Source organism: Oncorhynchus tshawytscha, unplaced genomic scaffold, assembly GCF_018296145.1.
Source record: "Oncorhynchus tshawytscha isolate Ot180627B unplaced genomic scaffold, Otsh_v2.0 Un_contig_8799_pilon_pilon, whole genome shotgun sequence".
Classification (NCBI taxonomy): Eukaryota; Metazoa; Chordata; class Actinopteri; order Salmoniformes; family Salmonidae; genus Oncorhynchus; species Oncorhynchus tshawytscha.
In genome coordinates, this window is record NW_024609746.1 from 1,527 (window position 1) to 289,884 (window position 288,358).

The window sequence follows — 288,358 nt, forward strand, 5'->3', positions numbered from 1 at the left end:
AAACAATCATTTCCTTCCTGAAGCATTCCTAATACTCAAATAGCAACAACAACAACTCACATTTCTGCATTCCACTCTCTCTCTCTCTCTCTCTCTCTCTCTCTCTCTCTCTCTCTCTCTCTCTCTCTCTCTCTCTCTCTCACACACACACACACACACACACACACACTCTCACACACACACACACACACACACACACACACACACATCTTCCCTCCTCCCTCTTCTCCCCTCCCCTATCTTTCCCCCCTCTTTTACTCTCTCCCTTTCCCGTTCCCTACTTTCTCCCTTCTGCTCTATAGCGTGCCAGTGTGACTCCCAGGGCTCTCTTAGTGCAGTGTGCGACCCCAGCGGCGGGCAGTGCCAGTGTCGGCCCAATGTGGCAGGCAGGAACTGTGACCGCTGTGCCCCCGCCACCTTCCTCTTCAGCCCCTTAGGATGCAGACGTGAGTGACAGACAAGCATGGGGTCAGGGGTTAGAGGTTAAATGTCAGGGAGAGGGTTATTTTGAGCCTGCGGTTGAAATTCCAACTTCAAAAGTGTGGTATTTTTTATCCCTTTCCCACTCTCTTTTCCCCTCTTATCTTCCTCTTTGCTCCACCCCTCCTTCCCCTCTCCCTATTACGCCCTCCCTCCCCTCCCACCTCTCCCTCCTCTCTCCCCAGGCTGTGAGTGTAGTCCTCCGGGCTCTGTGAACGCTTTCTGCCACGAGGCCACAGGTCAGTGCGAGTGTGTTCCAGGGGCGTCAGGGCGTCAGTGTGCCCACTGCCTGCCAGGCTACTGGGGCTTCCCTCAATGCCAGCCCTGTCAGTGCAACGGCAACAGCGACTACTGCCACCCTCAGACCGGGGAGTGCCAGGGCTGCCGCGCCTTCACCACCGGGCACATGTGTGAAAGGTACTGTGTGAAATTATACCCTTATACCTTATTAAAATTAGAGCCAGCTAATATACCACACACCAAACCACAGTGCAGGGCACAGCTGCATATTTCACTGTCATGCTTCCTCTTTATCAGTACCAAGCGCGTGTGTGTGTGTGTGTGAGTGTTTACCTTGCCTCTTATCATGTCTTACCCTGTGCCTACAGGTGTCTGGATGGTTACCATGGCGACCCAGTGTTGGGTTTGGGGGGTCACTGCCGCCCCTGCATGTGTCCCGACGGGCCGGGGAGCGGGCGCCAGTACGCAGACAGCTGCTACCAGACCGCCGACAACTACCAGCTGGTCTGTGCCTGCAGCCCTGGATACAGAGGTTAGACACGCACACACACACACACGGACACGCGCACATGCACCCACACACACACCACATCACACACAACACGCCATACATTGTTCTCCCAGTCCTAGTACACATTTTCCCTGAAATGACAGAGCTAGCAGAATCCCCTCTGCTCCTGGTCATAATGGGCAGGTAGTAACTACAGGGACAGTGAGTGTCTGTGAGAGATCCCACAGATACCGCTCTCACTGGAACAGGAGGCCAGTCCACTGCCTGTAACTGTTTACGACTGTTTACAATTGTTCTATGACTGTTTTATGAGTGTTTACAACCTTGCCATGACTACAATGTACTACTCACTGCAGCCAATGGACAGTTCTGCTTCCTTACGGATTAATAACTGTAGGTGTGTGTGTGTGTCTGTGTGTGTCTGTGTGTGTAAATAGTTCGGAATTCACCTTTCCTTCTCTTCCGTAGGAGCCAGGTGTGACGAGTGTGCCCCAGGTCACTATGGTAACCCCCAGGTGCCCAGCGGGCGCTGTCTGCCCTGCCAGTGTAACGACAACATCGACCAGCTGGACCCGGGGTCCTGCGACGCTCGCACAGGCATCTGCCTCAAATGCCTGCACCATACCGAGGGCTATGGCTGCCAGCACTGCAAGCTGGGTTACTACGGCAACGCCGCCAGCCAGAGCTGCAGGAGTGAGTACAGTTAGACAGTGTGTGTATATATGTAGTGTGTGTGTGTGTGTAACTGTCTTTCTCTCTCTGTAGGGTGTATGTGTTATTCAGTGGGCACAATGTCGGAGGCGTGTCTGTCTCCGGGGGAGTGTCACTGTGACCTGCAGACTGGCCAGTGTCCCTGCCGGCCTAACGTGATTGGCCAGAACTGCGACCGCTGTGCCCTTGATACGTTCAACATTGGAAGCGGAAAGGGCTGCCAGACCTGTGACTGTGACCCAACCCACTCCTTTGGGACGTCGTGCAATGAGGTGAGAGCCACAACTGTCCTCACCCTCACCCGTTCTGCCAGTCACATTCTGTTAAAGGTCCCCAGAGCACACACATCCCTGGGTCGCTCGTCTTTTCAGTTCACTGCAGCTAGCGCCTGGAACGAGCTGCAACAAACACTCAAACTGGACAGTTTTATCTCAATCTCTTCATTCAAAGACTCAGTCGTGGACACTCTTACTGACGTTTGTGGCTGCTTTGCGTGATGTATTGTTGTCTCTACCTACTTGCCCTTTGTGCTGTTGTCTGTGCCCAATAATGTTTGTACCATGTTTTGTGCTGCTACCATGTTGTGTTGCTACCATGTTGTTGTCATGTTGTGTTGTCATGTGTTGCTGCCTTGCTATGTTGTTGTCTTAGGTCTCTCATTTTGTAGTGTTGTGTTGTCTCTCTTGTCGTGATGTGTGTTTTGTCCTTCATTTACATGTTATTTATTTATGTATATATGTTTATCCCCCGTCCCCGCAGGAGGTCTTTTGCCTTTTGGTAGGTTGTCATTGTAAATAAGAATTTGTTGTTAAGTGACTTGCCTAGTTAAATAAAGGTTAAATAAAATAAAATATCCCATCCTTCCAAAGCAACGCCCACACCCCATGTTGTCACCCAACTCATCTACACAGCACACAGACATTTGGCCAGTGTTACCTGGTGTTGATTTTCAATGTAACATTTTTACACTCAGTGGTGTAAAAGAACCCCCAGTGTTGGTGTAAGTAACCAGAGTTTAACCAAAACCACGCCCATCTTGATCATATTTCCCAGCATGCTCTAATTACAGTTAGATTTTTAGAATTGTTTGTTTCAATATCTATGTTTTTGCATGTGAATTGATGAATTAATATTATGCTACACAAATATAAATAACATACATTTTCTAACCGAATCCAATCTGTTACTTGGATTTATTTTACCCGTTACTGAAAAGGTTTCTCCAGTTTAGATGCTTTAGCTCAGGGATCATCAACGATGTTTAGCCGTTGGATGGTTTTTTTCTTAACCGGATGGCCAGGGGGCCGGGAACATAATGACAAATCATTTGCAATAATATTTGACTAAAACAGAAGAATTTCAAAGCTTGCTTACGTTTGTATACAATCACAAATATCTCTTTATTATGAATGTGAATATTTTGGAACAGATTTCCAAAATAATAATCACTTTGAGCTGATTTACTGGTGTTTTTACAATATTTTATGTGCAACAAATAAAAACATTTTTTAAAAATTGGATCAGAAAACTAGGTGGGCCAAACGTGGGCCGCCAGTTGGGGAACCCTGCTTTATGTCGTCTCATGTCTCATGTCTTCCCAACCCTGGCAGTTATCCTGAGTGCAGGTTACGGGTGAATACAAATTCCAAGTGCTGGATATCCCCACTCTGGCTGGATTCCAATAGGAATTACACAACACTTTGCACGCCAGCACAATGTGACTTGCAGGCCTGATGTGGTCTGTATACCACGAGTTTCAATACGCTGTATTAACGTAAGCACTTATCTTGACCTGGGATCTTATCCTAGGTCAGCACTCCTACTCTGAAACTCTGTATACAATACAGGCCACTGTCCATTGTACAGTGTGTAGCAAGAATACCCTCCTCTAACCTGGAGATGGTACACTGAGTGCACGAAACATGATGCTCTTTCCATGACATCGGCTGACCAGGTGAATCCAGGCGAAAGGCTGGATCCAGGCTATAATCCAGGCTATAATCCTCTATTGATGTGACTTGTTGAAACCTCTTCGGGATCGGTGTCCCTTCCACGGGACAGTTGAGCTCATGTAGGCTAATGCGATTAAAATGAGGTTGTAAGTAACAAGACAATTTCCCAGGACATAGACATATCTGATATGGGCAGAAAGCTTACATTCTTGTTCATCTAGCTGCACTGTCCAATTTACAGTAGCTATTACAGTGAAAGAATACCATGCTATTGTTTGAGGAGAGGGCACAATTTTGATACATGAAAATGTATTAATAAAGGCACTTCCATCAGTGTAGATGAAAGGGAGGAGGTTAAAGGTTAAAGAAGGATGTTTAAGCCATGAGACAATTAAAAACAAGTGTTGTGTATGTGTGCCATTCAGAGGGTGAATGGGCAAGACAAAATATTTAAGTGCCTTTGAACAGGGTGTGGTAGTATGTGCCAGGCGCACCAGTTTGTGCCAAGAACTGCAATGCTTCTGGGTTTTTAACACTCAACAGTTTCCCATGTGTATCAAGAATGGTCCACCACCCAAAGGACATCCAGCCAACTTGACACAACTCTGGGAAGCATTGGAGTCAACATGGGCCAGCATCCCTGTGGAACGCTTTCAACACCTTGTAGAGTCCACGCCCGACAATTTGATGCTGTTCTGAGGGCAAAAGTGTGGGGGGGCAACTCAATATTAGGAAGGTGTTCTTAATGTTTTGTACACTCAGTGTATATTGCATGTTCATAATGCTGACATGTTGTGTTGTCTTGTATTGTCTTGTGTGTTTTCTAGCTGTCAGGGCAGTGCTCGTGCAGGTCAGGTTTCGGGGGAAGAAAATGCAACGAGTGCCGAGATAAGTTCTGGGGAGACCCTGAGGTCAAATGTCAAGGTAAGTAACGCTGGCTGGGATTTTGAGTAGCAGTAGAAAGTACAAAGTATGTGTGTGGATTCCTTCCCAAGACTGCCTTAAACATCATGAAGCTGAAACACGTGCAACAGGGTATCGAAGAGCGCCATTGCTTCCTCTCCAAGTGGGTCTCTCTCTGAATTTACTGGGGTCTGGAGAAACACTCTTAGAGAGGGGTTCTGGTTGTTTTGCATCGGTCTCTTTGAGTAAACAGTCTCTCACGGTCTCGTTCTCATGACCGGTGGTTCCCATGAGTGACTGGGCTGGAAGCTGGGTTTTATATATATTTTTTTTGCGTTACAGTTTTCTCACAGAGTGTGTGTTTGTGTGTGTGTGTGTGTGTGTGTGTGTGTGTGTGTGTGTGTGTTATCAGACTTTTTCTCTGGAGATACAGATGTGTGTGTTTTAACATTTGTGTGTGTGTCTGTCTCTGTGTGTTTGTGTGTGTGTGTGTGTGTGTGTGTGTGTGTGTTATCAGACTTCAGCGGAGTGGATGTCTCTGGAGATACTGAAGTGGCGTTCATGCTTCCGTGTTGTTTTAACATTGTGTGTAATGCATGTGTCTGTCTCTGTGTGTTTGTGTGCACGTGTCTGCGTGTGCGTGTGTGTGTGTGTGCATTCGTGCGTATGTCTGTCCTCGTATCAGTGTGTGCATGTGTGTCACCAGTGTGGTGTTAGTTGGCTATAAATTACTCCTCCCTGTCTATGTCTCTACATGGTCTATTGCCTGCTGAACAACTGACTGACAAACAGGCCAGTTTCAATCAATCACCGCATCTGGAGAAATGTAGGTCTTATAGAAGTTGGCACACCCTCAGAGAGACAGTGAAAAAGAGAGAGAGAGGAGAGAGGGAGGGAGAGAGGGGGGGTGGGGGATTTTGAGAGTGAAATTCTGGGAATAACTCCTTGGCTCATGTGAGAATCAGAGGCAGATGTTCCCAGCGATCAGAGAAATCCTGTCGTGGTCTTATTCCTGTGGCTTAGGAATTCCTGCAGCACTCCCAAACTGCCTGTAAAGTTAGTCTGGCCTCCTGGCTCTGTCCTCGCCCTATCATCGCTCTGTGTGTATACTGCATGCATGTGTGTGTATGTGTATGAGGGTGTGTGTGTGTTTGACATAGTGAGAGAGAGATAAAGAGAGACACTTTTGAGGATTGACACATGACCCTCTTAACCCACAACTGGGTTAAGAGAGTCATGCCATGGTCTGATTTAAGAGGTCAGAGGTTAAAGTGACAGGCTTGACGACGGCGTCTGTGTGTGTGTGTGTGAATTAAGATGTCACGGCCGTTGGTACAGGCTCAACCACATGTGTGTGGCTGTGATTATCGTGTTATCTGTTCATGACCGCCTTTGTGTATAGTGGTGTGGTCACTCATGTTACTGTCAGCCGTTCAAGTCATGTTTAGGTTCACTACCGTCACAGTAGGTATCAGTAGTATGTGGTTGTGTTTACAGTGTAACAATAGCGGTTGCAGTCCTAAGCCTGAGCACTCTGGGTCATGGTGACCATATAAGCAGGGCTCAGCCACAAGGGAGTGTGTGTGTGTGTGTGTGTGTGTGTGTCCTCAGATAAAAAGGACTAACTGAGAACGACTACCGTGGCAGGTGACTAACTCCAAAAGGAATTACACATCACTTTGCAAGCCAGGATAATGTGACTTGCAGGCTGTAAAACAGGAGTTTTACATCCTAACACCACTGTGTTAGGATGTAACTAGGCCCTCAAAGAAAGGCCTTACGATGTACGTATGTAATGTATTGTCATAAAGAGTTAATTTTACACTGGGAAATATACAAATAATATAGAATACATGCTCAACTTGAATTGCTCAACTAAAATTCAAAGTTGAGTGAACATACAATTCAACTTAAAAATATATGTTGGTTCAGCGACACTGAGTGTTCAAGACTCCAAAGGTTTGCACTCAGAACAGCCTCAATTCTTCGGGACTCTACAAGGTGTTGGCTGGATGTCCTTTGGTTCGTGGACCATTCTTGGTACACACGGGGAACTGTTGAGTGTGAAAAACCCAGCAGTGTTGCAGTTCTTGGTACAAACCGGTGCGCCTGGCACATACTACCATACCCTGTTCAAAGGCTCTGAAATATTTTGTCTTTAACCATTAACCCTCTAGCACACATACGCAATCCGTGTCTCAATTGTCTCAAGGCTTAAATCCTTCTTTAACCTGTCTCCTCCCCTTCATCTACACTGATTGAAGTGGATTTAACAAGTGACATCAATAAGGGATCATAGTCAGTCTATGTCATGGAAAGAGCAGGTGTTCTTAATGTTTTGTACATCAAATGTTGAGCAAACTCACAATCCTATTGCAGCTGGTTGCTTTATAATTGTATGTTGATTATATATTTTTCTCTGGTGCATCAATCACCCTCTTCAAAAGCTTAGGCAACAGTAATGGCTGCTAACCGCGTATATACACCCTTTCCTGTTCTCCATTCCCCACATTCTTTCACTGTGACTTACTCCATCACTCTATTCCTCACCTTCTCCTCTCCTCCACTCTAGAGGTTAGAGGGCTTGTCTCTGCTGTGCTTCAGACTGGGGGGTCAAAATGGTGATAGAGTTTATAGGTCACGGCTACCTGTGGGTTTATTTACCCCCAACGCAGGACTGTTGAGACGTTAATAATATAGTTTTTCAATACCTCTGTTTCCCTAGGGGGGGCTTTTAAAGGGCACAGACCTGTTATCATATTACTGAGTTCCTTTCCTTGTACCCTCATTTCCTTTCCACTATCACAACTGTTTTCACCTCAAGTCAACTATAGGTATGTGTATGTGCTTAACCCTTTTCTCTCTTCTCCTCTTTCCGCTTCTCTCCCTCCAGCGTGTGACTGTGACCTGCGTGGCATCGCCAGCGAGCAGTGCCACCGTTCGTCCGGCCAGTGTGTGTGTGTGGAGGGTGTGTCTGGGCCCAGGTGTAACCAGTGTGCCAGAGGGTACCATGGGACGTTCCCCGCCTGCGAACGATGCCACCAGTGCTTTGCCGAGTGGGACCGTGTGGTAGGGGAACTGTCCAATCAGACTCAGCGTTTGAAGGATCATGTGACAGAGCTCCAGACCAGTGGGGTGACGGCGCCGTACAAAGACACCGTTAGCAGTCTGGAGATTAGTGCTAATGCTATCAGTGCGATAGTAGAGAACAACCCTGCTATACAGAAGATGGAAGATGTACAACAGATGATGCAGCAGGCCACGTATGTACACACAAACACGCACCTGCATACACACATTTACACATTGAAATGATCTGTTCGGATGCTTGATGTTATGGTCAGTCCATGTCAACTCTAATGAAAATACTATTCTCTCTCTGTGTGTGTGTGTGTGTGTGTGTGTGTGTGTGTGTGTGTGTGTGTGTGTGTGTGTGTGTGTGTGTGTGTGTGTGTGTGTGTGTGTGTGTGTGTAACAGTGAGCTGGTGGCAGACCTGAACGAGAGGCTGAACGTCTCAGAGGAATCCCTGTCCCGTCTCGTTGTCAATGCCAACGACACCGAGGCCAGTCTGGACACACTGAGAAAGCAGGCCCAAGAGCTAGAGAGAAAAGTCACAGACATTCGAGACCACATAAAGACTGTGAAGAACTCTAACATAGAGGGTAAGAGAGGAGGGAGAAAAGAGAGGGTGTACAGTATGCATGATATCATTACTAGTTCTGACACACCCCTGTGCCCTGTGTGTGTGTTTTTTATTTGTGTATGGCAGGAGCGATGGACACCATCACCAAGGCCCACTTGGAGTCTAAGAGGGCGGAGATCCGTGCCAATCAGACCACCAGTTACCCCGACAACACTTTGGAACAGTCGGCTACACTACGGCGTGAAGCGGAGGCCAGACTGAGCCAGAACCAGGCGGAGTTTGACCTGAGACAACAGAAACACACAGAGAGACTGGAAAGGCTCGCCACAGAGCTCAACACTCTTGACCTATCAGAGCTCAGCAAGCAGGTAAATCTGCCTATCAGTATTTTTATCATTGCACTTCTTCACCATACTGATTTTTGGTTGGTCCCTGGTTTTACAGTGCTCTTACCCGATTGGTGTGTTTTCTCTCTGTGCAGACATGTGGAGCAGCTAGGGGGGAGGAGGGGTGTGCTGCGTCCCCCTGTGGAGGGGTGGGGTGTGTGTCGGAGGACGGCACCCTTCGCTGTGGTGGGGAGGGGTGTGACGGTTTGGTCACACAGACACAAAGCACTCTGAAAACAGCCAAGGACTTCGACCAGGAAATCCTCTCCACCCTGCAGGAAGTGGACAAGCTCTCTAGGATGGTGGGAACTGTAGTTTTTTACTCCGGGCCGAATCCTAACTTGAGATTCACGCATATAACTTACATGATTATCATAGTAACTAGAGCATAGAATATCTGCTTGCTCCAGCACAAGCATTGGTCTGTTGAGGAGTGTTTACCTTACTGTGTTTGAGTTAACATGTCCTGTGGTGCCCTCTAGGTGTGGGAGGTGAAGGTGCGTGCGGGCGAGGCCAAGTTGAATGCTCAAGAGGTGCTGCTGAAGTCCAACCAGAGCAGAGATAGAGTGGAACAGAGCAACGAGCAGCTCCGCAGCCTCATCAAGGAGATACGAGGCCTACTCACTAGTGAGTATACACACATTTTTCAAAGAGCAGGCCTCAATCTTTCAGTGTACTGTACAGACAAACTAAATTATCACTGACAATCAGGGCTCCAGCTCTTCTTTCCTCATGATTGGTTATGCTTGTGATTAGAACTGATTGTAATTGATTGTGGTAGATCCCCTGTGTATGGCTCTTTGAGTCTAATTAGCTCTGTTTCCACGGTGACAGACGACCGTGCCAAAGTGGAGGTTATTGAAGCGGTTTCAAATGAGGTGTTGGCCCTGGAGATGCCCACATCGCCCGAGCAGCTGGAGGCCCTGACCATGGAGATCAGAGACAGGGTGGGAACCCTCACCAGCGTGGAGGACATCCTCAGTCAGAGTGCCAACGACATACACACTGCAGAGAGGCTGCTGGAGCAGGCCCGCACGGCCAGGTAAGATGCACGCATGCACACACACACACAAACACGTACACACAAATGCACACACATAGCATGCACGAACGAACGCAGGCAGACACAAACACATACAGACCCACACACAGGCTAACACACACACTCCCTAAGCTGACAAGGTAAAAATCTGTCGTTCTGCCCCTGAGCAAGGCAGTCAACCCGCTGTTCCCTGGGCACTGAAGACATGGATGTTGATAAAGGCAGCCCTCCGCGCTGCTCTGATTCAGAGGGGTTGGGTTAAATGTGGAAGACACATTTCAGTTGAAGGCATTCAGTTGCACAACTGACTTTCCCCTTTCCCTAATAAATGCACACAGAACCACATTGACAAATTCACATACAATCTCCTCTCAGTCAGGAGGTGTCTGAGATGAAGGAGACAGCTGCCCTGGTGAAGGAAGCTCTGGAAACGACTGAGCGTGCTCAGAATGCTGCCATCGATGCCGTCAAACAGGCCCACAACAACACCAGGGGAACACTTGACCTCATCACATCTGTAAGTCACCTCTGACGAGGCTTTCAGTTGTGTCTAAGCACACAGGGGCACTTCTCTTGATTGTGGTTTTATTATATTAGGCTCATGTTTTTAGAGTTTTCAGGCTATGCATTGAGAGATATGTGGGAGTTTTGTAGAAATACACATTCCATACAAGGTCTCTAAAAGTGTGTATTGTGTGATGTGTGTGCTTGCATCTGTGTGTGTGTGTGTGTGTGTGTGTGTGTGTGTGTGTGTGTGTGTGTGTGTGTGTGTGTGTGTGTGTGTGTGTGTGTGTGTGTGTGTGTGTGTGTGTGTGTTTGTGTGTGTGTGGGCTGGTGACTCCTTGTTGGGACCAAAAATTTCCCATGTCCCCATGAGAACAAAGGCTATTTTAAGCTTAAGAGTTAGGGTTACAGGTTAAGGTTAGTGTTAGGCGTAAGATTAGGGTTAGGCTAATGGTTAGGGGAAATAGGTTTAGGGAAAATAGGATTTTGAATTTTAGGTCCTCACGAGGATAGAAGACCAATACAATGTGTGTGTGTTTGTGCCTGTGCTTGAATACATTTTAACATGTGTTTGTGTGTTTACAGGTGGAGTCGGAGACGGCGGAGTCGGAGCTGTGTCTGAGTAACGCCACACTGCGTCTGCTGCAGCTGGAGAGAGACGTGACTCTGCTGAGAGAGAGCAGCCTGGGCACCAGCCACCACACACAGCACACTGAGAGACTGTCTGAGACCGCTAGGCAGGACGCAGAGCAGGCCCTGCAGGTACACACACACACACACACACACACACACACACACACACACACACACACACACACAGCCAAGAATTTTACCTGCCAACCCATTCTCAATGTGCTTTCTGCTTTGTGTGTGTGTGTGTGTGTGTGTGTTTTATTGCGTGTAGGAGTTTGACTTGGAGGTGAAGGGTAAATACAGTGTTGTGGAGGGCTTGGTAGTGACGAAGGCAGAGGGCGTGTCTGACGCCAGGAAGAGGGCGGAGCTACTGCAGCAGGAGGCCAAGGAGTTGCTCACCCAGTCCAGTGTAAAACTACAGAGATTCAGAGGTAACACACACACGCACACCCACACACACACACACACATATACATACACATACACATACACACACACACACACACACACACACGACACACACACGTGTGCTAACGCACACGACACAAGCATGCACGCACAAGCGTAAATTCACGCATGCATGCATATGCACATGCACACATGCACACACGCGTGCACACACACACCTACTCTCTAATGACATCACTGTGTGTTTCCAGAGTTGGAGAGGTCGTATGCGGCCAACCAGCGTACTCTGGAGGCCAAGACAGTTCAGCTGGCCGGGCTGGAGAAAACAGCACGCCAGCTGCTCAATGACATCAGCCAGAAAGTAATGGTCTACAGCACCTGTTCTTAGGGTAACCATGCCAACAGCATCCCTGGCAATGCCTGCCCGGATGTCATACCAGAGATTATGACGATGTCTTCTTTAGTGCCAAACAGATAATATGACAATCACTCAGGAGAGTCCAAAGACCAAAAGCAGTATTTTACCACTAAGAACCAAGTATTCCATTAAAAAAAACTGTTTCTGTATGAAACGGGTCTCTAAGCCATATAAGCTATTATCACAAGTAATACATGTTTTAACCATAAGAGTGCACATAGATTTCATGATTTTAGATTCTATGGAAATATTTTTTATAATCGTGTCTGTAAAGATATTCAAATGTGTCTGGACCGAAGCATACGAGAGCCTATTCAATTGTATGATACAATTTGTACCCATCAACCTATTGCTGTAATTTAACTTTTTAATATAAAGTAATAACTGCATCTTACATTTTTTTGCAAAAAATGCCTAGTCAACATTGCCTAGTTCACCTCTACCTAAAATGAGATACTTTTGAAATGTACAGTATTTGGTGTTTGCTTTCCCCTAGTGGCAATCTGAAAAAAATGTACCCTCTTTCTGCTGCATTTTCATAATCTCTAGGGAGTAGCAAGCACATACACAATTTCAGTTTAGTTTTCCGTTATGGAGTCCAATTAAATTACAGGCAAATGTACTTCCATCAGGTTTAACTGTAATAACATGCTATCCACTCTGCCAACTGAAACAACCTTACTCATTCACTGTCATTGTAGGCTTAACTAGACAATCCATTTCCTACATTTGAAAATATAGCCTACCTTCTTATCAATTTGGGCAGTTAGAGTTCTGCTTGTCTTTCTCCTGCCTTTTCTCTTACACCCTCAGTGTCTCTGCCCCCCCTCTCTCTCTGTCTCTCTCTCTCTCTCTCTATCGCATTATTGATGCAAGGTGATTTGTAGATCAGTGATTCTGAACAGTTCTTTCCTCAGGCTGATCCTGTTGAGCATGCATAATGAACATCTCTCTCATCCCCCCATGAATCCCTCCTTCCTCTCCGGAGGGTTTCCTCCTCTGTGACCATCACACTGTATCCCCACCCAGTGACTCAGACTTGCTCTGAGCAAATGAGATACAAATGGCACCAGCAGTGTTCCGCCTGGACCTCTTCATCAAATGAGATTTGGCAGGAAGCAATCAATATGGCGGCCTTCCCTCCCTCTGAAATTAGCTCTTTCCATTTAGTGCTGCAAATCAGTCAGGCATCACTGTTTTCCCTTACATATTAACCCCACTCCAGCATATCTGTGAGATAAATTGCTTTCGAAAGTGGTTCAGCCAGTCCCTTCCCCTGTGTACAGTATTTATGGTACAGTGGTTTGACTGCATGATGTGAATGCTTGTACAATTATATCATTTTTAATACATCACAAAAGTCATACTGCAGTGCAATGCTTCATTCTAGACACATATCTTTTCATCAGCTGGCATGGATGACTCTCCAAAAACCTTATACCATGCCTAACCTCATCATCCATTTGCAGAACAGCTAAATAGAGCTATCCTGTAAAAAACACAGCTGTGCCTTGCAGGCTGGTCAGCCCATCCATCGTACGACAGTAAACAGCCATTGACCTTAACCGGCCCTAACATCACCTTCCTGTTTGGACCATTGGATTAGCAGCCACTTGGCCTTGAGACGGCTACAGCTGCCGGGTGGATAGGAGAATGATGTGGTTCCCATGTAGCTGGTCACGGGGCACTTCTCAATATCAGCATGTGTCTGCAAGTGTGGTAGAGCGTAGTTTTCCTGAATTGATGAGATATTAATTAAATATGACTCCTTCCTCTCTCTCCTTGGCCCATTCCCACTGGGGTCTGAGATGTGTTTACCTTACTTTGTGCCGAGTCATTGTACTGCCGATGACGCAGCTCTGATCTCTCTGATACACTTACAGCAGGAAGATGGTGAGGAAGCATTTTAGAGCAGCCGCCAGACCACAGAAGGGCTGCAGAGAGGAGAGAGAGAGGGAGAGAGAGAGAGGTAGGGAGAGCAAGTTAGAGGGAGAAAGGGAGAGAGAGAGAATCAATCAATCAAATAAACATTTGATTTAATTAGCACTTTTGAAGAAAAAAAAACGTTTGTCACAAAGTTCTTCCCAGTAACCCAGTCTGCTCCAAAGACAAGGCAGGTTGTTGCAGAGGAAAGTTGGAGAGGGTTGTAAGTCAGTCAGGTCACTGTTTCTTTATGATTAAGGTCTATGGCATGGACGACACTTTCCTATGAGGATCCGCTGTGGTTTCTCATGACATAGGTAGGTGTCTGCTGATTTAAAATGTAAATTATTGGACACTGCAGAACACACATATTTTCTGCGCTAGCCATCATACACAATTTGACTCAATACTGGAATGTACAAGGTGCTAAAACATTCAACTATCAATTACTGGATATAGAGAGACTCCTAAATATCATATCCAAATAAAAAAGCAAAAAGCGTGGTTTCCCCTCTGCAGTGAATCATTTAAACTAATATGCTCATTAAAGAGTCTCCTCTGGCAGTGGTCTACTATTGATTGATGTGGTAAATTTCAGTGGACACAACAACAACAGCGACAAAAAAAATGATAAGTGGGCTGTGTGTCAAAAAAGGGCTTTGAAATCAAAAGCTGAACTTTGGCAGAAGCTCCAACGTTGCAGTCTGGGTATTAAAATCAAATAGTCGTTGCATTTGAAATATTGAGAATCAATTTAGTGTTTGTTGTTGTTGTCACTGGACTTCTGAGCGCTCACTCACAAAGAAATGACAACCCCTCGGATCAAGCCGTTAAAAACAAATGCTGCATGACTTTGATAAAGGGAGTAAGTCACACTGTGCCTCTTGCATCATACTAATACTATGACCTTGAAACGTTTCAAACCACTGACTTGCTATGAAGCTCAAATGCAATGGACATTGAAACTCTTTTGAATGTTTAGTAGTTACATTCTAATGCCCCTGTTATCAACCCAACAAGCAATTGATGTTTGTATTATGCCTGAAAGGAATTAGTCTGCTTATAGGGACAATGATATCTTTACTAAGGGAATCAATGGGAGTCAGCATCTGTGAATGTACTGTGTTTTTCCCTTGAAGGAGGAGCAAGGAACTGCTCACTAAATTCGAATTAGCATATACACTTTCCAATATTTAGGCTTTAGTTCATTCAGTCAGCATTGTTTTAATTAATTAAAAAAGTTTCCAATCCAGTCACCCTGGAAAGTTTCCAATATGAGGCAACGTCTTTTCATATAGCCTACTAGAAGAGGTGTTTCCCCAATACAAATAAAACATGTAAATGTTTATAATAACAATCAGGACTTTGCGTCATTATTAGTTATTACACAGCAATAAGCAAGGGCATTAAGTTTGAGAGTTAGAGCTTTGACTCATTCAATCCCAGAATGATCATTGAAAGTAGTGGTGAAGTGTACTCTTGTGTGACAGGTTTTCTGGCACTACACTCTTAGAAAAAAAGGTGCTATCTAGAATTAAAAAGGGTTCTGTGGCTGTCCCCATAGGAGAACCCACAGAGGGTTCACAGAGGGTTCTACATGGAACCCCAAAAGAGTTCTACCTGAAACCAAAAAAAAGGTTATCCTATGGGGACAGCTGCAGAAGACTTTTGGAAGCCTTTTTGTCTAAGAGTGTATGGGATAGGGAGCATTGAGACAGTAAACAAGTATGTTACAATTGTGGAGGGCATCATTTTGCAAAGGTAATTGAATTAATATTTGGCATAAAGAGATTGTGGTCTGACTCTGGATAGGCTAAAACACATCGGTGTCCCAAGAATATACATAACAGAAATTATTACTTCTGTCTGAAATCCAAATAATTACTAAGCCTATAACAAGATATATGATTCCAAATTAATATAAATATTTTCTGTGTTTTTTTTTTTCTGTGGTGTGTGTGTGTGTGTGTGTGTGTGTGTGTGTGTGTGTGTGTGTGTGTGTGTGTGTGTGTGTGTGTGTGTGTGTGTGTGTGTGTGTGTGCAAGGAAGTAGGGCTTCCTGGAAATCAGTAGCCCATAAAACACCTACCTGGAGTCTCTCTTATCTCTCAGCACTGGATTTGTCTGAACTGAAAATTCAATCCTGCCACATCCTTGAAATATTAAATATTAATATTCCACAAGTCAAAGAAATTATGAGAGATGCTATTAAATACCACACATTAATTGACCAATGAGGTAACCAGGGGATCTCAGGAATGGATGCATTTTGCAGCTCCCAGCATGCATTGTGGGATACAAAGGAGACTGGTGGATTCTGAACCGCGAGCTGGTGAGGATTGTGACACGAGCGCAAGGGGAGCATCATCCAAACACTTTGTGTTACCAGATACCCAGGTAAACCATTACAGAAAAATGGATTCGGCACGTAGTTCAATGTGGTGTCTGTGCATGTATTTTTTAATTCTCGGTCCACCGCTTCTCAGCTGAAATGGATCATTCACCATACTAACGAAACGGTTACTTCGAGTACGTTAGCGTATTTCAGCCGCTGGTTATATTTATTTGCGCAGGCTAATTAGCGCGTTGCAGTCAGGGCTGTTTGCTTGCGACAGTACACGGGGTACCGGGTAGTCGGTAACTGTGCGGCAATAATTTGTTCATTAATATCTTGTGATTTATTGATTGGTTTGGGTTGAATTCCAGCATGCAGCAAGGACATTGTTACACGCACCTGCGTTCCTAATTGGGCTTATCAATCAGATTTGCTTTGTATTTAGTGAATCCCAACCCTCTGCATCAACATATTTGGCATGTTTTATACAACAATTATGTATAGCAAAATGATATGATATACCAAAATAATGCTATTTTTATGCCGAGCGAGTGAACGCACTTGTTGAAAATGTCACGGTTCCTGTTTTCTGTTTCATTCCAAGTTGATAGTAAACTAGACTGTTCATCATGCAGTTTGTCTATTAAGCTACTGAAGGCTGTATGAACATGCTTATATATTTTATCTATAGAATCCTATCCATGTCTATAGATGTTGTCATTGCTGATTTAACTCAACGTTGTGCATGTGCTGTCAGCCTGTGACTGAGTAGATAGCTAGTGAGCTGTAGCCTGGATCCTCTCTGCCAGTGTTTCCCCTTCTTTAGTCCGTCTGAGAATCCAAAATGTTCAATTGAATTTATTGGCTATGTACCACAGACAAAATCGGTACTAGTGAGTCTTTCTTTAGGCTCTGATCTGGGATTCTTGACAATCTCAACAGGAAGCCATAATCTGGTGAATAAACACCATTCAATATTGAATAGCTTCTCCTTGAGATAGCTGGGAGTGTTCTGAGTGTTCAGTCTAATGAAGAGCTGTTCATGTTTAATTTGCTGATCTGGATATTTGCCCAATTTAGCTGTTTTTGCAGTAAATATAGAAATGCTGATGGATAGTCCTTGTTGCAAATGAAAGTACAATAAGACAAACCTTTTGTGTACTTGCCTGCTGATGGGCCATCTGCAGTAAGTGGCGATCTGATGTTGACACCTGTTATGTCTTTCTGTGGCTGTGAGGTGATGATGATGCCATGCCTCTGATTGACCCTCTTGAGCCACTGCCTCATTCACTGCTACCAGGCCAAGGCTGCATGCAGGGAAAGGCACAGTCCAGCCCATCCCAGCCCCAAACATGCTGTGTAAACCCCTCCATGGATAAGACAAAGACATTGAGCAGGGAATATTAAGCTTTTAATGACGTCATCCATGTCTATGTATTTTATACACACACAAAACAAATACATCGCAGTCCATGAAAAACAAATGGAAAATCCTTTAGTTAAGGAGAGAACTGTTGATGTGCATTTAGGAGGCAGAAGAGGATACATAAATATACCTAACTGTAGGACTGGTCGCTTATGATGAAGTGGTGAGGGATTGGTTAAGTGGTTTGTGCCTATGGTTGTGTAGCCCTGGCACTGTAGTGGCAGGATGATAGGCCATCTAAGGTCACCACCCTCTGTGTACTCTAGGTGGCTGAGAGGTGATGATACAATGAGGGGATTTGATTAATGCCCCGGGCCTACCCTGGGTGAATCGGGTTAGCGTCGTTTGCATTCATTTTGGAAGCGGGCTGCTTCCCGGGCATGAGCCAGGTTCCCAGTTTTGACTGATGGCGAAGTGATGTAGGTTAAGCACGTGTAGTAATGAGAAATGTGGCTCTACCTCAAAGCACAAGAGGATTTCTGAAATTGTTTCTGTGGTTAGAAACATAAGAGAATACATTATTTTGTTAAAAGATTATTTGAACTCTGACAAATTAAGCTAATTGATTGTACCAAAATTGGCTATTTACATTTATAGGATTCATATAATATTCAATAAATATAATGCCCAACATCCGATTTGGTGATCTTTTTAGTAATGATTTAAGATGTGAGAATACAAATAAAAATCCACCCACAGACTTTCCAAATCTTACACCAAAGGCAAGTTCTCTGTGTTTAACAAGTAGTATGACTCTGTGGCTTGGAGTATTGTTTATACATACTACGTAATGTATTCTCACTGAATTTGGTGATTGGGTTTTCCCCCCTTCAGAGAAATTAGCCATTAAAGTCGCTTGCATTTCCCCCTATAAATTACTGTGAAGGTACTAGGTTTTGCCAACTAGATACTGCTGTTACTGCTACGCCCTTTCATCAATTTAGCTAGTTCTCTTGAGTTTATTAAATGGATCAACGTTTTTTTTAAATGCAAATTTGGGTAGAAAACCAATGGCTTTTGCTCATGATGAAAATAGTGTGGTCATCCTCAAGTCAAGCCAGTCCTCCATGAAACCAATTCAGTTTGTCCTCTTAGCAACCTATTGCTTTAACCCAACTGTTCCCCAATAGTCCAGCAAATGGCAGCTGTCTAAGAGGGCTGTCCTTATGGTGCAATTCTCATATGAAGACTTTTCCTACAAGCCCAAGAATGTGATGGAAAATGGGCAAGTGACTTCAATGTTTTGACAATCCTAATAAATTAATACAATTATAAACCATTACATACCAGTCACATGTTTTTCAATGAAATTATTAGGACATATCTATGTTTGATTAGTGACATTTATTAAACCCAAACCAATACCATTGCAAAACACTTTACATAGGGCCCAATAAAATCTGTGTAGCGGCAAATGCAGACATGGAATCATTTAAAATTAAAACAGAATTCAACAATTTAAAAACATGTATTGACCTTATTAGAAATGTATTCATTTGACCAAGTTAATCATAAGACAAGAACAACATGCATCAGTGATTTCATATTTTCATGCAACTTTCTGAAATGGCACAGGAATGCACTTGTGTGTTTGCGGTGCACGCGTATGTCTGCCCTTAGTGTAGCATTGATGCTAATGATTGATAACTTTATTCTGGTAGAGATGGAAAGGCTTTCCCAAAAACCTTTTTTAAATTAAATGTTAACTGCAAAGTAGCTTATGCCTACCTGGCAGAATGATATCATGATTGTTTGCATTAATTCAGTGGCGATTTGTTTTGCGTATTCTGCAATCAGATGAGCTCTACAAAAACATTGCTAACCAAACAACTGTCTATTGCTGGTGCAGACTTGCATTAAAGGGTAACTACACCCACAAAGAAATTGGATGTTGGATATTATATTTAATGAATATTATATGAATCCTATAAATTGAAATGGCCAATTTTGGGTGCAATCAATTTGAGTTCAAATTGCCTTTCAACAAAATAATGTTGCAGGAATTGTGTCTTATCTGTTTCTAACTACAGAAACCATTCGGAACAATCTGCAATAATGGGTGTTACGACTCTTATCTGTGTTTCCACATGTAAAATTGGTAGCTTTAGATAAAGTGTTTTTATTTTATTAGCCTTCCCAATGAGATGTATGCTTCTGAATGATGCATCATGCTGCCACGTTGACGACATGACCGAGCGGTGTAGATTAGTGTTCAATTTGTGAAGGGCGCTCCTCCCTCACTGCTTTTGCACGTTGACGTCATGGGCCATAGTCCGGTGCACTAAATCACACTCCCTCAATGCTTCTCAGTGGTAGTGACCCTCATGTCTTGTAGAGCTTGTGCCTCATTGCTGCCAAGCCAAGGCTGCATACAGAGAAAGGCCCAGCCCGGCCCAAACATGCTGTGTGATAAGACCTTCAGAAATTGAGCAGGGAATCTTGAGCTGTTAATGACTTTATCCATTACCATCAAGGACGAAAGCATCTATCATAGTCAAAACGTGTACGCTTACGGACAGCAGGTTATTACAATATTGGACCGTTGGCTTTCATACTTTTCAAATTCTCAGCACTACTCAAGCAATTTCTCCAACTGTCAGCACATTCAAGTTGAGTACATGGCGCTGCATTAGTTAGGAAGTTTGTATGATGGTCTCAGGCATGTAGTTACTGTAGGTCACAATGGGAAGCCGGACTGTCTCATGTCAGCATCTGTGGACTAGGGATGTGACGAATGTAAACATTTTCTTACTGCCTTTTCTTCCCCCTTTTTAAACGTTAAGAAATTAATAAAATTCCACTTGAATTCACAATGAAGCTGTGCTGCCTGCAACGGTTTGGGTCCCTTTAAGATGGTTAAGCATTGCACCTGTACTTCCATTACTGTACCTCAATTCCACCTCTCTTCTCATTTAACTTCTCAAAGTATTGCCATACAGGATTTAGCTTCCATCGCTTGACTTTCTCTGCATGTCTTTTGTAGAAATAAACATTGTTTTTCAGTAAGGAATTTTTGCTTCACATTAACGATTCCAATTTCCTTCAAATGTTTAAATGTTCACACCCCTACTGTGTGGACTATGATTTATGTTTAAGACTGCGTTCACACAGGCAGCCCAATAAGTATCTTTTCCACTAATTGGATTTGGCCAATCTGATCACTTCTTTTGACAATAATTGGGCAAAATATCAGAATTGGGCTACCTGTGTAAGTGCAGTCTTAATGCCAGTTACATTTTAAACACATAGTAAACCCAGTCCATTTAATACATTTGTTCATTCAAATGTCTGTATCAAAACAAAAGTACAGTGCATTTGGAAAGTATTCCGACCCCTTGACTTCCACATTTTGTTACATTGACAGCCTTATTCTAAAATGGATTAAAATGTTCTTGGTGGTTCCAAACTTCTTCCATTTTAAGAATGATGGAGGCCACTGTGTTCTGGTGAACCTCCAAAGCTGCATAAATGTTTTGGTCCCCTTCCACAGATCTGTGCCTCGACACAATCCTGTCTCGGAGCGAATTCCTTCAACCACATGGCTTGGTTTTTGCGCTGACATGCACTGTCAACTGTGGGACCTTTATATAGACAGGTGTGTGTGCCTTTCCAAATCATGTCCAATCAATAGAATTTACCACAAGTGGACTCCAAGTTGTAGAAACATCTCAAGGATGATCAATTGAAACAGGATGCACCTGAGCTCAATTGCGAGTCTCTGAACAAAGGGTCTGAATACTTATGTAAATAAGGTATTTTCTTAGTTATAAATTTGCAAAAAATTCTAGGATCCTATTTTTGCTTTGTCATTATGGGGTATTGTTTGTAGACTGAGGAATTTTTTATTTATTTAATCAATTTTAGAATAAGGCTGTAACGTAACAAAATGTGGAAAAAGTCAAGGGGTCTGAATACTTTCCGGAATGCACTTTATTTTCATGATGACTAATAATAAGGTGGTAAAGGTATTCGGTGAAGATGGCACTAGTGAGAATAAAACAGCTGACTCTTCGTTGGTAACCCTATAGCATGCCATGTGGTTGACGTATCGTGATGACTCTCAAATACTGTATGTCATCACACTCTTCTGATCCCGTGCCAAGTTCCTTTTAGACTAGTCATAAAAAAGGAACTGGTTGCTAAGCGACTGCTGTGCCAGTTATCTCACTAAGTACTAGGGGACCAGAAACGTGTGCTACGTACGGGTCGGGTAAGAGTGTGCGCATGTGTAATTTTAAAGTTGGATGAGCTATTAATATAAAGCTGAATTGTTAGAGGGAGGCCCAAACCCCATTGTATCGTTATGCTCTTGCTTTTTAGATTGCTTTTAGATGTGCTGCTGTTAATTCGTTATTAATGGTATTTTTCACATATTGTTACAGGCAATGCAATTCCCATACAACTGTTATCCTCCACAATGCTTAGGGTCTTTCAAGTCCCAGTCAGCTGTACTCCTACCCACCATCGTGATTTCCCCTCATTTAAGTAATGACCCAATGTATAACGCTCCATATCCCTGATCTCCGACACATTGACCGCCATGAATAATACAAGCTCTGTAATGCCGCTAACATGCTAGATGCACGGAAGGGAAGACGCTCAAGCTCCCTCTGCTCACTGCATGTGCTTTTAATATGGAAAAAATTCTCTACCACCCACTTGGAAGCAAGATGGACTTTTCTAGGTTCATATCCACATCCCTTCACATATGAATTCTGCCAGAACACCTCAGGACTATTTCTGTGAGTCACCTTTACCTTGTGTGGAGGGTATGAGGGCACCATTCCTCTTCAGCAGTGCTAAACATCATTCTTCTATGATACTCACTCAAAAGGTCAGAGCTCCTAATCCACCCCAGGTACCCCTTTCACCCATGGCCTGTGGTCCTCTTGGTCTGCCCATCGCCTGACCCTGATGCCATCAACCCTATTATCGTCACCATGCATCAACACAGCCCCCCCACGGTCTTTAACATTGCCTTAGTCTAGCATTATCCTGCTGTATCCATTAATTACAGAGGAGAGACTACCGTAACTGCCTTCCCTAGCGCAATGCAAACCATTGCTGCCTGCCTTAGAGCCTAGCCTGGTACTGCACCATCTGTCGTTTACAGAGAAGGCTAAGAGAGAGGTGATCAGTTGGGGCCCTGGGGGAGGTTTTATAAGCCTCACTTCTGCAAGGGCTTGTTGAAACGGTCTGTCTTTAAAGAGAGAAAGGGTTGGCCCCTAAGGCTTTAACAGCATCAGATACTGTATGTGCAGAGGGATGAGAGGAAAGTTGCTTTAAGGCTGGTGAGAAAGTGGGGGAATGCACCAGTAGTGGTGTAAAGAAGGGGATTGATGGATCTCTGAGGATGGGCTCTAATGGTTTCAGCACCACCGAGAGTGGACAGCTCCCAGAGTAATCTCTGTCACCTTTCAATGCCCCTATTTGCTTCCGTATTAATTGTATTCAATCTTTTCCTTTATGTCCCTGAAAAGCCAATGGCATTAATGCCGAGCTAAACATGTTCTTTGACACGGTTTGAAAAATGAACGAACATATGTCCTTTTGAGGGGCATGTTCTATGCAGTATTCCTCTATAGCAACATATTCTACATGTCGTGTGCAGGCAAGTTGCCATTGAACATTTCATATGTAATTGTTTGTAATGTATTTTATGCCCCTGGGTGTGCTATGCAGTCTGGTAGGCTGTCTGTGGTCTGAGCTAGTGCCTTTTAGAAAATTGATGTTTTGATTTCCCACAGTGCCTTGTCATATCCTTTCCTCACTCCTATTTTTCTCCCACACAATCCAATTCTGTATCCATCAGTGTCTGAGTCCGCAAACCCACCCCATAACACGCCTTATCTCCCCCATACAGCCCCCTTCTTTGACTATAGATGAATATATATTCATGAGGCGCTTACTCAGTGTCATAACGCAAGCTCTCACTCTAATCAGCACGCCTCTACATCGTCCTCTTAGTAAGTGCAGCCGATCTGAGTGACGTTCTTTTGGATCAAGCCCAGTTTCTCACGACCTCCACTCTGTATGCAACTCAGATTGTTAGCACTTTGATGGTTGGAATCAAAAATGCATTAAGGCAGCTACAGTCTCCTCAAAAAGGTTTGAATTGTGCATCCTCCCCTCCCTACATCCTTCCTGACATGAGGCTACTCCCTATCCTAGTACTGTACCAACTGTTTAATATGCAGATAGTCGATGGTTAGATTTAAAATGCATGAGGTGATTGGGGGACTCTAAGTAGGCTTGTATAAAGGCCCTCAAGTCCATCCCACCTAGAATCCCCCCTTTAACATGAGCCTATTAGTAATATCTCTGTTCAATATGCAAAGCCATTGAACAAAGCCCCCCTCCCCACCACCTAAGGCAATAGCTCATGTATGTGTCCGAGGCCGTCACTGTGGTTCCAACAGGGTCCTACTTTAGTTCTTCATCAATGATTGGTCGCTGGCTGGCTATGTTTTATAGAACAGTGTGTTCCTTTGAGAGCTTAGCTGACATGAGTGACGCTGCCTTCTGCTCCATACTCCTTCTGTTCCAAATGCATTTTATATGGGAAATGTTACAGGAGAATATAGAATTTGTGTGTTGTGCCAGAGGGAAAACAAATTATTGTTCATTATTATAAATTTGTAACAATAATATCTCTCTTCCTTCCTCTCTCTCTCTCTCGGATCCCACTGTCTACCCTTGTCCAGCTGGCCTCAACGACCGACCCACCAGTTACCATGAACTACCTACGCAGGCGTCTGTCCGACAGCAGCTTTGTGGCCAACCTCCCCAACGGCTACATGATGGACCTGCAGAGTGGGCCTCGCCCCACCCCGCCCTCTTCCACCTCCAATCCTGCCTCCCCAGCCACAGAGAGGCGAACGCCCCCCAGCCTGCCACCACAGGTCCCGGCCTCGGGCTCGGCCTTAGGCTCGTCCCCGGCCCCGACCCCCGGGGGTTTCCTCAGCTCCTTCTCCAGTGTGGTGAAGACCGCCCAGTTGGCACAGAACGCTGCAGCAGCAGCCAAGGCTTCAGCGGCGGCGGCAGAAGCTGCCAAACCTGTCATACGGAAGCCCAAGATTCTATTGGTCATCGACGACCTGCACACAGACTGGTATGTTTCTCTCCCATAGAAGTGACCACTAAATCAGTATATTACACAAGCCTAGGCTCTATTGCAAGTGTTATTTGATATCACAACCTATTTGAATTGGCATTAAAAGCACTGTGCTTAGTGTTTCACATACCCTCTGCCCACTTGGACAGCACATGGAATTTGCCATCAAATAGCTAAAGTCTATTCTTGTATGCAGCATTAGACATATTAATAAAATGAAACCAGTTCAGAAAGGGAACGGCTGATATGGCACCAGTTAGATGCTAGTAACAATCATGCATTGCATTGGCGGTCTATTTAACCCCCTAGAGTCAATGTCTGTCAAATTAGCCTAATAAAAACATCCCCATAAAGTGTAACCTAGAGAGATTTCTTTTGATGCGTCTAAATTGGAGTTTGACCGATTAATCGGAATGGACGATTTTTAATTGGGGCAGATTTGAAGTTTTAATAAAATTCAGAAATCGGTATTTTTGGACATAATTATTTTTTATTTTACACCTTTATTTAATCTCTATTTAACTAGGCAAGTCAGTTAAGAACACATCCTTATTTTCAATGACTGCCTAGGAACGGTGGGTTAACTGCCTCGTTCAGGGGCAGAAGGACAGATTTTCACCTTGTCAGCTCGGGGGACCCAATCTTGCAACCTTAAAGTTAACTAGTCCAACGCTATAACCACCTGCCTCTCGTTGCACTCCACAAGGAGACTGCCTGTTATGCGAATGCAGTAAGCCAAGGTATGTTGCTAGCTAACATCAAACTTATCTTTATAAAAACAATAAATCAATCATAATCACTAGTTAACTACACATGGTTGATGATATTACTAGTTTATCTAGCGTGTCCTGCGTATACTCAGTCAGATTCTATGCAACAAGTATCTGACTAAGCGGTGGTAGGCAGCAGCAGGCTTGTAAGCATTCATTCATTCAAACAGCACTTTTGTGCGTTTTGCCAGCAGATCTTCATTGTGCGTCAAGCATTTCGCTGTTTATGACTTCAAGGCTATCAACTCCCGAGATGATGCTGGTGTAACCGATGTGAAATGGCTAGCTAGTTAGCGGGATGCGCGCGAATAGTGTTTCAAACGTCACTCGCTCTGAGACTTGGAGTGGTTGTTCCCCTTGCTCTGCATGGGTAACGCTGCTTCGAGGGTGGCTGTTGTCGTTGTGGTCCTGGTTCGAGCCCAGGGAGGAGCGAGGAGAGGGATGGAGCTATACTGTTACACTGGCAATACTAAAGCGCCTATAAGAACATCCAATAGTCAAAGGTTAATGAAACACAAATGGTATAGAGGGAAATAGTCCAGTAATTCCTATAATAACTACAACCTAAAACTTCTTAACTGGGAATTATTGAAGACTCGTGTTAAAAGGAACCACCAGCTTTCATATCATGTTCTGAGCAAGGAACTTAAACGTTAACTTTTCTTACATGGCACATATTGCACTTTTACTTTCTTCTCCAACACTTTGTTTTTGCATTATTTAAACCAAATTGAACATGTTTCATTATTTATTTGAGGCTAAATTGATTTTATTGATGTCTTATATTAAAATAAGTGTTCATTCAGTATTGTTGTAATTGTCATTATTACAAATACCAACCTAAATCGGCAGATTTTTAAAAAATGTATTTGCTTTTTTTGTCCTCCAATTATCAGTATCGGCGTTGAATAATCCTAATCGGTCGACCTCTATTCTAAATCCACCGCATCCTGACGTACTTCCGTATCTGCGTTGAAAGGTGACAGCTCTAGAGCTGTGTTTCTCAGTCCATGAGACATCCCGAAAATCGGTTTTCTCATAAAATCCTCTGTAGCGTCCGACCGGTTTTACCTACAAACTATTATTATTATTTTCCTCCATGACCCCCACAAGCGTTTTGGGATGGAAGTCGGTACAACCGATATGCCAACATCTGTCTGTAGCTTCCAAACAGATTGGGCTACACACTAATATGAAACGGGTGGAAAAGTGAGACTCTTACGAACATGTACATGCAGGTTGTTTTGCTCTAGGACGCCCACAGGCCTTTCAAGACTTGTCCCCCGGTACCAGTTGAAGAAAATGTATGGGAGTATATAGAGGTTAAATACGTGTAAAAAAAAAAGTTTCACAAATATGTTTCCTGATCTTATCTCGCAGATATTTTTTTGGGGGGGGGGCGGCGGCGGCGGCATCTGTTCCATGTAGTGAATCTGTTGTTTAATGCGTTTGTATTGGCTAATAGCAGTAAGGCCCCAAAATATTTTTGGGGGATACTTCAAGGGATCTTAAAATTTCAAATCAAATAGCAAAATTATCCTTGTTATGACCTTAAAACAATTCCATATAGGTTAGTAGAACCATCCTCCGCGGGCTTAGACTCTTATGGGTTAAGTCTGACTAGAATATCTCTCCCTCTGAACTTGGCCGCTGCCCTCTGCTCTCCATTAAGGTTCTACACTACGGGGAGGCCTGACTGGTCTTGGAATTATTACTAAGTTATGTCCCAGCAGACTATGCTGTCCGTGTGCAGGACTTAAATCTTCTCCTTCTTAAATCTACTCCTTTTTAAAGCCCATCTGGGATCCTAAAATGTCTCATTCCCTTTCATCTTATCGCGTACGCTGTAATTAAGCCGTGCAGAAGAAGCCCTTCATTATCTACTGTAGATTCTCTAGGCTGAGTCAATCACTCTGTTCTCTAAGGAGCTCACTGCAGCTTTATACAGTACACTCTACCTATGACAACTCTGCAGTGTTTAATTTTTATTTTATTTTGTCCACTGTCTAATTATTTGTAGGAGATGAGATGACTGACACATGGTACTGAGGATGTATTATAGAGCTTTTGAGTTGCAACCAGACTGAAGGATGAAAAATAAAAAAATGCATTTGTTAATGGTATAGTAGTATGAATGTTTCATTGGCCCATGTCTGCACAGAGGACCTAACATTAAATACAAACATACTGGATACAATATCAAAAGAATTGTGATTTAAGCGTCTCAATTAAACTTGGCCTTGACCTTATTATACACAGTATAGCAGACGTCCCTTGTTTGTACAGTGTAGTGGGCCTTTGTGTTCATGTCTGTTTGCCCAGGCACCATGTCCATTTTAAGCTTAGGTCTATAAGTGAACATACTAAGTTCATGTATTCCGGTACAAGTGCTCAGCTGTCAGTGAGAAATTGAGTGAATCCTTTACCAAGCATACCATTATGCTTGTGTATATGGTATCAACCTTGCGTTCTTCTCTTTATCGTTTGGCGACTTGTGGAAATGGCTGGTAAAAGGCTGTAATAAATATTGGTCTTGACGTTTTTTTTAATGCATGTTTGATATAAACAGCATTGGCATATTACGATATGAAAACTAAGGTGTTTCATTTTTGGCCACACTGAGGCACTGTAATCCACCTGCCGCAATATCACAACCTACATGAGCGCTGGTGTGTTACTCCACATTCCCTGCATCCCTGTGTGGAGTAACACTGAGTTATGAACAGCAGGTGGCGCTAGCTGATAACCTATTGGAGAACTCAAGAGAATATGTACCTGTGCTGAGCATTGCTCCCTGGGTTACCTCTAACCATTCAATACTACCTGTGAACATGCGTGATCTGCCACCACAATACAGATCTGTTGAAGTGGCACATACATGGTCTTATTCGGCAGGGTAGCCTAGTGGTTAGAGTGTTGGACTAGTAACTGAAAGGTTGCAAGTTCAAATCCCTGAGCTGACAAGGTACAAATCTGTCGTTCTGCCCCTGAACAGGCAGTTAACCCACTGTTCCTAGGCCGTCATTGAAAATAAGAATTTGTTCTTAACTGACTTGCCTAGTTAAATAAAGGTCAAATAAATAATTATTTTGTAATCGTTCCATTTCAAACCCATGGGGATGAACTTGTTTACTCAGAATAGTGAGCAGTGTACCATCAAAGATTGAGCTTTGTAGTAGCAGCGTGGCCCATTTTCATGTAGACCTACACACTTGGTGTAATTTGTCCCTTGAGGTTCTTCTCTTTTTATCTCTTTAAATCACTGTAATTCAGTACAATATACTTGCCTTGCCATATTGAATCTAAACCTACTTCAATAGCCTGGTCCCAGATGTGGTAGAGTTGGCAAGACAGCGCAAACACATTTGGAACCAGGCGATCATATCTAGGTGGCGTTGGAGTGGAGAATAGCAGCAGCTCAACAGTTGACCATTGAGCAATACCCCTGAGAGAGAAGTACAACTAGTAAGAGCCTTTAAATGCTAAATATTTGGCTGCTGCTTTGGCAACGTGTATAGATCATGGTGCCTCTTCTTCCCCTTCCTCACTATTTGTTTAAGACGATGTGAAACAAACGTACATTTAGGCGTGCTAGTTTTCTCTCTTCATTTTAACGTGCGGATGAATTGATGGCAGTGTAGTGCTACTACAGATGTCAGTTCTCTGTGAAACCCTCCTGCTACCGTCTGTCTGTCTCTATTCTATTCCATGTACTTGGCTGGCGTTGTAGGGGAAACCTAAAGCTCCAGAAGTGTTTAAATGGGCCTCCTTTTCCACTTCTGATTTAGTCATTTTGCAGACACTAAATTTAACAGGGTCTGGTAGAATTGTGTCAACACCATTCTGTCAACTACCACAATATATGCAGCAGTAGGTGTGCAGATGGTAAACAGGGTTGAAATGAAATGGATGTCTTATTCAACATGAGAAAGTTGACTTCTCTCTATTTTAGTGTAGCACACGTGCTAGGGATGCTATGGAAAGCTTTATAAAACCCTTAAGGTATGGTAATAGATCATGGTTTTAGGTGAAATCTAGGGCTTTAAATCTGATTCCCATTTGAAAGGTACAGTAGTTCATGAAAAGTTCACTTTGTGGCTGCCTAAGCTCTCCAATAGTCCTCAGATGCCTTTGTGTTTTTACTGCATCTCCATAAATCAACATTGATCCTATCTCCCGGCACTTTTATTGTTGCTACGGTTGCCAACACAAGTATTTTATCTGGAGCAAAAACCTTTAACACAAACTAATAGCTTGGAGAAGGTTGCCCCGGACCGCAGGCGAACGGCCATGAGATAAATAACCACAATAAAACCTTATGATTACAGGCGTCCATTCCCACCAGGCAACCAAAAAAAGATTTTGTAATTCAGGATCAATGTTTGTCTGATGGGAGGCAACAAACTGTTGCTCTGTTTGGTTTCAAACTCCCAGGTTTCATTTGTAGACTAAATGGGACTAGTGAAATTGGTCAGTTTTCTCGCTTTGTCTCTGTCGGTACCTCAGTGCATTAATCTGGTTTTGATGTGCTTTAATACCAGGTTAATTCCGTATTAAGGTGAGTTATTGTAACACCATTTGACCAACATCCAAGCCTTGGGATCATGTGGTGTAATGCAGACAATGAAACTTTTCAAAGCTTTAGTGATTCATGATTACCCAAATATCTTAGCCAAGTATGAGAATTACATTTTTATATTTTATGATGCACTGATGGATGACTTATTGATGGTTGATAGGCTCTCTTATCTGAAATGGGTTTGATTTACACTATTACACTAAATACCAATCAGTGTTACATGTGTGGTAGCTTTGCCACAGTCTTTATTTATGTGCCCTGAATTGACATTTTATCATATTTAATAGAATCTCATAGCTGACAGAACATGACTGTAATATTTGTCTCCTCTTGGGAGGTGTTTGCACAGACAGCTGGATTAGAACTAGTAGCTCAGTGCTGTATATCCAAGTTATTAGTGTCTTTAGTTGTGGGTGAGGGTTAGTGTTGGTGAGGGTGTCCCATGTCCATCCATCATTGCCCTCTGCCTCGGGGCCACATTTCCTCCAGAGCATACCAGAGGAGAGGCTGCTGGTCTCCGGGGAAACGCTGGGCTCCCCTGACAGGCCTGGCCTCCAACTCTGACTGGGGCACAGTGGTGGTGGTGCACACACACAGCAGCTTTCACCACCCACAACATCACCATCCTCATCACTTTCTCTGTTTCTCACTCATCTCTTTCCGTTCCCTCTTTCTCTCTCCACTTCTCATTCTATCTTTCGCAAGCTCTCGATCTCTCACTCCTGTTTTCACCTGTTTTTCTCTCACTGTCTTTCGGAATCTCTCATTCCCAGGATCCCCTCTCTCCTTTCTCTTGCTTACCGCCTCGTCCCCCTCTCTCACCATATTGCCATCATCGGACTTGCCATTGGCTACCTGTCATGCCACATGACATTCTGCAAGCCAAGAAACTGTCAGTTTGTTGTTTGAATCTGAACATTGTACCGGCTCTTGAATGATCCTATATTAGATAACTCTATCCAACCACTCTTTGGTAAATGCAGTACAATCACTGATGTCATTGTCATATCTGCTGTCAAAGTGAGGGTAATTGTGATTGCTGTGGGAAAAATCTGGCTGTGAGTTCTTATTGTCATATAGCGTAACCCATGTTGACGTATAAGAATGAAGGAAAAATTTCAGATTTTGTCTGTCAAAATACACTGCTCAAAAAAATAAAGGGAACACTAAAATAACACATCCTAGATCTGAATTAATGAAATATTATTATTAAATACTTTTTTCTTTACATAGTTGAATGTGCTGACAACAAAATTATCAATGGAAATCAAATGTATCAACCCATGGAGGTCTGGATTTGGAGTCGCACTCAAAATTAAAGTGGAAAACCACACTACAGGCTGATCCAACTTTGATGTAATGTCCTTAAAACAAGTCAAAATGAGGCTCAGTAGTGTGTGTGTGGTCTCCACGTGCCTGTATGACCTCCCTACAATGCCTGGGCATGCTCCTGATGAGGTGGCGGATGGTCTCCTGAGGGATCTCCTCCCAGACCTGGACTAAAGCATCCGCCAAATCCTGGACAGTCTGTGGTGCAACGTGGCGTTGGTGGATGGCGCGAGACATGATGTCCCAGACGTGCTCAATTGGATTCAGGTCTGGGGAACGGGCGGGCCAGTCCATAGCATCAATGCCTTCCTCTTGCAGGAACTGCTGACATACTCCTGCCACATGAGGTCTAGCATTGTCTTGCATTAGGAGGAACCCAGGGCCAACCGCACCAGCATATGGTCTCACAAGGGGTCTGAGGATCTCATCTCGGTACCTAATGGCAGTCAGGCTACCTCTGGCGAGCACATGGAGGGCTGTGCGGCCCCCCCAAAGAAATGCCTTCCCACACCATGACTGACCCACCGCCAAACCGGTCATGCTGGAGGATGTTGCAGGCAGCAGAACATTCTCCACGGCGTTTCCAGACTGTCACGTCTGTCACGTTCTCAGTGCGAACCTGCTTTCATCTGTGAAGAGCACAGGGCGCCAGTGGCGAATTTGCCAATCCTAGTGTTCTCTGGCAAATGCCAAACGTCCTGCACGGTGTTGGGCTGTAAGCACAACCCCCACCTGTGGACGTCGGGCCCTCATACCACCCCCATAGTCTGTTTCTGACCGTTTGAGCAGACACATGCACATTTGTGGCCTGCTGGAGGTCATTTTGCAGGGCTTTGGCAGTGCTCCTTCTGCTCCTCCTTGCACAAAGGTGGAGGTAGCGGTCCTGCTGCTGGGTTGTTGCCCTCCTACGGCCTCCTCCACATCTCCTGATGTGCTGGCCTGTCTCCTGGTAGTACCTCCATGCTCTGGACACTACGCTGACAGACACAGCAAATCTTCTTGCCACAGCTCGCATTGATGTGCCATCCCGGATGAGCTGCACTACCTGAGCCACTTGTGTGGGTTGTAGACTCCGTCTCATGCTACCACTAGAGTGAAAGCACCGCCAGCATTCAAAAGTGACCAAAACATCAGCCAGGAAGCATAGGAACTGAGAAGTGGTCTGTGGTCACCACCTGCAGAACCACTCCTTTATTGGGGGTGTCTTGCTAATTGCCTATATTTCCACCTGTTGTCTATTCCATTTGCACAACAGCATTTGAAATGTATTGTCAATCAGTGTTGCTTCCTAAGTTGACAGTTTAATTTCACAGAATTGTGATTGACTCGGAGTTACATTGTATCATCTACTGTATCTTGCCTATGCTGCTCTGTACCATCACTCATTCATATATCCTTATGTACATATTCCTTATCCCCTTACACTGTGTATAAGACAGTAGTTTTTTTGGAATTGTTAGTTAGATTACTTGCTCGTTATTACTGCATTGGCGGAACTAGAAGCACTTCGCTACACTCGCATTAACATCTGCTAACCATGTGTATGTGACAAATAAAATTTGATTTGATTTGTTTTAAGTGTTCCCTTTATTTTTTTGAGCAGTGTACATTACTCACTTTGGCTTTATGGGAGACTAATGCAATGAGGGGAAAAGTTTCATGGTAAAGATTCTGGATTCCTCTGCATGATGTTTTTACAATGGGGGTGTGACTGTAAGAGTGAGTGTTTGGGGAGAACATGGGCCAAATCCTGTCTGGGTGTCTACTCTTGGAACCATGCGAAGGGCTGCTCACCTCACAACTTTTTCAAGTCCAACTGACTGTACATTTAATTGATCATTTGAAGTGATGACAAGTTGCGCAATGAATTCCTTGGCTTGAAAACATGTCATTTTTAGTACATACGCAAGGCTCCTGGTCTTGCTTAATTTCTCATGCTCTACTACTGTCATGGTGAAGGTAAGTGTGGCCCTGGGTGACAGAGCATTGGTCTTTACTGTATCCAAGTCAGACTTTTTCAAAGGTTCACCGCTAACTAAATGACAAGGAAGTATAACCATGGATCTTATAGTCAACAGCTGGAAAACCTTAAGAAGATCGGTGATGAGATTAACCCCATTTGCGTCTGTTACTGTAAAGCAGCATATGGAAAACGGGGATAGGGGGAATTCTAACCGGTGCCCCCGCACACTGACTCTGTACCGTTACCCCCTGTATATAGCCTCGCTATCTTTATTTTACTGCTGCTCTTTAATTATTTGTTACTTTTATTTCTTATTTTTGTAGGTATTTTTCTTAACTACAAGACGCATCAATCTCCGATGTATAAATAAGTGGAGCGAGCGAAACAACAGCTCCTTTGTCTCGTTGTGTATCTGATGCTGTCTGGACAAACAAAATAGTATGGCATGTCATCTTTTTATCCAGACAGCATCAGATACATGGGCTATATATAGTAAGACAGAGGGGTGCTGTTAAGCTCATTCGGATGCTTTCTCCGGTGAGAGTTTCTTCTCCTGACAGCAGAGCCTTCTCCTGATAGTTGAAGGGGCCATGCCCAGTTGATAATCACCCCGATAATTGCCTCAACGGAACCTAAACTATACCGAAACAACCAATTGAACCGATATAACAACATTAAATAAATGAAGTAAAGTATCATGGGGGAGAAAGGCAGGGAATGGGTGAGTTGATGAGTGAGGGGAAGCGAAAGATAATTATGTAATCACCAATTTATGAATGAGGAACAGGACTGGCATTTCTATTGTTTTGATCTATTCTAATCTCAAAAAAGGAAATGCGCTATATCAGTACACCGAATCCAGGCTGTCTACTCTGGTCTACTTGGAGTACACAGTGAGAGCATGCGTCATTTTCAAATGGCAAGAAGACTAAGATGAATGGATGCACATGCTGCATTAGCATTGCTACAAAATCTGAATGAAAATGACTCCGATGGTGGGGAAAAAATGAATCACAGCATCTCTTATTCTTCTGATTCTGAGCCTCTGCCTGAACCTGCACCTCTGAGGTCTAAGTGCAAAAAAAAAGCCAGAACAGTGTGCACTGAGCAGATGCCTGCGCCACCACCAAGTGAAACAGGAGAGCGGAGGGACGGCCTCGTTTGGCTTGAACAAGCAGACGACAATGCTACTGGCCGATTTATCAGCTCAAAATGTCATCATTGAGAGACCAGGCCCTTGCATCTCAAGTAAAAAACTTTCAACGCATTCGCCAGCTTTCCTTGTTTGTGACATGGACATGCTCTAATGAGCTGACAATTGACTGTTTTTGACTGCTGTCATATCGAGCCTTATATTAATTATGCCATTATTGCTTTTGCTGATTTTCAGTAGTTATCAAGCACACATGGCGTATGTTTAGGCTACTGATGTTTTGGTGGTTGGGGTATTTCATTGTATTTTGTTATAGAAAGAAGCTGTTACCACGTTCCAGCACATGCTTTCTGTTTCCTAGTTGTAACAAATGCAGTCCAAGTGTTCAACACATTTTATCCTTGAATGTTTTATTTTATTTTTTATTTTAAATAGCAGTGGTCTCCAATGGGTTCATCGCAAGCACCCAATAGCTCTTAGCCCAGCTATAAGTAGCTCGCCAAATATTTCTGAAATAAGTAGCGCCATCGTGCTGATTTGCGACAATCATTCATATCATACTATTACACAGCATAGGAGTCAAGTCATACATGCCTTTTTTTTAAATGCAATCAAGCGTTTTTATTATTATCATGTATAAGGCCGGGCGGTCAGGCCCCGTCGGATTTGGGCTGGGAATGAGAACTCAACCGCAAACTGAGTGTCGGACACCTTAAGCTCCTGGCTACTATCCGATTTAATACATTTTGACATTATCCCTAGTTAATTTAAGGCAATTTGAACTAAATATAACACTGTCAATTCATTTCCAGCAATGTTGCCCCTGTGTGTCTGGTGTGTTTGTCTCAGTCACTTAGCGGTAATGATGCCGTAGATTTACCTGGCAGAATTATATAACGATTATTTGTATCAATCGGATGGGTATTTGTTTTGCGAGCTCTGTCATGACATATACAGCAACACAAACATCACAAAATGCACAATCAAAGGGGTGTTACACAAAAATCTGTTTGTTTTTTCCCGCCCTAACATTTTTTTCTTCTGTAATGTAAGCATTGAAATGGACTCAGAACCTCCAATTTCATTGATTCTCTAAGAAATAATTGTTATTAAAAAAAAATCCTAAACCAAGGAAAATGGAATTCAGGAAAATACAAAGAGTGCTTATGAAAGCTACAAAAAAGTTACTCTGAACATGTTTCAAAATTTAAAAGTAGCTCTCGTGCTAGAAAAGGTTTGAGACCTGTCCAACAGTAACAAACTAATTAAAAAAAAATAGTATTCTGTTACCCAAGAAGAGATTTTTCCATATAGAAAATGTTTTAATTACACTGTTAAAATGTTGCACCCATAATGACTGTTCATTAGCTTGAAGCGGGTCTATCGAGGCCCAGAGGTTATTTATTTAAAAAATAATAATAATAATTGTGCAATGTGCGTGCACACAGGTTGTCCTTTTTTTAAACCTTTTTTTTTAACCCCACTATGGAAATTAAATGTCCTTCCAAGTAATTTGTTCTTGGGCCAGCCATGCAAGGAGTGATTAGTAGAAAGTTGCAAGAAGAGACTGGAACGAATGCGAGAAGCTTGGATGTTTTTTTTTGTGTCACTGAAAAGACACCAAGACACGTGTGAGAACAGAAAATGTGCAATCCCAAAGAAGTTTAGAGGCAGTTACTCTAAATCCTTAACAGCCTGAGCGTGCGCACACACACACACACACCAACAGCTAGCATGTAGCCCTTGACAGATTGATAACCGGCCCAGGCCTGCTAGGGTTGAGAGTTCACCGGCTGGACCCACAGAGTGTTGGCAAAGAGACAAGCTATAAACATAAAGCGTTTAACGCCCAAAAGTGTGCACGAGAGGTAGTATATCTGAAATGTCCAGATTTATGTGAATGTCCACCCCCTTCCCTTTTTAAAGTGACACCATCCACGTCGGTTTCTGCCTCGTTTGTTCCTTGTGTTTTTGTGGGTGTGTGTTTGTTTCAAGGCTGTCTAAAAGTGTCATCAGGTTTCCTGCCTATGGTGTTTGATGCCAGTGAAGCCTGATGCCTGGCCTGTAAGAATGTCACGGTTAGGAACAGGAAATTATGTTTTCAGACAGAAAAAGGGCATCACTGTTACTGTTCGTGTACAGGGACATTGAGTCCTATTCAGGGGCATTGAGTTATATATCTGTAATATACTTTTGATTTGAGATCTGCCTCCCTTTTCCTCGCTCGCTGTTTCTTGATGAGGTGCCTAATAGGTGGCAGATATGATGTGCTGACTGATTATGATGCTCAGCCGGTTTTTAGTCTGGGGAAGTTTGCTTGTATGGTACTATACAAGGACCCCAATGCTGTAATCATGGAAACAAATATGTCAATGGTCTCGAGCTATTTTGGAAAACTTGACGTTTCAGCCTTCCTCAATCAAATCAAATGTGTTTATATAGCCCTTCGTACATCAGCTGATATTTCAAAGTGCTGTACAGAAACTCAGCCTAAAACCCCAAACAGCAAGCAATGCAGGTGTAGAAGCACGGTGGCTAGGAAAAACTCCCTAGAAGGGCAAAAACTTAGGAAGAAACCTAGAGAGGAACCAGGCTTCTGGCTGTGCCGGGTGGAGATTATAACAGAACATAGCCAAGATGTTCAAATGTTCATAAATGACCAGCATGGTCAAATAATAATGACAGTAGTTGTCGAGGGTGCAGCAAGTCAGCACATCAGGAGTTACACTGGCAATACTATAGTGCCTATAAGAACATCCAATAGTCAAAGGTATATAAAATACAAATGGTATAGAGAGAGTCCTATAAATACTATATTAACAACCTAAAACCTCTTACCTTGGAATATTGAAGTCTCATGTTAAAAGGAACCACCACCTTTCATATGTTCTCATGTTCTGAGCAAGGAACTTAAACGTTAGCTTTTTTACATGGCACACATTTTTACATGGCACATATTACTTTCTTCTCCAACACTTTGTTTTTGCATTATTTAAACCAAATTGAACGTTTAATTATTTATTTGAGGCAAAATTGATTTTATTGATGTTTTATATTAAGTTAAAATAAGTGTTAATTCAGTATTGTTGTAATTGTCATTATTACAATAAAAAAATCGTCCGATACCTTTTTATAATTATACAGAATTTAGGTGATACTGGAGAAGCTATTTTTCTAGTCGTCTCCATACGGGTCATATCAAGCCTGTAGAGAATCTTTTCCTGTCTAGAAACTCACCTAGGCTACTGTGTGGTGAAAGGTTATAAGCTCTGAAAGTTGTGATCTTGTCTCATTAGTCTCTTTCCCATTTCTTTCCTCACAGGGCCAAGTATTTCCGAGGGAAGAAGTTGAACGGGGAGTACGACATCCGGGTGGAGCAGGTTGGTGGCGTTCGAGCTGCAGGGACTGATGACTTCTCCATGTGGCTGGAGATGGCTCAGATGAGGGATTGGGTTATGTTAGCTCAGCTGATTCCCCTCCTGGGTGACTGACTTGACCCACATCTTTCACAATTCTTTTTTTTTTTACCCCATCATCCACTAGGAATCCAAGCTGTTTATTCAAGAACCATTAGGATAGCACGTGAGAGCTTTAACAGCTGGGTAGCAGCAGGTATTACATACTTATTAGACACTAAGTACAAGGCCTTTTTACTCCCATGCCCCAGTTAGCCTGTTATCATGTTGGCATGCTCTGTGTGTGTGTACAGTATGTGCTTGGCTGCCTGATGGAATGTACTTATTTTTATGTACTCGTCTTCTCAGCATTGGATTACATGCAGGGAGGATTTAAATGTTTATTGGACTCGTGTCAGAAGCAGTCCCTTACAGTTCTGAGTCGACGCGTTTTATTTTAATCAGAAGCTAGCAATGACCGTAGTTTGATTTTCATTCTGCACTGTGTTAACACATCCTAATGGTTTCTCTGATTCTCCCATCAGGTAGCTCTTTTACAAATGTTTTGTCAGACCAACTATCCCCTGAAGTAACCAGTTCATAACCCTGTAGCACAAAAACGGCAGTTTTTTAATGGCATTTATATAAAATATATATATATATATATATATATATATGAAAAGATACGCAACTGTCTAGACAGTATTTTCAGTGGGTAGATAACATCTAATTTCCCTCCTAAAATTTTGGCCATACATCCGCAAGTGATTGGGCAGACCGGAGTCGTTGTCTTTGAAATTAAGTGGTGGGATTTATTTGGAGAAGGAAAAAGCGAACTACAAAAGACCAGACCAGGGACTTTAGACGCTGTCTGTTTGCTCAACACTCTGTTGTTTTCACATCTCATTCTCAGTAATATTGAGACCGTAGCCGGGCTAGTGGGGCTTGGAGTTCTGAGTTAAAATCATGTTTTTTTTTAAAAGAGATGTGAAATATGGGGGCTCTGCTTTTTTTTGTAGCAGTTTGTGGCGTTGCTGAGAGCAAACCCAAATAAAAACATGTGGCGGCTCTTAATTAGGACCCTTAAATCAAGAGTGATGGGACCGCTATGGGGGGGGGGGCGCACCCTCAAGCCCCCTAAACCCCCTCCCAGCCCCAACAACCCTTGTTCTTTTTGCCAGACCCTCTACTGTTTCCCAGAAGTCCTCCTCGCAGGGTAACAAGTCAGATGCTATTTGCCACCCGCCTCCAAACTTCCCGCCCTACACAGCCCAGCCGAACCCCTCGCCGGTTGTTTGTAGTACATCTAACATAAAGCTCAAGGATGAAGGAAACCCAATCCCTGTGTGAAAAGTTGGCTCAATGTGATGGGATGATGAGCCCTTTTTTAAAAAAGAAAACTCCAGTTAAAAACAGAGCCACCTTGCTCTCGCTCTTTTCCTCCCTTTCCTACATCCTTAGCTCTGCAGTGCTGTCTCACTCTGCTCTGAACTCAACTTGTGCCCAACGCCAACCTAGCTAGCTCTCTCCTGCTCTTCATCCAGCTGCTGCCATATAAGGTGCCAGTCTGAGGCACAGGCAGTGTACAGGCTACCCATAGCAATGTCTGATAGCTGAGGGAGAGGAGGGAGAGGCCTATTGAGGTCTGGTACACTACATGAACAAAAGTATGTGAACACCTGCTCGTCGAACATCTCATTCCAAACTCATGGGCATTAATATGGAGTTTGTCCACCCTTTGCTATAACAGCCTCCACTTTTCTGGGAAGGCTTTCCACTAGATGTTGGAACATTGCTGCGGGGACTTGCTTCCGTTCAGCCGCAAGCATTAGTGAGGTTGGGCACTGATGTTGGGAGATTAGGCCTGACTTGCAGTCGGCGTTCCAATTGATCCCGCAGGTGTTCGATGGAGTTGAGGTCAGGGTTCTTCCACACCGATCTCGACAAACCATTTCTGTATGGACCTCTCTATGTGCACTGGGGCATTGTCATGCTGAAACAGGAAAGGGCCTTCCCTGAACTGTTGCCGCAAAGTTGGAAGCACAGAATCGTCTAGAATGGCATTGTATGCTGTAGCTTTAATATTTCCCTTCACTGGAACTAAGGGGCCAACCCAAACCTTAACTGCCCCAGACCATTATTCCTCCTCCACCAAACTTTACAGTTGGCACTATGCATTGGGGCAGGTAGTGTTATTTTGGCATCCACAAAACCCAGATTCGTCCGTCGGACTGCCAGATGGTGAAGTGTGATTCATACTCCAGACAACGCGTTTCCACTACTCCAGAGTCCATTTGCGGCAAGCTTTATTGTGCTGACATTGCTTCCACAGGCAGTTTGGAACTCCGTAGTGACGGTTGCAACTGAGGAGAGACACCATTTTTACGCACTTCAGCACACTGTGGTCCCATTCTGTGAGCTTGTGTGGCCTACCACTTCGCAGCTGAGCCGTTGTTCCTCCTACATGTTTCCACTTCACAATAACAGCACTTACAGTTGACCGGGGCAGATCTAGCAGGGCAGAAATTTGACGAACTGATTTGTTGAAAAGGTTGCATGCTATGACGGTGCCACGTTGAAAGTCATTGAGCTCGTCAGTAAGGCCATTCTACTGCCTATGTTTGTTTATGGAGATGACATGGCTGTGTGCTCGATTTTTTTATACTTGTCAGCAACGGGTGTGGCGGATATAGCAGAATCCACTCATTTGAAGGGGTGTGCACAAATTTGTGTGTGTGTGTGTATATATATATATATGTGTATATATATATATATGTGTATATATATATATATGTGTATATATCTCTTGATCTGTCCCTTTCCCCAACCCCATTAAAATATTTAAGCTGTGAGCATGTTGTCATAAATCACTCCTCCACACGGCCGAGGCCCTGCTTTGAACGTTTACTTTCTTGAACCCTTGACATGTATAAAACACTTAAACACAGATTACAAAATGTCTTCAACACACTCTACATTACACTATGCAGATTACAGAGCTCTGGGCCTTTTTCATATTCAGCTAATAGCTAAGCTCTATATTGGTGTCACCTTGTGCCTGAATAGTCCTTGCATATACTCGTCACTCGTATATACTTGTATACTCGTATATACTTGCATATACTCGTCACGCTCATGTTTCACTGGGTTGCATGAATAGAACTGAGAGCATTTGATTGATTTGATTTGATTTGATTTGGATTTGATTTGAGCAGTGCATCTATTGCAAGTTTGGTCCCACCTAACATTAATCAAATGCATCATTGTGCTCCCTAAATTTCACAAGTTCCATAAGAATGAGCGTTATCAACTAGCGTGAAGCTAGCTTCATCCATGTCTGCAAGTAGGTGTATATGATAAGAGTGTGAAACCCCCCCCCCCCAATGTCAGTTTTCCAAGCTGCAAGTTCAGTAAGTAAAAAGATGTTGTGTCTGATTTGCTAGACCTTCTTGAGGCCAGATGTTGCCCTAGGTACCACAGGTATCCTGCCTCATGCCAGATGTTGCCCTAGGTACCACAGGTATCCTGCCTCATGCCAGGCACATCCAACTGAACTCGTTCCCAGGGTTTTCATTTGGCACAGATCTGCCTTGAGCTGCTGCCCAGATCCTCATTGACTTACCCTCTAGGAGTCTTATCAATCTCTCAGTAAGTGCTCCAAGATACCCAGCACCTTTTGACTGTGCCCACTCTTATCCTCTACACACTTGTGCTAGGAGATATTGTGTGTGTTCAGTTTGCTGATGTGCTCTAAAGGGGTATACACAGGGCTTATGTTTTTTTCCCCGATCTCCCACAGTGCCCGTTTGTCTCTTTTTGAAGTCTATTGGATGTGTGCTGCTTTTCTCTGCTTGAGGGCTAAGCAGTGCCAAGCTGAGGATCTCGATCATGACTTTCAGTTTCTTTCCCCTGTGAGTGATGTTTTTTCCCAAGGCTGCTTGGTCTTGCTTCATCTGCGTCAATGCGACACTAACGTCACAGACATGATTCCAAATGGAATAATAGCCGTCTACTGGGTGCATGTTGGTACTCGACAACCCTTGTTCATGAGTAGAGGAGGGGAGTATTACATTTTACGTAATTGGGCAAATTACGTGATTGGAACGTCCGGGAGGTTCGATTGCGACTGTATAAAAGCCTGTTTCTCTTGGTTCCCACCGTCCAACGAGTTCTAGACGGGTCAGAAGGGAAAACATCTGCTCACCAGGCCTATGACCTCAGTGAGGACAGAATTCCTGCTCTGCTCCCCTCCACCTTGTTTTTCCTTACCCTTAGTAATGGTCTCACGTCCACCCCCCGACAAGAGGTTCAGGGCATCTGTGTTGATGTTGTTACAAGATTGATGTTCAGCACTGGCAAACTGTACAAAGACTCCTGCTGCCCTTTCTTGAGCAAGTGCAGCTCTGCCCTATATAGGCGATACGAAGGTCGCTATTATGGAGAGGTTGTTGCTCTCCTCAGACTCCTGCCTTACTATGCTGCACATGTTTGTTCAGATAAATGAGGTGAAGTGTATCTAGTCCAAGTAAACAAGTCATTTCTGCTGTAGAAAAAACGGCTGTGTTTGGACCCAAAAGAAACCACAAGATGGGTGCCTTCCTTTGCCTACCCCACATCTATTTTTATCACCAGGAGCTATTTTAGGTTTCCCACTCTGACTGTTGCTTTTGTGTGTGTATATATATATTGAGAGGGATCTGGTCAGGCTGTTTATTTTACAGGAGATATAATGGGCCCTTTAATGATTGGATGGTAGGGGGGAGGAGCAGACGGTTAAGGCTAAATGCAGCTCAGACATGAAGGGGTCAGCAGAGAATCCTTTCTGTGAAAGAGGGTTTGCCACAGTTCTAGGAGTTTGTTTATCAGTACCCTGTGTACTAAGAGCATGACACCTCATACAGAACTGAATTGTTCTGGAACTGTTGCAGATGTCAACATCAATCACAGGCTTTTTGCCAGCAGAAGCTGGCAGAGTTAGAGTAAAATCACTTATCACCCTATGAATGTTGGGATAATGCTTTAGATTTGCATGTGGTTTTACTCCAGACCACCAAAGTTCTCGTTTACACGTTTGTCACCTGACCATAGCGAAAGGCATCTTGTGCACCTGAACCTCAATGACACCCATTAGCAGAATTCTAAAAATACTCCCAAAGATTTCAGATTAGCGTTGTGTGATGTTAGTGAGGGCCAGAAGGAGAGGAGAGGGGGAGATGAGGGGGGCATATTTGGAGTCTTGCTGTGTGTTATGTGCTGTCCACTTGTCCTGAGGCCCTGTGTGTGTGGTACAGTTGGGCAGAGTGCTCTCAGCATTCTGATTTATACCCTCCGCCAGCTGTTCAGAGGGCCTAATAGACTTTAAAATACACAAACACTCTCATACACTAATTCAAATAAAATTGTACTTGTCACATGCCCCAAATACAACAGGTAGACCTTACAGTAAAATGCTTACTTACAAGCCTTAACCAACAACGGAAAAAATACCTAAAAAATAAGTCACAAATAAAGAGCAGCAGTAAAATAACAATAGTGAGGCTACATAATCAGGGGGTACTGGTACAGAGTCAATGTGCGGGGGCACCGGTTAGTCGAGGAATTTGTGCACAAGTTAGAGTGCACATGCATAAGATTTGCCCGAGACCGCTACAAGGATGGAACACTACAGAGCCCCGAGAGACTTTAATCAGTTAAATCATGGAACACTCTTCTTGAGGCCAGGGTAGGGTTTTAACAACAAAACATTTAGGACAGGAGTACTTCAGATCCTGTTCCTCGACTATTAAAAGGTTGTGGTAGACAACTGTTGCCATTATTTGGTGTGAGTCACATTTAGGCATTCTGAGAAGAGTTCTAGAAAGATGGCTTTCTGGCCGGAGTGCTTGGTATGTTGGGTACCAGCATCCGACTGTACTACAGCCTCCTGGCACATTTTTAGAAATATTGCAATTGTTCTGCCAACACAGAGATCCACCTTTAAATGACATCAATGACGATAGCAGTGGCGGTTAGAGGAAGGCAGATTTTGTGCACTGGGGGCAGTTAAAGGGGAGAGAAGGCAGTTCCCATGTATCCTGTCCTGTTTTCCTTTCCCAGGGTGAGAGCTGCTCTAACACACAACTGAATCTATTACCCTGATGGTAACCATGGCACTGTCAAATGGCCCCGTGTCCCGGGCACTCTCCCCAGTCACACAAATTTCGCATCCATAACTGTCCCATGACATAGGGCCTCACCCAGCCAGCCAATAGCAGGAGTTGTGGAGTGTTTTTGGTTGTTGCCAGAAACTAGCCCACTCTTCTGGTTTTATCTGGTCACAGCAAATGTCAACGTCTGCCCCTCTTGAGGGATTGCAATTTGCCAGATTGCAGATCTGTGTACTGGAATGTGTGGCATGTGTGTAGATGTTTGTGTGTTTCTCTGTGCATTTGTGTGTGTGTGTGTGTGTCATGTCTTTTAAGAGTCTTTCTTGGCGACGGCAAAGCATTGTGCCGAGCACACAGATGTTTCGTTGAGAGGCGGGTATCAGTGGAGAGGAGCTAAGGAGAGGAAGGGAGCCAAGTTCCAGTGTGTTGTGTCTTTGAGGCACATTGGGAGTGGCGCCTTGCTGTCCTGTAAATAAGATTAGGGCATTTACTCGCCCCCTGCTCTCTACTCCTCTGTGAGCGCAACACAATAAAAAGAGGGTGGGTTCACAGAAAAAAAAATAGTTTTCCTAAGTTGGCACATTGTTCTGGAAGACATGCACTCCCATAGTTTTTGTTTGTGCTGGCCACAGAGTTGAAAGGAAGGTATTTTTTTATTGAGCATTTTGATTAGGATTCTGGAGTATATTGGTTGCAACAAACTGTACAGAAGACACTGTTTTCTATTCAAATAAATGCAGGCCTTAGCCTGCATCCTTTCCTACTAAATATCCACTCTGCTGAGACCCATATAGCTGAAGGGCTTTTGCTGGCAATGCTGGTGCACAAATAACAAACACTAGAAGTTAAGGAAAGTTATGGTCTCTTCAGGTTGTGGCCTTTTTCAAGATTGCCACATATCCGTGAGGTTTCAGAATGCTTTTCAGGTTCGAGGACAAGCTCATGTTTCTCCAATACTTCAGAGGCTTAACTCACAATGCCTGAATGGGAACTTTAAGTCATCCATGTTCTGGGGCGTTTTTGTCATCCACGTTCATCGGCCCAAATACAATGCTTACACAGATGGCTTTTGTTTTTCTATTTGCATAGCACATGTTCTAACGACCTTCTGTGGCTTTACTTTGACAAAGTTCGTATTAACACTAGAGCAGCTAAACCATGTCGGTCCCATCTTGTTTGACTCTACCACGATCTGAATATACAAACATTAAGAACACCTTTCTAATATTGACTTAAACCCCCTGCTTTTTCCCTCAGAATAGACTCAATTCGTCAGGGCATGGACTCTACGAGGTGTCAAAAGAGTTCCACAGGGATGCTGGCTCAGGTTGACTCCAATGCTTCCCACAGTTGTCAAGTTGGCTGGATGTCATTTGGGTGGTGGACCATTCTTGATACACATGGGGAAACTGAGCGTGGAAAAACCCAGCGTTGCACTTCTTGATACTTACCGGTGTGCTTGGCACCTACTACCATAACCCATGCCAAAGGCACTATAATATTTTTGTCTTGCAAAATCCATGTCTCTATTGTCTCGGCTTTTAACGTCCTTCTTTAAAGTCCTTCCTTCATCTACACTGATTGAAGGGGATTTAACAAGTGACGTCAATAAAGGGATCATAGCTTTCACAATGTTTTGTACACTTTGTGTACCTTGTTTATTCAGATTGGTGTCTCATTGTTTAACCATATAGCCTTTACGAATAGTGAATTATTGAATTTGGCCCACTACGATCCCATGTACATTCCTCTTATGACAAATGACGATACCACCACGCTCTCTGTAATGTTGTGTTTTGCGGTCAACCAGATCTGCCGAATTTTGATTTTTTTTTTTCATAGTTGAAAAGGGGCAGGACTACACCATTGAGAACCCATTAGAATTCCTGACACATGTTACCGCTAGAAGTCTGAGGTCAACATCTTGCTGATCTCGCCTGTAACATCCCACACTGCAGTATAGGGACTGAAACCAATCCTTCTTGACCTTTGACCCCTCACCTCACCTTCCATCCTGAGTAGACTGTCCACCTCAGTGACTGGTCTCCATCTCCACAGCGCTAACATGTTGGAAGCATGTTCACAGTAAAGTAGGGCAGGAATGTTGTATTTTTTCTTTAGGATTTATTTGCTTTTTGGCCCTCTGAAGCTAAATCAAATCAAAATGTATTTACCACATGTGCTGAATACAACAAGTGTAGACTTTACCATGAAATGCTTACTTACAAGCCCTTAACCAACAGTGCAGTTCAAGAAGAAGAAAATATTTACCAAGTAGTCTAAAATAAAAAGCAATAATAAAAAGTAACACTAACGAGGCACCGGTACCAAGTCGGTGTGTGCGGGGAAACAGGCTAGTTGAGGTAATCTGTACATGTAGGTGGGGGTGAAGTGACTATACATAGGTAACAAACAGTGAGTAGCAGCGGGGGGTTGGGTCGGGTCAGTCAATGTAAATTGTCTGGTGCTGATTTTTATGGATTGTTCAGCAGTCTAATGGCTAAGCGGTAGAAGCTGTTGAGAAGTTTTTTTGGTCCTAGACTTGGTGCTCTGGTACCGCTTGCCGTGCGGTAACAGGGAAAACAGTATAACTTGGGTGACTGGGGTCTCTGACAATTTTATGGGCTTTCTTCTGACACCGCCTATTATGTATGTCTTCGATGGCAGGAAACTTGGCCCTAGTGATGTAATGGCCGTTTTCACTACCCTCTGTAGCGCCTTATGGTCAGATGCCGCGCAGTTGCCATACCAGGCGATGAGGCAACCGGTCAGGATGCTCTCGGTGGTGCAGCTGTAAAACCTTTTGAGGATTTTGGGACCCATGCCAAATTTGTTCAGTCTCCTGGGGGGGGTTGTCGTCGACTGTCTTGGTATGTTTGGACCATGATAGTTTGTTGGTGATGTGGACACCAAGGAACTAGACACTCTCGACCCGCTCCCTACAGCCCCGTCGACGTTAATGGGGGCCTGTTCGGCCTGCCTTGTAGTCCACGATCAGCTCCTTTGTCTTGCTCACATTAAAGGAGAGGTTGTTGTCCTGGCACCACACTGCCAGTTCTCTGAACTCCCTATATGCCATCTCATTGTCGGTGTTCAGGCCTAACACTGTTGTGTCGTCAGCAAACTTAATGATGGTATTGGAGTCCTGTTTGGCCACGCAGTTGTGGGTGAACAGGGAATACAGGAGGTGACTAAGCGTGGCAGATGTATTGTTGCCTACTCTTACCACCTGGGGGCGGCTCGTCAGGAAGTCCAGGATCCAGTTGCAGAGGGAGGTGTTTAGTCCGAGTCCTTAGCTTAAGGATGAGCTTTGGGGGCACTATGGTGTTGAACGCTGTGCTGTAGTCAATGAATAGCATTCTCACATAGGTGTTCCTTTTGTCCAAGTGAGAAAGGGTGGTGTGGAGTGCGATTTGAGATTGCATCATCTGTTGGGAAGGTATGCGAATTGGAGTGGGTCTAGGGTGCTGTTATGGTACCAACACCCAAACAAGGTCACCAAGGCCAAAAACAAAGACATGAACCCAGCATATGATCACAAACAATTCCAAACTGAAATAACTGCAGGGATTTTATTTTATTTTGAAAAAATATGTCAAATGTGTTTTTAAATGTAGAGTTTAATTCCTTCCTGATTCCTGGTTTAGGACAGCATCATTCATTGGCCAGTCTCTCTGTGGTTCTCAATCAGAAATAAGGTGTATTTTATCAGCCCTGACTTTAGCAGTCATGCCATACATGGAGAATGTCATGCGTTTGGATATTATGCTCTTGGGTTCACCATGGATGGGGAAAGTGGCTGTGTCTTAATACCAAGTTTCCCCAAAGGGCCACACCCATTGTGCATGTTCCTGAATGTACTGTGCAGTATTTACCCTGCAGCAAAATGTACTAATGGCTAATAATGTATGTGACCTGTGTCTGGGCTGAAGTGGATGTACAGTGCCTTGCGAATGTATACGGCCCCCTTGAACTTTGCGACCTTTTGCCACATTTCAGGCTTCAAACATAAAGATATAAAACTGTATTTTTTTGTGAAGAATCAACAACAAGTGGGACACAATCATGAAGTGGGACACAATCATGAAGTGGGACACAATCATGAAGTGGAATGACATTTAACGGACCTCTGAGACTATCACAGTGCAGGTACATTTATACGGAGACTTGATTACACACAAGTGGATTGTATTTATCATCATTAGTCATTTAGGTCAACATTGGATCATTCAGAGATCCTCACTGAACTTCTGGAGAGAGTTTGCTGCACTGAAAGTAAAGGGGCTGAATAATTTTGCACGCCCAATTTTTCAGTTTTTGATTTGTTCAAAAAGTTTGAAATATCCAATAAGTCGTTCCACTTCATGATTGTGTCCCACTTGTTGTTGTTTCTTCACAAAAAAATACAGTTTTATATCTTTATGTTTGAAGCCTGAAATGTGGCAAAAGGTCGCAAAGTTCAAGGGGGCCGAATACTTTCGCAAGGCACTGTATGTAGATTTGGAATCTACTATGAATTTATTAAATTTGGGTGCAATATGCGTTTAACACGTGTCCCCTTGCAAGGTGCTGTCCTGAGAACACAGTCAGCAAGTGAGAGACTAAAACCAGATGCATTGGAGCTAAATCTCTGGAGCAAATTTATTTCAAACCTGTAATTACATGAGACAATGGAGGCACTTGTCCCCTAATGCCCCATTCTAGTCCCTCTGTTCCCGGAGCTCTCTTCCAGACAGGCCAAGCTGCAGTGTCCCTTCCCCTCCAGAGAGGATCTCTGCTCTGCCTGGGAGTTTGATCAAGTCATTAAATAGCTGCCTGGGCTCAAGCCTCCCTCCCTGTCACAAGGCCTCTGCTGCCCTGTCCTCTCTGGGAGGCCACAGACAGACTCTGGATAACTTGATTAGTCTCTCTTTCGCTCTCTCTCTCTCACAAAGCTCTCTCTCCCACCCCACCCATCACAGAGAAATAGTATAGCTAGCTGGTCTGCCATAATATAATAGAGACATATCTAGCTGGTCTGCCATAATATAATAGAGACAGTAGATCTAGCTGGTCTGCCATAATATAGTAGAGACAGTAGATGTAGCTGGTCTGCCATAATGTAATAGAGACAGTAGATCAAGCTGGTCTGCCATAATATAGTAGAGCAATAGTATTACCACCCATTGACCTCATTGACTTGGGGTTTCTCGTTATAGTAACTTTATTTCTATGGTCCCTCATGCCCCTAGAGAAGGGGTGACTGGAGCTTAAGTGGTAGAGCCTACCACTCACATGACGACATAGGTTATCAGTGATGGGTGTTATCTGTTGCAAAGTACTTTGATGTTTCCCACTCATATCTAAGCGTGTGTGTGTGTGTGTGTGTGTGGAATGTTTTACTCGTATAGTTCAAAGATGTCTTTTTTTTAACAGAAAGCCAGAAAGGCTTTTTATGTTAATGTTGAAAGTTAGGACTGTTTTTTTGATGTTTCAGGCCTATAGACACACATGTAAATTGTGTTTTACAGTAATTTGATACTTCTATCGCCCAGTGAATGTGTATAACTCAGCGTGGCGTTTTTCTCCTTGTTTCACAGGCGGAGTTCTCCGAGATCAACCTGGCTTCGTACATGAACTCTGGGTGTATGATTGATATGCAGGCCATAAGAGGAGGAACCAAAGTGGTCAGGTAAGGTAACAAATAGATGGAGAGGTAAAGAGAGCGGCCCCTGTATGTCAGTCAATAGCTCTGTTCTGACGCATTTGCCCACGCATCTTCAGTCTGCCTCAGTGGGTCTGGACAATGGCTCCAGTTATTCCCTTCAACAGCCATCAGCTACATTGTGTGTGTGTGTGTGTGTGTGTGTGTGTGTGTGTGTGTGCATTTGCTTTCAGTCACAAAAAAGGGATGACACAATAGATGATGGAGCCGTTGGGAAATTATATGACAAGGACTGGCTATTACTGTCATGCAAAACATGTCTGTGAATACCTCTGAAAAGAAGTTCAGTATCGGAAGCACCCAACCTTTTTACCTCTGTATCCTTCCTCTCAGCTCAAACACTACTTCTCAGACTTCCAGAATTCCCTCCTCAATTTTGCGCTGTGTTCCATACTACAGCAAGATTCCAAAATGGAATAGTCTTCACACAACTTCTTTACATACCAACTTCTTCCTCTGTGGGCTGCAGTGGAGCTGTGTTTCTGGTAGTTTGGGAGTTGACGTCACCGCCTGCCTCTCTCTTCCTTCATGTAGCAGGGTTTAAATGTCCTGATTTAGTCAATTAGATCAGCTAATGAGGTGCATGCTGCTATGGAGCGTCAGACCACTGCTTGTTTCACAGCCTTCTGGGGAATGCACTAGCCTGGTCCCAGATCTGTTTGTGCTGTCTTGCCATCTGCATAACATTGATCTGGGACCAGGCTAGTAATGTACTACTCAGCTCTATGCTGGCATTGCTACGATACTTTATCGCGATAATGAATGTTGTTTTTCTTCTTTACACATCTGAAAAAATGACCTACTGGGTTGGATCTGGCAGTTGTACAGGAAATGTTAAGGAAACATTCTGGCCTTGTGTAGTTTGAAGCAGTTTGAAGTTAAGTCAAGGATACACAGTGGCTAGACTAGACGGGTTGTAGGGTTGTGTATCATGCCTTTCTGTCGTAGCTTGTCTGGGAGGTGGATGCCTGCCTGGCTGTCTGTCACTGAGGTTATTGTATTGCTTGCCTGTGTAATGTAGTCAATTACCATGGATTGACTGCAATAAAGAGTCAATGCCCACATGAAAAATACTACAGTAATTACTGTATAATTCTGTAGAATACTATACTTCACACTAGGGCTAATCCCAATTAGTCGACTGGTTGATTGTTTTAGTAGAGCTTTTGGAAACAACTGCTCATTCAAAGGTTTTTCTTTATTTTTACTGTTTTCTACATACATAAATAACACATGGAATGAAGTAACCAAGAAAGTGTTATAAAATATATTTTGATTTGTTTATATGAGATATTTCAAAGTAGCCACCCTTTGCCTTGATGGCAGCTTTGCACACTCTTGGCATTCTCTGAACCAGCTTCATGAGGTGGTCACCTGGAATGCATTTCAATTAACAGGTGAGCCTTGTTAAGTTAATTTGTGGAATTGCTTTCCTTTATGTGTTTGAGCCAATCAGTTGTGTTTTGACAAGGTAAGGGTTTTATACAAAAGATGGTATTTTAACAAATAGGGCAAAGTCCATATTATGCCAAGAACAGCTCAAATAAGCGAGGAGAAACTGCAGTCCATTACTTTCAGACATGAAGGTCCGTCAATTCGGAACATTTCAAGAACATTGAAAGTTTCTTTAAGGGCAGTCGCAAAAACCATCAAGCGCTATGATAACTGGCTCCCATGAGGAATGCCACAGGAAAGGAAGACCCAGAGTTACCTCTGCTGCAGAGGATAAGGTCACTAGACTTACCAGTCTCAGAAATTGCAGCTCAAATGAACTCAAGCATTTAAGTAACAGACACATCTCAACATCATAGGCCGTCATTGTAAATACGAATTTGTTCTTAACTGACTTGCCTAGTTAAAGAATAAAATTTAAAAAAAAATCAACTTCAGAGGAGACTGTGTGAATCAGGCCTTCATGGTCGAATTGCTGCAAGGGAACCACTACTAAAGGACACCAATAAGAAGAAGAGACGCGGGTTACACATTTTGGGGATTATTCAGAGGTGGAAACTTTCCGTGGGAATTAACGGTAATATATGAGAATGAATATTAATACCATTTAAATGTAGATGTTTTTTACATTGGATATATTTACCATATATGTAGACAGAAACATAAACCTTTTACCTTATGATAAGTAGACATAATTGCAAATGATTAACGCCTTCCAATAGGAAAAAATAAACAATTTAGTTATGAAATGAACTTTAAATGCGTTGACTTTTCACATGGGATGATTTCACTGAACATCAAAAGGGAATATTGAATGATCGCATCTCCCAAAAACTTTCAACATGCATCTGTAAAATGATAGTCTAGAAACTAAAGCTTTGGTTGTCTTCCTCTCAGGCTTCCATCTCTTCACCTTGGACCTCCTCAACGTCAGACTCTGAGGCCTCATCTTCGCTGTCACTTTCCAACCTTGTTGAGGATGACTTGTCAGGCTCAAAAAGCCTCACATTTTCTTGGATGGCCACCAATGTTTCAACCCTTGTATTGGTCAGCCTGTGTTCCTAAACAAGGACTAGTTGCGCTCTGAGGCGGCTGATGTTGGTGGGATTTGGAGGGGGATGGAGGCAACAGAGGAAAGAGCCTCAGATCCACAAAGTCCCTTCCACCAGGTGGCTGATGAGATGTTGGCACGACTGCCATATTGCTTCTCCATCTCCCTCAATCCGTGCAATGGCTGCTGCTATAGGTTTCATGCTGCTTACCACTCTCTCCGAAAATACATAATCCAGGAGGATCCTGGATGGGGCTGTCCATCGGCAGACTGTGATATGGCCATTTCTTGGAGAGACTCCTTCCTCTCCAGGAGACTGTCAAACATGATGTCAACCCCACCCCAACGGGTGTTGCTGGGCAGCTTCAATGTGGTTCTATTATTCTTCTCACTGCTTGTTGTGGTAGCTTGCTGCTATAACTTGATGATGCTTCACATACCTAACCATTTCCTTGGCTCTCTTGTAGAGTGTATCCATTGTTTTCAGTGCCATGATGTTCTTGAGGAGCAGATTGAATGCATGAGCAGCACAGCCAATTGATGTGAGGGTAGGACTCCTCCACTTTAGACCAAGCAGCCTTCATGTTTGCAGCATTGTCTGTCACCAGTGCAAATGCCTTCTGTGGTCCAAGGCCATTGATGACTGCCTTCAGCTCATCTGCAATGTAGAGACCGGTGTGTCTGATATTCCTTGTGTCTGTAGAATACTGGTTGAGATTATGTAGTTAATTATTCCTTCCCCACGAACATTCGACCACCCATCAGAGATGATTGCAATATAGTCTGCTTTCTCTATTTGCTTGACCTTCACTTGAACTCTGACCTTTGCATCCAGTAAATGAATAGATAAAGCATGTCTTGGTTGGGTGTATGCTGGGCAAAGAACATTCAGAAATCTCTTCCAATACACATTGCCTGTGAGTATCAGATGTGAACCAGTTGCATACACAGCTCGAGCAAGACATTCATCAGCATTTCTCTGACTACGTTCCTCCATTGAGTTTAAAAAAAACTTCTGATTCCAGGAGGACCAAGAGCTGTTGTTATCGATAAGGTGTCTGACCTCGAATAGAAGTAGAGGGACTTTTGTCAGAGGTTGCTTGTTGTGAGCGCTGAGGGAACGTTATGCACTTGGCCAGATTATTCTCCATCTTTTGTTGCGTTCTTCACATATGATTTGGCACAATATTTGCAAATGTACACAGCTTTTCCTTCTACATTAGCTGCAGTGAAATGTCCCCACACATCAGATGTTTCCTGTGGCATTTTCTTGTAAAGATTGGAAAAAAATGAGTAAAACTAACCCAAATACAATTCCATGTACAGATAAATAGTTAAGCAGTTAGATTAAACAACTCCTTTGTAAGATACATGTTTTAAAATTAAACATGTATGGAAACAGGTGAATTAACACTCAGTTGGCAAGCTAAAACCCACATGGTAGCAAAAACTAACAAACAGAAATTGTTAACCAGTTAGAAATGATTTAAACACACTGCTGTAGGCTACTATTTACTAATTAACAAAACATAATTTAAAATATATTCACCCCACCCAGTATTGTAATCAAAACTTACCAGAATGCAAGTAGTCCTTGGCTCAGACAGTGTAGTAGTGTGGGCTCAATAGCATCTCATTAGTGTGCAAGATCTTGAGAATTATCTGCACATGTGATGGAAGAGTGCACTGTGCATGCAAAGGGTTGCAATTCCATTGCATCGGGGATAGTTTAACCAAAAATATTCCACAAGACCTAGAATTGCCTTAGTGAATAAGCTAACTTTTTTTTGATGAATTTAAGCAAAATTCCCCCAGTTCTCGAGCTTAACTTCCCATGGAAAAATGCCGGAGAAATTCCGGAAATTTACTGGAAAGTTTCCGACCCTTTGCAAACCCAAAAAACACAAGCGATGGACATCAGGACCGGTGGAAATCTGTCCTTTGGTCTGACGAGTCCAAAAGTTGAGCTTTTTGGATTCAAACTGCCGTGTCTTTGTGAGACGCAGAGTATGTGAACTGATGATCTCCGCGTGTGTGGTTCCCACCGTGAAGCATGGAGTAGTTGTGGGTGTGCTTTGCTGGTGACACTGTCAGGGATTTATTTAGAATTTAAGGCACACTTAACAAGCATGGCTACCACAGCATTCTGCAGCGATACGCCATCCCATCTGGTTTGCGCTTAGTGAGACTCATTTATTTTTCAACAGGACAATGATCCAACACGCCTCCAAGCTGTGTAAGGGCTATTTGACCAAGAAGGAGAGTAATGGAGTGCTGCATCAGATGACCTGACCTCTACAATCACCTGACCTCAACCCAATTGAGATGGTTTGGGATGAGTTGGACCGCAGAGTGAAGGAAAAGCAGCCAACAAGTGCTCAGCATATGTGAGAACTGCTTCAAGTCTGTTGGAAAAGCATTCCAGGGGAAGCTGGTTGAGAGAATGCCAAGTGTGTGCAAAGCTGTCAAGGCAAAGGGTGGCTACTTTGAAGATTCTCAAATTATAAAATATATTTAGATTTGTTATTTTTTTTTGGTTACTACATGATTCCATATGTGTTATTTCATAGTATTGATGTCTTCACGAATAATCTACAATGTAGAAAATAGTAAAAATAAAGAAACCCTTGAATGAGTAGGTGTCAACTTTTGATCTTTACTCTTTAAAAAAATATTTATTTATTTGTGCCCATATCAGTGAACTAATCAATTGTGGAGGCCTAGACTAAAAGCCAATATGCTTGATTTGAAAATGTGGTAGGAGGCTCCATATGGGGGGTGTGACGCAATTGCGGAGCATGCAGAGGCCAACTCGATCTCCGTACCGTATCGCCATGCGCCTCATAAATGTTGTAATAATGCGGAGGGCTCTGTATAGCTCCATGATTGGTTGATGGTATGTTGGTGGTACATCCTGTATTAACGTAAACTCACTTATTTGACAACAGCTCTGCACTGCTCCGAGAAGTATGAATGACCTGATATCACCGTAAATGCTGCATGGCCAATTCAGACATCGGATTGACCATGCGCCCAGATGCACATCTCTCTCCCGCCAATTTATGCACATTTGTTTCACAACTTCATTTTGTGAATTATTTTCTTTTTAGTGTATCAATTCCCCATTTACATATATCACCAGTAATACATTTACCTTTAATTCATATAATTTCTAATCTACAATGTTTGTTACTTTGGTTATGGTAATTTATTTTAATGTATTCAATATTATTCTAGTCTTCCCCTTCTCGTAGAAGTAGGCTACTTGGCCTGTTCACAAACGTAGGCAAATAAATGTGCCTATTTGGGGATCTAATAGTATTTCTGATTTGCCTTACTGCACCACCACTAATGAGTTTTGGAGCTTCTCAGAGTTGTTTTCTTCACCTCAAACAGCAAGCAAACAAAGTCCATTGAGAATAACAGTAGTGCCGCAATGTATTTGAAAAATCTTTCCAGCTCTCTCCCTTTTGATAACCACTCAGCGTGAAAGGGTAAAATGTCGTGCTCTAGTCCAGTGGAAATAGGACTGCCTGATTTACTTGTCAGTACTTGACTTGGACTGAAATAGGTATTCATTTTGGGTACTAGTACTGTTTTATGTTTAGGTGCAGGAGCTCCACAATACTTTTGAGGAACCGGGGCTCAAGCAGTAGAACATTTTGAGGTGCCGGTACTCCGCTCTGGTGAGCTCCTGCCCAAGTTAAGCACTGCTTCTTATCCCTTGCGCAAATAGCTTACAGCTGTCTGTCCTGAGCTCACTGTTGCAAGAAACTGAATATTGTATACAATGTTGCAAGCTTCGGGCACACACAAGTTGGTTGGTAAAATGTTTAAAGTGGCTACACGTGGCCTGGCTGCAAATGTGATTTTATAGGACATTTATTTTTATCAGGAGATTTCCTACCTGCAGGCTGCAATATTTTTATTCGTTGGCTTTATGTCGGCTATTTTGACATAGTTGGCAATGGCAATAGACGTTACTTTTTAGGGGTTGTATCATTTTCATTTAGATTTGGATATAATTTTGATTAACCATATGACAATGATTTTGAGCTATGTTATTAAAAATGTAACTTTCACCAGAATTTGTAAATGAAAACCGTAGCTGGCACACAGACTGTAGAAATTGTAAGATAAATTGGCATTCCACATGAGAAAGGTTGCCAACTCCTCCTGTTGCTTATTACCGGCAACTTCATGAGAGGAATGGCAGAATCTGTTTTGGGGCCAGTAACCGAAAGGTCAGCTTGGGGATTTGATCCAACAACAAGGTAAAAATCTGTCATTCTGCCCCTGAACAAGGCAATTGTGGCGGCCAAGCGTTCATAGCGACGTCGCTTTTTGATCCTTTGTCGGCTCTTCCTATCATTGTCAAGCAGAATTCACCAAGCGATTGTTCACCCACTAATAGGGAACGTGAGCTGGGTTTAGACTGTCGTGAGACAGGTTAGTTTTACCCTACTGATGATGTGTTGTTGCAATCATTGTAAATAAGAATTTGTTCTTAACTGACTTGCCTAGTTAAATAAATTATATATATTTTTTAAATCTGCAAAAGCCAGCAAGACTGAGAGGAGGATGCTCGGACAAGGTTAAGGATTTTTTCATCTGGTTATATAGATCTCTGGCGCACTCCTGAGGCATTTGTCTAAGTTCATCAAACTGTAAGCTTAAAACATTTTAAGTTGAGTTGATTTTATTAAGACACAAGGTATGTCTACTGTATAGTGCCTTGAGAAAGTATTCAGACCCCTTGACTTTTTCCACATTTATTCTAAACTGGATTCAATTGTTTTTCCTCATACACCATACCCCATAATGACAAAGAAAAGTTTAAAGTTTTTTTTTACATGTCACATTTTATAAAAATATAAATAACTGAAATCACATTTTATGTAAGTATTCAGACCTTTTACACAATACTTTTTTGGAAAACCTTTTGGCGGTGATTACAGCTTTGAGTCTTCTTGGGTATGATGCTACAAGCTTGGCACACCTGTATTTTGGGACTTCCTCCCATTCATCTCTGCAGATCCTCTTAAGCTCTGTCATGTTGGATGGGGAGTGGATATTTTTAGGTCTCTCAATCTAGTTTTTCATGGTCTAGCTGGTCTGATGAAACTAAGATTGAACTCTTTGGCCTGAATGCCAAGCATCACGTCTGGAGGAAACCTGGCACCATCCCTACGGTGAAGCATGGTGATGGCGGCATGCTGTGGGGATGTTTTTTAGAGGCAGGGACTGCGAGACTAGTCAGGATTGAGGGAAGATGGACTGAGTAAGGTACAGAGAGATCCTTGATGAAAACCTTCTCCAGAGCTCTCAGGACCTCCGACTGGTGTGAAGGTTCACCTTTGCACTCACCCTAAGCACACAGCCAAGACAACACAGGAGTGGCTTCGGGACAAGTCTCTGAATGTCCTTGAGTGGCCCAGCCAGAGCCCGGACTTGAACCCGATCGAACATCTCTGGAGAGGACGCTCCCCATCCAACCTGATAGAGCTTGAGAGGATATGTAGAGAAGAATAGAAGAAACTCCCCAAATGCAGGTGTTCCAAGATCGTAGCATCATACCCAAGGCTGTAATTGCTGCCACAGTTGCTTCAACAAAGTACTGAGTAAAGGGTCTTATTTTACTTATGTAAATGTATATTTCAGGTTTTTAAATACAAAAAAATTAAATACCAATTTCTATAAACCTCTTTTTGCTTTGTCATTATGGGGTATTGTGTGTAATTTAAAAAAAAAAAAAATTTTTTTTTTTTTTTGGATAAGTCTAACAAAATGTGAAAAGTCAAGGGGTCTGAATACTTTCCAAATGCACTCTATACTAAAGTTAACTGTAAATACTGCAGTTGAGTCTGCAAAAACACTACTGTGAATACTACAGTTTTTATTCCATAGTATTTTTTTCATGTGGGTGGTGAGAGCCAATGGTGGGAAAATGTAGATAACTTCATTAAGATACGGCTGTTGTCCTTTGCTTGACACACATTCCCCTAAGCCATACAGTAGTATAGCTTATCACTGCCTACTCAGGATTTGGTGCAGTCTATAAGTGATTCTGTATTGGTGCCTAAGCTGGGCTAATAATGACTACGTATGAAAATGTTCCATTTTATTCTTAGCCGGAAGACTAAATGAAAACAAATCTTAAAAATCCTATATGCTTTGAGACACATTCCTGAAGATAACCATATCGGATAAACGGCATGTTTCCTAAGGACCTCAGATTAAAGGCATTATGTTTTATAACATAAATTGTGTGTGACATGTACTGTACATGTGAGTAGTTGGTTCGCACGGCTCTCAAACTGCTCTCTGTGTCCGTGCGTGTCCTGGTCGGTTTATAGGGCTCCTGCTGTTCCGTCCATGCAGGGCTGCATAAAGAAGGGCCATGATCCGTTCAGCATTCTGACCCTTGACATCTGGCTACGGTGCGCTCCCTAAACACTTCCCCCACCTCCCCTCTACTGGCCTATCAAGGGAGCACACTTTCTCACAGTTCTGTGGTTTCAGACTTTTTTATCCAAGTGGAACTTCTTAGAAGTGCATGGTTTTCGCTTGTTTGTCATATATCAACTAAACCGTAACAAGTGCACTATTACTCTGGGTTTTGATGCGGCCGATGCCAATGTAACTGCACATGCACTTATATGGGAGCACACACGGCTTTTACATTTAGATTTTTAAAAAGCATAACGTGAAGATACACGCTTTTGTACATGACTTCGTACTATGATGACATTAGTAGGACCTGCTGTTACTGGCTATTAAATGACTTCAAGTGGTTCTGCCCTTGTTATTTTCTGCCATGGCATAGAGGTAGGCATGTTTTTGAGCATATGGTGCGTTCTCGTTCGTGCAAGAGTCGCGTCCAAAACGTGCCGTCACCTGTTTTTTTTTTTGTTTTGTTTTTTGCTTTTCTTTTGCGATTTCTGCCAAACCCCTCCAGCCCAGCTGATGAACTTTAACTTAAAGCAGAGACACTGGTCTAGCAAAGTGTTTCACGATTATAGCAATGGAGCATGATTAGCCACAGCAAAAGGACTCCGATCAGCACAGCCAAAGGTTTCTTCTCCACAGTCCTGCTCCTCCTGTGACGAATGAACTGAAATCCAATCAGGGAGGTGATTAGGGTAATGGGAAACCGCATCCTGCCCAGCCATGCTGGCAGGAATACGCTGTGAAGTGAATGAGCAAATGCCTGTCTGACTGGGCTGGGCGACTCAATATGGCCGCTTGTTTACCTGTTATGTGCATGCAACGTACAATGAAAACACCCCCACTCACATTATAGGTGCTGGATTAATTAGGCCAAGTGAAGGGCCGTTATAGAGGGCAGGATCGGTTATACTGTTTGACAGCTCCCAGAGACCTCACTATGCTTGTCTTATCTGACTTGGGGTCCCTCAGGGTGGTGTAAGTACCCAGCTGTGTTTAGAGGGCAAAGTGCTTTTCAGGCATGCCAAGGACAACAGGCATGTTTTGGCAAAGCGATTACTAGTGTAGAAGAGGCTTTTTTTTAGAGAGCTACCACAGGACTAGATCAGGTTGACCGCTGTGCTATCGGTCATACTAAAATGTCAAGTGTAAATGTTTTACATACAGAGCTCATATTACTGTATTGAATTATAATATAATTGTACATAAATGTTTTATTTGTTACATTTGACTGTAAAACCTAGCAGTACTACTTATTTTTCTGAGTGTAAGGTGAATGAATACCATTTAGCAAAATACTTTATGAAACAAAGTTATTTTAAACAAATGCATATCTGTTATTGAACAACCCTATGCCATGATTAGATGGTGAAACGCACCGTTCTTTTCATAATTTCTATAAACAATAAAAGCTCATTTACATTTTCACCAATGTTTGTATATATAGCGTTTTGGAATTTTAAACTCTTCAATTGAACACAGTAAGTTCCTCCATACCTGGAGACGTGTGGATTTCACTGTCCTTGAACACTTCCAGAGACGAGAACAAATTTGTCTCTGTAGATTTGGTTTTGATTTACATACCATGCTCACCTGCTTTTACATTTGTATGTTCATGCATTGTGTAGCGCCAAGACCTAAACTGAATGCCAATGCACCTTGCTTATCTAGAGCCATACTATTTTGTAGCAGACCGGCAGTGGGAGTTCCTAACCCTGTCATGGTTGACTGCAGGGGCCCGTCCTCCCTCTGCATTCCTCCCTGTCCTCACCCCCCCCCCAGACCTGCGGTCAGTCTCACAGATGGAGCAGGGATATTGCATCAGCAGATACTTGTATGTTATTCTTTTTCTAATTCTCTGTCCCGTAAGCTACCATAACCAACACCCTACCCAGACAGAAAGGGTTGAACCTCCTTGAGTCCTGAGGCAGATGCCATGTGACGGGGCCTGGCTCTGCTTAGATTACCTCCGATGTAGATTACTGAACCAAGACCAACCAGTTTCATGTCACCTAAACACACACTCACTCTGTACACATACACAGGTTCACACACATGTAAAGTAGCGTGTACCTCATATGTACACGAAAATCGACCCCAGAATTGAGACCGACATGTCATGCGCGCGCCTACACAATTGAATCACTTTTTTTCCACTGAAGACCCTTGCTACTGTACTTCAATCAGACCTTCTAATACCTCAGATGTGGTAGTCTTATAGCAAATGAATCCAGCTCACAGACAGAAGTCAGGCATGTGCTTAACAAACCTCAGGATGATTTCCACCAAAAGCACCACCACCAGACTTTAATACAAATACTATACAGCTCAGAATTAGTCCTGATGCCAATTCTGTAATGTTTTCATGAATACAAATGGTCCCTCTAAACCACTCTAAGTCATAACACAAATTTCCCTTTCTGCTATAGGTAATTTACTAGTGCTATATCTCTGACTCGCTCCTGCACCGCAATTCACATCTGATGCTTTTCATATTAACAGTGGAAGTGCGCAACTTAATTTGTCTGTCATGTAGACCGAAGATCACATTTTCTGCTGGAATTAACGGTCTCTTACCCACTACACTGAGTGTACGAAACGTTAGCAACAGCTTCCTAATGTTGTGTTGCACCCCCTGTTTGCCATCTGAACAGCCTGAATTCGTTGGGTGCATGGACTCTACAAGGTGACAAGTGTTCCACAGGGATGCTGGCTCAGGTTGACTCCAATGCTTCCCACAGTTGTCAAGTTGGCTGGATGTCCTTTGGGTGGTGGGCCATTCTTGATACACACAGGAAACTGAGTGTGAAAAACCCAGCAGCGTTGCAGTTCTTGACACACTCAAACCGGTGCACCTGCTACCATACCCTGTTCAAATGCACTTCAATATTTTGTCTTTCCCATTCACCCTCTGAATGGTGCATACAGAATCTATGGCTCAATTGTCTCGAGGCTTACAAATCCTTATTTAACCGGTCTCCTCCCTACACTGATTGGAAAGAGCAGGTGTTCCTAATGTTTTATACACTCGGTGTATGTCTTGTGTTTTCTTGCCAGGGTAGGAGGTGCATTCACCATTTCTCTGACCCTCTGTGCTCCATAGGAGCTCTGCATGCATTCCTCACTGGACCATGGCCAGAGCAGTGGTCTTTACTGGCAGGCTCTACCGCATGACTGCGCCACCGCCCATCATGGTCCTGAGCTGCAGCCAGGTCTGCCTGTGACCGTGACAGTACAACCGCTGCTCCGAATAGTCCAAATGGTCCATAACATGTTCCTCTCCCAAATGCATATTTTACTGTACTTATTCTCTCTCACTTCCCTCTTTTTCTTTGTAGTTAAAGACATGTTCCGGTACTTTGGTGACAAAGTATATTTTTTTTTAAATTTACATTTTTTTAAAACCTACCGCTTTGGAAAAGAAAGGGGGACACCTAGTCAGTTGTACAACTGAATGCATTAAACTGAAGTGTCTCTTCCACATTTAATCCAACCCCTCTGAATCAGAGCGGTGCAGAGGGCTGCCTTAATCGACATCCACGTCTTCGGCACCCAGGGAGCAGATGTGTCAATGTGTAGTTCATACATGCATAGTCTATGAGCAGAATGAATGCCTTACCTCAATTAGCCACGAAATTCAGGACCTATATACTAGCCATGTCAGAGGAAAGCCCCCAAAATTGTCAAAGCCTCCAGTCAACCAAGTCATAGTTTGTTCTCTCTGCTACCGCAGGGCAAGCAATACCGGAGCGCCAAGTCTAGGACCAAATGGCTCCTTAACAGCTTCTGCCCCTAAGTCATAAGACTGCTGAACAATTAATCAAATGGCCACTCAGACTACTGTTTTTTGCTGTTATTGTCTATGCATAGTCACTTTACTTCTACCTACATGTACAAATGACCTTGACTAACCTGTACCACTGCACATTGACTCGGTACCGGTACCCCCTGTATATAGCCATTTTATTGTTACTTTATATATATATATATATATATTTTTTTACATAACTCTCTTTCTTGAACTCCATTGTTGGTTAAGGGCTTGTAAGTAACCTGTCCAGCGTTATCCAATGACGTGGCAGGGCGGGCGCAACGGCTCAGAGTGAGTGATGCTCCATTACTTTTTAGCCAGTAGTTCTAAAAGTAGCACTCGCAAACCAAAAGTGGTACCTGAAAATGGTGTACTATGTCACATACGTATGTACCTCTGTGGCGATAACTGTCCCTTACGGACGCTCCCTGTAGACCTAACGGGTGCACAATAACACAATGTCCTCTTGTTCTGAGCAATGCGCTGCAGTCAACACGCGTGACCTTTTGTGGAACACTTTGTGAGGTTGGGCCGTATTACCCTTATCAACCTGAGTCAGACAGATTGGAGGGAGATTACTCTACCAGCGGACCTTTTGAGGCTGGCATGAGGGCATTACAAGGATAAATGTACATGAATTGCAATTCCGAATAGATCTCCCAGTGGAGTCGATGAAAAGGTCAAAGATGTGGAAGATGCAGTTACTTAGAGAATGGAATGGCAGGCGATTGTCATGTTTGACTGGTATTCCCCCTCCCCTGACATGCTTCAAGGTCTGACGAAAACAGCCATGGCCACAAATGTGATTGTTTATCACGATGGTAATATCCTACCTCCCTGCCCCAGTAGCACTGACTTCACACATGGGGACAATCTGCTCCCTGATTCAACCCCGCACCAACACAGAAACGGCATCTACACTGAAAGCCCAATTACAGGAGTAAAAGGGTAAAGCCGAGTTCATTAATGCAAATGTTCCAATAAATCCTGTCCCACAGTTTGCTGCAATTTAAAGCAGTTGCCACCATCAAAGCCAACTGAACTGTAACACGCCGAACATGCACCAGCAAGACGCCCAGTAGAAGTGACTATGGCCTGGACTAGTGTGTGGGACCGATCTGTTGTGTTTATAGCTCCCACTCTGCTCACCCCCTCTCCCTAAGGAACCCAATTCCATTTGGCTAATAAAGCAGAACCTTCAATTCCACATAAATACAGCACATCCCTACCTCACATCTCTGGCATCATCATCTCCGTCCCCATTAAACATCCTTTTTATTGCAACACTGATGAACCATTTAAAGGGTGCATTAGCATATTGGCCATGAAGTGATCACCATTGGGCCTGAGCGATTTGGGATCATAAAGCACAAAATACATTTAATACACAGCTTTGATGTGATTCACAACCCACAGGGAGCATTACTCGGGCAGAAGGACTGATAACAAAGTTAATGGCTGGAATAAGTGTGTTAATGCTGTAGCTTTATAGGGCAATGCTGCTATTAGCTGTAGCCTGGCTAAAAACAATCGCATGATCACAACCTGCACTTCTATGCTAATGATGAGCAGTAAATAGGTTGTACAGATAGGTGCATGCAGCATACATAAGCCGCTATTAGCCGTCTATCACAGTGCCATCCGTTTTGTCACCAAAGCCCCTTATACCACTGCGACCTGTATACTCTAGTCGGCTGGCCCTCGCTACATATTCGTCGCCAGACCCACTGGCTCCAGGTCATCGAAGTTTATGCTAGGTAAAGCTCCACCTTCTCAGCTCACTGGTCATGATAACAACACCCACTGGTCATGGAGCACGTGCTCCAGCAGGTATATCTCACTCACCAAAGCCAACACTTGCTTTGGCTGTCTTTCCTTCCAGTTCTCTGCTGCCAGTGACTGGAACGAATTGCAAAAATCGCTGAAGCTGGAGACTTATATTTCCCTCACTAACTTTAAACATCAGCTAATTGAGCAGCTAACCAATCACTGCAGCTGTAAATAGCCCACCCAATCTACCTACCTCATCCCAGTATTGAAAGTGAAGTTATATTAAAAGGACAAACCTGGTGCATCAGATACCAGTGCATGTGATGTGGGCATGGTATGCGCAAGGTTTGTATCAGTCTGTCCCTTAATAAACAGATGCAGAAATAGATCGGCCCTTGGTCCAGTGCCACTACTGTGGCTGAGCAGTGTGCAGTGAGCACTTGGTCCAGTGCCACCTTGGCTGAGCAGTGAGCACAACATTTTAAAGAGAGCAGCTGTAGTCTTCGTGTCGCCGTGACCACGACAGCTCTCACTGATCCGCTGAGTCCTGAGTTGTGTCTCAAGTCGTCTGTCTTACATAAGCAACACTTCCATGGCTCTGTGTGTGTGTGAACCCAGTTGGTAAAGCATGACGCTTGCAACACCAGGGTTGTGGGTTTCGATTCCCACGGGGGACCAGTACAAAAATGTATGCACGCATTCCTGCGAGTCGCTCTGGATACGAGCGTCTGCTAAATGACAAATGTAAACATAGCAATCTCAACTCAATCAACACCAAGTACCTTTGCCAGAGCTTTCTAGACATTGATTCATTGAGAACAGCTAAAGTCCACTGGAAATAACTTTCAACAGCTTATCAAGTCGAAGCAATGACTTCAGACGGATACATCAAAAAGGTACCATTCACCAAACTGTAAATTACAATAATCGAGCATTCCTAACAGTTGACAGCCATCTGACAGAGAACTTAATTTACATCCCTCAGCTCAGCCAGCACAGATCCATCCAAGATAGCCCACCTACCTGAATCTAAGCTGAATTTACCTTTTGGGGGAAAAAAATAAAAAACACATCCCTGTATACCTGCCTTCAGTTAAAGAGTGGAATTTTCTCCCTCTTTATCTTAATCATAGCCAGATGTGATACAATCCTCCCGGGTCCCTGATGGGTTACTTGTCCCTGTTCCCAGAACAGTTTGTAATGAGAGGGATTAGGCTGCGTTAATTGGCTAGATGGTCAAGAAGATTAGCTTCTCTGACCAGCGTTCCTTTGTTCGCACTCCTCCTACGGCCTTTGAATAATGGAGCTTTTTTCCAACTTGTAAATAGTGAGCTGCATGTAATCTTAACGCGTTAATGCGGTGACAGACACTATCGGTCTGGGCTCTGAGCAGTTACAGCTGCTGTGTTGGACTTTGGAAATGCTCTACGATGGCTACTGTCGTTGTAGTTCGACTGCTTGAGGTCTGGAACTTGAGTGACAAAGTCCGTAATGAAGTACAGTATGCATGCACCAATCTTGGTAATTTACTGTATATACTAAAGCTAAATTCGTATCAATATCCAGGTCTCTAAAATGCCCTACTGACAACAGGTTGGCTGTCTTTACAGTGTAATGAAGTGTCATCAGCAGTCACAGGCACATGCCACTGGGCGTCAATTCCAAGGAGGTTCAATGTAATTTCATTGAAATGATGTGGAAACATTTGATTCAACCAGCGTGTGCCCAGTGGGACAGATGTTAGCTGACATTAATGCGTTCTTCCTGTTTGTATCAATGTTTTGTTAATTGGCGAAGCAGATTGTGAAAGTCAGGATGGTAGAATGTGCCCTTTTACTTTACCTTGACATTAGGAACGAAGAATGTTGTTGGTTTCCGTTATCTCATGTCCCACTTTGTTTTGTCTTTCTCCAGATCCTTCAAGCCAGACTTTGTCCTGATTCGCCAGCATGCCTACAGCATGACTCCGGGTGAAGACTTCAGGAGCCTGGTGATTGGCCTTCAGTACGGGGGAGTCGCCAGCATCAACTCCCTGCTCTCCATCTATAACTTCTGCAGCAAACCCTGGGTGGTGCGTGATCCATAACCTGCCTACTTACCTCCTTTCCTCCCTCCATCACCCCCTACATCTTAACCATAAAGAAGAAGCCCTTAGCGGCAGCCGCAGACTGATTTATTTGGGCTATTAAAAGGAGCCATAACGCCTGTCTCTGAAACCGCAAGACCAAGGTCCTCCAGTAATACCTGTTATTATTCACCCTGTTTTAACAGGACAGAGGTTACCTGGCAAGGTGCGCTGGAGCCGGGCCATGTTACATTTGTACCATGGCTAGTCTTTAAAACCCAGACAAAACATGTTGGTGGTAGTAGACAAAACATTCCGGAACTTACCTTTTTTAGAATTCTCACAATTTCTGAATGTTTTCGAGGTCAAAGTTTCTACCTAAAAACCTTTTTAATGGATAGGGCTGCATTCAGCTTTCAAGGTGTCAGTTTTTTTTATTTAAAAAAAATCTAGGACTGAAATCAGTGCAAACGTCCAATGATTGTGTTTTCTTTGGTGCTATGAATTCCAAATAACTACAGATGTAGTCTAAGACGCTTTCTATCCTGCCTTCTATATACAGTAACTACTATAGCTTGGCGTCTCGTGTTTTGTTTCTGCTTGCAGTTTTCCCACATGATTAAGCTCTACCACACCCTGGGCCCAGAGAAGTTCCCACTGAACGAACAGACCTTCTACCCCAACCACACACAGATGGTGAGCGCCTTCCTGACACACTGTTTCTAATGTGTGTTCCTCTTTACTGCATTACCATCTTCATATTGACACAGCACTCTGGGAATGTATGAACTCTGTATGTTTTTCAGATAATCTTGATATTGCCCTTGTGACACTTGTCTAATTTGGGGTAGAAAAAGCGAGAGTGAGGCAAAATATTTCCTTTGGCGTCAAGTGTAAACATTCACGCTGAATGTCTCAGCCAGAGTTCTGGCAAACAACTCCTGTTTGCATAATGCCCAACTTCATATTCTCTGGTTGTAGCTTCCAATCCCCGTCAGTTGAGTTTATGGTACTTCAAGCAGTGAAAACACAGACCACTTAAAGAATGTTGTCATCATAGTAGTCGTAACAATTATTTTGTTATGTCTCAGTGCAACACTATGGGCATCACAACATAGATCCCCATAGATCTTAGAGAGACAGTGGCAGTTAAGTAGGCTTAAGGTTGCTCCAAACTTTCAAGTGTAGCAGCTGGGCATTTTTTTATTAACATATTTTCTAGGCCAATGCCAAACAGGTGGGATTGATTAGTGTCTTAGTGAGAGCCTTGTTGGCGCTTGCTACCACGTTATCAACAATTTATTATGGTATTTATAAAGCAATATTTACTGGTGTAATCTAACGGGTGCAAGTTGGAGCAATTCTGTGTAATTCCATTACGTAGTGTAGCTCCTGACGAGACAGATTTGTTTTATGATATCACAAAGATATTGCTATAAAGGTCAGGTCCAAATTTGCCTTGTGACTGTGATAAAATACTGAGCTTGAATCATTACCTAGTGTGCTACATTCAGTTCAAGAAATCAACAGCACAAGAATCGATGCAAACTCATATAGTCCATTTTTCATTAAATCTTTTTATTATAAAAATAGAAAACACAGAAATTAAGTCAAAGGTTTCTGCAACCCCTACAAGGAAACGTTCGCTCACCCCCCTTTTTTAGGAATCAGTGTATACACACACACACACGGTACACAGCCTTTTGCCAGCTTCCTTTTTAATGCTCTCTGGATCGACTTGACCAAGTGTTTCTGTGTTTAGCAGACAGTATATTTACACAAACATGAACCACAAAAAAAAATACAGATGCAGAGATGCCAAGGCCAAAGAGTGAACCTTGCAAAACCAGTTGAGGGAGATTTGGTAGAGGGAAACAACTCTAGACTGACAACCAGAGAAGTGTGTCAATGAAGGCTGAACATAGAGGAAACCTTCCCAGTATTCTTACTAAAGGATGGAGTGGATGGATCTACATCTTCCGGGACTATCGGGCTACACTCATTGAGCCCACCATTCTCTCAATGCTAAACCAGTTCTACTTTTAACTGTCTGAGGTGAACAAAAACAGTGCTGCTGATATGTGGAACGTTGAGGCTTTCGTGATATCGCTGTGGCATAGGACCACTATCAGACTACTGAGGATCTACCTCTGCATTGCGTTTCAAGCTCAGCCAAGGCCTGGAGGAGGTGTCACCAGAAGCTCAGCAGTGGGGAAACCTGATGAAACTGATGTACCACCTCTCCTTTTGAAATGGTCGCAAATGTCGAATTCGGCATTGTTTTGATATAATTTTCTGTTCTACATTGTTGAATGATATAAAGAACGCTGACTTTCTGTAAATATAGTGCCTGAAATAATTGCATTTCATGTAAGAAGTGCCTTGTGGAGGAGGCAAGATTTAGATTTAATTGGAGTTCCTCACATTATAATAAATTGACTGACTCTATTTTAGTGGATTTCCTTCTAAACCTGGCATGTCAGGGCTGTTACTCTATTCTGTTCAACACCAACTTGGCATGGCCTTTTCTGAACATAATGGAAAAGTGGGCATAGCTGCGAGACTGGGCAAAGACTTCTCACTCCTGCTGAGGCATCTCTGTTTCTGACGGAATGGACTGAAGATACTGAACTGAAACTCAAAGTAGAAGAGTTTAGTGACAATAGTGTTATTTTCATCAGTTTCATCTGAAATAGTTAAAATACTTAAAAATGGAGTATACATTTTTGAAAACACTTTGTCTGAAACCTCTGCTTTAAACTCTGATGCAGTGAAAAAAGTTCCTTACCTCGTGAGAACCAGAAGGAGAACTGTGATTGGACAAAAGTACCATCATTCAAAATCTGCTGAAGGCTGATCTAACACAGAACTAACATTAAGTCAATGCTTTACAAACACAATTTGGGATTCTGGTCCTTCATGATAGCCAAACAGGGTATTGATGGTAATACAGTTTTGGCCAGATACAAAGATGTATATCTATATTTGCTATTGTAGTAGGATGTTTGTAGTATTTGCATGGATACTGTCTGATTTTGACAAACACCGATAAATAAATCTACTACAGAGGTTTCGGTCGAGTCAACTGTTCATTATTTTGTAACTTATCATATACATCAACAAAAAAATTAAATAACTTGCATTCATGTCTCTGCGAAAGATTTAAGAATTCCCTGTGCTTGAGCTGTAAGGGTCATTCTTAGTTGTGGTTAGAGACCAATATAGCTATACTCAACTCATCGTCCGATATCAGCAACGCATTCCTATAGTGTGATCTGCTAAATGACTAACATGTAAATGCAATTTAATACAACCAAGAATAAACTTTTACAGTGCAAGCAGTCAGGGTGGCAAAGATTACATCATTCATATAAATAGATATGTTGACAGTATAAACTGTGAACATACACTTTCGTGTGATCTCAAAATCATTGTTAAATATCTATTGTGTGACTGGAGGAAGAGTGCTTTTCTGAGGTCATACCTCGTGTTGGCATTATCCTTGTACTGGTGACAATGTGTCTGGTTACTGTGCATAACTTGTGTTGAGAATAACATTGTTGCAGGAGCTTTGTTGATACTGTTTGCACACCACACTTTGATATTAGGATCATTTTCAACCATTATGGATTGCTTGAAACTGCAGCGCTGAAATGCCATCCCACCCATATAAGCCTTAGGATGGTTTGAAAAAGGTATTGCTTTTTAGAGGGCCATTGTTATTGCATTCTGAAGAAAGTCTAATTTCTGCTCAGAAACTGAAATGTACAGCATGAAACAAAAAAGGTATTGTTTACATCAGAAGTGCTACTTCTGAGACAGCCAGGCACTGATTTATTTTAGTAGTTGTATATTTCGTCAGAGGGCGTGGGAGTGGTCGCTCAGGGCCAGTACTGTACGTTTTAAGAGTTCTGTAATACTCTTGTTGACGAGGGGAGTTGTGGAGTTTGGGAAAGGTGTAGAAGAGTGAGGATGAGAAGAAACTCCGTTGCTATGGTTTGGGGCTTGATTGTGGTTTACACTCAGGGGTCGGTGGAGTTGATGGTGGTTTTGTCACGGCCGGCCATCCCCCGGTACCAGCTGCAGTAGCCCTCTTTCTGCTGGATACAGGCGTAGTGCCGGGACTGGTAGCCGGGGTAGCCGAAGTGGGACAGCATGTCCGTCCACAGGCACTCGTTCTTTGAGGTCACAAAGCAGGGCAGGTAGTGGCAGGGCTTAATCTACAGAGGGAAGAAGCGAAACTACAAATGTAGCCTTAAAGCAGGAACATTTTATCGAGTAATGCTACAGCATACTGGTGAAGGCTCACTGTGTTTTACAGTTCGTCTTGAATGAAGTTCAATTGTATCCTTTTTGATTAACAAAAATTCTGATTTAGGGTATGTGACCGATTTTAGGATATGTTTCATTTTCTGTGAATTGTTTTTAAATATTGACCAATTCAAAGCACAGTGAGTCTACATTCAGCAGTAAATGAACAAGGCCAAGACAGACTGAGCATTTCAGGAAAAGGTGAAGCAATGCATAATCTTATACACAATACTTCATTTGTGGAGAATAAGATATTGATTAGGAGAAAGTGATTTAAGTATAAATCCCTCCAGATAATTGGGTCGAATCAGCAAAGGGTGAGTGAGTCAAGTTCTTTTTTGTAGTTTGTAATTGATTATATTACAATTTAGAAACTCTAATGCATTTTATACTCCTTGCTCTACAGCAGGGGTGGGCAATTGGTGTCAGTTTTGCCCCAGCTAACACACCCTGAATCACCTAATCACCTAATCATGATCTTCAGTTTAGAATGCAATTGGATTATTCAGCTGTGTTTGCTAGGGATGGAGAACAAGTTTGACACCAATCAGGCCCTCTGACTGGAATTTCCCACCCTTGCTCTACAGGATGAATGAAATATACTTTCCGGTACATAAGCCAGTGGAGTTCAAAGATTCATTTAATTGCTAGCCTCAAATGAAAGTCCCCTACTTAGTTTGTAGTTTTCCCAAAGGGAATAGAGGAGAAAACCAAATGGGCAGAAATCTGTATTGCACTGCAATTCCGTCAACATCCTTTAAACTTTTCATTTCCTTCTCACATAGGGCATTTGGAAAGTAATTAGACCAATGGACTTTTTCCACATTACAGCCTTAATCTAAAATTGATTTTAAAAATAAATTGAAGCATTGAAGGTCCCCAAGAACATAGTGGCCTCCATTATTCTTAAAGATGTTTGGAACCTCCTAGAGCTGGCCGCCGGCCAAACTGAGCAAATCGGGCATTGGTCATGGAGGTGACCAAGAACCTAATTGGTCACTGAAGGAGGTCCAGCGTTCCTCTGTGGAGATGGGAGAATCTTCCAGAAAGACGAGCATCTCTGCAGCACTCCACCAATTAGGCCTTTATGGTAGAGTGGCCAGATAGAAGCGACTCCTCAGTAAAAGGCACATGAAAGCCCGCTTGGAGTTTGCCAAAAGGCACCTAAAGGACTCTGACTATGAGAAACAAGATTCTCTGGTGTGTGAAACCAAGATTAAACTTTGGCCTGAGTACCAAGCGTCACGTCTGGAGGAAACCTGACACCATCCCTACGGTGAAGCATGGTGGTGGCAGCATCATGCTGTGGGGATGTTTTTCAGCAGCAGGGACTGGGAGAATAGTCAGGATTGAGGGAAAGATGAACGGAGCAAGGTACAGAGAGATCCTCAGACTGGGGACGAAGGTTCACCTTCCAACAGGACAACAACCCTAAGCACACAGCCAAGACAACACGGGAGTGACTTCGGGACAAATCTCAATGTCCTTGAGTGGCCCAGCCAGAGCCTGGACTTGAACCCAATTGACCATCTCTGGAGAGACCTGAAAATAGCTGTGCAGTGACGCTCCCCATCCAACCTGACAGCGCTTGAGAGGATCTGCAGAGAATGGGAGAAACTCTCCAAATATAGGTGTGCCAAAAATGTAAAATAAATAGCAACGGATATTTACAAACAAATAGGCAGGGTACGTGCAGTTTCATAGTCAAAGTGCAATTAGTCCAACATGTTAAGTTGCAGAATTGCATTCGGAATAAGAGTACTTGGCCCTATTTTTATTTTTTAACCTTAGTCTGTACCTGCGGCCAGAGGGAAGGAGCTGGAATTCAGGGTGGAGTGGATGGGAAGAGTCAACTGCAATTTTATTTGCCTTTATGGAGGGCTCTGCCCAGGTAGAGAGATGAGTTCTTGCTGTTGCTGCCCCATGATTTTTCTGCAAGTCCTGACTATCTTACCCAACCTATTTCTGTGCAACTTTGATAGGACAAGTATTGTGTGTAGGTTGATGAGGGGGGAAAAAACTATGTAATCCATTTTAAAATAAGCCTCTAAGATAACAAAATGTGGAAAAAGTCGAGGGGTCTGAATACTTTCCGAATGCACCGTATAGCCTGCCAAATGTCTTTAAAGGTGAAAAACTTGAAACTGACAAAATACTCTGTTTTAGAGAAATCCAAAGAGGTGTTTCAGTAAAGGCTGTGTGTACTGTAATGAACGACTCAGAGGAATCTACAGCAGAGAGCTTGAGGAATATGGGTTAAGCTGAATGGATTCTTTATGGTGCAAGCATTTTCTGTGAAGTTTCTGGTTCTGGTGTTCATAGGGCTGTTATGGACAGTTGGCTTTTTAATAATTTACTGACGCCAATGGTTTCTTTATGCACTGCAGTGTATTATTTTCACATGCTTCCTGCATTCCTTAGCTGTAAATCATCTTTTGTTGAAGAATGCAAAGGATGACAAAACTGGTTTTAATGATTTTGGCGGGAGCGTCGGTGAAGTGTGACGTTCGCACTCTAGGAGATTCTTGCACTTGATATAAAACCACAGATGGCTGTGTCTGCACTGCCTGTGTCTGACTTGTCTTCTCAGACAGTAAGCATGCTGGTTCATAGGGTTTCACACAATGAGGTGTTGTGTTCTAGCTATAGGATGCTGCTACACAAGTGTGTTTTTGTTTTTTTTCCCCCCGATTTTTTTAAAAGATTACGGTTGAACTGAAATAGGCAATAAACTAAAAGAAAAACGCTTCTACCATGGCGAGTTCTGTCCAAGTTTGTTTCTCATTTCTGATGCTGACTTGCCATGTTTGGTCACAGTCATACATTCCCCTCCACTGTTCTGCGTTGGCCTCAGACTCACTGTACGTCTAACGTGTCTTAACATTACAACCCTTTCTGCAGTTTGGGTGTGAGCAGTTTGAAAGGTGTTAGCCGGCATTTGGACTATGTAGCTACTCCGGTCTCCTGTCTGGCAATACACTTATTGCTGGTGACGGGAGCCGGTGATGGGCAGACCAGATGGTGTGTCTGGAGCCATGCAGTACAGTAGGATATTTATGAGCCTGGATTGGAGCTGCACAGGAGCAGGTTCCACATAAAGGGGATCTGTCCCAGCGCGGAATTCAGGCTTTGGAATAACAGGGAAAGTGATTCCGGTGTAGTTAAATGTAATAACTCAAAGATCATTCTAAATCTCTTTTCTCTCTCCTTGTCTTTCCTTCTCTCTTCACTTCCATTCATGGATGTGTATTATCCATTCTGATGCCAAAATGGAAAGGGGACAGCTAAAAGCTTACATTATATCAGTCAGCCACTGTCAGGAATTTAAAAGTATGTCCCTACAATCAGAAAAGTTACAATAACATAATCAAAATGATTTGGTATATATGTTGATAGTCATTCTTGTATTGTACTACACTTAAGGATAGAGGGAAACATTTTAAATGGTTTGGCAATGATTTCATAATTGGTTGTAGTTTTATCAGCATAATCTATTTGACCCAATATATGCAAGGCCACTAAAGCAATTATTATGGTCATAAAATGAACACAACCAATATCCGATATCTAATAACATATGGAGATTATGAAGTGCCTTGTCATTTTCTGTGGTAAGATGTCTTCTAGATGGAGGAACAGAGATGCTCAGAGCAGGATGGTATGCTTTGCAGTAAGCAGGGTGTTCTGCCTGCCTCTGCCCCTCTTTTTGGCTCCTACTCCTCCATCTTGGCTCTGCTGCTGTTGGGTTGCTTTAGCTTCCTTATACATATCCATCTTATCCATATTCTCCCCGGGAGCCACTTCATCCATATTCTCCCTGAGAGCGCAGTTGTTGCCACTCACCCTGCAGTTGCAGCCCAGCTGGTAGCGGTGGTTGATGCCCTTCTTCTGGGCCAGCGAGAGGCGCTCCCATGGCTGGTTGAAATTACACAGCCCGGTGTAGACCTTGCCGTCAAACACGCGGCCTGAGGGGGAGAGAGGGTTGGTTACAGATCAGCTTTTGTTAGGCATTACATCATTCGTGAATTATTTTTTTCATGACTTAGAAAACATTCATTACAATGGTTTGTTTGTTTCCCCAAAAAACAGACTGAAAAACAATTCATGTCATATTCCCAAATGCCATGGGAGAGAGTCAGATGTCCAAAGAGTCAGATGTCATTCTTAGCCTATTTTTGACTAATTGTATAATTGCCATACCTCGCCTAGCATAAATACACCAGTCAAGCAAGTGGTCCAAAGCGTTTGAACTATGGTAAGACCATCTTGTAAAGTAGGTCCCATATTAAACCAACACCCCTATTTCAGAATTCCCAAAAGGTTTTCTAACTTCTATTTTTATGTTTCTATTAGGCTTCTATTTTCATGTTAGGTAGGTTCACCCCACACTGTAGCCCGCCAGCTAGCACTCAAACAGCATGGTTGTTTGTAACAGTGTATCTATCCATTGCCAGTGCTACACTGTCCTGTTGTCATCACACACTGAGCTGAAAGCTGGCAAACACACAACTCTTGGAACGTGCTCTCACTCTGGGTTGATCAAAGCTCAACCCGTGGAGCGAATCTATTAGGCCTTGATGTATTTAACATGGCTGTAATAGAGTCCTGATACAGTATGACCCAAGACCCAATTACAGGCTCACTCCCCAAACCAGAGCTAGAGCTGCTGCCTGGCCTGGATGACTGTGATGTCATCACCCAGCTACAATAAACACACTTGTGTTGCCGGGGTGATTTCCTTCCTCATGTTTCATTGGCTTCGTAGGGCATGTTTACAGGTTTGGGACGTAGTGATGGAAACATTCAACGCACAGCTAAACAGTATGGCGGCCTTAGGTCTCACTAAACTGCTCTCCAACTTCATAGCAACTCATAGGCTCAGAGACAGTTTCTATCTACAAGCCATCGGACTGCCAAACACTTGAATTGGACTGACCACTTGCGCTGACTCTCCACACCTTAGCACACATGCGCTCACGCACACACCCACACTGACATACTCCCCACACACACACACACACACAATTGAAGTCGGAAGTTTACATACAGCTTAGCCAAATACATTTAAACTCCGTTTTTCACAATTACTGACATTTAATCCTAGTAAATATTCCCTGTCTTAGGTCAGTTAGGATCACCACTTTATTTTAAGAATGTGAAATGTCAGAACAATTAGTAGAGAGAATGAATTATTTCAGCTTTTGTTTCTTTCATCACATTCCCAGTGGGTCAGAAGTTTACATACACAATTAGTATTTGGTAGCATTGCCTTTAAATTGTTTAACTTGGGTCAAACGTTTTGGGTAGCCTTCCACCAGCTTACCACAATAATTTGGGTGAATTCTGGCCCATTCCTCCTGACAGAGCTGGTGTAACTGAGTCGGGTTTGTAGGCCTCCTTGCTCGCACACGCTTTTTCAGTTCTGCCAACAGATTTTCTATAGAATTGAGGTCAGGGCTTTGTGGTGGCCACTCCAATACCTTGACTTTGTTGTCCTTTAGCCATGTTGCCACAACTTTGGAAGTATGCTTGGGGTCATTGTCTATTTGTAAAAATCCATTTGTGACCAAGATTTAACTTCCTGACTGATGTCTTGAGATGTTGCTTCAATCTAACCAACTAATATTTTGTTCTCGTGATGCCATCTATTTTGTGAAGTGCACCAGTCCCTCCTGCAGCAAAGCACCCCCACAATATGATGCTGCCACCCCTGCACGGTTGGGATGGTGTTCTTCAGCTTGCATGCCTCCCCCTTTTTCTTCCAAACATAATGATAGTCATTATGGCCAAACAGTTACATTTTTGTTTCATCAGACCAGAGGACGTTTCTCCAAAAAGTATCATCTTTGTCCCCATGTGCAGTTGCAAACCGTAGTCTGGCTTTTTTAGAGGTTTTGGCTTCTTCCTTGCTGAGCGACCTTTCAGGTTATCGATATAGGACTCGTTTTACTGTAGATATAGATACTTTTGTAACTGTTTCCTCAGCATCTTCAAGGTCCTTTGCTGCTGTTCTGGGCTTGATTTGCACTTTTCGCATCAAAGTACGTTCATCTCTAGGAGACAGAACGTGTCTCCTTCGGTATGAAGGCTGCGTGCAGTTTATACTTGCGTACTATTGTTTGTACAGATGAACTTGGTACCTTCAGGCGTTTGGAAATTTCTCCCAAGGATGAACCAGACTTTTTCTGAGGTCTTTACTGATTTCCTTTGATTTTTTCCATGATGTCAAGCAAAGAGGCACTGAGTTTGAAGATAGGCCTTGAAATACATCCACAGGTACACCTCCAATTGACTCAAACAATGTCAATTAGCTTCTAAAGCATGACACCATTTCCTGGAATTTTCCAAGCTATTTAAAGGCACAGTCAACTTAGTGTATGTATACTTCTGACCCACTAGAATTATAAGTGAAATAATCTGTCTAAACAATTGTTGGAAAAATTACTTGTCATGCACACAGTAGATGTCCTAACCAACTTGCCAAAACTATAGTTGGTTAACAGTAGAGTGGTTGAAAAACGGGTTTTAATGAGGCAACCTAAGTGTATGTAAACTTCCGACTTCAACTGTGCATTCATGCAAGGCAGCATTTCGTTGGATGGTGTATCCTGTACATACAACTAATGAATTGAAGTTGAACTTGATAAATGCCTTCCTGCACTGGAAATGCCAGACCTTCTCGCTAGAACTGTTCATTATAAGAGAGGAGAGAAAGTTCTGCTGTTTACGCCCCAAAGGAGAAGGAAATGCTTCAAAAAATAAGTCCCCCCCGCCTCTTTCGTCTCTCACAGACGCGAGGTTATATATAGTGGGAAAGTTTGTCAGAGCAGTCAAGTCTTCAGGGAGGAGGGGTTGCATTTAAACAAAACAAAAAACTGGGGCTGCTGTTAGCAACGCTGCCATTGTTGTGGGACGTGCTGCAGAGCGGGAGTTAGGGAAATAGGCCTGGGAGAACAAGCTGGCATCAACTCCACTGATGTGCTTGCTTGCCTCGCTAATTTGTTTTTGGTAATGTGCTCGTGAGGCTGTTTCTTATTGCTTATTAATAGCTCTTAATGGAAAGACATTGTTTCTGGCACCACCATGACAACTGTGCAGCCCGCCAAGTACAGATCAGTGGTACTGTATGGTGGAATATTGACTCACCTGTGATCAGATACTGGTACTTGTTGATGTCGAACTTGACTCCACACAAACTCTCAGATGCATCTGTGTAGATGTGCTGAACGTGTTGCATTTTGTTGAATCCTTTGTACATCTGCAAAACAGACCATGACAAACAGTATGTCATAATGATTATAATCTGGAATGAAGAGCACACCTCTGGCACTTGTTCTTGCTTCTGACGCAACTGGATTTATTGAGTTCTCGAAGTTGTCAGGATTCCACAACAATAAACAAGAGCAGTATAATGATATTGCTTCCAATATTTCAGTGTAGTAGAGGAAGAGGCCACTGATGCTATCATTTAACCACATGAAAATGAACATAATTACAGGACATAATGAAGACGTGACTTTGGGGTTGAACCGTGGGTCCACCCATTGAGTTCAGGTGCGGGGAACACAAACGCTGCCGGACAAAGTAAATGTTTACCCTGGGATTTGTTGTGTTTGGTCCGTCGTGATTTATTTGTCTGGGAACAACAGGAAATCCCTGTTTAGACACTGCTATTCTTGGAAATAACAGGACAAGCCGTGAAAGAGGCGAGCCATTGGGACCTAAAACGGGGGATTTCTGGGAAAATGTTTCTAGGGGCAACAAAGCCCACTCTTCATAATTTATTTACTGAGGCGATTGTCTTTAGGCCATTACGACTACGTTGGATTCCTTTGGCCAAACAAATATTCAAACACACTTAACTTGGGTTAGCCAAACCTTCTTGCCACAGGGCCAAGCTTTAAAGGTGATGATGAAAACAATGTCTAATCCTCTGTAACATACTCTTGTGGCACTTAATGGAAAAGCTTGGCCATTTCACAGAATCTGTGAACTCATGTTTTGGTTATAAGAATTAGGGATTGCACTATAACTTAAGTGATACTGCTGCAGTTGACTAGTCATACACTTATCATTTTAGTAGGCCTACAGTGTTAAAACTGGTCTCCTAGTTTCAAAGCCTATGAACTTGTTAGTGATTCTTATAGCCTTGTATGGTTATGCTCTTCAAGGTATGGGCCAGATTATGAAAAACTCGGGCTGAATGATGCGATGATGGCTTACCTTCATCTGTTTGACCGTGTAACGCATGGTGCCAAAAGGCCCGTCCTTCAGTAACTTCTTGCCCACCACTTTGGCACGGATCACTGTAGACAAGACACAAGCACAGAATTAGTCAATTTTGCAATGGACAGAGATTGGAAATCCTCTAGCTGCCAAATCCAGCATATTGGATAATTTCCCGTATTTAGGTCACATCAGAGCAAGTCTTGTCCCTGTCCCTGACACCTGGAGCCAGGCTGATGTTTGTGTGAGCATCAAAAAGAGGAGCCTAAATACAGTAGTAAGTCCAATGTGTTCAACATATCACCCTTGCAGATGCTTTAGCTAGAAGTACCTCCCGATTAGGACCCTAGAATACATTGGGCTGCTCATTTGCTTTTCCAAAGCCTATTTTAAACCCAGCCCCTAGAGGAGAGACCCATGGAAGATTTTGGAAGGGTTTGGCTCAGTTTATAATCTATTAATTTATTTTTATGGATTGCGCCTGCTTGGCAAACAAGTCCAATGGAAGGCTAGGGTCTAGCATTTGAATTTGACTGAGGCCAAAGCAGTTCTTCAGGACAGTGAAAATGTGGCCACAGCTTTTACTACTACCTCCCTTCTGCCTTATCCTTGTATCGTAAAACCATGCGTCTCCACTGTTTTATACAACCTCCTTTCTTTACATTCAGCACAGGGTGGAAAAAGATCTTATCAGTGCTGCTCACCCTCATGTAAACAGCGGCTAGGGGACACAGTTTGGCTGTGGAATCACCTTGTTTGCTTTCGCTCCTTTTAAAGTAAGTGGGGTCCATTGTGCGGGGGAAAATCGGCTTTCGAGCGAGGCCTCATTTAGACTAGTGAATCGGGTCCTCCCCAGAGTACTTGTATCAGCGCTCTGGGGCCCCCCGGGGGAGAATGGGTAGTGAAAGGGTAGTCCACATGCAGGCGCAGTCGACTTGAGTCAAGTTCACCTGCTCCCCGCAGCCTGACAGCCACAGACATAACTAATGGTGGGGATGTTTATCTTTCCTCTCCGGAATGTTCTTTCTACATTCCTTTTGAGGTTCACATTCTCGAGGCTGTGAGGGGGGAGAAAAGGGAAGCGTGTCTCACTCCTCTAGATAGAGTGAAGAAGGGATGTACTGTAACATCTCTTATAGCGTCATAGTATGTATTTAAGTCCCAGACACAAAGGGAGTCTAAAGGACAAGCAGTAATCGTGGTGGTTTATGAATAGAAAAGTATCCTAGAAGATGCCGGTGAGGTGACATCAACACCTTCAATGGAGCTCACATTTTCACCTGTCAGTTTAGAATGACTAGAGCATCAGCCATCCAATTTGATAGCTTCTACATCCATGTAGAAGGCATCGATTATGTTCAACCTATTCGGGTTATCTATTCTCCTTGTGTTTTTGGTGACTTTTTTTGAGCCAATGTACCCAAGGACATCTGCTCTATTAATCTATCAACTCGCATATTATGAGCCTCAAAGCATTGTGCAAGTTACCTAACCAGTCTCTGCTATGCAGAGTCAAATGGATGGTACTTTCACTGATGTAATTGTATGGGGCAAAGGCACTATTACTGTGGAATGTGAATATATGAAACATTATGCTACTCTGATCCCTCCTTATGTGATGTTGATGCACTGATCCCTCAAACTATTTTCAGAAGCCAGTAGCCGAAAACCTGACTTCCCCTTAAAACCTAAACTCCATTGCAAAGACGGCTTTCCCCACCCAAAACGATAAGACTCCAACTCCAAAGAGCTTTGCGTTGAGCCTTCAACTGTTATTAGGCGTAGGAGTCATAGGTCATATCGCTGAACAAGAGTCCAACAGTAACACCAAACGCTCTTTGAGGCGGGATACGCTCACCACTGGGCGGGCAACCACTAATTGGGTGGTGCTGAAGTCATTGCCTGGTGGAATGTGTGATAGGCCGCAGCTGCTGGTGAGACCAAGGATTTGTGTTATTCCCTACAGCGACCCTTTTGACCTCCAAGGGAAGGGCCCTGAGTAGATCTCAGAATGCTAGCTATATTTACTCCTGACCACAGAGTTCTTTCAATATGCCTCTTCAGGCTAGGTCTGGTCCCCAGTGTCAGAAATGACCAAATTGTGAGTGTTTATGTAATCCAATTCTAAGCCCAAGCACTGCACAAGATATCCACCTGATCAGTACTGGTTTGTTTAGCTGTAAACGGCACTGCAGCTAGACGTCTCTTGCAGCTCTAGAGTGTGCCCCCTGTCCTCTCTCTGTGTGTGCTGCAACACACACATAGCAATTACAGGCGAGTGCTATTCTCCTGTTTCTGCCGCATGCATATTAATGTTTTGTGGTGGATTTGACATACATTCCCAGTGGAAAGTAAATGGATTTTTCTTAATAAGGAGAAGTAACTGGGGTATGACAGAGAAAGTAATTGAATTAATTTAGCACAGTATCTCTTCCCCGACGCATGGGATTACTAAACTATGCATTCAAATGCTAATTGCAACACGAGTGGGAATGTAATTCAATCAAGCAGTTTAAACCTCCTCCTGCTTTCCATTTTGCCTGTGAATCTTGAGGCACCTCAGGCTAAATTGTGATTGCAGCAAACAGATTGCGTGATGAGGGAAAAGTCACCATGACAAGGTTGAAATAGATGGTCATATGAAGAGGGGAAGAATAGGGGGAAATAATGTGGTTGTGTATAACCAGAGTTGTGAACTGTGTGTGGTGATAAGTGAGGGAGAGCGAGACTGATTCTGAACATGATCTGAGTGTGCGGGGGGGGGAAACGATGCTACTTAGTATGACACACTAACTGAGTGCCCCACTCAAACAAGAAACCACTCTTAAGTGCTCTTCCTCTTTTTCGAGCTGACCACACCCGTAGTGAGATTACACTTGACCTGAATAGAAAAGTCATGTCCGCACCAGTTCACCGACGAGATGGAAGCAACTTAACCAACGTGTGTAGGTCTGATTTAAAAAGATATGCACTATATAGGGAACAGGGTACTATTTCAGAAGCAGTCATGGACTACACTGGTGATTTTTGAAGTTAAGCGGTCTGTAGAAAAGGGATGGCTTAAACGCTCTATGCCTGTCTAACAGGGTGTACATGTCAAACATTCAGGGAATCTTGCACCGCTTGACCTGTTTTAACAGGAAGGAACACTGGCCTTATGGAATGAAGCGGCTTTGAATGCACCGAGCTGATCCCAAATGACGTAATATTCCTCATAATATGGGACCATCTATGCCCTCTGCCAGTTGGGAAGAGCATAGTAGAGAATAGGATTGGTTTTTGCATTATTGCAACCTATAGTAACTGTAGCTCATTGCTTCCCTCGCCAGGTCTCCCAAGAGAAAGGACAGGGTAACTTGAGGACCTCCCTCCTCACCACTCTGAGAACTAGCTTACACCAGGCTAAACTACTGTACATGGTTCTCCAAGGTTATTATCCCAGGCCAAGTCACACTTACCCACAGCAGTAATCTTCTACATTGAATCGGTGCATGGTACGAGATTGTAAAGGTCTGCTCCTGACACCTCAGCTCCTTGGGATATTAAACACCAGGGCCAAAGTGTAGCTAGGGCCGACCAAAACGCTAATCTGCTGCATGAAAAGCTTTAGAGAAACAGCCTTCCCCTGTTCCAATGTGAATGGGCTGTTTCAGCCCAGTAGGTCTGCTGTGCACCAAAAGTCATCTCTCTGTCTCTGTCCGTATGCAGCAAGAAAAGAATTGTCAGGAAATGGTTGACTGTCTAGAAATGCAAGGAAGGGTTCATTGCGAGAACGTATATCAGCTGACCTAGTTCAACTCCTGACGTTGATTGCAAAGTTACCCTCGGGTTATTTGGAGTTGGTATTTGACATGTTTTTTCCACTTTGTACCCTAATTTCCTCAATTCAGAATGTCTATCTGATACATCTATTAGAGCTGGTGCTGCTAGTTATTATGGAGCAGGGCCTACGAAACAACGGGAGGCTTTGAACTCAACTCTGGCTCTTAAAATTGGGATGATTGATTGTTCTACAGTGTCACCTTTGAAGTTGATAGTGGAAATTAGTCCTTTCCTCACTCAGCGTTACACCTGAGGGGAGCTTAAGGTCATCATTTGTGTTTTAATCCACATCTAGATATTCACTGTGTGTTAACCATAGCCGTTTGACCATAGTCCTCAAATAAGTTAGCTGCCAAAAACCCTTGGGGTATTTTAGATTTAGCTTTAATCATTAATACCTTTTTAGTCTTAATCACATTTGTCATTTCGTCCTTTGTTAAGTTATCAGTCGATTAAAATTCAGGACAATTTTAGTCTAGTTAGGTCAGTGCATTTTTTTTCTCTATTAAATAATGAATATTTAAGCTACCTAACTTCCATCATGTGCACATTCAGATAGCCTTGGCCAACTAGGCCTCTATCCCCTGGTATACCTTAGATGGCAACGTTGATATTGTGGTAGATTGTATCCAATGCCAAACATAATTAACCATATAGGCAATAAAGCCTTGGCTACAGGGAAACAATTTACAGCTCTGATTTTCTGCCCATCACAACCGTAAAGGGGATAAAGTGGTTAAGGGGAGAATTTGAGCTTTAAAAAAATGCCAGAAGTATTACTGTACTCCTAATATTCAACGAAGAGCATTTGTTTTACCATTTGGGGGGGGGGGGAGAAAGCAACCGCAACTCGCATTTACAGACCACTGTGCGAGAGCGGCAACAGAGATGAATGAATAACAGTGCGCATGGGAAAATGGAGCTTCAGATGTCAGAGAAAAAAAAATAGCCTACACAAAAGAGTAAACATTGAGTATGTTTACATTCACACTAATTTGATTTTAAACTGATTATAGTAAAAGGCTGAGTATGGCATTCGTCATGTAAACACCTTGTCTTAATCAGCATGAGGCCATAATTGAAGTAGGCATACACTGATTAAAACACCTGGTTTTCTGAGCAATATTTTGAATGATAAGGACATGTAAACAGCTTAATCGGCGTTCCAGTGGTGTATTTGATCTGTGCATGTGCCTGCACCAGGTAGTGCAAGCTTCCCTTTTATGTGACTGAAGTGAGTTCAGAAAAACTGAAAGTTTACATCTAAATAGTTCTCACATACAAACTTTACAATGGATTCGGAAAGTATTCAGACCCTTGACCTTTTCCACATTTTGTTACGTTACAGCCTTATTCTAAAATGTGGGATTTTTATTTCTTTAATCTACACACAATACCCCAGTATTCAGAACCTTTGACATGAGACTGTTTCCATTGATCAGCCATGAGATGTTTCTACAACTTGATTGGAGTCCAACTGTGGTAAATTAAGTTGATTGGACATGATTTGGAAAGGCACACACCTGTCAATGTAAAATCCCACAGTTGACAGTGCATGTCAGAGTAAAAATCAAGCAATGAGGTCGATGGAATTGTCTATAGAGCTCCGAGACAGGATTGTATCAAGGCACAGATCTGGGGAAGGGTACCAAAACGTTTCTGCAGCATTGAAGGTTCCCAAGAACACATTGGCCTCCATTCTTAAATTGAAGAAGTTTGGAACCACCAAGAGGTGGCCTCCTGGCCAAACTGAGCAATCTGGGGAGAAGGGCATTGGTCAGGGAGGTTACAAAGAACCCGATGGTCACTCTGACAGAGCTACAGAGTTCCTTTGTAGAGATGGGAGAACCTTCCAGAAGGACAACCATCAATGCAGCACCAATCAGGCCTTCTAGTTGAAGTTAGTTACAAGTCAAGTGTCCAGGATTCGCATCAGTTCAGAAGATTGACGAGTGACTGAAGTGATTGCCTGGAGCTGTGTGGGAGAGCTCAATCAGACTGCGCAACTGAAATGTGAATTCTGCCAATGAGAGGATAGCATGAAATATTCTGCATGCATGCTTGGAATTGGACAAAACTGATGAAAATTTGCTCCATGTCAAATTAAATGTCACAGGGAATTCTCGTCACATTTGTCAACTAAAATTAAAAGTAATTTGTAATAGTTTTTTCCCTCTCAGGGCATCTCGTCTCATTATCATAGTTTTAGTCAGGAAAAATGGGTTGTTGATGAAATAAACAGCCTTTGTTGAAAGTAATGTTCATATGAAATGGGAGGGAAAGATGAGGATAAATGCACATTTTATAACTCATATCTGTCATAAGGAATATTTTGTAGGTATAGATCTGCATACAGTATGTTTTAGGGGTATTTTGAAACTAAGGTTTATCAAAGGTGACATTTTCTTAAAACATTCATCAAACCCCAGTGAAGTGATGCAATGCAAGGCCATATGAAGCTTTTGGAACTGCGTTTCATCCCAGAAAATGGACTTGTGCTTTTTTGGACAAGACTGCAGCACATGTTTGTTTGGACATGCCCAGGGGACACAAATCAGAATATCCATCTTAACTCTAGGTGTTGCCAGGAGATAACTGTTATCCTTCACTATCCAAAAACATAATGTTCATGCCAAACTCCATTTCCAGTTGGCTTACAACACAAGAGCTATTGGAATTTTACATGTGAAATCTTGCCTAAAGATGTCATCAGTTGCATAATAATTATGCAATAGTCATAAGCTTACATGTTCATGATAACTGCACTAAAGCTCCATCCTAACAGAAGTCCAACACTATCTTCATTTACTGTCTAACTGAATGCAATAGCCTTCATTATTGCTCAATGAGCAGAAGATTGGTATACGGTTAAATAAATGGGGGGGGTAAGTGTGCATGTTACTCCCATAGAATTATCTCAAGCTTTTTCCATGGCCAATTGTCCCACTTGTGAAAAATAGCTCTACAGTTGTCATCTACATGATGAAATGTGATCCTGGCTTTGGCATTATGGCATGTTTACAGTGTTATGTTTTATCGGGACTACTGTGACACAGTCCCTTGCAATGGGAGGGAAGAGGCATCCCTAGTTCTGTGCACGCTACAGGCATTCGTGGCGCACTTCTGGCTGAACCAAGACCTTGGAAATGGAATTTGGAGCACTTGCAGCCATTAAAGCCAGCCCTAGATTCTGGCCCACTAGGCTCCACTCCTTGCCAATGAGATGAGCCAATTTAGGGGACATGACAGGGTGACACTAACATTTGTACTACCATCTTCAACACAATGGAACCAGGTCACTAACTAGCATAAGCCACAATAATTATAATTAAATAAGAGGCGATGGTCATCGATGCTGAGGAAATGTTTGCATAAATATGTTGGTGTTTGACATGAATGGTCAACCTGCCACGTGTGTGTGTGTGTGTGAGGGAATTATTTTTAAACTGTTGCCATATGTTGAAAAGTACACATCGCTTTCTCTCCTCTGACCTCGTCAGGCTTCAGTCATAGTTCACTGGCTGGACTAGGGATCACTGCAGAAAAAAAACATGACATCATAGTTGGAAGACTCCGCCCATGGAACAGCTCTGATGTCCACTTCTCCTCCGCTCCGAGGCATTGGACCACTCTTTGCTACCCTAACTGACATTTGATGGCTGTGTCTGACAAAGGTGTGTGTGTGTGGTGGATGACTGGTCAAACCCACACTCTGCCTGCGGCCAGCAGTTCCGTTCCACAATACAAGAGAGCTGCACACAGTTGTCCTAATACCGTATATATAGCAGTGGACTCCTCTCTAACTCTACCTTCTCCCTCCTGCTTTAGACCCCCACAACACTAATTATTGCTCAGGCTTATCAAATAATCCCTTACTCCTTTTCAGGAATGAGTCTCCTGCAGCAACAACGGAGCGCCAGGACCCACCTGGTCTTAACAAGTGTTATCCAATAACACTGCTCAGGTTGGACTGGCATTCCTCGATAACAACAGCTGAGTTAATGTTATTCTGGCATAGCCTGTGCATGCATGACCCAGTGGTAGGTACAACAAGCTTTACAAAGCCACCCTCAGAGCAGGAGGCCAAAGAAATCTCTGCTACAAGTGGGTCCGAGGACCAGCCCCAAAAGAAAATATACCTGGTATCAACACAGAAAATACCAGTGCACCTAAGTCAATAACCAATACTTATTATACCAATATCAAATGCGTGAATGGAATGAATCAGCCCCCTTTTTGGAAAGTAAACATGTGCTTTCATAGAAGAGCACAAACACTTGAAGGGCAATGCTATACCAATAGGACTGTAGAATTAACAAGTTGATTGCAATAGCACTTGCTTAACATTCCTAGCTAAGTCTTGGCTCTTACATCTTATGGAAAGCCCAACCGAACAGAAGAGCATCCAAGAACAGTAGCTCGTCTCCACTTCAAATCTGCCATTGGTAATCTCCACACATGGGTGCAATATTCAGTCAGCAGTAAAACCCCTTGGCTGGCTACTGTCTGCCTGTTCTGTTTTGGTTTATTGCTCAGCAAGTGGTCATTTAGCTCTGAAAGACATGATCAGTGGGACCTGTTTCCATGGATACCGTTCCCATTTAACTCTTCCCTCTCATCAGAGCAAGGGGAAATAAAGTAATGCTTCCTCTCTCTTGACTCACTAATTTGAGAGATGAGGCATTTATTTAGACTACTCAGAAAGCGTGCTGTTGTAGTAAACCGTTAGCCTACGAGCCATCTGATTCTTGCAAACTGGAATATTCTGACAGTCTGTTTTTAAATGGGCTTTTAGGTTTAGGTGATGGTTCCATTTCATGCATAACTTTGTTTGGCAGAGATTTACCCATTACTGTAGGTCCCACAAAGTTGCATTATACTAACAACAGTTTCTTATTGAAATATAGTCCATGTATGCAGAATATCACAAAACCACTGCAAACATACATTTCAATAGAGAAAATATTTTAGTTGGCATAACATAAAAGACATATGTGGCCACAAACCATACGACTTACCTATGTCAGAGTTGCAGTACGCATCTTGCGGGTGCGACAGAGCACACGAGCAAGCCTCTGTGAGTTGATAAATCTGAAGGCTGCTGAAAACGAACAGCAAGCTGAGCAGTTGGTGACAGAGGGACTGCATTTTTAGTGCGTAAAATCTCCCTCGCTGTCTTTACTTTACAACAAAAAAGTTATGTCGCCGAATAGTTATTCAAAGTCTGTCCCGAGTTGAGCTCTTGTCTGCTTCAGTGGGTATGTCCAACTGTACTCTCACGTCAGGGTATTGCCTGTCACTGGATCTCCGAGTGCGAGTCACAAATTACATATAGTGCGGGAGACGCTGGAACGCCACCCACCTCGCCAGATTTCGCGGCACGACAGCCAATCACGACTCGAGCCGTCGATGATGTCAGCAAAGAATAACAGATGCATGACATATTGGAATTGACTTGACAATGAATTGACTTTACAATATTATTTCCCCCCTTTTCACGTTTGTCAGCCCTGAAACATTCCAGTCTGAGTAAAAAACCGCTGGAAATTGCTAATTGAATGGAAAACCATATTTTAAAAACTTTTATTTAACTTTATTTAACTAGGCAAGTCAGTTATTAAGAACACATTCTTATTTTCAATGATGGCCAAACCCAGACAACGCTGGGGCAATTGTGCGCCGCCCTATGGGACTCCCAATCACGGTTGGATGTGATACAGCCTGGATTTGAACCAGGGACTGTAGTGATGCCCGTATAAGCCTGATGTAATGTTTCATACATACAATGAGCATTTATTTATCATAATTAATGGCAGACTTGCCACTTGTTTATGTTGTTATTACCATGTTTTGTTCATGTTAACAGTGAAACAGCAACATGTACAAATTTAGGTTTCCTTTGGGTGTATCAGAAAGACATGGTTTTGTGGTTTTTCCAGGCTCACCACTAAATGTCCATTTATGTTCGGTGAACTTCTGTAGCATTTTCTGGTCAGTGATCAAAGCTCAATTCTAGGCAGTAATGAACTTCATTTGTTTACACCATACCTTTTCATATAGTTAAAAAAAAACTTGGACTCTAGACAGTTTTGCACCTGTTGTATAAAACTGTGTATGCTTATGAATACACCTCTGTGAGAACCACAGAACTCTTTTATACCTTTTGAAAAATCACTTCTGCGTATTGGCATGAGTCTCACAACCAGCCTCATTTTCAAAAGCTTCTTATGCTGAAGTTGACAGAGAGAAGTGTTTTTCAAGTGACCCAGTGTGTGTGCTGGTAAAATCCTTCACGCTGGCTACAATCTCTAGAATTAGACAAATTTAAGTTTAATCAGTTTTTTCTCGCCTCTGTGTTTTTATGTAAGGGATCAGGAACCTGAGTGGAGATATCGCTGTGTGTGGAGGCTGATCTGTGGAGAGTTGAGAGATTTATATAACAAAGCCAGAGTAATCCCAAGCTACTGAACTATGACCCTATAGCCCCTCTCATGATCACCTTTTAGAACGCTCTCTGTTAACCTCAATAGGAACAGGCCCAGCAAGCAAGGCTGTTGGAAAGTACATCATTACAATAAGCTAACAACTCAGAACTGGTCAAGTATGTTTCTTTTTTGAGTTTTTCTTCCTTTAGGCTATGTGGACCATAAAAACATACAAGTGGTGTGTGCAACAGTGTATCGCATGCAGTAGGCCTTTGTCTGTCTGTTTCGTTTAACAACAGTAAAGGACGTAATTGTTGGCAAAGTGTGTCTGTCATACGCAGATCATGTTGTGACTGTACAATAAGGGGCACACTGCAAATAAATATTCTATTAATTTATTATTACAGAATTATACAGTTCACTATTTCCTATATAATCAACCTGTGTTTGTTCAGGAGGGCATGTACAGTATGTATACCCTGGAAATTCTTGGTATCCTTCCTCTAAACCAAGGGGGGGGGGCACTTCAATCTGGCCCACGAGACATTACATTTTTTTTCACTCTAAAAAATATATATCTATATACACTACCGTTCAAAAGTTTGTGGTCACTTAGAAATGTCCTTGTTTTTGAAAGAAAAGCACACCAGTCTCAATGTCAACAGTGAAGAGGCGACTCCGGGATGCTGGCCTTCTAGGCAGAGTTGCAAAGAAAAAGCCATATCTCAGACTGGCCAATAAAAAGGAAAGATTAAGATGTGCAAAGAACACACACTGGACAGAGGAATTCTGCCTAGAAGGCCAGCATCCCAGAGTCGCCTCTTCACTGTTGACGTTGAGACTGGTGTTTTGCTGGTACTATTTAATGAAGCTGCCAGTTGAGGACTTGAGGCGTCTGTTTCTCAAACTAGACACTAATGTACTTGTCCTCTTGCTCAGTTGTGCACCGGGGCCTCCCACTCTTTCTATTCTGGTTAGAGCCAGTTTGCGCTGTTCTGTGACGGGAGTAGTGTACATCGTTGTACGAGATCTTCAGTTTCTTGGCAATTTGTTGCATGGAATAGCCTTCAGTTCTCATAACAAGAATAGACTGAGTTTCAGAAGAAAGTTATTTGTTTCTGGACATTGTAAGCCTGTATTCAAACCCACAAATGCTGACGCTCCAGATACTCAACTAGTCTAAAGAAGGTCAGTTTTATTGCTTCTTTCATCAGGACAACAGTTTTCAGCTGTGCTAACATAATTGCAAAAGGGTTTTCTAATGATCAGTTAGCCTTTTAAAATTATAAACTTGGATTAGCTAACACAATGTGCCATGATCACAGGAGTGATGGTTGCTGATAATGGGCCTACACTGTATTTCTGATAAATTTGATGTGACCCCAAACTTTTGAACGGTAATGTATATAGATATATTTTTTTGCACCTTTTTTCTCCCCAATTTCGATGTATCCAATTGGTGGTTATAGTCTTGTCCCATCGCTGCAACTTCTGTATGGACTCAGGAGAGGCGAAGGTCGAGAGCCATGTATCCTCCGAAACACGACCCAGCCAAGTCGTAACTGCTTCAAGACACACTGCCCGCTTAACCCGGAAACCAGCTGCACCAATGTGTTGGAGGAAACACCGTACACCTGGCGACCGTGTCGGCGTGCATTTGCCTGGCCTGCCACAGGAGTCACTAGAGCGCAATGGGACAAGGAAATCTCGACCTGCCAAACCCTCTCTTAACCCGGACGACCTTGGGCCAATTGTGCGCCGCCTCATGGGCCTCCCAGTCATCTCCCAGCTGTGACACAGCCTGGGATTGAATCCATGTCTGCAGTGACACCTCAAGCGCTGCAATGTAGTGCCTTAGACCTCTGCGCCACTCGGGAGGCCCCCGCAAATTGATTTTAACAAACAATTGGTCCCCCCAAAAATGTGTCTCCGTTGAATTTCTAAATCCCGACGTGGCCCTCGAGCCAAAACGTTTGCCCACCCCTGCTCTAGACATAAATAAACAAGTGCATGACTAACTTTGGAATAGAATCCGATGACCACAGCTGAAGTCCAGTTTTTATAAGTTACATTTTTTTTATATGCAGATGGGATGGCATGTCAGAACTTCATGGTGAGCATCCAAGGAAAACAGGAGATATGCATGGCCATTGTTAACCATTAATGACATAACCTCTGAGCCATTGTGTCAGGTTGGAACATGACTGAGTCGTCATCATTTGTTGCATTCCTTGTCGGGTCAGACATTGGAGACTTATTCGTTTTTTCTTGGTGGGGGGCAGTTAGCGGTGACGTTTATCATTTTCTTTTAACTGAGCTTCTCAAATCTATCAGGGTGGTGTCCACCATTTCCATCTGATGTCCCTGAGGATTCTTCAAACAAATACTCCAATAACCACATTACGTCTTTGCTTATTTCACCATGACCTCGATTTTAAGCCTTTGTCAATGTAACTTTTTATAGTTATCTAATATTTCTGAAGTCACTTTATATAAAAAGATGTGACAAAAGAGAATAATGGCATGGGGAGGGAGGCGCAGCCTTGCATGCTCTCTTTGATATCACTCATGACGTTTCCTTATGACCCCATCTGTCCTTTACACAAAAAAATGCCATTGGACCTTCTGGAAATGTTATCCTAATTAGGCCAACATACTGTAAGCATAATGCAGGCGCACAATCTCATCTCTAAAAATCTATGTATAGAAAAAGTGCCTGTTATTTAGTGCAAGCTGCCCAGCCAGCCTTCGGGGAGCCTGGGGAGGCATTGTGCGCTAAAAGGTGTTTGAAGGCTCTATGTGTGGTTCTGTAATGACAAAGGGGACCAGGCGGTGAAATACCTTTTTCATGCGACTGACAAGCCGTTAAATAGACACAGGAAGAGGCGAAAGTTGAAAAGATAGCAGCGCCGAGAGAAGATCTCCGGGGGATCACATCCAAACATGCATGACTCACTGGGGTTCCTTCCTGTTGGTACTCCTACGCTACTCCCTCTCCTACATGCCATGGTGCTTAAGTGGGACATGGCCCCCTTTTTGCTTTACTGCTGTTTATTTGAAAAGAAAACCTGTAAAATACTTCAGTACATGAGATGAGCAATGTACATCGTGTAAGGTTGTAAAACCAATGAAGGTTGGCAACACTCAAGTATCCACTACATTCCATCCCCCTAACCAAATACAATGGCCTGAGTGAATTCACTTAGGCTAACTCACCCACACATACAGTGGCTTTAGACATTTCCACTGCGTGCCAAACAGGCCTGTGAGACTAATAGAGGGTAAGTGAGAGATGATTTAATTGAAACTTCCTGGACGTCTGGTCCTGCAGGTCAAACAAACACCCCATTCAGTCAACTGGTGTCGGACTTCATTTGTGAGTGAAGATAATAGGTGTTGGGCTTCAATCTTTAATCTTGTCACCCAGAATCAAATGTCATGCTGGCGGGCTTCTCGATATGCCACGAGAGACTACATAATCTTAAATGGTAGAGTCGTTATCAGTTTTTTGCAGTATAAAAGGAAGCCACTTCTTGTGCGATAAAGTCAAAGCATTCTATCTCTGATCTGTCAGCACAGTGTGATGCCCATTGTTTAGATGATTGTGAAGCTACCCTTGGATCTACTTCCTATCCTCTAGGAGGTCAACTAGGAAACCTGGAAGCATTATCGTGACCCGGAAATGTTTTCATCTCTGTATTTATCAGCAGCTCATTCATCTACACCGCTCTTTAAAACAATTCATCATCAAAGCAAGATGTCACAGACAGCTCCTTAGCTTTTGATGGTGATACCCATTCTATCTCTATGGTGAAACCACTGTCCGTTCACTGTTCCCATTAGCTAACAGTGAGATTATGGCTATCAGTTTATGTTCAATGGAGACATTTTGACTACTAGGAAAGGGAAACGCGTCCCTGACCTGTGCTCTCCATCTCACTCATTGGACTCCCGCTCCCAGCAGGTAAAGTATGATGAACCATCAGTAACTTCTGACACATTAGGGCCAAGTAACAACCACAGTGCTTCACTGCTCTGTGCCAGAGTCCCTCTTCCCTCCCTTGCATACTGTACAGTACATATTTGGTGTACTGTCAAACTATCAGTCAGAGAAACCCCCAAAATGACTGTTGCCTTACACCATGAGACACCGCACAGCAGTTGGGATACCCAAGACTCATGACAGTATGGAAATAGCTCCTTAGAATTCCAGGAGGCTGAGGGAATGTAGGGTAGTCACGGTAACGGGCAGTCCTATGCTGAGCACAGTAAAAATGACTTTTCTATTTACTTTGGTCATATAAGGCTGTCTCATTGACTGACCACTGAAAGGCCTGGGCTGTTAGATCATTGGAATGGTAAACCTAAATAATGCCTATGTGCTGTCAAACTAGAAGATAAACCCAGTAACTGTACACTGTTTTATGAGTAACTGGAATCGCTGTCATTGGGTGTTTTTATATTGTTGACTAGCCTTCTTATCCTTGCAACATGCCAGGGACACTAAAGGGGATACCTAGTCAGTTGCGCAAGTGGATACGTTCAACCAAAATGTGTGTTCCGCATTTAACACAAACCCTCTGAATCAGAGAGGTGTGGGGGGGCTGCCTCAATCGACGTTCACGTCGTCGGCGCCTGGGGAGCAGTTGTTGTGGGTTAACTGCCTTGCTCAAGGGCAGAAAAGCAGATTTTTTTTTTCTCCCCTCCTTGCCGGCATAGGGATTTGAACCAGCAACCTTTTGGTTACTGGCTTAACGCTGTTAATCACCAGGCTACCTGCTATCTCCAACCAGTGTGTTATTGTACTGGTAATGCACTGAGCTCCTATGCATTCATTGGCATCTAGTTCTAGTAGGATTCCACTTGCAGCTTAAAATGGGCCAGTACGTGTGTTTCCTCTTACTTAACCAGCAGTCCTTCTCAGAAACAGTTAAGGAAGGTGAGTGGGAGGAGGGGGCTTAGCTAATCGGTGAAGGATGGTGGATGGACTTGAGACCAGTGATTCATGGGTAGGGAGGTTGGAGGGCCGTGGATTCACCGGATGTAGACGTCACACTGCGTGGAGGCAACCATATGTTCCTAGGGAATTGTGGGAACCTAAATATAGACATGATTTCACAGGAATACCCCTATTAGTTGCTGTTTTCCCGATACGTCTACCATAACATGTGGTCACTATGATATCGCACTGTATAACTTACCGGTATTAATATCTGCCCACTACTATAATTACACTGAATGTGTTCACTGCATTATGTTGCGTAGACTGAGCTACAATATCCTCTATGTATTGCATTTACAAGGACCCATGGCTTACATGCCGCAACCCTAACACACAGACTTCATTTTTGCGGTAGCATTGAACCATTGAACCAAAGCGGGTGTGGGGCTTACTGTGGCCTGTGAGTTATGGAGTTTTGTCCTTTTATCCATCAGCATGCTGTCATTGTGCTTGGCTCATCCTCTACTCCCCCTCTGGTAGTGGTGAGCCAGGCCAGACCATGGCCCGTTGGGTGTGTGTGGACCGCGGTGTTACCGGACAAACTGCTGTGTGAGGTACCGCTGCTCATCCCAAATCCAGATTTACAGCACCACAGGAGAACCTGCACAAACATTTATTCACAGCATCATGGGAACATTGTGCTGTTTCACACTAATGTCCTCAAATTGATAGTGATGTTTGGGCAACTGAGGATGACTAGGCCATTTTAGAAAGAGAATATGTCATAGATCTTTTTAGAGTTTCGATAAATGTTTTGTCTCACCATTACAATGGAACCGTGTTTTTGTGTTTTCCTTCAACTGGTCATAAAGTGGCTGTAAGTGTTGTATATATTTGGGGAATTGGTGGCTGTAAATTCAGTTTTAAAGCAAAGTATTATACTTGGTTGTCTATAAAGGACAGTATACAAAGTGCAGATCGTGAGAAAGCAGCTTGAGATTGCTTTTGCCTAACCCAATAATGATAAATGTTGTCTTTAGAGACAGGGCGTAGAGGCACACTGAGAAGACTCCCTCAATTTATTGCTTTACTGGACATGAAGTAATATACTCAAACCACACTCAAAACCCTCACGCCACACTTGCAATTCCTTGTAGCGCCCCATTGTCCCTGAGTGACTCCCTGTCACTTCGTCTTACACAGTGTGCCCTATCCAGCCCATCCTGGGTAAAAAGAGGTCAGGCCAGGCGAACCCTACCACTCTTCTACTCATGTTGTTCTCTAGACAAACCATTTCCTTCGCCATGCTAAACAGAGCCCTTTTCCAGGTGAGGAAGTGGAGCAGCCCTGGGCTATGAGGATGGAGCAGCCCTGGGCTATGAGGATGGAGCTGCCAGGCCAGGGTTTGGTTTGAGTGAGACATCAAAAGCGAGGCGGCCAGCTGCCCGGGACAGGCAGCTACGGTAGAAGTTGGCTCTCTCGTTCCCTTCTGCCGGTATAAATAGAGCCAGGGTGTGCCGCATCCAGCTGTTCCAAAATATTTTTTTCCCCCCCTTGATGTTCCCTTCCCTCTCTTTCTTCCTCTGTACTGGGGCCTCATTGAAAGCAGTGGCTGTGCTGAGATTTGGGCTCTGGCTTCGTGTAGTCTGCAGAAGATTCCCCTCTTTTGCCAAAAGGAGCTGCCTGTTCCTTCTATTGTTTTCCTCAGGTGTGCGGTAGAGTAAGAGCCAACAACTACATGCATGCACTCCCTTGTGTATGATCACATGTACTTGGCAATACATCTTGTGAAATACAGTATAGGTCAGAGGGTAGAGCTAATATTGCACAAAATTACAATAACCTTTTTATGGCTTATGTACAGTGTCTTTGGAAAGTATTCAGACCCCTTGACTTTTTCCACATTTTGTTACATTACAGCCTTATTCTAAAATGGATTACATTTTTTTTTATCCTCCGCAATCTATACACATTACTCCATAATGACAAAGCGAAAACAGGTTTTTAGAAATAAAAAACATAAATACCTTATTTACATAAGTATTCAGCCTTTTGCTATTAGACTCAAAATTAAGCTCCAGTGCATCCTTTTCCATTGATCATCCTTGAGATGTTTCTACAACGTGATTGGAGTCCACCAGTGGTAAATTCGATTGACTGGACATGATTTGGAAAGGCACACACCTGTCTATATAAGGTCCCACCATTGACACTGCATGTCAGAGCAAAAACCAAGCCATGAGGTCGAAGGAAGTGTCCGTAGAGCTCCGAGACAGGATTGTGTCAAGGCACAGTTCTGGGGAAGAGTAACAAAAATATTCTTCATCATTGAAAGTCCCCAAGAACACAATGGCCTCCATCATTCTTAGGTGGAAGAAGTTTGGAACCACCAAGAATCTTCCTAGAGCTGGCCGCCCGGCCAAACTGAGCAATCGGAGGAGAAGGGCTTTGGCAAGGGAGGTGACCAAGAACCTGATGGTCACCTGACGACAGAGCTCTAGAATTCCTCCGTGGAAATGGCAGGACCTTCCAGAAGGACAACCATGTTTCCCAAGTGGCGCAGCAGTCTAATGCACTGCATCTCAGTGCTTGAGGTGTCACTACAGACCCTGGTTTGATTCCAGGCTGTATCACAACTGGCCGTGATTGAGAGTCCCATAGGGCGGAGCACAATTGGCCCAGTGTCGTTAGGGTTTGGCGGGTGTAGGCCGTCATTGTAAATAAGAATTTGTTTTGAACTGACTTGCCTAGTTAAATCAAATTTAAAATCTCTGCAGCACTCCTCCAATCAGGCCTTTCATGGTAGAGTGGCCAGACAGAAACCACTCCTCAGTAAAAGGCACATGACAGCCCGCTTGGAGTTAGCCAAAAGGCACCTAAAATCTCCCAGACCATGAGAAACAAGATTCTCTGGTCTGATGAAACCAAGATTGAACTCTTTGCCCTGAATGTCAAGCGCTACATCTGGAGGAAACCTGGGACCATCCCTACAGTGAAGCATGGTGGTGGCAGCATCATGCTGTGGGCTGTTTTTCAGCAGCAGGGACTGGAAGACTAGTCAGGATCGAGGCAAAGATGAACAGGGCAAAGTACAGAGATCCTTGATGAAATCCTGTTCCAGAGCGCTCAGGACCTCAGACTGGGGGCGAAGGTTCACCTTCCAACAGGACAACGAGCCTAAGCACACAGCAAACACAACGCAGGAGTGGCTTCAGGGACTAGACTCTGAATGTCCTTGAGTGGCCCAGCAAGAGCCTGGACTTGAAGCCGATCGAATATCTCTGGAGAGACCTGACAATAGCTGTGCAGCGACGCTCCCCATCCAACCTGACAGAGCTTGAGAGGATCTGCAGAGAAGAATGGGAGAAACTCCCCAAATACAGGTGCCAAGCTTGTAGCATCATACCCAAGGAGAATCTAAGCTGTAATCACTGCCAAAAGGTTCTTCAACAAAGTACTGAGTAAAGGGTCTGAATACTTACATAAATGTGATATTTAATTTTTTGGTATAAATTTGCAGAAATTTCAAAAACAGTTTTTGCTTTGTCGTTATGGGGTATTGTGTGTAGATTGATCAGGGGTAAAAACGATTTAAATCAATTTTAGAATAAGGCTGTAGCGTAACAAAATGTGGAAAATGTCAACTGGTCTGAATACTTTCTGAAGGCACTGTATATCCAATCATATTTTCATGCTTGTTTAAGCTTTAAAACTTGACCCATGCTTCCTAAAGTGAGCATTAGCACGATTGGTAACAACAACATCATCAATTCAGGAGAGTACTCTCACCCTTCCCTTTAGGCTTATCTCACCCCACCTTAGGTGCTAATAACCTTGTAATGGGCCTTGCATGTTATCAGGCTACATCATGCTGTGTATGTTATTCACACAGTAATGTAGGTTGAACATTTAAGTGATAATCAACAACGCATGTACAGTACAATTTTCAGCTCAGTGAATCTATGGCAATTGATTGATTGCCATGAATCACCCAATTGGTACAATGTTTATTTTTCGATTCAGTCTTACATTATCTAAACAAATTTCATTCAGCCCAACACCATTTATACTGTAGTTATGCTCGCAAATACAATACTTACTAAATTATAGTAAGTTGAGAACCTACGGGCAGAGTCCCAACCTGGAAACTGTCTTCAGTCCTCTGCTTTCCCATTTAACTCTGAGTGGCGGACTGCTACGTCAGAGTGGCCACTCAGTGGTGGATTTCCCAACAGCCCTTCTCTTCATGTTCAATAAATGTCCTGGGGCAACACCGATCTACTACAACACCGATCTACTACATCCACTGTGTGTCCTGGGACTCCTGACTGTGTCAGAACAACTCTCTCCTTTCCCTTCTAGCTGGGGGATTCTTGACTCTATGGTCTGTACTTCCTCATCCGGACAGATGTTAATAGAGAAGGAAACCGTCACTTTCCAGAGGCCTATAGAACTCCACAGTATTAGCACCTGTTCTATGTTCCCGGCCTTGTTTCATTTGGTTAGCCCACTTTCTTTCTTCTCTCCTTATTTGTTAATCCATTGGGCCACTTTAGGGCTTTGGCTCTGGATATGGATTTGACTTTTACAGTGTATTAGTCCTAGAGGGAATGGTGCTTTTAAAGGCAGGGTGTGGGGGGTTCAAAACCATTTCCTTTGCTCCTCATTTAGGCCTTCACTATAACACACTTTCCAGTTATCTTACGCTCCACTACAACTAAATAGTTTTGATGTTGTGTGACTAGAGTCCCCTCATTGGTCAGTGTTTTGGAGGGATACTTGAGTATTTCAATTTGGCTGTCCTATCACATCTTAACCCTGTTTGCAAAATTGGATCATTTACTGTTACCAACTGTTTGAAGGCCTACTTCTGACTATCAATGAAACTTTCTAAACCCTCTCAGTGCAAATTGCCTGTTGAACCCCCCTTTTAAATTGAGTAAACAAAGTTTGATACCAGTCGTCTGTTCTATCAGCAACCAGGACCTCGACCATCTGCTCCAAACTCCCGTTGCCAAATTGACTTTTGGAATGTTTATTTTTACCCATTGCCTCATTAGCATATTGTGTAAATGAAAAACCCATCAGAGCTGTGCAAAGACAAACACCCAGCAATCTGTCATGTAATGTGTTTATGGGCTTGCGTGAAATTGGGAAAGTCGTTCAAATTGTTCAACTTCTGGACAAAGCTCATAAACACATTTTACTTTTACTTTCCCAAAACTTTTACTGCAATTTCTAAACATAAATCAATCAAAACATGAGAAATCAACAACTGCATCACAAGAAGAGGTATGAGTAATTACACAAACTGTCAAGTTCAAATCAAATCAAATCTTATTTGTCACATACACATGGTTAGCAGATGTTAATGCGAGTGTAGCGAAATGCTTGTGTTTCTAGTTCCGACAATGCAGTAATAACCAACAAGTAATCTAACTAACAATTCCAAAACTACTGTCTTATACACAGTGTAAGGGGATAAAGAATATGTACATAAGGATATATGAATGAGTGATGGTACAGAGCAGCATAGGCAAGATACAGTAGATGGTATCGAGTACAGTATATACATATGAGATGAGTATGTAAACAAAGTGGCATAGTTAAAGTGGCTAGTGATACATGTATTACATAAGGATGCAGTCGATGATATAGAGTACAGTATATACGTATGCATATGAGATGAATAATGTAGGGTAAGTAACATTATATAAGGTAGCATTGTTTAAAGTGGCTAGTGATATATTTACATAATTTCCCATCAATTCCCATTATTAAAGTGGCTGGAGTTGAGTCCGTGTCAGTGTCAGTGTGTTGGCAGCAGCCACTCAATGTTAGTGGTGGCTGTTTAACAGTCTGATGGCCTTGAGATAGAAGCTGTTTTTCAGTCTCTGTCCCAGCTTTGATGCACCTGTACTGACCTCGCCTTCTGGATGATAGCGGGGTGAACAGGCAGTGGCTCGGGTGGTTGATGTCCTTGATGATCTTTATGGCCTTCCTGTAACATCGGGTGGTCTAGGTGTCCTGGAGGGAAGGTAGTTTGCCCCCGGTGATGCGTTGTGCAGACCTCACTACCCTCTGGAGAGCCTTACGGTTGTGGGTGGAGCAGTTGCCGTACCAGGCGGTGATACAGCCCGCCAGGATGCTCTCGATTGTGCATCTGTAGAAGTTTGTGAGTGCTTTTGGTGACAAGCCGAATTTCTTCAGCCTCCTGAGGTTGAAGAGGCACTGCTGCGCCTTCTTCACAATGCTGTCTGTGTGAGTGGACCAATTCAGTTTGTCTGTGATGTGTATGCCGAGGAACTTAACTTGCTACCCTCTCCACTACTGTTCCATCGATGTGGATAGGGGGGTGTTCCCTCTGCTGTTTCCTGAAGTCCACAATCATCTCCTTAGTTTTGTTGACGTTGAGTGTGAGGTTATTTTCCTGACACCACACTCCGAGGGCCCTCACCTCCTCCCTGTAGGCCGTCTCGTCGTTGTTGGTAATCAAGCCTACCACTGTTGTGTACATGAAACTGATGCGAAAACTGGTTGTATGCCAATTCGTCGTCCAAACTATCTGTTGAAGACCTTTCGGGCAGAAACCTAATGTTTTGAACTAGAACTCGAATAAAAGTGACATTTTCTGCTATCAAACAATGTTTTCTCTGTATGCCTCCACTAAGAGGCCAATGACCAGAGGTTCACAGCTTTCCTGATCCCAGGATCGAGTGACTTTGCTGGGTGTAATTGCATACATTGCCTCCTTACTTCTGCTGACACTTTTCCAAAGACCCAGTGTATTGTAGCCTAACCCTGGAAAATGGGAATGTGACATCTCTTTCCCTTTTAGACGGAGAGGAATGCCCTGCAGCACTGATCGTTTTTGCAAGACTGGTGCTGCCAAAGGCCCCGTCTGTCCCAATTATGTTGGTTCTCACTTTTTTCAAATGTAGAAGCCAGCTGAAATGTAGCTAGGTTAGTGAATTGATTAGCACTAATAGCCCTGCCCCATGACTCTTACTGAACCACCACAGCAAAGTTGGATTGAAATAGCAAATGTTTTGGTAGTGTTAGTGTCTATTCTTCTACTTAGGCTATGCATTGGGGGGTATGACATAACCTACACGCATATGTGTTTACCTAAAATAGATGACCTCTGAGTAAAGTTGTGGCCATGTTCTGTTATTAAATCATATTGAATCATGACTTCGTATGAATCATATCCATTTGCACAATATTTTCTCAACATTTGTCAGAGTGTATTCCTCAGAACACTGTGCAGATGTGCGAAGATGACTTCAAAATTTCTCTGAATGGCCAGCCGTTCCCTCAATTAGAAGTGCCATGGACATTGCATACTTCTAACCTCTTCCTTGCCTCTCTTCGAAACCCATGAACCATTCGCAGGTGCATTGGCCAAAGTGTTCAGAATCTTCACCATCAAATGCATCTCCATCACAAACCTGGTGTTCGGTATTCTCAGGAAACTTCCACTCTGGAAACTTCCATCCCTGAAAATAGGGATGGAAGTCTGTCTGTTTTCCAGACAGATGTTTCCCTCATGGAAACGCACTCCGATCAGGATGGATCCCAATGGAAGCCAGATGACCCTGAATTCCATGACAATAATTATCATGCCCCATTAGCAGTCTAACGACTTACGATGTCATACACTGAGCATCCGATGTATAGTTTGCGGGGGCTCATCAGTAGCACAAGGCTTACCATTACTGTAAATGCAACTTAAACGGTGTGTTGTCTGGTTGGGAGATGTGTGTTATGTCTACGACTTAATTCAGTTCCTTTCTGGAAGTACAACTACAAAGGCCGTGGCACGTTTATCTTGTGTCGTGACTTGGCTATGATGAAGTGTAGTGGTTTGCTTACAAAGAAGTTCACAAAGTGTACATGTGGGTCTGAAGATGGCGATGATAGATGGTTGGCTCTAGGTTAAGGGTGTTTTCTTGATGCCCAAACTCTTGTGCATTTACCACTCCAAGCACAATCAAATACCTGAACAAGAGGATGTTCTGACAGTCTGGTATGGATTCTGTAGTTAACCATCCATTCACTTACCCGTTAAAATTTCTATGGAAAATATTAATCCTCAACTTCCAGGTTTAATCTTGATTTTGTAAAAGTTTCATCAATCCGCCAAACACTGTTTCAAGTTACTACGGCACATACATATATAGTACGGGAATAGTTCTGAGGTTTTGCAATGCCGATTTCAAACGGGCAGATCAAATCCACTCAGGCCAGGTGTGTGATTACAGTCAGTTATTTGTGTGTTCTCCATTCGTCTCTCAAGGCCAAGTTCATCTTTGAGCATGGTTTTATGTGAACAGGCTGTCTTTGGTTTTGATGCCAGGAGATCTTTTTGATCAGCGGCCTGGGTCAGGGTCCCCCAGCTCTCCTCCTCTCCTCGTCTGCTTAAGTCTTTTCGCTGCTGTCCGCTTCCTTGATGTGGCAGCTTTGAATGGCCATCATAAAAATTAAGAGATCATACATATGCGGGGATGGATGCACCATGTGTTGCGTTGGATAATTGATGCGCCCCCTTAGAATGACTCTACCCCCCCGAATCAGAGCCTGATAAGTACATATTTACAATTGTACATCTAAGTACTTATCCATCTGGCCACTCTCCTAGCTAATGGGCTAATGTGGTGGAGAATGTGTTTTGTTTGACCTTTCACCTGCCCTCTTAGATCTCCTTTTTGTCTAGCCGCTCATTGTTTTATTAATTGCCAACCAACATCTGAAGTTTTACGATAAATGTTTTACAGTACCACTGTTACATTGTACATTATATTAGACCCAGACCTCGACTTCACAAGGATCCTTGGGCAATTATAATGGTCAAATAACTTTTTAGGTCCCTCCATTATAAATGTGGTGATTCACTAAGGATGGTTATTTGGGCACAAAAGTTACGTGACAATTAGCCTCGTCCAACATGATGACACTTGCAAAGGCAGGGTCGTTGGATGACTCATGTCCCCTCTGTTCAACGTGCTGCCCTTTAGTTTGTGGGAAATTGCATGGGTCCAACAGACTGGACAAAATTATTCAATGTTTTATCTATTTGTCTTCATGCCGACGACCCAACGTTCCACTGAGCTCAACTTTAGAATTGAGTGAGGTGGGGGGATTTAAGAATGTGACGAAGTGTGATTCACGACAGCCTTCGGCCCTAAATGATCCAAATATCTGACTTTCACACACACAAAAAATATATATATATATGACCGAGTGTTTTGGCCCGAAGGATGGGCTTCCCTGAAGTATGTACCAGACCTGGTCGTCTGGTGCGTTACTGTAAATGACGGCAACCTCATGTTGTGAAACCAAACCTAGACTGGTGAAATCACTGGCCGTATAATTAGATTTTGTGTGCGTTTTCTCAATTACTTGACCATACGGAACACATTGTTAATGGTTTTCGGGTGGGAACAGGAAAGGCAAGTACAGTAATTCATACAGCTGTAAGAAAACAAAAGCCGAGACAAATCAAAATGTACACGTCTGAAAGCTCATAAGCACGTCTCAGTCTGAGATGGTTTCATGCCAGGTTTAGTGCCCAGACGTATTTGATCTTCCTTCTGATGTTCCGTGCTGCCAGTGTAACCTCATTAGATAGGATGTGGTCTCTTCCCTCCACCGTGTCTCCCGTCATTGCCACATTGATGGGAATGACTGGGAGATTTTCAGATTACACATCCAGACAGAGTTGGCGGCCACACATCTGCCCACCCAAAACCACCTCTGTCATTTTAGGACAAGCCCCCACAGGGAAACCACTGTCCTCAGTCATTCTCATACACATGTTATATCAGGTGTCTCCCTGCTACATAGCTCACATGTGCCGAATACAAAATAATTCAGCTTGCGTCTGAGGCTTAGTGAATGTGCTTTTCAATCTGGCATTGATGGAGATTTCCATTTAAAAAATGGAAATACCAACCACAAATGGCCAGGAGAACTGTTGATCGGTAGGTAGCTTATTCTTCAGAATTTAAATTATGACTTGAGCGGTACATTGAGGAGTCCATTTGTCTTTCTATGAGCCAATGTGTTTCACCTAAACAGAGGATACTTATTATCTGGGTCCTGAGGCTCTTTGTACCATTTTTAGGGATTTCAAGTGGTTGACTCACTAGTATTAATAGATTGTGTAATCATGATTTAAAACGCAGTTTGAAAGTAGATTATAAATTCACAATTACACTTCCAACTCACACAGTTGTTTTCAGCCTATTATGGATGCAAGTTAGATTGTGTTATCTTGTACAGCTTGGGGCTGTAGTTTCACGATCTCTCAACACGGTTGGCACTGATGTCCTAGCAACCTTGTGTCTGTCGATGATTAACACTAACCAGACAACATCCAGACGGGGGGTGGGGGGTCTTCTCTGTTCTGTTCAGTCCTGTCCACTGACAGGCAGACGAGGGGTGGATAAAACGATAGCAGCAGCTGCCTTAACCCTAGCAGATCTGTCAGGCCTGAGCTCACAGCTGTGTGCGTACTCTGGCTGTGTGCCCTCTGCTCTGACTGAAAATCTCTCATCTGCTTATCTAAATGTTTTCTGTCGGAGTGTGCCAGGAAGAGTGTGTTCTTATACCCAGGCCCACCGTATAATGCTGATGTTATATTGTACTGTAAGATTGCAATAAAAATTTAAGTGATGTTACATACACACCCCATTCGTGTTGTTCAGGTAATGTACTCAGAAGAATACTGTAGACAAATGAACTGTTTTTACCAGACCACGACTTGATATGCCATATTATTAACACCACCATAACACTGTTAACTGACCAGGTTTCTCTAGTGTCTGCCTAGTGTAATATACAGTTGAAGTCGGAAGTTTACAAACACTTAGGTTGAAGTCATTAAAACTTGTTTTTCAACCACTCCAAAAATTTCTTGTTAACAAACTATAGTTTTGGCAAGTCGGTTAGGACATCTACTTTGTGCACGACACAAGTAATTTTTCCAACAATTGTTTACAGACATATTATTTCACTTATTCACTATCACAATTCCAGTGGGTCAGAAGTTTACATACACTAAGTTGACTGTGCCTTTAAGCAGTTTGGAAAATTCCAGAAAATGTCATGGCTTTAGAAGCTTCTGATAGGCTAATTGACATCATTTGTGGCAAAAGGCGTGTGCGAGGAAGGAGGGCTACAAATCTGCCTCAATTACACAAGCTCTGTCAGGAGGAATGGGCCAAAATTCACCCAACTTATTGTGGGAAGCTTGTGGATGGCTACCTGAAAGGTTTGACCCTAGTTAAACAATTTAAAGGCAAATGCTACCAAATACTAATGGAGTGTATGTAAACTTCTGATCTACTGGGAATGTGATGAAAGAAATAGAAGCTGAAATTAATCATTCTCTGTATGTGAACATCCGACTTCAACTGTACGTTTGTCGGAATGCATGTAACTGATGAGATTGTGTTGATACAGTCTAATCTAACTAAAGGGGGCTGTTACATTGAGACTCAAACTCTAAAACTCTCCAGTGAGTCTCATCTCTGTGTGCCATTTCAAACAATAGGAGATTTAGAAATTGGTTTCAAACTGGATAAGCCCTCTCTTTAGATTACATTTCCATCTAACAATGGTATCAGGGGATCTATCAGTGGCAAGAATGTGTTTTTAAAGAACACGTTTGAAGTCGTCTGTTGACGTTTCCTCCTCCTCTCACATTGCACACCATGCTATGAGAGCGCCCATGACGCCTGCGGTGGGGCTGGGTTGTCTAAACCCATCCCAAGAAGCTTTGGCTTTGGTCTCCCTCTTCCTCGTTTCCCAGAACTTCTCTTTTGTGTAATAAACCAACATTTTTCAGAAAATACCTCATGCTTCCCTAAATTGGGTGGCTTTAAGTTCAATGCGGTCGTTCGATAATGGTCTTTGAGAAGTCTTTCACTTTAAATTAGGTTTTGATTCTATACCATACGTCAGGTCTGAGCTATGCCTCGCAATTACGTTTAGGGAGGAACTTGTGTTTTGCTTTTAGTAGTCAGTCACTCACATGGACAGCGCAGTTCAATCATAGCCAAGTCATAGTCTTGGAGCCCTTGTCAATCAAATTAGGTATAGATAGATACTGGTTATAATTATTTAGACATCAGTGTAGCTCTAAAACGCTTTCCCTGCTTCACAGTCCTAACACGCTACCCATTTACGATATCAAGGTTGTTCTTCAGAGAAACCCTCCATCCACTTAGTTAGTATTAGGATTAATGCATACTGCATGTTCTCTCCTCTGCCAGTGGTTTTTCAGACTGTGGTAACACTCTACTTTGTCTTCTTTCCCAGGTGACAACACCGACGTTCCCTGTGGTGGTCAAGATGGGTCATGCCCACGCCGGCATTGGCAAGGTAAGCCTCTCTGCGACATTGATTCGGACGCGCACACCACCACAACTAAGGTCTGGGCACTCCCTGGCTGCTCATCTCTCCACTTCACCATTGCATGTCTGGTCTTGATTTGTTTGTGTTTTGTTATGCTAACCTATCACATACTGTACAGTTAGGGGTTGAGCTGTACATAACAGACCAGGCTCCTTCTCTCTTCTCAGTGTATCTCTGAGCATGATGATGGCATGACATCCCTTCCATAAGCAGACTATCAGTCTTGGAGAGGAGGTGGAGAAGGGTGTGAAGCTGCAAGCCATGATTTCACAGTGTGTCTGATAGGAAGGGACTTTGGGGGCTTTTTCAGGGGGTTTACATGTTCATAAGGAGTTAGGGAGGAGATGTGGGAATGACATGGGCATCGGCAAGCTGATCAGCGTCAGGATCTGAAGACCTAGTTACTTCATGAAAGCCGGGATATGCTACTGTTTGGCCTGTTTCCAACGATGTCAAGCAAAGAGGAACTGATTTTGAAGGTAGACCTTGAAATACATCCACAGGTACACCTCCAATTGACTCAAATTATGTCAGTTAGCCTATCAGAAGCTTCTAAAGCCATGATGTACTTTAGATTATTTTCCCAAGCTGTTAAAAGGCACAGTCAACTTAGTGTATGTAAACTTCTGACCCACTGGAATTGTGATTAAATGAAATAATCTGTCTTTAAACAATTGTTGGAAAAATTACTTGTCATGCACAAAGTAGATGTCAAAACCGACTTGCCAAAACTATAGTTTACTAATAACAAGAAATTTGTGGAGTGGTTGAAAAACACGTTTTAATGACTTCAACCTAAGTGTATGTAAACTTCTGAATTCAACTGTATATGTGTGTGTGTGTGTGTGTGTGTGTGTGTGTGTATATATGTATACATATATAAACACACACAATTTCAACAGCAATGCAGTTCAGTGAACAGCCAACCAAAGCGAGTGATTACTAGCCCAAATGGAGCCCTCCTCACATATAATACAGGACCTCCCGAGCCAAGTCAGTGTTCACACAGTACACAGGGGGGAGCACTTCCTATAACTTCATCCCCCTTTCCATATAAAGGGCTAGGTTGGGTTTCCTCCATTACAGGAACCTGGAGTGCTATAGAGTTCCCACATGCCCTCTGGATCACTTAACATAGGCCCATTGTAGACCAGGACCTCACTTAACCCCCCTGACCTTACTGAGAACTGGGGGTAGAAGAGGGCCTGGATGTAGGCCATTCAAGTGCTTCACATGGCTTTTAGTTGAGCTGAGAGACTCTTGACAAAAGACATTTGGTTAAAATTCTAGTATCTGGAGTTGTGGAAATTGGGACTAGGACTATGGCTAGTGATGGTGTTAAAACAACTGAAAATCCTATGTTTGCTTAACCTAATGCCCTTATTAGATTACATGTAATAAAGCGCAGTGTTTTCACTTAAACAGTTCTTTATGATCTGTAGCCTAAATTAAATGTTACGGCAAAGTCTTTTAGTATGACGAGGTGAATACAGCAAAAAGAGTTACTGATTGGTTACTTCTAACGTTAATCCATTTTAAAATTTGTAATTTTATGATATCAAATCTCCGAAAGAGACCGTTACAGCCTGACCATCGCATGGAATTGTTAATCCTGGTTGGGGGAGTTACGAATGGCTCACTAAAGGGTAGACTGATTTAACTGACACTGGAGAATATTTCTCAACCATTTGAGCCAGTGTCCAGAATCACATTGCTTTCCACCTCACCCAGCTCTTGATCCAACTGCCAGTACATACCCTCTTAATTACCTTTATGGTTTCTGCTTCCAGTATTATAGTTTACTTTATTTACTCAATGGTTCATCTTATTCTCTGCATGGCTTCTCATATTTACACCATGGTTTGGCTCCTTTTTCTCTGGCTCTCCAGAGGTATTGGGTTACACCTTTTGGAACCACAGTGGGTAGCCAAGTACACAAATACTTTCCTTGTGAACAAAGGATAACAATTTCCCCCTTGTCTAGCTACCTCCACCTCTGTCAAACATACTCAAGATGCTATCTTAAAGAGTAGGTATGACAGCGAATGAAATGCCTGATCCAAAAAGTAGGCAAACTCCTCCCCCAGATCTTTACCATAGTAGACTTCCATCTCACTTGAGAAGAAGAGATGAGCTGAAAGGAGAGAGAGGTGGGGGTGGGAAAGTCCGTCCCTGTCCACGACAGCCCCTCACTGTTCCCACTGACTTTCACCGCATGGTGGATGAATCATAGTGCCAACGATAACAACCAGAGGGGATGATAATGAGAGTCAATGGAGGGAATGTCTAGGACTCTGGTTGCTATCATCATACATCATATGGTTGATATACATTCAGATAGCTATACATTACAGGATGTTGATGTATGGCTTTCTACTACTCCTTTGCCCCTTTTCCCATGGTCTAAGGCAGTTTCAGTTTCCCTCTTTTTATCAATACAGACATATCTGGTTGGTAATTGGGTGTCTTCGGCTTAGTGTGCCTGTCAGTTTCATTTAATCAGTATTTAATCAAACCTGTTTACATATAAAAGATACAGCAGATTAGCATTTACTGTTCAGAAAGGAATCTACAGAATTGTTCTCTTTGGATAAGTTGTGGGTCGATTGAATTTAGCTATTGTTTGTCATCTCCATCAAAATGTTGTCTAGCATATTAGTGGTGGAAGAGGTGAGTTTACTCCCTTAATATGTAATGCGCTTTTGAGCACCTACTGTAAGTGGAAACGCGTAATATAAATGCAATCCATTATTACTGTACTGTCTGTATATAAAGTCACTGCGTACCTGATGAACTCACATGGGTGTGAGAAAATTCTAACATTTTCCAGAGACAAAGCTTTTCATTATCCTGTCTGTGTTGGATTTACATTCCTGTGGGATTCTGTCAGTCTACTTCAGCTCCTGTCTCATAGCTTTCATAGCATGTTTGGTAATTAACCATCACAAACTACCAATTATGCATCTCTTCCTGCTGATTTAACTAATTAGTGGTGTCTTCCTGTTTCAGATCAAAGTGGAGAACGAACTTGACTTCCAGGATATTACCAGTGTGGTGGCGCTGGCCAGAACCTATGCCACCTCTGAGCCATACGTCCTGTCTAAGTACGACATCAGGATCCAGAAAATCGGCAACAACTACAAGGCCTACATGTAAGTATGATGTAGTCTCTATGCTGTGTACACTGGGTTTTGTCTGTGACTTGGACATGTCAGCAATGATTGTGACTAGAATGAAACTATATGGCTTGCATGTGAATGACTACCAGAGAGAGGGGGAGAGAAAGACATGGAAACAGATGGATGAAGGGAAACAAAAAAAGAGATGGAGAGAAAGAGATTGATAGAGAGAGAGACCCTAGAATAGTCCAGCCTGCACGCCAATGTGAGTGTGGGAAGAGGCCCATGGTACACCCTTCCCAGTCAGTGGAGGCGTGCAGGGCTCACCCACACCACAGCACTTCCTTCAATACCAAGGGACAACGACTAGGGTTGCACCCTGCACTGGCATTCCATTCTGTCTCCCAGAGGGAAGTGACAGCATCGGCCAACGTGACCGTGACCACAGGCCAAATTCAGCCTTAGTCTCAATCTTAGCTTGAACTAAAATAATCTTCTGAGTAACCAGCCACTTCAATTTCAAATGCTCAACAGCACCCTCTTGAATACAACAGACCTCGTGCAGTAAATGTAAAACACCATGTACAGTAACAATGAAAGTGTGAATCTACGCCCTTTCTACTTTCATGTCTCTCAATCCGAACAATTATTGCTTGACTAAGAGGAGTGGAATTTACTTCCTTATCTCAACTTATTTCCTCGGCACCAGTCATGAAAGCACGTCTCCAATTGACCTTGACACAAACATAATGTAGGCGTACATTGCAATCATCAATGTAGAATTCAGCGATAACATTTCCCCCCCCCAGGGTCTTCTGTAGAACTACTGTACAAAAACAAAACACAATGACTAAGCTAGCTGATCATTGCTTTCCATTCCAGAGAATAGCTGAATGCCTGATTGATTTTCACCTTTTCTAGGAGGACGTCCATCTCCGGCAACTGGAAGGCTAACACAGGCTCAGCCATGTTGGAACAGATCGCTATGACGGACAGGTAAGCTGGCCATTATAATAAATTCTGAACTCTTATAGATGTATTATTGTGTTTATTAATTTGTACACAAGTAAATACAAGACAATGTGATGAGAGTTTAGAAGGCAAGTGAAAAGTGTATGTGCAGGAGAGGTGAAAACTAACAAACCTGAGGGGCTTGTATGACACCTCCCCCTTTCAAATATGTATAGAACAAAACAAACAGGAAATGATATCCTGATGTGTCAAACAGTTAAAGCCTGCAGGTATAATGCTTTATAACTTGTTTAAGTAAAGTGTTACCAAAATTAGTTTTTCACTGCCACGGTCTGTTTTGTAATTGACAATGACAATCAGTTGTGGATGTCGCTGTGTTCCAGATATCGTCTGTGGGTGGACTCCTGTGCCGAGATGTTCGGGGGACTTGATATCTGTGCTGTGAAAGCCGTCCACGGAAAAGATGGCAATGACTACATTATCGAGGTTAGTTCATTCAAGGCATGTACTGTCAGTGGCAATTTTGGCATGTAAATCTTAATGGGTCCCCCCAAAAATTGTAGGATGCATTCCAGCAAAGCCACTACACAACACTAAACAATACATGAATTGTACTATAACGGTAACAAACGGTGCCCACAAACTGTTAGGGTCTACATAAAGCTGTCCCAACAGCAGAGTCTCAACAGCAGTCCCAACACCTTACCACTGTTACACCTGGCTATCAGCAGAGCCTTGTCTGGCAGCGGAAGTTTATTCAGCCTCATTTACTTACTTTATATGGCTGACTTGCTTAAACAAATGTGGTTTCTACTGACAATTGAGATGTACAAACTATGGCATAAGGGCATGACAAGCAGAGGAGAGGCAATGCGCAATTTCTATTTAGACATTAATGAGAGAGCTAGGACAGATGTAGTCTAACTATTTGTTCAGCACTTTTGAAATGTACAGCAACAGAATTCAGAACATGGGCCTTTCTTACAGTGTTCTCCCTGTACACCAAGTCAGAACCGTAGGATAAATAAAGGGGGCATATAAGCAGACAATGAAAGCTCTTACAATATTCAATGACTATATTTCTCAAAAACAGGTTATAGGTTACATATGCACAAGTCAGAACAGTTGATGAAATTAAGAGGTGAAAATAGACTAAATTGTTAGGGTGAGGCACATGGTCTACTAACAGCTAGCTAACTAACTACAACACACTTAGCATTACTTTCGTAGCTACAGTATACATATCTCCCTGGCATATTACATCATTTATGCAGCAGCATACAAGACCAAATGTGACCACGAAGGACCACCTGTTCAAGTGAGCGCAAGGTGAGTACCAACATTTTTTGGACTTAACTTGTTGTGCTTTGCTCACTTGAACAGGAAGGTGGCGCGGCAGTCCTTTGTTGGCAAATTTTGTCATAAAAGTCTGGCATTCGCTGGATTTATGGTGCTTTCAAGATAACTAGGAACTCGAGAAAAAAAAAAGTTTGAATCATGATGAGGTCAGTGATCTTCAGGTCGTAGCTCTAGAAAAAGGCCTGAGTTCCAGATTTACAATTCCGAGTTGGATTTTCCCGGTCGTAGCTCGTTTTTCCAGAGTCCCCAGTTGTCTTGAACTCACTAAAGTCATATTTTGCAGTTCAGAGTTGTTGTTTGTGCACAGCACAAACCATGCTTCACTGTCAGCAATGGCCAATTGGATGTTTATAATTTTAAAGTAGAGACCCTTAAAAAAAGAGACCCTTAATCTTAGATTTGGGACCACACAGCCAAGCCACTAAATAGCAGGCTAATGATTGCTTTGCAATGCATGCAGTTAGACACTGATTCTTTCCAAACCCCTCATTGTTGAATTTACGATTTCCAACTTGTAGTTTAATGGTCGACGAGCACTGATACATTTTATCTATAATTTCATTACTTCATTACTTCTCTTCATATGACAAGGATTAAAAAGGATTTGCCAGGAAATTGTCAACTTGATTCATGATGATGACTGCTGGATAAGATTTTGAAAGCTACTGTAGATTATGTGATTTGATGTCATTTTATCTGTGGACAATGACCTTGAATGGGCACTTCTAATGTAACTTGATGGCAGCACCCAAGAGGCTTGAATTTTCTAGCTCTACCCTTAGACTTGTTGGTGACGTAGTGTCCCCATGAGTGACAGAACACTGAGCCAATCACGGTGCAATGCTCCATATTTTCTGCTGGCTTGCCCCACCACCACATAAAGTGCCGAGCTAGGCTGTGTCGTGTCTTTGGCAATGCCGGATTAATATGATATGACATGCTATTCTATCAAATAATTTCTCTGTAATTAATATTACCTGATTAAGCTAATCAGGTAAATGTAATTAACTAGAAAGTCAGGGCACCACAAAATAATGTTTATAGAGCTGTTATCTTCCGAATAAACTCTTAAAGACCTAGTAATCTTTTACATCAGTAGCAGTCAATATTTAATCGTCACTTTATTCAGTCTCATCTGAAAGTTGTAAATTCTTGGTTATCTACACGAACCCTGGCTAACAAGTTGAATCAGCAATACAACATGTGGTTTATTTATTTACTAAATACCTAAATAATCACACAGAATAGATCATACATTGATTACAAATTGTCATAAAGGAAAACGTCCCTTGCTGACGGAACCGATATGACGGCTGGTTACACAAAGAAAGGGGGTTTGAGTGAAAGGGTGGGAAGAATGAGGAACAAAAAGGGTTTTGTCTCTATCGGGCCATAGGCAGCTATGCTAAACTGGATACGTTGTAGTATCGTTGTGTGTGTTAGACTTTCCTAGCCCATGTTTACAGCGGCTGCTGCTAACTCAACAGCTAGGAGGTATCACTTCTGGAATGAATAAGAGTTCAACGTTCATACCAAGTTGCCATACTTTTAAGCTCGTGCTATATTCTGGCTGGTATAGTCGAAATTCATCCTTTCGGCGTGTCGATCATCACCTTCACATTGAACATGAACATGAACAAACCGTTCTCTCATTTAAGAAGCTAAAATTACAATGTGTCGACTTTCCAAGATAGTTTGTCACCCTGTCATTAGTAGTAATGTCTCAGATGACAAATGATCTGGGATCACATTCATTAAGTACCAACGCATATTTTCAACTGGTTGGATTACCGAAATATGATTCCGTTTCCCACCTTTCGATGTTACCAGACTCTCTGTTACAAAGGCTTTACAAGAGTCAACTCTATAAAGTAGAGAGAGAAAAGGGGAAAGTGGTCATAAACATCCCCCAACAGGCCAACAAAACAAATAGACCATGTTTGTATGCAGCTTTATTAACTCAATATATATTTTTTTACATTGTTTGCAAATTGATATGTGACATGTATGAATGCCAAAATAACATGCGAAACAGGAATCCCCCCCCCCACAATGTGGGGCTCAAAACAGGGTCACCACTGTGTACTGTATAAGCAAATGGGACAGTAACTCTAGGCCTTCTCCTTCAGGGTAAAACAAAACACAAGAAAAATCTCTAACAAACAGCCCATATCATGCTCAGTGTATGTGTGCCTAATAAATATGTCCCAACCTACATACAGCTAGAAGTACATTGTAGTATTCTGAAGGATGCTCAGGCAACGTGGTGTTCAATGTGTATGCTAACCCAGTTTGAATTGCATGAGTTATAATACACTCTTTGAACTGGGTGTGAGTAACAATGGGTGATGATCATGATCATGTAAATTCCAGAAATATGTTGATTTTAAATCAGATTTCTCAGGTGGGCGATAACATTTTCAAAGTAATCAAGTAATAGATTGCATTGACAGACGAGTTGGCGGGCGATGGTGGAGAAAGAGGGCGCAGCCGAGGATAGATCAGGCATGATCAGTCTGAGTCGGAGCAATGAAAGAATAATTACGCTTTAGACCAAACACAACGATCTGAATTCAAACAAAGGCATGGCTAGCTGGCTGCCTACGCTGTCTGTTTGAATGAAGTAATAGATACTTGAGGAACACCGCTTTCCTCAAGTTCGTAACATTTCCTCAGCTGGTTCAAATGGCAGAACAGAGGAGAGGATATAAAGGAGGACCATAGAGATGAAATATAGTGTTCTATTCTGTGGGGAGGGCTGTGTGTATTCAAACCTGAAACTCAAGATGGCTCAGACACCGACATAGTGAAAAACAGAGATCGTTGGAATGAGTTGTGGTACACTTACAGTGCCTATAGAAAGTCTACACCCCCCTTGGATTTCTTCACAATTTGTGTTAAAGTGTGAGTCTAGAATTGATTTAATTGTTCTTTTTCGTCAACGATCTACACAAAATACTCTGTCAAATTAAAAACAAAATGTTTTTTAAAGATGAATGAAAAATAACACTAATGTACCTTGACTAGATAAGTATTCACCCTCTGAGCCAATACATGTTAGAAACACCTTTTCTGAACGATTACAGCTGGTGAGTCTTTTTGGGTATGTCTAGTAAGAGCTTTGCACACCTGTATTCTGCAATATTTGCCCATTCTTTTCAAAATTCTTCAAGCTCTGTCGGTGTTTTGTTTTTGGGATCATGGCTTTTCAGCAATTTTCAAGTCTTGCCATAGATTTTCAATAGATTTAAGTCAAGACTGTAACTGGACCACATTCACTGTTGTCTTGGTAAGCAACTCCAGTGTAGATTTGGCTTTTATGTTGTAGGTTATTGTCCTTCTGAAAGGTGAATTCCTCTCCCAGTGTCTGGTGGAAAGCAGACTGAAGCAGGTTTTCCTCTAGGATTTTGCTTGTTCTTAGCTCCATCCCGTTTTTTCAACCTGAAAAACTCCCCAGGCTTTGCCGATGTCAAGTACACACATACCATGATGCAACAACCACCATGCTTGAAAATAAGGTAGTTACCCAGTGATTTTTTTGGATTTGCACCAAACATAAGGCTTATGCATTTAGACCAAAAAGTGATTTCCTTTACCGTATATTTCTGCAGTATTACTTTAGTGCCTTGTTGCATATGTAAGAATATGTCGAAGATAAATACACAACGCAGAGACAGAGTACGAGCGGTCAAGAGGACGAGAGTCAATAGAGTACTAATGATCAATGAAAAAGTTTTTTTCTGTAATAGGGAATTATTGATTAATGGTTCAGAGGCATGAGAGGAATATGTCTTCTGAAATAGGATACTTGTTATTTGGCCATTGGCTAGTTTTATTGCAAGGAATTCTAATTGGTCAACCACAGGCTAGGGCTGGGTAATAAAACTGCATGCTGTTCCTTTGTTCTGGGGAGAGAGAACCACTGGAGAGAGCATCACAGGGGAGAATGACAATCTACCTCCCTGGATGATTTGTCTTCTGCGAGTAAAGCTATTTTCCTGCCCCTGATTTGCTTTGGTTTGTGTTATTGTAACATAAATTGCTAACACATACATATGCATATTTTGAAATATTTGTCCAATATTTTTACTCAGTATTTTTATTCTTTCACTCTGTCATTTAGGTCATTATTGTGGAGTCATTACAATGTTGTTCATCCATCCTCAGTCAATGGCCTCATGGTAACATCCCTAAGCAGTTTCCTTCCTGCAGCTCATTTCAGAAGGATGACTGCATCTTTGTGGTCTGTATGCTTAAAGATATATTCCATGTCTGATTTGTTATTGTTACCGATCTACCAATCACTGCTCTTCTTTATGAGGCTTTCTAAAAGCTCCCTGTTATTTGTAGAGCTTGAAATTCAATACTGACTGAGGGAACTTACAGATATTGTATGGAGGACAAGGGTAGTCATGAAAAAAATATTTCACACAGTTTGAGTCCATATAACATATAACATATGTGATTTGTTAAGCCAAATGCAACGTCTACAATAATTTATTCTTTCCTAAACAAAGGGGTGAATACTTATGCAACAACCATTTTCGTTACTGAATTTTTATTAATTTGTAAAAATGTGTAGAATTTTCTTTTCACTTTGACATTACAACATTTACAGTTAAATCTATTTCAATTCCCCTTTGTAACGCAAGAAAATGTGAAACATTTCAAAGGCTTGTGGACTTTCTACAGGCACGGTATTTAAATGTGACCGACCGGCCTGATTTGGTCTTATGTAGTGAAATTATGAAATCATGTTATTTTTTACATTGGATAAAAGTAGAGACTCAGAGCTAGAAAATGTTAAATCATACACTACAGTTGAGGATCAATGGGGAAAGTAATTTTGCTTTGAAAGTTGATAAACTTGCAAACCCACTTTTTAGAAAATGGCCCTTGAATGTTTTGGTCCACCTACTGGAGAGCTCTTCTTTGTCTACACCCATTCAGCATCATTCACACCCTCTACAGCCTTAGCCCCACCCATCTCTTAAGGACTCACATGTGAGGCCATGTGCTAAACAAAGTGAGTATGGTAGTGTACTAAACGACCAAAGATTTCAAGACTAAAGGCTGGTTTATTCTACGTCTATCGACACGTCTGTAGACCGTTGTCGCAGTGACATCATGAATATTCTATTGTCGTCCAACAACTTGTCGTTATGAAAAATGATGAACACAAAAACATCAGGCTTCAGCCTGGTGGTCCAAAATAGTATAACTGGTGTATTTTAACACCAATAAACCCATCCGTTTAAAAATGTATTTACTATACGTCAATCTAGCAAACCAGGCAACTAAAAGCAACTTTTCTAAACAATGTTTTTGTTCGTTTCTAGCATTAAGTTCTAGCATTTAAGTTAGCTAGCTAGCCAGTTCAAATAATGTACATATCATATAGCTGACAACGTCTTAACTTTAGCTAATTTGTGTTCATTATTACAGGAAAATAAACTCTCAAGATCATTATTTACAAGTTAATGGAGAGCTAATTACAGAAAATAGTGTGACCAAATAAAAGCAGGGCATTCTACCATATCATTTTTGAACTTGGGCACTTTTTCTTGTTGGCCTAACATAATATCCTAAATTGACTTTGGTGCAGGTCATGTTGTTTTTCCACATTAGTCTCTGGTCAACACAGACTATATAAAATAAAATCCAATTTTATTTGTCACATGCACAGGGTACAGAAGGTGTAAACGGTACAGTGAAATGGTTACTTGCATAGTGGAGTCTTTTGATTAGACATGTAGCTAGCTAGCTAAACAATGACCCATAATCCCAACTCATAACCTTAATACCGTGCATGAATCTAGTGAGCCAGTCAGCTAACGTTAGCTAGCTAACAGTACGCTATAACTTGCAATGAAAACAACTTTCTGAAAATGTAGCTAGACAATCTTACCATGGATGAACGCTTCTCCCCCTCTGCCATGGTTGCCCATTGTTTGAAGATGTAATCCAGAGACAGGTGTTCTATACAACAGCCTTCTGCGTGTTCTCTTTTCGACTCCCTCTGCATATCTGCAAACAAAGGCCAGAATCTCCTTAGCTATCATACACTGTTTCCACCGGGCATTCCACTTATTTCAAAACTCTGTTTTCCAGAAAGTGGAGAGCAACACTTTTGCAGTTCTTGGTGATATCTAGCTGCATTAGAAAGGATTACCTACACATACAGTACTAAGCAGCTCATGTTATAGACCGAAGCGTGCTACATGGTAGACCAATCCAAACTCATCTCGGCATGTCCAGCCCATCCATTATCTCAGCCAATCATGGCTAGCGGGATGGTTCCGGTCTTTTTTCCGTGGCTAAACCTACAAGGCTCATAATTTTTAACAATTGTATACACGTTTGTTATTAAGGCACATGAAAGTTCATGTTCCAGGAGGAATTTCTAAATGTTTACATGAAAATGCTTCTCCTTTGAAATAGTGACATGCAATATATGCCTAGTTTCCTGAAAAGTGTCACAAATTATCATCAGTCTTTGTGTTTTCTAGTGAAATAGTAATTTGGAGAAGAGGAACGCTAGGTTGATTTAATGCCTTAATAGATGAATAGATCATATTAAAATTCAACCCTTTTGAGGCATTTGGGTTTTGGAGCTAGTAGAACTATGTTGTACTTTTAACTTTTTACACTTGATTGTCAAGGGTTAAAGCACCTGCAATTCGATCACTACCAAGCTACTGACTTGGGAGAACCACCCAGTGAGAGTGGTCCAGTAAGTGCCTCTGTTCAACAGACATTATCACAGCCTATCACCCCATAACAACCTCTGTCTGAGTTTATTTTGGGCTGCTGGGCAGCACGGCATGGTGAGCACTTGTTGCTGTAGAACACATCTGTTTAAAAGGAGCAGATGCACCGTTACACCGACCAGGCACTTCCTGTTGTTCCACTTAGCTCACATTGACTCCAGACCAGGCCTACAGCTACACACATGCACAATACACATGCCACACACACAGAGAACTGCTTTGTCCTAACCTGACGTTATTGGACAAGCAAAGAAACGCAGGCACACACATACACAGAGGGTAAAAATAAGCTTCGGCAGACCGAGATACATGCATGGTCGTGACCTGACATACTGTATTGGGACTGGTAAAAACATGACGTAGTGCAACTGTCTCAGTACTTAGGTAGCCCAATCTCACACAACCAGCCCAGCCTATCGTTTCTTCCAGACAAGCCTGGTTTATCTCCTCTCACAGGGCAGCTTATGGACGACCGGTGGGAAGGGATGGGAGGAAGAGGAAAGAGCTGGTTGTGTGAGTGTGTCCATATGGCATGTGTTTATGTATGTCAGTGCTGTGGATTGGACAACAGAGACAATTCAGAGGGGTGTGTGTGCTCGCGCATGTGTCTGTGTGCATATATGTATGTGTGCTCGCACCTGTGTGTGTGGTGCACAGTTGATTTACAGTGCAACTGGCAGCTGTTGTGAGTAACTGTCCCTGGTGCAGCAGGCCAAGCTGAACCCATTTGTAAGCCACTGTTTTTGATGAATAGTTCTGTTCCCAGTGTTAATTTATTTCATATCAGGCGTTACCTATACTTTTGATCTTATGGAAAATACAACGCCAATTTAACATGTTATTTTTCTTGGTTGCATTCCATAAATCATTAGACTTTTCCAGTTGCAGAGGGTGATTAGACATCATTTCAGTGCTAGCCTGTTTGTGATATGGCGAACTATAGGCTGTATCTACCACAGTATAACTTTGTCCAAAACACATTTTCTGGCATTCAACGGTCCATATTAAATATGTCATTAAACTCACTGTACCACTGAAAGGAGGAAATTAAGGACACGCATACAATGGACTCCTCTGTGCTTTTCCTCTAAACACATTACCATGTACTAATGCAGCAATGGAAGTTAGGAACACTCATGAATGTTAGCTAAAATGAGATAAACACAGGAATGTTTTCATACCGAAACCAGTTTTGCTTTCAATGACCTTTTAACCTTGAGATTACTGATGTTTTAGCTTTTACTCATGCACATACCCTTCTCAACCATTTTGAAAACTGTATCTCCGATCTGCATGCTCATCACAGATCCCACACAGCACTCTCCAATGTGATGTGTTTATGTGCAATCCCCTCGTGGGAAGTTTGATTTAAAATTCCTCTCATCCCATTGTCTTTGATCCATACTGACGCATACGGCCTAGTGCTCTGAGATGTCCATATTTAGCCTGCTCTCTAACATGCGTCAACATTCTCTCTTAACCTGGTGTTTCTAGGGTGGAGGCCAGCCTCCCACCTACCAATCTGTCATCCTCTTTCTCTCTTCCCATTGTAGGAAGGGCTTATAACCAGTGTGGCTATTGCAAGAAATCTCCACAGGCTCTCCTGAGACTGTGTGTGTGTGTGTGTGTGTGACACTGCATTCTTATTTGAACGGCCCACAAGGTCTGAGACAGACAGGGACCGCAGCAGTGACACAGTCACGTAACGATGTTGACAAGGAGAGTTCTACACACACACACACACTGTGGCGGCAGGTAACCTGGCGGTTAGAGCGTTTTGCCAGTAACTGAAAGGTAGCTAGTTTGAATCCCAGAGGCAAAAAAAAGTGAAATCTCTCTGTGCCCTTGAACAAGGTCCTTAACCACCAGTCACCGTTGATAATGGCACCAAATTAAATTCCTCCAAATTACACACACCCCTCCACTTGGTGGAATTTAATTAGTGTGAATGGGAACATAGTAATATTGCATGTCCCTGGCAGTGGAAACTTGTTCGTGTTCCAGACAGACATTACACATGGTGACACCTCCCATTCATGAAAAGTAATGGCTGTTTACATTCGCTTCATATAGAATCCACTGTTATTGATCTCAGCATGTGGGTCATTTCACTAATTCGGAGCAAGAACAATTTCATAAAGACATGCATTCAGATCTCGAGGTTAAATACAGAAATTACTATAGTAAGAGCCTATTAAGTACCAAATAAAGTCACAGGGTTGACAATTTAATCTTAAATCAGCCATAAATCCCCTTGTGACGGGAATGGAAGCTTGTTGTGTGCAAGAGGGAATGGCAGGGAATGGCAAAAAAATATGGGTATTCCAGGAAGCCTGGGGAGGTTCCATGGCAGAAACCTGCTAAAGAGAGGTCAGAACCCATTGTAAATCAGTGATGCCTCGTAACACATCAAACCAATCAAATGCCTTGCTTGGGCGGAGCTCCAATGAAGCTCACCAGATTAGTGCCGTTGGAGCAACAGTGTGCGAGGACAAAAACAAATTAAAACAACCACTGGTGACAAAACATTTTAGAAAATTTGTGGCACACTGGTTTTCACAGTATTTCTCATTTTGAGATGAGCTAAAGCTGCAGCAAGATGGGAGAAATGGCCTACAATGCTGACCATATCAATATTTTTAATATTGATGTTTCTGAACTGTATTTGGCCTTGAAGGCTAGCGTGAGGGACACAAAGTAGCTTGCCACAATGAGGTTTGTTTTGAGAAAAGTCAACTAACCTTGAAAGCTACGTAGGTATAACTAACTAGCTAGCTACTATCTAATTCACTTTCTCTCTCAATTATAAAGCCAACAAAATGTTACTAAAAACAGCATATTATTGACCTGAAAGGTTAGCTGTGTTGGCCCAGTCCCTACTGTAGCTTATCCAGGGTCAACAATACTGTACATAAAGCTATGGGAACAATTGCAATCATTTTGCAAGCAACATTGCTAAAATTAATATCATAAAATGTTACCTGTAATGCTCATCTCCTGGAACCTACTTGTTATCTCCTTAGGCCAGTAATGCTATCATACTGTAGGCCTATGGCTGCATTGGCGATGCATGACGAGCTGCAAAATGGATTCACATGGCTGATATACTGAGAGTGACAATCAAATAAAACAGATTGGAGATCTAACCACTAGACAAAAAGGAAATGTTAATTTGAGAATACAACAGACACATTAGAGACAGAACCACTTCCCCTCTTTATTCCTGGCGTGTAATATGTGATTAATCAGCAGAGACACTAATTCATTTTGAATGATTAAAACAAGTTTAAACACTACACCGTGGCAGGTAGGCTAATGGTTAAGAGCGTTGTGCCAGTAACCCAAAGGTCGCTTGTTTGAATCCCTGAGCCTCCTAGGTGAAAAATCTGTTTATGCCCTTGAGCAAGGCAATTAACCCTAATTCCTCTTGTTAGTCGCTCAGAAAAAAACAGAGCCATGATGTTGAAGGAATTGTCCGTAGAGCACCGAGACAGGATTGTGTCAAGGCACAGATATGGGGAAGGGTACTAACAAGAATCAACACTTCAAAATGTACAAATAAGCTAACTCGTATGTTTAATTGAGTAGTAACAAGTAGGCTATTATTACTAACGCACCAAATCAGGTAAACAAAAAAAACTCCATACCAGCGGTGGCCAACCTTGCACCACTGGTCTCTGATCTACTGGGTGAGCAGACGTCTATTCCAGCCCAGCAATAGCACACTTGATTATCAACTCATTAGATTTGATAAGTTGAATCGGGTGTGTTATTGATGGACTAAAACGGAACCCTGGACACCCAGCAGAACTCCAGCAGGGTTGGCCTGATCCAATTGTAATAGGTTTATACACTGTGATGTTTAACTGTATTTTTTTGTATACAACATTTGCTAACATACAGTGCATTCGGAAAGTATTCAGACCCTTGACTTTTTCCAAATTTTGTATTAAACAGTTTTTCCCCCCTCAATCTACACACAAAATGCCCCATAATAACAAGGCAATAACGGAATATTAGAAATTTTAGTAAATGTATAAAAATATATATATATATATATATATATATTTAGTTGATGTCAGAAGTTTACACTTATGTGGGAGTCATTAACTTGTTTTTCAACCACTCCACAAATGTCTTGTTAACAAACTATAGTTTTGGCAAGTTGGTTAGGACATCTACTTTGTGCATGACACAAGTAATTTTTCCAACAATTGTTGACAGGCAGATTATTTCACTTATCATTCACTGTATCACAATTCCAGTGGGTCAGAAGTTTACATACAGTAAGTTGACTGCCTTTTAAACATCTTGGAAAATTCCAGAAAATTGTCATGGCTTTAGAAGCTTCTGATAGGCTAATTGACATCATTTGAGTCATTTGGATGTGTACCTGTGGATGTATTTCAAGGCCTACCTTCAAACTCTTTGCCTCTTTGCTTAACATTATGGGATAATGAAAAGAAATCAGCCAAGACTTCAGAAAATAAATTGTAGACCTCCACAATTCTGGTTCATCCTTGGGAGAAATTTCCAAACACCTGAAGGTACCACGTTCATCTCTACAAACAATAGTACGCAAGTATAAACACCATGGGACCACGCAACCTGTCTCCTAGAGATGAACGTACTTTGGTGCGAAAAGTGCAAATCAATCCCAGAACAACAGCAAAAGGACCTTCTGAAGATGCTGGAGGAAACGGGTACAAAAGTATCTATATCCACAGTAAAACGAGTCCTATATGGACATAACCTTAAAGGCCGCTCAGCAAGGAAGAAGCCACTGCTCCAAAATCACCATTAAAAAAGCCAGACAGCGGTTTGCAACTTCACATGGGGACAAAGATGGTACTTTTTGGAGAAATGTCCTCTGGTCTGATGAAACAAAAATATAACTGTTTGGCCATAATGACCATTGTCAAAAGGGGAAGGCTTGCAAGTCAAAGTCCCAATCGTGAAGCACGGGGGTGGCAGCATCATGTTGTGGGGATGCTTTGCTGCAGGAGGGACTGGTGCACTTCACAAAATAGATGGCATCATGAGGCAGGAAAGTTATGTGGATAAATTTAAGCAACATCTCATGACATCAGTCCGGAAGTTAAAGCTTGGTCGCAAATGGGTCTTCCAAATGGACCATGACCCCAAGCATACTTCCAAAGTTGTGGCAAAATGGCTTAAGGGCAACAAAGTCAAGGTATTGGAGTGGCCATCACAAAGCCCTGACCTCAATCCTATAGAACATTTGTGGGCAGAACTGAAAAAGCGTGTGCGAGCAAGGACGCCTACAAACCTGACTCAGTTCCACCAGCTTTGTCAGGAGGAATGGGCCAAAATTCACCCAATTCATTGTGGGAGGCTTGTGGAAGGCTACCCAAAACGTTTAACCCAAGTTAAACAATTTAAAGGCAATGCTACCAAAATACTAATTGAATGTGTTAACTTCTGTCCCACTGGGAATGTGATAAAAGAAATAAAAGCTGAAATAAATCATTCTCTCTACTATTATCCTGACATTTCACATTCTTAAAATAAAGTGGTGATCCTAACTGACCTAAGACAAGGAATTTTTACAAGGATTCAATGTCAGGAATTGTGAAACTGAGTTTAAATGGATTTGTGTAAGGTGTATGTAAACTTCCGACTTCAACTGTATATCACATTTACATCTGTATTCAGACCCTTTACTCAGTACTATTTGGAAGCACATTTGGCAGCGATTACAGCATATTTTTGTGTATGACGCTACAAGCTTGGCACACCTGTATTTGGGGAGTTTTTCCCATTCTTCTCTGCAGATCCTCTCAAGCTCTTTCAGGTTGGATGGGGAGCGTCGCTGCACAGCTATTTTCAGGTCTCCAGAGATGTTCGATCGGGTTCAAGTCCGGGCTCTGGCTGGGCCTGCTCAAGGATATTCAGAGACTTGTCCCAAGGCCACTCCTGTGTTGTCTTGGCTGTGTGCTTAGGTTCGTTGTCCTGTTGGAAGGTGAACCTTCGCCCCAGTCTGAGGTCCGTTCATCTTTCCCTCGATCCTGACTAGTCTCCCAGTTCCTGCTGCTGAAAAACATCCCTGCGGCATGATGCTGCCACCACCATGCTTCACCGTAGGAATGTTGCCAGGTTTCCTCCAAATGTGACGCTTGGCATTCAGGCCAAAAAGTTCAATCTTAGTTTCATCGGACCAGAGAATCTTGTTTCTCATGGTCTAAGAGTCCTTTAGGTGCCTTTTGGCAAACTCCAAGTGGGCTGTCATGTGCCTTTTATTGAGAAGTGTCTTCTGTCTGGCCACTACCATAAAGTCCTGATTGGTGTAGTACTGCAGAGATGGTTGTCCTTCTGGAAGGTTCTCCTATTTCCACAGAGGAACTCTGGAGCTTTGTCAGAGTGATCATCGGGTTCTTGGTCACCTCCCTGACCAAGGCCCTTCTCCCCCGATTGCTCAGTTTGGCCTGGCGGCCAGCTATCTAGGAAGAGTCTTGGTGGTTCCAAACTTCTTCCATTTAAGAATGATGGAGGTCTTGGGGGCCTTCAATGTTGCAGAAATGTTTTGGTACCCTTCCCCATATCTGTGCCTTGACACAATCCTGTCTCGGTGCTCTACGGACAATTCCTTCGACATCATGGCTCTGTTTTTGCTCTGACATGCACTGTCAACTGTGGGACCTTATATAGACAGCTGTGTACCTTTCCAAATCATGTCCAATCAATTGATTTTACCACCGGTGGACTCCAAGTTGTAGAATCATCTCAAGGATGATCAATGAAAACAGGATGCACCTAAGCTGAATTTTGAGTCTCATAGCAAAGGGTCTGAATACTTATGTAAATAAGGTAGATTTTATTTTTAATACATTTTCACCAACATTTTTTAAATGCTTTAAACGTCCTCCCACAAAATGACCTGCCCTATCCAGCAGCTTACACTGACTCCTTCTACTGACAGCTGGAGCAGCAACTTCATGCTCTTCCATGGATGTTATCTACTAATGCATTTGGAGTCTGTTTTTAATTTACAATGATTACATCAAGATAGCTAGCAATTAGAAAGTGAATTAAATGTCATCAGCTAGCTAACTTAGCTAAACAGTGTGTAAAGTTAGCTAGCACCTCTATTTAGTTTTTTAGTAATCTTACAAAAGCTAGCTAATAATACAGTTCACACTGCATCTGTTTTTTGGGGCCTTACAAAATAATAGGCGACCTTCACGATATTGTCGGTGGTAGCAAAGCACAACCATGTGGACGAATGAAGACGAGAATAAAAGTGTGTTTGTCACCAGAGTGGTTTTGAACGTGTTGTGATGTTTGACTTTACCAGCATAATCCACACTTGATAACTTCAAAACGAGCACTTAAAACTAGCATAGGCAACAACTACCCGGATGGAAAACAGTGATGCACATAACGCACAGCACCCCTTCTACGCACGTGTGGGGGAGGGTTCTTGAAACCTGTTTTTGCAATAGAAAATTCTCCAGACCTCCCAAGGGAGGGGTGACAACGACATGATTTTGGAGGTATGACAACACGAGACTAATCTATGGGTAATAATAGAGTTAACTGGTTTTCCACCAGAAATGTCCAAAAAGAGTAGAACCAGCACACTTTCTTTTACAGTATGATTTGACTATTAGATATTAAATGTTTCTTTTGAAAAATATTTAAATAGGAATAGTTTCACCATTATTAAAGCGAGAGTTTAGTTCACGTAACAGAGTTGACCTTAACATAAGGGATGGTCGTAAAATGAATCGTAATCACATTAAATGAATCATCAAATGACTTTGTCAAAGCCACAAAATAATGAGGGCTTTACAATAATGGTAAATACTTTGGGATAAAATATTTCTAGAATCACAGGATGCACGAAGGGACAAGACTACATTTTGGCACTTTAGCTAGTTTTTATTAAAATATTGGATTTATTGAGTTCTCCATGTGGTTTATATTAAAAGGCACTTCATTTAATATAACAGACTTTTAAATATTGGTACGCAATTTCTACTGAAAATATCAAAGGGATGCAAACGGCACTCTTTTTTTTGTTTTGTTTATGGAATTACCCATATAGCATATCTTTATGTTGGCCTGTGTTGTGATATTACAGACATCAGATAGCAGATATGTTTTGTATCAGATTAGATTGTGATGTCTTTGGGAAGACCGGTTGACTGTAATGTATAGGAGTCATATGGAACCATGGGTTATTATGCTTTTCATGCAAAAAGGAAGATTGAGGGAGCATTTGAATTTCAATCCATCATCTGCCACTGTAAACCATGACTGCCTACCCCCCGTCAGCCTACCACTATCCAGAAACTCACCTAACAATACTAACTTTGCTCTCCTCAACACTTGATCAATGAACAATGAAAGTCCCCTTGCTCCGTGAACATATATCTGACAACAAGCTCCTCCTAACTGAAACTTGGCAACACACTGGTGATTTATTTTCTCTTAACCAAGCTACTCCCGCTGGTTATGGCTACCTGTGTCACCTCCGCTCCACTGGCCGTGGTGGTGGCCTCGCTGTACTGTACAACTCTAAAATCGAAATAACCTACTGTCTCTAAATGACTGAACTGTCACTCCCTACTGTCACTCCCTACTGTCTGTAAAGGACTGAACTGTCTCTCCCTACTGTCTGTAAAGGACTGAACTGTCTCGCCCTACTGTCTGTAAGGGAACACCCCTCTGAAATGGACAAAAATTAATGGGAAGTCATTGGCACCGTACGAAACATACATGGTGTCCAATACCACTCAATTCGGCGTCGTTTCATTCAAAGTTGATTGCAAATGCCATTTGGGGCGGCAGGGTAGCCTAGTGGTTAGAGCGTTGGACTAGTAACCGGAAGGTTGCAAGTTCAAACCCCCGAGCTGACAAGGTACAAATCTGTCGTTCTGCCCCTGAACAGGCAGTTAACCCACTGTTCCTAGGCCGTCATTGAAAATAAGAATTTGTTCTTAACTGACTTGCCTAGTTAAATAAAGGTAAAATTAAAATAAATAAATATGGCAAATGCCAAGTGTAACACTCCAAAAATCCAACAGATGGCGAGTGCGTTCCACCGTGATTTTTCATATTGCAAATGTAACACAAGTCAAGACCCAAGAGTAAAAAAAAAAAATCGAAAGAATTTCAAAAACACGGTCCAGGAAGCACTTTAAGGGGGTGATAAGTTTTTGAAAAACATCATTTGGTGAACTGTCTCGCCCTACTGTCTGTAAAGGACTGAACTGTCTCGCCCTACTGTCTGTGAAGGACTGAACTGTCTCGCCCTACTGTCTGTGAAGCACTGAACTGTCTCGCCCTACTGTCTGTGAAGGACTGAACTGTCTCGCCCTACTGTCTGTGAAGCACTGAACTGTCTCGCCCTACTGTCTGTGAAGCACTGAACTGTCTCGCCCTACTGTCTCTCATTTGAATACATTGCTTACAAACCCCCCCCACTTAATGTTGCTTAGTGATATGAATATTCATGTGGACTCATCAAACTAAAAACTTGTCTCTGTTTTCATTCCTGTTCTGGACTGTTTCAATATTACCCAAGATGTAAATTTTCCAACTCACATCAATGGACACATACTTGACCTCGTCTGCTCTGTTGGCCTCAACCTAACTCATATTTCGCCCTCCCTGTTCCCACTGTCTGACCACACGATCCTTAATTTCTCACTTGCCTCATACTCACAACACTGACAAACGCCTAATCTCTTTCCGTAACATCAAAGTTGTTGACCCCCTCCAACTCTGATGCCATCTGCCCTGCCCTGCCCCGCCCCTTGACCACGCCCCCAACTCACCTAATGAACTAGCTGCCCAATTCAATACTACTCTATCTGACTCCCTCAACTCTCTGGCCCCCCTCCAAACTAAACGGGTCTCCTCTTCCCCTTGGTTTACCCCTGAGGTTCATGCCCTGTCAAGCAAGCTGGCTGCTGTCTGGAGTGCCTGAGCAGGAAGTCTGGCCTCACTGTCCACGCTGAAGCATACAAACTACACCTCTCCTCTCTGCAACTCCTTCTTTCAGGTTTTCAAGGACAAGATCACCAAAATCAACTCATTACTGACTGATCAATCTCCCTCAGCCACCCCTCTCCCTGTCAACCTCCCAACAGTCACACCTGAAACCTGGCTCTCCAAATTGGCCCTATTTGACTCCTTATATCAAAAAACTTGTCAAAACTCATGTATTCCAAGTGTACAACTTGCTCCATGGATCATCTCCCCACTGTTCTTATCAAATCCTGCCTTCCTGTTCTCTGTCCATATATCACACACATTGTCAACCTCTCCCTCGCTAACAGAACTGTCCCCTACAACTACAAAACATCTGCAGTCACCCCAATCTTAAAAAAGCCAGGACTGGACACTACCCTCCTCAAATGCTTCCACCCCATTTCCAACCTCTCCTTTCTTGCCAAGACTCCAGAACCTACAGTTGCCTCCCAATTACAAACCCACCTGCTAATCAACAACCTGTTTGAGTCTCTCTAGTCTGGTTTCCGCCCCTCCACAGTATTGAAACTGCACTCCTCAAAGTTATCAATGACCTCATCTCTGCTGATGCTGGTGCCCTCAACATCCTGATTCTCCTTGACTGGAGTGCCGCTTTTGACACAGTGAGCCATCAGATCCTCCTCACCAGGCTGGAGGGCCTGGCTACAATCATGCCTCACAAACCGGACCCACAACATCTCCCTCAATGGCCACACCTCAGACTCAGCTGCAGTTATACAGGGTGTTCCCAAGGGCTCTGTGCTGGGTTCCTTACTCATCTACATCCTCCCTCTTGGTCAGATCCACCGTCACATCAACCTTGACTTCCACTTCTATGCCGATGACACCCAGATCTACCTCGGCAACCAAATCCCTCCTCAACCCACCTCTGACGAACATTGAATCCTGCCTCTCTACAATAAAAACAAAACTTCCTTAAGGCTCAACAGTGATAAAACAGAACTTCTCCACCCTCACCAAAGCTGGCAACCTCACCAATGACGACACCACTGTCTCTCTCTCCCTCCATGCACAAAACCTTGGCGTCATCCTGGACTCCACCCTTTCATTTGACTACCACATTAGACAGACTGTTTAAACCTCATTCTTCCACCTCTGAAACATTGCCAAGGTCAGGTCGTTCTTCTCCCGTCCTGCCACTGAAACCCTCATACATGCATTCATCTCCTCCCTTCTTAACTACTGCATCTCACTACCCTCCAGCATCAAATCAAGCTCCCTCCATAAGCTCCAAATGGTTAAACTCTGCAGCCCGTCTCCTCACCAACACTAAGTCCTGACAGCACTTTGGCGACAGGGGCTTCTCCAGGGTTGCTCCAGCCATCTGTGACTCGGAGTCCATCACTATCTTTCAGGCCCTCCTAAAGCCCCACCTCTTTGGCAAGGCCTACCCTTAAGACCCCCCGTACACACATATATACAAGCAAAGAAATACACTACCAAGACACTCCTCTCTTCACCATTCTGAGCAGTACCTAAGCCTTACCCTACCACTTACCCAAACCTGGTTCATATCCAGATCCCAACCCTCCTCATACACTGATCCATGTATTAATGTTTAGTCTGATGTTTTGATTTGACTCCTGTTTTGTCGTTGTTTTTTCATTTCTATAATTGTAAAGCGACTTTGGGTCCTTAAAGTGCTATATAAGTTCCATGTATTACTAGCAGTATTCAACGGAAAATCGTTTGCATGGATAGTTCAACAACATCTGTGTGAGAATTTTGGCACACATACTTAGGCGTACATCTGGCACTTGCCATTTCACACAAAAAATGTTGCACACTGTCATAGAAATCTCTTAGCTAACGTAAACAAACAACAATAGCCTCTTTGGAGTTTCTGTATTGTCCGGCCGAGTACAGAGTACACCATTTCCAACCCTTAATCTTTCCATTCCAGAACACAGTGTCCAGACCAGCAGCAGGAAAGAACATTGTGCAGCCCAATAAAAGAGGAGAAAAACAACACCTCTCCATGTTCTAATACTAAAGGGCAACTAACTGCAGCCTTGTCATCTGCTAGATGAGTCTATATCCCAATAAATCACCAGGGTGTAACCGGTACTCTGGCTGCCACTGCACCACGTTTGAAGTGGCTCCTGGCTTGCAGTGGGTCCCGGCTGCAGCTGCCAGTCCTCCAGGGCTCAATCAGTCCCAGTCCCTTATGGTTATGTCCAGAGGTGGAAAAAGTACCCAATTGTCATACTTGAGCAAAAGTCTGAAAGTATTTGGTTTTAAATATACTTAAGTATCCAAAGTTAACCAGACCTCGTAATTGTCTTGTTTTTGTTTTGTTTACAGATAGCCAGGGGCACGCTCCAACACTTAGACATAATTTACAAACAAAGCATGTGTTTAGTCTGTCAGATCAGAGGCAGTGGGGATGACCAGGGATGTTCTCTAATTGATAAATTAGACCATTTTCCTATTCTGCTAGCATCCAAAATGTAACAAATACTTTTGGGTGACAGGGAAAATGTATGAGGTAAAAAAGTACATAATTTTCTTTAGGAATGTGGTGAAGTAAAAGTTGTAAAAAATATATAAATAGTAAAGTAAATTACAGATACCCCAGAAAACTACTTAAGTTGTACTTTCAAATATTTTTACTTAAGTACTTTACACCACTGGTTATGAAAAAGGGGCAACACCAACAGGCACATCACCTGCCCAGTTCTCTTCCTTCTACCCATCTCCCAGCTGCACGCACACACACACACACACACACAGACACTTGCCTGTGTACATGGGGCACATGGATGAAAGGACTTCTGTCTGTTTACAGTGTGCTCTGGCCACAATGCGTGCAGCGGCCTGATACCGCTCTGGGGACACAACACATGCATTCGGCTGGCAAAGTGTTCCCTCCGTTCTCTCCCTCAGCCTGTGAGACACACTTTCCTCTGTTTTTGGTTCTCATTTGGTGCGGCATTGGCACAACCCTCTCATGCGGAGGAAAGCATGGCTGTTGGATCGGTGGAGAGCCACCTGCTTTGCCGAGATGGTTTCAAACAAAGCACGTGTTGTGAGTTGAAATGCTACGGTGTTGAGTCAATTATCTATGTGGCCGTGCCATGTCCTGACATCCAGTGTCCACCCATAAGTTATGAAATAAGTACTAAATGTACTAAAATAATGACCGGAATAATATGGGGGAATCACAACTCTCATGTTTATGCCTATAGTACTGTATACACATTTCAGCAGTCAATAGACTCCTTTAACCATTGTGCTCTAACATCAAAACTGTAATTGTTTCACCCCCTCACCATCATCTTCATTAGGCCTAGCTACTCAAATAAGATGTACAATACCGCTCTCTAGTGGCAAGAATGAAGTCAATCATGTTAAATGGATTTACAGTGAATCTCCCATTTACTTGCATTGACTCAGTCCTGAATCCCTGCTTATACTGTCCGTGTTGTTCTTCACTCTGATTGGTGTACCTCTCCTGTGTCATCTAGGTGATGGACAGTTCCATGCCTCTGATTGGTGAGCACGTGGAGGAGGACAGGCAGCTGATCACTGATCTAGTGATCAATAAGATGTGTAGCGTGCTGCTCGGTATCAACACACCACAGCCCAGTGCTGTGAAGGTAAATCTCTTTCACCTCTTCTCCAGAGTGTAACACTATTTTGGATTTGTATTTGAATTGATTATGTAGATTCGATCTCAGAAGTAATGAACAATTGCTTCAAATAAGCCCTTGTGTAGGGAGTATATCAAACCAACCATGCATCATGCACTATTACTGTCCATTTTCAATGCTTTTCATTTCACAGCCACAGACGACCCAGCCAAGAAGGGCCCAAGGTAAAGAGACCTCCATCGACATCTTATCACCAGTTTGATTGCTACAACAATTGATTGCTGTTGTGGTGAATATGAATATTATGAGTGTTGAGAAATACACATAGTAGGGCCTTGAGTGTTTCAGACGAAACATGAGTGTGTGTTCGCACTGCAGGTGGGCATCGCTCTGGCTCTGGTTCTCCCTCCCAGTCAGCCCAGGGTTCTCCTCAGCGAGCTCGCTCAGCTAACACCTCTCCCAGCCAGGACTTCCAGCCAGGACCCATCCCACCTCCCGCCGCCACCGGCCCTGGCTCCCAGAAACAACCTCCTCAACTGAAGTAAGTGATCAAATGCCTCAAATCTCATTTCCATGATCAAGGCTGATATTAACACGGGTGTGTAATACTAATACTAACTCAACAGAAGAATATAATTAAGGCATAAGGGGCTGTGTTATATGGCCAATATACCATGACTGAGGGCTGTTCTTATGCACGACTCAACGCGGAGTGCCTGGACACAGCACTTAGCTGTGGTATGTTGGCCATATACCATCAACCCCCAAAGTGCCTTATTGCTATTATAAACTGGTTACCAACATAATTACAACAGTAAAAATTCATATTTTGTCACATCGTATACCACGGCTTTCAGCCAATCAGCATTCAGGGCTCGAACCACCCAGTTTATAATGTCTTATATTGGCCAAATACCACACCTCCTCGGGCCTTATTGCTTAGGATCTCTAGTGAAAGTTCTGTGAAAACCTTAAACTGTTTGATCATTAAAACCTTCTGGGTGAATACTAGGAATATATCTACTTGCAGAGGAGATCTGTGCAGATGCCACAAACGGCTGCTAGATGGAGACATTGTATAAAGATTTTACCGTACATGCTCCTGTAGCTCGACTCTTCTTGTTTACTAAAATACTCTATTATAATCTCTGACATGCCAACTTTTGTTCCTGTTTAATGGCTGTTAATAATGGCCTGCATTTACAGGATGCTCAGCTCCAGACACCTCTTCAGAAAATAATATGTGATAAAAGTGAAACTACCTCTAGTTTTAATTCTCTCGGAACTCCTCCCTAGTTCAACGTGGATTGGCTGTACATGGCAAAGGGGTTGTTGGTTGGGCAATTTGCAACTAGATTTCTCCACAACCATTCCTCAGTTTGCCTCCTGGCTCAGATACACTTCTAAAGTTTGACTGTATTTCTGTCCATGTCGTTGGCTTTGCTATAATAAACATTAACTTGTGTCTTCTAAGATTAAGCTCCTTTGTAAAAATGTTGTTGGCCTTAGAGAGCAAAGTGCACTAGTTTATTCCCTTTTGTGTGTGTCGTTGGCCAGCCTCTGTTGATCAAACTGTGCAGTGGCGAAGTTGGCAGAATACAATCCCCTCGCCCCTCTTCACACATGTGCATGCATGAATGCACGCACATACATCCACCTTCTCCATGTTGCATGTCCCTCAGGCCTCAGCCTCACTCTCACTTTCGCTCCTTGCAGCAAATCCCAGTCGCTCACCAACACCTTCACTGAGACCCTGAAAGGGAACGCCACGGACGATGAGGCCAAGGCAGAGACCATCCGCAGCCTGCGCCAGTCCTTCGCCAGCCTCTTCTCCGACTAACTTCAACAGATTCCCCATATCCATCCGCCTACTGTCAGCCATTGGCCTCCAGAAGAGCTCCAAGATACCATTATTTTACAGGGCGCGCGCTCAGTCAACCCACAGAGCGGGATCTACCTGTCCACCACTTCCTACTTCCTGTTCTTACCCATAAATGGCAGGTTGAGAGCGTCCACCTCTCAGAATCATCCGTCAATTCTTTTTTTATACTACATTAGGCTATAGTTCATCTAGTACTGCTTGGTTGGTGTAGTTGAGATGTAGGTTTGCATTCAATTTGTTCATCTGATTCATTCTTTTGGTCATATTTGTGTTTTATCAACTTCAAGGATGTTGATATACTTTGGGAGTTCAATGCAATATTACAGGATTTATAAATGACCAATAATAGTGTATGAGCTAGGTTTACCAGCAATGCTTAGCATCTTGCCAGTCTCATTTCATAGAAATACGATTGCCATGTCTTGTAGAACCATACATATTGATTGGCTGATATTACAATATAATGATTTGTGATTTTGCTTTGGCCTTTGAGTAACAAAGTATTTTTGATTTAAAATTCCTTGCATTAGGTCAAGATAGTTTAGGCTATATACTGTACCTGTCAATTTGCAATTCTACGAGGCGGAAATATTATCTTAAGTCTTCCATCACAGACAATTCTTCCCTAATTCTAAGCATTTATGAACTATCCAGTGTAAATAGCGCTATGAACATTTATTTATTATTATTATTGGGCATTTGATTCACTACTATTCCTTTGCTGTGTATTGAAAGGTGGGAATTATGTACATAACACAGAGAAGAAGAGCTGACGTCTTTGCTTCAATGGTTATAAGATCAGTTACCTTTAATTCTGTACATACCGTAAGGTTGCAAATACTCCTGGGACAATTACATTTACTTCTGATCCTTGGGTTTTGAAGCGTTGTCATGTCTATAGCTTATATCCACTTCAGGAAATGACAGTCATCTTGTAATACTCAGAATATGTGCATATGTGGTAGCTATCTACGCTAACGACACTATCTGATAGCGGAGTGTCCATATTATCCCCCCCCCATCTCATTATAATAGAGAAGGACGGACCAATCACATGACTGGATTGTTTGTTCTTTTGACTTAAGTGCAAACATTTTAAGTCTCTGCGCCCAAATGGATTTTCTTTTTAGGGTAACATTTTTGACTGGTATGAAAAATGCCAATTCTATTTCATGGATTGAATATTATTGTCCCCATACTTTCTTTAGTAATTGCACTTCAAGTCACACGATCAGCAATATGGGTGAAATTAAACTCTCTCCATCTTGATTTAAATGCATTTTTAAACCGTTAAGATTGTCTTTTCACTTTCAAACTATTTATTGTCCTAAACATATATGCCAATCATAGTAAGGTATTATTATCAAAATGGACCAAATGATATGTTTGTATTGTAAAACCTGTGTGTTTTATTTATTTTGTCTGTTGAATGTGAAATGCTTCTACAATTCAAAGTACCGACTACTATGAAAAGCCATAACAAAACAATGATTTACTGAAAATCTGTTTTTTTTGTTGTTTACTCGTTATCACTGTGAGTGTTAGTTACGCTTCTAACGATTCAATCATTTTGCTTCTACGAGTGTTGATTTATCGTGTACATGGGTATAATGCTGTAAGCTTGTGAATGCCACACATCCATAGTGATTTATTTAGTCATTTGTTAATTGACCATTTCAGTAAGCAAATAATGTTAATTAGGCACTGAAGAAATTCAGAATTGAGTGGTGAGGTCATCTAGTAACTACCTCAATTCCAGCAAGCTGTGCTGCTAATAGTAGTTACCACTAATACTGTGAAGTGGGTGGAATTAAGACCAAAAAAAAGAATGGCTTTCACTTGACCTAATCTGTATGTCTGCATGTAATCCTACAATTTTAATACTAATGTTCATACAGTAAATTTGATGTACTGTCACTCAAGTAGTTATTTCCTGTGAGTAAAAGGCAATAGACCCATAAATGAGTCTATCTACGGTCAATAACTAAATGAATATGACATGGTTTTCATATCATCATTTACATTTACATGTCATTGCAATGGAGAACTAACGGCAATAGCCCTTAAAAAATGTATGCTTATTAAAGTGTGCCCTATGCCATTCAACAGATGCTCAGAAGTCATCTACACCAGCGTTGAATAGCCGTCCTCATCTCTTATTTTCCAATCTAACAGAACCTACTGTCATATATCCTCTTATGATGAGCATCTGCTGGAAGGCATTGTGTGCCCCCCTGTGTGTTACTGATATACGTGTGGCATGAAAACTGACCCCTGGTGTGCCTCTGGTGTAACAATATTGTCATGTAAATAGTTGCTGTTGTCTGGCTGCTTATACTGTATGAAGTATGTGATGCATAATGTGTGGTAGTGTTATAGATGCAAGTTATTTTAACATTGTTTTGTTATTTTTTTCAGTTTTTATTAAAAGTGACATATTTTATTACACTTAGTGGTTAAGTCTTTTTATTTTTTGTATTGACAAAGCATTGTACAGTGACTATTATAAACCCCTGTTATACAACCATGTAATATCCCATTCTCCATCTCAGGTACTGTAGAATGCATAGCATCATGTCCCCGTTGTCTTTGTCATAAGGAATACCCAGACATGGGATCTTTAGGGCGTGAAACTCATAGAACACCGAGGATTTACAAGGTGAGTACCCACAAATCAATTTACGGCAACATTGGAATTATAAGCACTTTCCATTTTCTCTGACTGTCTGTCACTTTGCATTTAAAGCATACAACTTTATTAACTACCACCAACCCACTTTCTGTTTCTGAAGTCCCAGATTTCAGTGTGAGTGTCTGATCACAGACAAGTCTTCTCCATTTAAGGCTGTTAGTGAGTCCTCTGACTTCTCTTGAAAGCACACAACTGTCAGGATATTTATTGATAAATCCCAAAATTCCTTCGACTCAGATTCGTCATTTATTTGAGTTGGCGTGAGGTCTGGGTCTAGAAGTTGGGCAGGGGTAGGAAACTGTTCCTGAGTGCCCGGAGGTACTGCAGGATTTAATCCCAAATAGGCACCACACTTCGCTACTAAATGTTCCTATGGTTCTAACAAAGAATTTAGCTTTAAGATGCTTTTGGAAAACCGGGCCCAGTTCAGTGTTTGCCTAAATTAAAACCCGCCTAGGTTTCCAGGTCGGATAAATAAATACAAAATATAGTGCCTGTGGCACTCAAATCAAATCAAATCAAATGTATTTATATAGCCCTTCGTACATCAGCTGATATATCAAAGTGCTGTACAGAAACTCCAGGACCAGTGTTGCCTATCCCTGGAGTAGGAGATTGGCAACGGCCTGGGCCCATTCCAGACCAAATAGTTTTCTGAATTCCTTACTTTGCTATGATCTGGACTGTTAAGAAGTGAGTAAGTGAGTGTTTAAATTTAGTCTCAAGTGAGTATTCCTTTGACCTCTTGGTTAATTTACGATGAGGATTAAAATCGGGCTTAAAAACTTGCATACCTGTACATATCAGCTGAGTAACATTACACATAGGGCCTGTCTCTGTAAGGAGTTTTCTTTTTCGTCAAAGCACTCGTTTCAGTTAACTCCATAAAATGAAAATGACCTCTTGCCCCTCAGGTGCAGGTGACTAGTGTGAGGTGTCATATATGAATATAGGTGCTGAAATAACCCATACCATGGTTTCACCCTCATAGTTGTGGAATGTGTAGAAATTATAACTGTATCCTCACTGTCCAATTCTGAGTTTTAGGGTGCCAGGGTGTAGACAAAGGGACTGCCTGTGCATGTCACGCATAAGTACATCGTCATTAAAGGTGATGACATAAGGCCACAGAGTTATTTGACTGGCCTCTGCAAGTGATATTTAAAGGTGTATATAGTATTCTTCATAAAATACCTCTGATGGAATGTTGATTTTTGCATTCACCTGCAATGAAAAAATATTGTAGAATTCACAGACGAGGCAAATTCTCTATTTCCAGATTTGTTACATAATACTTGTAATTATTTATTCACCTGCGACATTAAACTAACATTTCAGTTTCACCCTTGTGTAAAAGCAGTGGTGAAAAAAGTACTCAATTGTCATACTTGAGTAACAGCAAAGAAACGTTACTTATACTAATAGAAAATTACTCAAGTGAAAGCTACCAAGTAAAACACATCTTGTGGAAAAGTCAAAGTATATGGTTTTAAATGTACTTAAGTACAGTGGTTGAAAAATACTCAACTCATACTTGAGGAGTAAATGCTATAAATCAAATTCTTTATATTAAGCAAAGCAGACCGCACAATGTTCTTGTTTTTAATTTACAGACAGTCAGGGGAAAATGCCAACATTCAGACAGTTTACAAACACAGTATTTGTGTTTAGTGAGCCTGTCTGATCAGAGGCAGTAGGGATGACAATGCGTTATATTAATAGCTGTGTGCAGGGTTCTACACTTTTCCACTGGTGGCACTGGTACTGCTACCAACTCTTTCAGTGGTGGCACCAGCATGCAATTGGATCACACCAATTTTTTATTTGAGATAGTTTTCCAAATAATTGATAATGACCTGGCCTGTGTCCCATAATGTGCCTGCATTCCATACAGAACCAGGCTAATAATAACTAGCCATCTTTTAAAGTAGCATGCCCTTGTGTCCTTACATTGATTTGGTTAAATTTACTGTAACAGCAAAGAAAAATCTTTCAAGTGGAAAATGTATTTATTGCAGATTTCGAAGTGCCATGTGTTTCCTCTAGAGGGCAGAATTTGAAAAAGCAATACTTGATACCAAAATGATACCACAGCAGCAACAAAAGGTTCAGGTTTTCGCATTCAAAAATGTGAATTCACAGAGATACCATGACGAGATCCTGAGGCACATTCTCGTGACATTCATCCCCTGCCATCACTTTGTTTCAACATGATAATGCACGGCCTCATTTCGGGAAGGATCTGTACACAATTCCTGGAAGCTGAAAATGTCCCAGTTCTTCCATGGCCTGTATACAGGTCATCCATTGAGCACGTTTGGGGTGCTATCTCCAGTCATGTGAAATTCATAGATTAGGGCCTAATCAATTTATTTAAGATGACTCATTTCCTTTTATATGAACTGTAAAACCTTTAAAATTGTTGCCTGTTGCATTTATATTATACAAAATACAGTATTTTGCAATGTTTTCATTGATCCATCTTTTAATCTTGGCATCAAGTTTATGTTATGTGTAATGTTCCCTGTGAATTGCTGTACCCGCTTTGTTAGTTTTAACAGTGGCGAATTAGGCTACTGTGGCTATTGTATCATAATGTGCGTTTACCAGAGTAGACTACCACCAAAAACAATATAGAAAAATGCATTCCAGAACATTTTAACATGGAAGTAGATCGTTCAAATGTGCAAATGTGTTGTTCAATGTAGGCCTACATTCCATGAGACGTTTGAAAAAACATGCAGGGCTCGACATTAACCTGTTTAGCCCCTTGTCCTTCAAATAATGAGGTGACTGAAAATGTTGGCTAGAAATCAACACATTTTGTGCTCTTGTAGGAAGCAACCACTCCCCCATTGTTGACTAGAAATTAGCTATATAACTGGGCTAATAATTCACAAACTACCAAAGAATATGAACAGGTGGCTACATGCAGCTCTTGCCTTTGTTCTCGAAACAAGCGCACCTACTGGCGACTGCTCGTGCAGTAAACAGATTGGCACAGATCCATATAATGCTATTTAATTTGCATATAGGCTTACTGCAGCTCTGATTGGCTGTGCACCGGTCTGTGTAGAGTGAATTGTGCTGCTTGTCAATGCAATCGAATCCTACTCCGATGCGCTGTGCCTACGTTTTGTTTCAGTATGTTAAATTGGCTAAGATTGCGTTGATTCGAGCTCAATTCCCACAGTAGATCGCAACGTTGCTAGTGTTATCTAAAGGGGGGAAACTTGACTGATGTTCAATCTCCTGTTTCTCTGCATTCGCTGATATTTCTTATCAACTCACCGGTGAGATGCGCCCTAAGCGATGACCGCACACTCGACTGCAGCCTGCATACCAGAGACAGCCTCAAGCTCTCCAAGAACAGCATAGGCAAGTGTGAGGCCCAACACAGTCTTTCCTTTGCTGAAGTGCTCAAATAAGCCACTGGCAGTTGAAGCTGTGTCTTGGAAGCAGTTTTTTGCCATCTCCTCTAGGTTGCTTTAGTACCCACTCATACTGCCCTAGCACAGCTCTAATAGCAGTATTCAACACAGTCCACCTTGTTGGACATAGGGGTTTCAGGGTAGTCTGATGTGTATCTTCGGACGTGGCAATTGATTAAAAAATGCTCTTAAACTTTCCTGACTGGCTATACAGGACACCTAAACTGATGGACCCAAGAAAGGGAATCCCGGATCAGTGGGGAGGCTGAGCAGCCAGCCTGTGTTATCAGATTTACAAGGTGTGCTCAACAATGCACATAGAGGGCTAATGGCTCTTGCCTCCTCACAATTGCCTGTGCACCTGTGTATTTTCCTGCCATGTTTGAGGCACCATAGTGACTCTGCCCACGTAAGCCAGACATGGGCAAATTGAGCCTCAACAATACATCAGTTGCAATTCCCCTCGTCATCCGTGTGGCCTCTAAAGACTTGTTCCTGTCTTGCTACATGTCGCACTGAACTAACAATTTTCATCAAGCAATGCCTTGCCGCTGTTTCCCCCACGCGCTGGTTAACTGGGCACTGATTGGATTTAGCTGGTGTGCTGTTAGTTACAAAGTGGCGGTGGGTTTGGCAGTTGTGCTGTGAATTTTACAATGGCTTTTCTCCAGGTTCTAAATCCAGCACTAATAAAGGCAGCATCTGCTCTTTGGCCAAAAGATGGGGGGGTGCAAGACTGAGTTTGGGAAACCTTATTTTAAGTGACCTGGATGGAATGGAGTCAAATACAGTATGTGGCTTCCATATGCTTGATGTTTGATTCCATTTATCCAATTCAAGCCATTACAATGAGAATGTCCTCTCATAGCTCCTCCCACCTGCCTCCTCTACATTCCATCCCTCTCCTCCTTCTCTGGAAACCACCAGAAAACAGAGCAGACTGAGTATCTACTATCTATCTAGATCTATGATGATTATCACTGTGCTGGGCCAGCGTGGTCTTGCACTTGCATACTTCAGGGAGTCTATTTACAGTAGTCACCCATCTGCCACTGAGCACTGCGTCTGGCCCCAATGGCCCTCAGTGAGACACACATGGACTGGTTGACTTTCCCATTAAAATAATAAACATATTTTCAGTATAATTACATTTGACTTGCTTTAGTAGCAACTAATATGATCATTTTGTCTGGAAACCACCAGAAAACAGAGCAGATTGAGTATCTACAATCTATCTAAAATCTACAGGAAAGAAAGTGTGCTTGCATTGATTTTAGTCTGTCAGTAGAAGGCACTGCTCCTCAACAAACCAATCCAAACCTACATTTACAACCAGAGTACTTCCAGCACACTGTCAACTTAAATTACAAGGACTAAGTACTTTTTGTATTCAACTTTCTAGCTTTTCATGATCATGGATTGCACGGCAGCTATTCAGGATTGTTATTTTTCAGGTCTCAGTGAAGTTAATAGTGATTCATATATCCAATCTGAATAAATGGATATTTGGAAATAATCCACTGCGATGTGCAGTTATCCAAAACTCCCACTTAATGTTACATATGCTGATTGTTCATTCAGAATCTGCTCAATTACATTATAAAGTAGAGAGTGGGAGTAGGAGAACAAAACTTTCCTCTGTACCATTCCAAAGGAAGGAATTTTAGTGAACCCACCTGTGAGCTATGTATAGATGCCAGTCTTGTCCCTTCCATCCAAGTCTCTAACCACACTTTCCCCTCCAGGTCTGAACATGCGTCACAGCCTCACAGGGGTCCTTGTTTCATATGATAAGATCCTCCCACTCTTGGGCATGATGTGTGTGTGTGTGCCTACGCTATCTCCCAGACCTGTATATTGTGTCGGTCACCATAGAGAGAAAGGGGGGAGGGGAGGGGGGGGAGAATCTCCTTAGGTTAGAATCAAGGGAAGGCCTTGGTCGTCATGGTAACTGCAATGAGAGAGAGAGAGAGCGAGCGAGCTTAGGAGTGTTGAATGGAAGGCCACCAAGATGACAATTACCCGCTAACCAATTGTTGTGGTTATCTCTATGTGCTTGCATTTATGAGATGGAAATATTTCCTCCTCCTGCCTGTTGTCCGTAGCCTCTTGTCTAAGCCACCGTCCGTCAGTGCTTCTTCCCATCTATACCTAAGATGACATGACAATAGCCTGTCCATTATAATATGACTTTATAAAAGCCTAGGGAATAGATATTGTGCAATGGGTTTTGTGCTATGTGTTATGCTTATAGATTATGATATATCAGGGCTATTCTGATATAGTATGTAGGCAACATGACAATCAAACAGCAATACATTGGTGAATCGTTCCTGTTGAATAGCACGCTACTGAATGCTACAGGGTGGTCCCTCTGTGAGAATAACATGTGGTGTTATATGACTGACTGCACATGTCATTGTCAAAGATGACATCAATTCTTATCTCTGTTAGGTATTCATCAGGAAGTCAGAACAGTCTTTTGAAGTAAATTCAAGATAATTCCCTGTGTATTTTGTCTGCAGCATTCGGTAGCTATTATTCTATTTGGCCTATATATCGATTCATATAGTCTGCCTGTTATTGACGGAACATTGTACCCTGACCATAGTGATTTCATTTCCTCTTCTGACAGTGGATTTCTTCTGTTTATCTGTTCTGTTTTTTTTACCCCCCCCCCTCCTCCCACACACACACATTCATCATTTAACATATTTCTTCATAAGGGTCTGGAGAATGTGGAAATTGGATGAGAGCATGAAGTATGTTTTAATGGGTTTGTGTGTGTGTTGTATGCATGCATGTGTGTGCGCTGCTTGAGTGCATTCATTCATGTTCATACTCAATTTCCTAGATTTGATTGCAAAAGGTTCTGCAAATGTTTTCTATTTTCCCAAGTTAAACAGGATGTCCAGCATGGGGATTGTGACTGGCCTAGAGTAATACAACTAGACAGATTTAGCCAAGTCGTTTTCACAAATCGGTCACTGGGCAGAACCCAAGAGAATATATACAGTATTACTTGAACTAAGTAATATACATGTAATTGTTATAGACGACAACATATTTCCATGGCAGCTCAGTACATTCTTAATTGTAATAACAGGTAAGCTACCAGCAACTGTTCATACTAGAAACAGCAATTCCAAAGGGACCAATTTGACCATGGCCTTATAATAACTGTGATTGAAACATGGAACATTATTTGTGATACAAATAAGCAACAAAATTGTCCATTTGAGTTCAAGGCCAGATGACGGCAACATAAAACAAAACTGTCCTTTGATGTGGAACTGTTGTATCTGCACTGTTGACATGCATTTAATGCCAAAGATATGAGTTTAAGGGAGACGCGCACACACACACCCAAGCCTCCTGGAGTTGTTAGTGTGCTGGGATTCTGGCCACTGAAAGAGTTATCTGCCTGCAGAGGTAAATATGGTAACATGGACCCAAGGCAGACACAGCAGGGTGTTACTGTATTAGCAGTTAGAGTTGCAACTGGAGTGTGTTGTGCTGAATAACAGCAGGTGGGCTTACCCCCAGAGCCCTGACAACAGTCACATTTAGGCAATACATATAGATGAGATGTGTGCAGCCCTCAGGATCAACTAGTCACAGATTTACTTTCTACTCGATCACTAGATCGATCCAATGTCCTACAAGTGTGCTAGATATGATTTAAAGGTCCCTAACAGTCATTCTGATTCCCATGTAAAACAGTATTTTGCATTACTAAAATATCACCCATAATATTATATTCATGAGCTCGCGTTGACTGACAGCTCTTTGAAACGCCTATGTCAAGCAACGCGGATACAGTGAGCAGTGTTGCAGTAAAAACAAAAAGCAAATGTACTGATACACAAAGTAACTCAAAACAACATTGAAATTGAACCAATGACGTCAAAAATATTTTACATCCCCCGTTTGGCATGTCTCTTAGTGATGCAGTTTACAGCAGCACAAACGATGTGTTGACTTGACAAATGTGTCAGAGTTTTGAACGACCCCCACCCCCCTTTGTTCCATGCTGGCTGAAGACCTAGATAGCCAGTATCTAGCTAACACCAGACACCAATGAAAGGGCAAACATATAAGTATCTTTGCCATAGATGAATAGGGTAAACTTTTAATTATATTTGTTGACACCCGAGAGTCAAATTTTTCATGAGCTGAAATTTAAAAAAGCCCCAAAATGTTCCATATAAACAAAAATATTATTTCTCTCAATGTGTCTACAAATTTTATTACATAGCCCTCTGCTCTTTTCCTCAGGTAGAAGCACATTCCTAACACCTAGACAGATTTAAAGAACTTGGGAAACTCCCAGCCATCTTGTTCTCAATGTTAGATAGAGAATAACGTGTGGATCTGTTTATATCATGCAGAATTGTAGTTTAGCTTGTAATTTGGGAAGCTCATTCAATAATACAGATTTGGGTGATTTCTGTCCCAGGGGACTAAACTGTGTGTATGTATTTGTTAAATTTAGACTACAATTAATTGAATGTGGTGTTAGTGAAGTGCTGGAACAAAAACCTTCACACTCCTGTATAAAGAATATATGGCTGTCATGACTTCAATTTACTAAATACTGTACAGTTACCATTTTACTTTGTTATTCTATGCAGGTTTGATTTCTAAGAGCCTGGTAGAGATGGATACAACCATACTACAAGGCAGGACATTTCCCTGCATCCAGGTTGAGGCCTGCTACCAGCATGACTTACTGTCAGTGTCAGTAAGTCATGCATATTTTTAGATATATACAGTGCATTCAGAAAGTATTCAGACCCCTTGACTTTATCCACATTTAGACATTTTATAAATATACACTGCTCAAAATAATAAAGGGAACACTTAAACAACACAATGTAACTCCAAGTCAATCACACCTCTGTGAAATCAAACTGTCCACTTAGGAAGCAACACTGATTGACAATAAATTTCACATGCTGTTGTGCAAATGGAATAGGCAGGTGGAAATTATAGGCAATTAGCAAGACATCCTCCAATAAAGGAGTGGTTCTGCAGGTGGTGACCACAGACCACTTCTCAGTTCCTATGCTTCCTGGCTGATGTTTTGGTCACTTTTGAATGCTGGCGGTGCTTTCACTCTAGTGGTAGCATGAGACGGAGTCTACAACCCACACAAGTGGCTCAGGTAGTGCAGCTCATCCAGGATGGCACATCAATGCGAGCTGTGGCAAGAAGGTTTGCTGTGTCTGTCAGCGTAGTGTCCAGAGCATGGAGGCGCTACCAGGAGACAGGCCAGTGCATCAGGAGATGTGGAGGAGGCCGTAGGAGGGCAACAACCCATCAGCAGGACCGCTACCTCCGCCTTTGTGCAAGGAGGAGCAGGAGGAGCACTGCCACAGCCCTGCAAAATGACCTCCAGCAGGCCACAAATGTGCATGTGTCTGCTCAAACGGTCAGAAACAGACTCCATGAGGGTGGTATGAGGGCCCGACGTCCACAGGTGAAGGTTGTGCTTACAGCCCAACACCGTGCAGGACGTTTGGCATTTGCTAGAGAACACCAAGATTGGCAAATTAGCCACTGGCGCCCTGTGCTCTTCACAGCTGAAAGCAGGTTCACACTGAGCACATGTGACAGACGTGACAGAGTCTGGAGACGCCGTGGAGAACGTTCTGCTGCCTGCAACATCCTCCAGCATGACTGGTTTGGCGGTGGGTCAGTCATGGTGTGCCCTCCATGTGCTCGCAAGAGGTAGCCTGACTGCCATTAGGTACCGAGATGAGATCCTCAGACCCCTTGTGAGACCATATGCTGGTGCGGTTGGCCCTGGGATCCTCCTAATGCAAGACAATGCTAGACCTCATGTGACTGGAGTATGTCAGCAGTTCCTGCAAGAGGAAGGCATTGATGCTATGGACTGGTCCGCCAGTTCCCCAGACCTGAATCCAATTGAGCACATCTGGGACATCATGTCTCGCTCATGCACCACAGACTGTCCAGGAGTTGGCGGATGCTTTAGTCCAGGTCTTGTAGGAGATCCTTCAGGAGACCATCCGCCACCTCATCAGGAGCATGCCCAGGCGTTGTAGGGAGGTCATACAGGCACGTGGAGGCCACACACACACTACTGAGCCTCATTTTGACTTGTTTTAAGGACATTACATCAAAGTTGGATCAGCTTGTAGTGTGGTTTTCCACTTTAATTTTGCGTGTCACTCCAAATCCAGTACCTTTTCTATGACTGAAGCCTTAGTCAGAGGTCTAAGGCTTTAATATTTAGTCATTTCTGCCCTCTGAATTCATAGTCATTATATAAATAGACCAGTTTAATTTTGTCTGGCTTGCTGTTCCAAATAAAACTGAAGATTTCATTGCTCATATCATTTTAAAAACAAGTGTAGGCAAGGCCAGAAGCAACTAGCTAAACTTGGATATGACTAAAGAGTTAATCAGGGTGATTTTTCCACAAATAGACAGTTATTTTACTTTCCATGGTAGCAAGATCTTATCTATTTTTGTTAACTTTCTATTAAAATGTATTGCAGTTAGATCATTTCCTTCTTTCGGGGTATGGGTACCAAGTATGTCCACTTCACTGTCAGACCATTTTATTGGTAACTACACAGTAATGTAAAATGTATATTTCTTAGTGATACAATAAGTATTATAAATTGGGTGATTCAAGCCCTGAATGCTGATAGGCTTACAGCCGTGGTATATCTGACCGTATACCACCGTATGACCAAACATTTATTTTTACTTCGCTAATTACGTTGGTAACAATAAAGCACCTCGGGGGTTGTGGTATATGGCCAATATACCACAACTAAGGGCTGTAACGGGCACTCTGCATTGCGTTGTGCATAGAACAGCCCTTAGCCGTGGTATATTGGCCATATATCACATGCCCTCTGGCCTTAAATATAGTACCCTTATCATAATTGGGTTGTAATCCATAGAGGTTAGAAAAGGTATCTAAGATCCTCTGAGGCTGTGGAGGGATTGAATCATGTATGCTGAATCATCAGCATACAATGACACCTTTGTTTTTAAGCCCTGGATTTCTAGCCCCTTGATATTATTGTTGGATCTGATTTTAATAGCTAACATTTCGATGGCCATAATAAATAGATACGCCGATAGTGGACAACCTTGTTTTACTCCTCTTGACAGTTTAATACTTTCTGAGAAGTAGCCATTATTTACTATTTTACACCTAAGGTTACTTTACATAACTTTAACCCATATTATAAGAGATTCTCCCAAATTTAAATATTCCAGGCATTTATATATACATTCCCATTTTCAAAGTCAGCCATGAATACCAGACCTGGTTTCCCTGATTTTTCATACTGTTCTATTGTTTCCAATACTTGTCTTATATTATCTCCAATGTATCATCCATGTAAAGAACCTGTCTGATTCGGATGAATAATATCCAACAATACCTTTTTAATTCTATGCACTATGCATTTTGCTAGAATTTGTGCATCACAACACTGATGTGTAAGGGGCCTCCAATTTTATAAAAGGACTGTAAAAATACTGACTGTTTCAGTAAAAATTAAATCAGACCTTGTTGAGTATCTGATAATCTACCATTTTTATGGGAGTGGTTAAAACATGCTAATAACATTCCTCTGAGTACATCAAAAAAGTTTTGGTATACCTCAACTGGTATGCCATCCAGCCCTGGAGTTTTCCCAGACTTAAAAGCTTTAATTGCATCAAGAAGTTACTCCTCTGTAATTTGGCCTTCACATGAGTCTTTCTGTACAGCTGTTAATTTTACATTATAAAAAAAATCCTTACAATTAACTACAGTTAGTGGAGAAGGAGGAGACTGAAATTAAAACATACTGTAGCTTAAAGTACATCGCATCCACTTTCGAAATATTGTATAAAGTTTCAGTAAATTATTTTTGGTAGCATTTCTATGTTGAAGATAAAAAATTGGTGCTTTTTTCCCCCATTCTATCCAGGTCGCTTTATTTTTATAATATATTAGATTTGATCTTTCTTGAATAAGTTCCTCCATTTCTTTTTGTTTTTCCTCTAACATATTCTGTGCCTCTATGGTACAGTTTTTATTTCTATCTATACTGTTAGTCTCTTTATTTCCTTTGTTAATATTAATTATTTTGACCTAAATTGCTTTTGTTTTAAAGATTTGTAGCTATTGAATTGCATGGCCTCTAAAGGCACATTAAAAGTTTCCCATTAAATAAGGGGATCTGCTGTACCTAATATTATGTCAGAAAAAGTATGTTATAAATTCTTCTGTCCTGGTTAAAACCTCTCTGGGATATGCGCCTCGCCAACAGCCAGTGAAATTGCATAGTGCCAAATTCTAAACAACAGAAATCCCATAATTAAAATTCCTCAAACATACAAGTATTTTAAACCATTTTAGAAAATAAACTTTTTGTAAATCCAGCCAGAGTGTCCGATTTCAAATAGGCTTTACGGCGATAGCACCCCAAATGATTGTTAGGTCAGCACCTAGTCACAGAAAACCCTACAGCCATTTTCCAGCCAAGGAGAGGGCTCACAAAAGTCAGAAATCGCTAACCTTTGATGATCTTCATCAGATGGCACTCACAGGACTTCATGTTACACAATAAATGTGTTTTGTTCAATAAAGTTAATCTTTATGTCCAGAAAGCTTATTTGAAATTGGTGTGTTATGTTCACAAATGCATGGTCTCAAACAAACATCCGGTGAAAGTGCAGAGAGCCACATCAAATTACAGAAATACTCATAATAAACATTGATAAAAGATAGTGTTATGCATGGAAATATAGATAAACTTCTCCTTAATGCAACCACTGTGTCAGATTTCAAAAAGGCTTTACGGCGAAAGCACACCTTGCAATTATGTTAGGTCAGCACCTAGCCACAGAAAAACATACAGCCATTTTCCAAAGAAGGAGAGGTGTTACAAAAGTCAGAAATAGCATTAGAAATATTCACTTACCTTTGATGATCTTCATCAGAGTGCACTCCCAGGAATCCCAGTTCCACAATAAATGTTTGTTTTGTTCGACAAATTATGGACTTTATGTCCAAATACCTCCTTTTTGTATGCGCATTTAGTTCACAAATCCAAACTCACGAGGTGCGGGCAAGTACAGGCAAAGGTTCAGACGAAAAGTCCAAAAAGTTATATTACAGTTCGCAGAAACATGTCAAACGATGTATAGAATCAATCTTTAGGATGTTTTTATCATAAATCTTTAATAAATGTTTCAACTGGACAATTCCTTTGTCTTTAGAAATGAAAAGGAACGCAGCTACCACTCACGGCCACGCGTGTGATTTAGCTCATGGCATTCTGCCAGACACCTAACTCAAACAGCTCTCATTCTCTCCCACTTCACAGTAGAAGCCTGAAACAATGTTCTAAAGACTGTTGACATCTAGTGGAAGCCTTAGGAATATGACCCCATAGACACTGTATATTCGATAGGCAATGACTTGAAAAACTACAAACCTTCCTGCTGGATTTTTTCCTCAGGTTTTAGCCTGCCATATGAGAAATGTTATACTCAGACATTATTCAAACAGTTTTAGAAACTTCAGTGTTTTCTATCCAAATCTACTAATTGTATGCATATTATAGCTTTTGGGCCTGAGTAGCAGGCAGTTTACTCTGGGCACCTTATTATCCAAGCTACTCAATACTGCCCCCAGTCCCAAAGAAGTTAAAAACAAGTTGTCATCCAATAGGCTTTGATAAAATTTCCAATATCCTCAACCATGTGGAAATTCTGTAAGCGGCAATGGCAATAATTTGATGGTCCGACAGCATTCTGTCCCCTAACAAACTTTTTTTTTTTTTTTTACTTTTGGTGCCAGCAAGAATGACATAAGAAATTAGTCGAGGACTAGCTTAATTGAGCCTCCGCCATGTATATCTCACTAGGTCAGGATATTTAAGCCTCCACATATCCCCTAGTTTCAATATATCCATGATTTTCGTAATTTCCTTAAGTGCATAAGGGTGATAGTTTGTAGTGTGATTTCCTATATGGTCCATTGAGGTATTCAGAATTGTATTATAATCTCCCACTGGAGTCTTGTATTGTTTGTAGGCTTGATATATTATTTTATATATTTTCAAAGAAGTGTGGATGATTTATTTGGACCGTATAGATTGAGCCAAATTGGTTTATGTTCAAATAACATATTTAAAAGAATCCATCCAACTTGCACATTCGGATCAAAATTATTGGTAATTAATATCATCATCCCTTTTGAGTTTCTTCAAACATGGGAGAAGTATATTTTGCCCCGGACCTTTTCCAACACAACTTCATCTAAAATTGATGAATGAGTTTCCTGTAAACAATAGATATTATATTCCTTCTCTTGAGCCAGGTACGTACTGATATTTTTTTTCTTATCAGCTATGCATTGCAATTATAACCATTAATCATAATGCGATATGAGTTTCAAAACTATTTTTTATAATATACAGTACCAGTCAAAAGTTTGGATACACCTACTCATTCAAGGGTTTTTCTTAATACATTGTAGAATAGTGAAGACAAACTATGAAATAACACAGTAATCAAAAAAGTGTTAAATCAAAATATATTTTATATTTGAGGTTTTTCAAAGTAGCCACCCTTTGCCTTGAGTGTGGTGTGTCTAAACTGGTACTTGACTGGTACGGTATATTTTTGAGAAACCTAGCTAACATTAGCCACACTGCAGTGATGACAGTGGGAGTTAACTAGATATCTAGCTAGCTAATGGCATTTATAATCAACTTTATCATTCAGATGGTTAACTAGCAAATATATTTGTTTTCCCTTCTAAAGGTGCCTGATAAAGCTAGCCAGTTGATTGTAAAGCTAGGATGAATGAGGCCAGCTAGCTAAGACAATAGCATCTGCCAATGCAATGGCTGGTCTGGAGTTCACCTGAAATGTACCATTATATTTCACATGATAAGCAAACTACTGTCATACCTTTTCACAAAAGAATGCAATGAATATAGATAATTGACACTTACTTTCAATCAGATAGTTTTGGTTTCATTTACCTCATCCTCTCTTGTGCATGTGGGTAGCTACTTCCTGAGATTTGATTAATGGAACAATCCAGCCAATGGTTAGGTTGCTGTGGTTTTGGCAGAGGGAACTGATTGGTCAGGAGTAAAAAGTCCTGCCTCCAGAGTGCAAAGATTTTTACTTGGGAATCTCTTGACAAGTGACGGCGCATGCAAGTGTATTTTTGATTCACAGCAGAATATTCATACTCGTAAATGGACTTGTAATAATTCTGAAAATAAATTATACTGAATGTATTCAGATGTCAAGTTACAGGTTTGCGACCATTGTAAAATCTTTCACACATGATACATGCGTGCCAAATTAAATTACACATTTGGGAATCAAACTTGCGAACATGCAATTCAAAATGCAAACTCATGCAGTTCTGTCATCTTTATAATCCCATAGATACAGCATCTTTCTTCTCCAACTGGTCTGTGTCCAAGAATACACAGCCAAGAGACATCTAAATGTACAGCCTACATCTGCAAGCTATGAATCAATCTACAGGCCTGTAGTATTCAACCAGTCATTGGATGGACAAATGTACACATGTCTGCGAACTATGAATCTATATTTAGGCCTACACCGGTCACGTGATGGAGCTAACTGTCTCCAGCTGTGTGCTACTGGTTAGGGACTCCAGAGGGAGGAGCACTGGGGTTGTAGTGGTCCTCTGGTGCAGTTATTTTGAGAGATTCACTACTTTGTAATTACAGCAGGCTTATCCGCCCTGAGACTGGACACTCCTAAACAGCACCCAAACTCTCCAAGACTTTAGTGTGTTTTCTTTGAGGACTACAGGGTTTGTATTGTGTTTTCTTTGAGGACTACAGGGTTTGTATTGTTTCCTTAACTGCTCAAGCAATAAAATGTAGTTTGGGTCACATGAATTACACATTGATTTTTGGTAAAAGTGGTAATGTTTTTGACATTTTGGGAAAAGGATTGCAGGGTTTGAAATAGCACTTTGCCTTGTAGCCTTAGTGGTTCCCCCGTGGTTCGATTCATGGAGGGCACCTTTCATTATGATTGACAAGTATTGTGCAAATGTGACATTTCCGTCACTCTAAACCATAATATGAATTATACAGCTTCGTTACTGTCAAAAATAACAAACAATGAAATTTGTTTATGCATGACAACATACTGTTTAAGATTAATCAGAAAAGAGGCATTTTCAAACTTGTCTTGGATATACATGTATCTAATGTTTAATTACAATTGCACAGCAAATTTGTCCATTTTATCCCTATTCTCAAAACTAAGTCAGCTCAGGTACATTCGATAACAAAGGAACAGCATTTGGTTAAAATATAGGAGACATGTCGACCATTTTGTCTGCCTCTGGGTTATGTACTGTACACTCCTTTGAGACAAATGATAAAGGCAATATTATACATAGTTTACAATTAAGGTACATTTAGAACGTCCCTGGAATTTGAACCGGAATGATGGATGGACGATACCATGAAACAGTATTAGCGTTGATTTACAAACTGAAAACTTGGGTCTCCTCCTCCTATCTTAGGTTCTTTAGATGAAAAACATATTTGAGATAGGATCTCTATAGCCCTATCCTACGCTTGGTATGAGATGGGGGTTGAGGGAGACATTGTTTGATGTCATAATAGTATGGTGGACAATTGTTTATTTGACCAATCGTGTCACAGCTCAAAGGAAATGTCTAAGGTCAACAAGTACCCAAGGCCAACAGAGCTCTGCAAACGGACGACATAATGATCTAAGACCATGAAAACTCTGTTGATGTTTCATGAATCCTTTAACGCTGCTCAAAGAACATACATCCATTGACCAAGAGACGTGTTTCCCAACACCGGTCCTCATACACATTTTTGTTGTAGGCCTGGATTAAACGCAACTCATTGAGGGCTTGAGGATTAGCTGACAAGTGGAACCAGGTGTGCTTGTCTAGGTTTACAATAAGGATGTGTACTGGAGGACCAGGGTTGGGAAACACTGGCCTAGAGCATATCAAAACATTATCCCACAAACAAGCTACAGGGAACTACAAATTGTTTGTCCATTTCTAATAAACAAAAAGGTTGGTTCATGGACAATATTTTCTTTAAAGTTGGTGGAGCTATAGACACAAAACTGGGGTATTCACCATGCTGCTCAAGAAGGAAGAGTGAATTTTAGAGATTTGGGATTTCTGAATAACGGACTCTCCCCCCTTCCTTGGCAGTATACAGAAATGTCCCAGTTGGCTATGAAACAAAAGCATCTTCACCTCCCTCACGGACAAAGTAGTTCCCATCATGTGATTATTATGTTCCCCTTTGTACTTCTGACCTTAGTTGTGGAGCATGGTCAAAGAGCGAGTAATAATGGCCTACAACCTTCCCCTTTAGAATCAGTGTTGAATGGAGAGCGATTTTTGGCACACTCGGTATCAATGCAAATCTTCATTGATTGTGCATTGATACTACGTACGAAGAGGTTCGCTGTTCATTCATAATTTTATATTTGTGCTCTTTAGGAGCTTTGATGGCTGCATGATATTTCTACACATCTAAACCCTTGAAATCAGTCACTTTGTTCTTTAGTTTTTCTTGAGTTTATCCTCTGTGGAGTGTGCTCAGCGGCTACCCCTAGCTGCTGATCTTGGTCAGCATCTTGTTGATGGCCTGCTTGACGTGGGTGGTGGAGCTACGGCGCCTGGCCTTGCCCTGGACCACCTTGCGGCGCCTCAACTCGCGACACAGCTCATGGAATGCTTCCGCCACCATGCCACCCTCGTCGGCGCAGGCCGAGCACTCGTAGAAGGCGCACGCCATCTCGGCAGCCAGCCGCTCGCCCTCCTCTGTGCCGACCTGTCGGGCATGGTCTAGGTCGGCTTTGTTGCCCACCAGAACCAACGGGACATTCTTGGGTTTCTTGACTTCCTCTAGGAGGCCTCGCAAAGGAGCCACTTCGTCAAAGCTGCCCCGGTCAGTGATGTCATAGACAATGACGAAGCCATCGCCCCAGCGCATGTGGCTCTCCTTCTGCTGCGTGTCCTCCTGAGGTAAAGATACAGGAGGGCAGGATATTTTTTTAGCAACAATCTTTCGGCAACTAGCTAGCTAATTAGAATACTGTTGACCAATAGGCTCACTTGTTGTCTGGTATATCCACAAGGCAAAGAAACAATAACTCTATGCAAGCCTTCATTGAACAAGTGATGGAGAATTGAGGCATCTGAACAGAGCTTTTTATAAAATAATATGTTTTCAGCGGATTCAAATGCTTTATTTCTCCTTTCTCAACATAACACTTTTTAAATCCCCCAGATTTGAACAGTCGGCTACCCTTCTGAACTGGGTACAAATTTCAGCAGCTGCTCCTGATTTCATCAAGTCGGTACAGCCAGTCCTGTCGTAACAAAACTTACTAGTCGTGTGATGATATTCTTGACCTCAACTGTTATTGGTAATAATAACTTACTTTGTTACAATAACTGTTGCATAACTCACATTGAACATAGTGATACTTGACATCTATATAACTGACCGACTTCTGAACTTATCTGAGGTATAAGGATGCCTTCGGGGTCCAAGAAGAATCAAGAATCAAAAGGCTTGATATATGTACTCACCACTTTCAACAGCTTTGAAGAGAACGAAGAAACCTCAGCTCTACACTGGCTCTCTGACAGAGAAAGACATGTCTAGCAACGCTTGGTGAGGCCCTCACCTAAACTCTCACTCCCTGCACTCTCAAAATAGAATACAGTGTAATGAGCGAAGGATGACTTGGCTTGATGTTTCACAGGGGAAATTAGTAGCAGGCAGAACACCTACGTACTCAGACTAGCAGCAGCACATTTATCGTATAATGTGTTTACCCAATGGCTGATTAGAACAGAATAGAGCAACGCTAACGAGGATTTGGTTTAGCTAGGACTGCTACTGTGAATAAACTCTAAGTCATCATTATACAGTAAGGTTGAACTGGGATATTCAATTGACTATGAATTATTCTTATTCTATTGCCAGTCAGAGTATAAACATTTCTCTACACAAATGTCGGTTTTCTGTGCAAAGTTGCTGAAGCTCCAACCTGTCCGGCTGTGTCAAGGATCTCCATGGTCACAACCTCATCGTCTATGGTTGCTTGATGGCGATATGTTGATTCTGGAAAGAACAAAAAGACAAACCCCATTTAGAAGATGGTAACATGTTTATGTCTATTATGCACCGTTGAGCCCACCTGGTTGTTTCGGTGGTCAATGAACCCCATCAAGTTGAATTGCCTCAGGGCAGCTTTACCAATAGGATGAGAGGTGGATACAGATGTGAATGCTGGCTATGACCCTCTTTGATATACCTAGATGAGGAGTAGTTTACCTGAAATGTCTCTTGTAAATTTTTTAAAAACTCAAAAACCCTAAAAGGCACTTCTCCCTGTTCAAAACATGGTTTTTCAAGCATGGTGGGCAGCTACTATTGGAGACGGCGGGGGTCTGGAGTTTAACCGCCAGTAACACTAGAACGCTCTGGTTGGGTGTTAGTTAGCTGTGCGTGTCATCATCCCTGCCTCTACCCAGGTGCCCTCTGGGACGTAAAACACTGTGTGCGTGTGAAATGTCACCCAGCGCGACTGCTAGGGTGTTGATTTAATGCCTTCTATAGCTAGAGGGTAGCACGGGTCTCACAGGACGTCCCATTTCAGCTGCCACATCCACACACGTGCAAGTGCACACCTGAACACACACACACATGCAAGTACACACACCTACTATATGCGTTTGGGTATTGACAGCATGAACAGGGGGGCTTGGGGATGATTTAATGGTCCAACCTACATATCTGAAGATCTTGAGGGCCAACACCCCAGTCATTTTCCTGGCAGCAAATAACTCATTTCCTAGCGAGAACCTGGAGCTGCTGTTGGTGTTATTTTAGAATGCTGAAAGAGAAAGTCTCATACCAGAATATTAACTGGAAACATCAACAGATCAGCCCCCATCTCAAGCTGTTTGTACTTTTATCTACTACGTCTCTTAGAAATGTGTTTTCTTGTTCTGCTCACTCACTGGATTGCCAAGCATCTGCTTTCCTATTTGTTTCTATCTGTGATATTTATTCCTGTGATTGTGCAATGTCATGTGACCTCAATAAATTAGATTAATAGTCGATTTCTACTAGGTAGTAGTTATTGTAGTAGATTTCTCTGCCCCTTTTATTGAGGAGTGACTTGGTAAGACTTCATTTCATGAGGTAAATAAGATTAGATCAGAGGGGGGAATAAATTGTTGTTCACAGCTACTTTCGGCATCGGCACGAACACAAAGGTAACTTTTTGTATTAATGACAAGCCAACTTACATAATTACACTGCTCACATGCTTCCCATTGAGTGACAATTAATGGAATTCTCATATTCCTATTCTACGGTAGAAGGATAATATTAGCAGTTGTGTGTGTTAGCTGGGCAGGGTGGAGTCGGATAAATAAATAGTTTACAATTGAACAATAAACAGAGAACCACCATATATGAAAAACCATAAATGTAGAACTGTTTTTAATTGTGGGGGAAAAGTCCTGACAAGACTGCCGCAATGAGCAGGGTTTGCCGCCATTGTCAAATGATTGGTGTCATGGCAACAAGCATGACAATGCTCCGGTCCAGAGCCAGGAAAACACATTCCCCAGTGGAGGCTGCAGAGGGGAGGATGACTCATAATAATGGCTGGAACTGAGCCAAAGGAATGGCATCAAACACATGGAAACCATGTGTATGATACCATTCCTCTGAATCCACACCAGCCATTACCACGAGCCCGTCCTCCCCAAAAGGTGGCACCAACCTCCTGTGGCTTTCCCCACATAGATTATATGACTATGGGAAAAGGGTATGCTTATGTAACAGTAAAGACTTTACGTCCGTCCCCTCGCCCCGACCTGGGCGCGAACCAGGGACACTCTGCACACGTCAACAGTCACCCTCGAAGCATCGTTACCCATCGCTCCACAAAAGCCGCGGCCCTTGCAGAGTAAGGGGAACAACTACTTCAATGTCTCAGAGCAAGTGACGTCACCGATTGAAACGCCACTATCGTGCACCACCGCTAACTAGCTAGCCATTTCACATCGGCTACACTCACCCCCCTTTTGACCTCCTCTTTCCGCAGCAACCAGTGATCCAGGTCACGGCACCAATATAACAGTATAGACTTTACGTCCTTCCCCTCGCCCTGGGTGCGAACCAGGGACGCTCTGCACACGTCAACAGTCACCCTCGAAGCATCGTTACCCATCGCTCCACAAAAGCCGGGGGAAGGGGAACCACTACTTCAAGGTCTCAGAGCAAGTGACGTCACCGATGGAAACGCCACTAGCGCGCACCACCGCTAACTAGCTAGCCATTTCACATCGACTACACTTATGTATTTATATATTGAATTGTGTATCTCCATCCCCCCCAAAAATATTTTCCTGATGTTAGTCACTGTAGCAGTCTTTTGTAATCATATTTAATTGATCCCCCTTGCGCAGGTTAAATCCTAATTCCTAAACTCTGATCAGAATTGAGGGAACATCAAAAAAGAACAAGGTTTCAACATATCATATTCCTACAGTTGAATTATGTAACAATATAATAATGAAATGGAAAGCACTCTGTTGTACAACAGCTTCATTTTGCACGGCTGTCTAATCTCCCCCTCCCCCAAGAATCTGATAAAACAAATTAGCAGATGGCATCTCTTCGAAGTAAAGATAAAGATGTGGTAGATTTCCTCCAGATTTCGTCTTATTATCATAGCTTCATCAAATCCATTTGTATGTGCAGACTGTACACTTACGCAAACTAAGTGCTTCTTGAATGTCAATCGAAACAGATTGCTGTTCATTTCATTACAGGCGTTTTGAGATTGACAGCATGGTGGTTGATTTAATCAGAGGGCTCCATTTTAGGGGTTCTATCATCATATGATGAAATTACCAATTTAGTAGACTACAAGGCACGTTATTAAAATCATATTACTTTTCTGGACTCGCATAAACCACCGAAGGATATGTGTAACCTACAGTATACACACACTGCGTACTGTTTGCAAAAACATGATTAAATTGCTTCCAGACCCTGTTCTGAAACTTCATGAAATTAATCTGTCTGGTGTTGTAATTCAATATTCTCAACGTCCATGTTTCTTACAGAGCGGTGAGCGCTGTCTCTCTCTCTCTCTCAGCCCAAAGCCTTCATCTTTCATTCAACCCTTGTGTGATGTCAGGAAATAAGCTGTGGTGGGTACTAGGTTATACTCTTGAATGCTGTTCGAATAACAAGCACTTGAGCCTCCACCAAAACGTACATCACATTCAGGGGGAAAATGGGGAAACTGTCAATGGGAATCAGAGACGTGGCTTGCAGTGAGAAAATATATATAAATATCTGCCGGATCCAATTCCCTTTCAAGCTAATTGTTTGACAGCATGCTATAAGCATATCTTAGACCATTGGTATTTGTAGGAGTATATGTATATATATATATATAGCATCCATCACATTGAAATGTCTGCATGCAATGAGGCTTAATGTCTATATCATGTTACTGCTCCCCCCATGCCAACAGTTGGGTCTGTGCCACAGTGTTATTCAACTTCTAATGAGGCTGACTCTGTACATAGCATGCCTTCGAACCATGAACCGAACAACCCCAATATTGTTCTAGCTTTAAGCAAAACATGCCACAATAGGATTTTCCTGCCAATGACGGGATGTAGGCTTACTATACGAACCTCCCCTTGCACGGTCACTGTGGTCACTTAGCCTATATATGAACATGATTAACCGACAACTGGCGTGAATGAATGACGCTTCGCCTCGCCCTAAACTTAAGGCATTGCCTCTATCCCTGTCTCATAATCACATAGCATTCATAGCATGTTAAATCACCGACCAGGCTAGGCTTGTGATGTAGTTTTTATATAATATACTACCACATGGGAGTGATTATTATTACTTCGGTTGCTATCTTGATATAACTCGCAGCGATAGAAGGCTTTGACCAACGCAGCACGGTCATCTCTGGATCAAAACAGCCTTTGAGGTCAGATAAAGCCTTTGATACCCAAAATCATAGGGAGAGTGCTTTACTGGCTGCACAAAACACACTAAGACTAGTGTTGTGCAGGTTGTTTTTAATGTTGCCTAGGACAGCAGGAGGGGAGCAGGAAGGGTGTCTTACCAAGCGTTGGGTCATACTCCCAGATGAAACGTCTGGTCAGAAACCTCACCACTAGAGCTGTAGAGAGAGAGAGAGAGATGGATGGAGAGAGAGATGGATGGAGAGAGAGAGAGAGAGAGAGAGATGGATGGGGAGAGAGAGAGAGAGATGGATGGGGGAGAGAGAGAGATGGATGGGGGATGGGGGAGAGAGAGAGAGAGAGATGGAGAGAGAGAGAGAGAGAGATGGATGGGGAGAGAGAGAGAGAGAGAGATGGATGGGGAGAGAGAGAGAGAGATGGATGGAGGAGAGAGGGAGGAGAGATGGATGGAGATGGAGAGAGAGAGAGATGGATGGAGAGAGAGAGATGAGATGGATGGAGAGAGAGAGAGAGAGAGAGATGGATGGATGGAGAGAGAGATGGGGAGAGAGAGAGAGAGATGGATGGAGAGAGAGAGAGAGATGAGATGGATGGATGGGAGAGAGAGAGAGAGAGATGGATGGAGAGAGAGAGCGAGAGAGATGGAGAGAGCGATGGAGATGGATGGATGGAGAGAGAGAGCGAGAGAGATGGATGGATGGATGGAGAGAGAGAGAGAGATGGATGGAGAGAGAGAGAGAGAGATGGATGGGAGAGAGAGAGAGAGAGAGATGGAGAGAGAGAGAGAGAGATGGATGGAGAGAGAGAGAGAGAGAGATGGATGGATGGATGGAGAGAGAGAGAGAGAGAGATGGATGGGAGAGAGAGAGCGAGAGAGAGATGGATGGGGAGAGAGAGAGAGAGATGGATGGAGAGATGGAGAGAGAGAGAGATGGAGAGAGGGATGAGATGGATGGAGAGAGAGAGAGAGAGATGGATGGAGAGAGAGATGGAGAGAGAGATGGATGGGGAGAGGAGAGAGAGATGGATGGGGAGAGAGAGATGGATGGAGAGAGCGAGAGAGAGAGAGATGGAGAGAGCGAGAGAGATGGAGAGAGAGAGAGAGAGATGGAGAGAGAGAGAGAGATGGGAGAGAGAGAGAGATGGATGGATGGGAGAGAGAGAGAGAGAGAGAGAGAGAGAGAGAGAGATGGATGGAGAGAGAGCGAGAGAGAGATGGATGGATGGATGGAGAGAGCGAGAGAGAGAGATGGATGGATGGAGAGAGCGAGAGAGAGAGAGATGGATGGATGGAGAGAGATGGATGGAGAGAGAGAGAGATGGATGGAGAGAGAGAGAGAGAGAGAGAGAGATGGATGGATGGAGAGAGAGAGAGAGAGAGAGATGGATGGATGGAGAGAGAGCGAGAGAGAGAGATGGATGGATGGAGAGAGAGATGGATGGATGGAGAGAGAGATGGATGGATGGAGAGAGAGCGAGAGAGATGGATGGATGGATGGAGAGAGAGCGAGATGGATGGGGAGAGAGCGAGATGGATGGGGAGATGGAGAGAGAGATGGATGGGAGAGAGAGAGAGAGAGATGGATGGGGAGAGAGAGAGAGAGATGGATGGGGAGAGAGAGATGGATGGGGAGAGAGAGATGGATGGATGGAGAGAGAGAGAGAGATGGATGGATGGATGGGAGAGAGAGAGAGAGAGATGGATGGATGGATGGATGGATGGATGGATGGATGGAGAGAGAGATGGATGGGAGAGAGCGAGAGAGAGATAGGATGGATGGAGAGAGAGAGATGGATGGAGAGAGAGAGAGATGGATGGAGAGAGAGAGATGGATGGAGAGAGAGATGGATGGAGAGAGAGAGATGGATGAGAGAGAGAGATGGATGGAGAGAGAGGGATGGAGGGATGGTTATTAACATACTGTGCTGTAATGTAATTCAATTAATCAACTTAAATATAGAGCAAGTGAAAACATGAAGATAGGATTATGTCTTGACAGACAGGGGTAATCAGTTTGGGTGGGATGGAAAACTCTCCCCACTCAGTATCAGATGCACAGAGTGCTCATCTGATTACGCAACAATTTATTCAGTTCAAAGGGACAACAACCTCGCTTTTATATGCACATCTAATCAGAGCCACTTACAAGCAGGAATGTATTAGAGACAGATGCTTGTAAGCCTTAGAGATATCGTGTGCATACAGATACAGCAGCATGTCGTCTGAATTGTTTTACATCTTCAAATACAGTGTGTTCAGAGACAGCCTGCTAGACCAGACATCAGTTCCCCAAATATCTAATTCCCATTTACGCCTAGCTTCTTTTCACTTTGTCTTTGTTGTCATAAATGTGAAATGCATAAGACCATTCTATCCAATGATAGTCATTCCCATAGAAAAGAACACTACACTCTAAAAAATGCTGGGTTGTTTGGATGACCCGACTGCTGGGTTGCCAGGCATTAGGACATTTAGTTGGGTTGTTTTCTTTAATAACTGATGGGTTATTGATCCTGGGTGCTGGGTTATTGATGCTGGGTTATTGAGATATGACCCAGCAGTTCAGATCAGAAGACTGGAGGGTTGACTTAATAGGGATGTGTGTTTCAGGTAGTTACTTTTGGCCACCCGTGAGAGTAAATGTTAATATGTTCTGTTGTATTATCACATGTTAAGGTTGAACACTGAAACCTTTGTGGCTTAAATGAGGGTTACAAGTGTTTGAATTTCTAAAGAGCCTATGCATATACCAATGTTGGGATAAATAATACATATCCTAATATTGTACCTCAATGTTGTGATATGTATATAATAATGTTGTGAAATGTATTAGTTTAATGTGCAAAATATATTCAATAACATTTTTTAAATTTTTAGTGTTGAAATTTATCACGATGAACAGGAATTACATTTGCTCTCATGGGTGTCCAAAAATAACTATCTGGAAGCCACGCCTCATGAAAATAACCTATGATTACATCACCCAGTGTGTGTTCTGTCCAATATTTACCCAGCGTTGGGTTACCAAATAACCAAAATTGGGTTGTTTTTAACCCAGCATTTTTTTTTTTAAGTGTAGCGCTATCGTCATTCTGAAGGTATAGTCCCAGTTCAAATTATGAAATATCCTGATGTGCCACAGGATTAGAACTTTGACTTCCTGTCCTTAATGTAGAATTATAAACCCACTGGATATAGTCACTGTAGCCACTTCCCTGTGGTTTATTAGAGTGTTGTTTTACCAAAGGTAAAAATAGCTTCGGAGGGAAAAAAATAGCTTTCTACCTATGATTAATCCCACTCCTCACTTCAGCTGTGCCATAAATTATCAAAAAATGTTAAGCAATTTAATTTCTCTTACTGCTACTGAAAGGCTGTTTATTGTGATCTGATATTTTAATTGCATGTAGTGCCTTTATTTAACACTAAGTGATCAAATAAGTGTTGTAGAGTGTGTTATTTACAGAGTTGATATTTCAGTTGATAGTCTATTAACTAATAACTTTGGACACTGGAGACATAATTGCCATTCAACTAGGTTGAGATGTGAAGATAACCGCTTGGTAATTCTATTCAATATGTTAGCTATGTAATAGGTATTCGAGACATTAAAGAAAAATGTTTTCCACAAGTACATCGAGTAGCCAGCCAAATAGAAAAAGTAGCCAGTTGCCCCCCAGGGTTCTAAAAGATTTTCAAATCAAATGTTATTGGTCACATACACATGGTTAGCAGATGTTAATGCGAGTGTAGCGAAATGCTTGTGCTTCTAGTTACGACCATGCAGTAATATCTAACAAGTAATCTAACAATTTCACAACAACTACCTTATACACACACAAGTGTAAAGGAATGAATAAGAATATGTACATGTAAATATATGGATGAGCGATGGCCGAACGGCGTAGGCAAGATGCAGTAGATGGTATAGAGTACCGTATATACTTTCAAATGAGCTCTATATTGGTGGCCTCTGGTACATTCTAATTCCTTGAGTCTGTAAACCCAGCTGATTAGCCAATGGCCGAACTTGATGTCAAAACAGTTAGGGACAGTTCTAAATTTACTGGGGTGGTCTAAAATAGGGGAGGGTGGTAGGTAGCCTAGGGGTTAGAGCGTTGGGCCAAGCAACTGAAAGGTTGCTGGTTCGAAAGCTGACCCGTCAAAGTAAAAAAATAATAATAATAAATAAATAGGTGAATGTATCCTTGAGCACGAAATGTAACCCTCATTTGCTCTAGGGGCGCTCTACTACTATGGCTGACCCTGTAAAACACATTTCATGCATCTATCTAGTGTACAGTGAGGGGGAAAAAATCATTTGATCCCCTGCTGATTTTGTACGTTTGCCCACTGACAAAGAAATGATCAATCTATAATTTTAATGGTAGGTTTATTTGAACAGTGAGAGACAGAAAAACAACAAAAAACACATGTCAAAAATGTTATAAATGGATTTGCATTTTAATGAGGGAAATAAGTATTTGACCCCCTCTCAATCAGAAAGATTTCTGGCTCCCAGGTGTCTTTTATACAGGTAACGAGCTGAGATTAGGAGCACACTCTTAAAAGGGAGTGCTCCTCATCTCAGCTTGTTACCTGTATAAAAGACACCTGTCCACAGAAGCAATCAATCAATCAGATTCCAAACTCTCCACCATGGCCAAGACCAAAGAGCTCTCCAAGGATGTCAGGGACAAGACTGTAGACCTACACAAGGCTGGAATGGGCTACAAGACCATCGCCAAATGGCTTGGTGACAAGGTTACAACAGTTGGTGCGATTATTTGCAAATGGAAGAAACACAAAAGAACTGTCAATCTCCCTTGGCCTGGGGCTCCATGCAAGATCTCACCTCGTGGAGTTGCAATGATCATGAGAACGGTGAGGAATCAGCCCAGAACTACACAGGAGGATCTTGTCAATGATCTCAAGGCAGCTGGGACCATAGTCACCAAGAAAACAATTGGTAACACACTACGCCATGAAGGACTGAAGTCTTGCCACGCCTGCAAGGTCTCCCTGCTCAAGAAAGCACATATTCATGCCCATCTGAAGTTTGCCAATGAACATCTGAATGATGGGTGAAAGTGTTGTGGTCAGATGAGACCAAAATGGAGCTCTTTGGCATCAACTTAACTCGCCGTGTTTGGAGGAGGAGAACTGCTGCCTATGACCCCAAGAACATCATCCCTACCGTCAAACGTGAAGGTGGAAACATTATACTTTGGGGGTGTTTTTCTGCTAAGTGGACAGGACAACTTCACCGCATCAAAGGGACGATGGACGTGGCCATGTACCATCAAATCTTGGCTGAGAATCTCCTTCCCTCAGCCAGGGCATTGAAAATGGGTCAAGAATGGGTATTCCAGCATGACAATGACCCAAAACACACAGCCAAGGTAACAAAGGAGTGGCTCAAGAAGAAGCACATTAAGGTCCTTGAGTGGCCTAGCCAGTCTCCAGACCTTAATCCCATAGAAAATCTGTGGAGGGAGCTGAAGGTTCGAGTTGCCAAACGTCAGCCTCGAAACCTTAATGACTTGGAGATGATCTGCAAAGAGGGGTGGGACAAAATCCCTCCTGAGATGTGTGCAAACCTGGTGGCCAACTACAAGAAATGTCTGACCTCTGTGATTGCCAACAAGGGTTTTGCCACCAAGTACTAAGTCATGTTTTGCAGGGGGGTCAAATACTTATTTCCCTCATTAAAATGCAAATCAATTTATAACATTTTTGACATGCGTTTTTCTGGATTTTTTTTTTTGTTATTCTGTCTCTCACTGTTCAAATAAACCTACCATTAAAATTATAGACTGATAATTTCTTTGTCTGTGGGCAAACGTACAAAATCAGCAGGGGATCAAATACTTTTTCCCCCTCACTGTATGTGACAATAAAACATCTTAAATTGTCAAACTTTTTTTTTCGCTTTGGGTTGTGCTGTTATATATTGTGCACATGAGAAGCTAGTGTGTTTTTCCCCTGGTTTACAATAGAGGTCGACTGATTGAGTTTTCAACGCTGATACCGATTATTGTAGGACCAAAAAAGCCGATACCGATTAATCAGACTATTTTTTAAATTTAATTTTACTTGTAATAATGACAATTACAACAATACTGAATGAACACATCAAAATCAATTTAGCCTCAAATAAATAATGCAAAAACAAAGTGTTGGGGAAGAAAGTAAAAGTGCAATATGTGCCATGTAAGAAAGGTTTTACAATACCATTTCTTCCATCCTAGCCAAATCTCCTCATCTGCTTGCATGCGCCTCCCTTATATCAAGGCGTTTTGGTATTTCCCTTATGCACTATGCTTTTCCGCATGCTAACTTTTACTATACCACAGATCAATATAGCCTACCAGTCTGTCTATCCTGCCTTCTATCCACCATTCATAGTGATATTGGTAAGTGGATCATTTGTACAGATCTGCAATAGGCTAACTACCAATCAAACCCCACATAAAAGCATTGAATCCACATCAACAAATAGGAATAGCTGATAGGCAGTGTAGAGGCCTGGTGCATCATTGAGCATGAAAGAACAGTGAGGATATGAGACACGCAGCTCAGATAGCTCCCCTATTGATTTTGTTTTGGGACAATATACAATTATCCTACAATACCACAATACAATTAATCATTGTATAATTGTTTTCAAGTGAGTACAAAATTCTACTCTAGGCTGCAGTGAAAATTTTATTTGAATAACGGTGCTGGCCCAACGCTCTTTTCTTCTGATACTGAGATGCGCTGTCTGTTGCAGATCATAGTTCTCCCAAGTAGACCTATAATAATGTGGCCACATATGCTCCCGGCAGGCCCAGTTATTCAGGAAAGCTTAACATGCGTTTTGCCTCTCCAATCCGACAGGCTATCCCTAGCGCACCTAGAACCTAACACTTCAATATAGCTTAAATATTTGTCATTAAAATGTTTTTATGTATTAGCTTTTTTGTGGCATAAACACAACCAGTCAATGTTTTAATGTAATTCGGCTAGTCCAGAAGTCTCCTGTAGGCCAGGCATATGCGCATGTTCGTCCAAAATATAATTCCACATCCTCAAAATGGCTGGACATTAACCAGGTTTCCATCCAGCCTTGTTATGCGAGTAAAGTACGTTGCAAATGTTTGTTTTTTCATAACATGGGAAAGAATGCATTTTATTCGGCTAGATTAAATACATTATGATGAACTTCACAGGGTGGGGAAAGTGCACGGTGACGAGGTTGATGGATGCTCCTTTCAATAAATATCGAGGGTCTTAATCTGGTGACATGATGATTGATGCTTGGCAGCCGTTTGACCCCCAAAAGTTGAAAATGCGATAGAAACCCATGTAAGTTTTTATTGCGTACATGTCATTTTTATGTACACTGCGTATACACGCACAGACAAGTCAATTTGGGGAAATGTGCATATTGTTTTATGTATACTTTAGAATATTCACATCAAAATCTGTCGCCAATTGGATGGACACCTAGCTATAGACACCCTAAAGACTCTCCCAAGTGCTGTAGTCCAGTGTCCCTTTGATTCTGCCTGCACATCATGATTCACCAGCAGCCCCAAACATCTAAAAATATAAGCTATCTGGTAAGAACACATTTTTATACACTGGTGCTGTTGTGTGGAACAAACTACCACTGCAACTCAACTCAACAGCTGGCTAATGTGTTTAAATCTGTTTTGTCTGTATCTCTGCAATGTGTCTGTATCTACAGTGAGGCAAAAAGTCAGCCACCAATTGTGCAAGTTCTCCCACTTAAAACAATGAGAGAGGCCTGTAATGTTCATCATAGGTACACTTCAACTATGACAGACAAAATGAGAAGAAAAAAAATCCAGAAAATCACATTGTAGGATTTTTAATGAATTGATTTGCAAATTATGGTGGAAAATAAGTATTTGGTCAATAACAAAAGTTTCTCAATACTTTGTTATATACCCTTTGTTGGCAATGACAGAGTTAAAACGTTTTAACACACTGTTGCTGGTATTTTGGCCCATTCCTCCATGCAGATCTCCTCTAGAGCAGTGATGTTTTGGGGCTGTTGCTGGGCAACACGGACTTTCAACACCCTCCAAAGATTTTCAATGCTGTTGAGTTCTTGAGACTGGCTAGGCCACTCCAGGACCTTGAAATGCTTCTTACGAAGCCACTCCTTGGTTGCCCGGGCGGTGTGTTTGGGATCATTGTCATGCTGAAAGACCCAGCCACGTTTCATCTTCATCTTCAATGCCCTTGCTGAAAAACAGCCCCAAAGCATGATGTTTCCACCCCCATGCTTCACAGTAGGTATGGTGTTCTTTGGATGCAACGCCGCATTCTTTGTCCTCCAAATATGACGAGTTGAGTTTTTACCAAAAAGTTATATTTTGGTTTCATCTGACCATATGACATTCTCCCAATCTTCTTCTGGATCATCCAAATGCTCTCTAGCAAACTTCAGACGGGCCTGGTCATGTACTGGCTTAAGCAGGGGGACACGTGAGATCTTGCGTGGAGCCCCAGATCGAGGGAGATTATCAGTGGTCTTGTATGTCTTCCATTTCCTAATAATTGCTCCCACAGTTGATTTCTTCAAACCAAGCTGCTTACCTATTGCAGATTTAGTCTTCCCAGCCTGGTGCAGGTCTACAATTTTGTTTCTGGTGTCCTTTGACAGCTTTTTGGTCTTGGCCATAGTGGAGGTTGGAGTGTGACTGTTTGAGGTTGTGGACAGGTGTCTTTTATACTGATAACAAGTTCAAGCAGGTGCCATTAATACAGGTAACGAGTGGAGGACAGAGGAGCCTCTTAAAGAAGAAGTTACAGGTCTGTGAGAGACAGAAATCTTGCTTATTTGTAGGTGACCAAATACTTATTTCCCACCATAATTTGCAAATAAATAAATTAAAATCCTACAATGTGATTTTCAGGATTTTTTTTCTCATTTTGTCTGTCATAGTTGAAGTGTAACTATGATGAAAATTACAGGCCTCTCATCTTTTTAAGTGGGAGAACTTGCACAATTGGTGGCTGACTAAATACTTTTTTGCCCCACTGAAATTAGAGGTCTGGCAGAGTGCCATGAGCTGATCACACATGATAAAAACATCCTAAATATTGATTCTATACATAGTTTGACACGTTTCTACGAACTGTAATATAACTTTCTTGACATTTCGTCTGAACAAGTGATCGCGCATTATGCATTTGGATTACTGGGCTAAACGCTCAAACAAAAAAGGAGGTATTTGGACATAAATGATGGACTTTATCGTACAAAACAAACGTTTATTGTGGAACTGGGATTACTGTGAGCGCATTCCAATCAAGATCATCAAAGGTATGTGAATATTTATAATGCTATTTCTGACTTTTCTGACACCTCTCCTTCTTTGGAAAATGGCTGGATGTTTTTCTGTGACTAGCACTGACCTAATACACTGCTCAAAAAAATAAAGGGAACACTAAAATAACACATCCTAGATCTGAATGAATGAAATATTCTTCTTAAAAACTTTTTTCTTTACATAGTTGAATGTGCTGACAACAAAATCACACACAAATTATCAATGGAAATCAAATTTATCAACCCCTGGAGGTCTGGATATGGAGTCACACTCAAAATTAAAGTGGAAAACCACACTAGAGGCTGTTCCAACTTTGATGTAATGTCCTTAAAACAAGTCCAAATGAGGCTCAGTAGTGTGTGTGGTCTCCACGTGCCTGTATGATCTCCCTACAACGCCTGGGCATGCTCCTGATGAGGTGGGGGATGGTCTCCTGAGGGATCTCCTCCCAGACCTGGACTAAAGCATCCGCCAACTCCTGGACAGTCTGTGGTGCAACGTGGCGTTGGTGGATGGAGCGAGACATGATGTCCCAGATGTGCTCAATTGGATTCAGGTATGGGGAATGGGCGGGCCAGTCCATAGCATCAATGCCTTCCTCTTGCAGGAACTGCTGACACACTCCAGCCACATGAGGTCCAGCATTGTCTTGCATTAGCAGGAACCCAGGGCCAACCGCAGCAGCATATGGTCTCACAAGGGGTCTGAGGATCTCATCTCGGTACCTAATGGCAGTCAGGCTACCTCTTGCGAGCACATGGAGTGCTGTGCGGCCCCCCAAAGAAATGCCTCCCCACACCATGACTGACCCACCGCCAAACCGGTCATGCTGGAGGATGTTGCAGGCAGCAGAACGTTCTCCACGGCATCTCCAGACTCTGTCACATGTGCTCAGTGCGAACCTGCTTTCATCTGTGAAGAGCACAGGGCGCCAGTGGCGAATTTGCCAATCTTGGTGTTCTCTGGCAAATGCCAAACGTCCTGCACGGTGTTGGGCTGTAAGCACAACCCCCACCTGTGGACGTCGGGCCCTCATACCACCCTCATGGAGTCGGTTTCTGACCGTTTGATCAGACACATGCACATTTGTGGCCTGCTGGAGGTCATTTTGCAGGGCTCTGGCAGTGCTCCTCCTGCTCCCCCTTGCACAGAGGCGGAGGTAGCGGTCCTGCTGCTGGGTTGTTGCCCTCCTACGGCCTCTTCCACGTCTCTTGATGTACTGGCCTGTCTCCTGGTAGCGCCTCCATGCTCTGGACACTACGCTGACAGACACAGCAAACCTTTTTGCCACAGCTCGCATTGATGTGCCATCCCGGATGAGCTGCACTACTTGAGCCACTTGTGTGGGTTGTAGACTCCGTCTCATGCTACCACTAGAGTGAAAGCACCGGCAGCATTCAAAAGTGTCCAAAACATCAGCCAGGAAGCATAGGAACTGAGAAGTGGTCTGTGGTTACCACCTGCAGAACCACTCCTTTATTGGGGGTGTCTTGCTAATTGCCTATAATTTCCACCTGTTGTCTATTCCATTTGCACAACAGCATGTGAAATTTATTGTCAATCAGTGTTGCTTCCTAAGTGGACAGTTTGATTTCATAGAAGTGTGATTGACTTGGAGTTACATTGTGTTGTTTAAGTGTTCCCTTTATTTTTTTGAGCAGTGTATAATCGCAAGGTGTGCTTTCACCGTAAAGCGTTTTGAAAATCTGACACAGCGGTTGCATGAAGGAGAAGTTTATCTATATTACCATGCATAACACTTGTATCTCTTATCAATGTTTATTATGAGTATTTCTGTAATTTGATATGGCTCTCTGCACTTTCACTGGATGTTTGTTTGAGACAATACATTTCTGATCTTAACACACCAATTTCAAATAAGGTTTTTGGACATAAAGATTAACTTTATCGAACAAAACACACACTGATGAAAATCAAAGGTTAGTGATGAATTTAATCGCTATTTCTGATTTTTGTGAGCCCTCTCCTTGGCTAGAAAATGGCTGTATGGTTTTCTGTGACTAGGTGCTGACCAAACATAATCATTTGGCGTGCTTTCGCTGTAAAACCTATTTGAAATCGGACACTGTGGCTGGATTTACAAGAATATCTTTAAAATGGTGTAAAATACTTGTATGTTTGAGGAATTTTAATTATGGTATTTCTGTTGTTTTGAATTTGTCGCCATGCAATTTCACTGGCTGTTGGCGAGGTGGGATGCTACCATCCCACATATCCCAGAGAACTTAAACTATAGTTTGGCAAGTTGGTTAGGACATCTACTTTGTGCATGACAAGTAATTTTTCCAACAATTGTTTCACTTATAATTCACTGTATCACAATTCCAGTGGGTCAGAAGTTTACATACACTAAGTAGACTGTACCTTTAACTTCTTGGATATAGGGGGCGCTCTTTTAATTTATGGATTAAAAAACGTGCCCGTTTTAAGCGCAATATTTTGTCCCGAAAAGATGCTCGACTATGCATATAATTGGCAGCTTTGGAAAGAAAACACTAACGTTTCCAAAACTGCAAAGATATTATCTGTGAGTGCCACAGAACTCATGCTACAGGCGAAACCAAGATGAAACTTCAACCAGGAAATGGGCAGAATTTTTGAGGCTCTGTTTTCCATTGTCTCCTTATATGGCTGTGAATGCGCCGGGAATGAGCCTTTCTATCGTTTCTCCAAGGTGTCTGCAGCATTGTGACGTATTTGTAGGCATATCATTGGAAGATTGGCCATAAGAGACTACATTTACCAGGGGTCCGCCCGGTGTCCTTTGTCTAAATTGGTGCGTAATCTACAAGCTGCACGCAGTCATCCAGTGATTGAGAGGAGAGAGGAGGCTTTCAACGAACGATATATCATGAAGAGATATGTGAAAAACACCTTGAGGATTGATTCTAAACAACGTTTACCATGTTTCAGTCGATATTATGGAGTTAATTTGGAAAAAAGTTCGGCGTTTTGATGACTGATTTTTCGTTTTTTTTTGGTAGCCAAACGTGACGCACCAAACGGAGCGATTTCTCCTAAACAAATAATCTTTCAGGAAAAACTGAGCATTTGCTATCTAACTGAGAGTCTCCTCATTGAAAACATCTGAAGTTCTTCAAAGGTAAATGATTTTATTTGAATGATTTTCTGTTTTTTGTGAAAATGTTGCCTGCTGATGCTAATGCTAAATGCTACGCTAGCTGTGCTAGCTGTTACACAAATGCTTGTTTTGCTATGGTTGAGAAGCATATTTTGAAAATCTGAGATGATAGTGTTGTTAACAAAAGGCTAAGCTTGAGAGCTAGCATATTAATTTCATTTCATTTGCGATTTTCATAAATAGTTAACGTTGCGTTATGGTAATGAGCTTGAGGTTGTATTCACGATCCCGGATGGCTAGAATCAAGAGGTTAAACCTGGCTTGGAAAATTCCAGAAAATGATGTCATGGCTTTAGAAGCTTTTGACAGGCTATTTGAGTCAATTGGAGGTGTACCTGTGGATGTATTTCAAGGCCTACCTTCAAACTCAGTGCCACTTTGCTTGACATCATGGGAAAATGAAAAGAAATCAGCCAATACCTCAGAAAAACATTTGTTCCTCTCTGGGAATGCCGAAAAGGCGTATTGGGACCTAAACGACGAACAGGTGACAAACTACGACGTACTCAAATGTTAGATACTCAGCCGCTACGGGTACAGCCTGGCCCATCGGGCTCAACGACTGAAGGTTTGCATCTGACGCATCCCCCCCGAGCCCAGATGAGCAATCTACTGCGCGTCACTAGGGCACTGCTCCTCACCGACGTATCCACCCTCTCCATCCTCAACAAAGTGGTCCTGGACATGAAGAGGGCCACGAGTCTATGTGCGCCCCAGACTTTGGAGGGCCTCCTGGAAGCAGTGGCGATACATAAGAACACTCAGGCACTGCTGAGTGGGAGCCGGGACCGAGTCAGCGACCCGTCCGAGGGGACTGAAGGACAGCCCCACTGCGGTGTACCCCGAACCGACAGTTGGCAGGGCCAAAGGACGGCAAACATGTGGAGAGACAGCCGGAGTAGGGCCGACCCGCCACCGACGACCGCAGGTAGATAGAGACCAAAGGAGGTGTTTTGAGTGTGGCGCCCGGGGGCACATTGCCTGGAATTGCCCGGCTCGAGAGGAGTTGATGCCATCAGCTAGCCCTTGAGGCGAGGTGGGTCACGCCGTGAATTATGTCACCTCGAGTTGGACGCACCACGAATCAACTGCACCCATGGTCCCGGTGAAGGTGAATAGACACGACACGGAAGCGCTATTAGACTCCGGAAGCATGGTTACACTTGTAACTACTGAACCAGGAGACGGAACGGGGTAGGGAGATGTCAATTTCCTGTGTTCATGGTGACAAAGCAGTATGCCACCGGATGGACCAACATCGTGACGCCACAAGGGTGCTGCCAGATGAGGGTGGGTGCAGTACCAGAACTGCCGGTACCTCTCCTAGTGGGACTGCTGTTCACGGCCCTATGGGGGCACGAGTTGAAGAAAAGATATGAGCCGGCCGAAGAAGAGAGCGGGGACGACCCCTCGCCTGTGTGGCCTGGAAGCCACCGGTTAACCAACTTGACTCTACGGGTCCGGAGTCGGAGGGGGAGCTGGAACCCGGACCCCCTGGTGAACCACTAGAAGAGAAGCCCAGCCTCCCCCTCCTCGATTTTGAGGGGCCAGTCGAGACCCCCACGGGGGGCCAACTGAGGGGGCAATTCGGGACAGCCCAATTTGAAAGCTGCCGCTGCCCAAGTGATAGTGGTGGATGGACAGCTACTTCCGTGGGTGACTGGCGGTACCCCCATTTCCAAATTAAGAATAACCTTTTGTATCAGGTGTTGCACCAACAGGGAGAACTTCAAGAGGTATTGTTGCTGCCCCGACAGACGTAGGAACCGTTCTTCAGCTGGCCCACACCCACCTGTTGGGGGCGCACCTGGGAATGGAGAAGACCCGGGAACGGATCGCCGCCCGGTTCCACTGGCATGGGATGAGGAGGGCCGCGGAAGACTACTCTCACAGCTGCCCGGAGTGTCAACTCACTGCCCTGAAAGCACACTTTGAAACCCTCTGGTCCCCTGCCAATAATCAGGGTGCCCTTTGAACGCATTTCCATGGACATAGAGGGACCCCTGGTGAAGACTGCTCGAGGACACAGGTACATCTTGGCAATAGTGGACTATGCCACCCGGTATCCTGAGGCCATTCCCCTACGGGCGGCGGTGTCCAAGGGAATCGCCTGGGAGCTCAATCCAAGAAGTACCCCGATCCTCCACTGGGTTTTCCCTGTTCGAACTCCTCTATGGGAGGAGGCTACGCGGCCTACTGGACCTTGACAAGGAGCGTTGGAAAGCCCAACCGACCCCCTTACGCAGCGTGGTAGAGCACGTGGAGACGATGCGGGAGCAGATGACAGCCATATGGCCAGTCGTGAGGGAACATATGGAGAAGGCCCAACGAGCCCAAGCCTACAATCGGGGAGCCCAGCCCCGAGAATTCCAGGTGGGAGACAGGGTGTTGGTCTTGATCCCCACGGCTGAAAGTAAGTTCCTGGCAACATGGCACTGACCATATGAGGTGATCGAGAAGCTTGGACCTGTCAATTACCACGTCGGAAACACCAACAGATTTACCACATTAATCTGTTGAAGTTGCACGAGAGGACAGCCTTGGCCGTGTTATTGTCGGGACCCAGGGCGGCAATGGTACCAGTGGAGGTCCCGAGCAATGAGGACCTCGACCTGGCCCAGAAGCACTTCAAGTTCAACTGTCGGAGTTAGTTGGGGTGCCGGGGTAAGTCAAGCTATTGTTTATGAGAAAAATCCAGTACCCTCCCCCCCAAAAAAACACACAACCCTCCCAAAGCAAAAAGAAAAGTTTAACAATCTTCCCCTATGTGTTGCTATCTTTCACTGAGTTGTAAAAGGTAGCAGAACAGAAACGGGGTACTCTTTAGTTAACTGATGTAGCTGGCAAGGTAACTGCTGTTTAGCTTCACAAAAAACAAAAAAAACTAGTGTTTGTATGGAAATGTTTTGTCCCGTTTCAGAAGTAAATTAACTTTCGCCGTTTGATGTACCATTAAAAAGAGCTGGCCAAAAGTTTGCTTATGTTAGCTATTATTTTTGCCTCAATCAAACTAGACTCAAAATAAACAATGAAACAAATCGGCCAAATGATTTAAAATTGATATTCTGACGTTTTTTCAGTGTAATGTGAGTTGTATTAGTCAGTATGGCAATGTAACTTTATTTTTCTTTTATTTTCCCTAGATAACTCTCTACTTTTCACACTGAAACAGTCGGTAATAAACAGCTCTAACCTTGCAGGCTTCACTGTCATGGTGCACAGTAGAGGTCTGCGTGGGAAATTCACTTGCCAGCCATGATCCCAGTAATTTTGCACCCTATAGGCAATATCAAATGTGCAAAAATAACTTAAAATAGGTTAGTTTACCAGAGATTAATATAGTAGATGTAGTTTGAAGGGAGCAGAGTAGGAGAGACTTTGCACTTGAGCTATTTTTATAGCCTACCTTTTAAGAGTGAGAGGATTCCCAGCAGGGTCAGACAGCCAAGGAAGACCAGTCTCTAGGGAGCACAGGTGAATTTTGCAGTATATTCAGTGAATGATAAAGTTCCATCTTGAATTGATGGGTAGACCTACAGTAGCTACATGACAGCAGCTTAAGCTTAAAGCTACAGTCTAGGAATAATGGTCCTTTCAATTATTGAACCATTTATTATATTCTTGGATAATGTACACCAAAGTAATTTTGTCATGCCTCATTTTAGGAGGATCAGATGGTGATAAGGGTCAGGCAGCCAGGGAAGACCAGTCTGTGACAGAGTTGATGTGAATTTGAGGTTTAAACACATTATTCTCTCTGTGCAGCAAACACTGGACAAGCCAGGCGCTATTTTAAGGCAGTCTGACAAACCTCGAAAGTTGATTTCCAAACTGTATCAAGGGTTGATAGACTTCTCCTGATGACACAAAACATGAAAACAAAAATGTGAGGAAGACCTGGGAGATGCTATTGATGATGAATGGATACAAAATGTTAGAAAACCCAGTCATGTTCATGTAAATTACTGCAGTTTAAGACCATCCATAGAACGTACTATATGCCAGTGAAACTGAATATCATGCACTCAGAAATTGTATTATTCTTCTGGAGGTGTAAAGCACAAAAGAGGACATATTTGCATATGTTGTGGTCTGGTGAAGGCTGGCTGAATTCTGGCAAAGAGAATGTTCTTTTAACTCAGCATGTCTACAGATTCCCCCTTTTCCCTGTTTCTGTTTGCTTGTAAATATTGCTACTGAAGACGTATCAGTGCCGAGTGTTGCAGTGGTCTAAGACACTGCATCTCAGTGCCAGAAGTGTCACTCGAGTCCCTGGTTTGATTCCAGACTGTGTGATATCTGGCCGTGATTGGGAGTCCCATAGGGCGGCGCACAATTGGCCCAGGTAGGTCGTCATTGTAAATAAGAATTTGTTCTTAACTGACTTGCCTAGTTAAATAAAGGTTACATTTAAAAAATAAGAAACTGTGTAACCTAGCATTTATAGTGGCTAATAAATGCATTGCAATTAATTGGAAGGATAGTTATCCTCCCACAATGTAGTGAAGAAATATCAAGTTATGTACCGTATCACTAGATTTGCTTTAAGATTAAGGGTATACTGTGCAACTTTCATAAGGTCTGGATGCCTTATATGGAATACTGTACGACAAAAGGAGTCTGTATTAAAAACATGCCCATGTCAACAGAGATACCTATTTAGGCAATCCCTAGCTGCTGAGCTGCACAGTCCTGGCCCTGGGGGTCTGCTGTACTGATGTCACTCTGGCCGTGGCCTAACACACCTGAAAACAATAATGAATGTTTCACTAAGATCCTAAAGCTGAGTGGGTTGTGTTGGGTTGGGGAGCTACAGGGCCATGGACCCCTAGGGGCAGCTCGGGGTGACCCAGCTATATCCCGTGAAAGGAAAAAGTGCTCTACAGTACTATTAGGCCTATGATATGAATTATATGGAAGGTGTACTGTTTCTGTGTGTTAATGTGTGCTTTCATTCAACTTTTGTTTTCCAAACCTTCACTGAGTCATAAAAAAATATCAAAAGATGGGGAGAGAGAGAGATCAGTTATTGACAAGACTGGTGGGGGTCGGGCGTGTAGACGGCTCGGGTTGGATGAGCGGTCTGGCTGAAATTTGATATAGAGGATGTCTTAAAAGACAATTCAAAGTTAAGTCTGTGCTTTATTTATAAGAGTTGCTCATTTGTTAGGCTATTGGTTAAAGGTGCAGCACTATATTGATTGAATTATCATGATGAGTTCAGTCATTTCACTTCATCTCTTACCTAGCTTGATGACTGGGGGCATTTTTGCTTACTTTTTGTTGTTCTTAAATAGATGGCTATAAGGGCCATGGGTCATATTAGATTGTGGAGAAACACAGGAAATGTTCAAGTTTTGTCCCCCCTCTGCAAATAGCATTGCTAGGTGAGTTAAAAGTCATCAAATCGATCAATAATATAATAATACTCTTCGCAAAAATATGTAGAATCTATGTGAATAGAAAGATTCAGAACTTTTGTGAAACATCACAGCAAAGTTCAAATATATTGCAAATAGAGATCAAAACTGGATGGTGTTCAGAGATGGATGGGAGGGGTTGAGTGGAGGTGAAAGATGGGACTGAAAACAAACAAAAGATAACTATTGTAAAATATACTGTGTCCGTAAAATGTATATAGTGTGTATAAACTGGAAGTAAAAGCCTAAGTGTGGTTGGCCATTAGTTTACTCCAATTAGGGGGAGGGATCATACGGTTAGTGGATAATAAAGGAAAAAATAGATTTTTTAAATATACATTTAACAAAAATATATATGGGTGGTTGGAAATGATGCAGACAATTACATTGATGGAAGCCACAATCTGCAATATTAAAGCTGATCTACCCCCTAAAAATCAAATAAATACAAATGACTCCCCCACTTCTAAAATCAAAGTTGCGCCCCTGATTTTTATGAACATATTTTCTCTCAATTCCAATCTAAATTGGCCTCTTATTAGTTTCATCACATTGAAGATTGTTTACTATCAACACATTATCAGTTTCACTATTGAAGCTTCTTACAAAGCCTTCATTAGTGAAAGTGAAGCCACAATGTAACGCTTTTACAGTAAGTTCCACAAAAACTCTCAACGGTCACGCAATTGAGTGGTTCTTCACTAAATTGTGCTTTTCAATACCTTGTTTGACTTACTTCGGTTCTGCTTGGAAGCAACACATTTTGCCACTACTGTGGTTAAAGTAAACTCAAACAGCAGCTAGAGTCATGCAACTAGCAATTAGTCCCAGACCAAGGTCAATGCAGAGCACCTGATCATTTGTCGTTTTGGAGAGCAGGTAGCCAGAGCTGTCCAACTAGGCTACCGGACCATTTTTCTTTTCTTCTCTTGTTCGCCTGAAATTCCCCGGTGACCGTCTAGGTCAAAAGAGTTGTGCCTTTTTCAGGTGGAAAGCACAATCAATGGAGTGTGAAGCCTTGTTCGAGGTAACATACCATATCTGATGTCTGTGCTGTTCAAATTGAACCAGACTCTAAATGCTCAAAAAGGCATCGGATGAATTCCTAGAAAAGTAGAGCTTTTACCGATAAGGTGCTTCCTTCCATTAGAGCTCCTTTTAAAAGCAAGAGTGTTATTGTAAAGGTCTCTTCTCAGTCCTAGTCTAAAACCACAAGCTTACTGAAAAACATGGTGCAGGGCTCAAAAACACAATAATGGCTACTCCACTCTTTTCCTGCCAGGCTTGTGTTTCAGTAGGCCAGGCCGTATTTTAAAGTTCTTATAAACCTGAATTTTATTAGAACAGGCCAAGGGAAAAGAGCTTAATCCTCGCCATCTGAATGGTTCCGCGGCTGCTACACAATATCTAGTGACTATCTGTCTGACACACTGACTACTAGATCAATAGCCTCTGAGGTTTGAGGACTGTGGCCTGTTATATCTGGGCTGTCGTTAAGATCAATAGCTGAGCCTTGTGAAAGAAGATCAGAGCAGATTTCACAATAAAACTGAAAAACAAAACAAGCTCAGACTTGTTTGAGAATTGACTCAACATGTAACCTAGGGAGGGATAAAACAATTTAAAAAACTACCAGTTTTTATAACCTGGGTCAAAGCATCAGAGTAGGAGTACTAGGATAAGGTCCCCTCTGTCCATGTAATCTTATTCATTATGATCTAAAAGGCCAAACGGATCCTAGATCAGCACCCCTACTCTACGGGCAAAAGACAGAGGAGGACCTTTAAATTTGCTGTCCAGTGTCAACATAGCAACCATGGGAGGTGATTAGCAACAGGTTCCTTTTGTCTCGGGGTGAACTAATTACCTTTATAACGTCAGAGGGAGAATGTCCGTCTGATAAACAAAGCAGAAGCAATTAGCAACTCCCAAGACCTTGTTCGAGATCAGTGGCAGTGTTATTCATTGAACAGGCCCCTATTGATTCCGCCACAGCCACCAGACAGACACCACATGGCCCCAGGGTTTCAGCTTGCCTCCCAGGGTCACAAAAAAATGCTGTGAGGTTCCTCTCTCCCATGAAGACCTAATCTCTGTCTGGTGGGTAGTCTACACTAGCCTCGTTGAACCTGAGTGAACTTGAGTGTAGTGTTCAGTCTGGTTTTACCAGGCTAAGCCTCCACAGTGCAAGTATTTACAAATAATCCCCCCTCTGTGTTTGATATTTTAAGGCAGTCTGACAAACCTCGAAAGTTGATTTCCAAACTGCCTCCTGAGAATTCGTAGGAATATGAGACTGGAATATGTTCCATGATTCTGCCGATGGCATGGAGGAGTACACCACATCAGTCTTTGGCTTCATCAATAAGTGCATCGATGTCATCGTCCCCACAGTGAATGTACGTACATACCCTAACCAGAAGCCAAGGATTACAGGCAACATCCGTACTAAGCTAAAGGCTGGAGCTGCTGCTTTCAAAGAACGGGACTCTAACCCGGAAGCTTTTAAGAAATCCCGCTATGCCCTCCGACGAACCATTAAACAGGCAAAGCGTCAATCCAGGATTAAGATCGAATCATACTGCACCGGCTCCGACACTCGTTGGATGTGGCTGGGCTTGCAAACCATTACAGACTACAAAAGGGAAGCACAGCCAAGAGCTGCCCAGTGACACAAGCCTACCATACAAGCTAAACTACGTCTATGCTCGCTTCGAGGCAAATAACACTGAAACATGCATGAGAGCATCAGCTGTTCCGGACAACTGTGTGATCACGTGCTCCGCAGCTGATGTGAGCAAGACCTTTAAACAGGTCAACATTCACAAGGTCACAGGGCCAGACGGATTACCAGGAACGTGTACTGTGAGCATGTGCTGACCAACTGGCAAGTGTCTTCACTGACATTTTCAACCGCTCTCTGTCTGAGTCTGTAATACCAACATGTTTTAAGCAGACCACCATAGTGCCTGTGCCCAAGAACATTAAGGTAACCTGCCTAAATGACTACTGACTCGTAGCACTCATGTCTGTAGCCATGAAGTGCTTTGAAAGGCTGGTCATGGCTCATATCAACACCATTATCCCAGAAACCCTAGACCCACTCCAATTTGCATACCATCCAACTGATCCACAGATGATGCAATCTCTATTGCACTCCACACTGCCATTTCCCACCTGGACAAAAGGAACGCCTATGTGAAAATGCTATTCATTGATTACAGCTCAGCATTCAACACCATAGTGCCCTCAAAGCTCATCAATACGTTAAGGACCCTGGGACTAAACACCTCCCTCTGCAACTGGATCCTGGACTTCCTGACGGAACACGCCCAGGTGGTAAGGGTAGGTAACAACACATCTGCCATGTTAATCATCAACATGGGGGGCCCCTCAGGGGTGCATGCTCAGTCCCCTCCTGTACTCCCTGTTCATTCATGACTGCACGGCCAGGCACTCCAACACCATCATTAAGTTTGCCAATGACACAACAGTAGTAGACCTGATCACAGACAACAACCTCTCCCTCAACGTGATCAAGACAAAGGAGATGATTGTGGACTACAGGAAAAAGAGGACCGAGCACGCCCCCATTCTCGTGGAGCAGGTTGAGAGCTTCAAGTTCCTTGGTGTCCACATCACCAAAAAACGAACACGGTCCAAGCACACCAAGACAGTTGTGAAGAGGGCATGACAAAACCTTTTCCCCCTAAGACTGAAAAGATTTGGCATGGGTCCTCAGATCTTCAAAAAGTTCTACATCTTCACCATCGAGAGTTGTATCACTGCCTGGTTGTATCACTGCCTGGTATGGCAACTGCTTGGCCTCTGACCACAAGACACTACAGAGGGCAGTGTGATCGGGCCTAGTACATCACTGGGGCCAAGCTTCCTGCCATCCAGGACCTCTATACCAGGTGGTGTCAGAAGAAGACCCTAACAATTGTCAGACTCCTGCCACCCTAGTCATAGACTGCTCTCTGCTACTGCACAGCAAGCGGTACCGGAGCGCCACATCTAGGTCCAAGAGGCTTCTAAATAGATTCTAGCCCCAAGCCATAAGACTCCTGATCACCTAATCAAATAGCTACCCAGACTATTTGCATTGATCTCCCCCCCCTCCCCTCTTTTACACCGCTGCTACTCTTATCATTGATGCATAGTCACTAACTCTACCTAGATGTACATATTACCTCAACTAACCGATGCCCTCGCACATTGACGGTACAGTCTCACTATTGTTATTTTACTGCTGCTCTTTAATTACCTGTTACTTTTCATTCTTATCCATATTCTTTTTAACTGCATTGTTGGTTAGGGGCTCGTAAGTAAACATTTCACTGTGAGGTCTACACCTGTTGTATTCGGCGCATGTACCTAATAAAATTTGATTTTAAATGTATGAGGTCACAACCATGGGAAAAAAAATATTCTTTAGCACAGCTGAGAACATGACTGTGTGTAATGTAAAAAATAAAGCTTATTGGCTACAACACAGGTCCAATGCGTCATGCACTTCATGTGGCCGCCTCGTGACATTCACCCTCCTCTCCGTGACAAATGGATTTCGAGATCAATTATGGCTAGGGTTGCATATGGGGCCGGGCCCCATAGATCTTACAGCGATCACCATGGCAATTGATTGCTGTTGTCCAACAGATCTCCCCTACACAGGTACCAGGGCTGGTGGAAATCAAATAACTGTCTATTTAGTACGAGGAGTAACAGAGGAGGTGTGTGTTTATATTGTTTTCCCATCGCCATCTCACCAGTCATTTGTCTTTGACAGTAGGTGTAGAGTTAGAATACCCCATTGATCAAACCTGATCTGAAAAAAGTACTGTCTCTAGCTACAACTACTTACTTCAGAGAATAATAGCAAAAACCGAGATGTATTTAAGATCTAAGTGTGTTCTGGCAAATATAGACTGGGCTCATTCAATTTGATCCTCGAAAACCTTACAAACTTGATGCCAACTGAGGATGATTTACAACTACAGGATGCTAGCTAGCATGTCATCGGGTTTACGGAAAATAAATGGTATGCAATGTAGAATTCAACTGTACAGAATACTGTAGAAATATTTCAATATGCGGTCTCTTAGTAGGTCTCAAGTTAATTTATCCTTTGAATAACAAACCTGTACACTACCATTAAACACTGCATATTTATGCTTCCATTTCTAATACTTTTCTGTCTGCCTCTTTATATGCAGCTTGAGTTATATGTAGTAGCAGGCTTTTTAGCAAGGTGAATATAGTGAACTGGATTGAGCTTTATATTGTAAAGAGCAGTTGGCGATCCATTAGTGGCACTCAAGGCTTTTTTCTTTATTCAATAGAGCGACAAATTATACTGTAATTGTGGGCATAAGGGCAACACACAGAGATGCACATAGCGATAAAGTGACAGCTCAGTTAGCAAGCCTTTCGAACATCATACTGTAGTAGTTAGGACCAACTCGACCCATGCTGCTGCTGCAAAGAAATATATATCCTGGTCACTTCCTGTGAACACGAGGTCACGGCTCTGTGTCAGTCTCCGCGTCCAGCGGGAGCTTTCCCAAAAGCCTCTTTCACCGCCAGACGCTCTCTCTTGGGCATGTTTATGTTCCCTGGGTTTACAAGGCGCTCCAGATCCATTGATAAACAAGATTTGTAGGGACATCGACTACAACGTTGCTAGATAAACAAGTTCCTTTGGCGTATCAATTTTAGTTTAAGTCAAGAGGCTCATCGGGAGGAGACATGGACGAATTCCATGATAGGCTACGTCGTTGGCAGCGCCAATGGGCCTAGCAAGAAGATCCTTGTTCAGATTATTTTGTAAATCATTAATCGCCAATTAACTGTAGTGGCCCTAGCAATTATTGAATATGCTTGAGTCAACACTTTTCTTTCTAGGGCCTCTCTGCTCATTAGTGGGTATCATGTCCCTGGTTTCGTGACAAAAGCGTGTACACTATAACTAATAGGGGTCCAAACAAATATAATGACAACGTGCTATGCCCCAAACAGTTATCCAAACTCCAAAGAGATGAGATATTAGGGTAGGTGATTGATATTTTATTAATATCTCATGTCATACAATGCTTAATTAGTGGACCTAACATTTACAGAAGAAGTGCCAATCCTATGTTGTGCAAACACAACACATTTGTTCATTACGAATTTGAGCTACAGTATGTCTGAGAAGCACTGCCTTCTCTGCCAATTTCCCCGGACTCTGATACCAATCATCTTCCAAAAACAGAACAAATAAATTACCTCTGTTACGCCAAAGCTCTGAGCAATGTCACAACACTAAGAATAGCAAAATCATTCCTTTAATTTAAAACCATCATTAAATCACAGAATGTTCCCCCTGAAAGCTGCAGCTGGGGAAAATGAATATCTCCCATTAAATACCATGTGAGCAGCCTGCCTCCAAAACTGGCACATCATGTAAATGCTGTGTTTGTTTACACACACCAGTGATGTGCAGTCAGGGTGTGTGTATAATCAAATAAAATAAGCTGTTTTGAAAAGTTAAATAAAAAAGGAAATGATAGATTTTTAAAGTCCATTTTTGTGTTATCCAATGATGTTCAGTATGCTTCAAATCCCCAAATTTGATAAAACTGCATCAAAACATCAGTCGCCAGGGTATTCAATGCCTTCCTTCCCATCCATTCATTCAAATGGTTGACGCATGCGGCCGTTCCTTACGTATTTTGCGTATGCGTATTGCCTAAACATGGTGTGTGGGTAAAACTTTGGGCGTGCTTACATAATTTGGCCCTCACATCCCTTGAACTGAACAAAGATAGATAGCTAGCAAAAACTACCTGAAAAATGGACACCATACTGCACCTCAAACTATTTTCCAAGTTGGATTTCCAAGGAAAGCTTGGTATAATTCAGAGAGGGAGACCAACACCTATGCTTCCTGACCTTCATCAGAGGAATGGACAGAAAATCATCCAATCGAATGCAGCACACTCGACCTGACAGACACGGCAACTCGGAGCTGATAGTCGATCACAGATGAGAGGAGAGGAATGTTTTACAACATGTTGGACAATAACAGTGTTCAAATGAAAGCCAGATCAATTTGACATTTTTTGTTCTTCAATGGGAGAATAGTCAATGACGAAGGTTTGGCTCTCTATCAGCTGCAATCAGAACCTGGCCAGTCTAGAAAATATGGCTTATATGTACTGTACGAGTGCAGACAGATACACACGACCTCTGTACTTTTCCATATACAGTATGAGGTCACAGAAGAGGCAAAGGTAAACCATGCCATCTCTGCATCAGCTGGTGATTATGGGTTTACCTCGAAGCGAACCCTCTCGAGTTCAGTCACAACCTCACAGGCTATATCATTCCTGTTTGATCACAGCATGTAGACCAATTAGAGAAGCTCTAAATGCACAGAATGATGTTAAATGTAGCCACGGGACATGAAAAATAACCATGCACTCTATTCGACCTGATTACACCTCATCCCTAATTGTAGTATATACTGTATATCCTTAAATGGGTGTGTAATTACTCACTTGTTCAGTCAGATCCTTTTGATACACCTTTATGGGCCTAAAGGACTATGAAGGTCAATGGAGATAGATTGCTTTTGATTGTATTAAACAGGTCGCTGTACAGGAAAGCCTCTCACGTTTACTTTGAATGACTGGGAGATCCCCCGAAGGAGGGTCTGACCAGTGTCGCTCAACTTGGTACGTGTTCCAGCTCTTTATAAGCACACAAACAATGGGGGTGATGAGAAAGAGAGCCTTTCACTCCTGGCCCCTAAGGCAGTGTAATGTAGGACATTTAGGAGAGTACGATTTCCCCCTTTTCTAAGGGTGCAAAGGACCAAAACCCGGGATATTGTCGGTTGGGACTATGGGAAGGGCTTAAGGTTTCTGATACTCCATTGGATCTCTAATCTGGCCAATAAACAATGGGGATCTACTCGTATTCACCCTGGCTCACATCTCTCCCAGGTGATCCCAGTACACATGATTTGACATTGTGTCAAATATTTGAGACTTGTGAGTTTGAATATTACCTGTGACATGGAGGTTACTAAATAGATGACTTCGCAGGGAATGGATGACTATGAATGGATTTTTATTTTTAATACTTGAGTTTAGATATACACAAAACAGGTGTTCTATTGCTCAACTCTTCCTACATGTAACCAGACGTTTAGCCCAAAATAACCCAACTACGGTTGATACATAATTGCATAAATGTGATTTTGTCTTGTGTTTACACAGGACTTAAAATATTTATGTTCTGCATTGTGCTATGGACAACACCTGGCAACATATATAGTATTATATTAAATCAGCTAAAAACCTCCATCCAGACGATAGAGCTGAACAGACCTTTTTGTCTACCTAATGACAGCACTTTTTTTTTTCTAAAAGTGTAATCTAGAACCTAAAAGGGTTATTTTGCTATCCCCATAAGAGAACCCTTTGAAGAACCCTTTTTGGTTTCAGGTAGAATCCTTTTGGTTCCAAGTTCCATGTAGAACCATTTTCCCCAGAGGGTTCTACATGGAACACAAAATAGTTCTACCTGGAATCAAATAGGGTTCTCCTATGGGGATCAGCTAAAGAAACCTTTTGGAACCCCTTTTTTTTATTTTAAAGAGTGTCGCATTCGAGTGTGTAGTGTCCACCTGAAGACAAGCGTGTGTTATTGAGAGAGTGGACAGATCCACTTAGGAACTCAGCCATTCAAAGCCACTCAATTTGTCAAAAGGGTGCCACAGGAAAACAAATACATTAACTGGAGCGTTTCCTCACAAGCCCTGTGTCTTAAAAAGTAAAAGAAAGCAACAAGAAAATGCTTAATAGATCCACCATTAAATTTTAAAAGCCGTCCTAATCTCCCGAGACACAGCAGGGAAGGCTGTTAAAAGGGAAAGAATTGCCAACGATGACTCACTCGTCACTAAGGAGACCAGCGGCATGGAGAACTCGTGACGAACTGGGGGCAAGCATGGCAAGGGAGAGGAGTAGGTAGACCTACGTACTCTACCGTTTAAAAGTTTGGGGTCACTTAGAAATGTCCTTGTTTTTGAAAGAAAAGCTACATTTTTTGTCCATTAAAATAACATTAAATTGATCAGAAATACAGTGTAGACATTGTTACTATTGTAGCTGGAAACGGCTGTTTTTTTATGGAATACCTACATAGGTGTACAGAGGCCCATTATCAGCAACCGTCACTCCTGTATTCCAAGTTGATCATTTTAAAAGGCTAATTGATCATTAGAAAACCCTTTTGCAATTATGTTAGCACAGCTGAAAACTGTTGTCCTGATTAAAGAAGCAATAAAACTGGCCTTCTTTAGACTAGTTGAGTATCAGCAGTTTTGGGTGCGATTACAGGCTCAAAATGGCCAGAAACAAAGCACTTTCTTCTGAAACTCGTCAGTCTATTCTTGTTCTGAGACGCTGTGTACTACTCCCTTCACAGAACGGCACAAAACTAACCAGAATTAAGAGTGGGAGGCCCTGGTGCACAATTGAGCAACAGGACAAGTACATTAATGTCTAGTTTGAGAAACTGATGCCTCACAAGTCCTCAACTGGCAGCTTCATTATATAGTCCTCTTGTCCAGTTGTGTACCGGGGCCTCCAACTCTTTCTATTCTGGTTAAAGCCAGTTTGCGCTGTTCTGTGAAGGGAGTAGTACACAGCGTTGTACGAGATCTTCAGTTGTTTGGCAATTCCTCACATGGAATAGCTTTCATTTCTAAGAACAAGAATAGATGGATGAATTTCATAAGAAATGTCTTTGTTTCTGGCCATTTTGAGCCTGTAATCGAACCCACAAATGCTGATGCTCCTGATACTCAACTAGTCTAGTCTAAAGGAGGACAGTTTTATTGCTTCTAACATCCTTGCAAAAGGGTTTTCGAATGATCAATTAGCCTTTTAAAATTATAAACTTGGACTAGCTAACACAACGTGCGATTGAAACACAGGAGTGATGGTTGCTGATAATGGGCCTCTGTACGCCTATGTAGATATTACATTTAAAAAAAATGTACAATAGTCGTTTACAACATTAACAATGTCTACACTGTATTTCTGATCAAGTTGATGTCATTTTAATGGACCAATTAAAAAAAAAAAATCTTTCAAAAACAAGGACATTTCTAAGTGACCCCAAACTTTTGAACGGTAGTGTACGTATGGACAAATAATCTGGGAGAGCATTTTAGAGTGCATGGTCTAAAAATGGATAGGCTCTTTGTCCATGATTTCTTTATTTATCAACCTATCTCCCAGTGATGCAATTGTTCTAGAGAGAGAGAGGGAGAGAGAGAAAGACTAGGAGCTAGATGAGTGGGTTCAGTGGAAGTGTGTGTGAACACTGAGTTAGGCGGAAGAAAATCAAGGTCTTTTGACAATTCAAATAGAGGTAAGTGCTGTGAGGACAAAAGGATACTCTGGGGTGTATTTAATACGTTCAGAGAGCAAGAGGGAGGAAGGAAAGAAGGGAGGAGATGCTGTTGGAATTGTCAATGCAACATGTGTGCCAATATGTGGCAAGCATACATATACTGTAAGCCTTGTTTATACCTGGTACTAACCCTTTGTCCTGATCTTGTCCACATTCTGATTGTGCTCACATTTCTTGGACAGGTGTAGACAATTAAAAAGACACATTGTGATCCGATTGTGATCAGATCTTCCTAACCACACACACATACAGTGCCAGACCTGTATCACCTGGCCACACTTGCAGTAGCTTTCCCTTCTCAGTTTATTAACATTCCAGCATTGTAAACAAACACCACCCAACAGGCTGACGACACCCACCTACCCTCATTTCGCCTGTCTAACCCTAAATCATTTCCCATCCCATTCTTCACTTCTCCTTTTCTTTGTTTTTCCCCTTATCAATCTACACATAATACCCCATAATGACAGTGAAAACAGGTTGTCTGAAATGTTGCAAATTTATTTAAAAAAAATGTTAAACAGAAATACCTTATTTACATAAGTATTCAGACCTTTTGCTATAAGACTCGAAATTCAGCTCAGCTGCATCCTGTTTCCATTGTTCATCCTTGAGACATTTCTACAACTTGATTGGAGTCCACCCGAGGTAAATTCATTTGATTGAACATGATTTGAAAAAGGCACGCACCTGTCTATATAAAAAGGTCCCACAGTTGACGGTGCATGTCAGAGCAAAAACCATGATGTCGAAGGAATTGTCCGACAGGATCGTGTCGAGGCACAGATCTGGGGAAAGGTACAAAACATTTCTGCAGCATTGAAGGTCCTCAAGGACACAGTGACCTCCATAATTCTCAAATGGAAGATGTTTGGAACCACCAAGACTCTACACCTAGAGCTGGCTGCCCAGCCACACTGAGCAATCGGGGGAGAAGAGCTTGGTCAGGGAGGTGACCAAGAACCCGATGGTCACTCTGACAGAGCTCCAGAGTTCCTTTGTGGAGATGGGAGAACATTTCAGTAGGACAATCATCTCTGGTAGTGGCCAGACGGAAGCAACTCCTCAGTAAAAGGCACATGACAGCCCGCTTGGGCACCTAAAGGACTCTCAGACCATGAGAAACAAGATTCTCTGGTCTGATGAAACCAAGATTGAACTCTTTGACCTGAATGACAAGTGGCATGTATGGAGGAAACCTGGCACCATTCCTACGGTGAAGCATGGTGGTGGCGGCATCATGCTGTGGGATGTTTTTCAGCGGCAGGGACTGGTAGACTAGTCAAGATCGAGGGAACAATGAATGGAGCAAACTAAAAAGAGATCCTTGATGAAAACCTGCTCCAGAGCAGTCAGAACCTTAGACTGGGGCGAAAGTTCACCTTCCAACAGGACAACGATCCTAAGCACACAGCCAAGACAACACAGGAGTGGCTTTGGGACAAGTCTCTGAATGTCCTTGTGGCTCAGGCAGAGCCCGGACTTGAACCGATCGAACATCTCTGGAGACCTGTAAATAGCAGCAACGCTCCCCATCCAACCTGACAGAGCTTGAGAGGATCCGCAGAGAAGAATGGGAGAAACTCCCTAAATACAGGTGTGCCAAGCTTGTAGCATCATACCAAAGAAGACAAGGCTGTAATCGCTGCCAAAGGTGCTTCAGCAAAGTACTGAGTAAAGATTCTGAATACTTATGTAAATGTCATAATTCAATATTTTTTATTTGCACAAATGTCTAAAAACCTGTTTTTTTCTTTGTCATTATGGGTTATTGTGTGTCGATTGATGAGGGAAAAAAACTATAAGCAATTTAAGAATAAGGCTGCAATGTAACAAAATGTGGAAAAAGTCTAGGGGTCTGAATACTTTCCAAATGCACTGTATGTCTAGCCTTACAGCATATAACCTGAATATTAAGCCCTTGTCTGGATAACAGACTACTGTAGAATATTTACTCCCTGTTGTGTCTACGCTTCAAATCACTCTGGTTGTAGATCAACAGAACAGGAGTGGTGTGAGTGGGTCAGAATACCAGCACCTTCTATGAAATGTTTTTAACATTCTAAAAGCTTATGTAGCTTATCTGTCTGAACTCAAGTTACCGGTATAGTCAATCAATGTGTCACATTTGTAGGACTACTGTAAATCTCAGTCTCAGTCCTTTAGCAAAAACACTCATTGAGATTACTTAATACACTCGGTGTATGATCTGTGTAGGGTTTAGGGTATTTTCCAAGTGAGATAAAGACAACATGATCAAATGATGAAGCGATAGTGAGACAAAGATATAAATATACATAAATAATGCACTAATTTGCTTGATTTGTCAGGGTTCTGGAAAACACGCAATTTAATAAACAGACCGGCGTGCCAATACCCAGTGCGTTCCATGGGTAAATTCACACATTTCCCATAACCACCCTCTGACCTCTTTTAGTCTCTAAATCTAAATGCCTAGATAACATGCTGTATGCATAAGTCGCATAAACACATTACATGGATCAGAATTCAACTGTTTTCTGTAGCCGTGCCAACACGTACTGGGTACATATCACTGAAAACCTTGCATGAACCTGGCTCGCCTCTTGGTTTTAGAAGTTTGCCCGAAACATTCTAACCACGTCTTTTTGAGAGACACTTGTATGCCTCTCCAAGGATCTTATCTCAGGAATGAAAATGCCAGCAACGATTGTTAATTAGTGCACTTGTGCAGTGGAATAATGGCCATGATGAATCACATCTTATGCCCACAGGACCACTGTGCCATCAATATAATGAGGGTATTCCAACAGCATGCCAACCGGTCTACACTTTCTTGAAGGTTCTTTCACAGGGCTGTTCAGTGCATACCAAAGAGCTATGGGTAGGGCTGTGGCGGTCATTACATTTTGTCCGCCAGTGATTGTCAAGCAAACAACTGCCGGTCTAATGGTAATTGACCGTTAATTAATATCAACACATTTAGCATCTCCTGGCTTCCACGCATAGGCGACAAGCCACTGATGCAGACCATAGGAACATCTACATTTTAATAAATCCATTTAATATAGCCTACACCATCACAAATCCATTATTTAGTTTAGACAGGTTTAAAGAAACATGATATAAAGAAAATGTAGTCTATTTTAGAAGAACAAAATAGCATACTCTGAGTTGTCCCTGATCTGGCTATGCCATATTGATGTGGGATAGTTCACTTAGCAGACAAGATTTGCTTAGAATTCAGAGGCATAATTTTATACAATTGAACTAATCTGAATAAAAAGATATTTTCTCCAAATGGTTTCCGAGGGAGCGCACACATACAGCTATTCTGTGTTGAGCGGTTAAAACTCCTTTGGGATCGGTGTCCCTTCCTACGGGACGTTTGAGCTAACGTGATTAGCATGAGGTTGTAAGTAACAAGCACATTTCCCAGGACATTGACATATCTGATTTTGACAGAAAGCTTAAATTCGTGTTAATCTAACTGCACTGTCCAATTTACAGTAGTTATTACAGTGAAAGAATATCATGCCATTGTTTGAAGAGAGTGCACAATTTTGAACATGAAAAGTTATTAATCAACAAATTAGGCACATTCTGGCAGTCTTGATACAAAATATGGAACAAATACAATGGTTCATTGGATCAGTCTAAAACTTTGCGCATACACTGCTGCCTAGTGGCCAAAATCTAAATTGCACCTGGGCTGGAATAATACATTATGGCCTTTCCCTTGCATTTCAAAGAAAATTACAAAAGAACAGTTTTTTTCCCCTTTGTATTATATTCTCCTACATTCCTTTCACATTTCCACAAACTTCAAAAGTGTTTCCTTTCAAATAGAACATGTATATCCTGGCAGCATCCCCCTTGTGTGGCCGTAATGCCCCCTAAAAAATCCATGCCCTTTTCAGCCAAAGTGGCCGTTGTGCCCTTGGGCTGAATAAAAACAATTATAATTCACTTATCCCGGCTGCCAATCGCCGTGCTCCGAAGCACCTCTCACTCACATGGCTTTCTAAGATATATCTCAAATCTTATTAGCCCATGCCCCTCACATCGGGTCCTTCTCACAGGCATCTTAGCTCTGAAGTAGGCTACAAGACAGACAACTGCGCGCATCCTTATCGAATTCCGAGGCACATATTGAAGCTGTTAAAAGGACTGTCCACATTTACTTTGTCAGCCAACAAGATGATTAGGCCTAACGAACAGCAAAAGTACTGGCCCATGTCAATCTACTATCCCCCATAGTACAATAGTTAACCTATTCCATTGGTCAACTTGTCCTGTGCGAGAAATAAATATTCCAAAACATACTCTGGGACAGTTGTGGGATGCAATACACCCCAAATTAATACAACCACTCGTATCCAATTTTTTTCTCCCAAAGAAATGAGGCTGAAACAACAGTACCGAAAGTTTAGCTTAAAATTTTGAGAAACTATTAGGCAATTTGTTCACACTATAAGCGCAGTAATGCACACACACGACAGTAGGCTACATTCTCAAAAGTGACCGCCAATGCGACTATGCATGTAATGCTTTATTATAAAAAGGTGCATTTTTAATGGTGAAAATGATCTTCCCCAAACTTGAAACTCACACGCCGCCTATGTATGCCAGTAAGGCTCTACACCGGTTGTAGAGCAGATTAATGTGCTTAATTTTAAGAAGTTATTTGGCCACCTTAGTTGTGATACTGTAAGGGTTTGGTTCCTTGTCAATCATTGGCTTATTGGTGAAAACAGTCAGACAGACAATATCTTCTTTAAATAAATCGATTCAACCTTTATTAATGCAATTGCAGAGAGAAGTTGACAATGGAAACACAGCACGTATGTTTCAGAGTAAGTTCTGCAAAATAAAACAGGTCAAAATTGCTTTAATATACTTGCAGTCAACCCCTAGTGATGTAACTGCCTACGTCAACACATTCTACTCATGAGACCAAGCCCATGCATATACAGTTATACAAACTTGCAGGAAAAAAACAATAGTCCAGTGTTTTCTAAGGGCTCAGCAGTAATTCTCCATTCACGAGTGACTTAGTGGTATGTCTGACTTGTCTCTTATCTATTTACTTCCCTGCCGGAGTCTGTGTCTATGTATCTCTTTTAGCCTTGAGGCACTTTCTCACAGACACCCAGTTTTGACCGCAATGGCTCACACATCTGCTCAGACCGTTTCTATAAGAGGCAGATACTAGAAAAGAACTGTGGAACAGTATTAAACCTTATCATGCCTATATTGGTCATCTGTGGTCCAGGACCCTATAAATGTAGCGGGAGAGGGTTTTATAACCCTTCCCCTTTTATTAATACTACATAAGCATAATAAATTATTATAATACATCCATCATTTTGTGCAGCCCCTATCATGACCCCAAGGTAACCCCCAGCAATACAAAGCGTATCAACATATTGGCCTATGGGCTAGGCTACATGAAGTGTGACTATGATTTGAAAAAGTAGCACAAAAAAAAGGAATGCGCTGTTTCTTGCCTTACTGCACATGCTGGGCAAAAATTCACAAGTGATAGCATAATACACCATTCACAAGTGATAGCATAATACACCATTCACAAGTGATAGCATAATACACCATTCACAAGTGATAGCATAATACACCATTCACAAGTGATAGCATAATACACCATTCACAAGTGATAGCATAATACACCATTCACAAGTGATAGCATAATACACCATTCACAAGTGATAGCATAATACACCATTCACAAGTGATAGCATAATACATCATTCACAAGTGATAGGCTGATGTCACCCATCAGACTGTTCTTAATTTAATCTGGTCTTTACATATACTAAATAATGTGTGTGTGAAATGAGTTTTGATTTAGAATGGACCATTACCATGCACCTGTTTCAGAACAGGGGCAGGAGAAAATAATACATGTCATATATGAAATTTGCTAAATATTAGGAAATTTGAGAAATACATATAGCAGGCTTAGCCTCTTTTTTAATAGAGCACATCAAAACTCTTTTCTCACGCAATTACATAGCCTATAGAAATGTTGTGCAACGTGAGCTCATGGGAGCAGCAGCATCAGAGCTTGGAGAAGCCTAGTTACCGTGACTAAACGGTCATGTGGAATTTGACTGCGTTCATGACTCGTAACTGCCAGTGTGGCGGTAAGATGGTCACCGTAACAGCACTAGCAATGGAGGTGAATCGTAACTTTCACTGAAGTGAAATTTTCACTTCGATGCCCCATTTGACATCAATGCATGACTTAAGCAGAAGTTAGGATTTACCCTTCAAGTAGTACATCACAAATGACTTGAGATGGATCAGTGCATAGCCACTCTTTCATCCTGTTCAGAAACAATTCTACACTAACTGAATTCACAAATGACTGTCAATCGATGAGGTTATCGGTGTCCTTTAATAGTTAAATACAGGCATTGAGAAACACTAACATGCACATATTAGCTGCCTCAATTTTAATCCGGATTAGAGCTTCTGCTATCTGTTAATTGGCATTGGTTGTTCAGGGAGGATTATGAAAGAAAAATGCCATTACTTTCAAGACTAGCCGTCTCGGGAAGCTACTCGTGTAATAATCATTTTGAAGAGTTAGTCTTCTTCTGTTTGGTGGTTGGCTATAGACCATATGGCCATTCTATCTGGTGTATCTTCCAAAGAACTTTGGGTTTTAATGCGTGTGCATGTACTTGTATTAGAAGGGCATGTCATAAAAACAAAGACCTGTGGGGGGTCCTGTTCCCAGAATGTCATAAAAAAACAAGACTACAACAAAATAACACACTGACTGTGTGGTCTATAATATAACCACCTGAAATGTAGCGGATGTTCATCTTCGGGGCAGCAATACCTGCCAGTTTCTTTGTTTTCCAAAGGCCCAGCTCCTCATCCTTGCCCTTTCGGCGTGAAATACTGTTTACATCTCTCTTTAACAAGACACTTACATTAAGCTGATTCATGGTCTTCTTGAGGCGTTGGGTTGGAAACCATAAACAGCAGTATTTCTAGGCTGAGAGGAGAAGAGGAGAGCAGCGGGCAGGAGACTTTATTATTGTTATCTTTTCTTCTCCGTCAGGCAGGGATGGAGGGAGCGGAGGGAGAGGGGCAGGATGTTCAGGGATCTAGCAGACTGGCCATTTATGGGGCCACATTTCGCACTCAATAAACCTTGTTTCCACTTTATTTGGACTCCCAAATAAAAACACCACACTGCCGGAGCCACGCTGACATCTCACGGGTGTGTGTGTGTGTGTGTGTGTGTGTGTGTGTGTCAGTTTGTGTGCATGCCAGTGTGTGTGTGTGTTTGACAAATAGCATCTCCAGACTCCAGCATCTCTCCAGTGAGTCAATAAACCAAAGCCTGAGAAGTGCTGGAACAGACTATCCACACAGTCTGTCAATATACTCTGTTGCTTTATTAGACCTGGGTCTATGTGTGTCTAAGGAGATCAAGACATCTCTCCAACCAATCAAAACCAAGTCTCACAAACACATTGTTCTCAAGCCAAGAAATGTCCCTTGCCATTCCCTGAACAAACCAATCAGGATTAGACAATACTCTGCATCTTTATTAAACCCGAGTGTCTGTGTGTAAGATTTTTTTTTTTAACCAACCAAGTCTCACAAACATGTACACACACCGTCCTCCTCAAGCCAAGAAACGTCCCTTTCCCTGAACCAACCAATCTTTTGATTACGATGGTAAATGTTTTCTGCTGGCCAACAACCCAGTGATTGTGCAACGTTTGCATGCAGTCACACTCCCGTTTCCTTACAGAAATGGAGCCCATTAATATCATCCGGTCTCCAGGAGACCAAGAAGGAAAGGGAGGTGATGCTGACTGTCTGAAAATCGATTAGAGACACAGGCAGAAGATGTACTGTGTACTCCAATGTAAGGAGATTCCTTTTGAGGAAGGGGGGGGTGGGAGGGGGACAGGTTTGCACTGAAGCCAGAATGTTTTTGTGCCAACTCATACTGCAATAACTAATAAAATACCTTTTACGTATAGGAAGAAAAGAATGGGCCTACGTCTTCACATGCACCCATAGTCTGTGGGATGTGTGTAACTGTGTATGTTATCCTGACTATCATCATCATAAACAGCCATATTTGTGAGCTCTGAAAGAGGTCTGAGTAACCTGATGTTATGCACCCCATCGAGAATCTGTGTTAGGAACAACTTATTGGAGAGACCACAAAAAGAATCATCCCCTTTCAAGTGTGCGAGTGTACCTCACATGCGACTCATAGTAAGACTAAGCAATGAACCTATTAAAATGTTTATCTTCATAAATATTATTTTGCAATATGGAAGAGACTATAGTTAAGTTACAGTACTAGGCAATCAAGAAATACTTAAATTGAATTCTAAATACAAGTGTATTTAATTACTTTGTAAAATGAATGGATTCACATGCAAGGCATAAAACCTAAGTTACAAGGCAATGCTGACATTAACAAAAGCATTCTAGGCATATAGAGCCTAAAGGTTAACTTACAAGACAAAGCATGAACAAAGAGATGCCTAGGAAATGAGAATTGATCATACAACCTTCCTCCATGGAATGGATACAAGGATAAGAGAGGACAAAATGCATTTAATTCAATTTATTACATCTGAAGTGGCGCAGCGGTCTAAGGCACTGCATCTCAGTGCTTGAGGCGTCAGTAGACACTACAGGTTAGAATCCAGGCTGTATCACAACAGGCTGTATCACAACCGGCCGTGATTGGGTTAGGCCGGTGTGGGCCGTCATTGTAAATAAGAATTTGTTCCTAACCGACTTGCCTAGTTAAATAAAAAGGTTTTCAATTATTTAAAATAATAATAAATAAATAAACACCAATGAAAGGCTCAATCTCCAAATGGTGTCACAGCATTTAAAGGCTTGTATGACGGATAAGACCAATGTAAATAATTCCTGAGAGGAGAATAAAATCCCTTTGCATAGTCATTTAAAGTTCACCCTGTACAGATGCAAGTAACCACAGAGATCATACATACATACAGCTTCAGAGTCCTCTTTAGGGGACAAGATTAAGATAGAATAATACTATAGTATCCATGTCTGGTATCATCATACATTCAATAGTCAATCCTCTGGCTACTGTAAAGGAGAGATACATTTTGGCCACTCAGAGGGGGAATGGCTTACTTGTCCTTGGGCATTGTCCTTTTGTGTTTTCCTTGTGTTCCTGCACCATTTGCCATGCAGCTCCAGGTGACAGAGAGCACATGAATTAGGGCAGAGCCTACAAGTGCATCTGTGCATGCATGTGTGTGGGTCAGTGTGGGTTGTCAGAAGAGTAATGGGATACTGCAGTTTCTACTCAAACCCTAAAATCCTTAATGCAAGTGTCAATTTGCAATTAATCTCCGGGTCTTAGCTTCCTGGAAACACTACAGTGGTTCTGTCAGGTTAACCAGGCTACCGATAAATTCTCAGAAAGCAATCACACCCACCTTCTCTCTGACTCAAACTCTCTCCTCATCCACTGATAACCCCGGTCTTGCTGAATGCAAGTAAGCCTATATGGTTGAAAAACACAACATGCACAGTATATCTTCATCTACTTGCTAAGTTGGGTTCATAGCTGGGTATAATTGACATCTGCAGAATTGTTCAGAAAATTAGAAAAAGCACTTAGCTTAGGCCAAGTGCCAATGTTTCGTCATACTCATTTCACTCGGTGGTAACTTTCTCTTGTAGTTGATGTTGGAGGCGGTTGTCACCAATTTTCAGCTGCCATTCGCTCTCTTTGGTCAAAGACGTCAGTCTCAGATTTGCAAAGGCTGAACCTATGGGAACCATACCGATACGTTGGACCTCTTTCAAGTTATTTTACTATTTTTAATTATTAATCCTCTTTGAAGGACATATCTTCTTATTGTAGCTTTTTTTGCTACATATACATACAGTTGAAGTCAGAAGTTAACATACACCGTAGCCAAATACATTTAAACTCAGTTTTTCACAATTCCTGACATTTAATCCTAGTAAATATTCCCCGTCTTAGGTCAGTTAGGATCACCACTTTATTTTAAGAATGTGAAATGTCAGAATAGTAGAGAAAATGATTTATTTCAGCTTTTATTTCTTTCATCACATTCCCAGTGGGTCAGAAGTGTACATACACTCAATTAGTATTTGGTAGCATTGCCTTTAAATTGTTTAACTTGGGTCAAACGTTTCAGGTAGCCTTCCAGAAGCTTCCCACAATAAGTTGAGTGAATTTTGGCCCATTCCTCCTGACAGAGCTGGTGTAACCGAGTCAGGTTTATAGGCCTCCTCGCTCGCACACGCTTTTTCAGTTCTGTCCACAAATTTCCTATAGGATTGGAGGTCAGAGCTTTGTGATGGCCACTCCAATACCTTGACTTTGTTTTCCTTAAGCCATTTTGCCACAACTATGGAAGTATGCTTGGGATCATTGTCCATTTGGAAGACCCACGTGACCAAGCTTTAACTTCCTGACTGATGTCTTGAGATGTTGCTTCAATATATCCACATAATTCTCCTCCCTCGTGATGCCATCTATTTTGTGAAGTGCACCAGTCAGTCCCTCCTGCAGCAAATAACTCCCACAACATGATGCTGCCACACCCATGCTTCATGGTTGGGATGGTGTTCTTCGGCTTGCAAGCCTCCCCCTTCTCCTCCAAACATAACAATGGTCATTATTGCCAAACAGTTCTATTTTTGTTTCATCAGACCAGAGGACCAAAAAAAGTACGATCTTTGTCCCCATGTGCAGTTGCAAACCATAGTCTGGCTTTTTTATGGCGGTTTTGGAGCAGTGGCTTATCCCCTACTGAGCGGCCTTTCAGGTTATGTCAATGTAGGACTCGTTTTACTGTGGATATAGATACATTTGTACCTGTTTCCTCCAGCATCTTCACAAGGTTCTTTGCTGTTGTTCTGGGATTGATTTGAACTTTTCACACTGAAGTAGTTCATCTCTAGGAGCCAGAACGCATCACCTTCCTGAGCAGTATGACAGCTGCGTGGTCTCATGGTGTTTATACTTGCGTACTATTGTTTGTACAGATGAACGTGGTACCTTCAGGCATTTGGAAATTGCTCCCAAGGATGAACCAGACATGTGGAGGTCTACAATTGTTTTTCTGAGGTCTTGGCTGATTTATTTTGATTTTCCCATGATGTCAAGCAAAGAGGCACTGAGTTTGAAGGTAGGCCTTGAAATATATCCACAGGTACACCTCCAATTGACTCAAACAATGTCAATTAGCCTGTCAGAAGCTTCTAAAGTCATGACAATTTTCTAGAATTTTCCAAGCTGTTTAAAGGCAGTCAACTTTATGTAAACTTCTGACCCACTGGACTTGTGATACAGTGAATTATAATTGAAATCTGTCTGTAAACAATTGTTGGATAAATTACTTGTTTCATGCACATAGTAGGTGCCTTAACAGACTTGCCAAAAGTATAGTTTGTTAACAAGAAATTTGAGGAGTGGTTGCAAAAGGAGTTTTAATAATGACTCCAACATAAGTGTATGTAAAAAGTGTCGAGTCAAGTGTGGTTTTGTACCAGTTCATAAACCATATGCCATGGAATTGGTACATCAAAAATCTCTTCCCATTTATTTTGTAACCTGTATGGCGCAGCTGTCAACATTTTTGTTCTATCTTTTCTGGAGGATAAAACTGAAATTGTAACCAGCTTGTTCAATTAGTCGGAAATGATTAGTTGTAATCTGTATAAAAAAGGCAATTTTTGAACAAAAGGAAGAGCCTTTCTTAATAATCTACCTGAGAACCATTTTGGGTTTGAATAGAACTCATGTCTGAGTGAAGCTTTTAGTGAGAGCTTTAAAGCTTTAATATTTAATCATTTTAGCCCCCAATCTTATATTCATTATATAAATAGGCCAGTTGAATTTTGGCTTAACATTCCAAATAAAATGCTTTTTTTTTCTCAAATGATTTTAAAAAATGAGTCATCATTAGTAAGTAAACTGTGATAGGACCAAAGACTTGTGATTTTTCCATAAATGGACAAGTATTTACCTCTCCATGGTTGCAGAATCTTATCTATTTTTGCAAATTTTCTAGTTCATTTATATTTTTTGAGATGTGAATACCAAGTATGTCTACTTCACCATCCGGCCATTTTATTGGTAAACTACAAGGTAGTGTAAACACTATTTTTAACGATCTAATACATAATATGGTACACTTGTCATAATTAGGTTTTAATCCAGAGGCTAGAAAAGTGATCAAGATCTTCAATGAGACTGTGCAGGGATCCAGATTGTGGACTTAAGAAAAAAACTAGAGTCATTGACATACATTGACACTTTTGTTTTTATCCCCAGGATTTCTAACCCCTTGATGTTCTTATTGGATCTAATTTTAATAGCTAGCATTTCAATGGCCATAATAAATAGATATGGAGACAACAGACAGCCTTGTTTACCTCCTCTTAAAAGCACATTACTTTGAGAAGTAACCATTATTTACTATTTTACATCTAGGGTTGCTGTACATAACTTTAACCCATTGTATAAGAGATTCAACAAAATTAAAGTAATCCAGGCATTTAAATATAAATTCTAGTCATACTTTATCAAACACCTTTTCAAAATCTGCTATGAAGACCAGGCCTGGTATCTTCAATGTTTCATAATGTTCAATTGTTTCAAGTAATTGTTGTATATTATCTCCAATATATCGTCCATGTAAAAAAAACCTGTCTGATCAGGATGAACATTATCTGGTAAAACCTTTTTTATTCTATGTGCTATGCATTTCACCAGGATTTTCACATCATAACATTGAAGTGTTAGAGGCCTCCAGTTTTTTAAATGTACTGGATCTTTATACTTACCACCTGGGTCATGTTTTAGTAGTAATGAAATCAGAACTTCTTGTTGGGTACCTGAAAGTCTGCCATTTGTATAAGAGTAAAACATGCTAATACTGGATATTTGAGTACATCAAAAAAAGGTCTGATATACTTCTACTGGTATACCGTCAAGCCCTGGTATTTTTCCAGACTGAAAAGATTTTATTGCCTCAAAAAGATCCTCTTCTGTAAGTTGGCCTTCACACAGGTCTTTCTGTATATTTTAAACATTTTGCTTCCTCTCAAAATATAATTTGGTAAACTCTAAATTATTTTTGGTTTGATTCAAGAACAATTGTGCATTTTTCACCATTTCTTTATTTATGTAATACATTACACTTGATCGTACCTCCGTTTTCTTTCAAGTGTAGATGGAGTCAAGGGAAATTGTTTCACAAACTGGTGCCTGATACATCCCAAAGCTGCTAGCCTAAACATCTCCTCACTCCTTTTCCTCAGACTTTTATCAGTACAGTCTGTGCTGGAGAGTAGTACTTCTCTCTCATTTATTAGGAGTAATGTGTTGTAATGTGGTTTTGAATATTTGTTTCTGTGAAAGTCATACAACATGATCAGAAGTGAAATTCTTACTTACAAGCCCTTAACTAACAATGTATTAAGAAAAGAAAATAAAATAATTAAAGAGCAGCAGTAAAATAACAATAGCGAGGCTATATACAGGTGGTACCGGTACAGAGTCAATGTGCGGGGGCACAGGTTAGTCAAGGTAATATATGTGGGTAGAGTTATTAAAGTGACTTATGCATAGATAAGAGAGTAGCAGCAGCGTAAAAAAAGGGGGGGATGCATATAGTCTAGGTAGCCATTTGATTTGATGTTCAGGAATTTTATGGCTTGGGGGTAGAAGCTGTTTAGAAGCCTCTTGGACCTAGACTTGGCGCTCCGGCACCGCTTGCCGTGCGGTAGCAAAGAGAACAGTCTATGACTAGGGGTGGCTGGAGTCTGACCATTTTTAGGGCCTTCCTTTGACACCACCTGGTATAGAGGTCCTGGATGGCAGGAAGCTTGGCCCCAGTGATGTACTGGGCATATGGCCCCAATGACTGCATGATCACAAAGTCTTCAGCTGATGCTCTCATGCATGTTTCAGTGTTACTTGCCTCGAAGCGAGCATAGAAGTAATTTAGCTCGTCTGGTAGGCTCGTGTCACTGGGCAGCTCTCGGCTGTGCTTCCCTTTGTAATCTGTAATAGTTTGCAAGCCCTGCCACATCAGACGAGTGTCAGAGCTGGTGTAGTACGATGCTCTCTTAGTCCTGTATTGACGCTTTGCCTGTTTGATGGTTCGTCGGAGGGCATAGCGGGATTTCTTATAAGCTTCCGGGTTATTTAATATTAAATTTTTTTTAACCAGGCAGGCTAGTTGAGGACAAGTTCTCATTTACAACTGCGACCTGGCCAAGATTAAGCAAAGCAGTGCAACAAACAACAGAGTTACACATGGAATAAACAAACATACAGTCAATAATACAATAGAAAAAGTACATATATACAGTGTGCGCAAATGAGGTAGGATAATGGAGGCAAGGCAATAAATAGGCCATAGTGGCAAAATAATTACAATATAGCAATTACACACTGGAGTGATAGATGTGCAGAAGATGAGTGTACAAGTAGAGATACTAGGGTGCAAATGAGAAAAATAGATAAAATAGATAACAGTATGGGGATAAGGTAGTTGAACAGGCTAATTATAGATGGGCTATGTACAGGTGCAGTGATTATGAGCTGCTCTCACAGCTGGTGCTTAAAGCTAGTGAGGGAGATAGGAGTCTCCAGCTTCAGTGATTTTTGCAGTTCGTTCCAGTCATTGGCAGCAGAGAACTGGAAGGAAAGGTGGCCGAAGGAGGAATTGGCTTTGGGGGTGACCAGTGAAATATACCTGCTGGAGCGCGTGCTACGGGTGGGTGCTGCTATGGTGACCAGTGAGCTGAGATAAGGCGGTGCTTTACCTAGCAAAGGCTTAGATGACCTGGAGCCAGTGGGTTTGGCGACGAATATGAAGCAAGGGCCAGCCAACGAGAGCATACAGGTCGCAATGGTGGGTAGTATATGGGGCTTTGGTGACAAAACGGATGGCACTGTGAGAGACTGCATCCAAATTGTTGAGTAGAGTGTTGGAGGCTATTTTGTAAATGACATCGCCGAAGTCAGAACCGTCCTGAGTAGTGATGCTGGGCATGCGGGCGGGCAGGTGTGGGCAGCGAGCGGTTGAAGAGCATGCATTTAGTTTTACTTGCATTTAAGAGCAGTTGGAGGCCACGGAAGGAGAGTTGTATGGCATTGAAGCTCGTCTGGAGGTTAGTTAACACAGTGTCCAAAGAAGGGCCAGAAGTATACAGAATGGTGTCATCTGCGTAGAGGTGGATCGGAGAGTCACCAGCAGCAAGAGCAACATCATTGATGTATACAGAGAAAAGAGTCGGAGTCCCGCTCCTTGAAAGTGGCAGCTTTACCCCTTAGCTCAGTGTGGATGTTGCCTGTAATCCATGGCTTCTGGTTGGGGTATGCAAGTACAGTCACTGTGGGGACGACGTCATTGATTCACTTATTGATAAATCCAGTGACTGATGTGGTGTACTCCTCAATGCCATCGGAGTAATCCAGGAACATATTCCAGTCTGTGCAAGCAAAACAGTCCTGTAGCTTAGCATCTGCTTCATCTGACCACTTTTTTATTTATCTAGTCACTGGTGCTTCCAGTTTTAATTTTTGCTTGTAAGCAGGAATCGGGAGGATAGAATTATGGTCAGATTTGCCAAATGGAGGGCTGGCTTCGTAAACGTCTCTGTGTGTGGAGTAAATGTGGTCTAGAATTTTTTGCCTCCTCTGCTTGCACATTTAACATGCTGGTAGAAATGAGGTAAAACAGATTTAAGTATCCCTGCATTAAAGTTCCCGGCTACTAGGAGCGCTGCCTCTGGATGAGCATTTTCCTGTTTGCTTATGGCATAATACAGCTTTTTGAGTCCGGTATTAGTGCCAGCATCGGTCTGTGTTGGTATGTAGACAGCTATGAAAAATACAGATAAAAACTCTCTCGGTAAATAGTGTGGTCTACAGCTTATCATGAGATACCTCAGGCGAGCAAAACTTTGACTTCCTTAGATATCGTGCACCAGCTGTGGTTTACAAATATACATAGACCGCCACCCCTGGTCTTACTAGAGGCTACTGTTCTATCCTGCCGATACAGTGTATAACCCGCAAGCTGTATGTTATTTATGTCGTCGTTCAGCTTGGACTTAGTGAAACATAAGATTACAGTTAAAGCCCTGTTGGTAGGATATACGTGCTTTTAGTTCGTCCAATTTATTATCCAGCGATTGTACATTGGCCAATAGTACAGATGGCAAAAGGCAGATTAGCCACTCGTCGGCGGAGCCTCACAAGGCACTCCAATCTCTTTCCGAGATACCTCTTCAGTCTTTTTCTCCTGCGAATGACGGGGACCTGTTCGGGTGTCTGGAGTAAATCCCTCTCGTCCGACTCATTAAAAGAGAAATTCTTCATCCAGTTCAAGGTGAGTAAATCGCTGTTCTGATTTCCAGAAGCTCTTTTTGGTCATAAGAGATGGTAGCAGCAACAAAATAAGTTACAGAAAATGCACAAAAAAAAAACACAATATAGCACAGTTTGTTTAGAGCCCATAAAACCGCAGCCATTCCCTCCCGCGCCATCTGAGACAATAAGACACATTTGAATGAATTACAACTTCTTTCTTTTGAATGTAAACATGTGCATCATTGCATCAACTTTGCTGAAGAACAAAAGTGGTTGCACAGTTGTCTATTCAAAAAGTGCACTGTGAACCATTGTACATGGGCCTTGAATTATTAAATAATATCAAAAGTAATTTTGTTTGCCACATACAGATACATACACTTACAGGTTAGCAGATGTTATTGCAAGTGTAGCGAAATGCTTGTACTTCTAGATGGAATAAGAATATGTACATATAAATATACGGATGAGCAATGACCGAGCGGCATAGGCAAGATGGTATAAAATACAGTATATACACATATGGGATGAGTAATGAAAGATATGAAAACATCATTATTAAAGTGGCATTAATAAAGTGACTAGTTATTCATTTGTTAGAGTGGCCAATGATTTCAAGTCTGTATGTAGGCAGCACACTCTCTGTGTTAGTGATGGCATGTTTTCTGGAGAACAAAGGAGAGTTGAACAAAAATAATCTGAATGCTCAGAAAGTCACTGTGGGCAATATTCATGTATAAGCCACTCTGGGCCTTGCCCTTGTATCAACGAGATAAATTGTACTGTCTCCTGCCAGTGCTTTGAACTTTGGCACAAATTATGTGAGAACAACTCTGAGACACTGGTACAGGTGTTCACTGGTGAGGTATTTGTTTTAAGAAAGGTCATTGTGGAGAAGACTGATTTACAGCTGTATGTGGAGCCAAACATGGTCAGGATGTGTAATACCAGTTGTTTGAGAACAAGAACATCAACTGCAGGCACAGTCTTTCCCCAGAAAGTGACAGGGTCCCAATCACAAGCCTGCTCCTTCAAAGCCACATTTTCTTGCAACTCAATCAACTCCATTTTGGGGTTCTGGATGAGCAGCAGTAGCTCTCTTCCATCAGTGAAGTCATCAAAGCAAGCCTTGAAGTTATCCATTAGCTTCTGGATGAAATCAACATGGCTGGGAACATCTTAGTCTCCCTGCATTTGCACCAGAAGATTGAGGAAGTGGACCAGTTCTCCCTGGAGAACATTCTGGAAAAGCTCACATTTCCTCTGGAAAGCCCGGACAGCTGTTATATCACACACTGTTGTCCCGTCCCTGCAGCGTAACATTGTTAAGGTGTGATGTAATGTCTGTCAAAAATGCAACTGATCAGCAGTCCCCGTCACCGTCTTCTCATCTTCCAAAAACTCAGACAACCGAGTTGCCTTCTCACTCTTTTGCTCTAATAAGAAAGCTTGCATTTCCTCCCGAATGGCCCAAAAGCATTCCAAAACCCTGCCTTTGCTGAGCAATATGATATTGTGCAATAGTAAGTAATTAAAAATGGCATTGGTCTCTGTCAGAAAGCCTCGTAGCAGGCGGTGTTATAGGGATGATGTTGCTCTCAAAAAGTTCATCATCGTTGTCATGACCTTAGAATACTCTTTTCCCAGACTGGCACACAGGACAGATTGATGGGTGATGCAATGGTATGTCGTCAGGTTTAGGGTGGTCCTCTTTCAAAACGTGCAACCAGCCACCCCTCTCTTTTCCTATCAAGGCTGGAGCGCCATCTGTTGTGATGGAGACCACAGATTTCAGATCTATCCCCCTTTTTGTCAGCACCCCTTTGAAGGTCTCATGGGTATCCTCTCCCCGTGCAGGTGCTTCTAGATTTGTTAAGCCCAACAGCTCATCACAGAATTCCTTCTTTGCTTCATTATACAAATCTGACAAACCCCAGAAGCTGGGCATTATCAATGTTATCTGTTGAGTCATCCACAGCTAATGGAAATGCATGGTGCATTCTGAATAGCCTCATCAAGTTGTAAAGTCAAATCTTCAGCTAATATTTCAGTTCTCATTGCTGTGGAATCTGACAGTGGGATCTGATCTTTCCCTAAGCTAATTATTTTGTTACCTTCAAGCAAGGTGTCTGCAACTTCACACATTTTAATTTTACCATCAGAAAATGTTTTTGTGTTTTCCCAAAACCCAGGCTATCCTCAGTGAATACTCCATTGCATGTTGTTGGGCTGTCAGGGAATCGACATGGACTTTGGTGGACCTCTCATATTGGGATTTGAGTTGGTTAATCTTGTTTGTTCTCACCTCCGTGTTTAGGAGATACATCGGCTCGATATTACTATTGTCATAACATTGGCACTTTTCACAAGGGCTACAGACTCACTGCATATTAGGCACATTGGTTGTGGGAAGAATTACATTTTGTTTTTTAAAGCCATCTAAAAAATAATTGACTTGTATAGAACTAAATTATGTTTCGGTCCGTATTGACCCTTAACTGGGTCTGGAACCGGACCACGGTCCGCCAGTTGAGTTTGGCTGTCACAGGAGGATAATGTGTGTGAAGTCTTGCAATATACAGGGCTGGGATGTAAAACATACTTCCCTTTTATAGAAGCGGTAATCCTTATTCCACATGACCTATTAGTGGTTAATAATACATGTTCATTGCAAAACAACCTGCTGTACAGTACTTATGGTTCTATACGGGTTTTCATGGAATCATTTGGCATCTTTCCGCAGTTTCCAAAACAGTCCCTTATTTGACCTTCACAGACATCAGTGTTACATAATGGCCTTCTTAAACATGGATAACATTCAAATAAATATCTTCCAACACCATCGAGAGCAATCTGTCTTCAATTGTGCCGTGCAAGAGACATATGCTCTTCATTATCTTGTTAGCTACTGCAGATATCATAATAAACAGCATCCTAAATATGGTGACCCCTGTTTGACATGTGCATTAGGATATACAGGAGAGTTTTGCCAGTTTGTGTTGAACTGATTCAGAATGTGTTGAATTGGCTTGGGTAAAGTAAGGCACTTCAGACCAGAACAACAATCAGCGGTTGATTTAGTAGATAGTTTATTGTGTAATCGTCACTGAAACGTTGGAACTAAAACAAATACTGCTCTTCTAACAAAAATAAGCCCACAAGCCATATCTCACTGACTCACTCCAATAGATTAACAAATAGAAAGACACAAACATGGAAAGACAGACAGTCAGTCAGTGGTCCTCCTACCTGATTTACCCACTCCTGCTCTACCGAAAACGGCCAGCTTCATCTCGGGACTCTTTGCCATGGCAGCAGGTAGCGACCGGAACCAGAACGGACCAATCACAGAGCCGATAGATCACCAAGTGGGTTCCGGGTTCAGCCACCCATCCTCAGTTCCAGACACGGGAGCTGGGATGTCTGGGAAAGCAAACCATCAAATACGGGATTAAGGCTTTAATATGAAACAGCTTGTCACAAATGAACTTAGATGTATTTCCTGCTGGGATCTGAAGCAATGTGAAATGACAGGCGAGAAGCCTTTGATATACAATTTCCAAGGCAGTGAGTCGTAAAAATGGAAAAGGCACGCGATTCGAGGTCATCTGGTTTATGTGGGATGAAGTCTGGATCTGAGAAAAATATTATATGTCTAATGCATTAAAGAAATATATAATATGTGAAAGTGTTGTGTTCTCTATAGTTCTTTGTATTGAGAACCCAGGTGTAATTTATTTTGAGGCTGTGAAATGGCTGTCAATGGTGTGTGCTAATTAAAATACCCTCAATGTGCTGGAAGCCATTTTGGCTCAAGGGAACAGGTGGCTGCAGGTATTTCTGGTTATCCTCATTCTGATAGTCTTTTATTATATGAACGAGCTCCATATCACATGGGAGGGTGAGGCAATGTGAATCTCTCCGAGAAACTGTGGATATGTCAGGGTACTGTTGCTCCTGTTTATCAATGGCTTAGCCCTGACACACAGACACACACATGCTCACACCTACTGAAGTGATGGATGAGGCCCATCTGCAGAAGCGTTACCGCGGGCAACAGCATCACCACTGATATGAGTCACATACTCCTTTTTTTTGCGTGGAAGGCTGTTAGCAGCTGCATTAGTATCTGAGCTGGTGTGGAGCTGGTGTGGGAGGGAGAGCATATGTGGGAGGGCAGTTTTCTGAATTATTCATTCAGAAATTAAGCAAATGGTTCCGTGCTCTAAATAGCAGTCAATTCTGCACTAATCTCTTTAGCTAGAAACCTGTGTTGCTGTGTTGCTGCTGGCGCTGAAGAAAACAGACAGAAATAAACATCACACACAGTGCATTGCTTCACCTTTTGACAGGGAATGACAGGAAATGAATGCACACTAGAGAAACAAAACACTTTAAGTAATTATCATAGTGCAAACGTATGTCTAAGTCCTGGCAGCCCCAATGATGTTCTAGCACTATGTTTCTCCCCCCCCACTCATTTAGAAAATGGTTGCTGCTCAGTACACCATATATACGGAGTGAAATTGTCTGCGTTGCAAATGGCACCCTATTCCATACATAGAGAACCACTTTTGACTACAGTGTATGGGCCCTGTACACTATATATGGAATGCAGTTCAATTTGAGACACAGCCATTGTTTATTTGACACCAGGTTGGCTGAGATCAAGAAGTGCGCTGAATCACCTCCCATTAGCCAATCGCAATCTCTCTCAGATCCTGGCACGGGTGCCATCGACAGCCATCCCTCAATACCACTCACTCCCTCACTGACTTGTTGTGTACAGTCACACAGCACTCTCCTAGCCTTCCCTCTCAAATTGAGCCCTTATATGGTATGATTGTGCACCATCTGTGCCCTGTCCTAGCCTGCCGAAGGTGCTCGAGTGGCAAACGAGTGTCTCAGTCAACATCGCTGAGGTCATCCTCTCCATCCCTCCCATCATCTATCCCTCCATTTCCCAATCCAGACCCAATAAACAGAGAGCCAGGAGACCTCTGTCTGAGGCCACACCACCACTCTGGGTTTATACAGCTCTATGCTGCTACACTAGGGGCTGCAGTGCCAAGCCCTGTCTCTCTCTCTCCGGAGCTGTGTGAGAAATGAGCATCATCTATCTCACAACTTTCTCTCTCCTGCCAAGGGAAGCTGAAGGTTCTAGACGGGAACATCCCGGTCTATCCGTTTGGCGCCAACGTCGGTCTCAGTTTGGGGACACACGTATTGCAACGTAACAACAACATTTAAACAACAATCCCCATCTGTGAGGATAGCATCTTCTGAGCACCCACCCACCTTGGTCAAATAGACCCGAGGAGAAGGGGAGGAGGAATCCATCACTTAAGTCCCTCGCCCTGCTAACGTCAGTGTCACTTCCCTGGCCTGTGGCCATTTATTGGCTCAACTTACCACAGGTTCCCCCACGGCCCACACTATCCTATCTGTAATCCAATGACGTCTCTTAAAGGGGAGGCCAGATGAATAGCCTCAATAAGGCCTGTGATGGATTGCGTTAAGTGGCTGCTAAGTGGTCAGGTGGGAAAAGAGGCCGGGGGAGACTTGGTGACAAATTGAACACATCTGGAGTTTAAAAAGAATAACGAATCCTGCCGTAAAGAGCCTTGGGCGATAGTGAGATGTGAGCATACTGTATGGTGGTGTGTGTGAGAGAACGATACAGAGAAGAGAGAGCTGGGAGTGGAGGGAAGATATGGGCGATAGGTGCATTGCCTCTGTAAAATTGTGTTCTACACTACCTTAAGATCCATCGCTTAAGAAAATACCATCAAAGTCTGTTAAAAGCGAGAGTGAGGAAAATTAAATGTGCTGGCATTTCACCTGAGGGCTGTACACTCGAGACCTTGTCTAAATATTCAAAATAAGCACATTTATTTTTCTTTCCACACCAAAGCCAGAGCTCGGTGCCCATGTCATTTAACATTGAGTCAGCAGTGAATGTGGTGTGTGTCGTAGTTACTTCAGTAGACAGATTACAGGCTGAATGCTTCCAAACCCTGGGTGGAGACCTGAGTGAGTGCTTTGAGCATAGTGCACCACATGCTAAAGAAAGACTTCCAAAAACCACAGCTTTTCCAAAGGGACACTAAAAACCTGTCCGATGTGTGCACTGTTCATAAACGCACTGTTCATAAACGCACTGTTCATAAACGCACTGTTCATAAACGCACTGTTTATCAGAGTCAATGTGGCAAATGACATCAGCAAAGATGTAATTCGATGTTTAATTTCTGTTGAAGTTGTTGAAAAAGGTTAAATGCTAATTGTATGTATTTCAGTAGGCTGCACCCTGCCTGAATAATATAGCATTCCAATTTTTCCAGATGGTAAGCTGAAGGACACATCATGGGATACACATTGAAAGATCTCACAATGTAAAATGCCATTATTTCATTCTGTCACATTGAGCAGTAGCTGCCTCTTGGCAGTCCTCCCGCCAAACCTGTGTTGAACTCTGCTCTGATAGAGTGTGTGTGTGTGTGTGTGTGCCCTGAGAAGATCAGATCTGTTACACAACACTCCACACAGCCAGCTCAAGTCTTAGATGACATGAATGCGAAATGAGCAGCAATGTGATAATTCTCACTGCTTGGCTTGCACAGGCGATGACATATTAGACCATCTTGTACATTAAAGCCACAGTATGTAACATTTCTAGTTGTTTCAATTAATGATATACCCATTTTTTTATGACTATAAATACCTTATTGGGCTTACTACAACTGTATTGCCTTACCAAAAGAAAGTTCTCCATTGTTTGTTTTTTTTAGTATGAAAAACTATGTATAGCTTCATTTAATGTTGCTCTCATGAAATGTCTTTCCTTAAGCATTTTAATAGACCTACAGATATTAATATAAATACAGTTGTATTTGCATGTGATAATACAATGGGATGCATTTGTTCAAATGTCTATGGCCCTTTCTTTAGTATATAGATGTTTTATGTCACATACACCAGATCGGTGCAGTGAAATGTGTTTAACAGGGTCAGCCATAGTAGTATGGCGCCCCTGGATCAAATTTAGGGTCAAGTGTCGGGCTCGGGTATTCGAACCAGCTAACCTTTCGGTGGGCTACAAGCCCAACATACTAACCACTAGGCTGCCGCATGTGTCAGAGTGTGCTTTAATTATTTGTTCCTGTTCAATATGAAAACGTAGAAAATATATCATAGTTGTTGGCAACAGGTAGGTAGATGTCACATCATTAGTCTACAGTTGACATTGACATGCTATTGACCTGGAACCAACGCGAATGTGGAATTAGAAAGAGTTGACTGCATAATAACTTTAGAAAAATAATGATAAATACATGTAAAATAAAACTACGCTGACTAACTAAGTAGTTTTTACAGTTGTAGCCCTATGAACAACCAGGTGACTTCAGTTAGGTTACTTTTGGACACCAATGTCATTCCATACAGAAACAAGAAATCTGCATCTCATAATAAAAGGTTGACTCACCAAACGGTTGGTCAATGTAAAACAATCCTTGTTCTGAAAGCAGCTGCGATGGAGGAACAAAAGTTAATCAATGTTTCTACAGCTTGTAACAAGGAGAGGCGATATCTTGACTCGAATCCAACAGATTCGGACCCAGCGTTCCGAAGAGAATCCCGCAACTTCGGACCTAAGGTTCCGAAGAGAGGAGCGCAAGGTGGACACCGCTACTTGTCCTCTGATCAAACCAGTCTGAACGGTGGTCAACCACAAGCACTGTCAAGGTATCTCCAAACGAGGGTCAGCTGCAAGACACGGAGTGGCGCTGCTGAACTTGAGCTTTTGATAACACATTGGCGTGCTGCATACCGTTGCATCTGTTCCAGACGGAAGCGGAGGACACTAGGGCCCTCTACCGTCAGTAAAATGAAATAAAACCGTGGGCTACACTCAAAGGTGAACAAATATGTAATTATGTTACAATGTCATTTGAATAATCAATGAATCTATCATGGTATTGTATTGAAAGTAATGTTTGGTTACTAATTTAAAACGGATATTGTGGGAAAGTGCAAGAGCATTGCCTCTCTCTCGCTCTCTGTAGCCTAACTTTGCAGCAGGTCTATATGGTTATGTGCACACTATTTGGATGAGGTTGATCTTACTGAGGTTGGACATATTTGAACATTTAAAATGTCACATGCTGTAAATTGGTCGGAGAGGAAATGAGTGTTGACCTGTCCTGTTTTCTTATCATCAGAATCCTTAGTTACCATTGCTTACATTTTCTTTGCTTAAGTAGTTGATACAGGCTTTGTAAGGTGGCCTTCATTCCATTTGAGATCTGTTGTGCAGTTTGGGAGAAAAAAAGGGCTATTTGATATTTTTTTTGACATTCCCTGATACACAGTGATAGTTAGTTTGGATGAGAGGAACGTTTTCTCCAAAGTCCACCAGACTGGCGATACAGAGAGCAACCCTGTTGGTCAGAATTCCAGCTTTATATTCAGATACAACTCTGGAACCATATGAGCAGGGCTATGTACAGACCTTTGGAGGGGCAGGTGCTCAAAGTGCCCCCACAAAAAAAAGAATTGACTGAAACGTCTTACATTCATAGCTAATTATCTAATGCTCCTGTAGTCAACATTTAACATATACAGTACCAGTCAAAAGTTGACACACCTACTCAGTCGTGTTTTTCTTTATTTTTTTACTATTTTCTACATTCAAAACTATAAAATAACATGTAGTAACCAAAAAAGTGTTAAACAAATCAAAATATATTGTACATTTCAGATTCTTCAAATTAGCCACTATTTGCTAACTCTTGGCATTCTTTCAACCAGCTTCAAGAGATAGTCACCTGGAATGCATTTCAATTAACAGGTGTGCCTTATTGAAAGTTAATTTGCAGAATTTCTTTCCTTCTTAATGCGTTTGAGCCATTCAGTTGTGTTGTGACAAGGTAGGGGTGGTATACAGAAGATAGCCCTATTGGGTAAAAGACCAAGTCCATATTATGGCAAGAACAGCTCAAATAAGCACAGAGAAACGGCAGGTCATCGTTACTTTAAGACATGAAGGTCAGTCAATTCGGAAAATTTCAAGAACTTTTACGTTTCTTCATGTGCTGTCGCAAAAACCATCAAGTGCTATGATGAAACTGGCTCTCATGAGGACCACCAACGGAAAGGAAGACCCAGGAAGACCCTATTATTTCATAATCGTATTGCAACATGATTAGATGCTTTACATAGTATTAACATCAAAAGGAATTATTAATTTCACCTATATACACACACACTACATGACCAAAAGTATGTGGACACCTGCTCATCGACCATCTCATTCCAAAATCACGGGCATTGATATGAAGTTGGTCCCCCCTTTGCTGCTATAACAGCCTCCACTCTTCTGGGAAGTCTTTCCACTAGATGTTGGAACATTACTGCAGGGACTTGCTTCCCTTCAGCCACAAGAGCATTAGTGTGGTCGGGCACTGATGTTGGCCGATTAGGCCTGGCTTACAGTCGGTGTTCCAGTTCATCACAAAGGTGTTTGATGGGGTTGAGGTCAGGGCTCTGTGCAGGCCAGTCAAGTTCTTCCACACCGATCTCAACAAACCATTTCTTTATGGACCTCTCTTTGTGCTTGGGGCCATTGTTATGCTGAAACAGGAAAGAGCCTTCGCCAAATGTCATTGTATGCTGTAGCTTTAAAAATTTATCTTCACTGGAACTAAGGGGCCTAGCCCAAACCATGAAAGACTGCCCCAGCCCATTATTCCTCCTCCGCCAAACTTTACAGTTGGCACTATGAATTAGGGAAGATAGCATTTTCCTGGCATCCACCAAACCCAGATTTGTTCGTCGGACTGCCAGATGGTGAAGCGTGAGTCATCACTCCAGTGAACGCATTTCCACTGCTCCAGGGTCCAATGGCGGCGAGCTTTACACCACTCCAGCCGACGCTTGGCATTATGCACAGTGATCTTAGGCTTGCGTGCGGCTGCTCGGCCATGGAAACCCATTTCATGAAGCTCCCAATGAGACAGTTTGGAACTCAGTAGTGAGTGTTGCAACCGAGGACAGATGATTTTAATGCGCTACGCGCTTCAGCATTCACCAGTTCCGTTCTGTGAGCTTGTGTGGCCTTCCACTTCGCGGCTAAGCCGTTGTTACTCCTAGACGTTTCTACTTCACAATAACAGCACTTATATTTTGACGAACTGACTTGTTGGAAAGATGGCATCATATGACGGTGCCACGTTGAAAGTCATTGAGCTCTTCAGTAAGGCCATTCTACTACCAATGTTTGTCTATGGAGATTGCACAGCTGTGTGCTCGATTTAATACACCTGTCAGCAACGGATGTGGCTGAAATAGCCGAATCCACTAATTTGAAGGTGTGTCCACATACTTTTGTATCAGCGGAGGCTCCTCAGAGGAGGAAGGGGAGGACCATCCTTCTCAGTGAATTTCATGAATTGTAAAACATTAAGCAGTTATTATTAGATATAACTATACTAAATATAATCGCGTCACCAAATAATTAAAACACTGTTTTGCAAAGGTCTACAGTAGCCTCAACAGCACTCTGTAGGGTTGTACAATGATGTAGCCGGAGGATGTCCTCCAGCCTATCAGAGATCTTGCAGCATGAACTGACATTTTCCACCCAATCAAAGGTTGAGAGAAATCATCTAGTACTGAAAGCATAAACTTTAGCTAGCTAGCACTGTGTATTGTGTATAAAATGTGGTGAGTAGTTGACTGAAATTTAGAAAAAGACAATAGTTGAACAGTTTTGAATAAATCCATTTCTTCCAAAATGGAGATGCAAGACAGAAATAGCAAAAGAGAGTAATTTTTTTCCAGTTTCACTTACTTAGCAAATGCAGCTAGCTTGTTTAGCATATTGAAACACCCTCCTCAAACAGAAGGATGCTATGTCAGCTTGCTGGCTATGACTTTCCAACACAACACTGGAACTCTTCCAAGTCAAGGTAAGCTTTTGGTATTACTAATTTATTGCCACCGGGGCCCGCCGGTGTAACTGCTCACTGTACACTAACGTTACTGCATGATTGTAGTGGGTTTACTTAACACTTTAGTTCTATTAGCTATGCTGACATTACTTTAGCTAATATGGTGACAGCGATGTAGGCTGTGTATAACGGTTTGGCTTGGAAAGGTTTTTTCGCCTGGTCACAGAGCTGATGTGTTGTGCATTGAAGTCCACACGCGAGAAGGGAAGAGAAGAGATGCGAGAAGGAATGCAACTTGGCTGCTATGAAAGTGAACCGTGTTTACTCGTGATCAGGGATGTATTCAATCCGCTGATTCTGTTGAAAAAAATACATATATATCTTCAACGGAAGCAAAGTGAAAACGGGGATAAAGATACCTGAATTTGTCTAATAGAAACTCTCGTTTTCAACTGTTGGTCTAATGATTACACCCAGGATCAGCTAGACGGAGGCCCAAACTAATGAATTATTTTCCATTGACTGATTTCCTTGTATGAACTGTAAGTCAGTAAAATCTTTGAAATTGTTGTATTTGGCATAAATTCAGTCTACATCCATTTTTGGATTTATGAATTGATATGAACCCATTGATTCTTGAAGAATATACACCTATAAATGCTTTCTAAGCTTAGTTTAAAGGGCAATTCCGCAACTTTTCAACCTCAGTCATCATCTGCAGCACCAAACCTGTCTACATACTGTATGTGTAAACGGCGTGCTTCTATTATGTGTTTAAAACGTTTTTTGTTTTTTTTCAATTTAAAGCTTCTTTGTGATAGGGTAGGGTTAAAAAAAAAAACTTCCTTGGGCTGGAAACCTGTTGGAGGGTATTTTTGTGCTCCCCTTGTCACGGCAAATGTCACTACTTCAAAATCCCAGATGATTTTCCCCCCTCAACAAAACGCCTTTTTGCATATGTTAACCCTGGTATTGTGCTGTAAATAATTACAATTAAGTTGAAGTGCTGGCATTGCCCTTTAACTGTCCTGTAAGAACCCCAAATATAAGCTTGCTTTACTCCAGTGTTTGTAAACAAGGTCGATGTAAACAAAAGTGTATAACCTCAAAACATGGTTAAAACTAGAATTTTGATATCAAGGATGGTGTCTTAACATCTATAGCTCTGTAAATTAATTTGAAAGTGATTGAATGTATCCAATAGCAGGGAAGATTGTCTGGGCTGCCCCAGCCCGGCCTCCAGAGAGCCCTCCCAATAACATCAACGAGATGCTATTCAGACGAAGAGAAGAGAGGACCTGTAAGTTGAGTTCACAGCCACCTACACGAAGGACCTGACTACAGAGATATGCGGGATGATGAAGAGGCTGCTTCACACTGGCGCAGCCTCTGAAGTCCACAGGAAGAAGCTCACTCCAGGGACCCTCTGAAGATTGAGACCCCAGGCACACAGGCAAAGACATGCTGGTGTAGAAACCGGAGATCTATGAGCAGGTGCTATACACCTGGGCGACCGCTGACTTGCCCACCTATTGATGCAGATGCCCCTGCTATGCTGCCCAGCCCTTGTACTATTGCAACACCTTAATGAGCTACCCCCAGTATGGCTATGTACTGGAGATCATCGACGAGGACGTCATCTTACGTAGCAACTGCTGTTTGCCCCTTTAAGAGCTGCCTATAGGAGTGCAGTCAGGTCTCATTATTAGTTCAGCATTTTTGATTCAGTGGCCAGATCATTGGATTCACCAATGTTCCCCTTTTTTGTACAATTTAAAACTTTAATAGATAAATTCAGTCCTTTAGAGAAGGCCACATTTGGTAACAATGCAAAAAAAAAAAAAAAAAAAAAAAGTCACCTACAAAAATACATCTGCATCATCAATAATATAAATAGAATATAGCAACATTTTTTTTCATTATAACATGTCGGTTCAATCCCGTCTCCTCCAAGCTGAGCCCACAGCTGCTGTGTTCATCCACATCCTGGTACTGAACCATCACTAACTGTCAGCAGAATCATTCCAGGTATAGATCTTACAGTAGCTGCATATAGCACTGCAGTGTCAAACATTACAAGGGCATAGCTGAAGAGACAGGGGGGCTAGCAATCTTTGGCAAATAACAGTTATGCATCTAACTAGTTTATGTTTATCTATAAAAACTTTCATACATTTCCAAGTTCAACAGTACTGGCCTCTGGTTCCTAAGAGCCACATAGTAGACCTATATGCATTATGTGTAGATGATGCATGCTTTATAGTATATTTATATGGGTTACACTAGCAGTCATCCTCCTACATCCCACTTAACAAAGCTAACCAGAGAGCGCTGCCCATGATACAAGTTGAAGATAAACCAACTTTCACAGTCTAACAAATCATACAGGAGCTTGTACAAACACCTTACATCTTTCATAAAAGCCACTCATTTCAGTAAGGCCTAATTATGAAACATTGTGTAGAATTATAATAGTGGAAGATTGGCATCTGGTAAATGGAGAAGGCAAAGAAAAATCCCTGAATTAAAAGGTAAAGTGCCCAGAAGCTTCAGTAGATCGTAAACTGGTCCGATAGAAGCTCTGTAGATAGATAAACTTGTCTGATTCAAAGCCCCGATGCTGAGATGTGCAGACCTCTAACTAACACAGGGCCAGTGGTATCTGTCAATGTAACACTGTGCTTTGCAACACCATCTAGCAAGGCTTGCAAAGAAAATGGCTTTAGGATAAAAAAAATGTTATAGATTTGACCATATCTAATTCCATTAACCCAGTGTTTAAACGTAAATTAAGTTCTGGGTGTGTAACCCCTTATATTAAACTCCAGCTATAAAATGTTCCCTTAATTTGAGGCCTCTAGGAGCATCAGGCAAAACCTAAAATAAATCCAAACATTTTATAATAGCTTCGGTTATAGAACATGAAAACATAAGCAACAGCACATCATATCACCAACAGGCAGACCGAGAGGACAGTTACAGCATTTATCCATAAGGTGGGGCTATATAACCATACCACTACTCTTTCTATAGAGATAAACATGGCAACTAATGCAGTACCATCAGAAAAAACGTCATATAGTACTTGCAGATAAACAAGGCTTTTAAACATGCCAAATCAACATATATTCTTGCATTTGGTCAGTGTGTTTTGATACTGTGCCGAGGGTTGATGGCCCAAAATGCGCTCACTAGTTGCTCTGTCCATTCAATTCATTGTCCATCTATTCCAAACTACAGTCTCTGTTCAAATGACCTCTCCTGTAACTTCCAGAAAATCGATACAACCCTGGTAGATGTAAATACAGTACTGAGAGAGAGACGGACAGGGAGGCAAAATGCGAGAACTTCAAAGCAACAGATTCTAGCCGCTTTCTCCTAGTCTAGGACACTGAACACATGGCCATGTGACGTCACCTCTACAATAAACTGAATTTATCCTACCAACCCTGAAGCAGATTAGGACAGATGTAGCCATGTTCAATGACTACCAGAGGAACAGAAATATAGCCATTGTCCTTTGCTGCTATTCCTGACCATGTTATCTGTGGCCACTGGCCTGGCGCTGACTCCAAGAGGCCCTGAACTTTCTCAGCATAGAAAATCTCTTAACATGGAACTCCAAAAACTCTTGTTTGTCACATCCATTTCATTTGTTGTTGTTTTTTTACAGTCTTATCTACTTCCTCTAAAACCATTAGTCAACTTCCTAAAATCTTTCCATTCTTACAGCGCTAACCTCTTCTCCTCTGATACAACTAGTCTCTGTCCAGAGGTCAAAGGTGAGCGGTCAGCTCAAACTCCACTGTCAGTCTGGTCACAAGCGGTCACACTTCCATCCTGACCTCTAAACCCCAAACAGCTTGTGACTGTCAGACTCTAAAAACTGCACCAAATATGCTTCTCCTTTCAAGACCATCATAACCTTCAGTTTAAATACACCACTCTTATTCTGGTTTGTATCATCTGCCTTTTCTAGTTTCTATTTCATCCAAGACTGTGTCCTTTCCATGATAAACCAGTCTAGCCTTTATGTTGCTGATATGTTTTCTGTGCATTAACCCCTGTGAGAGAAATCAGTGAGCACACGAGTCGGGCCATTTGGGGGTTGGATTGCTGCCACGCCTTCATAGAACACAAAACAATTTCTGCAAAGAAACAGAACAAAGCTTCACCCACATAAATTAAAAACGACAATATGTACAAACCCTTGCATCCACCAATTAAATAAAAATGCAAACTAAATGGATTCAAATATTCGGGGGTTTGAATCATTCACGTGTTCAAAAAGGTCATTCTAAAAGAATAAAAAATGGCAATAACCAGAAGGATCAAAAGAGAGTGAACAGAAGAGTGGATATGGCACACAGGGGTGTAGGCCTACTCAGTAAAGACATGGAGCTAGTCTCTTGAGTGCTTAATGCAAAGTCCAGGCTGAACGCAGTGGAACCACAGATGCCCTCTAGTGTCCATCTAGTGTATTGCACATAGGGTCCACAGGTAAAATCTAGAGTTTATTCCAGCTCTCTCCAGTTTCTGAATCAGGTTGGACCAGTTTCCCCCTCAGTGTCCCTTAGACTGGATTCTGGTTCCCAGTCCTCTCTCCTCCGGGGACAGTAGTTACCCCGGCCCCCCTGCTGCTCTCATGGCCTCCTGCAGTTTGAGTCTGTAGTTGTCGTAGCGACGCGTCACGGAACACACCCGCTCAGTCTCCTCCTTCTCCAGCATCCTTAGGAAGTTGCTCAACTCTGGGATGGAGAACGCTTCCCACTGGAAGAGGAGAGAGGTATGGTTAATACAGGGAGCATGAGTGTGTGTTTAGTGTGTGTGTGGGAGTTCAGTGTGCGTCTTACCATGACCTCGCCAGTCTGCTGTTCTCTCAGGACAAAGCCCAGCGTGTCGGTGTTGGGACCTGCTAGCAGACGCAGGAACAACGGATGCTCTCCCTCCGACAGCTTACACATGTACTCTACAGGAGGAAACACAATAATATTCTGTGGTTATAATTCATGATTATTAGGGTTTATTCTACAGAAGGGTTCAATGTCAAGTCGGGGGGTAATGTGCTGTAAAAACACAAATGAGAGCTTTAGTAAAAAATATTTTTTTTTTTAGTTTTGGCTACATGCCATGGGGGTAAGCACACACAGAAAGCAGCCCGGTCAGATCAGAGAGACCGACGTCTTTCATGCAAGTCAAGTCACCAGGCAGCCCTAAACCCTCCTGCATGCTCCATATCCAGAGACAGCAGCTCACACCACTACATGCTCTCAGCCTGTCCCTTTACAGTAGAGGCTCCCGCCTGCCTGCTAGGCCAAGCCTACAGGCTCTCCTATTAAAAACACATCTGCGGAAAGGGACTAGCTCTACACAGCTATGTACCAGATGGTGCCATGGTAGTACAGTACTTTAGCCGTCCATCTCAGCAGGACTGGGAGAGACCCACATTCCATGCCAGATTCAGACATCACCGTGGCATTTCTTGCAGCCGGCAGGGGCTTTAAGTTTACACCATCGGAATGTGCCATAAGTTAGACGTGCATGCATTTACCATTCCTCATAGATCACGCAGTAACCACAGATCTAGGGTCAGAGTTATGACGCCTCAAATCCTAACCATTTCGAACTGAGTCCGTGCCCCATACAGCCCAGCACACACAAGCCCCCCCATGTTTTTAATTGGACCACAGTATATACTGCCTAGACAGACATTAACAGGCTCAGACCTCCTCTCTTCATGTACCGAAGGGAAAGCACCGCAAACACGCACAATGTCAGAGCTAGCGTCCAAGTCACGCTGTCCTAGAGATCTGGGATAGCAGGTGTGCGCATTTCCCTTGACATAATGAAGAGCTGTCAGATTACACAACAGTGTGAGATTGTGCAGTCTGTCACGGTCTGTCTATTGTCGGCACTGCAACTCGGCTGGAAGTCTGACCTATTCACAACCATAAGTTACCTGCACTCCTATTCCCGACTACTCTACCCCTAACCCCACCCAGTCTTCAGTAAGATGGGTTTATCTCCTGCTCTGTGGTATAGGGACTGATCCATCTTTGCTTGTCTGCTGGTGGTCTCAGACTCAAATCAAATTTTATTTGTCACATACACATGGTTAGCAGATGTTAATGCGAGTGTAGCGAAATGCTTGTGCTTCTAGTTCCGACAATGCAGTAATAACCAACAAGTAATCTAACAATTCCAAAACTACTGTCTTATACACACAAGTGTAAGGGGATAAAGAATATGTACATAAAGATATATGAATGAGTGATGGTACAGAGCGGCATAGGCAAGATACAGTAGATGGTATCGAGTACAGTATATACATATGAGATGAGTATGTAAACAAAGTGGCATAGTTAAAGTGGCTAGTGATACATGTATTACATAAAGATGCAGTAGATGATAGAGTACAGTATATACGTATACATATGAGATGAATAATGTAGGGTATGTAAACATTATATTAGGTAGCATTGTTCAAAGTGGCTAGTGATATATTTTACATCATTCCCATCAATTCCCATTATTAAAGTGGCTGGAGTTGAGTCAGTGTGTTGGCAGCAGCCATTCAATGTTAGTGGTGGCTGTTTAACAGTCTGATGGCCTTGAGATAGAAGCTGTTTTTCAGTCTCTCGGTCCCAGCTTTGACCTCGCCTTCTGGATGATAGCGGGGTGAACAGGCAGTGGCTCAGGTGGTTGTTGTCCTTGATGATCTTTATGACCTTCCTGTGACATCGGGTGGTGTAGGTGTCCTGGAGGGCAGGTAGTTTGCCCCCCGGTGATGCGTTGTGCAGACCTCACTGCCCTCTGGAGAGCCTTACGGTTGTGGGCGGAGCAGTTGCCGTACCAGGCGGTGATACAGCCTGCCAGGATGGTCTCGATTGTGCATCTGTAGAAGTTTGTGAGTGCTTTTGGTGACAAGCCAAATTTCTTCAGCCTCCTGAGGTTGAAGAGGCGCTGCTGCGCCTTCTTCACGATGCTGTCCGTGTGGGTGGACCAATTCAGTTTGTCTGTGATGTGTATGCCGAGGAACTTAAAACTTGCTACCCTCTCCACTACTGTTCCATCGATGTGGATAGAGGGGTGTTCACTCTGCTGTTTCCTGAAGTCCACAATCATCTCCTTAGTTTTGTTGACGTTGAGTGTGAGGTTATTTTCCTGACACCACACTCCGAGGGCCCTCACCTCCTCCCTGTAGGCCGTCTCGTCGTTGTTGGTAATCAAGCCTACCACTGTTGTGTCGTCCGCAAACTTGATGATTGAGTTGGAGGCGTGCGTGGCCATGCAGTCGTGGGTGAACAGGGAGTACAGGAGAGGGCTCAGAACGCACCCTTGTGGGGCCCCAGTGTTGAGGATCAGCGGGGTGGAGATGTTGTTGCCTACCCTCACCACCCGGGGGCGGCCCGTCAGGAAGTCCAGTACCCAGTTGCACAGGGCGGGGTCGAGACCCAGGGTCTCGAGCTTGATGACGAGCTTGGAGGGTACTATGGTGTTAAATGCCGAGCTGTAGTCGATGAACAGCATTCTCACATAGGTATTCCTCTTGTCCAGGTGGGTTAGGGCAGTGTGCAGTGTGGTTGAGATTGCATCGTCTGTGGACCTATATGGGCGGTAAGCAAATTGGAGTGGGTCTAGGGTGTCAGGTAGGGTGGAGGTGATATGGTCCTTGACTAGTCTCTCAAAGCACTTCATGATGACGGAAGTGAGTGCTACGGGGCGGTAGTCGTTTAGCTCAGTTACCTTAGCTTTCTTGGGAACAGGAACAATGGTGGCCCTCTTGAAGCATGTGGGAACAGCAGACTGGGATAGGGATTGATTGAATATGTCCGTAAACACACCGGCCAGCTGGTCTGCGCATGCTCTGAGGGCGCGGCTGGGGATGCCGTCTGGGCCTGCAGCCTTGCGAGGGTTAATACGTTTTAATGTTTTACTCACCTCGGCTGCAGTGAAGGAGAGGCCGCATGTTTTGGTTGCAGGCCGTGTCAGTGGCACTGTATTGTCCTCAAAGCGGGCAAAAAAGTTAGTCTGCCTGGGAGCAAGACATCCGGGTCCGTGACGGGGCTGGTTTTCTTTTTGTAATCCGTGATTGACTGTAGACCCTGCCACATACCTCTTGTGTCTGAGCCATTGAATTGAGATTCTACTTTGTCTCTACTCTGGGCCGGGTGAAGTTCCATGCTGAACCTCACCAACGAGTTGCCCTCTCCATCTTATCTAGCAGAGCCCTAAAATAGGAAAAACAGTAGCGGGGGGGGGGACAGAAGACCAAGACACCGGCTGCTACTGTAAACTGTACTGAAACCTGTTGTGGACTTCTCTCCACAGGCTGGCTGGTTGAGAACAGCTGCTGCTGTACACGGTGTGTGTGTTCCTTCCCTGGTGGGGTATTCCAGCCACAGGGGTGAAAAGTAATGTGTGTGTGGACAGCCCTGTGGCATTCAGCAACATGAGGGCGAGGCGTCTAGAAATACACACCCTAAACCCTACAGATACCGACACACACTATGTTCAGACACCAGCCCAATTCTGGCATGCATGCTATCCAGCCAGCTAACATAGATGCCAGTCTATAGCATGACAAACCAACTACAATGTCTCCTATAGCCAGAAAGACAGACCACACAAACACTTACCTTGCTCATCCCTGCGGCAGCGTTTGTACAGGGCATATTTAGCAGGGTTGTCAGCTACGGTGAACTTGGTCAACAGGGCCTGAATCACCTGATGGAAACATTAAAGATTAGCATCAGTGTTCATATATAATTATAGCCATTTTCTACAAAATCACTGCACGCATGTGTGAGACCCACCTGTCGTACGGTGTTGTTGGAGCTGATGTGAAGAGTGTTAATCGCCCCCTGGGGAAGGTAGAAGGCTTCCTCTCCTCCCTGGTCCCCTCGTACTGTGACCGGTCTCCTCAGCTCCAACTGCACCTTAATGAACCCCGTATACACACCACTGGGGTTCTACAGGGAGGGAGGGAGACCGGTTAGGGTACTGCATGGCAACACAGAACAGGTACACAAGCACTCATGTTCGCACACAGGAAGCTCTGTCATGTCTGTGTGAGAGATGACCAGATGATGGGGTGGGTGGGGGCTTCACATTAATTACCAGATGGAGCCCAGATTTGTGGGCTCATCTTTAAACCCATTACTTCACATGCCATCCCCCTGTGGACGTGACAGCACTGTGCGAGAGAGCGTGTTTAGCAGTGGTGTAAAGGTACTTAAGTAGTTTTTGGGGGTTATTTTACCATTTATATTTTTGACAACTTTTACTTCACTACATTCTTAAAGCAAATAATGTACTTTTTACTCCATACATTTTCCCTTACGCCCAAAAGTACTCGTTACATTTGAATGCTTAGCAAGACAGGAAAAGGGTCCAATTCACGCACATCTAAAGAGAAAATCCCTGGTCATCCCTACTGCCTCTGATCTGATGGACTCACTAAACACAAATGCTTTGTTTGTAAATGTCTGAGTGCTGTAGTGCGCCTCTGGCTATCTTATTATTATTTTTAAAAAATACAAAATATGGCACCGTGTGGTTTGCTTAATATAAGGAATTATCCATACTTTTAAAACCAAATACTTTTAGACTTTTACTGGATGACTCACTTTTACTTGATTCATTGTCTATTAAAGTATCTTTACTTTAAGTTTTTTTTTCAAAGAAAAGAAAAAAGACAATGGGGTACTTTTTCCACCACTGGTGTTTAGAAGGTTATTAAAGGAGAAGAGATGAAACGCATCAATCAGCTGACTGCCACTACTAAAATGCACCATCACGGAGTTATGTTTCTATAGAGAAAGAGAACAAAGAGTGACTTGTGGTTGTGATAGATGGACAGATCAGGGACACAAAGAGAGGCGAGAAGTGGGAGCAAACAAAGACATTCTAAAGACAACAAGACCGCAGTATAGAGTCATTATGCCAGCCTGACTGCGTGTTTTAGATGAGACTGACAGGTCTGATCGCATGGACTAGATGGACATCAATGTGAATCAAAGAACAGTGGTTTCGAACTTTGACCCAGAAGGAAATAAGTATGCTAGTTATTCATCTGATACATCTCTATCAGACAGGCCTGTTCCAGACAGCTAGTCTGGTGAACATGTGCTGTGTGCCACCATCATGCCCGCAGCTTGGTGAGCACTGAGCAGTCAGTTAGACAGAGCTGGTCCTCTTCCACATAACAGGGGAGGTCAGGACAACAGAGCTTCTGTTCAATCATCATCCTTATCATTAGTAAACAGAGGAAGGAAGGAGAGATGTGGTGGAAACATGCAGCAAGCAAACGTGTGTGTCACGTCTCTTGTGGATCAGGAGGGGATAGATAACGCACAACATGTGAGCGCTGAATGAGCCTTTACAGTTCAGCTCTGAAGGCTGGCAGAACCACGCACACACTCGTGGCAGAGATAACCATCAGAGCCTGACGGTCATACAAGTTCGTTTAGGGATGAGGGGGTCAAAAGTGGGAAGCTAGGTCAAAAGGGATGATAAACCGAAGTAGCCTAATGTCTGATGGAGGAGTTGGGTTATGGGTTAGTGGATGGGGTCAGGGTCAGGGTTAGAGGTCACTTACCAGGGTCATTTTGAGGTGGTCCTTGGAGGAGGAGTTGTACAGCTCGACCTTCTGTCTGATCTCCTCTCTGCTGAGATGAGTCCGTAACTCCCTTTCCTGCTCCACATCCTGATAGACAGAAACAGAGAGAGTTAAGTGGTGTTATTACATGTGTTATGGCCTGAAGAGATTGGTAAGATCAGCTGATACAGATCGACATAGAGCACACACACACACACACTGACAGGCCTCCAGCCCTGGGCCTGCCAGTGTTATCTAGGTCCTCCAAATGAAGGTCAGGACAAGGGATATTCAACGGGCGGGGCACAGGCCAGATCTAGCCCATTTATTATTTTATACTGGCCCTTTGATTAATTGTGCACATTAAAGAAAGATCTTTAAAATAATAATAATAATAAAAGCCAATATCGGACGTTCAGTTCCAGAACGACAAGCACTATGGTGGTTGTCTATAGTGTGGTTTCTAGCGCCTATGTGGCATGTTGATTCTACATATGGAGTCTAGCGTTTGAACGGATTAAGTTAAAATATTATGACCACATTTCTAAAAGCTACGACTAAGGAACAGATACGTGCCTTCTATTTCCCTCATACACACAAGGACTCATTAAAAGGGAGGGTGACAAAACATGTCTAATGACTGAGGGAAATTAATTCAAAGCATACTTCCTTCAGACTGGAATTTTGCATTACCTAACGACACACGGCATTCTTTGTTATTTATTGAGCTGCTTAGTTTTCAGATGATTTTAAAACGACCTATTTAATTTTAGAACCTTATAATATTTGTTTAAATAAAACAAAGTGAGCATCAATGTTTGTTGCACCTTGACTCGTCACTTCTTTCCTAATTACTTTTGGCAACATTTCCTTTTAAGAAAAGTGCTTCATTTGTGGTTATACGTTGCTTTCTTTCCACCTGACAGGTGTGGCATATCAAGAAGCTGATTAAAACAGCATGATTACACAGGTGCACCTTGTGCTGGGGCAATAAAAGGCCACTAAAACATGCAGTTGTCACAACAAGTCACATATGTCTCCCTTTTGAGGGAGTGTGCAAATGGCATGCTGACTGCATGAATGAATGTCCACCAGAGCTGTTGTCAGAAATGTTTGTTAATTTTCTACCATAAGCCGCTTCCAACGTTGTTTTAGAGAATTTGGCAGTAAGTCAAACCGGCCTCACAACCGCAGACCAAGTGTAACCGTGCCAGCTCAGGACTTCACATCCGGCTTCTTTGGGCTCCCGTGTGGCACAGCGGTCTATTGCATCTCAGTGCAAGAGGCATCACTACAGTCCCTGGATCAAATTCAGGCTGTATCACATCCGGCCGTGATTGGGAGTCCCGTAGGGCGCCACATAATTGGCCCAGCATCATCCGGGTTTGGCCGTCATTGTAAGTAAGAATTTGTTTTTCACTGACTTAGTTAAAAAGGCAATACACCCCAAAAAAATAAATGTTTAATTCTTCACCTGTGGGATCATCTGAGATCAGCCACCCGGAGAGCTGATGAGGATTATTTCTGCCTGGAATAAAGCCCCTTTGTGGGGAAAAATTCATTCTGATTGGCTGCGCCCCTGCCTAGTCATGTGAAATCCATAAATTAATGGTCTAATGAATACATTTCAATTGACTGATTTCCTTATATGAACTGTAACTCAGTAAAAATCATTGAAATTGATGCATGTTGCATTTATATTTGTGTTTAGTAGTTGGAATCACCCTACCCTAGTTGATTTTGGAAAATAATCTAGGGGAAACACTGGAATCACACGCATACAACTGTCATGCAGCTCACACACCCTGTATCTCATTGGGTCTCCCCCTCAAGGCAAGGGTCCACCACAGCAGAGACGACTCATCCATAGGACAGAAGTGCACCAGGCCCAACCCATAGTTATGTAACGAATGTTCTCCCCAGATCCAGAGAGAGTCTTTCTGCTGAAGGCTGTGACCGTCACACACAAAGTTTAAACTCCTAGAAAGTAGAAGGATCTGACTTCAGAGTTCATTGATAACGAGAACTGAATTTGTCATATTTCTTAATGGACATGACTGCAGCTTCCTCTCCATTTCACCCTGGATCATGCAGTCACAGCAGACACCGTGTGTGCCTGAAGGTCCAAAGTCCAGACAGCGCTGTGTGTTCTTAAATGGGCATAGTGCTTCTCTGCTCTAAGGCTCCTAGATACTAAAAACAAACCTAAACCCCAGTCAGTATCCTGACAAGACCTAGCAGGCACTGGACACCTTATAAGGCCACACTGCACGAGAGACCAGGGTGCCAACTTGTGTGTACACACACACACACACACACACACACACACACACGAGTCCACCTTAGGCAATAACATTGATAGTGGAGTGGTATGGTTCTAATAGCTAATACTAGTGTTCTCTTTCATGTCAACATCAAGGCAGTAAAAAGCATGCATGCCCTTCCGGAGGTGCTTCTGATTGACTTGTTTTTACTGCCTACCACAGAGGACAACAGGCTCATAAAGTAACAGAACAGAGCTCCTTACTGTTACGGTTAGCAATGGATGTGGTCTAATGCTGTGGTTTAGACTCCTGCCGCAGCCAGCTGTCTTCGCAGACTGGGAACTGGGCTTGGTGGAGCTGTAGTAGGATGGGCCTGTGAGGAAAACTGTTGGTCAAGTCCACCTAGGTCACAGCTGATTCAGGTGGCTCACAGTAAGACCCAGGGGATTATGGGTAGCCACAGAGAAAGAGGTTGGTGATGGTTATGACAACACTTAATAGCCGCTATTGCATGGGCCATAACCGCTCTGGGGTTGTGAGAGAAAAGATTTGGGTTGGTTACTGTGTTAAAAATAATTTGTCTTCTCACCCTCTCCAACCAGCTCTATAGGATTACCTCGGTTTCAAACAGAACCTCGCAGAGGTCATGATCAACTACATTAGATGACTCCGCACCGAGCCAGTTCATGACCGCGGTCTTGAACAAACTAACATCAGTATCATTACTTTGGGTTACGAGGCAGAGTATATAAAAGGGAGTGTATTTGAGTCCATACAGACGAGGATGGGGCAGACAGGAGAGGGTTAAGAGGAGCACCAGTGAGACAGAGCATGACAGGCAAAAGGCTAAACAAACAAACATCCCAATGAGGTAATGGACCAAAAAAAAAAAAAGCCTTCACTCCCACACAGTGTTTGTTATAGCCACGGGCCACTACACTGCAGCCGGTGAGGGGGAGAACAGAAAGACAGCAGAACAGACACTCCCTGAGAGTTCAACCTGTTGCTCTTTCTTCACCCATCACTGTAGTTACTGCAGCATCAAGGTTAATGAATGCCAGTCGGATTAGACTCCGTTAAATGAACTACAAGCCTATACTCTCCCTCTGTACTCGGATTGAAGTAAGCAGTTAAGCAACTTTTCCTGGGGCAGGCAGGGTTAGCTGGGGTGGCAACGGTATAAGAGCAGGACTGATAAAGAGAAAGAGAAGTAGTTTTTAGGGTAAAGAGTCAGTAGGCCGAGCAACGAGGAATAGTGGTCGGTAAAAATGCTCTGGGATTGACTGCTTAGAGTAAGCCTTAGTAAGTAGAGTTACAATGAGTTCAGTGCTGGGTTAAGTAGAGGTGGTGTAGCTTAACGTGTGAAGTAATGTGTGTGGTGTGTTCTAAGAAGAGATTAGGCTATGCTATGCTTTCAGACTGGTTTCTCCAGCGCTTCTCTCAGTCAGGCGAGGAACAGGTTTGACTGACTAATTAAGATAACATCAGCTATGTAGGTAATCCGTTTACAGGCGGACAGATCCAGAGCAAATAAATATACACACACACATACATATATAGATAGGAAAAGCTGGAAATAGACTAAACACCCCTGACTTAATCTACATCTGGGTGGGTATGGATATTGTTCTACATAAAGATCTGGTATGGGAAGAGCAATTTGACCATGTGTTATGGTATTTTGTGATGACCATCTCAATCAGTGCCACAGCACTGTAGCAACTATCCCCCCCCCCCGTGAGACTTCCTCTGCAGCTTAGAGGGGAAGTCCACAGCAGCCACGCCTTTCCTCCGCATAACAGACATCGATAATCCTCAACTAATGCAGGTTATGTAGACTTAAATCAAGCACTGCATACACCTCATTCAGTACAAGCCCACTTGGAGAGCTCCTATACTACCACTAAACCACAGCCAATTCCCTGACACCACACTACAAAATACAGTATTAATTTGGACCTGGAGGTCCAGCTACAGTTATTTGCCGTACTGGAGTCCGACCCAGTACTGCATGCACAAACACACAGAATAGCATAGGAAAGACTAAACCACTCCAATGACTGCAGCAGGAGTGTGTGATCCATCCCTTCGTGTCCCACAGGGTAGACCAGAAGTGAATTCCTGCTCAGTGGGCTCAGAGTGAAAGGGTGACAGTGAGCAAGTCCATCCTGCCTCCTGTGGTGTCGATGGACTCATAACTGAAAGTGGCTTTAACCTCTTGAAACTACGGAGCACTATTTTTATTTTTGGGAAAAATAACATTCCCAAAGTAAACGGCCTATTTCTCAGGACCAGATGCTAGAATATGCATATAATTAATTGATAGCTTAGGATAGAAAATCTAAAGTTTCCAAAACTGTCAAAATATATGTGAGTATAACAGAACGGATATTGCAGGCGAAACCCTAAGGAAAATCCAATCAGGAAGTGCCTCTTATTTTGAAACCGTTGTGTTCCTATGCATCCCAAATTGGCTATTGAAAGGGATATCAACCAGATTCCTTTTTCTACGTATTCCCTAAGGTGTCTACAGCCTTTAGACGTAGTTTCACGCTTTGTTGAAGAATGAGCGTAAACGACTACATTGCATAAGTGGCCAGCTGAGGGCTCTGTCAATTGCCAATTGATATATTATCGAATAGATATTTGAAAAACACCTTGAGGATTGATTATCAAAAAAGGTTTGCCATGTTTGTCGATATTATGGATATAATTTGTAAAAAATTTTGGCGTTGTCGTGACCGCTATTTCCAGTGAATTTCTCAACATAACGTGACCAACAAACGGAGGTATTTTAGGTATAAAAATATTGCTGTCTAACTGGGAGTCTCATGAGTGAAAACATCTGAAGATCAAATGTAAATTATTCATTTGATTGCTTTTCTGATTTGTGACCAAGCTTCCTGCTGCTAGCTGGACATAATGCTATGCTAGGCTATCGATAAACTTACAAACGCTTGTCTTGCTTTGGCTGTAAAGCATAATTTCAAAATCTGAGATGACAGGGTGATTAACAAAAAGCTAAGCTGCGTTTCGCTATATTTCACTTGTGATTTCATGAATATGAATATTTTCTAGTAATATTTTTTGACCGTTGCGCTAGTGTAGTTGATGACAATTCTCCCGGATCCGGGATGGGTAGTTCCAAGAGGAGTAAGGAGATCAATATTTTTGCGCTAGTTGGCTGTACATGCAGCATCCAGTATTTTTTCTTCTTTAATTGTTCTCAGTCTTTAAAAAAAATAGGGAGCCAATTGGTTTTAAGTAGCTTTATTTCCATGACAGATCAAAACTCATCACGGCTTTCGCTTGTCCCTCTGTCACAGACATATGTTGAGCAATATTTTAGAAACAGTGAAGCGCAAGAAAATAAAAATCACTACTGAATCAGAATACATATCGAATCACCACCTAAGTACCGTGATATTGTATCGTGGGATCCGTGGCAATTCCAAGCCCTTGTCAGAGGACAAGGAATTGACGATGACTGAGGGACAAGTCAGAGGACAGGGAATTGACGATGACTGAGGGACAGACCCTAGGCTCGTGCTTTCTTGTGGGCCATTTCTTGATGATCTCCCGCTCACGGTTTCTCTAGTCTGCATGCATCCGTGTGCTCCACACATCAAAGTCAGGTCCTCTCTGTCAAACTGATGGGAATTACCATCTCCTCTGGTCCCACCGTCTAGGGCTGTTCCCGACAAAAAAAATCTTGGTCGACCAGGAGTCGTCTGTTATTTCAACCGAATTTTTTTAAAATGTCGCCCCCCCCACACACACACACACACACACACACTAGGGCTGACCCTATTTAGTTGACTGGTCAATTGTTCGGTCGACCGAGATTTCTTTAGTCGAGCAGTGGCAAAAAAAAAAATGTTGTGGTGCACAAGACACCCATCTGAGTCGCGCCAGTCTCAGTGGACTAATCCATTGCGGAGGCCACAGGATGGCAGAGTCCATCACTAAGACTTGTGATACGGAAATTGTATATGGTTGTATTATGTAAATATAATATTTTATAACACGTGCTTTATCCCGTGTTGGATAAAGTTGCTGTCCGCTGTTCTGAAACTATCTTTAGTGCGCTATAGAATTGGTGCCTTTCCCTATGATGCTATGTGCATAATATCACATTTTACCAGCATATTGGAATTGATCCCTGTGTTTTGAGAGAAATGTCTGGGTTTGACAGCTGTTGCTCGCCGTTTGAGCAAGAAAACATGAACTGATTTGATCAATTGAACGAAGTGCTGCTCACAGCCTATATATGAAGGGTCTACATGTATCAACCTTCACAGTGAATGTTTTTGTTCATACGTTGTATGATTTGAATATTGACAAATGCATCAGTAAAAAAAAATATTACAGCTATTTAATGTAACCCGTGCTGTTAATAGACCGCAAAGCAGCATATAACTGACCTAAACATCTGGAAATGATAAGTTCACATTTGTATCCATAGCCTTAAAAACGCATCTCAAGTTCAAATGCACTGTTTAGTGCACATCTGAAGGCTGGGGGGCATTTCGGACATCCACTGCGAATTGCTAAAATATCCTAATGACTATGATTAGAGGTCGACCGATTAATCGGAATGGCCGATTAATTAGGGCCGATTTCAAGTTTTTAAAAAAAACTTAATCGGTTGACCTCTATGATCGCACTTCCTCAATTCAAATATTATGGCGACAATAAACCAATGATAGTTTGGTATGGTTTAGGAACTTGGGAACCAAGCTCGAGTTAGTGTAGTCCTGTTATTGCCTGGACTTGATGAATATCTTTGCCCCTAGGAAAAAAAATGTACATTGGAAAAAAGAATTTGAGGGGGCAGTTTGGAAAAAACTAATCCAGTCAGAATCATCCTGTGGAATAACAGACATTCTGGGTTAATAATTACGTAACCAACATTCTCTAGTAATACTAGTCCCGTGCGAATGTGGCTTAGCCTAATTGTCTAAGAAAATTCAGGAGAGCGCAAACCAACTTACATGTTTCACGTAAAGAGAGCAAGGGTTAATGGGAGGTTCTCTCTAAACAAATTGGGGATTTTGGTAACAGAACAGTGGTGACAGTTGCTGTGCTATGGTGCCTTTTCACTGCAGTAGGGAGGAGAGAAAGACAACATGCACCAGTCACACAGGCACTTGCTGTCATTTTTTTTTTAACAGTGTGACTATTGGGCTTGGAGTCATTTGTGTCTATTATTTAATCAAACAGACAAGCTCAGTGCATTTGCAGTTGGTTTTATTCAAACACTGTGTCTATATATGGAAGAATACATTTAAACAGTTTGACCAATCGATTGGTCGAAAGAACAGGACGACTCTTGGTCGACCACGATTATATATATTTTTGATTACAGTTACTTATTTTATAATAAAGCCTTCGCATCCAAATAAAAATTACACATGATCTAAAAGTAACTTCTATTGCCAACTTTGTAAAAATAGACTACATAAAGCCCAAAAAATAATAATATTGCAGCCTGCATGTAGAAAATATCCTGATAAATATGCAGGAAGCTGGTGCTAACAAACTTGAAGCATCGTGTAAAATATTCTGGGCCCTCAGAGTTATCCCACACCAGTGAGCACCAGACAGACACATCTGTAGCCTATTTGCGCAATAAGAAGCATAAGAAGTAAATCAGGTAGGCCTATTTTATGAAGTTTCAACTGGATGAGAGCATGATTTTATTTGTACTTTTCCCCCCAAGCTGAGAGAGCTGGAAATGGATGTAAAAACAGACTGTTAACTTGCCGTATGAGGTGAAAAAACAATTAATTTGATAACTCACTCCCACTAATGAGCCGTGGAGCTTAAGACAAATCAGAAATACGATCACATTTATAAGCCTACATTTGCGCGCAGGCCAGGTAGCCGAGGCCTACTTCTACGCGTAATCAGATGCGTGTCCTTACTTAACATTGACAGGAGTGCTCCAAACAAAACACAATGAATATATTGATAACTCGTAAACTGAACAAAACTTGTGTAGCCTAGGTTGTGCGCTCTGCAAACAACGTGTCCACTCTAACAATGAAAACTGTACGAGACTAATAATATATACACACACACACACAGTGGGGCAAAAAAGTATTTAGTCAGCCACCAATTGCACAAGTTCTCCCACTTAAAAAGATGAGGCCTGTAATTTATCATAGGTACACTTCAACTATAACAGACAAAATGAGAAAAAAAATCCAGAAAATCAAAGTGTAGGATTTTTTATGAATTTATTTGCAAATTATGGTGGAAAATAAGTATTGTGGAGCCCCAGATCGAGGGAGATTATCAATGGTCTTGTGTGTCTTCCATTTCCTAATAATTGCTCCCACAGTTGATTTCTTCAAACCAAGCTGCTTACTATTGCAGATTTAGTCTTCCCAGCCTGGTGCAGGTCTACATCCAAAGAACACCATACCTACATTCTCCCAATCTTCTTCTGGATCACCCAAATGCTCTCATCTTTTTAAGTGTGAGAACTTGCACAATTGGTGGCTGACTAAATACTTTTTTGCCCCAATGTATATATAAAATACTGGTGAGCCATTGGCGTGGCCTCCGCAATGGATTATGCCACAGACAGGTGTCAATCAAGACGTTTTAGTTGTTGTAACAGCGACTAAAGAAAATAAAAATTCTTGGCCAACCAAAAGCTTATTGCCCAAACAATCGACCAGCCGACTAAAGGGGGTCAGTTCTCCGCCAACACAGCTGTAAAGCGTCACCACACAAGAGTGCGCTGATAATGCAACTCTTCACCCCTCAACCCCAAGTGGCTTCTTGCCAGGCTGTTCCAGCACAGTTATTGGTTTTCTAAGACTCCTGAAATATAGGCTTAATATCAGTGTGCGGAGTACGACTGCCTGGACAGACAGGTTTCATTACTGCAGCACATAGCCTAGGCCTGTAATAAAGACATTACATCACTGTGGTCCAATAACAAGACTGTTCTAATTCCTCACGCCTCAGCTCCTCAGGCTTTTTACCACACCCCATCCTCCCCAATCTCTTTATTTGATCAGCCACTGTTACCCAACTCCGTGTGTGTTTTTCAACAATGGGGAGTAAGCATGGGGTGGTGAGAAGTGACATTATGAAAGGCAGACTTCCCTGTTCTTCAGTAGCTATGTTAGTGTGTGAGGCAATAGAACATTTCACAGCACTGAAAGACCAGTCCTTTGAGAACCCAGGTCAACAATAACCCAGACTTCCATTGTTGAGTTTTATTAGCTGGCTCTGTGGAAACCTGGACCCTGCACTACAGACCACAGAGACACACAGGCCTGTTAACGAGGGAGACAGGGATGATTGACAGTTCACATAACTGCCTGGGGAGGATTCATCATGCATCAAACCAATGTGCTGGGTCAGCTTGTTGTTAACCTAATGTGAGAGGCCCACACAATACACACTGGCTATAGTATGTAGCCTAGGCCTATAACATGGCATTGAGCAATGGGAGACACATAGGGAATACAGTAACAAATAGCACTAGGCCCAGCACTGTTCCTCTGTCTTCCTGATCCACTTCTCGCTTTAGAGTGGATCTCCATCTCAGAGACAAAACAGGCTTGGCTTCAGACAGGTCTAGTTACAGTAACATGGAAAACATTCCTATAGAGCAACACAATGAGGATAATAAAGAGGGATGAAAAACAGGTGTGTCTGTGGCAAGAGACAGGAATACAATAGAACACACAAGAGAGCAGAATGTGGAATATGGGGACAACTGAGCAGATGTGATACTATGTGGTTCACCCGGGGAGGAAGTAGACTTGTCTGACTAACGACTCATACAGTATCTACCATAAAAAAACTGCCACGGAGGTATGAAGCGGCAAGGAGCTAGCCTGTACAACTAGTCTATGGGGAGTAGCATAGACCCACTCTCTATCATGTCTAACTCGCACTTAGCAAAGACAGACAGGAACCATTCTGCAGAGAGCGTAACAAGAGCAATAGCACCAACACGTTCCGCTAGACCACTCAGTCGGCATGGCTGCAGGGAACCTGCAGTGGAAAATGAATTGAAGGTCCTTGGCTGCAAGGTACAGACTGTCACATCAAACACAACCTCTGGGAAGCTACTGTACTAACAGTTCCAAGCCAGTCAAAACAGGCTAACACTAACTGTAGACTAAACTCTGACGATCAAAACTGCACTACTTTAAATCAACGTTGATGAAAGGCTCTCAACTGGAGTATGGAGACATTGACAAGCCTCTCATAGTGAAACTGAAGGTCAGTTAATAATATTGGCCTAAAGGCAGCTTAGCTAACCGGCATTAACTAACTGTAGACTACTCTCCTGTGACAATAATTAACTCAGCCTGCCTGTGTGTGTGTGTGTGTGTGTGTGTGTGTGTGTGTGTGTGTGTGTGTGTGAGACATTAGATAGATAAGCGCCAGTAGCCTACTACAACTATAGCGGCCCTGTTCCGAGAAACACAGTAGTCACGTTTTACCATGAGCATGTTCAAAACTGAATAAATCCATTCAAAAGAGAAGTAAGAACACATGATACCAGGGTTGTGTAACGCATTAATGCATGCTTAGACCATAGTCAGGCACTAACCAAGTGCAGAAACACAGCACACAGAGGCTCTATAGGGTTACAAAGCCACACTTACCAACCTGTCCACGCTCTCTGTGAGGGAATGGGACAGGGGTGTGTTGCTTTTCCTACCATGAATAAACCCATACAACTTGGACATGACAGGTCACAGACCCCCGAGGCTCAGTCACCTCGAAGCACCAATAGAAACCTGAACAGGCCCATCTCTGGCACAATGGAGTGTGAAATGAATGGTTTGGCTGACGGAGAGGACTGTGCTGACAGAAGCCGTAGCCAAAGCCTTCACTAAAAATCAGACACAGCTTCAGTACTAGCCAGGGCGGAGACCAGCAGCTATAGCCACACAGTTCAGTGACTGTAGCAGCCAGCCATAGCGGGGCGGTGACTGTAGCAGCCAGCCATAGCGGGGCGGTGACTGTAGCAGCCAGCCATAGCGGGGCGGTGACTGTAGCAGCCAGCCATAGCGGGGCGGTGACTGTAGCAGCCAGCCATAGCGGGCGGTGACTGTAGCAGCCAGCCATAGCGGGGCGGTGAGTGTAGCAGCCAGCCATAGCAGGGCGGTGAGTGTAGCAGCCAGCCATAGCGGGGCGGTGAGTGTAGCAGCCAGCCATAGCGGGGCGGTGAGTGTAGCAGCCAGCCATAGCGGGGCGGTGAGTGTAGCAGCCAGCCATAGCGGGGCGGTGAGTGTAGCAGCCAGCCATAGCGGGGCGGTGAGTGTAGCAGCCAGCCATAGCGGGGCGGTGAGTGTAGCAGCCAGCCATAGCGGGCGGTGACTAAAACCCAGAGAAAAATAATAAGGCTCTGTGAAGACACCAGTAATTGCACCTTTATCTGTTGTTTTACAATGCCACAATCCATAGGCATAATTGGTCCCTGTGCCCAAGAACGCAAAGGTAATCTGCCTAAATTAGCACCCCCCCGTGGCACTCACGTCTGCAGCCATGAAGTGCTTTGAAAGGCTGGTCATGCCTCACATCAACACCATCATCCCGGAAACCATAGACCTATTCCAATTTGCATAACGCACCAACAGATCCACAGATGATGCGATCTCTATTTCACTTCACACTGCCCTTTCACACCTGGACAAAATGAACACCTATGTGAGAATGTTATTCATTGACTACAGCTCAGCGTTCCAACCCCACAGTGCCCTCAAAGCTCATCAATAAGCTAAGGACCCTGGGAAAAAAAACACCTCCCTCTGCAACTGGATCCTGGACTTCCTGACAGGCAGCCCCCAGGTGGTAAGGGTAGACAACAACACAGGTGTCCCTCAGGTGTGTGCTTATTCCCCTCCTGTACTCCCGGTTTACCCACGACTGCATGGCCAAGCACGACTCCAACACCATCATTACGTTTGCTGGCGACAACGGTGGTAGGCCTGATCACCGACAACAATGAGACAGCCTATAGGGAGGTCGTCAAAGACCTGGCAGTGTGGTGCTAGGACAACAACCTCTCCCTCAACATAAGACAAAGGAGGTGACCGTGGAACTACAGAAAGGGGGAGGGGCATCGAATATGCCCCCCTTCACATTGACGAGGCTTAGTAGAGCAGATGGAGAGCTTCAAGTTCCTTGGTGTCTACATCACCAACAAACTATCATGGTCCAAACACACACCAGTCAAGGGCACCACTAACACATTACTTTCACTAACCTGTACCCCCGCAGATCGACTCAATACCAGTACCCCCTGTATATAGCCTCATTATAGTTACTTGTGTAAATATTTTCTTAACACTTATTTTCTTAAAACTGCATTGTTGGTTAAGAACGTGTAAGCATTTCAAGGTATTGTATTCGGCACATGTGATAAAAACAATTTGATTTGAATTAGGCAAATGGTGTTCATTATGCTGTGAGGGCTGGAACACCCATGCGAGTGTATTGAGAGTGCTGGGATACCCACCAACAAAGCAATAAACACATCAGGCCCACAGTAAAGAATGGGTTTCCACAACACTCTGGCCTGAGCAACTTCAATCGCATCTCTCCAAGACGTCCTGTTTCATGGACCTACAAGTGACATGATTGAGCAGCTGATACACTGTATACATTTAAATGTACACATGTCAATGGGTATAGCTAGCAAGTAGCTACGAGATCCAATTTACTCCATGCCGTTGGCATGTCCTCCCTTTCTCGCTCTCCTCTCACGTAGTGTGCAATGGTGTGTGTGGAGCTTGTACGTAGTGTGTAATGATGTGTATAGATACCATGCGCAGTGTGTGTGATTGTGGTAGAGTAATTACAGCCACATCCAATTTCTCTAACTGCTCCCAGAAACAGCATATGGTAGCCAGGGATCTTCAAGGATAGTGACCCACAACCCTCTGCTCTGTACCAGTTGGCTTCTGACCCTAGCCAGGGGAAATGAGAGGTTGGTGGCTGACACCCATCAGTTAAATGACCACCTGGATACCCTTTCTAGTGTGTAATAGACACCTTTAGGCCAGGTGTCTTCTGGGACCTATGAGTAAGAACCAGCTCCTATTGGGCCTCAGTAGTTCTAATACAGGGCATTATTCAGGATAATGATAGTTTGTTGTCCAGAGGAGAGGGGATTCTCTCACAGACAGTGAGGGGGTGTGTCTAATAGACCACCTGTTCTGTTGTCTTGCTAGGATGGGACACGACCACAGGTGATACAGTTAAGTAGGTCTGGAAGCTTGATCAAGTGCTGCCGTTCCATAACTGATGTGGCTGTGCATGCACGAGTAGTCGAGCACACACACACGGGTCCAGTGTTTAACAAACACCTCATCTGCTCCCATGACGCAGGCAGTCTGAAAGGTAATCATATTATCAAGGAGCCTGCTCTGTGTGCGCGTGTAAGGGGGGGACTGCGATAGCAACCGGGGCCATTGCAAAAACAATCAAATTGAGTTTCCTCTGGAACAGAACACTTAGAGCAGCAGGCAGTTATAAAAAGGGCTTTATGTAACATGCAGGCAGGTCATGCAACAGCAACATAAGAGAGGAAGACTGGCCACGGATCATGAAGCAGCCTACTCCCATGCCAACTCCCTGCAGTAAAACCCACCTTTGGAGCAGTCTTTTTTTCAACATGGCTCTGTTTGGTATGTAGGCTAGATGACGTAGGGCCCCGTTTTGCATTTCTAAACTAAGAAGCACGTTTCCATAATCAGCCTTTTTTTTTTTATCAGTAGCTGTGAGGGCTGAATTGGTGGAGTATGCTGTGTGGGTCTTGCTTTGTTTAGCTGAAGTATGAAAACAGAGAAACGGTTGACATTCTCTCCTTTCTGCAGCAGAACAAAACTCACAACAGCAGGAAGGAAACAGGCCTGCATGGCACCCATTGACACAAACACACGGTGCACAGGCACACACAGCTGAGTCGAGCTGAGCAGTGTTTATGGCTGGCTAGGTTGTGAACATAAACAGATGAAAGCCTCAGGGACTCTTCTTCAAACAGTCTGTACCTCAAGTGGTGCCCCGAGCCCTCTGCCACTGCTTAGCCATGCTATTCTATCTCCTATCATTAACACGACCATATCGAAACACACATAAATAGACACGAAAAGTTTGGTGTAAGGTTGATAAAGGTACAACTGCTTGGACAGCAAGTATTCACCGCTTGGACAGCAAGTATATATATATAACTTGTTAATTACACAGATCTATTGGAGATCTCCCTGGAGCAGATCCTACATTTTGTCTAGGCTGGGTGTGCCACTGAAACTCTTCATCTCCAAATCTGAAGACTCAAGTCAGAGGAGTCATCCCTCTCACACACACAGACCGGTATGCTGGAAAAAACAGACACCCAGTCCCTGAATAGCAGAGACAAAGCTCTCAGGCGTTCTCACTTCTTCTGGAACAGGCGTCTGGAGAGGTCTGGCTGCCGTTATGTAAACTCACAGCAGACTGAAGGTTCTAGTGCGAGTTTGAGATTGGCTGGGGCTCCTGGAAGTCTTCTCTTTCACTCGGACCTTTTCCACTCCCCGAAAGCTAGTGCTAAGTAAACGCTAGCACAGTACGGCCCAGGAGGAAGAGCAGGCCTGGTGAATAGGTTTGTTGTATGTACTTTGGACTTGCATGTTTGTTTACATTTCCTCATTTCCTACAGCAAGATGACAAGCAGGACAAAATGGAGGAACTGTGGTAAATGTGATACTGTAATAATTAGGGCAAGGACGATACCAATAGCGCAATATTTTTGGGATTGCAAAAACGAAAACACGAAGCAGACCAAACTCCTTGGTCCTTCAAAAACCTGCAGTATGTAAAGTATTGTGTGCTATTGCTTGGGAAATTAATGTGACTCTGGATGACAACATAATGGTGTTTGTTTTCAACATAAGTGACTGATTTACTAAAGATATATCCTCTTCATGTTGTGTTTCCTTGCCACAATACTAACATGGCAAGGAAGTTAGTCCCAGCTCTAGGAATAATGCACAACTTGTCGCAGTGCTAACAGCATCACTACAGATCCTGGTTCGATCCCAAGCTGAGTCAAAGCCGGCCGCGACCGGGAGACCCATGAGGCAGCGCACAATTGGCCCAGCACCGTACGGGTTAGTGGAGGGTTTGGCTGGCTGGCCGTCCTTGTCCCATCGTGCTCTAGCGACTCCTGTGGCAGGCCAGGCGCAATGCACGCTGACTAGGTTACCAGGTGTACGGTGTTTCCTGGCTTCCGCTTTAAGCGAGCAATGTGTCAAGAAGCAGTGCGGCTTGGCGGGGTCATGTTTCAGAGGATGCACGGCTCTCGACATTCACCTCTCCCGAGTCAGTACGGGAATTGCAGCGATGGGACTAGACTGTTAGTACCAATTGGATAGCACAATTATTTTTTATTTTTTTAAATACGTTATGCACAACTTGAACTGAAAGTGACAGCAAACAGAGAACCAGATACAATCAGGAACTGTAACACAATAGCTGAGGAACTAGGGGTGGCAGAGGGGGAGACGCATGAGGGAGGGTGTGTTAATGGATTGTGTGGTTGATCAAGGTCCTGACATGCGTTTGCACACCATGCTGCCAGGTAATGTCATAGACAAGTCAAACCCAGCCTCCCTGAACGTGTGTGGGGGCACTGCCACTGCCATCAAAACCCTCCTGTACTACTTACACAGGAATATAGTCTGCGGGACTGAGATCCAACTAAAAGGGGCCTTTTCCCACCAGCAGCAGCAGAGACGGGAAGGGAGGCTAAAGCAGCTTCTTTATCTGTAGCAACACAGAAACCATGGGTGTGATTCCATCCCCTTCTAGTAATCTGGGGCATCCTCTGGTCCGGACAGAGCAGTGTTTCTGATGTCTGAGGAAGACCAATACTAAGCTGTTTCTTTCCCTCCCTCTGTTGGACAGATCTCTCCCACCCTCTCCATCTGGAAACAGAGAGCACTCAAGGAGAGAAACTGAAATGCATTATTGTTGTACAGCACCCTAAACACACAAACCGCCACCGCTTGTCCTCCACTCCACTCAACCCAACCAACAGCCCTCTCTGTGACCGAGGCAGCCTATAGTTTTATACAGGAAGACTGCCAGAGGAGATAATGCGTGATGATTATCTTACATAAGCGTCTGCCGTTGTTGACTTTGGAGCAGAGCAACAAACAGCAGCCCTCTCTTCCTACACGGCTGCCATGTTAGATTGAAACAGACCAACTCACTCCTAAACAGCTCTACTAAAACCTAACTATTTTAAGTATTTATTTAACTAGGCAAGTCAGTTAAGAACAAATTCCTATTTACAATGACGGCGTACCAAACCTTAACCCAGACGACACTGGGCTAATTGTGACCCCGCCCCATGGGACTCTCAATCACGGCCGGTTGTTGATATAGCCTGGAATCAAAACCAGGGTCTGTAGTGACACCGCTAACACTGAGATGCAATGCCTTAGACCGCTGTGCCACTCAGGAGCTAATACAATAACTATAACTAAGACTACACACTCTTATTTTTTTATTTTACCTTTATTTAACTAGGCAAGTCAGTTAAGAACAAATTCTTATTTTCAATGACGGCCTAGGAACAGTGGGTTAACTGCCTGTTCAGGGGCAGAACGACAGATTTGTACCTTGTCAGCTCGGGGGTTTGAACTTGCAACCTTCCGGTTACTAGTCCAACGCTCTAACCACTAGGCTACCCTGCCACCCCAAACACCTACTATTATGACTAATGTACTATACAGCAATATATCTATCACATAGCTCCACTACAAACCCATTAGGGTTCTCTCCTCCCGTATACAGAAAGAGGGCTGTGAGTTACTGAGTAGTCCACAGTATTAGCTAGCTACCCTGGAGACACAGAGACTAGCTGAGGAGGGTTATGAGGCCCCGTCACTCAGAAGCTGTGCCGCCGCCGTGTGTCTATTGCAGCTGTTTCCCAGCAGCCCAGGCAGAGTCAGAGCTTTGAGTGTCCATGGTGCTAAGGGGTAAACAGAAAGACTAGAGGCATATTGAAGCTGAAACTTTGACTTGTAAAGACACACACCACAATGAACAGGCACTCTTGGTTAAACATGGGCCAAGGCCAACAGAGAATCTAAATCGTCACAAAAACCATTGCGCAAGAGGAGACATTGCTACGGAAGAAACTAACTAGCCCCTCATCTTTATCATTAACTGGTAGTTTAACTGTTTTTTGCTGGGGCTGTCAGGGGGGAAAGGAAGGAGTTATCTAAGCCCATGAAACCTATTTGAAACAAGTAGCAGTGGCATAACCAATGGCACCATCAAGAACAGTACATTTAAAAAGGCATTAAGTCATCCACATGGTACTGGATGAATAGAACCCCATACAGCAGGATTTGAGCTGCTGGAGGGTTAACTGGAGGAGATACTATGAGAGACCCCCTGAGTGACATTTCACTCACAATAACACAATTGTGGGTGCAGACACAGCATTATGCTTAGTGGGCAAGTCCCTTCATGGCATAATGTGTGTGTTGCATGGGACACTTTGTCCACAGCCTGGCATGGAATATGACTGTGTCAAGGTCATATGGAAATATGAGAAGTCAGGCTGAGAAGAGTTTGCAAGCTCAACACACACATAGTGAATGCAGTTGTGTGTGAGAGACAGGACAATAACTTACATTATATGCAGAGTCTTGAGTCTGGGAGACAGACCAGTATTGATGAGCACAAATTGACCTACTTATGAGTTCCAGAACCCATAGTCAGGATGTCATGGGCTTTAACCCAATCAGGGGCTAAAGGTCTCCTCTGGCATGCACGTTAACCAACTCTTCGACTGTTTAAAATACAACTATACAATTTAATTGTTGACTATAGCTCAAAATATAAAGTGTTAGGGGCACCTAAATTACTATCCTATCAAAGTATGATCCCACGTGGTTCTGAAATATATTAGCTGCACGTGCCACTATAATTGTCCATCATCAGATTGGCTCCATTCAAATCTAAAATCATAAAGCCTGGCAAACCAATACGGATTTAGCCTAAACAAATAATTGATAGCTAAAGTTAGCTCATGAGACGGCTAGCCAGCCTGCCTGCCATTGGTTACGTTGAACATACTGTAAAGCAGGACTGCACGCGAAACTGGTAACTCCTTAAATTAACGCGTTAGCAACAGGTTGCTAACTTTATATGACAAAACACAGTTGCTAACAGCTGAGACGTTGGCACAAATTAAAGTTCATGTACCTTGCACTGGGTTGGTTTCCCTGAAGGCTTCCTGAAGAACGAAGTTCTGGCGGTGAAAAAATACTCTTCGGAGTCCTCCTCTAAACTACTGTAGCCACTACTCATGGTGCTAGTCCACGTCATTTGAGGAGAAAACTAATCTCTTCAAATTTGGCTGCAGCAAAGCAACAACTTGAAAATAAAGTTGGCTACACCTCCGCAAAATTGTTTTGTGAACCGCAAAAAGCCGAACACTTTCCAAGGCTCGAATCCTCCGTTCACTCTTCAACCTACTACTGATGAATCCTCACACTCTAGCAACTAATGGAGCCGCTGTCTGTCAGCCGCTCTGAAGACACGCCTACTAGAATTTATTGAAAAGTCCTCTATAGAAATCACCTTTGACTTTCTTCCTCTTCTTCTTCGTGTGGTTTTCCGGCAGTCTAGACGCTGTGTTGCTGCCGTTTACAGGTCGGAGAGCGGATTGCACATTTTGGTCACCCCCAAAAAAGGGAAAAGAGGATTTGGGACAAATTTAAATTGGACCACCATCTAACCATGCAACTATACACTATCCCCAAAAACCCACCACCCCATTCCACTATTTTTGCCCGATGGATGGAACCCCTTCTCTCAAACCTTCCTGTAGAACCTCTGCACTAAAATCTCTCACACCCAAATATTTCTCTGCTACTGCAACTACCACATCTATCTTCAGTGGTGTCTGTTCCATCAGTGAAGTGCAGTTGATCACTATGGCTATAACCGCAAGAAATCCAACCTTACTAAAACTTATCCTCTCTGGCTCGCTCTCTTCAGGCCTGCTCACTGGGGGGCTCCCAGTCGACTCACTCACCCTCGGGCTATCCTCTATTCTCTTCGCTGCCTTAGCATAGGAAACTTTCTGACCCACTCGAACCCTGGCAATCTCAACCTGTCTCTCTTTCACAGGGCACTTCGTATCCCCAGCTCCATTGGCACCCTCACAGTTGACACACAGTGCTTTCTCTATCCCAACAGTACACTCCCTCTGACTATGCTCTCATGCACATTTCTCACATCGTAGGATTTCACTTCTACATTACTGCTGCAACATGTCCAAACCCTTGGCACCTAAAGCACCGTAGCGGGTTCGGAACATAGGCCCTCACAGAATAGCAAATATAACCTAACCTTAACAGGTAGAAACTCTGGGTCAAAGCTCAACAAAACAGACAGGGTATTTTCAGTCTTGCCATCGGGTCTACATCTCACCAAATGGCGGAAGTCACAAACACTAGGAATCTTCATTTTCATTTGATCCACCTCTACATTCAACACTTCCCCACAGGGCACCCCTTTCAGCGGTGCCCTGCTCCTGAGAGCAAAGCACACCACAGGTTGAACCCCGAGCTGCGTGACTTAAAGCACCTGCTTCCTCTGGGAGGCAGATACATAAAAAATCTAAACAATTCCACTTCTCAAAACTTCAGATGTAACCATTCCCAGTTTATCCTTTACCCAGCTTGACACAACGTACGGGTTGCCCAGAAAGCCGGAATCAACCCTTTCCTAAAATCTCACTCCGACCAGTCCAAAATCATCTCTGGTAGGATTCTCGGGGCAAACGTTGAAAGACTCTACCACACCTGCTGCCGCAGGTAGGACCACTACATCCTGGACTGGCTCACCTTCAGAGTGCTCACCACTGCCGACTGACTCCATTTCAAGATCCTCAAGGTTCTCAAGAGAGCATGAAGACCTATAAGTAAGATGATTTGGTTTGTAATCAGGAGACGTATGTACAGTATGTACTCCTCAAACTCAGGAGACAAACCTCTGATCTTAGGCGCCATTCTTGCGCTTTCGCGTCATCGCACCTCTTTCGCCACTTCCCAACCTACAGTTTCCACCGGTTTCTCCATTACATTCACATCAATGAAGTGAAACCCATAGTTATTTCATTCTTTCTTGCTTGCTTCTCTCCTTCTGCCTCTCATATTTTCTTTCCTTAGTCAGTGTGGCACTTGATGAGATACTCCCGAGTGGCGCAGGGGTCTAAGGCACTGCTTCTCAGTGCAAGAGGCGTCACTACAGTCCCTGGTTAGATTCCAGGCTGCATCACATCCGGCCGTGATTGAGAGTCCCATAGGGCGGCGCACAATAGGCCCAGCGTTGTCCGGGTTTGGCCAGGGTAGGCTGTCATTGTAAATACGAATTTGTTCTTAACTGTCTAGTTAAATAAAGGTGACATAATTTTTTATACGGTAGGTCTATATGCTCAGCACTTCCACTCATCATCAAATAATCCATATGAATCCATAGGTGCACACATCCTAAAGAGACAACATAACATCTGCTTGCCACTTACCTCAATGAACATGCAGCACAGCGAAGCTAGCTTTCTTATTTTCCTTCCCTGCAACATGCTGCTTTACCCGAGTTCCAGGACCAACTAAACTAAAAATGCAGACCAAAGGCATTTAATACTTTAGACTTACATACGCCCAGATGAATGGGTGGAACATCAGGCATTCAGTCAGACCAACCTTTTAAAATTCCCAGTGACCCTTGATAGTTGTGGTAGTGTGTGTTTGTGTGTCTCTAAGTGTGTACATGTCAAAAACCCCTGCCTATCTACCAGAACCACATATAACCTATATATAAAATCAGAATGTCTTGCCCCTTTCTAAACTCTGCATAGGCCTATGGGATCCACCCTAACACAGCTCAATGTGCTCGGACGGGATTCTGTAGCCAGGGGTAACATGACATCATCAGTAACCAGGAAATGGGACACGTGATCCCTACGCAGGAACTCCGGTTCAACTGCATTCTCACCTTTCAATCCAAACTGGTCAAGGCATTGGTTATAGTGACCTGGGGTCCATCTCTGGTCCATCTCTACCACATGAGGACAACATTAGCTATGTAAACGTTTGGCATGGATGAAGAAAAGCTGAATAAAAACACCCAAATTAAAGCCTTGTTCTCTGTTAGACATGAGACTGGGTTGGGTTCTAGCCAGGGATAAACCCCTCTCTGCTACTGACTCTCATTCCCTGATGTTGGTTGGCTTTCTCTCCTACTGGCATTGATCACAGCGAGTCATGAAAATGTAATCAATTCAGCAGCAGCTTCTCATGCTGTTGTTACGACAACCACCCATGCAGTGTCAGATAATCTGTTGTGTAAGTATTAATAAACATTCTTAAAAACACATTTGGTGTTTGACTGTGGGGAGGCTAGCTGGCTCCTGGGTTTATTTGGTTATAAATGTGTAATATGTTTTTTATTCATGTTTTAACTCAGTGGTGGTGTTTTTAGTGTCTGATGAAGTTGTCTTGCATCAGCCAACAAATGGAACCCATTACTGCGATTCTCAGAGAGCAGAGCTATAATGCTTTAACAGCCATAATGAAAAGTGCATGCACTTCAATTCTATTAGGATTTTAGTTGCCTAAGGCTTTTTTCTAAGTACATTTCTACATGGCTCCTCCTGTGTGGCCTGTTCTTTAACACACTAATATCATACAACTAACTAGCCCACCCAGTCACTAGAAAGGATGTTACAATGTCAGATACTGGGTCAAACGTATGTAACATCTGTAGTGAATAAGGCGTACTACCCTTATCCTGACCACACCCAACACATACTGTAGCAGGCTTCTTGGGGGTTTATGGAGGGACAGCCCTAATTTAAACCCAGAGTGCAGAGGCGACCTAAAAATAACCTAGGAGCACTGGAACAGCCAAACCCTTCAACCACACCACAGCCTGGCCAGAGAAGATTCATACAGCTGGCCTCTCTGTCCAGTTCTCTTGCAGTCTCAGAGCCAACTGCCAACATGTCTGTCAAGGACAAACTATACAGTCCACTAGAACCCTGTCTAACCAACAGCTTCTGGTCAGGTGGAGTGATGGGCACTAGTTGTTATGGCTTCCGTGGCATGTATTTCTGTAGTACTGTGCTGACTTTGGAACCAACAGATCGGCTCCTGTAGGTGCATGGGAGCGTGTGAAAAAAAATCACAGAGAATGTCTCAGACACATGGAAACTCATTCTCAGTCCCAACCCCCTCAAACTCCCTCTCCCTTCCCTGGTATAAAACAATGGACACTCGGCTTGAACCCCGCCCCCCCTTCCCGATCTCCACAGAGAGAGAGCGGTCAGGCAGGCCAGGCTAGAGAGAGAGAGAGGTGAACCTTCACTAGGCCTGTAGTCTCTCTGGCTGAAAGCTACAGCCCTTGGCAGACATTACCCACATTCCTCTGCAGACAGGGGGTTAAGGTTCTCAGCACACTGCTTGTTTACAAGCTGCAGATTTAGTTAGTTATAGGTGAAGGGGTAAGAAGAGGTGAGGGTGAGGTAAAAGGGGTAGGTGCATAAGGAGGTGAGTGGGTGAGGTCGGGGAGGCGTAAGGAATGTCCCATAAATGACTCCATAAATGAGACTTCCACCACAAAGGCTAGTCTGTGGAGAGAGTGTTGTGAGAAAACTGACACTCTCTACTTCAGGCTAAGGAGGTTGTATCAGTGAGTGTGGGAGTCCGAGTTCCCCTACCTTTATCATCTAGAATGACGACATTATTGTAATAATTCACCCTATTTTATTATCAGGAAGTACAAAAAATATTCCTATGAGCAATGATATATGATGTGCTTGAGATAAAACACAGATGAGGAATGCTCACTCATAAGAGTGATGGATAGCTAGTTTCAGTATACTGTATACAGTGCATTCAGAAAAGTATTCAGACCCCTTTCCTTTTTCCACATTTTGTTACATTACAACCTTATTCTAAAATGGATTAAACACATTTTTTCCTCATCAATCTACACACAATGCCACATAATGACAATGCAAAAACAGTTTTTTTAGACATTTTTGCAAATGTATAAAACATTTCAAACAAATACCTTATTTACATAAGTATTCAGACCCTTTGCTATGAGACTCGAAGTTGAGCTCAGGTGCATCCTGTTTCCATTGATCATCCTTGTGATGTTTCTACAACTTAATTGGAGTCTGTGATAAATTCAATTGATTGGACATGATTTGGAAAGGCAAACCTATCTATATAAGGTCCCACAGTTGACAGTGCATGTCAGAGCAAAAACTAAGCCATGAGGTTGAAGGAATTGTCCGTAGAGCTCCAAGACAGTATTGTGTTAAGGCACAGATCTGGGGAAGGGTATCAAAAACAATTCTGCAGCTTTGAAGGTCCCCAAGAACACAGTGGGCTTCATCAAATCATATCAAATTCTATTTGTCACATGCGCCGAATACAACAGGTGTAATCGTATACCGTGAAATCATGGAAGAAGTTTGGAACCACCAAGACACTTCCTAGAGCTGAGCAATCGGGGGAGAAGGGCCTTGGTCAGGGAGGTGACCAAGAACTCGATGGTCACTCTGACAGAGCTCCAGAGTTCCTCTGTGGAGATGGGAGAACCTTCCAGAAGGACAACCATCTCTGCAGTACTCCAACAATCAGGTTTTTATGGTTGAGTGGCCATACGGTAGCCACTCCTTAGTATAAGGCACATGACACCCCTCTTGGAGTTTGTCAAAAGGCACCTAAAGGACTCTCAGACCATGAGAAACAAGATTTTCTGGTATGATGAAACCAAGATTGAACTCTTTGGCCAGAATGCCAAGCGTCATGTCTGGAGAAAAACTGGCACCATCCCTACGGTGAAGCATGGTGTTGGCAACATCATGCTGTGGGTATGTTTTTCAGTGGCAGGGACTGGGAGACTAGTCAGGATCGAGGGAAAGATGAACAGAGCAAAGTACAGAGAGATCCTTGATGAAAACCTGCTCCAGAGCGCTCAGGACCTCAGACTGGGGTGAAGGTTCAATTTCCAACAGGACAATGACGCGAAGCACACAGCCAAGACAACCAGGGGTGGCTTCGGGACAAGTCTCTGAGTGTCCTTGAGTGGCCCAGTCAGAGCCTGGACTTGAACCCGATTGAACATCTTTGGAGAGACCTGAAAATAGCTGTGCAGCGACGCTCCCCAACCAACCTGACAGAGCTTGAGAGGTTCTGCAGAGAAGAATGGGAGAAACTCCCCAAATACAGGTGTGCCAAGTTTGTAGCATCGTACCCAAGAAGACTCAAGGCTGTAATCGCTACCAAAGGTGCTTCAACAAAGTACTGAGTAAAGGGTCCGAATATTTATGTAATACATATTTCAGTTGTTTATTTTGAATACTTTTGCAAACATTTCTAAAAGCCTGTTTTTGCTTTGTCGTTATGGGGTATTGTGTGTAGATTGATGAGGTTTTCTTTCAACACCTGTGGCCATATACGAGGTTAGATCACACCACAATAGTACTGGATACCTGCCCCTACCCCCTTTGACTTTGCCAAATAAGGCCTGGGTGACTCAACTTTGACTTCTCCTGTGTTTCTTCTGAGGCACTGAGTGCATTGGAGTGAGTGTGTGTGTTGAAATATATCTGCTGCCTCTCTTCCTCTGAGGCACAGTAACTCACAACATTCTCTGACAGCCAAGAAGCGCCACTCACTCATGAGCAAACACCATAGGAATGCTTGGATACGGACACTATGCTTCTGTAATATATTCCATCTTTGCTTCTGTAGCTACCTCATTTTCACAAGCTCACAACAACAACAAAAAGTTCTTAGTTATGTGCAGACTACTGTATTTCACTTAACTGGTTTCTGAGCTACACAAGCCACCCTCCATTTTGCACTTCAAACGGTAAAGAACCTGGCACCCAACGTTGACCCCGGAGAGATCAAAGGGACTATTATACTGGGTAACATACTTACTCTTTGGGGAGTTGAGCTGCTGCCCATAATTCTACACTCGTCGTTGCCAACACAGCCAGATCAACACTATCCACTTCACACGCTCTCGGTTTTCTCAAATCTAGTTGAATCTCAAGTCTTTCAACGTTAATTTTGTACATTTATACCTTTATCAGTGACGAATGTGTGCCATTTGCAGTGGAAGCTTATTGGAGAGGAGCAGGAGGAGGAGCAGCGATTATACGGGTAGATATGGTGGGCAGAGTTCAAGGCAGCATTCAAGCACGATGGCAACACCCATCCGTAGCACGCGCTCCAGCAGGTGTATCTCACTGATCACCCCTAAAGCCAACACCTCATTTGGCCACCTTTCGTTCCAGTTTTCTGCTTCCTGTGACTGGAACTAATTGCAAAAATCGCTGAAGTTGGAGACTTTTATCTCCCTCACCAACTTCAAACATCTGCTATCTGAGCAGCTAACCGATCGCTACAGCTGTACATAGTACATCGGTAAATAGCCCACCCATTTTTACCTACCTCATCCCCATACTGTTTTTATTTATTTACTTTTCTGCTCTTTTGCACACCAATATCTCTACCTGTACATGACCATCTGATCATTTATCACCCCAGTGTTAATCTGCAAAATTGTAATTATTCGCCTATCTCCTCATGCCTTTTGCACACAATGTATATAGACTCTCTTTTTTTTCCTACTGTGTTATTGACTTGTTAATTGTTTACTCCATGTGTAACTCTGTGTTGTTTGTTCACACTGCTATGCTTTATCTTGGCCAGGTCGCAGTTGCAAATGAGAACTTCTTCTCAACTAGCCTACCTGGTTAAATAAAGGTGAAATAAAATAAAAAATAAAATAAATAAACACACACAGACCCGATTCATACCACACCATTGGCTACCCTACGATCAGCCCATAGGCACAGATCTATAAATGTATAGGGGCAACTTTATCCTACTCATAACTGCAGACAACACAGGAACAGCTGCTGCTCACAGGCATAATACTATAGGCAGGTCAGGACTCGCTTAAAGAGTCACAATAGACCTGCTCTCTCCCCGCCTTATGCCCCATATACAGTAACTAACTGTGGCTCCTTTGTCTGGCCCTTAGATGGACACAGGGCTTAGAATCATCAGGTCCCCACTCTGTCTGTACATTTGAGGGGGAAGCACAAACACTACCTATAGACACTGAGGTGGAAGCACAAACACTACCTATAGACACTGAGGGGGAAGCACAAACACTACCTATAGACACTGAGGGGGAAGCACAAACACTACCTATAGACACTGAGGGGGAAGCACAAACACTACCTATAGACACTGAGGGGGAAGCACAAACACTACCTATAGACACTGAGGGGGAAGCACAAACACTACCTATAGACACTGAGGGGGAAGCACAAACACTACCTATAGACACTGAGGGGGAAGCACAAACACTACCTATAGACACTGAGGGGGAAGCACAAACACTACCTATAGACACTGAGGGGGAAGCACAAACACTACCTATAGACACTGAGGGGGAAGCACAGAGACACTACAGTTAAAACACACAGCCACTACAGGCAACATAAAACATCAGGTGAGATTATCCCCTCGTCACACTTGGATTAGACACAGGCTCTGATGAGCTGTTAGCTCTGTCAACAACATGGACGTCTCCTCTCCTCAGGTCACAACACAATGACTCACTGATTACACTACAGACTGGCAGGAAAGATGGGAGATGATGGGAAACAGGGGAGAGGAGGTGCAGATAAGAAACAATAATACATCCAGTTTTTACAGGCTGACCTGGAAGTCCTCAGGCTGTGATCGTGATGGGGTTTTGATTGTGATCGTGGCACAGAAGCCACTCTGTCTTGTGGCTCGACATAAGGTTTTCTTGTAGGGCTGTGAATGATAGGGGAACTAAACTGGAACCATAAGGGACTGGGATGACCACTGATGTATCGCAGACCAAATGAATATTGACTAGTAGTGATAGACATTCTAGTTCAATAGAGTTCACTGTAGAGTCCCAGACGATTCTTTGATCCAGACAGTCATGTCTGCTATGTCTGCTGATAGGAAACACTGTCTGTCAGAGGTAGCTGGGTTATGGGGAAAGCCTGGGGATGTCTGGTGTGTTGAAGATGTTATCGTACATCTTTATCTGCCCAGTTTGACACAGAGAGGGAACATTGAAATAACTGGAACACCCTGTCTGTAAAACAGTAACATGATGAACCAATCTGGAATGAACTCTGACCCCGCTCCCTCACAACAACCACATAACAATAAAAACCCGACATCAACATCTACAGTAAATCAGGACCGGGTGTGACTTGGTTAACCAAGTCCTTTTTAACTGTGTTTCACAATATCCCTGCAGTTGAGGTTAGGTCACTAAAAGGTAAACTATCTTAAATTACAGCCCACTAATCATATAGAACAGAGCTGTTATGCAATATATGATTTAGTGGATTTTGTTTCCGAGTTCTGGGTTCTGGGTTGGAGAATGGTTCCAGGACCAGGCACTCTCCTGAGAGGTTGGGTTCTGTTATCAGAGGAGTGTAGGCCTATATCTTATAACGAGAGCCGTGTGACAGAGCAGCCTTTTAATGATTAACATAGCAAAAGTGAAAAAGAGAGTCGTAACAGTGTTCGGGGGTATTTCCACTAAACATTTATATTTTAGTAATTTATCAGACGCTCTTATGACTTACAGTAGTGAGTGCATAACATTTTCATACTTTTTTCATAAGGGTCCCCTGTGGGAATTGAACCCATAACCTTGGCGTTACAAGCACCATGAAAAACCAACGGAGCCACGCAGAATTGTATTTAACATTTGGGGTCACTAAGGAAACGGTTGGCCATTTCTGTTGGCTGCACAGTGTGCTGTTGAGGAATCTTCATTCAGCATGAGGTCTAAAGCATGAGGTCTTTGTTCGATCTATGTAGAGCCTTTCCTGCCCTCTTGTCTATACTTACGGTATCCTTTGATTTTGGCCCATAGCTTTAACCTTAGTAATCAGTCGGTCTTCAGGTCAGAGTGGATTTTTCAAGAGGAGGGATAAGATAAGGTAACCCAGCTAAGATAAGGAAGAAAAACTGACTGAAGCAGGTAAGATAGCCTACCTATGGCATGACGCAAGCAACCCTATAGGACGTACTACATTACCCCGCGCACGACGAATAGGAGAAGAGGGAAGGGAATAAGGGAGACTCCCATTAGTCTGAGAGCTCAGAGAGGTGTAGAGTCCCTGAGCATTCCGCCACAGATAAAGAGTTCTGTGAAGGTTTGTGAAGAATGCACATATTAACAAAGGTGTCACAAAGGTCAAAGGTTAAAGTTCAACAACTTATGCAGGTGTTCCTAAGCTAACATTTTGGGGTTAACGAGCAGCAAAGAAGCCCAGAGGGAATACATCAACATTCTTCTCCTCCTAACAACTGTTTCCCCCCCCAGGTCCCTGTGTTTGACTTTCCCATCATACAGGAACAGGAAATAGACCTATTATTTACAGCCTATCTGGTTAGATAACCTACCAGAGGGCATGGCTCAGCCTATAAGAGTGCAGTAGGGGACATTGTCATATTAGTTCAGAGGTCACTCTCAGCACTGTGCATAGTCATTGAGTCAGAAAACACATCCCCTCAGTCAGAACAACTACCTCTACAGCTAAACTTACTATACATGAACTAACTAAATCACACATTAACTAACCGATAATTTGCAAATAAATTCATAAAAAATCCTACAATGTGATTTTCTGGATTTTTTTTCTTATTTTGTCTGTCATAGTTGAAGTGTACCTATGATGAAAATTACAGGCCTCTCTCATCTTTTTAAGTGGGAGAACTTGCACAATTGGTGGCTGACTAAATACTTTTTTGCCCCACTGTACGTACATACATACAGACAGACAGACAGACAGACAGACAGACAGACAGACAGACAGACAGACAGACAGACAGACAGACAGACAGACAGACAGACAGACAGACAGACAGACAGACAGACAGACAGACAGACAACCACTAGGTGTTAATCTATTAATCGTGATAGTTACAGAGTAATATTGTAGAGGCCCTCTCTATTCCTAGTTTATAACAGACTCTTCTAAACTAGGATAAGGAGTTCATTGTCTTCCTGTGTCTGTGTCCTCTGGGTATAACAGAGACTGAGAAGATCCATCCATCCAGCCTCTCTCCGATTCCATTTCCTTCACCGAGACATTTCCTGTCTCATGGGTTCATATCATTATCTGTCCATTTCAGGAAAGTTGGAACCACAGACCACAGAGCAGAGACAGAGAGTTGGACAGAGATAGAGCTACGGTCTACTGGGAGGTTCAGAGTACTTTATATAAGGATAATAAAGGATCATATAAATATAGGAATCTGGTTCTGGGCAGTCACATGGGAGAGTTTGATCAAAACCCAACAATGCCTCCCGCTGTCTGACCCGGCCGCACGCAGACACGCACAAAGAGACACAGACGACACACAGACACACACACCCAACCACAGATTAACACAGAAACAGAAACACGACACTGTGAAACAACAACGACAGACATCTGCATGTCTCAGCAGCACTGTTCAGCACTGGTCCCAGGTTTCTGCTGAGCTAACATCTCATCACTAAACTGTTTCACTGCAGTATTGAAGCCAGATTGTTTTTGACAGAGTTGAAGGTCACTGACATGCTGAATATGTCACGCCTTGGTCTGTTTCACCTGTCCTTGTGATTGTCTCCACCCCCTCCAGGTGTTGCTTATTCTCCCCAGTGTATTTATCCCTGTGTTTCCTGTCTCTCTGTGCCAGTTCGTCTTGTAGGTGTCACGTTCTGACCATCGTTCTTGTGTGTTTTCCTTGTTTTAGTGTTGGTCAGGACGTGAGCTGGGTGGGAATTCTATGTTGTTTGTCTGGTTTGTCTATTTCTATGTTTGGCCTGATATGGTTCTCAATCAGAGGCAGGTGTTAGTCATTGTCTCTGATTGGGAACCATATTTAGGTAGCCTGTTTTGTGTTGGGTTTTGTGGGTGATTGTTCCTGTCTTTGTGTTTGTGGCACCAGATAGGACTGTTTCGGTTTTTTCACGTTTCTTGTTTTGTAGATTGTTGTATTTTCATCTTTATTAAAGATGTACAAAACTAACCACGCTGCATTTTGGTCCGCCTCTCTTTCACCAGAAGAAAACTGGTTTTGACCAGCGTGTTTTTGCCTTTTTGCTCATCTCGACCATTCTTCTGGTTTTTGCCTTTCCCGCCCCTATTGGATTAATAAATATTTTAAGGCCCCAACCGTCTGCCTCCTGTGTCTGTATCTGGGTCTCGCCTTGTGTCATAATAGAATATGATCCAGAGGTGTGTCTATATAGTGTAATGCCCTCATTCTTTCCATTCATCCATCCCACACGAGAGTTGTGTGTGTGCATGCTTGCGTACATTAGGTTGACCAAGGCTCATGGACTTAGGGACAGGGCCCCCACATACACACACACCTTTAGATTCTCCTGGGGCCACAGAGGACAGAAATGTGTGTGAGGCCACCCAAAACAACCACCGCTATATGTGGCAGCCGGCTCATGTTGCTGTTGGGTGTGCTACAGGGCCAGGTAGTTTAGAATGTGCACGCACACACACACGATGACTCTGGGGCTATTAGCCTAGTGGTTAGAGCATTATATCTGGAGTATTTCTCCTGTGTGAACTTAAGTATGCTCTCTCTACTTCTCTCTTTCTCTCTCGGAGGAGGACCTGAGCCCTAGGACCATGCCTCAGGACTACCTGGCATGATGACTCCTTGCTGTCCCCAGTCCACCTGGCTGTGCTGCTGCTCCAGTTTCAACTGTTCTGCCTGCGGCTATGGAACCCTGAGCTGTTCACCGGATGTGCTACCTGTCCCAGACCTGCTGTTTTCAACTAGAGAGAGCAGAGACAGCAGGAGCGGTAGAGATACTCTGAATGATCGGCTATGAAAAGCCAACTGACATTTACTCGTGAGGTGCTGACTTGTTGCACCCTCGACAACTACTGTGATTATTATTATTTGACCATGCTGGTCATTTATGAACATTTGAACATCTTGGCCATGTTCTGTTATAATCTCCACCCGGCATAGCCAGAGTAAACTGAGTAAATGTCAGTTGGTGCATCAAAGCAGGGACCGAGAGACTGAAAAACAGCTTCTATCTCTATCTCAGGCCATCAGACTGTTAAACAGCCACCACTGACATTGAGTGGCTGCTGCCAACAGACTCAACTCCAGCCACTTTAATAATGGAATAATTGATGTAAAAATGTATCACTAGCCACTTTAAACAATGGCACTTAATATAATGTTTAGAATACCCTACACTACTCATCTCATATGTACAGTATATGCTGTACACTATACCACCTACTGCATCTTGCCATCTTTATGTAATACATGTATCACTAGCCACTTTAAACTATGCCACTTTTATGTTTACATACCCTACATTACTCATCTCATATGTATATACTGTACTCTATACCATCTACTGCATCTTTATGGAATACATGTATCACTAGCCACTTTAAACTATGCCACTTTTATGTTTACATACCCTACATTACTCATCTCATATGTATATACTGAACTCTATACCATCTACTGCATCTTTATGGAATACATGTATCACTAGCCACTTTAAACTATGCCACTTTTATGTTTACATACCCTACATTACTCATCTCATATGTATATACTGAACTCTATACCATCTACTGCATCTTTATGGAATACATGTATCACTAGCCACTTTAAACTATGCCACTTTTATGTTTACATACCCTACATTACTCATCTCATATGTATATACTGTACTCTATACCATCTACTGCATCTTTATGGAATACATGTATCACTAGCCACTTTAAACTATGCCACTTTTATGTTTACATACCCTACATTACTCATCTCATATGTATATACTGAACTCTATACCATCTACTGCATCTTTATGGAATACATGTATCACTAGCCACTTTAAACTATGCCACTTTTATGTTTACATACCCTACATTACTCATCTCATATGTATATACTGAACTCTATACCATCTACTGCATCTTTATGGAATACATGTATCACTAGCCACTTTAAACTATGCCACTTTTATGTTTACATACCCTACATTACTCATCTCATATGTATATACTGAACTCTATACCATCTACTGCATCTTTATGGAATACATGTATCACTAGCCACTTTAAACTATGCCACTTTTATGTTTACATACCCTACATTACTCATCTCATATGTATATACTGTACTCTATACCACCTACTGCATCTTGCCTATGCCGTTCTGTACCATCACTCATTCATATATTTTTATGTACATATTCTTCATCCCTTTACACTTGTGTGTATAAGGTAGTTGTTGTGAAATTGTTAGGTTAGGTTACTCGTTGGTTATTACTGCATTGTCGGAACTAGAAGCACAAGCATTTCGCTACACTCGCATTAACATCTGCTAACCATGTGTATGTGACAAAGAAAATTTGATTTGATTTGAAGAGGACTGGCCACCCCTCATAGCCTGGTTCCTCTCTAGGTTTCTTCCTAGGTTTTGGCCTTTCTAGGGAGTTTTTCCTAGCCACCGTGCTTCTACACCTGCATTGCTTGCTGTTTGGGGGTTTTAGGCTGGGTTTCTGTATAGCACTTTGATATATCAGCTGATGTAAGAATGGCTATATAAATACATTTGATTTGATTGGGCCAGTAACCGAAAGGTTGCTGGATCGAATCCCCCAGCTGACAAGGTAAAAACCAGTCGTTCTGCCCTTGAGCAAGGCAGTTAACCAGCTGTTCCCCGGGCCCCGAAGACGTGGGCCCCGAAGACGTGGATGTCGATGAAGGCAGCCCCCCCACACCTCTCTGATTCATGTATATACTGTACTCTATATCATCTACTGCATCTTTATGTAATACATGTATCACTAGCCACTTTAACTATGCCACTTTGTTTACATACTCATCTCATATGTATATACTGTACTCTATACCATCTACTGTATCATGCCTATGCCGCTCTGTACCATCACTCATTCATATATCTTTATGTACATATTCTTTATCCCCTTACACTTGTGTCTATAAGGTAGTAGTTTTGGAATTGTTAGCTAGATTACTTGTTGGTTATTACTGCATTGTCGGAACTAGAAGCACAAGCATTTCGCTACACTCGCATTAACATCTGCTAACCATGTGTATGTGACAAATACAATTTGATTTGATTTGATTTGAGTTGGGTTAAATGCGGAAGACACATTTGAATTGAAGACATTCAGTTGTACAACTGACTAGGTATCCCCCACTTTCCATTTCCCTTTCCTATTATATAGAGAATGACATGGACAGCTGGTCTCAAAGCATTGGCCCCACCTAGCTAATCCCAAACACGCACCCTTCAGTATGATACCATCAGAGTACACAGAGCCAAGCCATTTATCCCCCCAAAAAACCCTAAGAGCAACACATCCCCCAAACAGTCACTCACTCCAGCCAAGAGTTCTATGACAAGAGATACAGTATAGAGACAGAGAGAGCGTCATCTGGTGGTACATTGGCGAACTACGTCTCAGTCACTCACTGTAATCACAGGCAGGGCGAATACTCATTCTATGCACTCTAACGCCCCCTTGTGGTGAAACACACAAAATTCAGTCATAATGTGACCATCACAGAATATAATATCAGCACTCATCTCAAGGAACAAAGTGTTGACCCTTTAATTAGACAACACAGACACACAGAGGGAGTGAGAGAGAAGGTGGGTACTCACAATGGCCGGTGTGTTGTTGTTAAGGTGGTCCTGGCTGAGGGGGGTGTCAACGGCAACAGGACCACCGGGGTGACAGTCCAATGACACTCGCTCCCGACACTCTGGGTGACACGTATACTTACACCCTGGAGCAGGAGGAGAGGAGCTTGTTAAATAATTGTAAAGAGCACACTCTGACCTGACCTGGCAGACTCATAGAGCCTGCATTGTCTCGCGGTGTGTGTCAACGGAGCCGGCGGTGTTCAACACTGCACCAAATACCCTCATTTCATACTTCTAGTTATTCTTCCACCTCTTGAAGACTCCTGCCACTTCCTTGCCAGGAGGAGTTCAAATATTTCATCTGTGTTTGACTCAATAGCAGCGTGATCATTAACAGAGACCCGTGGATTCACTCAGGTCACAAGTACTATGTTAAATACTCCGCCAACCCCTAACAGGTTTCATCCATAACCAAATAACTAATGTATAACCCAGCCACTAATTGATTTCATCTGTAACGCAACCCCAAACTGCTACGCAAGTATTCCCTGGGACTCCAGGCTCGGGTCTCCAGCAACAGCAATGAACAACCAGGCGAGGTTGTGTTGTGTCTGGAGGGAAAGGACGAGATGGAAATGAGGTTGTCCACAGTATGCAAACACTCCCACTGACCCCGTACACAGTCCCCATTGCAAAAAAATCTTTCACCTGAGCTCTCGAAAACATTCAGCTCAGCCAAGTGAAACAGAAGTCACGATTCCAAACTATTCCAAGTGCAAGACGAATGTAAACATGGTATAATACATCGGAGTGACAAAGAACAAGGGGAACTGTTTCGCTGCCCTTCGATCAGATCTGTCTGACAGGCCGGGGAAAAGTCTACAAGTGACACACAAACTTCCTCCCGTGCACACTGTAACTCCGCCGCGGCAGAACAAAAAGGTTGATGGAATCTCTAATGTGTCCTCTCTTTCTTTCTCTTTCCCCTCTCGTTCTCTGCGCCGGCTTGGCCTGCATCCAGCAGCCCACTTAGAATTAACCCAGTGTGGAGGAGAGACAGGGAGAGACCGCTAATAACACAGAATACATTACACATCACTGTGACACTCCCTCTGCAGAGTACAGAACATCCAGCGAGTCCTCGTTGTTAGCACCGGTGTACAGGAACAAAGTGGCCTGTGCGCGTGCGTTTGTCTGTGTCTCCTCTCTTACCTGAGGACCTCCTCTTCACCTGCCGGCTGAGCTTCACCGACAGTCTACAGATGGCTGCTCCCATCCCCGACCAGCACACCATTTCCCTCCTGCCTCACACACTCTTCTCTCTGAAGCTCTCCCTCACTGCTTAACCAATACTCCTTGACCACTGCGCACACTGTACCACCACTGGCCAGTTGCAACAGGCCCAGCTTCGACGCACTCACTCTCTTACAGACAGGCACAACAAGCATCAGGAACAATAGCCTGTATGGACTGGGAATCCCCCACCTCCCTCGCCAGCCCAGACCTACACAGAGACTCATTTGCCTAGCTGCTACCACTCTCTCTCGCTTTCTCTCTCACACTCGCCCACTCACTCTCGGTCTCCCCCTCCCACTCTCTCTGTATGGTAGTGCTGAGTGGGTGATTTGCCTGTCAAATGGAGGCTCAGTGGGTCACAGTGATGGACACACAGACAGTAGGAGAGAAGAGAGAGGGAGAGATGGAGGGGGGAGAGAGAGAGAGTGTGCGTCCGAGCGTGCGTGCGTGCGAGAGAGTGTGTGCATACGTGTGTGTGTGTGTGTGTGTGTAGGCCAGGGATGCTCCTCTCTGAGCTCACCAGCACACAAAGAGGGTGGTCAGCTCTTGTCTGCTAGGCTTCCTGCCCTAACACTCGCTAACCCTCTGTAGCTCTCGATACAATTAGGCAAAGCCTGGGTATTGTCTCAGCTAGGCCCTGGCGCTGGGACAGAACCAGAGAGGAAACGTTACACTGTCCGTCCACGACGCCATGACATAATAACAAACACCACCACAGGCTATGTCATCAGACATAAGGCCCTATGCCTGTGATGCATGAACTTAGAGGAGATTTGTCTCGCCCCAGTGAGGAGAAATAAAACACACTTCCATGTCTTACACAACTGCAAAAGACGGACATCTGATGATGATTTTTACTGTCGGTCTGATGAGTTAAGCACTTTTTTTCTCTCTGGGAGTCTCCTGGGCCTGTGGGGAGTGTTGTGTGTGTGTGTGTGTGTGTGTGTGTGTGTGTGTGTGTGTGTGTGTGTGTGTGTGTGTGTGTGTGTGCGCGTAGTATAGCTGTGCTGTCTCGTTGATAATAGCCCTTCCTGTAATCAGCCAGGCAAAACCAATCGATCGGACTTAATCAGTGGAGCTGAGAGGAGAACAGAGCGCAAGTCAGCATCTTCCCACACTCCCACAAAGAACAACAACACACTCCACAAACAGATGCGTACCAACACCACTCGCCCCTGAGCCTAGCCAGTGTCAGCTGTGTGTAGTATTTAGAGCTGGCTGTCTAACCATGTCTCTGTGTGCTGGGAGGAGAGATGAGGAACCTGTGGCGACCTTCTCACTGACGTGCCAAGAGCCAATTCAGCCAAACTCTGCCTCCCCCTCCCCACAACACACACATCTTGCAGTATCAATCCCAACATGTAAAGACCATAGCCTTGGTTTTAAAAGCAAGTAAGAGAGGGCCAGACCTTCACCCACAGGACACTGTGTGGGTGCAGAAGACATAACATTACTCAAGCCTGCTCTTCTTGGAGTTCCGCTGTGACCAGGTAGACCTGTGTGCATGTTTGGGGATGGAGTGTGTGTGTGTGTGTGTGTGTGTGTGTGTGTGTGAGTGAGATATAGTTTTCTTATCCTGTAATCAAAGCTGGAGTGAAGCCTTGTGTTTCAGTAGGCACAATAGCTGTATCTGGGCTGTGGGTCGACGTGATCAACTTACTGAGGCAGTTGGTATGACACTAAGGCTCTGGACTGTAATAGGAGTAGAATGGTCTGGGGCTGGAGAGCTGTGTATTTGTGTGTCTAGTCCAGACAGGTGGTGCGTTGTATTTGTTCCTGCGCTTTCTTTAGACTGTAGAAAATAGATATCCTTCTTGAAGCAGCATTGCGCAAACTTAACAGCCCTCTTAGTTCCCCATTACACATTCGGAGACTTCAATTCGGAATTCCACGTCTCTCATTCCTATCCGGCTCCACTCAGGCCCCCACTAACAAAACACACTGCACTAAAAACACAAATACACACTGCCAGGACAGCAGGTGGTCTCAGACCGTGCTGACTGTCAGTGGAGGAGACGGAAGGGTTGTCATTCCACTGTGGTAGTGTTGTTTTCCTAAGTCAACGGTAATCCGTTCCCCATAGATACCAGCGACGGGACTAAACCCATTCCCTCAGCACTTAAGAGCCTTTTCACACATGGCTGCTAAACACCTAACTGAAATGCACACACACTTAATTATGGAACGTGCATATCTTCCTCTCTCCCTCTCACGGGTATCCCTTCCTCTGTCTTTCGGTCTCTCTGCAGAGTCTGTCTGTCTGTTTACCTGCCTGTCTTCCACACAAAGTGTTTGTGCTGAGTCTTGGGTGTTTCATGACAGGTCAGGGATGACATTGAGTGATCTGTCTGTGGACACAACACTGCATCTGTGGACCTGAACTGTAGGTCCCTAAACAATGAGTTTATACACTTATTTTATCTCTCAGCTCATGGCCTCTAAGTGACACCAAACCGTCTGTCTGCCTTACCACTATGCTCTGGGGTTGGCTAAACACAGGCCCAGATACACACACTCTCCTATACAAACGTACTCACCCACACACGGACACACACACAGACACACACACTCACCAGAGTTCCTCCAAAGCAGGCTTAGTTCCAGGTGTCCAGAGCGGCGGATCAGTTTGGGAACACGGAAGAAGAAACCTGATAACCTCCTCAGAGTCCTCCCAAATCCTTTAGCCAGCCCCATTGCTCATTCACTCACACAGAGCTCACACACACCCAGGTTCCAACGCATACATAGTGGGCTCCATTTTGCAGAGAGCACTGCGCAGATCCAACATAAGGTTGCCCCGGTCCTGCAAATCCCAGACTGTCTTTCACTCTGGCCCCTCTCTACCCTCTTTCTCCCCCTCTCTTTCTCCCCCTCTATCCTGCCCTGTCTGGCTTTTCTGTGTCATGTCTGGCCTGTGCTAGTCCCTCCCCTTACTGTTGCCCCCCCATTCACCCTGTGCGTGCGTGTGTACGTGTGTGTGTGTGAGGATTACTATCCTCGAGAGTACTGGAAATCCCCATAAGGATAGTAAAACAAGGAAAAAGGCTATTTTAGGGGTTGGGTTAAGGGTTATGGTTACAATTAGGGGTTAGGTGAAGGAGTTAGGGTTAGGGGTTAAGGTCAGGTTTAGGGTAAATAGGATTATGAATTGAAATACATTTTAGGTCCCACAAGGATAGTAATACATAAAGTGTGTGTGGTCATTGTGATGGGTCATTAACCTGTCACAATGAGAGAGTAGTGTCTTCTGGAGCCACACTGTCACTGCACCTGCACAAACAGCAGCTGGGCGCTAGGGCAAACACACACGCAGGCAGGCAAGTACACACGGAGACACACACAGAGACACACACAGTCTTCAGTGGAGAATGAAAGCTGATCTAGTCATGGGGAATTACAACAAGTTATTTCCAATCCAGGAGCACAACAGGTCTCTAACACTTCCCTGTGGTGAATGAATGGTCATGTTAATCCCCCATCTCCTCTGTGTCTAATCTAATTTCACCAACTTCTCACCTCTCCATGTAAATGGCTTTGGACGAGGCCCACAGGCCTAGCTGACCATTTGGGTTTATAAGGCCAATGGTTCTGTGTGAATGACAGGGATAAATACCGCCCCAATATATCCACGGGTGATATAATCGCCATCGCACTGCACTATCCATCTGGACATGAGGAACACTTACGTAAGAATGCTGTTCAATAACTACAGCTCAGGCTTCAACACCATAGTACCCTTCAAGCTCGGGGCCCTGAGTCTGAATCCAGCCCTGTGCAACTGGGTCCTGAACTTTGTGACGGGCCGCTCCCAGGTGGTGAAGGTAGCCAACAACACCTCCACTATGCTGATCCTCAACACAGGGGCCCCACAAGGGTGCGTGCTCAGCTCCCTCCTGTACTCCCTGTTCACCCATGAATGCGTGGCTACGCAAAGCTCCAACTCAATCATCAAGTTTGCAGACAACACAACAGTGGTATGCCTGATTACCAACAATGACGCGACAGCCTACAGGGAGGAGGCAAGGGTCCTGGCAGAGTGGTGCCAGGAAAATAACCTCTTTCTCAACGTCAACAAAATGAAGGAGCTGATTGTGGGCTTCAGGAGACAGCAGAGGGAGCAAGCCACCATCCACATCTACGGAGCCACAGTGGAGAAGGTGAAAAGCTTCAAGTTCCTCGGCGTACACATCACTGAAAATCTGAAATGGTCCACCCACACAGATAGCGTGGTGAAGAACCTCACGAGGCTGTAGAAATTAGGCTTGGCACCTAGGAACCTCACAGACTTGTACAGGTGCACCATTGAGAGCATCCTGTCGGTCTGTATCAACGCCTGGTAGGGCAACTGCGTCGGCAGGGCTCTCCGGAGGGTGGTGCGGTCTGCCCAACGCATCGCCGGGGGCACTCTGCCTGTCCTCCAGGACATCTACAGCACCTTGTGTCACAGGAAGGCCAAGAACATCATCAAGGCCACCCGAGCCCCGCAATCAACCAGAAGGCGAGGTCAGTACTGGTGCATCAAAGCTGGGACCGAAAAACAGCTTCCATCTCAAGGCCATCAGACTGTTAAATAGCCATCACTAGTCAGCCTCCACCCAGTACCCTGCCCTGAACTTAGTCACTGTCACTAGCTGGCTACCACATGGTTACCTTAGAGGCTGCTGCCCTATGCACATAGACATGGAACACTGGTCACTTTAATAATGTTCACATACTGTTTTACCCATTTCATATGAATATACTGTATTCTCGTCCGGTCCATCCTATTCAACTATTGCTGAAAATATACTACTGTATGCAACGTATTCTTCAGATAGTGTACATATTTGATCCACACACTGTCCATAAATCCCATCACATACAGTGCCTTCAGAAAGATTCAGACCCCTTGACTTTTTCCACATTTAGTTACATTACAGCCTTATTCCATAATAGTATTTTTCCCTCATCAATCTACACACAATACCCCATAATGACTAAGCAAAGACAGGTTAAGACATTTTAGCTCATTTATAAAAAATATAAAACTGAAATATCACATTTACTGTTGAAGTCACGAAGTTTAAATACACCTTAGCCAAATACATTTAAACTCAGTTTTTCACAATTCCTGACATTTAATCCTAGTAAAAATTCCCTGTTTTATTTTAAGAACGTGAGATGTCAGAATAATAGTAGAGAGAATGATTTATTTCAGCTTTTATTTCTTTCATCACATTCCCGTGGGTCAGAAGTTTACATTCACTCAATTAGTATTTGTTAGCATTGCCTTTAAATTGTTTAACTTGGGTCAAACGTTTCAGTTACTCTTCCACAAGCATCCCACAATAAGTTGGATGAATTTTGGCCCATTCCTCCTGACAAAGCTGGTGTAACTGAGTCAAGTTTGCAGCCTCCTTGCTCGCACACACTTTTTCAGTTCGGCCCCCACATTTCCTATAGGATTGGAGGTCAGGGCTTTGTGAGTCATTTTGCCACAATTTTGGGAAGTATGCTTGGGGTCATTGTCCATTTGGAAGACCTGTTTGCAACCAAGCTTTAACTTCCTGACTGATGTCTTGAGATGTTGCTTCAACATATCCACATAATTCTCCTACCTCATGATGCCATCTATTTTGTGAAGGGCACCAGTCCCTTCTGCAGCAAAGCACCCCCACAACATGATACTGCCGCCCCCGTGCTTCACGGTTGGGATGGTGTTCTTCGGCTTGCAAGCCTCCCCCTTTTTCCTCCAAAACATAACAGTGGTCATTATGGGCAAACAGTTTTATTTTTGTTTCATCAGACCAGAGGACATTTCTCCAAAAAGTACGATCGTTGTCCCCATGTGCAGTTGCAAACCGTAGTTTATGGTGGTTTAGGAGCAGTGGCTTCTTCCTTGCTGAGCGGCCTTTCAGGTTATGTCGTTAAAGGACTCGTTTTACTGTGGATATAGATACTTTTGTACCTGTTTCCTCCAGCATCTTCACAAGGTCCTTTGCTGTTGTTCTGGGATTGATTTGCACTTTTCGCACCAAAGTACGTTCATCTCTAGGAGACAGAATGCTTTTCCTTTAATGTGTACTCTTTAATGTGTACCGTAGTCTGGCTTTTTTTATGGCGGTTTTGGAGCAGTGGCTTCTTCCTTACTGAGCGGCCTTTCAGGTTATGTTCGATATAGGACTCGTCCACCCAACTTATTGTGGGAAGCTTGTGGAAGGTTACCCAAAACGTTTGACCAAAGTTAAATCATTTAAAGGCAATGCTACCAAATACTAATTGATTGTATTCAAACTTCTGACCCACTGGGAATGTGAAGAAAGAAATTAAAGCTGAAATAACTCATTCTCTCTCCTATTATTCTGATATTTCGCATTCTTAAAATAAAGTGGTGATCCTAACTGACCTAAAACAGGGAATTGTTACGAGGATTACATGTCAGGAATTGTGAAAAACAGAGTTTAAATGTATTTGGCTAAGGTGTATGTAAACTTCTGACTTCAACTGTATTATGCACATACAATTATGCTGAGTCTACACACACTCACATAGAATCATCATGTACAGTACCAGTCAAAAGTTTGGACACACCTACTCATTCAAGGGTTTTTCTTTATTCTCACTATTTTCTACATTGTAGAATAATAGTGACGACATCAAAACTATGAAGTAACACAAATGTAATCATGTAATAACCAAGAAATTGTTAAACAAATCCCTGGTTCGTGCCCAGGTAGGGGCGAGGAGAGGGACGGAAGCTATACTGTTACACTTTGAAACCATCAATGTACAAGCAATGCTTTTAAACGTGTGATGACTGATGGACCACTCTGGGCACAGACGTCAGTTCAAGGTCGAGTTGTCAACTAATGTGAAATCAACAAATGTCACCATGTCATTGGATTTAGGTTAAAAGAAATGCCCTTAAGTTGATGACTTTTTGCAAATCCAATCAGTTTCCCACATTGATTCAACGTCATAACATAGATTAGGGGGATTGAAATTACGTGGAAACAACGTTGATTCAACCAGTTTTTGCCCAGTGGGGAGTAATGCAGCAATGATAGGAGTAGCAACAAGAATGTACTGTATCAATCATCAGTAAACAGGTGCCTGGGACATTAGATCGAGGAAGTGAGTGCCTATCAGTGGAAGAATACAGAGAAAGCTGAGCCGAGAGGAAAGCATGTGTACAAATGTACAGTTTATAAACCAGTTTATCAGCACGGTGTGAGTGTGTGCGTAGAGCCCGGCCCTGTGTAGGGGTAGACTGTACGTAGCCATGCCTTCCTGAACATGTACAACCAACATAAAGTATTCCCAACCCTTGACTTTTTCCGTGGTTGTCGAGCAATGATCAACAATCGATTTGACAAAGCTTGAAGAATTGTTTTTAAGAATAATGGGAAGATGCTGCACCAATCCAGGTGTGGAAAGCTCTTGGAGACTTAAACCAGAAAACACACAGCTTTAATCGCCGCTGCCAAAAGTGCTTCTACAAAGTATTGACTCAGGGGTGTGAATACCTGTGTATTTGAGATATTTCCGTATTTAACTCTGAATACATGTCTTAATAAATGTCTAAAAAACATTGTATGTAGATGGGTGACAAAAAAAAACAGAATTCAAAAATTAAGTTCTGTTTGAATTCTGGCTTAACACAGCAAAATGTGGAATAAGCAAAGGGGTATGAATATATCTTAATATCCAGATTGTATGGAGCCTGTAAGAAAGTCTAGTTTCATAAGGCAGTTTAGGTATCCAGTTGATAAATCATTAAATTGATAAGCTTCATACCTTGAGGGTCTCTGTTAACCAGTATGTTGTCTGCTGTAGTAGATGATATTGATGTTAAGACAGTCAAGCTATCTCAACTGAAACATACTACAGTTGTAGAACTCACCTGAACACATCAGGGAGAAGTGGAGGATGTATACGCGGCAAACATCGCACCATGCGCCCGAAAGACCAAGGTAGAAGGTGTGTCCCTCCCCCCTCATCTGGGAGTCTCTCTCACTGGGGGAGAATATGGTCCACACATCCGGGGGCTTGAACCCCCTTTTCCTACTGCCGCGGACAGGGCAGCCGTTCTCCGCGGGGTTCATCACCTTCACCGGCTCCGGTCTTCGAGGTTTGGTAACGAGTCCGCTCTGATCTTGCACCAGACCGCCTCGATGTTCTCCAGACTCCTGCTTGGAGTAGAGGTATGCCTTCGGGCGGCTCGGACTACCTTGACTTTCGAATGGTACATCCTAGGCGGGTTGAACAATTCCCCTCGACTGTAGTCCGTCTTCAGTGCGGATTTATTAGCGATATCCACAGCTAACTGTGATACGCCGATCACGCGATGTAGCGCATCGGTGAGTACTTCCTACTTTGGTGCATGATCTTACGCACTCTTTCGGGCACACAGGCGACAGCAACGATGAGTCTTCTTCGCGCGCAACACAGATGAGATACAGAACAAGGTGTTTAGTTTAGTACATGTTACCTACATGTTGAAATCCACATTGTGTGAATAGATGACACTGCTTCCTCGCTCTGGCCTGTTCTTGTTGTCTGTAAGCAGGTTGAGCAGGTGCAGGAAACCGTTTAGGTTCATTTCAGTACAGACCCTAAGAAATCCCCCCTCCCTCCATGAGTGACGTACCTGTACACAATACCTGCACATGAGTGACATACCTGTACATGCATGCTGTGCGTGATGATTCTGAGATTGCATTTCAATATAAATTACCACTTGGTCCTAAATCATTTTACACAATGTCAGGAGTCTTCAACATAACTATTTTTATTCAATAAATCAATATTGAAACAAATCAGTCACAAAGCTGTCTAAATCAGTGTTAACATTGAACACTATAATCATAACATGGAATTTGTTTAATTATTCCTAAACAAGTCAGACATTCCAATGCATAGACTCAGCACACAGAATGAAAGTGTGACCATATAGCAGTAAGAATAGATGGACTTCCATACAGTATATGTAGGCTACAGTAGCTGCCCCAGTCTTTGGTCCAGTCATGGTTTAACCATGTAGTGGTTCAATCTCTGGATCAACTGAGGACATAAGTCCTGGAGGTCTGGTATGTTGACCTCTGACTTATTTGCTTTATGTAAACATTATTTGATCAGACAGTATAGGCTACATCAATAGTCGACAGTCTTATCATCATTATTATTATTCTTACAATAAAAAATAAAATAATCAAGTAAATATGTTGTTGTTTTTTACATTCCTATAGTCCAAATTAAAATGTTAACAAAACACCTGAATACAGTACTTTCACATACATTCTTATATCATATCAATGTATAATTCAAAAAAAAGGAATGGGGTTTGAGATGTACATTTTCTTATATACTATGGCTCTGGAAGACAGTCTATATTTCTATGTGCATGTTTCTTTGTGCAAAATCAATGTTAAATTGGGCATGCAATATTAACCTGAGTTGAAACTTCTCTAGGGGTTGGGGTTAGAGGGCGACATCCCAATTCTCCACCCTTTCCCATCATGTATTTAACAATGGTGGAAACTCACTTCAGCCAATAACTACACCAATGAAATTCTGATCCATGGAAGAAAGTGCGCAAGAGCACACTTTGGGAAAAAGGTGGATAATCAGGAAGAACCAATGGGTGTATAGGATGGGGGAAATCCCTCCGACTCAGTCGACTTCCTCCTCATCATTCACAAAAGCTTCCTCCTGTTGAGAGAGAAATTAAAGCTGTATTGACCAACATCTCACAAAATAACATTGATATTTTTGTCAGCTGGAGATCATTGATAGGAACAAGAAGGTGGACCTCCAGTACTATAGGCGATATATCTCTCTGTATGTACGTACATATCCACCCTGCTGTATGGCCCAGGAAGAGAAGTGATCCTGCAGGTATTTCGCTCCAAATCCCAGCACCCGGCTCATAGGGAGGCTGTCCACCGCTGACAGGCGACTGGTCACCTGGTGGAGCAGAGGGTTGAGAGTTGACACAAAATGGCTGCCATGCAACCAATGGGTATATATGCTTGTGGTACTCCAATGGGTGATTTAGCCACATTCCCTGTAAGTGCATTACATGGTCAGTTTCTAAGACCCAGATTAAGCTTATTTCTGGAGTAAAAAACACGTTCAATAGGGATTCTTGAGCATGCATTTTAGTCCAGGAGTATGTTCAAATATGTGTCTGGGAAAATGGCCATTAGTTAGAAAAAGGATTGGGAAAAAAATGTTTTAGGTAAATGTAATTCTGTCGTGATTACCTCACAAGTCATGGCAATTTGGGCCGTGGGTGACCCCTGAGTGCCGGGGTCCGAGGTCAGGCCAAGTCTGCCGAGGAAGGTGGAGATGGTCCTCTCATACAAGCTGTAGCCAAAGAGCTCTGAGGACAGAGAGGCGTCCTTCAGGACCTGCCAGGGACATGATAGAGGACAGTAAAGTTTACACCCAAATCCCACAAGTATTTTCTGGGTGAATGCCCATGTGATGAAAAATGGATGAATGATAAATGCAACACCATTTTTTCCCATTTCTCTTTGTGAGGGGATCCCAGTCTTGCAGATAGACTAATATTATCTGTGTGTAGAGGGACACCAAGTGGGCAGAGAACTACACAATCACACAGGTTCTACCTACAGAAACAGATATTTCCTGCCATACTTTACCTCCTCATTGAGTTTGTCTCCCGCTCCTCTCAGCAGAAGCCCCACCAGCCTCTCTATAGCATCTGAAAGGCGGAGATAAGAGGGTAAGGGTTAGAGGTCATAGGTATAAAAAAAACAAAGAGGAGTTCAGGGTCGTATTGATTAAGGCACATCGTAGAAAAACGTTTTTACTTGCGATTCTTATTTGACAAGATCAGGTAGTCCCTCCCATTTTCAGTCCCTTTTCCATTTGGTGCCTAATGAATACATCCCATATATGACGGCTGAGTTGGTCTTATACCTTCCTCTCCGTCAGTCTCCAGGTCCCCAGAAATGCAGGTCACTCCGTCAGCAATCTGAGTCAACCGGTCAGCTACCTCCCCCAGCTCATCTCTCGCTAAACCGAAAACAAACACACACAGCTTTAGTATACTTGGCATGACAACAAACCATCTGCCTAAAGAAGAAACATACTTTAAAATGTAAGGAACAGTGTATTACACCAACACATGCAATCAAACAACCCTCCAGTCTCTCCTTCCCCTGATATAAACTCACAGTTGCCAAAGGATCTGAAGGAAGACCTCTGGGTGCCCGTTGGTGGTGATGGTGTTCTTGGTGGTCCTGATGCTACAGCTGTACTGTCTCTGTGGGGTCGGATACAGCTCAACAAGCTCTGCAGCCTCATTCTCATCCCCTTCTTCCTCTTCTTCTCCTTCTTTATAAATGTGTCTGCATGGCCCTCTAGTGTCTGTGCACCACCCGGCTGGGTGTCTGTGCCTTGAGGTAGCGGGCACAACACCTCCCTAGGTCTCCTCCTCTGGGCGTACGCCATCATCAGCCTGAACTCCACACTGTTCTCCATGCCATCCATATCCTCTGGCAGCCCAGCTTTGGCACTCCCATTACTGTTGGTACTCCCATTGGAATTGCTGTTTGCCATCTCCCTAAACAAAAATAAACAAACAAACCAGGAACAGGAAGTGAGTGTATAGCTGCAACAGCCTATTACACAAATCCAACAACATTGATCTGTAAGTTTTCCAATGTAGTTTAAAAACAGTTTATGAATGTATACTTTCCTGGAAGAGTGCAATGCACAGTCCCCCCAAACAGCACATTGGGAATAGAGAATGAGAATTTTCACTGAAAAAAAAAACATTAAAACAACCTCTAGAGAGCAGCAGCACTCATGTGGTGGTAAAGGGCGTAACTGATGCCAAAAAATGGGAAGACAACATACCAAGGAACACCCTTTTGTCCTGTGAGTTCTGAGTCTGACATGACATCAATAGGTGACAGGTAGCATAGTGGTTAGGGTTTTGGGCCAGTATCTGAAAGATTGCTAGTTTGAAGGTGAAAAATATGTAAATGTGACCGTGAGCAAAGCACTTGGAGTTGGGACATGCAAAAATATATATATTTCCAATGCGCATAAGTACAACACACTTGTAGCTGCCTAAATGTGTTAAATAGGACAAATAAGTACCCACCAAATTATAATCATTTTAAATGATCCAGAATGTCTTAAATAGTAGTGTGTACAATCAAAAACGCATCTTTTGACCAATGTGTAAAATAAAATGTGTTAATTGTGTAGATACTCCTCTAAGAAAGCCAATGGCTCAAAACTCATGTCGCCAACATAATTCGTTCAAAGGTTATTGGAGGGGATAATTCAATGGTGGCCTGAGGTGAAAAAAAATAAAGAATTCTGCCAGGGGGGAGATTTTCGGCACAATATCGAGATAATATATATATCGACTTTGAGACATGTAGTATTTTCATATTAATGCGAAATTCTTGTTCGGAAGATTTCTCACAAAAACGTCTACTACCAGGCGCGTACTGGGAAACCAACCAGGGACAGTAAAACTTTAACAAAGTTTAAGTTAATAAATCGGCACTTACTTATTTATCAAATAAAAAGCCATGCCTACTTACGTATAACAGTACTACGTCTGCGCTAGTTGCCAACGTTTTAAGTTATAAATTCGCCGGTGAATGAGCGTTCTTCTGATTCTTAAAACTCCTCGTTCTGCCTGCTAGCTGCTGCCTGTCCGACTGACTCCTGGTGTTTCTTTAAAACCTGTCTTCCGTAAACGTCACAGTGACGTTTGTATGTGGTCGAAATTGAAACCAAGTTGGCATGACGATTGTTTTACCTACATGTGAGAACCCCCAAATAGTGACACGTCAACCCCGTGATAAATTAGTCATGTTAAATAAACAAAACAATGACATTGCTATTTTATCTGTTCTTCTAAATTGATAGTTATTCACATATTAGGACACAATTATACAATCCGTTGGTGTTGGACTATTCCTAATGTCTATCAAATGTATCCCCTTCCAAAAAATAATACAATACAATGATCACAAGACTGCTTGCCAGTCTGTTCCCTGTCTGTATAGGCCATATCAACCTGCTGGCTGTAATGGGTAAAGGTTGAGACTATATTGCAGGCATAGTCTATGACTGATATAAATCTCTCTGAGACTGGATAGAGCGATTCAGCCACCTTCAAAATGGACAACAATAATATTCTATTCCTTAAGGAAATCCCCAGAGTTAGTTTTAGCAGGCACCCATGATATTCAACCACCCTACTATCTGTCCTCTATCCCACTCTGAAGGTTTGGAGTCTTTCACAGGCTTGTGTAAATGTGATTTCTCTTTTGCCCCCACCTCAACAACAAACAATCATTCAAAACACAGGAAATAAAGTCAGAGGCAAGCAATAGTATTATCTCTTGGAAAATGTCTCCTGTGACATGCCCTCAGTTAGCCTACCACACACACACACACACACACACACACATTGTCACATGTTTTGTTGTGAACTTGTGACTCATACTGTTGTGATTCATGAGACATCCACAGGTAGTGCTGGAAAATGATATTATATCAGTTCCAGGTACTTAGACCTACATTAAATGTTGTTGAACATTGACAGATACAGTGGGGCAAAAACGTATTTAGTCAGCCACCAATTGTGCAAGTTCTCCCACTTAAAAAGATGAGAGAGGCCTGTAATTTTCATCATAGGTACACTTCAACTATTACAGACAAAATGAGGAAAAAAAATCCAGAAAATTAATTTATGAATTTATTTGCAAATTATGGTGGAAAATAAGTATTTGGTCACCTACAAACAAGCAAGATTTCTGGCTCTCACAGACCTGTAACTTCTTCTTTAAGAGGCTCCTCTGTCCTCCACTCGTTACCTGTATTAATGGCACCTGTTTGAACTTGTTATCAGTATAAAACACACCTGTCCACAACCTCAAACAGTCACACTCCAAACTCCACTATGACCAAGACCAAAGAACTGTCAAAGGACACCAGAAACAAAATTGTAGACCTGCACCAGGCTGGGAAGACTGAATCAGTAACACACTACGCCGCCAGGGACTCAAATCCTGCAGTGCCAGACGTGTCCCCCTGCTTAAGCCAGTACATGTCCAGGCCTGTCTGAAGTTTGCTAGAGAGCATTTGGATGATCCAGAAGAAGATTGGGAGAATGTCATATGATCAGATGAAACCAAAATTTTAACTTTCTGTTTGGAGGACAAAGAATGCTGAGTTGCATCCAAAGAACACCATACCTATTGTGAAGCATGGGGGTGGAAACATCATGCTTTGGGGCTGTTTTTCTGCAAAGGGACCAGGACGACTGATCCATGTAAAGGAAAGAATGAATGGGGCCATGTATCGTGAGATTTTGAGTGAAAACCTCCTTCCATCAGTAAGGGCATTGAAGATGAATCGTGGCTGGGTCTTTCAGCATGACAATGACAATAGTTGAAAGTCCATGTTGCCCAGCAACAGCCCCAAAACATCACTGCTCTAGAGGAGATCTGCATGGAGGAATGGGCCAAAATAGCAGCAACAGTGAGTGAAAACCTTGTGAAGACACACCACCCGGGCAATGAAGGAGTGGCTTCGTAAGAAGCATTTCAAGGTCCTGGAGTGGCCTAGCCAGTCTCCAGATCTCAACCCTATAGAAAATCTTTGGAGGGAGTTGAAAGTCCGTGTTGCCCAGCAACAGCCCCAAAACATCACTGCTCTAGAGGAGATCTGCATGAAGGAATGGGACAAAATACCAGCAACAGTGTGTGAAAACCTTGTGAAGACTTACAGAAAACATTGACCTCTGTCATTGCCAACAAAGGGTATATAACAAAGTATTGAGATAAACTTTTGTTATTGACTAAATACTTATTTTCCACCATAATTTGCAAATAAATTAATTAAAAATCCTACAATGTGATTTTCTGGATTTTTTTTCTCATTTTGTCTGTCATAGTTGAAGTGTACCTATGATGAAAATTACAGGCCTCTCTCATCTTTTTAAGTAGGAGAACTTGCACAATTGGTGGCTGACTAAATACTTTTTTGCCCCACTGTATGCTACCATACAGGTAAGCACGGGCATATTATGGGAAATAGTCAATGAAAGGGTAAGCCGTCAGCAGGGTGGAGGAACGCACAAGCACACACGCACGCATATATTTGGATCATGTTTGACTATAGTGCAGGGGTGCAACTTTCACTGGGGACGGGGACGGGACGGGGGTCATGTCCCCCCCACATTCTGAAATTGCATTTTTGTCCCCCCAGTTTTATCATAGCAATGTGATTAAAAAAAGGTGGCAATGGAGTGGTTTAGGACCATGCAGACTCTTCCGAGCGGCCGGGTAAGTTCTGTGAAGGCAAAGGATCTGGAAGGCTGACTGGATCAGCACTGGACAGTTGAGCATTGTTCAGTGTGTATGTGTTGTGCCCATTCACCAAGTTTTAAAGGCAAGGAGAGCAGAGACTGGCTCCTCTTTAGTTGACTGATGTAGCTGGCAATGTAACTGCTGTTCAACTTTTATTTTATTACATTTTTTACCCCTTTTTCTCCTCAATTTCGTCATATCCAATTGGTAGTTAAGGCCTCGGGAGAGGCGAAGGTCGAGAGCTGTGCGCCCTCCGAAACACAACCCAGCTAAGCCGCACTGCTTCTTGACACAATGCCCACTTAACCCGGAAGCCAGCCCCACCAATGTGTCGGAGGGAACACCGTACACCTGGGGACCGTGCCAGCTTACACTGCGCCCAGCCTGCTGCAGGAGTCGCTAGTGCACGAGGGAACAAGAACATCCCTGTTCCAAACCCTCCCCTAAACCGGACAACGCTGGGCAAACTGTGCGCCATCCCCGTGGGTCTCCCGGTTGCTGCCGGCTGCGACAGAGCCTGGACTCTAACCAGGATCTCTAGTGGCACAGCTAGCACTGCGATGCAGTGCCTTAGACCACTGCATCACTCGGGAGGCCCTAACTGCTGCTTAAATTAACAGAAAAAAACTAAACTAGTGTTCATTCGCAGTGCTGAACTAGTATTGTAACTGATATGTAACGTTGGCTAATGTTTCATCCCCTCTCGACTGAGCTAGCTAGCTAGTACAGTAGCTACCACAGTCAGGTCAGCTCTAGCCTCTAGTTATCTGTCAGATAGCAGTATGAAGTAGCTACTATTACTATCTAACAGCTGTTGTTTGTACGGAAATGTATTGTTGTCTTTGTTTTGTCCCGTTTCAGAAGTAAAGGTACTTGGCTAGCTTTCACCAGTTAATGATGGCGCTGGAGGGATGCTGTCTTATCGGCTCTTAACCAACCATTCTATTTTGTTTGTTTTTTCGCATTGGTCATAACTTGTTTTGTACATAATGTTGCTGCTACTGTCTCTTATGATCAAAAAGAGCTTCTGGCCATCAGAACTGCGATTGCTCATCTCAAACTGGAAAAAGAGTTCTTCTTCAATGAGTCGGACGGGAGGGGACATACTACTACAGACACCTGACCAGGCCCAGATCCCCATGATTCGCTGGAGAAGAAAACAAAGATTTCGTAGAAAAAGATCAGGGTGTCTTGCGAGGATCAGGCGACGAGTGGCTAATCTGCCCTTGCCTTCCGTCCTGCTAACTAATGTTCAATCGCTGGAAAATAAATGGGACGAGCTGAAAGCATGTATATCCTACCAAAGGGACATTAAAAACTGTAATATCTTATGTTTCACCGAGTCGTGGCTGAACGACGACATTAAGAACATACAGCTGGCGGGTTATACACTCCATCGGCAGGACAGAACAGCAGCATCTGGTAAGACAAGGGGTCTATGCATATATGTGAACAACAGCTGGTGCACAATATCTAAGGAAGTCTCAAGATTTTGCTCACCTGAGGTAGAGTATCTCATGAAAAGCTGTAGACCACACTATGTACCTAGAGAGTTTTCATCTGTATTTTTCGTAGCTGTCTACATACCACCACAGACCGATGCTGGCACTAAAACCGTGCTCAATGAGCTGTATACCACCATAAGCAAACAGGAAAATGCTCATCCAGAGGCGACGCTCTTAGTGGCCGGGGACCTTAATGCAGGTAAACTTATATCAGTTTTACCTAATTTCAATCAGCATGTTAAATGTGCAACCAGTTGAAAACAAATTCTAGACCACCTTTACTCCACACACAGAGACGCGTACAAAGCTCTCCCTCGCCCTCCATTTGGCAAATCTGACCATAATTCTATCCTCCTGATATCGGCTTACAAGCAAATATTAAAGCAGGAAGCACCAGTGACTCGTTGTATAAAATAAAGTGGTCAATTGAAGCAGATGCTAAACTACAGGACTGCTTTGCTAGCACAGACTGGAATTTGTTCCGGGATTCTTCCGATGGCATTGAGAAGTATACCACATCAGTCACTGGCTTCATCAATAAGTACATCAAGGAACGTCGTCCCCACAATGACTGTATGTACATACCCCAACCAGAAGCCATGGATTACAGACAACATTCGCACTGAGCTAAAGGGTAGAGCTGCTGCTTTCAAGGAGCGGGACTCTAACCCGGAAGCTTATAAGAAATCCCGCTATGCCCTCTGATGAACCATCAAACAGGCAAAGCTTCAATACAGGACTAAGATCGAATCGTACTACACCAGCGCCGACGTTCGTCGGATGTGGCAGGGCTTGCAAACTATTACAGACTACAAAGTAAACCACAGCCGAGAGCTGCCCAGTACGCGCAAAATAACTTCAAAGCTTGCTTCGAGGCAAGTAACACTGAAACATGTATGAGAGCATCAGCTGTTCCGGAAGACTGTGTGACCACGCTCTCCGCAGCCGATGTGAGTAAGACCTTCAAACAGGTCAACATTCACAAGGCCGCATGGCCAGACGGATTACCAGGACGTGTACTCCGATCATGCGCTGACCAACTGGCAAGTGCCTTCACTGACATTTTCAACCTCTCCCTGTCTGAGTCTGTAATACCAACATGTTTCAAGCATAGTCCCTGTGCCCAGGAACACTAAGGTAACCTGCCTAAATGACTACTGATCTGTAGCACTCACGTCTGTAGACATGAAATGCTTTGAAAGGCTGATCATGGCTCACATCAACACCATTATCCCAGAAACCCTAGACCCACTCCAATTTGCATATCGCACCAACAGATCCACGGATGATGCGATCTCTATTTCACTCCACACTGCCCTTTCACACCTGGACAAAATTAACACCTATGTGAGAATGCTATTCATTGACTACAGCTCAGCGTTCAACACCACAGTGCCTTCAAAGCTCATCACTAAGCTAAGGACCCTGGGACTAAACACCTCCCTCTGCAACTGGATCCTGGACTTCCTGACAGGCAGCCCCCAGGTGGTAAGGGTAGGCAACAACACGGGGTCCCTCAGGTGTGTGCATATTCCCTTCCTGTACTCCCAGTTCACCCACGACTGCGTGGCCAAGCACAACTCCAACACCATCATTACATTTACTGATGACACAACAGTGGTAGGCCTGATCACCGACAACGATGAGACAGCCTAAAGGGAGGAGGTCAGGGACCTGACCGTTTGGTGGCGTCCACATCACCAACAAACTAACATCGTCCAAGCACACCAAGACAGTCGTGAAGAGGGCACGTCAAAACCTATTCCCCTTCAGGAGACAAAAAAATATTTGGCATGGGTACTCAGAACCTCAAAAGGTTTTACAGCTGCTCCATCGAAAGTATCCTGATGGGTTGCATAACTGCCTGGTATGGCAACTGCTCGGCCTCCGACCGCAAGGCACTACAGAGGGTAGTGCGTACGGCCCAGTACATCACCGGGGCCAAGCTTCCTGCCATCCAGGACCTCTATACCAGGCGGTGTCAGAGGAAGGCCCAAAGACTCCATAGACACCCTAGTCATAGACTATTCTCTCTGCTACCGCACGGCAAGCGGTACTGGAGCGCCAAGTCTAGGTCCAAGAGGCGCCTAAATAGCTTCTACCCCCAAGCCATAAGACTCCTAAAACAGCTAATCAAATGGCTACCCAGACTCTTTCCATTCCACTGTTATTATCTATGCATAGTCATTTTAATAACTCTACCTACATGTACATATTACCTCAATTTCCGTGACACTGGTGCCCCCCACATTGACATTAACTCTGTACCAGTACCCCCTGTATTTAGCCCCACTATTGTTATTTACTGCTGCTCTTTAATTATTTGTTATTCTTCTCTTACTTTTTTTATTAGGTATTTTCTTAAAACTGCATTGTTGGTTAAGTGCTTGTATGTAAGCATTTCACCTGTTGTATTCGGTTCATGTGACTAATAAAATGTGATTTGATTTAATGTACCGTTCGAGAGAGAGATGGCCCAAAGTTGGTTAACATTAGCTATTCTTTTTGTCTCAATCACACTAGACCTGAATCAAATGATAAAACCATCGGCCAAACGATTGAAGATTGATATTCTGACATTTTTTTCAGTGCAATGTTACTTTTATTCGTCAGTATGGCAGTAACGTTATTGATCTGTCAAGTTTCCCTTACTAATTCCCTACTCTTTCACAGTGACACAGTAATAAACAGCTCTGTTACAGGCTTCACTGACATGGTGCACAGTAGAGGTCGGCGCTGGACTCCCATCCGCTGCTGCAAGAACTGTTCCTTAACCCAACCGCAAGAACTGTTCCCAAACCCAACCGCAAGAACTGTTCCCAAACCCAACCGCAAGAACTGTTCCCAAACCCAACCGCAAGAACTGTTCCCAAACCCAACCGCAAGAACTGTTCCCAAACCCAACTGCAAGAACTGTGCCCAAACCCAACCGCAAGAACTGTTCCCAAACCCAACCGCAAGAACTGTTCCCAAACCCAACCGCAAGAACTGGTCGCAAACACAACCGAGATCCCGAAGTGTTATTTTATATGCCGCAGCTCACTTGCCAGCCATTTTCCCAGCAATTTTGCACCCTGTAGGCAATATCAAATGGACAAAATAACTTAAGAAATAGGTTAAATTATTGGGCTATACGTTTGGAACATTTCAACGGACTTCTTGATCTTTCTCCTCTTGAAAGGACATGCGGCAGGCAGGTAAGGACCAAATTATAACTTGGAATGTAGTTTGGATCTCTCTACACATATTTTCAACGAAATGTAAAAAAATACAGTCGTGGTCAAAAGTTTTGAGAATGACACAAATATTAATTTCCACAAAGTTTGCTGCTTCAATGTCTTTAGATTTTTGTCAGAAGTTACTATGCAAAACTGAAGAATAATTACAAGCATTTCATAAGTGTCAAAGGCTTTTATTGACAATTACATGAAGTTGATGCAAAAAGTCAATATTTGCAGTGTTGACCCTTCTTTTTCAAGATCTCTGCAAATCCACCCTGGTATGCTGTCAATTAACTTCTGGGCCACATCCTGACTGATGGCAGCCCATTCTTGCATAATCAATGCTTTGAGTTTCTCAGAATTTTTTGGGTTTTGTTTGTCACCCGCCTCTTGAGGATTGACCACAAGTTCTCAATGGGATTAAGGTCTGGGGAGTTTTCTGGCCATGGACCCAAAATATCGATGTTTTGTTCCCCGAGCCACTTAGTTATCACTTTTGTCTCATGGCAAGGTGCTCCATCATGCTGGAAAAGACATTGTTCGTCACCAAACTGTTCCTGGATGGTTGGGAGAAGTTGCTCTCGGAGGATGTGTTGGTACCATTCTTTATTCATGGCTGTGTTCTTAGGCAGAATAGTGGGTGAGCCCACTCCCTTGGCTGAGAGGCAACCCCACACATGAATGGTCTCAGGATGCTTTACTGTTGGCATGACACAGGACTGATGGTAGCACTCACCTTGTCTTCTCCGGACAAGCTTTTTCCCGGATGCCCCAAACAATCGGAAAGGGGATTCATCAGAGAAATGTACTTTACCCCAGTCCTCAGCAGTCAAATCCCTGTACCTTTTGCAGAATCAGTCTCCCCAGGAAAAACAAAAGTGGCTTATTTTCTGCCCTTCTTGACACCAGGCCATCCTCCAAAAGTCTTCGGCTCACTGTGCATGCAGATGCACTCACACCTGCCTGCTGCCATTCCTGAGCAAGCTCTGTACTGGTGGTGCCCCGATCCCGCAGCTGAATCAACTTTAGGAGACGGTCCTGGCTCTTGCTGGACTTCCTTGGGCGCCCTGAAGCATTCTTCACAACAATTGAACCGCTCTCCTTGAAGTTCTTGATGATCCGATAAATGGTTGATTTAGGTGCAACATTACTGGCAGCAATATCCTTGCCTGTGAAGCCCTTTTTGTGCAAAGCAATGATGATGGCACGTGTTTCCTTGCAGGTAACCATGATTGACAGAGGAAGAACAATGATTCCAAGCGCCACCCTCCTTTTGAAGCTTCCAGTCTGTTATTCAAACTCAATCAGCATGACAGATTGATCTCCAGCCCTGTCCTCGTCAACACTCACACCTGTGTTAACGAGAGAATCACTGACATGATGTCAGCTGGTCCTTCTGTGGCAGGGCTGAAATGCAGTGGAAATGTTTTTTGGGGATTCAGTTAATTTGCATGGCAAAGAGGGACTTTGCAATTAATTGCAATTCATCTGATCACTCTTCATAACATTCTGGAGTATATGCAAATTGCCATCATACAAACTGAGTCATTCTCAAAACTTTTGGCCACGACTGTATTCATTAAATAATATTTTTCAAGTACGAAAAGCCTTTAGCAACCTATATTGCCAGAGTACGTTATATTTTGCATGTTGATTAGCTAGGTAGTTAACGGCCATGATGTCTGTATAGTTAGCTAGTGGTGGGCATGCTACTATCTAAAGTTAGTAAGTTAGCAGTGCATTTACTCGCCTCAGCTCTGTTTATAACTTTTGTCATTTCTGTGTAAGTTTTATATTCACCGAAATAGCTACGTATGTAACATATTAGCTACCTAGCTTACCAAAAAATGCATCGTCAGCAAACATTACAGTAGAACTGAACACGTGCCCCTGCAAGGTAGTTTGTCTGTGTAACGGTCGTCGGTGGAAGAAGGACCAAAGTGCAGCGTGGTACTTGTTCATGTTATTTATTAAAACTGAACACTCTCAAACAAAGAAACAAAAAAGCACAACCGAAACAGCTCCGTCAGGTGCAAAACACACTAAAACTGAAAATAATTACCCACAACTCAAGGGTGAAAACAGGCTGCCTAAGTATGGTTCTCAATCAGGGACAACGATTGACAGCTGCCTCTTTTTGAGAACCATACCAGGCCAAACACAGAAATACCAAATCATAGAAAAAAGAACATAGACTGCCCACCCAACTCACCCGCCCTGACCATACTAAAACAAAAACATCACAAAAGAACTAAGGTCAGAACGTGACAGCCTGCTAGGCAAGCTACCCAGGAAGTAACAGGTAGGAACAATACGTAGCTAGCTAGCTAACTACACCTAGCTATCTAACTACACCTGTCCTTGCAGACACCTTCTTGTTGTTCACATATTCACAACATGTTCAAGGCAGCACTGCAAATCTAAGGTACCCCAAAGAACTGAAATATACCTTTGAGGTGTTCCAAAAAGTATTCTTGGAACTTAATGATCTCAGGACCTCCCCACGGGTCCAAGCTCTAAAGATAACTTCATCTTTTAGTTTTCAGTGATATCTTAAGATATCTATAACAACTCTCAAATGGCCACTCACAAACTGTGGTCTAAACCCTACTCAGTAAGCTGAAAAACTAGTTATTAGGTGGTATAGGAGCTACAGTTTACATGATGCTCTTTTTCAGGTGAAGTCATAAGAGACATTGTCAATTCCTGGTTAAAAACCAGCTTTGTTTTAAAACTTACTGTACTTCATATGCACTAGTGGATTTCTGAGATTATTTGTAGTCAGGTGCAAGCTATCTGGATGTAACTTTACATAAGGAGTTAAGGTGGAGTTATACCCAGAATGCTTATACCTGTCAAAATAATATGTCCATATGGGCTTCACTAGTGCAAATGGAGTCAGGCTTAAGGGACAATTTGGCATATATTTTGTAACAATATATGCAATGTATGTTTTGAAAACCCATGTTTTGATGAATCTAAAACAGTTTGAATGAGGTTGTATTTGAGCTAAAATTCATATTGTGCTTTGTGTAAAGTCTATTAAGATAAATCGTTCATTTACGTTTCTGTTAAAATATCGCTTTGATGTTAAGGGGCACACAGACCACGAGAGAATTCTTGCCAAAATGTACAAGATGTGAGTTCAAAGTGCTAATCCCAAACTATCACCTACGTTTTATGGAGTTGTGAGGATCTGAAATTATTTGTAGTCAGGTGCAAGCTATCTGGATGTAACTTTAGGAGGCAAGGTGGAGTTATACCCAGAATGCTTACAGATTAAAAAATAATGAGTTCTCCACAAATGCTTAAGGAGTAGGGTTTAAGGAGGGATTTGAGATTGAAGTTTGAAGAAAGCCTTTATTCAAAATAAAGGTGTTGAAGTTTGAAGCTGAACACTGTTGTTTCTTTTTACATATTCCCTTGTATAGGAATAATAATTTTTAGTCAATTATCCCAAGTATATTGAGGTAACTATTTGCATCAGCTTTTTAAGTATAGTTGTGAGTATATATTTGAGTAGTAGGAACCCAATTTAAATACATGTTTACTAACTTGAGTACCATAAGTAACTGAGCAAAAAAACATTTGTAGATTAAACATAGAATATAAATTACGATACTGAGTAAATTCAGCTAATTAAACTTACAATATTAGTTCTGTAACTGATTACATTAAGTATATCAAACTTATAACATTAGTTCTGGGACTTGAAGGACTTAAGCAGGTCAAACTAAAAAAACTTCTGAACCTGACAAAATTAAGTTGAATGAAAGGAATTTTTGAGATCCTGTTAGTTGTTTGAGTTTGTAATGCACTAAAAGCAAAGTATATTATACTTAAATGATCCTCCTTGTTGGATTTACTTAAAAGGCTGATGCAAATAGTTACTAAAACATGTTGAATTAAAAGGGGCACAATATTTTTTACAGTGTATCAGCCAACAGCAGACAGATTTGGAGAGACTTGCACTTTCTCTATAACTATTTTTCAAAGCCTACCTTTTAGGAGAGGGAAGATTTTCAGATGTAGAAATATGGGTGATCAATATTTTCAGGACTATTTCTAGGCTATGTAGTAAACTATAATCATAGGCCTATTAAGGAAGAACATGTCCTTGGAAAGATAACTGCCAGTGCTTCTCCGCCCATTTATAGGCTTTAGCCTACTCTATTTTGAGATCCCACTCGCACATGATTTCGCAGGTATGGCTAATGAACTGGAAGCATCAAGAATGATGACAGCGACACTTGCTACGTTTTGCATAGGCCTATATGATATAGCCTACATTTTGTGAGGACGATTTGCAGGCAGAGACAAATAAAACATATGTGTTTTTAATACAATGAAAGAGGACCGTTTCCAATAATCTGTGGGACAACAAAAATATTTTCATCCCAAAGTAGTCTGTCTGAACGCCTGCTCCCTCTGCAGCATGAAAAATGCGACCACGCGCAACGATCTCTGTCGGGACCCGCTGGACGCCTGTGGGACCTGCGCGTCCCGACAGAGATCATTGCGCGTGGTTGCATTTGAGGGAATAGAGGGAATGCAGCCCTCTAGTGTAGTCAGTACACAGCACAGTGCTCATGTTTTATCATGATCAGATGGTGACAGGGGTCCCAGCAGGGTCAGACAGCCAGTCTACAGAGCTCAGGTGAATTTTGTAGGAGGCCTATATTAAAAATATCAGTAAATGATACAAAGTTCCATCTTGATGGGTAGACCAACAGTAGCTACAGGACAGCAGATTAAACTTAAAGCTACAGGGATCTGGAAATAATGGTAATTTCAATTATTGAACCGTTGATTTTATTCTTGGATAATATAATGTATAAATGTACACCAAGGTAATTATTTGTCATGCCTCATTTTAGGAGGATCAGATGGCGACAGGGGTCTCAGCAGGGTCAGGCAGCCAGGGAAGACCAGGCTGTGATGGAGGTGAGGTGAATTTGTGCAGATACAACACTTTGTTCCCTCTGTGCAGCAAACACTGGACAAGCCAGATGCTATTTTATGGCAGCCTGACAAACCTCCAAAGTTGATTTCCAAACTGTATCAAGGGTTGATAGACTTTTCCTGATGATACAAAACATGTAAAACAAAAATGTGAGGAAGACCTGGGAGATGCTATTGATGATGACGATGAATGGATACATTTGAATGCCCCGTCATGATCATATAAACTCAGACATAAATTACTGCAATTTAAGGCCATCCATAGAACATACTACAGTGGCAAGAAAAAGTATGTGAACCCTTTGGAATACCTGGACTTCTGCATAAATTGGTCATACAATTTGATATGATCTTCGTCTAAGTCACAACAATACACAAACACAGTCTGCTTAATCTAATAACACACAATTATATATGTTTTCGTGTCTTTATTGAACACACCCTATACTTTTTCCAACCTACACTGTGAATGTTTAAGTGATGCATTCAACATAGACAAGAAAAATACAACAATGTGTGTGTTATTAGTTTAAGCAGACTGTTTGTCTGTTGTGACTTAGATGAAGATCAGATCTAGTTTTATGAACAATTTATGCAGAAATCCAGATAATTCCAAAGGGTTCACATACGTTTTTTTGCCACTGTGTATGCCAGTGATCCTGAATTACTCAGAAATGGAATTCCTCTGCTGGAGGTGTAAACACAAAAGGGGACATATTTGCATATGTTATGGTCTTGTGAAGAATGGCTGAATTCTGGGCAGGATGTTCTTTCATCTCAGCAAGTCTACAGATTCCCCCTACTCCCTGTTTGTGTTTGCTTGGAAATGTTGATACTGGAGACTGTTATCGGAAGAAACTGTGTAACCAATCATTTATACCGACTAAGATATGCATTGTGTGCTATCCAGCTATATTGTGTGCAAGTAAAAAGAGCTTTACAGTACAATTAGTCCTATGAGATTAATTACAGGGAGGATTTGCTGTTTCTGTGTGTTAATGTATATGTGAGTTTTTAGTTTTTAGTTTCCAAACCTTCCCTTGGGAATTAAAGCAATGTAAGGTGTGTACCGCAAAATAAATTGTGTTGGGAGAGGGTTTAGTCATTGACTAGACTGGTGGGGGTCGTGCATGCAGGTGGCCCGGGCTGACTGGTCGTTCTAGCTAAAATGGAATATAGAGGATGTCTTAATAAAGACAATCAAAAGTCTTTGTATTTTTTCAAGAGTTGTTCATTTATTAGGCTTTTGGTTAAAGGTGCAACACAATATTTATTATTGAATTACCTTAGATCTAGTTCAGTCTTATTAATCACTTAACCTCTCTGGAGTAGGGGGCAATTTTTTGACATCCGGATGAAAAGTGTGCCCAAAGTAAACTGCCTGTTACTCAGGCCCAGAAGCTAGGATATGCATATAATTGGTAGATTTGGATAGAAAACACTCTAACGTTTCTAAAACTGTTCAAATAATGTCTGAGTATAACATAACTGATAGGGCAGGCGAAACCCCAAGGACAAACCACCCCAAAAAAAAAAAAAATCAGCTTACCACTTTTTTCAATGGCAATTACTTTAATTATAAGGTCAAGTCCTCCCAGATTGAATTTCCTAGGGCTTCCACTAGATGTCAACAGTCTTTAGAAAGAGTTTCAGGCTGGTTTTTGAAAAAATGACCCAGAAATTGTAGTTTTGCTGTAGTGTTTCCAAGCGCGTGGAAGAAAGCGCGTTCTTTGGTATTTTTCTCTGGTAAAGACAATAATGATTCTCCGTCTTAAATTTGATTGTTTATTTGCATATTAGGATACCTAAGGTTTGATTATGAACGTTGTTCGACTTGTTTGGAAAAGTTTATTAGCAACATTTGGGATTAATTTTGTATGATTTTGATGGAGGGAAAATGGGTGGATTATTGACTGTAGCGTGCCAGCTAAACTGTTTATGGATATAAAGAAGGACATTATTGAACAAAAGGACCATTTGTGATGTAACTGGGACCTTTTGGAGTACCAACAGAAGAAGATCGTCAAAGGTAAGGCATTTTTTATATTGCTCTTTCTGACTTTTGTGTCGCACCTGCCTGGTTGAAATATGATTTTCATGTGCTTGTATGTGGCGCGCTGTCCTAATCGTATGGCTTTCTTTCGCCATAAAGCCTTTTTGAAATCTGACACGGCTGCTGGATTAACAAGAAGTTAAGCTTTATTTTGATGTATAACACATATGTTTTCAAGAATGTTAAATATTTGAATTTAGTATTTT

General features: G+C 42.8%; 6 protein-coding genes across 9 annotated transcripts in view; 2 read left to right on the plus strand and 4 right to left on the minus strand.

Annotated features, from left to right (window-relative positions):
• LOC112215049 (laminin subunit beta-1) overlaps positions 1 to 14,259 on the plus strand; it is a gene marked incomplete at its 5' end in the record, with an annotated part of 15,720 nt that extends 1,461 nt beyond the window's left edge. The window contains 16 exon segments of the mRNA XM_042317517.1: positions 303 to 446; positions 666 to 897; positions 1,089 to 1,252; positions 1,700 to 1,924; positions 1,997 to 2,214; positions 4,722 to 4,818; positions 7,691 to 8,060; positions 8,276 to 8,460; positions 8,568 to 8,809; positions 8,923 to 9,129; positions 9,310 to 9,454; positions 9,662 to 9,869; positions 10,245 to 10,386; positions 10,959 to 11,135; positions 11,278 to 11,437; positions 11,666 to 14,259. Coding sequence (XP_042173451.1) covers positions 303 to 446; positions 666 to 897; positions 1,089 to 1,252; positions 1,700 to 1,924; positions 1,997 to 2,214; positions 4,722 to 4,818; positions 7,691 to 8,060; positions 8,276 to 8,460; positions 8,568 to 8,809; positions 8,923 to 9,129; positions 9,310 to 9,454; positions 9,662 to 9,869; positions 10,245 to 10,386; positions 10,959 to 11,135; positions 11,278 to 11,437; positions 11,666 to 11,802 — 3,053 coding nt within the window. The 3' untranslated portion in view covers positions 11,803 to 14,259.
• A 1,766-nt stretch (positions 14,260 to 16,025) lies between these two features.
• Positions 16,026 to 136,573, plus strand: LOC112214382 (synapsin-3). The gene is made up of 14 exons (XM_024373068.2): positions 16,026 to 16,151; positions 24,220 to 24,626; positions 37,746 to 37,803; positions 49,544 to 49,635; positions 66,114 to 66,270; positions 66,871 to 66,960; positions 106,315 to 106,377; positions 109,420 to 109,562; positions 110,451 to 110,525; positions 110,885 to 110,987; positions 132,118 to 132,249; positions 132,437 to 132,467; positions 132,622 to 132,784; positions 133,960 to 136,573. Exons 1-14 carry the CDS (start codon positions 16,038 to 16,040, stop codon positions 134,081 to 134,083), a joined length of 1,752 nt encoding a protein of 583 aa, XP_024228836.2. The 5' UTR covers positions 16,026 to 16,037; the 3' UTR covers positions 134,084 to 136,573.
• Positions 67,822 to 87,933, minus strand: LOC112214383 (metalloproteinase inhibitor 3). The gene is made up of 5 exons (XM_024373069.2): positions 87,642 to 87,933; positions 78,799 to 78,881; positions 77,722 to 77,833; positions 74,419 to 74,540; positions 67,822 to 70,484 (listed from the first exon to the last, which is right to left on the minus strand). Exons 1-5 carry the CDS (start codon positions 87,769 to 87,771, stop codon positions 70,287 to 70,289), a joined length of 645 nt encoding a protein of 214 aa, XP_024228837.1. The 5' UTR covers positions 87,772 to 87,933; the 3' UTR covers positions 67,822 to 70,286.
• A 15,909-nt stretch (positions 136,574 to 152,482) lies between the features above and the next one.
• LOC112214381 (ras-related and estrogen-regulated growth inhibitor) lies at positions 152,483 to 211,952 on the minus strand. The gene is made up of 5 exons (XM_024373066.2): positions 211,631 to 211,952; positions 207,394 to 207,567; positions 159,488 to 159,544; positions 155,357 to 155,430; positions 152,483 to 154,317 (listed from the first exon to the last, which is right to left on the minus strand). Exons 2-5 carry the CDS (start codon positions 207,452 to 207,454, stop codon positions 153,907 to 153,909), a joined length of 603 nt encoding a protein of 200 aa, XP_024228834.1. The 5' UTR covers positions 207,455 to 207,567; positions 211,631 to 211,952; the 3' UTR covers positions 152,483 to 153,906.
• A 4,911-nt stretch (positions 211,953 to 216,863) lies between these two features.
• Positions 216,864 to 269,561, minus strand: LOC112214378 (ras association domain-containing protein 3). Of its 4 annotated transcripts, none has more exons than XM_024373061.2 (7): positions 268,944 to 269,561; positions 259,784 to 259,908; positions 225,697 to 225,804; positions 223,913 to 224,068; positions 223,736 to 223,823; positions 219,950 to 220,065; positions 216,864 to 219,866 (listed from the first exon to the last, which is right to left on the minus strand). In XM_024373061.2, the coding sequence occupies exons 1-7, from the start codon at positions 269,143 to 269,145 to the stop codon at positions 219,717 to 219,719; spliced, it is 945 nt and encodes a 314-aa protein (XP_024228829.1). In that variant the 5' UTR covers positions 269,146 to 269,561; the 3' UTR covers positions 216,864 to 219,716. The 4 variants fall into 4 exon arrangements, with proteins under 4 accessions (XP_024228829.1, XP_024228830.1, XP_024228831.1 ...); XM_024373062.2 differs by lacking the exon at positions 268,944 to 269,561 and adding an exon at positions 263,635 to 263,770; XM_024373063.2 differs by lacking the exon at positions 268,944 to 269,561 and adding an exon at positions 260,978 to 261,125.
• Positions 269,562 to 269,806: 245 nt separating this feature from the next.
• On the minus strand, positions 269,807 to 273,786 carry LOC112214380 (apoptosis facilitator Bcl-2-like protein 14). Its single transcript, XM_024373065.2, has 7 exons — positions 273,631 to 273,786; positions 272,245 to 272,633; positions 271,988 to 272,083; positions 271,708 to 271,769; positions 271,306 to 271,452; positions 270,893 to 271,006; positions 269,807 to 270,751 (listed from the first exon to the last, which is right to left on the minus strand). The coding sequence occupies exons 2-7, from the start codon at positions 272,627 to 272,629 to the stop codon at positions 270,713 to 270,715; spliced, it is 843 nt and encodes a 280-aa protein (XP_024228833.1). The 5' UTR covers positions 272,630 to 272,633; positions 273,631 to 273,786; the 3' UTR covers positions 269,807 to 270,712.
• Positions 273,787 to 288,358: the final 14,572 nt, after the last annotated feature.

Excerpts from the sequence above, each read along its gene's own strand:
- LOC112214382 (XM_024373068.2), top strand. The coding sequence starts at position 16,038 with ATGCATTGTGGGATACAAAGGAGACTGGTGGATTCTGAACCGCGAGCT. Across the intron at positions 37,804-49,543 it reads ACGACATCCGGGTGGAGCAG|GCGGAGTTCTCCGAGATCAA; the intron begins GTTGGTGGCGTT and ends CTTGTTTCACAG. Across the intron at positions 49,636-66,113 it reads GGAGGAACCAAAGTGGTCAG|ATCCTTCAAGCCAGACTTTG; the intron begins GTAAGGTAACAA and ends GTCTTTCTCCAG.
- LOC112214383 (XM_024373069.2), bottom strand. The coding sequence starts at position 87,771 with ATGCAGTCCCTCTGTCACCAACTGCTCAGCTTGCTGTTCGTTTTCAGC. Across the intron at positions 77,834-78,798 it reads ACACGGTCAAACAGATGAAG|ATGTACAAAGGATTCAACAA; the intron begins GTAAGCCATCAT and ends TCTGTTTTGCAG. Across the intron at positions 74,541-77,721 it reads GTACCAGTATCTGATCACAG|GCCGCGTGTTTGACGGCAAG; the intron begins GTGAGTCAATAT and ends TCTCCCCCTCAG.
- LOC112214381 (XM_024373066.2), bottom strand. The coding sequence starts at position 207,454 with ATGGCAAAGAGTCCCGAGATGAAGCTGGCCGTTTTCGGTAGAGCAGGA. Across the intron at positions 159,545-207,393 it reads AGCAGGAGTGGGTAAATCAG|CTCTAGTGGTGAGGTTTCTG; the intron begins GTAGGAGGACCA and ends CTCTCTCTACAG. Across the intron at positions 155,431-159,487 it reads GGAGTATGACCCAACGCTTG|AATCAACATATCGCCATCAA; the intron begins GTAAGACACCCT and ends TGTTCTTTCCAG.
- LOC112214378 (XM_024373061.2), bottom strand. The coding sequence starts at position 269,145 with ATGAACCCCGCGGAGAACGGCTGCCCTGTCCGCGGCAGTAGGAAAAGG. Across the intron at positions 224,069-225,696 it reads ACCACCTCAAAATGACCCTG|AACCCCAGTGGTGTGTATAC; the intron begins GTAAGTGACCTC and ends CCCTCCCTGTAG. Across the intron at positions 220,066-223,735 it reads CTGCCGCAGGGATGAGCAAG|AGTACATGTGTAAGCTGTCG; the intron begins GTAAGTGTTTGT and ends TTCCTCCTGTAG.
- LOC112214380 (XM_024373065.2), bottom strand. The coding sequence starts at position 272,629 with ATGGCAAACAGCAATTCCAATGGGAGTACCAACAGTAATGGGAGTGCC. Across the intron at positions 271,770-271,987 it reads GGAGACTGACGGAGAGGAAG|ATGCTATAGAGAGGCTGGTG; the intron begins GTATAAGACCAA and ends TCCGCCTTTCAG. Across the intron at positions 270,752-270,892 it reads CCATACAGCAGGGTGGATAT|GAGGAAGCTTTTGTGAATGA; the intron begins GTACGTACATAC and ends CTCTCTCAACAG.